Source organism: Bos taurus, chromosome 20, assembly GCF_002263795.3.
Source record: "Bos taurus isolate L1 Dominette 01449 registration number 42190680 breed Hereford chromosome 20, ARS-UCD2.0, whole genome shotgun sequence".
In the NCBI taxonomy this organism is placed as follows: domain Eukaryota; kingdom Metazoa; phylum Chordata; class Mammalia; order Artiodactyla; family Bovidae; genus Bos; species Bos taurus.
Genome location: NC_037347.1, coordinates 62409250 through 62697607, shown reverse-complemented (window position 1 = coordinate 62697607; position 288358 = coordinate 62409250). Strand labels below are relative to the sequence as shown.

At 46.5% G+C, this 288358-nt stretch overlaps 2 protein-coding genes, 1 long non-coding RNA gene and 1 other non-coding gene across 9 annotated transcripts in view; 3 read left to right on the top strand and 1 right to left on the bottom strand.

Annotated features, from left to right (window-relative positions):
- ANKRD33B (ankyrin repeat domain 33B) overlaps positions 1–95707 on the top strand; it is a 101490-nt gene extending 5783 nt beyond the window's left edge. Inside the window, exons 2-4 of one of the 2 annotated variants that reach the window (NM_001205847.3) lie at positions 55797–55926; positions 78205–78345; positions 88827–89656. In NM_001205847.3, coding sequence (NP_001192776.3) covers positions 55797–55926; positions 78205–78345; positions 88827–89656 — 1101 coding nt within the window. Of the gene's footprint in view, positions 1–55796; positions 55927–78204; positions 78346–88826 lie in introns of both variants that reach the window. The other variant, XM_010816845.4, reaches the window with a different exon arrangement.
- A 21230-nt stretch (positions 95708–116937) lies between these two features.
- DAP (death associated protein) lies at positions 116938–183761 on the bottom strand. The gene is given in 4 exon segments (NM_001078058.2): positions 116938–118809; positions 119834–119876; positions 168362–168458; positions 183599–183761. Coding segments are annotated over 4 exon segments (309 nt in total). The 5' UTR covers positions 183654–183761; the 3' UTR covers positions 116938–118695.
- A 50-nt stretch (positions 183762–183811) lies between these two features.
- On the top strand, positions 183812–218822 carry LOC104975286 (uncharacterized). 5 transcript variants are annotated; one of them, XR_009491995.1, is made up of 7 exons: positions 183812–184265; positions 189677–189825; positions 192116–192193; positions 198132–206017; positions 207102–207173; positions 207325–207423; positions 215986–218822. It is a non-coding gene; the product is annotated as an uncharacterized lncRNA (long non-coding RNA). The 5 variants fall into 5 exon arrangements; XR_009491992.1 differs by lacking the exon at positions 192116–192193 and adding an exon at positions 193028–193178 and having other exon boundaries at positions 215986–218821; XR_009491993.1 differs by lacking the exon at positions 192116–192193 and adding an exon at positions 193028–193178 and having other exon boundaries at positions 189677–189831; positions 215986–218821.
- TRNAS-GGA (transfer RNA serine (anticodon GGA)) lies at positions 208148–208219 on the top strand. Its single transcript has one exon. It is a non-coding gene; the product is annotated as a tRNA-Ser (tRNA).
- Positions 218823–288358: the final 69536 nt, after the last annotated feature.

The window sequence follows — 288358 nt, the reverse complement described above, 5'->3', positions numbered from 1 at the left end:
ATTCTGGCCATGCCACGTGCTTATCAGAACTTAGTTCCATGGCCAGAGATTTAACCCGGGTCCTCAGCAGTGGAAGCAGAAGCCTTAACCCCTGGACGACCAGGGAAGTCCCCCTCCTCTCTTGATGGGACTCTTATCTTACATGTTTAAGTTCCAGTTCCTCTTGCTGAAATGTTTCCAAGACTACTTCACCCATTTCCTCAGTTGGCTCAGGAATGGCTGCAGTCACCATCTGCATGATTTTGGAGCCCAAGAAAATAAAATCTCTAACTGTTTCCATTGTTTCCCCATCTATTTGCCATGAAGTGATGGGACCGGATGCCATGATCTTAGTTTTTTGTATGTTGAGTTTTAAGCCAGCTTTTTCACTCTCCTCTTTCATCTTCATCAAGAGTCTCTTTAGTTCTTCACTTTCTGTCATAAGAGTGGTGTCTTCTGCATATCTGAGGTTATTGATTTTTCTCCCAGCAATCTTGATTCCAGCTTGTGCTTCATCCAGCCCGGCATTTTTCATGATGTACTCTGCATATAAGTTAAATAAACAGAGTGACAATATACAGGCTTGAGATAGTCCTTTCCCAATTTGGAACCAGTCTGTTGTTCCTTGTCCAGTTCTAACCGTTGCTTCTTGACCTGCATACAGATTTCTCAGGAGGCAAGTCAGGTGGTCTGGTATTTCCATCTCTTTCAGAATTTTCCACAGTTTATTGTGATCCACACAGTCATAGGCTTTGGCATAGTCAATAAAGCAGACGTAGGTGTTTTTCTGGAATTCTCCTGCTTTTTCTATGCTCCAGCAGATGTTGGCAACTTGATCTCTGGTTCCTCTGCCTTTTCTAAAACCAGCTTGAACATCTGGAAATTCACGGTTCACATATTGCTGAAACCTGGCTTGGAGAATTTGAGCATTACTTTACTAGCGTGTGAGATGAGAGCAATTGTGCTGTAGTTTGAACATTCTTTGGCATTGTCTTTCTTTGGGATTGGAATGAAAACCGACCTTTTCCAGTCCTGTAGCCACTGCTGAGTTTTCCAAATTGAGTGCAGCACTTTCACAGCATCATCTTTTAGGATTTGAAAGAGCTCAACTGGGATTCCATCACCTCCAGTAGCTTTGCTCATAGTGATACTTCCTAAGGCCCACTTGACTTCGCATTCCAGGATGTCTGGTTAGAGGTGAGTGATCACACCATTATGATTATCTGGGTCGTGAAGATCTTTTTTGTATAGTTCTGTGTATTCTTGCCACCTCTTCTTAATATCTTCTGCTTCTGTCTGTCCTTTTTTGTGCCCATCTTTGCATGAAATGTTCCCTTGGTATCTCTGATTTTCTTGAAGAGATCTCTAGTCTTTCCCCATTCTGTTGTTTTCCTCTACTGATCCTCATTGATCACTGAGGAAGTGATATATTTTTAAAATGTTTATTTATTTGGCTGGGCTAGGTCTTAGTTGCAGCATGTAGAATCTAGTTCCCTGACCAGGAATCCAACCTGTGCTCCTTGCAGTGGAAGCACAGAGTCTAAACCACTAGACCGCCAAGTGGGTCCCCCATTTCTTTCATTTTCTGGTTAAAAAAGGACAGGACTTCCCTGACAGTCCAGTGCTTAAGACTTCATGCTTCCACTGCAGGGGGCAAGGTTTGATCCTTGGTTGGGGAACTAAGATTTCACATACTGTGAGGTGTGGGAAAAAAACACAAAGTGGGAAAAAAAAAAAAAGGACACGATTTTTTAAAGAATAATTTTAGGTTCACAGCAAAATTGAGGGGAAGGAGCAGAGATTTCCCTTATATCCTCTACTCTCCCGAGGCACATCCACCTGCCCCCATTGCCTACATCCCCCACCAGAGTGGTACGTTTGCTGTAGCTGATGAAGTTACACTGATCCATCACAATCAGCCAAACTCCACAGTTTACCTTGGTTACCCTTGGTGTTGGACACTGTATTGTTGTTTCATTTTGGTGTCATGTTCAACTCTTTTGGGACCCCATGGGCTGGATGTAGCCCGCCAGGCTTCTCTGTCCATGGGATTTCCCAGGCAAGAATACTGGAGGGGGTTGCCATTCTGTGGGTTTGGACAGATGTGTAATGACTCGTATTCACCACTGTAGTGCCATAAAGTGTCCCTTGTGTTCTTCAGGTAAGTGTGTCAGTTATCTATGGCCACAGCAATGCTGCATAACAAATAACTGAAACCTCAGGGTGTACACACCAGTCACATGTTGCTGAGGGTGGCCCAGCCCAGCCCATCTCAGCCAGATATGCTTTTAGCTGGGGGTTGGCTGCAGATGGCAGGACGGGGACGGTCTTGGCTGGGGTGGCTGGTCTCTGTCTGTGTGGTTTCTCCTCCTGCAGCAGGCTGGTCTGGGCCTGTTCTCCGAGGCAGGGGCTGAGTTGCCAGGGAGCCAGCAGAGCAAGAAAGGTTCAGCGTCAGTTCTGCTGAAGCAGGTTACAAAGCCAAGCATGAATTTACCCTCTAGTGTGAACTTGCTTTTGCTTGTAGTCGATGCTGTTCACTAACCCTCAGCATTTCTGTTTATTTAAAATGTATCTTTATTGAGGAATATTTCAGATAGGTGCCTGAGGAGAAGGTATCAAGAACCTCCCATGTCCTAACCGTCCAGCCTCAGTGAGTATCAGCTCCTGAAGGCCTGTTTTAATTTTGATGGACAGGATTATATTTAATGCTGCTTTTGGTGTGTGTGTGTGTATAGGTTTCAGAAACCTAGGAGAAGCATTATCAGGGGGTCTTGAAGCCGGGATGGATTTTGGAGCTTGGTGGTCCCTATCATTTTTTAGTAGAAGAAAGTGGGGCTCAGGGAAGAGGGCCTTTAGATACGTCAGGAGAGCTGGCTTCTAGAATGACCCGGCAGCTGTTCACGGTCTACCTTTTGACCCCTGTGAGCCTCCCCAAGGGGTTTCTGAGCCTTCCACTTTTGCCTCCTGGCTGCACTTGAGGAATGGGCTACCCAGAAATTCTGTGTACTGATTTTATACTGTTGATTTCCTTTCCAACCTATGTTTGTAAAGGAAGACTAAGACAGAGATGTTATAAAAATCTAAAGCAGTAAGATGGTTTAGAAATTCTTTTGGAATCTCATTTATTTGCCCAACCTTCATGTCAATATGATAAGTGAGCTATTAGTTGAAACTATTTTGAATGACAACTTCTAGTAAATATGGCTACAGTATAGGGAAAGCTTTAAGTGTGATTTAACTAATTTTAAGTTTCTAAAATTCAATTCCTCTGACCAGACCTTTAGGTCAGTAACTGATGGTTATAGGATTATTCTGATTTTCTCTTTCTTTCTGAATCCATTATGGTAATCTCTGTTTTTCTAGGAAGCTGTTCCATTTTTTTCTCCTAAATTTTAAAGATTAGTAGTATGAGCTTTTTACAGAATTCTCTTTTTAATCTCTGCTATAACATATTATATCCTGTATTTTTGCATTTTTTGCATTTAAGCTGTTTCTCTTTTGTGGTGTTGCTTAGTCACTCAGTCGCATCCGACTTTGTCTCTTCAAAAATATGTTATTGTCTTTTCAGAGAATCAACTTTTGTTCTGGATCTGTTTCCTTGTTCGCTATTTCATTAATTTCTGCTTTCCTTTTTATTATTTCCTTCCTTCAGGTTTATTCTACATATAACTTTCAAAGTATCACTTTCATTTTTCCCCACAAGTTTTGATATGTAACATTTTATTATTGTTAGGTTTTCATTTATATTAATGATTTCTTTTTTTTTGACCTAGCAGTTATTTAGAATGGTATTTAATTTTTTAAGTATATATTGTTAGGCTTTATATAAAATAACCTTTGAAGCCTGATTCAGAGACTATGGTCTGCGTGATACTCTGAAAATTTTTGAGACTGACTTTATAGCCTGTTGGGCCAGTAATTCTAAATCATAATGAAAGTCGATCAGTCACGTCCGACTCTTTGCGACCTCATGGACTATACAGTCCATGGAATTCTCCAGGCCACAATACTGGAGTAGGTAGCCTTTCCCTTCTCCAGTGGATCTTCCCAACCCAGGGATTGAACCCAGCTCTTCCACATTGCAGGCAGATTCTTTACCAGCTGAGCCACAGGGGAAGCCCAAGAACACTGGAGTGGGTAGCCTATCCCTTCTTTAGCAGATCTTCCCGACCCAGGAATCGAACTGGGGGTCTCCTGCACTGCAGGTGGATTCTTTACCAACTGAGCTATGAGGGAAGCCCCACTATCTAAATCATAACCATGTGATATTTTATAATTTCTCCAAATTAAGTCAAAATAATTCCATATGTAAAAAATATGTAATTTCCTTTAATTAAAAGAAATAAGAGGGATGTAGAGAAGTTGTTAAACTATGTGAACAAAGGAAATATGTGAACAATGGAAATATGTTTCATTCTAGATGGTTGGGAAGTAATTCTTTTAGACAACTGGTAGAATAATGGTGTATGTGTGTGTTTATGAGTTCAAGTTTTATGATGAAGTAGGATATTAAAAATCCTTGATGTCACTCGATGTATGTGTACAAAAAGAATAGAGACTATTTTTTAATGGTATTTCTGAATTTTAAAGACAGTTGAAGGTGGCATTTACTTATTTCTACTAAGTCAGAGACACGGAAATGAAGCGAGACGTGAAATCCCGAGTGCCAGTTGGGTAGGTGGCAGAATTGGATTGGAAGAGTAGGATTTGAGAGCAATTTCCAAGTATCAGAAAAGCAGTGTATGCTTCTAAAGGCATATCGATGTCAGCTGTGAATGAGTTCAGATCCAGGGCAGGCATGTGATGGGTAGGGGGAGATGAAGGAATCAAGCATTTCCCTCTGGCTTCTGTTTCTGAAATGTAGCTGGCTCATGGGTGAGAGGTCACACCTGGTGAGGGACATCCCAGCGGAGAGAGGTGTGCAGGCAAGGGCAGGGGAGAGGCAGGACCTCTGCTCAGGGCTGGTGCCCGCCAGTGAAGGGTGTCACATTTATAGCAGCACACTTGCTGGGATAAGGAAAGACACGTGAATTCAGTTGAAAATGAAGGGCTTCCCTGGAGGCTCAGTGGTAAAGAATCCGCCTGCCAGTGCAGGAGACATGGGTTCGATCCCTGATCTGGGAAGCCCCAACATGCCTCGGGGCACCTAAGCCTGTGAGCCCCTAGGGTTGAGCCTGTTTCCTAGAGCCCATGCTCTGCAGCAAGAGGGCAGCGAGAAGCCTGTGCCCCACAACCAGAGAGGAGCTCCTGCCTGCTGCAGCTGGGGAAAAGCCCACGCAGCAGTGGAGGCCCAGCACAGCTGAAGAAATGAATAAAGGAAGGAAGGAAGATGGAGAAATTAGGCTGAGTGAAAAAAAAAATCTCTAAGGATTATATGCCATGTGGTTCTATTTACGTAATCTTCCCAAAGTAATGCAGTTGTAGAGATGAGACCTTCTCTTGGGCTTCCCTGGTGGCTCAGCTGGCAAAGAATCCACCTGCAATGCAGGAGACCTGGGTTTGATCCCTGGTTTGGGAAGATCCCCTGGAGAAGAGAAAAGTTACCCACTCCAGTATTGTGGCCTGGAGAATTCCATGGACTGTGTAGTTCATGGGGTCGCAAAGAGTCGGACATGACTGAGCGACTTTGACTTTCAGAGATGGAGAACAGATGGGGGGTTGCTGGGTTAGGGCTCTGCGGGGAGGAGTGGATGGTACTCTGGCTGGGGCAGGCCTGCTTCTAGATCGTGGTGGTGGTTACCCGGAGCTGCACGAGGGTTACAATGGCAGAGGACCACACACAGACACACACAGACACACAGACACACAGACACACACACACACACACACACACACACACACACACGCCAGGGACCCCTGAACAAGCTCTGTGGAATGCAGCAGTGCCCCTTTCATGATGCTCTTGCACTATAATTATGCAGATGTTGATACTGGGGAGACAGGCTGAAGGGGTGGCTTCGTGTCAGTTGACCACTATTTCAAAATAAAAAATTTAGTAGAAATGAGGGGAGGCATGCATTACCTTTTATCTGCAGCCCTACCACATGAATAGACTGGATTTTGGAAGCTAAAGCAAGATCAGATGTGGTTAATATGGGGAGATGAGACTGATGGGAATGTTGGGTGTTTGAATGTTGCTACTCAAGTGTGGTTTAATGAGGTGCTCATCTAGGGTTTTTCCCCAAATGCAGGATTGCAGGCCCTCCCTAGATGTACAGAACCAGAGTCTGCGCTCTTGGTGATGGGCATGTTCACTTGTGGGAAGAGCTATGGAACTTTATTCTGAGAGGAGAAAGCAAGTGTGGTGGCCAAAGATGGTAGCCTTAGGTCGGTCACATGACCCTGGACAAGTCACATGGTCTTCCCAGCCTCAGTTTCCTCTAGATGCCCATCTAGAAAAGGGGGTGCTTTTTATGAGGCTCACAATAACCTCATGGAAGTTCTAGGCAGAATGAATCAGTGACTTAGGCATAACAGGGGGTGCTCAGTGAGGGCAGCTGTTGTTTCTGTGGGTGAATTAACCTCAAGGTGGGTTTCTAGTCCTGCAGCTTCAATTTCAGCCAAGGGAAAAGGTGGGGGCAAATTAACCATCTAGCCAAAGAAGAGCGGTCAAGCCAATAGTGTGTCTGTCACTTGATAAGGGCCTGTTTGTAAATGTAAACGTTAGTTAAGAGGGTAGATCTCGGGTTATGCATTCGTACCTTGAGGACAGTGGCGGCTGGGGCCATGGGTGCAGATGAAGCAAGGTGGGAGGGGAGGGCCGGGGACTGGGACCCCATCTCGGGAGCACCTTTGACTGTGGGCGGTGGCGGTGGTGGCTTGGAGGAGAATGGTCAGAGTCCAAACTCATTTCCTGTGAGTTCATGGTCATGCAGAGCCCTGGCTGGGAGCCCTGGTACATCCTGGGACTCTCAGTGCCTGACCCAGTTGTGACATTCTGCTGTGAACAAGCAGCTGCGGTGGGTTCCTGAAGTCCCCTTCCACTTCGGTTTCACCTCCCGGGCATCCCCAAGGACCTGGCCCTGCCTGCTTCCAGGCAGGAGGGTCAGGCTGCATTGCTTCCTTCTAGACCTTCCAGCCTTTGTATATGGAAACACAATGGTCATGTGCTAAAAATAGCAGCGGTGACATAGCCGCCTGGATGGTTTTGTGGATCTGTGAGTCAGGCGTTTTTTCCTTGGTCATAGGAAATGGGTGGGTTTCTAGGAAATGAATTCTGTGTACTGTAGCTCCGGGATGGTCCGACGGCTGGACCAGGGCGAGGAGTCCTGGTATCACCCAGAGACGCTCCTGCCTGCTGACCATCTTGTTTCAGAGGACCAGTTCTTTGGGGAGCCTGTGCTTCCGCAGTGCAAAGGGACATGGAGGACGCCATGAAGCAGGGGAGGGAGTGACTGATGCGTCGTTACCCACAGGCCCAACTCTGTTGAGGGGTGCTGGCACAGGCCACCTCTGAGGCCCCCAGGCTCACTCTCCATGTGCGCTGGTGGGTGGGAAGCACCCACTGGTGCTGAAGGGGGATCGGGTCTCTACGGTCTGCCCAGAATTTCCTTGTGTTGGCATCAAGGTCCCACATCCTGGGAAACCCCTGTGCTCCTGGCCAACCGGGATGGCCCATCATCCTGCTTAGGATGTGTGTATGTTTGTTGGGGCCACACACAAAGTGTCACCTCACAGAAGCTGAAAGGCCCACTGACCACAGAATTCCTCCTTCAGCAGAACCTGGAAAAGCTACTTAGGAGGAAAGCTGTTCGTTAAGTTCTAGTTGGACCACAAAGAAGCGTGAGTGCCGAAGAATCGATGCTTTCAAAGTGTGGTGCTAGAGAAGACTCTTGAGAGTCCTTTGGACAGCAAGATCAGACCAGTCAGTCCTAAAAGAAATAAACCCTGAATGTTCATTGCAAGGACTGATGCTGAAGCTGAACTCCAATCCTTTGGTCGCCTGATTCTAAGAGCTTACTTACTGGAAACAACCCTGATGCTGGGAAAGATTGAAGGCAGGAGGAGAAGGGGAGGACAGAGGGTAAGATGGTTGGATGGCATCACTGACTCAATGGACATGAGTTTGAGTAAACTCCAGGAGATAGTGAAGGACAGGGAAGCTTGGTGCACTGCAGTCCATCGGATCACAAAGAGTCGGATACAACTGAGCGACTGAACAACAGTAGTATCTGGGGCACGTCCACTGAGAGGGAAGCATCTGCCTGAATGTAGTTGTTTAGACTGGGTCCTTTGATATCATGAGAGAGCTCTCAGACATGGGGGACACAGCACAGATGCATCTTCCTGGGAGGATTTTGGGAGACCGGAGAGCCCTTGATCTGTGTGGACCCAGGGCAGGAGGCCCTGGAGTGGGGTTACTCTCCACTGCTATACCTGGAAAGCAGAATAAATGCATTTCTCTAAAAAATTGAGCGACTTAATCACATAGACATATATACACTACCACGTGTAAAGTAGGCAGTCAGTGAGGAGTTGCTGAGTAACACAGGGAGCCCAGCCTGGTGCTCTGTGATGACCTAGAGGGTGGGGTGGGGAGAGAAGGGAGGCATAAGAGGGAGAGGGTACATGGATAATTATGGCTGATTTGCACTGTCGTATGGCAGAAACCAACACAACATTGTAAAGCAATTTTCCTCCAATTAGAAAATAAAATTTAAAAAATTCAGCTACTTGTCATAAAATGCACCAGGAAATCTCTGGTGAATTTGTTTTAAACAGAAATAACGATTTTAAAATATCTGGTGTAAACAAATCTAAATCCTTTGGTTTACTTAGAACGAGGTACAAGTACATGGGGGCCTTCCCTGGTGGCTCAGATGATTAAGAATCCGCCTGCAATGCAGGAGACCCGGGTTCAATCCCTGGGTCGGGATGATCCCCTGGGGAAAGGAATGGCAACACACTCCAGGATTCTTGCCTGGAGAATTTTGTGGACAGAGGAGCCTGGCGGGCTACAGTCCAAGGAGTCGCAAAGAGTTGGACATGGCTGAGCAACTTTCACTCACTCACTCACAAGTGCAGTGCGTTAACCTACTTCATTTGTAAAAGGCAGTGACTCACAGTGATTCTACTAATAATATCATTGGGCCCAAAAAGTACTTAAGGTACTGTTACATTATTTCTTAAAGTTACCTAAGGTTAATTGGCTTGAGGGGCCTTTGAAAATAACTGAAAACTCATCAACATTTTGTTTGCATCTGGCAAGTTCTATCTATCAATCTGCAGATGGCTTGATTTCCACGTGTTTCTTAAAAAAATATATTTATTTTATATATATCACCTATTTGGCTGCATTGGGTCTTAGTTGTGGCACTCAGGATCGTCACTGCAACATGCCGAATCTTCCGTTGCAGTGGGTGGGCGGGCTGTCTAGTCGTGGCGGGGGGCTCAGTACTTTCAGCTTGAGGGCTTAGTTGCCCTGTGGCATGTTAGTTCCCCACCAGGGATCAAGCCCGTGTCTCCTACACTGCAAGGTGGATTCTTCACCAGTGGACTACCAGGGAAATCCCGCAACATAAGTTTTAGCAAATATGTGCAGGCTCATGTTTCCTTGTCAATGACATGAGTACTTTAGAAGAGAGTCAAAGTAAGAAGAAAGAGGAACTTTTTTCTTAAGTCACTAGCACAGGCGGTGCTAGTGGTAGAGAATCCGCCTGCCAATGCAGGAGACATCAGAGATGTGGGTTCAACCTCTGAGTCAGGAAGATCCCCTGGAGGAGGGCATGGTAACCCTCTCCAGTATTCTTGCCTGGACAAACCCATGGACAGAGGAGCCTGAAAGGGCTACAGTCCATGGAGTCACAAAGAGTTGGACACGACTGAGCGACTTAGCAGGCATGCAGGCAAGAAGAAACGAGACCTTTCCCCACCCCCAAAGAAGTAGATATTACTGAATGTTAGCTATTAAAACCTGTTTTCATCCATTTGGGCTGCTGTGACAGAACACCCGGCCGAGTGGCTTATAAAAATCAGATATTTATTTTTCACAGCTCTGGAGGCTGGAAATTCAAGATCAGGGCCATGCAGATTCAGTATCTGGTGAGGGCTCGATTCCTGGTTCACAGACAGTCATCTTCTCTGCATCTTCACTTGACGGAGCCAGGGGAGGAGCCCTGTGGGGTCTCTTTATAAGAATACTCATCCACCTTCATGATCTAATCCCCCAAAGGCCCCACTCCTAGGACCATCACACCTGAGGGTTAGGATTTCAGAATATGAATTTTCAGGGGACACAGACATTTAAACTATAGCAAAACACATCAACTGCTGATGCATTTAAAGTGTCTTTCCACTTGCAGAAAAGGTACATAGTTTTTTTTTTTTTTTTTAATATTTGTGGAAATATTTGTGCAGGTCTTTTACTCAAAAAATTCCTGAGTCTGTATGTGGACCATGGGATGGGTTTACATATAGAGAATCTCTCTCTCTAAAAATAGAGAATCCTGCTTTTCTGAGATTTTAAACAGAAGTTTAGATGCGTAAAACGAAACAGTTCAAAATTAAGTGGTCAGAAGATGCCTAGAAGTAGAAAAAAAAAAAATCTCAAAGGAAACTAAACCTTTGAAGCTCTACGTGATGGGAAATCCCCAAAACGCAAAATTAAAGGAAGTAATCAAAAGGAAAGTGAAGAAAATGTATTTAAAAAAAAAACAACAACAGTGTTGATATATAATTCACACAGTATACAATTCACTCATTTAAAAGTTTACAATTTAGTGCTTTTTAGTATATTCACAGATGTGTGCAGGCATCACCACAGTCCCCTTTAGAACATCCATCGAGGAAAGAAACCTTGTACCCGTCAGCTGTCCCCTTCTATTCCATGTCCCCTCCAACCCTAAGCAACTAGTATCTCCTTTCAAGATCTTAATTGCAAATTTCTGGTAAATTACAGTATATGGTAAGAAATCACATTTTTTGAAAAAGTATGCAAAGCCCCAAATTTTAGCCATGTCACAGTGAGCCTTGGGCAGAGCTGTCCTTTTATTCACCTCTGCTTGCGTTTGCTGATCTGTCACTGAGGCCCTCAAAGTGTGGTCCCCGTGCAGCAGTGTCTTTGGGGACCTGGGAATTGGGAACTCTGGAGTGGGATCAGCACTGTGTTCACAGCCCTCCAGGGAGTTCTGATGTGCACTCTGGGTACTCCTTGTTGTTCAGTCGCTCAGTTGTGTCTGACACTTTGTGGCCTCATGAACTACAGCACGCCAGGCTTCCCTGTCCTTCACTGTCTCCTGGAGTTTGCTCAGACTCATGTCCATTGAGGTGATGATGACATTCAACCACCTCATTCTCTGTCACCTGCTTCTCCTCCTGCCCTCAATCTTTCCAGCATCAGGGTCTTTTCCAATGGGTCAGCTCTTTGGATCAAATGGCCAAAGTATTGGAACTTCAGCTTCACCATCCAATGAATATTCAGGGTTGATTTCCTTTAGGACTGACTCCATCTCCTTGCTGTCCAAGGGACTCTCAAGAGTCTTCTCCAGCATCACATTTTGAAAGCATCAATTCTTCAGGGCTCAGCCTTCTTTATGGTCCAACTCTCAGATCTGTATCTGACTACTGGAAAAAAACATAGTTTTGACTATATGGACTTATATGGGGATTCTCCAGGCAAGAATACTGGAGTGGGTTGCTATGCCCTCCTCCAAGGGATCTTCCCAACCTAGGGATCACACCCAGGTCTCCCACATTGCAGGTGGATTCTTTACCATCTGAGTCACCAGGGAAACCCTGGGTACCCCTGGTGGACTGCATTTCCATCTCCATTAATGTTTCTGCCAACTCCTCCTGGAAGAGTCTGTGCTTGGGCACGGCCTCGCTGTCTGGTCTGAAGAGAGGCTGGAGGTCCGCGTCCTCAGGCTTGTCTGGCTTCCCCACCTTTTTTGCTCTTGCATCAGGGGATAATGGTTGTGCTGAGAGCAAGACCAGCCTGGTTTTGTCCTTGCCCGGGTCTCCGGGGCCGAGGACTGGGGAAGTGCTCAGTGAAGGCCGTGGATGGCTTGTCACCGCGTCCCTGCCCCGCTGAGAGAAACCCCTTCCTGGGTGGACTTGGCCCCCACTTGCTCCTGCCTTGGCGGCTGTCCCTCGCCGCCTCTCATGACCTTTTCCACCTTTCCCTGTGCTAGTTCTTTCCCTTCTTCTTGCAACATCTTTGGATCTCTCTGGTCCTAAAAAAGAAAACACACACACGCACAAACTCCAAATCAAAGAAACCCATGATTCACTTGCTCGCAGGCACCTAAAATTCCTCTGCTTCTGAAAGCCAAGGGCATGTGGAGCAGGTGGGTACTTGCCCCGGTGACTGACGTCCAGCCTCGCCCCGGGGGCTGGGAGGCTGTTCCTGCACCTTCTCTGGTTGCCCCTGCCACTCAGTCTGCAGTTTCATTGTTGGGCGTCAGAAAGCATCCTTTCCTGGGTTCTGGCTTCACGCTCTTAAGCTCTGATTTCTTCCCTCCCAACCCACCCTTGGCCTAGGACAGGGCTGCCTGTGCCTTGTGTCCCCGTCCCTACCATCAGCATTTTGGAATCAGAAACTGACACCCCTCCCTGGGGAGCTGGGGGGTGGGGTAGAGTGCCCATGGTGGGAGCAGCCCACTGCATGATCTTGTCTGTGGCCTGACCTGGGATGACAGTATCCGGTCCCTGAGGCTGGGATCACACCCCCAAAGCCACCTCCTGAGACTCCTGGGTCCCCCGCACACTGCCCACTTCCAGTCTCCCCTGGACCTTCTGGTTTCTACTTCTTTGCTCTGAGGCTCTTTTAACCAGCTTGTCTCTCTTTACTCCCCGGCTGTGGTTATTTTTAAGTGTCAACGTGGTTAGGCTATTGCACCTAGTCATTTAACCACACTAGTGCTGTTCCGAGTATCTTGTGCACATGCTTAACAGCCACCATCTTCTGGCTTGAACTCAGGATGACCACTGATGATCTGGGTGGGTCTTGTCCAATCAGTTGAAAGCTTCAAGAGCAAAAACTGGGTTTCTGGGGAAAAAGAATTTCAGCCGTGAAACTGCAGCATTGGCTCCTGCCTGAGTTTCCAGCCTGCCAGCCCCCGCCATCATGTGAACCAGTTCCTTAAAATACATCTCTTTGTGTCTCTATCCCCAGTTGGTTCTGTCTCTGCAGAAGCCATTCCTTGAGAATCTTACCTGCTGGCAGAACCCCCACCCCGCCCCCAGGCTGGTCTAGCTGATGCCAGCTCTCAGCCCACGACTGCTCTCCCGAAGTCAGCCTTGCAGTCAAGATCAGCTGCAGGGTTTCTCCCGCCAACCTCCCAGCAGCTCGGACTTTCCGTGAACTCATCGTGACCCCCAGCCCCAACTTTTTGGCACTGCTTCTGTTTGCAAGCCTCTGTGAGCATATAACCGCCGCAGCCCCGGGGCTCTGTGCTTGAAAGGGTCCATGTTTGAGGTACTGCTCTGCTGTTGCTGTCCTGAAATTCTTAATGATTTTGAATCTGGGGCTCCTTATTTTCCCTTGGCATCAGGACTGCAAATTACGTAGCTGACTCTGGTTGCTCCATGCTGGCTGGCTGCTCATATTTGCAATCCAGCAGTTGACCCAGCCTCACTCATCTCTCATATACAGCCGTGTTCTCAGCCCTGCACCGTCTCTGGTGACGGTGTCCCACTTTTCACCGGGGTCTCACTGCCTCTCTAATCTGGGGCTTGGAGACATCTCACCTTAACAAACGTGGTACTTCCCCGTGGCTCTCCCCACCGCGTCTCACCACTTATCAGTCTGTTCTGCTACCACTGGGTTGATTTTCATTTGTGTACCTTGTGTTACAACAGCATCATCTTCAGAAGCTCTTTCTTGGACTTCTCAGGGGCTCAGTGGGTGGGAATCTGCCTGCCAATGCAGGACACATGGGTTCAATCCCTGGTCCAGGGAGATTCCCCATGACATGGGGTAGCTAAGCCCGGGCGCCTCAACTACGAAGCCCTTACTCGAGAGCCAGTGAGCCACAACTACTGAAGCCCACGTGCCTAGAGCCCTGTGCTCTGCAGCAGGAGAAGCCACCACAACGAGAGGCCCACGCACTGCAAGGAAGGTTACTAGAAGATTACTGTCCGTAAGTAGAGAAAGCCCGCCTGCAGCAGCTAAGACCCAGTGCCTCCAAAAAAAGGTTAAAAAATAACGAAGCAGCAGCCCTTCCTTGAAGATTCCCCCAGCAATACTTGATTTTCCAGTTTCCTTTTGTGTCACAGAAGCAGGTGATGTGCTGTCCCCAGAATCACGGCTGATCCTTCTTCTCCCGAGGACAGACACGTTCCTCTCTACTATTGCAAGGCAATCTCAGTGCCACCTTCTCTGAGAACTCCCACCCCCCTCGCTGGGTGGCTTCTCTCTGAGGCTGGAATCTCATCACTTTTGCAATTTGTTGATGAGATTCCTTTCTCTCTGCTGTGTTTTTTAATGATTGGTTGATATTGTCTCTCTCTACGCTTGATGAGCTCCATGAGGGGAAGTCCTTGGCCTCATTCATTCAGCTTGTGTTCTCTTGAGTCAAGCAGAGTTAGTTGCAGATAGTAGGTGGTTTGTATCTGCCTGTTGGATAAAGTTTGGCTACTGTGTCTTGCTGCCAGTTATAGAACCTTGATTTGAAAATACAGTTTCAGGTCTCACATTTAAGTTATTAATCATTTTGAATTGGTTTTTGTGGTTGGTGTAAGATAAGGGTCCAATTTCATTCTTTTGCAAGCGAACACATTCCCAGTACCATTCATTAAAGAGACTATCCTTTCTCCATTGTGCATTCTCCACTGGTGTCTTTGACTAAAATTAGTTGACCATACCTGTTTGGACTTCCTGGTAGCTCAGCTGGTAAAGAATCTGCCTGCAATGCAGGAGACCCAGTTTGATTCCTGGGTCAGGAAGATCCACTGGAGAAGGGATAGCCTACCTACTCCAGTGTTCTTGGGCTTTCCTGGTGGCTCAGGTGGTAAAGAATCCGCTGCCATGTGGGAGATCTGGGTTCGATCCCTGGGTTGGGAAGATGCCCTGGAGGAGGGAACGGCTGCCCACTCAAGGCCTAGAGAATTTCAAGGACTGTATAGTCCATGGGGTCGCAAAGAGTCAGACACGACCGAGCGATTTTCACTTTGACTTTCACACATGGTTGGGTTTATTTTGGGCTTTCTATTCTGTTCCATTGATCCATGTGTCTGTTTTTGTGCCAGGATTATACTGTTTGGATTACTATTGCTTTGTAATAGAATTTGAAATCAGGAAGTGTAATGCTTTCAACTGTGTCTTCTTTATCAAGATTGAATTGGCCAGTTGGGGTCTTTTGTGGTTCCATACAAATTTTGGGATTGTTTTTCTATTTCTGTAAAAAAATGCCATTAGAATTTTGATAGGGATTTTGTTGAATCTGTATGTCACTTTGGATAGCATGGACATTTTAGCAACATTAATGCTCCTGTATCTTTCCACTTATTTGTGTCTTCTTCAATTTCTTTCACCAAAGTTTTATAGTTTTCAAGGTACAGATCTTCACCTCCTTGATTAAATGTATTCCTATGTATTTTATTCTTTTTGATCCCATTGTAAATAGGATTGTGTTCTTGATTTCCTTTTTCGGATTGATCTTGGTTGATGCAAAGAAATGCAATTGATTTTTGCAGGTAGATTTTTGTATCCTGTAACTTTACTGGACTTGTTTATTCTAACAATTTTTTTTTTTTGGTGGAGTCTTTAGGGCTTTCTCTATATAAATCATGTTGCTGTTGTTGTTTAGTTGTGTCTGACTCATGTGTGACACCATGGACTGTAGCCCCCCGGGCTCCTTTGTACATGAGATTTCCCAGGAAAGAATACTAGAGTGGGTTGCCCTTTCCTTCTCCAGGGGTTCTTCCTGACCTGGGAATCAAACCATTTGCAAACAGATAATTTTACTTGGTCCTTTCTTATTTGGATGCTTTTTATTTCTTTTTCTTGTCTGCTACTTCTGGCTAGTACTTCCAGTAGTGTCTTGAATAGATATGGTGAGAGTGGTCATCCTTGCTTTGTATCAGAAGTTAGATGAAAGACTTTCAGTTTTACCCCATTGATTAAGATGTTAGCTATGGGTTTCTTATAAATGGCATTTATTGTATTGAGACTTCTCAACCTTGGCACTACTGATGTTTGGGGATGCCTGATTCTTTGTTGTGGGAGCTGACCTGTGCATTGCAGGTTGGCGAGCAGCTGCCCTGGCCTCCACTCGCTAGCATACCTGTCCTGCCCCAGGGTGACAACCAAAAATGTCCCCAGACATTGCTAAATGTCCCTCTATAGGGACAGAAGGGAAAAACTAGTCCCTGCTTGAAAATTACTGAAATAGAGAATAAAGGCACCAAAATTGTTTAAACTGTATGTAGACATGAGTGCTTTTTTATATGGAGAAATTCTTGAGGCTGTAGAAGGATCTAGAGTATTTGGCAAGCCTGGTTGCTCTCTCCTCCCTCTTCTCAGTGAAAGTTTTGTCAGATGCTTTTTATTTTTTAAATTAAAAAAATTTTGTTTACTTGCCAATTTTCATTATATGAAATGTGTAAGCTAGAGAATTAATTCTATATACATTTTTTTTTTTTTTTTTTTGGTCTCACCATGCGGCTTGTGGGATCTTAGTTCTCTGACCAGGGATTGAACCTGGGCCCTTGGCTGCAAAAGTCTGGAACCCTAACCACTGGCCCACCAGGGAATTTCCTGATTCCCTGTCAGGTGTTTTTTGGAGGGCTTTTTTTTTTTTTTTTTTGGTATTTTTTAAAGTTAAAGAATTTACATGGTGACTGCAGCCACGCAATTAAAAGATGCTTGCTCCTTGGAAGAAAAGTTATGACCAACCTAGACAGCATGTTAAAAAGCAGAGACATTTCTTTGCCAATTAACGTCCATCTAGTCAAAGCTTTGGTTTTTCCAGTAGTCATGTATGGATGTGAGAGTTGGACTATAAAGAGAGCTGAGTGCCAAAGAATTGATGCTTTTGAACTGTGGTGCTAGAGGAGACTCTTGAGAGTCCCTTGGACAGCAAGGAGATCCAACCAGTCCATCCTAAAGGAAATCAGTCCTGAATATTCATTGGAAGGACTGATGCTGAAGCTGAAGCTCCAAACCTGATGCGAAGAACTGACTCATTTGAAAAGACCCCGATGCTGGGAAAGATTGAAGGCAGGAGGAAAAGGGGATGACAGAGGATGAGATGGTTGGATGGCATCACCGACTCTGAGTAAACTCTGAGTCTGAGTAAACTCTGGGAGTTGGTGATGGACAGGGAGGCCTGGCGTGCTGCAGTCCATGGGGTCGCCAAGAGTCAGACACGACTGAGCGACTGAACTGAACTAAAGTGACTTAGTAGGAGATTTGTATTTACCAGCTCTTCTGAGAGCTCCTATTCCATGAGAAAGAAATCTATGAGTAGAATGCCTAGCACTTGTAAACACTTCTCAGTTTCTTATTTGGAGTGTTTGTTGTTAGAATCTTGACATTTGACTGTTATTTTCCTCTTGAAAAATACTCGTAATTGGACAAGTAGTGCTTTTAAACATGTAATACGAGGAGGTTTCCCTGGGAGGCGTGACCCATCCACTCCATATCCACCGAGCCTGCCGATCATGATGATGACTCCGTCTTTATCCTCGAGCCAGGAGGACCTTGGAGGGCCCCACATGCTCGGTGGAGATTTAATTGCTGATGAAGCATATGAGGAGCCAGAGATGGCCATTTCACGCCTAGAGGACAGCATGTGGCACATTCTATCAGGAAAACAAGCAGACGCTGGGCAGCAGTTCCTCCTTTAAAAAGAAACATCAGGATAAAGTGTGTGCCCTGCACTGGGCACTCTTCTAGGGAACTGAGCGCTGAGTAAAGGGGAAATAACCATTTAGATGGAGCTCCCATGCTTTGGGGCAGGAAGAGAGGTGCTTCCCTTGTGGCTCAGTCGGTGAAGAATCTGCCTGCGATGCAGGAGACCTGGGTTCAATCCTTGGGTCCGGAAGATCCCCTGCAGAAGGAAATGGCAACCCACTCCAGTATTCTTGCCTGGAAAATCCCCATGGACAGAGGAGCCTGGTGGGTACAGTCCATGGGGTCTCAAGAGTTGGACATGACTTAGCGACTAAACCACCACCACCAGGGGTAGACCAGCAGGTCACGGGTTACACAGCTTCGGGTGGATGCTCTGGAGACAGCCTTTGAGTACAGACATTGTGGAACTGAAAATCTTCAGGCATGGGCATCTAGAGGAAGAGTGGTCCAGGCCGAGGGAGCAGCAGGAACAAAGGCTATGAGGTGGAGGACCTGAAATGTTCTGGAACAGCCAGGAGGCCAGACAGGCTAGAGCAGAATGAAGTGGTGGAGCCGCTAGGAGCAGAGATGAGAAGTCCATCTAGTCAAATGGAGTGATGACCTCACTCAGAGACAGACTTGGGCAGCGTGTTAGAGGAGAAAAGAGTTGCTTCCACTCTGAAGTGTAAGTTTCAGTAACATCTCCCTGAAACTGGTGCTTTTTCAGGAGGACAGAGTGTTCCAGGCTAGAGCTTTATAAGGACTGGTGGTGAGCTTGCCTCTTATATTATACTTAACTAGATTGATGCTTTTTCAATATTTATGTCCCCAAATCATCAAGTATTTCACAGATGCATACGGCATTTGCAACTACTTTCCTCAAACACTGTCCTTGATTGACAAATCCCTTTTTGGGCTTGCCATCCAGTATCCTTAAGCTTTGGCTTTTAGTTTTATTTTTCTATTATTTTTTTTGGCCCAACGCAAGGCCTTCAGACTGACAGCCTTCTTGGTGTCAGAGCCTGGGCAGGAGTCCCGAGGCCCCGGAGAGCTACACATCCTGGGGCTCTGTCTTCAAGGAACCAGATCAGTGAGAAAGTGGTTTGGAAAGTTTGTCCTACGGCTCAGCGCCATGCTGAGTATTATGGTTGACCCTTGAACAATGCGGGGTTCGACCAGGGATTGCTGCAGTCCATGGGGTCGCAAAGAGTCAGACACGACTGAGGGACTGAACTGAACTGATAGCCGATGAAAGAACAATGCTGTGATAGTTTCAGGTGAGGAAGGCAGGGACTCAGCCATACATACACATGTATCCATTCTCCTCCAAACTCCCCCGTCCTCCAGGCTGCAAGCTCTGGCTTCTCAGATTTCACTTCAGGTCTGGGTTGTCATTTCCACTCCACACAGCAAATCTGAGAATGTGATTATGTGAGTCTTTGGAGCATGAGGCTTCGCTCTTGTGAAAGGAAACCCCAAGAAAACCCCCTTAAATTAGAAAACAGTTCCTGTGAGCTTGTGGCTTCTCCGGTCGGCCTGTGGCCTGGCTGCCCAGAGGTTGTCTGCCTGAGAAGTATGGTGGGCACCCCCTCGGAAGGGGAGTTGCTGGGTTTCCACCAGGGATTGAGGGCTCAGATGCGTGCATCAAGCACAGAGATAGTTCTGGGGCCAGAGATACAGGAAGGCACCTCTGAGCACAGCGAACCCCTCCCACCTCCTTGCTCACCTGCATGGATGCTTCCTGATGCCTTCTCAGGGTCGGGGCCTGGGCAGGAGTCCTGAGGTCTGGAGAGCTACATGTCCTCGGGCTCTGTCTTCAAGGAACAGGATCAATGAGAAAGTGGTTTGAAAAGTTTGTCCTTTGGCTCAGCGCCATGCTGAGTAGTACGGTTGACGCTTGAACGATGCTGTGTTAGCAGCTCCACCCCCTGTGCCGTCAAAAATCCGCATGCACCTGCCGTCTCTGCCTCAAAAACAAAGGAACTGATAAGTGACTCACCCAAGTGCAGGAAGATGAAACGGTCTGGACAGTCTGCACTCACACCCTAGCTGTTTTGCTTCCATATATTGTGATGTCTCATGGGACAGAAACTTTCCCCTCACCCTTACTTGATTTCAAGATCTGTAAAATGAAAATACACACTTTATGAACTGTATTTAGTATGTGTGTAAGTGGACCTGGGGCTTCCCAGATGACTCGGAAATCCCATGGACAGAGGACCCTGGGAGGCTACAGTCCATGGGGTCACAAAGAGCTGGATATGACTTAGGGACTAAACAACAACACAGCTCCAGAAAAGTGGACCTGTGCGGTTCAGACCCGTGGTGTTGGCGGGTCAGCTGTATTTCTTTTTTCCATCTTGTGACAGTGGGAATCGTGCAGCTCTGCAGGAAGGAGAAAGAGCCAGGAGGTCTTTGCTAAGTCGCTTCAGTTGTGTCCGACTCTGTGCGACCCCATAGATGGCAGCCCACCAGGCTCCTCCGTCCCTGGGATTCTCCAGGCAAGAACACTGGAGTGGGTTGCCATTTCCTTCTCCAGTGCATGAAAGTGAAAAGCAAAAGTGCAGTCGCTCAGTCATGTCCGGTCTTTAGCTGGTTGGAAATCATTGTCTGAACCTGATACACTGTGGAAACACCGTGTGTATGGGACCCTGTAACTCAGTGTGTGTATGTATGTGTGAAATGCTTTCTTATCTCTATTTTCCATCCACTTCATTACAACATTAGACCAACCGAATGGTTCTCGTTTTTTCATGCCAAGTTTTTTGGTGTGCTCTCTTAATGCATAATTGAGGAAATTGCTATTCGTCTCCTGTAGTCAGCAGATTCAAATAGGGAAAGATTTTTTTCAGTGCAAATGCGGGCCTTTTCCAATAAATTTACATCTCTCTGGACATTTATTCTTTGCTTCCTGGCTTTCAGCAGCAGTATGTGCTTGGCTCAGAGGCTGGGAAAATCTTCTGCTTGCTGGATTTCCAGGGGCACTGAAGTTGGGGGTCCCAGAAGTTTTCACTGTGGCTGATGCTTCTGATATGAGTAATTTGTGAAGGCTTTTCGGGATAGAACTTGATTTTTCCCTGGGAATGATCACACCAACTTCTGTTAACATTTGGTGCGATCTGTCAGTCTGTGTATCTGTAAAGTTGATTTATAAATACAGTTCTGGACCCTGCTTTTTTTTTTTTTTTTTTACTTATGAGCATACCCTGAGCTCATTTCTATATTAAACTGCTTTAGAATCTTGAGTTTTCAAAACCTGTTTCTGTATACGTCATCGTTTTGTTAGTCATTTTTGGGTATTTTGGTTGTTTCTGAGATTTATGAATAATGTCCTGACGAATGGATGTCTTAGTATATTTTCTGTTGGCACTTGGAGCATTCCTTTTCAGATCAGTCTTAGAAGGTATATTATTAGTTTTATGAGTATGCGCCTTTTAAAGGCCATCTTGCTTTCTAGGAAGATTGTACTAATTTCTCCTTCCACCCACACACTATAAAACTGCCTGCCTCTTTTGCCGAGTCGTCATCATACAGCACATTGATTATCAAAACTGTTGAAATGGCTTATTGGTCTTTGCAACATTAAAAGTTGTACAAGCTTATAGTCAGATAACATAGGTAGGTAGTCAAATATGAAAATCACTGATCTAGAAGAATTAAATTTTTGATATACCTTGAGTCATTTGTTATAATACTTGTCATCTGCTTTTTTCCTTAGCAACTTATTGAGGCTATGTTTTAATATCTGCATATACACATCATTATTTTTCATTACTGCAAGATATCTTGTTTTTTGGATAGTTTTCATTTTTAGAAAATGCGTGACTTCCTTTTTTTTTAGAGTTCGGCATAAGAAGTGAGTCATAATTAGTCTTTGGTGCAGGATTCACAGTCAGTTTCTGTGAGTTCTGGCTCAGGCAAATACACAGGAGGGAAAGTGAGAATGAGGATAAATACATTCAACTTTTACAAAAGCAGAAAGATTAGAACTATTTTACTTAAACACATTAAGAGGTGATTTGTAGTTTGTCATTTATGGGCAGTATAGTGGTCTGCATATATCTTTGCCAATTGATCTAATTATTTTTAAGGAAATTGTTGCGTCTTGAGTTTGGAGCCACATGGTGGGTTCTATTATTTTCACAAATACTCCTGCTTCTGCCTGGAGCAGGGGTAGACTTCTCTTCCTGTGGCGTCTCACTCGGGTGTGCCTCTTGCTTTGGCAAATTCAGTGTGAGATCTGACTTGTGTAACTCTGGTCATGATTTCTAAGACCCAGCGTATGACTTGCCATACCTTCTTTCCCCTCTGTGACGAGACCCATAGTATTGCAATCAGAGGGAGAACAATTGGGAAAGAGCCCACCTGCAGTGGACATGTCCTGTGGGAAAGTGGACTTTTGTCATCAGCCTTTGAAATTTAGGGGCTGATTGTTACTGCCTTACAACCTACTTATCCTGACTGACTGGCTGTAACACATGGTAATTGATCACCTTCAGAAGAGTGAGCCTGCTTGCCAGTTACAAGAGTGCCTTTTCTTCCATTTACCAAAGCTAGTTATGTTCACTCTTTTTAATCTCTTCTAACTCATGGTCAGAAAATGATAACTCACTTTAATATGTGTGTCTTTGATGACTACTGAGGTCAAACATCTCTTTCTTTTACTTCTTTATATCCTTTGCCTTTTTGTTGTTGTTAATCTGTCTTTTCTTCCTGAGTTCTAAGAACTTTAAAAATATGCTAAAAGTATTATTCTTTGTCGACCATATGTTCCACATTGCTTTTCCAGTTTGGGTTTATTTTCTAAATCTTATTTGGGGCTTGCAGAATTTTTTGAATTTATGGCTTGATATCTTTTGTCAGTTTTGAAAAATTTTCTGCCACAGTCGTGTCAAATATTGTTTTGTCCCATTCTCCTTTTCTCCCCCATTCTGTGACACCACATTCCAATATACTAGAACTTTCTACCCTGATCCATTTTTTCCTCCTTATCTTTTCCATCCTTTCCCCCGCGCCTCCCCCCCCGCCCCCCAACTGTCTGGGCATTTCTGGTTAACTCATCTTCCAGTTCACTAACTCCCTCTTTACTTTAATCTACTTCTTCATTCCTGTTAAAATTCTTAGTTTTAGTTACTATATACTTTATTTCTAAAATTTTTTGTTCTTCTTTACAGATTCTCTGCTAAAATTTTGTTTGTCATTGTGTTCTGTTATATATGGGCTTCCCTGGTGGCTCAGAGGTTAAAGCGTCTGCCTGCAGTGCAGGAGACCTGGGTTCAATCCCTGGGTTGGGAAGATCCCCTGGAGAAGGAAATGGCAACCCACTCCAGCATTCTTGCCTGGAGAATCCCTTGGGCGGAGGAGCCTGGTGGGCTACAGTCTGTTACATGTGAATTACAGCCTCATACCTTCAATACACAGCTCTTAGAGAGGTTTTCTGTTGTCTGTTTTTCTCCTGGTCCTTTCGCCTGATACTTCTGGTAATTTTTTTTAACGTTAGGTACTGTAAGTGAAAAATTGAAGTAGCTCTAGGTGGTGTCGTCTTTCTCCGGAGAAGATTTAATTTGCTTCTGGCAGCTAGAGTGGGACAGATGATAATAGGCTGTGTAGGTCTCTGTAAGGTCTGGTCTGTCTCTGGCTTGCCTTTCTTGTGGGCCTAGCCCATCGGGCTTCCTAAGAGAACATGGAATGTTCAACAGGCCTATCATCCTTGGGAGGCCATGGGCTCCAGTGGCATCTCCTTAATCCCTGAGACGGTGGTTTATCGTCTGCTTCACACCTTTGGTCATCGCTGCTGTTCTCTGCTTGGTTTCTCAGCCTCTCAGCTTTTGTTGTTGTGTAGATGCTGAGTTGTATCTGACCCTTCGTGACCCTATGGACTTGTAGCCCACCAGGTTCCTCTGTCCATGGGATTTCCAGACAAGAACACTGGAGTGGGTTTCCATTTCCTTCCTCAGGCGATCTTTCTGACCCAGGGATCAAACCCACATCTCCTGCATTGGCAGGTGGATTCTTTACCACTGAGCCACCAGGGAAGCCCCTCTCTGCCTATATGAATCAGCAAATACCCTGACAGGGACAGATATGAGAGTGGAAGCTTATCTCAGGGCTTTCACCTTCTTTCTGGGATGTCAGGCCCACAGGTCGCAGTTGTCTTGGAAGTCTGATGCCTCCAGATAGATTTAAAAACAAGTTATTCCCTCTTACTCATTGTTTTCAGTGGGAAAATGAATCTCTCGAAGCAGGGTTGTCATGGCTGGAATGGAAAGTTCTATCATTTGCCTTTTACTTTCTTTAGACTGTTTTGCTGAGAAGGAATAGATTTCTGTTTAGTCAGATTTCTCTTTTTCTTTATGGTTTCTGGCTTTGCTATCATGCTTCAAATGCTTTTTTAAAGCAATTTTGTAGAAATAGTTATCTAAATTTTCTCCCAGCGTTTTTATGGTTGTATATTATTTAATGACTCATTTTGGCATAAGACATGAGGTAAAGATCCAACCTTATCTTTTCCCATATGGCCAGGGCATTTGTCCAACACCATTAATTGAGTAATCTATCTTCTACAAATGTCTGAAATGCAATTTTTTTTGTTAAGTATGTGGTGTCTCATTAATATTTTAATTTGCTAACTAGTATTTTTTTTAATTTTTCTGTTCTTTATCCACTTAAAATGTTGTGCTTTTGGTATATTTATATTGATATTTAATACATTTGTGCTTCTCAGTTGCTCAGTCATGTCTGACTCATTGTGACCCTGTGGACTGTAGCCCACCAGGCTCCTCTGTCCATGGAATTTTTCAGGCAAGGATACTAGAGCAAGTTGCTAATTCTTATTCCAGGGATCTTCCCAACCCAGGGATCGAACGTGCCTCTCTTGCATCTTCTGCATTGGCAGGTGGATTCTTTACTGCTGTGTCATCTGGAAAGCCCCCATACTACACTTGATCTTAGTCAAAAGGCCAAGAAATAGTGTTTGTATGATTACTTAAATAATCCTGCATTAACTTGGTTGGTATTTTAAAATTTCCTTTTAATCTTCCTTATAATTCTTTCTGTAAATGAAAGTTGTTTTTGTGTACAATAAAACTTTTATCTTTTATTTGTTATTTTATTCATTGTTATGCTATTGAACAGAGAAGGCAATGGCACCCCACTCCAGTACTCTTGCCTGGAAAATCCCATGGATGGAGGAGCCTGGTGGGCTGCAGTCCATGGGGTCGCTGAGTCAGACATGACTGAGCGACTTCACTTTCACTTTTCACTTTCAGGCATTGGAGAAGGAAATGGCAACCCACTCCAGCGTTCTTGCCTGGAGAATTCCAGGGATGGGGGAGCCTGGTGGGCTGCTGTCTATGTGGGTTGCACAGAGTCGGACACGACTGCAGCCACTTAGCAGCAGCAGCAGCAGCAGCAGCAGCATGCTATTGAAATCTTTCCTGTCTCATCAGTTAACATTATATAATATAAATGTATGTCTATATTTCTTTTTGCTCTTAATTTTTTAGTCCTTTTAATCTGTGTCTTGATACATGGAATGTGTGTTTCCTGCTTAATAATCAATTTTTTCAACGATGTTGGTTAAATAACCTATCATTGTCCAGATTCTTCCTTAAATACACCTTGACCTTTGTTAACAAGGATCTTATTTTGGGCCATCTGCTTAGTTTTTACCATTTAAGATCCTTTGTTTTTCATTCTTAGTACTTGGCTCTCCTCTTCCCATTAAAAAACACTGAGCTATACTTGACATATAAGACTATATTAGTTTCAAGTGTACAAAATAAAAATTAAATATTTTTATATACAGTCATCTTTCTGTATCCATGGGTTTTGAATCTTCAGATTTACATCCATGGATCAAAAATATTTGGAAAAAGAAATTCCAGAAAGTTCCAAAAAGCAAAACTTGATCTTGTTGCCAGGTGGCAACAATTTATATAGCATTTACATTGTGTTTATAGCTATTTACATAGCGTTTACATTGTGTTAGGTATTAGAGGGAATCTAGAGATGATTTGAAGTGTAAGGATGATGTGTGTGGGTTGTATGCAACACTGTCATTTCATATAAGGGAATTGAGACTCTGCTGATTTTAGTATCTGTGGGTGTCTGGGAACTGATTCCCTGTGGATACTGAGGGACGACTGTATTGTGAAATGACCACCACGGTAAGTCCAGTTAACATCCATCACCACACATAAGCACGATACTTTTTTTTCCCTTCTGATGATACAGTGTGTAAGATCTTCTCTCTCAACAGCTTTAGAACAAAAAAATAGAACGTTGTTCGCTCTAGTCACCATGCCGTACGTTACATCTTCATGGCGCATCTGTGTCTTAACTGGACGTTTGTGTCTTTTGATCTCCTTCCTCCTTTTTTTTGTTAAAATCGCACACACATACACAGTGGAAAAGAGGATCTTACTTACACATGCGCTTGTGTGAACAGCTGCGGCTGCTCACCCCAGACCCTTCCCCCTTCCGCCTGCTTCCCAGACCTGATAACCATCCCCCTTCCATTTCTTCTGGTGGCCACGCCCTGTTGATGGACAGCTTGCTCGTAAGGGGCGTTTTGATTGACCCATTTGGGACAATACTATTGACTGCCTGCAGCAAAGATGGCGTTTTTGCTGACCCACAGCTCTCTTTCTCTAGGGGCTTCTCTAGTGGCTCAGAGGTAGAGAATCCGCCTGCCAGTGAAGGAGACGTGGGTTCCATCTCTGGATTGGGAAGATCCCTGGAGAAGGAAATGCCAACCTACTCCCATATTCTTGCCTGGAAAATCCCATGGACAGAGAAACCTGGAGGGCTACAGTCCATGGGGTCACAAAAGAGTCAGACACGATTGAGCAACTAAACAGCAACTCCCCTTTCTCTCCCTTCTTTACAATCACACACACACACCCATCATCTTTTATATTTATGGTTCTAATACCTTTGTTTTCTGTGTCCTCAGCCCATTGAGAGTGATGCTCTCAGCTTGAAAGGCCTGGGGCCCGTCCTTCCTGTGGCGGCCCCCACAGACATTCCCCCAGCGGAGCCCAGGTTGTGCCTGGACCAGCCCTTGTGGTTCTCCTCAGGACTGCAAGACATACCTCAGCAACCACTGTCAGGAAACTTTGAAAAAGCAAGTTTTATTACTTCCAGGACCTGTTGGGCACAGGGTGTGCCTGGGCCCACATGGTGGGGGGCGGGGTGCAGGTAGGGAGAGAGAGAGATGACCACCTGGGGTTGTGCTTCGTTGGCAGGGCAAGGGCCAGGGTTTCTCACGTTCACTCTTTTTTGGTGAATTTAAAACAAAAGAGTGGGAATGAAAGTGTAGGAAGGAAGGCGCCCATCTGGATAGATGGGCTGCTATGTAGGTCCCCTAAAGCTTTCTAAACAGAACATCATGTGGGGGACTTCCAGCCTCTCTTTGTAGTTGAATTGTTGGCCGTGTGTTTATCTGAGATGGATATCTCTGAAATATTAATGAATGTCTCAGCAATCCTGGAGACCTGGGTTCAATACCTGGGTTGAGAAGATCCCCTGGAGAAGGGAATGGCAACCCACTCCAGTATTCTTGCCTGGAGAATTCCATGGACAGAGGAGCCTGGTGGCCTATATAGTCCATGGGGTCTCAAAGGGTCAGACACGACTGAGCGACTAACACACACATGGCAGTCTAAAGCTTGAGGTCAGGCACTTACGTTACAAATCAGGAAAGCTAGTTGTGGACTTCCCTGGAGGTCCAGTGGTTAAGACTGCATGCTTCCAAGGCAGCGGGCACAGGTTCGAACCCTGGTCAAGCTAACTGTCCAGAACCTACGCATGTATTTTACTTCAACCTTCCTCTTTTGCTTCAGCTCTAGTCAGTATTTCTGGACTTCTTCTCCTTTAAGGAAGGTCATTCCTGACCTTTCTGACCTCCTCTGCCCACACCACCTCTCTCTGTGCCCTGACAAGATTAATAACATTTTTTTCCCCTCTGACTGTAATTATTCATATGTATACCTTGACTTCATCTGTTGACTGAGTCTAATGGTTGGAGACAAGTAACATTTATCTCACTGTTATAACATTATATAATGTAGCTCTTGTTAACTGAAGATTGAAGTGTGTTCAGACCACCTTTCCTTTTCTAGGCAATAACCCATTTAAAAATGGCATATATTTTTTTATGCTATATTTCTTTTCATTTGTTTTTTGTGGAGCTTTAGCTATTAACCCATTATGTTCTTAAAAAAAAAAACCAAAAGGCTGGTCTTAGCTATTATAGCTGTACTGTTGAAATTTGAGTGTAGCAAAGGACTTCCTTTTCTCTGGATGTCATTTGAGATAATGAAACTTTGCACATGGGAAATCTCTGAACCTTCCATTCAGTGTGGCCGTGAACCTACAATTCCTCTATTTTTATTTTTCATTTTATTCTTACATTATTATTTTTTGGTCGTGCCGCATAGCCTATGAGATTTTAGTTCCCCGACCAGGGATTGAACCCCGGCTCTTGTCAGTGAGAGTGTAGAGTCCTAATCACTGGACCGCTAGGGAATTCCCTAAAACTGCTCTACAGAATAAAATCTATTGAAACAGCAATAGCGACAAAATGTTGCAGGGGTGTGTTTGGAGTATTTGATCAACTTTCAGGCTGCTGATTTTGGAAGGACCCCAGGCATGTGTCATTCTTAAGTAAGAGACCGGAAGCCAGAATGGATTACATAAGGCAGGAGAGCATCTTAGCCGTCTGTTAGTCTGTGAATTGCATGTGTGTGACATGCTGTGGCAGCATCTTCCTGTGGGTAGATAATTCTTGGGAGTGTAAAATTCTCCTTAACAGGGAACCGGGAACTTGGAACAGTGAGTGAGCTGCAAGCTGGTGGGCTCCACTCAGAACTCATGTTCTAGGGAACCATAAACTCGCTCTTCGTGTGGATTGATACACTTCGATGGTGTCAGTGGCCCAGGTGGTGGGTTTTCTTTGCATTCAGCCACTCTGAAGGAGCAGCATTTGTATCCTACAATCTATTTGCAGGTTATTCTTTCTGTTCATTTCCATAACCAGCTGTTTTTTCCATTTGTTAAAAGTTGAGGTTACCGGTAGCAGGAGGAATCAAAAAGTTAAGCAAATTACCAGGCATGTTGAGTGTTTTACTGCCCGGCCTGGTTGGATCTTATTTTTGCAAATGCACCAAGCGATGCTTGCCTCTACCACAAAGGTGTCTCAATCCAGACTCAAGTTGACAGCGGGTTTGCGCGTCCTCCGCTGACCCTAGGAGAGGATCCCTCCTGCCTCTCCCAGTCCCTGGTGGCCCTGGGCATTTTTGGCTGGTGGCTCCATCATTCCAGCCTCTGCCCTCATCTTCACATGGCCTCCCCTGCCATGCCTCTGCCTCTCAAATCTCCAGGATGACCTCACCAGGATGACCTGGTGGTCAGTGGTTAGGATTTCACCTTACAATGCAGAGGGTGCGGGTTTGATCCTTGGTTGGGGAGCTGAGACCCCATATACCTCGAGGCCAAAATACCAAAAAAAAAAAAAAAAGAAGAAGCAAGATTCTTGACCTAATTCTATCTGCAAAGACTCTGTTTCCTAATGAGAGCATGTCCACAGGCACCAGGGGTTAGGACTTGCGTATATCTTTTTTTGGGGGGATGTATCTTTTGAGGGGGACTCAGTGGGTAGGTGAGGAAGAGAGGTCATGGCTCAGATGTCTGAGGGGAAGGAGACGTCTCAGAAGAGGGCTCTGGGGGGCGGGGTGTGCTAAGGGTGGGGGTGTCTTGACAATCCCCCCAGAGATGAATGAGATGCTGCCTTCTGGGCTCATCCCTGTGTCCCACCTGGATGTTTTGTCCCATTTGTTTCTCACCGCCACCATCCAGATGATTATGACGCTGGAACTCTGGCCATTGTTCATTTTTTCCCTTCTTGCTGGACGGGCGGGCATGAGGTCGGAACCGAGGGTGGAGATGGTGGAAGATGCTGGGGTGTGGAAGGTCCCAAGTTCTGATCCTTGGTACAAAGGACACTGTACTCACTGACTCACGGGAGACTCCAGGGTGACCCTGTTTGCTGGGAGGGATTGGGGGCAGGAGGAGAAGGGGACGACACAGGATGAGATGGCTGGATGGCATCACTGACTCGATGGACATGAGTCTGAGTGAACTCCGGGAGATGGTGATGGACAGGGAGGCCTGGTGCTGGGGACCAGCCCCAGCTGATCCAGGGTATTCGAAGGAGAGACGGCCTAGGCGACTATTTATATGCTAATTAGAGATATAGAGAACAATAGAATGAGGATAGCTCAGTAGGAAAATTCAGTGGAGAAAAGAAGCTGAGTAGCTTGGTTTACGCGGGAGACCAATAAAACTTCAAGACAAGAAGTTTGCACCACTTACGTAGGCCGCAGGCGCCCTCTCGAATAGCGGAAGGTGCCTCACCCTAGACACCTTCTCGAGTGGGTCTTAGAAGCCCAGGCATAATTAGTAAGCGTGGTGGGTTCCGCGCTCCAGATGGAGACTCAGCTGGAAGTTAAAGGAAAGAATGACATGGGGAGACCAAGCGTTGGTGAACAAGGCCCGTAGCTTTATTTTTAACAGGGGCTTTTATACCCTAAGTTACACATAGAGGATAATAGGAGATGCAAAGTCAGCAGTCTTTGATTCTTATCAAAAACCAAGGTTTCTTTCCTGCAAATTTATCGTATACAAATGGTTTAGGTGATTTACATCATCTTCTGGCCAGAAGGCCTACTAACATTTTATGACTCTTGACAAGGACTTATCAACAAAGACTTATTTTCTCTAAGAGTAATTATTTTAAGGTTTGGCACCATCTTCCAAAGATAAAATTGCATTCCTATAGGGCGGATGTGTAGTGGGTTTACAACAAAGAAAGAATTTATTACCTTAAGGGTCTAAAGTTACTAACACCAAGGCCACTACTTATTTTTTACTATATACCAACTATTAATTAATACACATTCAAGGATACAATTCAGGGGATGTGAAAACTTGGCAACAAGCATTGACTCATCAATGAAATCCTTTACTAGTTTATTCTGACAGTTTTTAAGTCTCTGAGAGGCTCTAAGCTATTTGAATATCTTAAGCTTCCCGTGCCTCTGGAGGCTAGGAGACTGTAAACAATCGTATGCATAGCTGCAGGAGTCCGGGTAAACTTGTCAGGCGAGTTAGAGAGCCATCTGAGGGGTTTGGATTTAAACACTCCTAATTGCCCAGGAACTTTATTAATTGGAGCTGTAAGTTAACTCTTTGACAGAGAGAGAGAGATGGTGGTAGGGGACAGCCCCCAGTAAAGTCAGAGGTGAGAGCACAAAGCAATAAAGTAGGCAGACTCTGGTTTTTGGGGGGAAAATGCTCGAGAATATCCGGGGGGACTCCTGAGGCTCGATCCCGCCTTTGCGTATGCCGAGCCTCCTTCCTCATGACCTTTGTCATGAGCAGAATGCTTCACCGGCTCCCCGCAGCCTGGTGTGCTGCTATTCATGGGGTGGCAAAGAGTTGGACACGACTGAGCGACTGAACTGAACTGAACTGGGGAACATACTGGTTTTGGCATGCGTCAGGCCAACTGTTCCCCGGAAGGAAAAAAACAAACCCAAAGAAGCCAACGAAACGATTCCACAGGGAGTTCCCTGGTGGTCTAGCGGGTAAGAGTCTGCCTTGCAATGCGGGGGATGTGAGTTTGATCCCTGGCCAGGGAGCTAAGATTCCACATTCCTCAGGGCAATGAAACCTGTCCTGCAATGAAAGATCCTGTGTGTTGCAACTAAGACCTACACAGCCAAACAATAAATAAATGTTAAAAAAAACCAAACAGCTCCACATGCAAAGACCCAACACAGCCAAATAATACATAAATATTTTAAAAACCAAACGACTCCACATGCGTCCGTTCCCTTTGAAATTAACTAGACTTTGTGTCCCATACCATGAACCTCTGATTCAAGTTGAATGTCTCTCGTGTGTCCCTGCGAGGCTTCCTTTAATTGGCAGCAGATTTCTGGGCCTTGATTTGTTTACCGAGAGTCCTGAATGCTCTTGATGTGTTTCTTTTCTGGGCAGATAACGGATATTTTCTTAGGGCCCCGAGTCAGAAGCCAGCTCCCTCTCCTCTCATTCTCCCTGCCCCCCATGCCTGTGACCTCATCACTCTGGGGCTGGCTTCCCACGGCCTCGATGGAGTCCCATCTACCCCGGCCACTCAGAACGAAAGGGAAAGTGTCAGTCACTAAGTCCTGTCTGACTCTGTGACCCGTGGACCTCAGCCCGCCAGGCTCCTCTCTCCGTGGAATTCTCCAGGCAAGAATACTGGAGTGGGTTGCCATTGCCTCCTCCAGAGCGACTCAGGAGGTTTCTCAGCCCTGGTCCGGTTTTTCCTTCATCACACCCTTCCCAGCGCTATCAATGCCTTTCGGCTTTTTAACCAGGCTTTGTGGGAATAATTGTTTCTTGAGACATACTTTACTTACAGTAGAGTGCATAATAGATTCTTCTTGGGCAGCTGGGTGATTTTTGACACATTCTTGCTCTTGTGCAATCATGCCCCCAGCTCTGGTTAAAGAGCATTTGCTTCACTGTGGTAAGTTTCCTTTTATTCCCTCCTACCCAGGCCCGCCCTTCATATTTCTTTCGCCATGGGCTAGTCTAACCAGCCTGGGGGCGGCCGTGGAGTCAGAGTGTGTACTTCTTCCAGGTGAGACAGAATGGCTTTGAGATCTACCCAGGTTGTGTGCGGGCTTCCCAGGAGGCACAGTGTTAAAGAACCCGCCTCCCAGTGCAGGAGACGCAGGAGATGTGGGTTCGATCCCAGGATTGGGAAGACCCTGGACAAGAAAGCGGCAACCCACTCCAGAATTCTTGCCTGGAAAATCCCATGGACAGAGGAGCCTGGCGGGCTCAGTCCATGAGGTCACAAAGAGTTGGACATGACTGAGCATGCACACACACACACACACACATGCACACACACACACACACGTATGGGTATCCTCAAGCTGCTTTCTTTTCTTTTTTCATTTTCAACAGCTCTATTGAAGTATCATTCATAGTCCATATAATTTGTCCACTTAAGCTATAGAACTAAATTTTTTTGGCATATTCCATTATGAAAAATTTTAATGTGTAAAGAATATAACATAAAACCCCATTTTTAATGACTGTAACCAGCTTTCAGTTCAATGGCATGAATTACATTCACAATCTTGTTCAGTTGTCACTGCTAGCTGTTTCCAAGATTTGGTCATCACCCCAAGCAGAAACTCTGTAACCTTGGCAACAACTCCCCTTGCCCTCCTCCGCCTGGTTCTAGTAGCCTCTAGTCTACTTTCTGCTCTGTGCATTTGCCTAATCTAGATATTTCACACACACGGACTCATGCAACATTCACCCTTGCACGTCTGGCTTTTTTGACGTAGCACAGTGTCTTTAAGGTTCGCCATGTTGTAGCAGGGGTTAGAATTTCATCACTTAATTTAAAGGAATAGTAGTCTATTGGGTGGATGGAGCACATTTTGCTTATTCACTCATCTGTTAATGGACTCTTGGGTTTGTCCTGACTTTTGGCTACTATGAATAATCCTGTTATGAACATGGGTATACAAATATCTGTTTGAGTCCCTGCTTGAAATCCCTTTGGGCGTTTACCCAGGTGTGGAACTGCCAGATCATATGATACTTCTATGTTTAGCCTTCTGAGTAATGCCCCGGCTGTTTTCCATAGTGCCTGCACTATTTTACGTTCCTATCAGCTGTGCCCACGGGTTCCAGTTTCTCCATGGCCTTCCCTGTGGAGAAATTGCGCTTGGTAATCTCTGCTTGTTGTTGTTTTATTTTTATTTGTAACCATTCTGGTAGGCTTCTAAGATGTAGCCTGGTATGGGCAGTATGGAATCTCATTGTGGTTCTGGCCATTTGTGTATCTTTGGCTAAGTTGTCTTTTATGACATATAGTTTGCACACGGAGAAACACAAAACTCTTAAGGGTATGGGTCCATAAATTTTGACAGATGAATATAAGCATATAAATATCATCCAGATCAATATATATGATGTTTCCATTAACCGGGAAATTTCTCCCATATAATCACCCCCTTCACTGTTTTTTTATCACCATAGATCAATTTTGTCTGTCTTTGGATTTCATTAAATGGAAACAAATAGCAATGTACTTTTTTGTGTTTGGCTTATTTCATATCACGTAGTGAGTTGGAGTGGAGAAGGCAATGGCACCCCGCTCCAGTACTCTTGCCTGGAAAATCCCCTGGACGGAGGAGCCTGGTAGGCTACAGTCCATGGGGTCGAGGAGAGTTGGACACGACTGAGTGACTTCACTTTCACTTTTCACTTTCATGCATTGGAGAAGGAAATGGCAACCCACTCCAGTGTTCTTGCCTGGAGAATCCCAGGGACGGGGGAGCCTGGTGGGCTGCCGTCTACGGGGTCTTACAGAGTCAGACACGACTGACGCGACTTAGCAGCAGCAGTGAGTTTGAGATCTATTGGTATTGTTGCCTGTATCAGAATTTAGTTTTGGTTGCTGAGTGGTGTTTCTAAGCTTGACTATAAGACAGTGTGCTTATCCAGTCTCTATCTCTCTTTTTATAACAGCTCTTTATTTTATTTATTTATTTTGGGTGCACCATGTTGCATCTGGAATCTTAGTTCCCTGACCAGGGATTGAACTCAGGCCCCCTGCATTGGGAGCATGGAGTCTTAACCACTGGACTGCCAGGAAGTCCCTGCTGAATGAATGTTTGGATTGTTTTTGATTTAAAGTGTCCCTAAACATTGGAGAGGGAAGTGCAACCCACTACAGTATTCTTGCCTGGAAAATCCCATGGACAGAGGACCCTGGCAGGCTGCAGTCCGTAGGGTCACAAATAGTCAGACATGACTTAGCAACTGAGCATGCAAACATTCTTGTACACCTTTTTGTGTGGACATAGACTTTATTTCTTTTGGGACTATGCTTGTGAGTGGAATTGCTGGATCAGAAGGCAGACATGTGGTGTGTTTTATTAGAAACTGCCAGTTTCCCCATATGGTTGTCCCATTCAATACTCCCACCTGCTGGGCGCCCCATACCCTCACCAGCATTGGGTGTTGTCAATCTTTTCAATTTTAGTCGTTTTGGTGGGTGTATGGTGGTATCTCAGTGGGGTTTTAATTTGCATTTCCCTGATGACTAATGATATCAAGAACCTTCATATTTGGAAAAGGTTACAATTTAAATTTTTGAGTTAAAAAAAAAAAAATCAAGTTACAAGACATTAATGAACACCTGGAGAACAGACATCCCTAAGCCCAGAATGTTCTGTTGAAGCTGTCCGCCCTGACAGCTATGAGTCAGACAGACAGATGTCAGTTTCCATTACATCTTAAATCACAAAGGAGTAAAAGGCGAGCGGGGAGGGCACAGATTTAACGAATATTTTGGAAATAAACAGCAGAAAAGGAGGAGGAGCTCCCCTTTCACCACCCCCACCCCCCCACCTGGCCTCCCATTTGAGAGGCAGGATTTTAGAAGGAAAATCTGCTCATGACACACCCTGCCTCAGACCGTGAGTGGTTCTCTGCTAGTGCTTCGGGCACAATTCAGATTTCTTAGCTCCTGTCAACACTCAGGACTTGGAGAGCTGTCTCCTCCTCCGTAGGCAGCCGGGTGAATCTGCTTGTGAGTTTCCTGATTCCCTACGAGCTGTCAGTCCCCAACCTTTGCTCATCTGACACTCGGACCACCATCTCCATCCTCCCTAGGACCCTGGGACTCCTGCCTTTGTTTGGCTGACCAGGCCCAGCTGTGTGGGTGCCAGTCCTTCCCCCGGTCTGGAAGTGTTTCCAGTCTTCTATCCCCTAGGGCCAGGCTGGTCTTCATTGTAGACTCTCTTGTCTCTTTCTCCAGACTGAATTTCCTAAGGGGGGCAGGCTGTCTGATTCCAAAGTTCGTCTTTGTCTTCTCAATACCACCCCACCCAGGTACCTGGAGAGGTTACTAGCTTGTTGGATGGTGACCAGTGCTCATGGTTGAGGGAGAGAGAGTTCTGGAAGCAGCGTCATCCTCCTCTCCTGGGAGCCTGCCTTCCACGGCGCTTGTTCTGTTTCATGCACTGTAGGGCTAACAGTCAATCTATCAGGCAGATACAGACCGCAGAGCCTTGCTATCTCACATTCTGTCTGTGGTCCCTCTGTCCTAGCCCAGGGATGCAATTTGCCAAAGGATGACTCAGGGTGAAGGATCAGAGAGCAGGTGGCAGACAGCCAATCAGGGGGTCATTTAAGGAAGTGCTGTCGGCACCTGGGCCAGGACTAGGTGAGAATTTGATACGCATATGATGGGAACTGGACATGACGAGAAAGTGGATGCGCCTCCCAGAACTAGTCGGAATGCAAATTAACAGGGAAAGCAAGCTGAGCTCCGTTTCTGGGATCTGGGAGAAGTCTGTACCGTAGGCTCCCAGGTATAGCGATAGCAGCCATCATTCTTCCGAGAGCCCCAGCCTGTGCCCCGGGGGCTTCACATCTTTTGTCCTTTGGACCAGCCGTGGTCTTGTGAAATGCAGGTTCTGACCCATTAGGTCTGGGCCAGGGCCCAAGGATCTGCATTCCTAACAAGCTCTCAGGTGATGCTGCTGCTGCTGCTGGTACAAGAACCCTCGCTTTGAGTGGCCAGGGTCCAACCTGAACCAATCAGAACACAGTAGGTAGACTGGGGGAATAATTACCAGGTTGTTTATTCTTCATGCATTGGATTGGATTGTCCTAATCCCAGGTGGTGCTAATGGTAAAGAACCTGCCTGCCAATGCAGGAGACATAAGAGACGCAGATTCGATTCCTGGGTTGGGAAGTCCCCTGGAGGAGGGCACGGCAAACCCACTCCAGTATTCTTGCCTGGAGAACCCCATGGACATAGGAACCTGGTGTGCTACGGTCCATAGGGTTGCAAAAGTCTGACAAAACTGAAGTGACTTAGTACTTAGCACACTTATATCACTTTCTATGTGACCCAAACCCGTGTTTGTGCATCACAGACCTAATATTTGTGAAAAAGTGGCCTTGAAAAAAGTCGTAGAGTTTTATTATCACAAGTAGAACATGCCATTGTCAGAGCTTACAGCAGAGCAGCTGGAGTGAGAGGCACTTAGCTGAGTAAGTTAAACATCAACAAGGGTTTCAGTTCTTTGAGGTCAACATAATGGACAGCTTGGATTTCTTTCTTGAGACCTCATGGGGTGTTTTTGTAAGAGATGCATAAAGCTGATCATGATGTACAGATCCTGAAAGGTCCAGTTGGTTTTTCCTGTATCGATTGCTTACTCGATGGTAAAGTTATGTAAACTCTCCCCAATTCCTTCCAGAAAAGGAATAAGTAGCAGTTTTATCTTGCTTCTCCAGTTTCTTCCTGGTCTATGAATTTGCCACCGACTGTAAGCAGGAGATTGGGAAGCTTTATCAGAACTTTTCTTCCTTAAAAATTTAAAATTTTCTGATTATTAAATAGAAGTAAAGTCATAATAGGAAAACATGGGACTTTTTTACTACAGAAAAGTATAAAGAAAAAGAAGTCACCTGTATGTCACCATCCAGAATTTACTGAATTCTTGCTGCCACTTTTTTTGCATTATTGATACATAATCTTACAGACTAGTTTATTAAAGCATATATTTTCATTTTATAGTATGATTTCAGTCTTCCCTCATAACTGAAATTAATCTTTATATAACCTCATTTTTATTATTTGATCACATACAAGATTATGTAATAAAAATGTTCTTCAACTTTTTTAAATTTCTAAAGGAAAAAGTTTTTGAAAAAAAGGGAAAAAATGGCATTGTTTTCATGCGTTCTGAGAGTGTAATGAGTTTTAAGCCCCAAAGGGGAAATATTCTTAGCTGGTTTGTAGCATTAATTGTATGTCTCTGTAACCGGCATAATATTTAGTAGCTCTCAATAGTTATTAATGAAATACTGGTACATTTTATTTAATTATGTATTTCTTTGTAGAAGCATATGTTCAACCTGAATCTAAGGATCCAGTTCTTAGGATGAATTTGTTAACATATGTGTGGGCTTCAGAAGACTGTGATCGGATTTTGAAGTCTATCCTTAGGGCTTGCTGGTGTTTGGATTACTTATCTAATGCTGCCTGACATTGTAACTGAAAGTAGGGTCCAGCTGCTCACTACTCAAAAGCCAATAAAGAGGCCAAGTTGGTGGACAGGAAACGGACGTCTGTCCAAAGGTCGACTCCCCCCACCCCTCAATAGTCAGGGGGCTAGAGCTCTTGTATGCAGAGGGAGGGGGCTCCATGCAGAAACAGCACAGTCAGCTCTGACAGTCATGGTGAAATTGGGCATCGGTGGTCTGACCAGCGTCATGTTGGTTGTTTCGGGTGCAGTTAATCTTCAGTTCCGGGGTCCTTTTCTTCCAGTTTCTTTGAGGCCAATTCTCAGAACTGTGGCAGCTTACGTCATGGCTACAGACTGGTCACCATGCAGTTAACTTCTCCACCTGGTGGGGGTTTCAGTATCTACAAGACAGCCCACAGGAGGTGGTTCAGAATGTTATCTGTAGCCCGTGAGGAGGAAAGAGCCTTGACTACGCTTGATGATCAAACTATTTTTATGTGGTCCCCTTTGCCTGTTTTTCTCTGTTTCTGCCTGTTCCCATTTCTCTGATTAAACTTACTCTTTGGCCAAAGTTTTTCCATAGACAAAAGGAATGCAGAGGGCATGAGAGACAAGGACCATAGGGTCCTTCTCTGTTTCAACATCACCCCCAAATACAGTGACTTGAAAGACATTAGGGGCTTCCCTGATAGCTCAGTTGGTAAAGAATCTGCATGAAATGCCGGAGACCCCAGTTTGACTCCTGGGTCGGGAATATCCACTGGAGAAGGGATAGGCTACCCACTCCAGTATTTTTGGGCTTCCCTTGTGACTCAGCTGGTAAAGAATCCACCTGCAATGCCGGTGACTTGGGTTCGATCCCTGGGTTGGGAAGATCCCCCGGAGAAGGGAAAGTCTACCCACTCCAGTATTCTGGCCTGGAGAATCCGTGGACTGTATAGTCCACGGGGTTGCAAAGAGTCGGACATGACTGAGCGACTTTCACTTAAAAAGATAATTAGCATTTATTTTTGTTCACAGTTTCCAAAACTCAGGAGTTCAAGGGCACCTTGGCTGGGCAGTTTTGACCCAAGATCTCGCATGAGATTGATATCAGATGTTGGCTGGGGCTGTAAGATCTGAAGGGGTGAGTGGGGCTGGAGGGCTACGACCCTGGTGTGTGTTCAGGTGAGGGGGCAGCCCACCCTGATGTGAACTCTTTCTCATTGAGAAGGTCAGTTTCTGCTCCTTTTTGTCTTCCGTATTTTTGCTCTTTCTGTTCTCTTTAAAGATCTCTGTTGAGCTTTGTATACCCATCATAAAAATTCCAAGCTTAAGTTCAAATAGATTAACTAAATAAATGGTGAGAGGAACATGTTATTATTGACAGTCACTGCCTTCAGGTCAACTGTTTGCAGGTGTGGCTTTCCAATACTGAATGCTTGTAAGAAGATTGTCTTAAAACCAGATATTATTGAGAAAATTAAACAAGCTTCTGGGGTATATAGCCTTTGGAATAGGAGTTGTTTTGTCAAAAGTTTTCACTTTCGTCTCAGGTTCAAAGGATTTGTTAACAAAATAAGCCACTCGTTGTATACAAATAAATACTACGAATATTTATTAGAGAATTATCTAGCATGCTTTCAATCTACTAACATTAAAAGAAAAGAGACCTATAAAGAGCAGAGAATATATCACCAGATTGGGTTTTGACCAACAGTTCTGGGAAGTTCCATGTCTCTGCACATCTGGAGTTCCAATTGGGAAAGGGTCCCAGGTAGCACGTCCACTCCGTGGGTGAGACTTCAAAGACTGCAGTTTGGGGTTCCCATTTGTAATTCCACAACAGAAATGCAAACTGATATCGTCATCAATCTGTGACTAAATTGCAAGCCTGGTTTCCTGTGAATGCTGTTTGTTTTGTCTTGTGAAACTTGGGATGTTACTAAGCCTGGGGCTTGGTTGGCCAGGTCTCCTCCAGGGGCTCAACAATCTCAAGATTTCTCTCCCATCTTATCTACAGCGCTGCAAGTCCTGTACTCCCAGCTGGCAGGTAGTCACAGTCACCCACCGTCAGGGCAGTGTCCAGGCAGGTTAGAAGCAAGGTCAGAGGCCTGCTCTGCTTTGTCTCTAAGCCTAAGCGAGACTATTCATTTAATTTCCCTAATAGGAGTATATAAACAAATTAAAAGTATTTGGAGTATTAAAAGTATCTGTATGTATGTATTTGGAGATATATATATATATATATATGCATATGTGTGTGTGCTAAGTTGCTTCTGTTGTGTCTGACTCTTTGCAACCCCATGGACTGTAGCCCACCAGACTCCTCTGTCCATGGGATTCTCCAGGGAACAAGACTGGAGTCGGTTGTCATTCCCTCCTCCAGGGGCTCTTCTGACCCAGGGATTGAACCTGGGTCTCCTGCATTGCAGGCATATTCTTTACCATTTGAGCCACCAGGGTGGCTTCCTATATACATTTTATATATAATTAATTGGATTTGAACAAGAGACTATATATAATTGAACAAAGTAGTTTCCAAAAATCACTAACAATCTAAGATTATAAATCCAAACAAGTGGTTTGCATTGATAATAAAATTCACATTTTATGCAAAATTAGTCTACAGGGAAGTTGTTTTGAATTATAACAATCTTGAATTTATCCGTTTCTAATCTGAAGATAGAGGCTTCCTTGGCAGCTCAGTTGTAAAAATCCACCTGCCAGTGCAGGAGACCTGGGTTCAATCCCCGGATCAGGAAGATCCCCTGGAGAAGGAACTGGCAACCCACTCCAGTTGCCTGGAGAACACCAAGGACAGAGGAGCCTGGCAGGCTCAGTCCAGGGAGTTCCAAAGAGTCGGACATGACTTAGTGATTAAACAAAAACAACAAATCTAGAGGTAAGCCCTGCTGCTGAGAGAATTCTCCTGCTATAATTTTCTATGTTTTGTGTTTAGTAATATTTGTTTTATTTCTTTATTTAAAACAATTTATTAAGCATCTCTTTATTTAAAGCAGATGAGTGAAAATTAAGTATCACCTATAACCTCACTGCCAATATCATTTTCTTTGTATAATGAGAAAATGAGTGTGCCTCAAAAGGACATTGAAACAGATTTCAAATACAAAATACAGCCTCGAAGGCTCCTCTTTGCCTGTTTGTACTGAAGGTGACCAGTTAAATTTCTTCTATCCTCTTTCAGAAAAGTAAAAGATCTTTTACTAACAGTGTCATTGCAGGCACCATGCACACATTTTAGAAGTTCACTCCAAAAGAGGTTATGTCATACAACGTTGTCCCTTGGTATCCAAGGGTTAATTGGTTCCAGGACACTACCTCCCTCATTACCAAAATCCAAGGATGCTCAAGTCCCTTAAATAAAATGATGTATTATTTGCTTATAACCAATACAATTCTCCTATGTACTTTTAAATCACCTCTAGATTATGTATAATGTCTAATTCAATGTAAATGCTATGTAAATAGTTGACAAAACATAGCTATTCAAGTTTTGCTTTTGGAGCTTTCTGGAATTTTTTTTTCCCCCAAGTATTTTCCATCTGAAGTTTGTTGAATCCAGGGAGGTGGAATCGTGGATATGTAGGGCCGATTGTTCACTGTTCCTACCTGTGGTTCTTCTTTTTTTACTTACTGCTACCCTGTGAAGCTCTTTCCACATCAGCACGTGCTTTTTTGCCTCCTATTGGGGTCAACAAATACCCCACAGTGTGTGTGTTTCACTAGCCAGTCATCTTCCATGTATATTTGGGTGGTTTTCAGGTTTTTGCAGGTATAGATCTCTTGATGTACTTTTGATGTCCCTAAGAAGAAGCACAAGCTGGAATCAAGATTGCCGGGAGAAATATCAATAACCTCAGATATGCAGATGACACCACCCTTATGGCATAAAGTGAAGAGGAACTAAAAAGCCTCTTGATGAAAGTGAAAGTGGAGAGTGAAAAAGTTGGCTTAAAGCTCAACATTCAGAAAACGAAGATCATGGCATCTGGTCCCATCACTTCATGGGAAATAGATAGGGAAACAGTGGAAACAGTGTCAGACTTTATTTTGGGGGGCTCCAAAATCACTGCAGATGGTGATTGCAGCCATGAAATTAAAAGATGCTTACTCCTTGGAAGGAAAGTTATGACCAACCTAGATAGCATATTGAAAAGCAGAGACATTACTTTGCCAACAAAGGTCTGTCTAGTCAAGGCTATGGTTTTTCCAGTGGTCATGTATGGATGTGAGAGTTGGACTGTGAAGAAAGCTGAGCGCCAAAGAATTGAAGCTTTTGAACTGTGGTGTTGGAGAAGACTCTTGAGAGTCCCTTGGACTGCAAGGAGATCCAACCAATCCATTCTGAAGATCAGCCCTGAGATTTCTTTGGAAGGAATGATGCTAAAGCTGAAACTGCAGTACTTTGGCCACCTCATGCGAAGAGTTGACTCACTGGAAAAGACTCTGATGCTGGGAGGGATTGGGGGCAGGAGGAGAAGGGGACGACAGAGGATGAGGTGGCTGGATGGCATCACCGACTCGACGCACGTGAGTTTGGGTGAACTCCGGGAGTTGGTGATGGACAGGGAGGCCTGGCGTGCTGCTATTCATGGGGTCGCAGAGAGTCAGACATGACTGAGCGACTGAACTGAACTGAACTGAAGGTGAATCCTTGCAGTGGAATTCTGGGAACTGCTTTCGTTTTCTTTGCTTTTGGATGTTGCTTTCATATCTATATTATCCAGCCTCAGATCTGGCTGTGCCAGCCTAGGGTGATGCTTACCACACTAAAGGCAATTGTCTTCTTTGAGGTCTTCCCAAGACCTTGAGTCATTTCCTTACTTAAAGGTGGAAGTAAGATAAAAAGCCCAGAGCTCATGACACCTCATGTCAGTGCTGCAGTTCAAAGTTGAGTTCTTGTCCTGGTGGGAGATTCTGACACATCTCAGGGGTGTTTCATTCATTCAGAAAGTGTTCATTCAGTGTCTTGTAGATACCAGGCACGGGGGGAAAGGTTAAAAAAGCTCCATGATGAGCTCTCCGTTTTGAGTTCATCTTCCAGTAAGGAGTGGAGTGTGCGGGGAAGTCCAATGAGAGCATCAGAAAATAGGCAGTTAAAGGGTTTGACCCAGGATGTGTAGGAGAATCTGATGAGTGACAGGTGGGCTGAGTGATGAAGCCTGGCAGGTCTGCAAAGGTTCGAGGCAAGAAACTGAGGGAGGCATAGTTACAAGGCATGACCCTGGGGAGAACCCAACCAGGGGGCTCAGTTCAGAAGCCTATGCTCTGGCGCTAAATGGTATTCATGGAACAGTGATTTCCAGGCTGGTGTGCTGGCCTTGTGTAAGATGTTTTTGGAATATGTGGCATGACATCGTTACCAAATTTTCATTTTTCATGCCAGGAAAGAAATTAAAAAGCTAATAATAAATTGCCTATCCCTGTTATTTTATAAAGGAAAGTACATTTTATGGCCAATTAAGTAGTAAAGACATAATCTTAAAGGACAATTCTTCCCAAGGAAAAAATAGTCACTATTGGCACGTTTATAAATACATACTACTATGTTGTAGATGGTAACTGTTGACACATTTATAGATATGCATATGTGGTTGTTGTTCAGTCGTTAGTCATGTTTTACTCTTTGCAACCCCATGGACTGCAACACACCAGGCTTCCCTGACCTTCTCTATCTCCTGGAGTTTGCTCAAACTCATGTCCATTGAGTCGGTGATGCCATCCCGCCATCTCATCCTCTGCTGCCCTCTTAGTTTGCCTTCAAATACATAGGTCTCACCAGCTACATTAACAAAAGCTGATATTTCGTCATAATTGTTTCAAATTTCTGCCAGAAATCAACATGCCAGGGGACTTCCCTGGTGGTCCAGTGTCTAAGACTCCAGGTTCCCAATGCGAGGGGCCTGGGTTCCATCCCTGGTCAGGAAACTAGATCCCATGTAGGTGTTTGTTATATTTCTGTTTTAGTTTGCTCGGTGTTGGAATTTTTGCCACGGGGTTGGTGGTAGCCAGTGCGAACAGGTGGTCAGGTGCTGTGTCTGGTTCTGTCTGGTTCCCCAGGGTCAAGCTGATCCCTGGCACAATCAGCCCTCAGGAAGCGTTTGTTACAGGAGCTGTGCAAAGCCTGCGGTGTTCCTTACTGTGATGGGCTGCTGAGAATGCTGAGGCCACATCCTGCAGTGGGAAAACCCCTGGAGATCTGCCTGATGGCCAGTGGTCACCCCCATGCCCCACTCCCCCTGCACCAGACCTGGACATGCCCTTTTCCCTTCCTCCAGACTTGTAATAGCACTCCACAGAGACTAATCCAGCTCAAGTGCGTTTACAGGGAAACTGATGTCATAGCATGTAAATTGCATGCAAATCTGAATGCCTGGGGAGTTGAGAGGAAGCTTGCTGCCTGTGCTTAGTGGTTGACTTCATTCAGCAGCCCTGGCTCAGTCGCCAAGGGTTTGCCTTCCCAGCACCGTTTCATAAAGAAGAATTTAAGACCTGCAGTGATGGGCTTCTCCGCAAGCTGTGTGTGTGTGTGTGTGTGTGTGTGTGAGAGTGTATCCCCCACACAACAGAGGGCACCCTCTCTCACAATCATTCCAGACTGTGCTCAGTCACTAAGTCGTGTCCTACTCTGTGACCCCATAAACTATAGCCCGTCAGGCTGCTCTGTCCATGGGATTCTCCAGGCAAGAATACTGCAGTGGTTTGCCATTTCCTCCTCCAGGGGATCTTCCCGACCCAAGGATTGAACCCACATCTCCTGCGTCTCTTGCCTTGGCTTTACCATGGAGCCATCTGGGAAGCCCCATTCCAGGTTAGGCCCATGTAAGGGATTCCTGTCTGCGGAGCTGACCTTATAGCCTCTTTATACCCATCATTTCTTTCTATAATATGTTGAAATAATGAGCTAATGTCATGGGAAATTAGAATTATTAAGCCCTTTATAAGATACCCCTTTCCTTCGGAATCTTGTTGGGAGAAGAGCTTAACAAGATGGTTAGAAGGTGTTTTCAAAAGACTTTCAGAATGGAGAATGCAAGTCAGCCTTCTTGCACGATTTGTGTATCCACATCACTGAGCCAGGCTGAACCACAAAGCCAGTCCCTCATGGGGACCTTGTCTCTCTTACAACACTGTATTTGCTGTAACCAAGTAGTATAATTTATTTTCACCATGGATCTCCACCTTCATCCCCCAGTGGAATATATTCTTTTCTTAGGCCTTGATACTAATTTGCACTGTCTTTCAAGTTAACAGAGGAAAACTTTGCTGCAGTTTTTTAGTGCTAGAAGGCCAGCCCAGCAGCTGTTTTATGATGTTTGTCTGACAGATTTTCAGGCTCACGGACAGCCTTTCTCTGAGGTTATGGGCTTTACTGCTCACCTGCCATCTGTCCCCTGACTGCATCAGCTATCCCAGCTATAAACATGGCTCTGGGGACCTGGTAACAGGTCTCAGAGTGCAATGTCCTGTCACACGTATCAGCAAATGTGGGTTTTATTTTTGTTTTGTGTGCAGTTTTGTTGTTGTTTTGACTGCACCTCGTGGCTTACAGGATCTTAGTTCCCCAATCAGGGATCGAACCTGGGCCCCAGCAGTGAAAGCACCGAGTCCTAGCCACTGGACTGCCAGGGAATTCCTGCCAATGTTTCACGAGATACATGAAGCCTAACCCACACTGACAAAGTAATAGTTTTGATGAGAGTTATTTAAGTCTGCAAGTTCAGGCTGTTGATTAAAAAAAAAAAAAAAATCACCACCTGAAAGTTGAGAGTTGTGTTTTATTTGGTGGGAATTTATAGGACTTTAAGCCTGGCAGAGAGCATCTCAAGGAACCCTCGGGGAGGAGCCAGGTTATGTAGAAGTTTTGCAACAAAGGACAAAGTCTGAACAGCAGAAGATTATTGTTAATTAAAGAAAACCAGATAACCCGAAGTATGGAATTTAGTGCTTTTCTATGTATGGGAAGATGCAAGAGTCTGGGCGCCCTGAGATCATTCCTTTGATAGGCACCTCAGCTGTCTGGGGCCAGTGTCCTGAGTTTTCACATCCTGAGTTTCCTTGGGGCTCACCATAGGGAGTGGCTACAGTCTGATGGCTGCTAGATGGCAGGTGTTCTTTCCTGGCTGAGTTCCCCCTGGGTTCACCAACTTGCTGTCCCTGGTGGCTGCAATCACTGGTGACTCTGCCGTCCTTGTTTACTGATATGGCAGGAAATATTCCTGTTCTCAAGGCAACGTTACTGTAATAGCTGCTGGGCTCCTTTGATGTTTACTTCACTAGGTCTCCTCCGATTCTTTGTGACCCCACGGACTGTAGCCCACCAGGTTCCTCTGTCTATGGGATTTTTCAGGCAAAAATACTGGAGTGGGTTGGCCATTTCTTTCTCCAGGGGATATTTTTGACTCAGGGATTGGACCTATGTCTCCTGCATTGGCAGGCAGATTCTTTACCACTGGCGCTACCATTGGAAGCCCTCACCAATGAAAGTGATGGTGCAAAGTTCAAATCCATTTGCCGTCTAAAAAGAAACTGTTTACCAAAGTTCTAGTACTAGTTTATGTATTCAGCAAGGATATATCAGCCTAGCTGTGTTCTTGGGGCCAGGGACCTGGCAGTGACCATCCTGGAATTAACTTTCTTGTCATGATGCTTAATCATAAATGAGATTATTGAAACAATGCCCAACACATTTTACCTAACAAATCATGCCCACGATAGTGGTCATGCATGGTTGCCTTTTAGAAATATATCTTGAAGAGCCGGCTCACTGGAAAGGACCCTGATGCTGGGAAAGATTGAAGGCAAAAGGAGAAGAGGGTGGCAGAGGAGGACATCTGTTAGATAGCATCACTGACTCAATTAGACACGAATTTCAGCAGACTCTGGAAGATAGTGAAGGACAGGGAAACCTGGTATGCTGCAGTCCATGGGGTCGCAAAGATTCGAACACGACTTAGTGGCTGAACAATGACAAACATCCTTAGAGGACCAGAATCCTGAATTTCTTTCATAAGGTCACATAAACTTTTCCCTGCTCCTATTGGTGGTATTATTATGGAGAAAGGAATTTTATAGAAATAAAAAATTTTCGATTAACTGACGTTTACTATCTTTCTTCTGAACTTTGAAGAATTGCACTATGAATGGTGAAATGTTTTCTTACAATTGGAAATGGGCAACGTCCCCTTTCTTCTGTATTATCAGGGGAATTACTCCGTTACGGTGCCATATGGCTGTGGGGTTTGCATGTGCATTTTGGTGCCTCAGTCTCTCCCCTCGCTGTTTGTGAGCTCCGGTTTCTCCTGCCCATTGCCCCCCCTCCCCTCTTCACAGATGGTTCTCTCTCTCTTTTCTTAGTTGTTTACAGTTGTTGCGATAAAACTGTATTTCCTTATGAGACTTATTAATGTAAATACTGTTTGCTTTCTTGTTTTTCATTGTGAATTAAAATCATGTAAGTTCCTCATGAATATGGCTTTGTTTTAGAGGATTCTAATTGTACCAAAGGGTTTCCCTGGTGGTTGAGTGGTAAAGACTCTGCCTGCCAGTGCGGGAGACATGGGTTCAATCCCTGAAATCAGGAAGATCCCCTGGAGAAGGAAATGGCAACCTACTCCAGTATTCTTGCCTGGGAGATCTCCATGGACAGAGGAGCCTGGCAAGCATGGTGTCATCCATGGGGTGGCAGAGAGTCCAACTTGACTTAGCAACTGAACAACCAGTGACTAAACAACCACAACAATTATACCGAAACCGTGAAAAGAAAAATGAGTTCTCTGAAATGTTCCATCCCCAGTGACCTTGTATTCATCAGGGGTCTCCAGAGAGCTAGAACCAGAAGAGAGTGTGTGTATCTACAGATATATAGAGATACACATAGTTAGATGTGTGTGCTCAGTCGCTCAGTCATGTCTGACTCTTTGTGACCCTGTGGACAAACTGTAACCCGCCAGGCTCCTCTGTACATAAATACACACATGTTGATTTAGAGAGATATAGCCGTATAGGTGATGAGATTTATCCATAGCTGTCCATTTATGTCTGTATTTCTATATATGAGGGAGGGATAGAGAGATTTATTTCAAGGAATTGGTTCACACAATTATGGAAGGTTGGGTAAGCCAAAATCTGCAGGTTAACTGGCAGGCTGGAGACCCAGGGGAGAATTGTAGTTTAGGCCCAAAGGCAGTCTGCTAGCAGAATTCCTTCTTGCTTGGGGGAGATCAGTCTTTTTCTATTCAGGCCCACAACTGATTGGATGAGGCCCACCCACATCATGCAGGTTCAGTTCAGTTCAGTTCAGTCGCTCAGTCATGTCCGACTCTTTGCGACCCCATGGACTGAAGCATGCCAGGCCTCCCTGTCCATCACCAACTCCTGGAGTTTACCCAAACTCATGTCCATCACGTTGGTGATGCCATCCAACCATCTCATCCTCTGTCATCCCCTTCTCCTCCTGCCCTCAATCTTTCCCAGCATCAGGGTCTTTTCCAGTGAGTCAGTTCTTTGCATCAGGTGGCCAAAGTATTGGAGTTTCAGCTTCAGCATGAGTCCTTCCAATGACTATTCAGGACTGCTTTCCTTTAGGGTGGACTGGTTGGATCTCCTTGCTGTCCAAGGGACTCTCAAGAGTCTTCACCATTTAGCATCTACTGATTTAAATGTTAATCTCATCCAAAAAATGCTTTCACAGAAATATTTAGAATAATGTTTGATGAAATATCTGAGTACACATAAAATTAACTCTCTTCCATTCCCCTTTTATCTTGGTGTAATCCTTCTAAGTGTTTTGTGTCCATTTTCATGTGTGTGTGTGTATGTGTGTGTGTTGAGAGGTTTAACACATTTAGAGGATGATCTTTTTTCTCTCCCTCCCCCTTAGTCTGTTAATATAATAAATGATGTTGTTAGAAAATGTCAGACACTCAGTCGTGTCAGATTTGCAACACCATGGACTGCAGCCCTCCAAGCTCCTCTGTCCACGAGACTCTCCAGGCCAGCATACTGGAGTGAGTTGCCATGCCCTCCTCCAGGGGATCTTCCCAACACAGGGATCGAACCCAGGTCTCCTGCATTGCAGACGGGTTCTTTACTGTCTGAGCCACCCAAGGAGGCTAGTGTTATACATCCTTTCTTTATTTTTTTTCTTTTAAAATTTTTTTGATGTGGACAATTTTTTAAAAACCTTTATTGAATTTGTTAAAATTTTGCTTCTGTTTTATGTTTTGGTTTTTTGTCTATGAGGCATTAGCTCCCGGACCAGGGATTGAACCTGCAATCTGTCCATTGGAAGGTGAAGTCTTAACCATGAGACTGCCAGGGAAGTACCTATATCATCCCTTCTTCCTGCAAGGAATGGGGTTTTGGTTTGTTTATCTTTGTTTTTTGATGTACAGATGCTTACAGTTTTTAAGCAAAAACAGTTTGACATTTTGGTGGTTGTTGCTCAGCCTTTTTCACTATATGTGGGCTTTGAAAATTATGGCTGTACTTGGAGGACCTCGAGTTTCTAGCTGATCTCCATATGGGGGCTTCCACTTGTAGGTAGCTTACTTTTATTTTACTCTAATAACATTTTATTCTCATAAATGCTTTGCTTGTAATTTAAAAAATAAACTATCTGTGGCCTCAGAGAACCACGTGCCAAGTGGGCTTCTGTGGATTCAGCAGGGGGACAGTACTTTCCTTTGCAACAAGTCCTTTGTTGAATGGTGTTGGGAGGCCACGGTCTGGGGTCGCCACTGTACCTCTCCTTCTAGCTTCCTGTAAGGGGTACCAAGATGCTCCAGACGAAACAGAGTTTGTGTGTGTGTATTAGTTGCTCAGTTGTGTCTGACTGTTTGGGACCCCATGGACTGTAGCTCACCAGGCTCCTCTGTCCATGGAATTCTCCAGGCAAGAATATTGGAGTAGGTAGCGATTCCCTTCTCCAGGGGATCTTCCCAACACAGGGATTGAACCTGGGTCTCGTGCATTGCAGGCAGATTCTTTACCATCTGAGCTACGAGGGAAGCCCCCCGAAGAGTTTAAGTTATAGCTAAATGCTAGTTTTAAAAATGCAAATGTCAGATATTTGGGACAGATTCCCAGAAAATAGGAGAAAAAGGCAATGATTTTTTGTTGTTGTTGCTTTGGGTTTGTTTTAAAATAATTGTATTTGTTTTTGACTGTGCGGAGTCTTCTTGCTGTGCAGGCTTTTTCCTGTTGCGGTGAGCGGGGGCTGCTCTCCAGTTGTGGTCCGCAGCCTTCTCACTGCAGTGACTTCTCTTGTTGTGAAGCACGGGCTCTGGCATCCACAGGCTTCAACAGTTGCCCACCTGGGCTCTAGAGCACGGGCCTGATAGTTGCTCCGTGGTGAGCGGGATCTTCCTGGACCAGGGATCGAACCTGTGTCTCCTGCATTGGCAGGCAGATTCTGTACTTCTGAGCCACCAGGGAAGTCCCAGCTAATGATTTTTAATATTGTGGAAGTTTCTGTGGAGACTAGAGCTACTACTTCTGTGTTCAGCACCATTTTATCCTGAGCCCTTATATTTCGTTATCTGTGTTTTTTTCTGATAATCTTCACTTCTGACTTAAGGTCATGCTAAGAGTTCCAAGGCCATTCTCAGGAGGGGCCTATGTACATTTGGGGAAGGCTTACCTTAAGGGCTGGAAGGGTCGTGATTCTAGAAAAGACCCTTCTTGTTGGGGTAGAAGAGTGGGGGTGAGGATGATTCGAAAGAATCAAGAACTTCAGGAACCCTGGGGAGCATTTCTCTATTCATTACTTGCCAAAAGAAATTCTTCCTTTTAATATGGAATTCTTTTTTTTTTTTCCTTTTGGCCACACCACCACATGGCTTCTGGGATCTTAGTTCCCAGACTAGGGATTGAACCTGAGCCCTCCCCAGTGAAAGTGTGGCTTCTTAACCACTGGACCGCCAGAGAACTCCCCGAATCTTACCTAAGCGTTGGATGGCAGGATTAGCAAAGGCAGATGTCCTTTCAGATGTTTCTGAAGCACAGGTTTGCAATATATATTTAAAAAAAAACAAACTTTCAAAATAACTCTTTCCTTTAATCCAGAAATACTACTTCTAAGAATGTCTCTTGAGGAAAATAAGAAATGATATGCACACAGCCTCAGCTCTAGGAATTTTCAAGGCAGGTTTGACTCATAATAGTGAAAAATGGGAAACAATCTCGAGTCCAAGAGTAGAAATCCATTAAATTACTAAGATTCTGCCATATGTATAATGTCCCACAGCCGCTGGAAATGTTGACACACAGGTACTTTTGTTACTGTGTATTTCTGACAAACATACAGCAAATAGTCTTGTGTTTTGGTTTACATTTTTTTTTTTAAAGTATGTGTGTGATTGTGTGTCTGGACTGAAAACTTTTTTTTCTAATCTATATTTTTGGATTTTTTTTTTCCTGTGGTAAATCTGAACTTCTTATGGAATTATATAAAAAGGAAGTGGCTATATTTTGTACAACATGCCTCATTTGTAAGTTAGGAGGAGATTGTAGAATATTTGAGAAATACTATCATCCAAAGAAGTTCAAGGGGAGTCTCACATCCTCTGGGCCATTGCAGAGAGTCAACAGGTTAGCTGGTGGGATGGAGGTGTTGGTAGCAGTGAACTCTGGTTATCAGAGACACAGAAAGCTTGTAAGTTAGAGCCTGGCTGGGCTGACTCCATGCTCCTTTCTCCTTTAAATTAAATTATTGTGAAATATTTCATCCTATAGATAGAATGACCTGTTTCAAAGATTGGATAAGCAAGAAGGAATGAAATAGCCTTTACTGTAGTCACAGAATTATACAGCTCATTTGGCTGCAGTATGAATGTCAGCATTAAAGAATCAATAGTGTTCTTTAAAACTTCAAAAATTGTAATGCTTGACATTTAGTATAGTATATTGGGAGAGCAACTTGGAGCCTTATTGAAATAAGCAGGGGGGTTGCTCACCTCTTCTCCTCATTCCATGAAAAAATACATTCTTATTAAAAATCTGGTACAAATAACAATTACTGAAGCCCGAGGGCCCTAGAGCCGGTGCTCCACAACAAGGGAAGCCCCTGCAGTGAACAGCCTGGGCACTGCCACTAGAGAGGAGTCCCCGCCCACCACCACTGGAGCAGAGTCCCCGCCCACCGGCACTGGAGAGGAGTCCCCGCCCACCGCCACTAGAGAGGGGTCCCCGCCCACCGCCACTGGAGCAAAGTCCCCGCCCACCGCCACTAGAGATGAGTCCCCGCCCACCACCGCTAGAGAAAGCATGTGTGCATCAGCAAAGACCCAGTGTAGAAAAAAAAAAAAAATCTGGTAAAAAGAGCTGGGCCACCTGGGGTTGTCCTAAACTTCAGCTTTGCATCCCCAAGCGCTGGTGGGTGCAGCTGGCAAGGCTCAGTCACCTGCTCATTCACTCCTGATTTCTAACTCTGGGGTTTATTTTGGGATCTCACTGAATCCTTTGTTGCAAAGTGCCTTGATCACCTTTGGCCGCTGTAAGGAAACATCATAAAATAGGTTTTTGTGACCCCACGGACCATACCATCCATGAAATTCCCCAGGCCAGAATATTGGAATGGGTAGCCTTTCCCTTCTCCAGGCGATCTTCCCAACCCAGGGATCGAACTCAGGTCTCCCGCATTTCAGGCAGATTCCTTACCAGCTGAGCCACAAGGGAAGCCCGACAACAGGAAGCTTAACAACAGGAATTTATTTCTCAGGGTTCTGGAGGCTAGAAATCTGTGGTCAGGGTGCCGGCACGTGGGGCTTTTGTCCTGATCCTGGTGCACAGTGACCACCTGCATTTTCGTCTGTCCAGCATCTGCAGGAGTCCCTTGTGGGGTCTTTTTTTCTCATGCCAAGCATGTGGATTTCTCTGACACCAAATCCATGTTGTTTTTCTACACCAGTTCTCCAGTTCTCCAACCTCAGCAGGGTGTCCAACAGTCCAATTCAATTCTGACACTGTCTAGAGTCAGTGGGGACCCGTGGGTTCAGGGCTCAGTCCCACAAGGCCGCCCCCACCTCAGATGCAAGTCGTAAGAATCAGGGGCCTCCTTCTGACTGACTGGCTATAAATTTAGGGGTTCCCACAGCCCTTCCTTGGGTTCAGTAATTTGTGAGAATGACTCACACAACTTGAGAAAGTGCTTTAAGTCCCACTGCGTGTGTGCTCAGTTGCTCAGTTGTGTCTGACTCTGTGCGACCCCATGGACTGTAGCCCGCCAGGCTCCTCTGTCCATGGGATTTCCCAGGCAAGCATACTGGAGTGGGTTGCCATGTCCTCCTCCAGGGGATCTTCCTGACCCAGGGACCGAACGTGATTCTCTTGCATCGGCAGGTGGATTCGTTACCACTGAATCACCAGGGAAGCCCCTTAAGTCCTATTACTGCTTTATTATAAAGGCTGCAACTCGGGAACAGAAGCACAGATGGAAGAAAAGCACCAGGTGTGGGGGCAGGGTTGTGGGACTTCCTTACCCTCTCTAGAAGCTCCCCCTCCCAGCACCGCGAAGTGTTCACCAATGCAGAAGCTCTCTGCACCCTGTTGTTTCAAATGTTACGGGGGTTTCATTAAGTAGGCATGGTCTGTACAGCTGTTGAATCATTAGTGATTGGTCTCAGTTTTCAATCCTTCTCTACTCCACCCCAGAGATAGGAGTGGGTATGTGGGGGGAGCAGTGGAACTAACAGATCAACCCTTCTAAGCTTTCTAGAAACCAGCTCCAACCTGAAGCCACCTGGCACCCACCTCCACCGTGAGTCATCTCATCAGCATACAAAAACTGAATTCCAAGGGCCTTAGGAGCTGTGTGTGTGGCTGAGGGGAATGGGAACACCACACCCCTGACTCTCCACTCTTCAGTCAGTCAATTCAGTCACTCAGTTGTGTCTGACTCTTCATGACCCCATGGACTGCAGCACGCCAGGCCTCCCTGTCCATTACCAACTCTTGGAGCTTGCTCAAACTCATGTCCATTGAATCGGTGATGCCATCCAACCATCTCATCCTCTGTCGTCCCCTTCTCCTCCTGCCTTCAATCTTTCCCAGCATCAGCGTCTTTTCTAATGAGTCAGTTCTTTGCATCAGGTGGCCAAAGGATTGGAGCTTCAGCTTCAGCATTGGTCCTTCCAATGAATATTCAGGACTGATTTCCTTTAGGATGGACTGGTTGGATCTCCTTGCAGTCCAAGGGACTCTCAAGAGTCTTCTCCAACACCACAGTTCAAAAGCATCAATTCTTCAGCGCTCAGCTTTCTTTACAGTCCAACTCTCACATCCATACATGACCACTGGAAAAACCATAGCCTTGACGAGACGGACCTTTGTTGGCAAAGTAATGTCTCTGCTTCTTAATATGCTGTCTAGGTTGGTCAAAGCTTTTCTTCCAAGGAGCAATCATCTTTTAATTTCATGGATTAAATGAAAGTGATTTGATTTTAATCAAATCTGCAGTGATTTTGGAGCCCAAGAAAATAAAGTCTCTCACTGTTTGCATTGTTTCCCCATCTATTTGCCATGAATTGATAGGACTGGATCCCATGATCTTAGTTTTCTGAGTTTGAGTTTTAAGGCAACTTTTTCAGTCTTTTCTTTCACTTTCATCAAGAGGCTCTTTAGTTCTTCACTTTCTGTCATAAGGGTTGGTGTCATCATATCTCAACCATCATATCTGAAGTTATTGATATTTCTCCCAGCAATCTTGATTCTAGCTTGTGCTTCATCCAGCCTGGGATTTCACATGATATACTCTGCATATAAGTTAAATAAGCAGGGTGACAATATACAGGTTTGATGTATTCCTTTCCCGATTGGGAACCAGTCTGTTGTTCCATGTCCAGTTCTAACTGTTGCTTCTTGACCTGCATACAGATTTCTCAGGAGGCAGGTCAGGTGGTCTGGTACTCCCATTTCTTTAAGAAGTTTCCACAGTTTGTTGTGATCCACCCAAAGGCTTTGGCGAAGTCAGTAAAACAGAAAACTGTTACTACTTGAATAGAAAACTCGGTTGATTTCTACCCAACAGCCAGAATTTAATGCAGGTGATTGACAGCGGACTGCCCCAATCACTCCCCATCTCACTGAGAGCAAACTCTAGTGTTGCCCTGACCACTGAAACCACCTGTGGTCAGCAACCTGCAGGCTTGTCCCTGGGTGGCCAGACCTGGCCCTCTGTCTGCACCTTCCCCCTCCACGTCCCCTTGGCATCTTCTTCCACCTCCTCTGTCCATAGCCGATGTCCCATCTCAGTGAACCCTCCCGTGCACAGTGGACCCTGGTCTCACAACCTCCCTGACCCGAGGAGTCTACTTTATAACACATTCACGTCTTAGGTCTGTAGCGGATGCCTTTTCCTCCGGTTAGAATGGAATGCAAATTATTGGTATCTGGCAACTCTGCAAGGAAGTAAGAGACTTCCGTTTGGCAGGCTTCCCCAGCTTCTGGAGCTGGATGAGAAATAAATCTATGTTGAGGTGGGATCGTGATAAAGGCAAGAAATAGTTAAATGCAAGACATTTTATAAATAAATAAATATTTAAGCATAATGAGAACCACTTTTCTCACTGTTGACAAAGGGAATTGCATTCATGGCAAGGAAGAAAAACTAGAAAGAACCCAGTGAGGTTGGGTTAAAATCAGTTGTTGATATGAATGTAAAAACAAACAACAGCAACAACAAAGAATGGAATGCAAGTGCCCTGAGGGCAGGGCATACCCGAAAGTGTCTGGGCACAGCGCTCCCCACACATGTGAGAACAGACCATGGCCGGCTGCTCCAGCTGGATGCTGAGAACTGAAACTGGGTCCTTGACCTCTCACCCCTGCTCGCCCTGCCCACTGGGATGCTGGCAGGGTCTGCAGTGATGATGCTCGCTCTGCCCTTCTGACCCACTTCCCTCTTCATTTCTAGACCGGCCTTATTGTCGCCTGCTACCACGGCTTTGTGGATACTGTGGTGATCTTAGCAGAGTGCCCCCATGTTGATGTCAACTGGCAGGACAGCGAGGGGAACACGGCCCTCATCACGGCTGCCCAGGCAGGTAAGACCGAGCTTCACCTTCCCTCCCCAGAGCCCACGAGGTCGGACCAGGGCCCCCAGGCCATGGGGGGCCTGCACTTGACCTCAGCTCCTGAGACTGGTGTCGCAAGTGTGTCACTGATCAGAGGTCATGCTTTACTGCTGAGAAGGACAGGAAAGGGTCGAGGGTGGGTGCATTCTGTTTGTGCATTTGGGACAGTGTGTTGCTGAGTCCACGCCTGCACTGCTGTCTGCAGGACAGGACAGTCAGTCCAGAGACACGGGTTGGAGCAAGGAATAGTGACTTTATTCAAAAAGCCAGAAGACCGAGGAGATGGTGGACGAGGGCCCCCAAAGAACCATCTTACCCAAGTTAGAATTTAGGCTCATTTTTACTAAAAGGGGAGAGGGGTGTGTGTGGCTGGTCGCTTACAACCTTCTTGGTGCTAGAATCCTCTGTTCTTGCGGCTGTCTGAGCAGGTCTGGTCACAAGGTTCCTGTAAATCTCCACCAGGACAATTGTTATTTTCTGCTCTGCCACCCTTAATCTCTATATGAATGGAAACGTGTTACACTTTTAAAGGTCAGAGCCTTGAGAATGGGCCGTCCTGTACAGTTCAGGCCTAGGCAGCATTGTCTTACAAAAGGTGGAGATCCAGCATGACTAAGCACGGGCCTCGGAGCACAGGGGTTGCGCTGAAAGGAATAGACCCAGTGTGGAGTCAGGTCTGTTCTCTGTTACAAGTGCAGTTTACCCGCTGGTGCGGGACTCAGTGTGGGGCGGAATTAGCTCTGCAACTGCCCGAAGCCTTTGACCGTGAAACTGTACTGGACACCCAGCTTCCACGTCAGCTCTCCTAGAGCCTAACACCCGACCAGTGCTCGGAGACCCAGGGTCCGAAAGATGCTGGTGAACTCATGAGTGGGAGAGACCCTAGTGACAGTTAATGTATAAAATGTGGACACATTTAGGAGATAACTTTGCACTTTGCCTGGAGATGTAGAGAAAAACCAGGGGCTTCTTGCTGAGAGGGTGTTAGCATGACAAGGTGGGGCTTGTTAGTGAGAGCACCTTGTAAAGGGTAAACATCCTTCCTGCCCAGGATTTTTATCTCTAGAGGTGATCCTTACACCAGCATTGCCAAGCGAACTGTGCACAGCTCTCCGATTTGGAACTGGATTCGGACATTCCTGGTGGCTCAGATAGATGGTAAAGAATCTGGCTGCACTGCAGGAGATCTGGGTTCGATCCCTGGATGAGAAGATCCCCTGGAGGAGGGGATGGCAACCCACTCTAGTGTTCTTGCTTGGAGAATCCCCATTGACAGAGGAGCCTGGTAGGCTACAGTCCATGGGGTCACAAAGTGTCCGACAGGACTGAGCAACTTAACTTTAACATTGTGAGACGAACATGAAACTATGCTTGTTCCTTCAGACCCACGCTTTATTTGTAACGGTAGCATTAACTGGGTTTGTAATTGACCGCTTTCAAAATTCTTGGCTTTCAAAATTCTATCTATTGCATCACTTGGGTTCTCAGCTTCCAGGAGAGAAATTGCTTCAGGCTGAGTTCAGAAGAAAGGGTGTTTGTCTATGAAAGGAATGTGGGCCACCATTTAGTGTTGCTGAGTGTTACTGAGAGCTGCAGAGAACTGGAGTCAGGGCCGGGAAGCTGCAGAAAATGCCCCGGAGCAGACTGCATGTCGATTCTGGAAAGGGAACTTCTGTGGGGGCCACCCGAGGCGGACCCTGCTATCCCACCCTGCATCACCGACTCCCATGTCTAAGCCTGCCTGAGTGGCTGATCTTGGAGCTCGGGCGAAGCAGAGACTCAGTGTCCTGCCGTTTCATCCTTTTAACGGGAAGTCATCTGAGCACACCTGCTTTTCAATCAAGACGCCTAAGGTGGAAAACCGCCAGAGTCAGCCAGGTGTTTGGACTGTGCTCACTCACACCTGTCCGCGTGAAGCCTTCCCTCATATGGAGGCACTCCGGACTCTGAAAGCCCAGGTGCAAAAGAGTAAAAGGATTTTGTGAGAAGCGTTCAGTGACCGAGGCCTTATCACTGATTAACCGCCCACTGACCAAGGACCAAGGCAGGCACCAGGGGTAGTGAAGTGAAGGGCATTTCTGCCCTTGAGTAATTGTCCAGCTCAATAGCCATCTGATGGGGCTCCGATGGAAGGTGTGTCCGGAGATGTGGGGTGAGAACACCCCATCTAGCCTGGTGCTTTGGGACTGGGGTCATGGAGGAGGGGGCCTGTGCTGGGCATTGCAGAAGTCAGAGGCAGGCAGTGCCTGTTCGGACACCATAAAGCCCGGGGACCCAGAGGGAGCTGGCTCATCTTAGGAAGGGCAAGGACTGAACGCCTCTAGGATGGGGGAAGAAGTGGCCCCATGAGGAAGCAGGACCAGGTGATCAAGGGTCTAGATCCAAGGTGAGGAGGTGCACTTGGGTGGCATGAGGCTGGGTGGGTGGTGACGGGGGCGAGATGACCCTGGTGGACATGGAGTCCTTGTCACAGAGCAGAGAAGAAACACAGGCCGTGTGGCAGAAAGCTCAGGTCCCAGGGGTTGAGATGGTAGGCCACAGCGGGAGAGGTGGGTCTGGGCTGGCTTTCAGCCCTTCTGGACGGTGGGTGATGCCAACTCAAAGAGGTGTGCGTGAAAGGGTAGGTCATGAAGGGACGTACAAAAGGAGAAACACCATCTCCACTTGGGTCCCAGGCCTTTGAAATGCTGAGCCATCTAGGTAAGCGGTCTCCACGGCCGGTGGAGAGTGTAGAGTGCCAGACTCCAGTTCCCTCTGGGATTGCCACAGGTTGGCAGGCATCTCTGGGCAGCGGGGCCATGGCGTGGACTGGAGCCCAAGTCTCATCCTAGAGCATGAGAACGAACAGGAAGAAGAGGTTACTTAGTGATTTGCAAGAGCTCTTTGTGTGTGTAAGGGTATCAGTGGTGCCTATGCTATCAATACCCATGAGGCCCTTTCTGAATTCTTGCCTATTTGAAAATATTTTTATTTTGTAGTCACACAGAAAATAACAACTTGCCGTTTTCCTGTTTAAAAAAAAAAAAGAACCGTGTTGCAGAGGAGCAATCCGAGTGCAGCCTGATTTTTGTCTTTGTGACACCCTGATGTGTCTTAAACTGTGATGATGCCTGCCCCCCATCCTTGACAGGGCACAGAACCCAACCAACCACCGCCAACAAAAAAACCCGAAAACAGCCATACTGTGTATTTCCATTCCTTCTCTCTTTGTTTGACTCATGTTAGGCATATTTTTATTTTCGGGAACACTTTCTTGTTACTTCTTTGAACACTGCATCAGCCTTGTTTTATTTTTTCTTTCCGGGATTCCCTCTTAGGTGTAGCTTAGATCCTCCTCCCTAAACTCTTTGTCATCATTGTTTTTTCTTTTCTCTTCTTTACTCTTAGCATCTTTGGAAATGCTCCACATGACTTCATTTGTTTGTTTTAACACTATTCATTGGGTTGTTGTTGTTGTTCAGTCGCTCAGCTGTGTCCAGGTTCTTTGCAATCCCATGGACTACAGCACACCAGGCCTCCCTGTCTTTCAGTATCTCCCAGAGTTTGCTCAAACTCATGTAGTTTTTTCTTTATGAGCATACTAATGTCTTAGTCCATTTGGGCTGCTATTAACAGAATCACCATACATTAGGAGCTTAAACAGCAGAAATTTATTTCTCACAGTTTTGGAGGCTGGAAGTCCAGGGTCAAGGTGCTGGGCCACTTGGTTCCTGGGGAGGCCTCTCTTTCTGGCTTGCACGTGGCATCTCCCTGCTATGTCCTTGCATGGCAGAGAGAGGAGATCCAGGGGTCTCATGTCTCCTCGTGTAAGGACACCAGTCCTGTTGGATCGGGGCCCCACCCATATGACCTCATTTAACCTTAAGTTACCTGCACAAAACCTCCATCTCCAAGTACAGACACAGTGGGGACTGGGGTTTCAACATGGGAATTTGGAAGAATACAAAGTTCGATTATCTTTACGCAGGGTTCGTGCCTCTCTAACTGGTTTATTTAAGTCAAAGATGACATGGCTAGTGGGAAGCTACTGTACAACACACGGAGCTCAGCTCGGTGCTCTGTGATGACCTAGAGGGGTGAGATGGGGCCTCGTGAGAAGGAGGCTTAAGAGGGAGGGGATATATGTATACATAGAGTTGATTCACTCTGTCGTACAGCAGAAACTAACACTACATTGTAAAGCCATTATCCTCCAATAAAAAAACAATAAATTAAAAAGATGATGGCGTAGGTCCTTTCAAGGTTAGAGAGAGGCCCAGCAAAAAGAGAAGAAAAGGGCTCCGTGTGTTTTCCAGGCTCTGGGTCTGAGCCTGGGACCTAGAGGGAGAAACCCAGGCAGGCTGGGATCAGTCACCCCAGCTGCTCCTCTCCCTGGGCTGCAGGCGTGAAACCCCAGCTGCTCCCCACCCTGGGCTGCAGGTGTGGGACCCCAGCTGCTCCCCGTCCTGGGCTGCAGGCGTGGGGTGGGCCAGCAGCCTGTGCCATCATGGTTGAATGTCCCCTGCCCCCTGCCTGGTGTCATCTCTGCAGCAGTAGGAGCTGGGTGTGGGAGCACCACGGGCTTGGCTCATGTGCCTGGGGGTTGGAAACGGCATCAGTGGCTCTCCATGCATCTCTGTAGCCCCTCTTTCTCTGGGGACACTGGTGGAGCCCCCCGAGGTCTCATACCTGTACATTACAGGTCAAATACCTGTAATGCCCTGTCCTTGCCTGCAACCTGCTTCTGTCTCCACTGCATTTGACAGAAATTCCTTCCAGGAATTCTGGCCAGTGGATGGTGTCTTTCTGTGGTTTCTGGTACAGATAAGTCTTCTGCCCGTTGCTTTTGTGGGAAGTGGAGACAGGGGGCAGACTCCTGTGTTCATGGACTTCCTGCTCTGCCCTCAAGAGAGCTGGTGGTCCCTGGTGGAGCCTCCCCTCCAAAAAGCTTAGACTGCAGAGCAGCTGGTGGGATGCAGATGGCTGGGGTGTGTTGAAGTGTGCAGGTACCAGCGGTGGGGGTGTGGGGGGGGTTGGGACTGCAACCCAGACTGGGTCATGCTGGAGGAGGCTGGCAACGTGGCGGCTCTCCTGGTGCTTTCTCCACGGAGCCCTGCCGATGTTCTGATAAGCTGATTGTAAAATATAGTAGATAATGTTTGGAAAATAAAACACACAAGCAGTTAAAGTTAAGGGTGAAAATCACTTAGCTCCTCACTGCCAGGTCTTTCCGTTTTTACTTTCTGGAGGGAACCATTGTTAACGATTGGACGTGTCGATGAATTCTGTTTATCTTCTTTTAGAAACAAAACGTAATGTATTTCCTCTTTTTCCTGGCTTCCACAGCCCTTGACCTATTTAACTGATTTGTTCATGCTCTGTATGGACTTCCCTCCCCCTGGCACGGTGTCCGCTCCCTCCACTGGGGCCCTGACCCACCCAGGCCTACAGGGAGCCTCCTGGCTCTGCCCACCAAGGTTTGGCACTGAATTGTTTGGGAGCAGGGAAGGGTGGAGTGTAGTTTTTGTGCTATTCAGTTCAGTTCAATCGCTCAGTCATGTCCGACTGTTTGCGACCCCATGGACTGCAGCACACGAGGCCTCCCTCTTCATCACCAACTCCTGAAGCTTGCTCAAACTCACATCCATCGAGTCGGTGATGTCACCCAATCATCTCATCCTCTGCCGTGCTATATTTTAAAGAAAACAGTGTTTCCTTCTTTATCTTAATTGCCTCCATGTGAGGACATGATTTTTCCCTAATATACTGATACAGCTGGGGATGGTGACTTGCTGCCCTCCTCCCTGAGAGTATCATGACCTCGGAGCACAGAGCTTGGTTGTCAGACTTGAGCTTGTTTCTGAACCGAACTTGGGTCCGCTTGCCAGCACACAGTAAAGCCAACCTCCTGACCCTGGGTTGTGGTGAAGGGAAGGGCAGCATTTATTGCCGGCGCCAAGTAAAGAATCCAGGCAGGTAGTGCTCCAAAGGCTGCAACTCCTTGAAGGCTTTCAGGGAGGGGTTTTTAAAGACAGGATGAGGAAGAGGGGTTTCGGGTGTCTGATCAGCTTGTGAACATTCTGCTGATTGGCTGGTGGTGAGATAACTGGAAGTCAACCTCATCAACCTCTAGTTCCAAGCGGTCTGGGGTCTCGTGCTTATGGGCAGCATACAGTTAAGTTCTTCCACCTGGTGGGGGTTTCAGTATCTGCAAAACAGCTCAGAGGACGTGGCTCAGAATATCACCTGTGGCCCTTGAGAAGGAACTGAAGGTCCTTGACTTTATTTAATGGCTAAACTATTACTCATTTGTTTTGCTTGACTGTTCTCCTTTATTTCTGCATTTTCTCACTACTCTGATTAAATTTATTCTTTGGAACTTCACTTTCATGCATTGGAGAAGGAAATGGCAACTCACTTCAGTGTTCTTGCCTGGAGAATCCCAGGGATGGGGAAGCCTGGTGGGCCGCTGTCTATGGGGTCACACAGAGTTGGACACGACTGAAGCGACTTAGCGGCAGCAGCAGCAGGAGGCTAACCTTTTTTTTTTTTTTTTTTTTGTACAAAGAAGAGGCTGGCAGAGGTTGTGGTCGGGGTGGGGGTGTCTGTCCTGGGAAGGCCCCGGAGGATCCTGCTCAGTTACAAGCTGAATCATCATAACCCACAGGTGGATAATCTGTGTTTTAACCCAGATGGCTGGACCCAGTCCCCAGAGTTTTGGATTGTGTAGGTCTGGGACTTCCCAGGTGGCTCAATGGTAAAGAATCCACCTGACAATGCAGGAGACTCGGGTTCAAGCTCTGGGTCGGGAAATCCCCTGGAGCAGAAGACGGCGACCCACTCCAGGATTCTTGCCTGGAAAATCCCATGGACAGAGGAGTCTGGCGAGCTGTTGTCTGTGGGGTCACAAAGAGTCGGAAATGACTTAGTAAACAGCAGCAGCAAGGCCTGGGGTGAGACTCGCAGTGCACGTTTCAGCGAGTTCCCAGGTGAGGCTGGTGCTTCAGGTCTGGGGACCTCACTTTGGGAATGGAGTGTCACAGGTTCCCATACAGAATGGTGGCCCCGGTGCCTGTCAGCGGGCCTCGGAGCTGGAGCTGGAGTGGTTCACGGAGCCGGGTGAGATGTTATCACAGGGACACAGCCATCACTAGATCACAGCGAGGATAAAGGACAGCAGCTGAGAGCTTCTGTTATGACTTTCACGTACTGATATTTTAACCGAAGAGGCTGTTTGTGATTTCAGTGGATAGAATCAAATGATGCCCCGTTTTAATCCAATTCTATAACCAGCTTTATTTATTTGATGATTTCTTACTACCAAAAAACATATAGTAATAAGTGCTTATGGTGAAAAATCACTACAGAAGTATTGTTTTAAAAAATCATTAGAAATTTCCCAGGGCTTCCCTGGTGGTCCGGTGGCTAAGACTCTGCACTCCCAGTACAAGGGGGTCTGGGTTCGATCCCCGGTCAGGGAACTAGATCCCACATGCTGCAGCTAAGACCTGGTCCAGCCAAATAAATATTTTAAAAAACTGTTTAAAAAAAATAAAAGAATTGTCCCTTCTCTCTCTCCCCGGTCTCTCATTGACTGGCCGCATTCCAGCTGGTTACTTTGCCAGAACTCAGTCTCTCCTTTTCAAACACAAAGTGTGTGCAGGCACCTTTTATTTACTTGGATGGGGCAATTCTGTAGAGACTTGATTTTAATTGTTTTCACTCAGTAGATCTAGGAGATCTTTCTGCATGGACCAGTGGACACGAGATTTGCCTGGTTCCTACAGCACACACCTGAGTGATGGTGTGTTCACGTCCGTGTCCCTGGCGTCCAGTAACTGAGAAAGTCAGTCAACTGTGGCTCATCTTTACTATACAAGATCTTCTTTTAAAACATATTTATCCGGCAGTCACTTCATGTCCAATGGCTGTGTTAAGTGCTGGGTCTACAGGGGCGGTCAAGGGCCCACGTAACCCCATCTCCTGAATTTAAAGTCTCATGCTCGAGGGTTTCTGAATTAGCCGGTTACAGACAACGCCAGAGTGCAGCCGTTCGTGTCGGGGTCGGGGCTGGTGGGATGCGAGGGGGACAGTTTGGAGGGGGGGGGGGCGTGTACCCGCCAACATCCTGGTGGTACAGTAGAGCAGCAGGTGCACTCAGAGGCTAAACCGAGCAATGGTTAAGGGGACTGCGAGTGGAGATGGGGCCCGAGCTCAGGGAAGGGTCCTGGGGGCGGGGGAGAGGGGAGGGCTGCCCCCAGGAGCTGGGGCCTGGGTCACCTGAACCCCCTAGCTAGAAGGCAGGCGGGGACCAGAAGCACATCCCCTCTGGCACCTTCCACAGGGCCCCTGCTAAGTCACACCCGAGACTTCAGGGCTAAGGGACCCCGCAGGTGTGGTTTGTGGAGGTCAGAGCAGGGCAGAGAAGGAAAGAGGAGAAATGTACGCACAGATTCTTAGAACTCAATCGCTTCATCAAAGGACCGGCACGTTTTCAACCTGTCCATTTACGGAGCCCCTGCCAAGTGGCTTTCTGTTGTTGTTGTTGGCCTTGCCACAGGGCCTGTGGGATCTTAGTTCCCCGACCAGGGACTGAACAGGCGGCCCCGGCAGTGGAAGTGTGGAGTCTTAACCACTGGATCACCAGGGAAGGCCCTACCAAGTGGCTTTTAGGAGAAGCTGTGCCAGTTTCAACTTCCCAGCATATCCCCCAGGGCTGAGAACGCGTCAGCTCAAATGGACTTCGCTTACTGTTTGCACTTGTGTGTGTGTTAATGCTTAGTCGTTTCCGACTCTTTGCAACCTCATGAACTATAGCCCACCAGGCTCCTCTGTCCATGGGGATTCTCCAGGCAAGAATACTGGAGTGGGTTGCCGTTTCTTTCTCCAGGGGATCTTCCCATTCCAGGGATTGAACCCAGGTCTCCCGCATTGCAGACGGAGTCGTTACCGTCTGAGGCACAGGTGCAGTTGCGTTTCTGTGATTTTTACTGGCGCCTAGGATAGGACACGACTGAAGTGACTTAGCAGCAGCAGCAGCAGCAGCAGGATCTGCTCTGGCTTTTGGGTGCAGTCTCCTGAGTGTCCAACGAAACAAGCTTCCACGATGAGAAAACGGCCTTCTCTTGCAACATGACCTGTCTGAAGGCAACAGTTGGGAGTGAAGGGTGGTTGCTTCATTTTGTGGTGTTGTGTTGTCAGGACCTGGGCCCGGCTTCTCAGAAATTCTTGACCTTTTCCCTCTGGGCTCAAGATGGCCTGGCAGCTCCAAGCAGCGTGGCTTCACGTTACAGCATAGGAAGCTTTGGGAAGGAGCAAGTCCCAGTCCATGTTCTGTTCTCTGAGATGGGAGAGCATTTCCAGAAGCCTCCAGCACAGCTTTGGTTACAGCTGTCAGGCTTGCCTCACATACCCGGCCCTGACCAAACAAGTCACTGGCCAGGGCGGTGCAGTGACCCCAGTTGACTTGACCTGGTCAGCGTTGGCCCCACCGAATCTTTGTGGTTAAGGAAGACTGGGAAGTGACCACACGTTTGTATTATTTGATATCACAGCTGTGTATCTTGGCTGAGAGTCAGGAGCCCGGCCTTGGAGTGTAAATTAGGATGCAAATGCCTGATCTGCCTGTCCGGTGTTCTCTTCAAAGCCTAACCTCCTCGAGTTCTGCAGAATCAGGATACAGCTGAGGGACTTCCCTGGTGGTCTAGTGGTTAAGACTTTGCCTTCCAATGCAAAGGATGGGGGTTCAATCCCTGGTCGGGAAGCTTAGATCCCCTATGCATTGTGGCCATGGTCAAAAAACCAAAACACAAAACAGAAGCAATATTATAACAAATTCAATAAAGGCTTTTTAAAAAATGGTTCACATAAAAAATAAAATGTAAAAGAAAAACACAACTGAACCTGAATTAGGCTTTTTCTATGGTGAGAATGTATGAAAATAAAGCCTCCAAGAATCCCTAAATATCAGTAATACCAGTAATTTTAACCTCTACCAGACTTGCCCTAACAAAAATATAAAGTGAGATAATGGAAGGAATGAATTACATCCCGGAGGGTGGCTTTGTTTATTGTTCAGCCTCTTGATCTCGTCCAACTCTTTGCAACCCCATGGACTGCAGCATGCCAGGCTTCCCTGTCCTCCACTATCTCTGGAAGTTTGCTCAAACTCATGTCCATTAAGTCGATGGTGTCATGCAACCATCTCATCCTCTGTCATCCCCTTCTCCTCAGGCCTTCAATCTTTCTAAAGCATCAGGGTCTTTTCCACTGAGTCGGCTTTTTGCATCAGGTGGCCAAAATATTGGATGGCTTTAGGTGTTTCCTTTTCCTGTTTCTTGTTCCCCTTTAACAGAACAGCAGAAGATGAAATCAGAAAACCACAGGGGTCTTCTGAACTGGTGATAATATCAAGTTGATTCAGCACACATGGCCTCTGGTGCATCCCTGAAGCCTGTTATTCCTTGAACATATCTTTAAAGTTCTGCAGGAAATGCACTGAGAGCCAGTCTGGCATTATTTTTTAACTTCTTTATTTGGTATTTTTGCCTGTGCTGGGTCTTCATTGCAATGTGCTGACTTTTCTCTAGTTGCAGAGAGTGGGGACTGCTTTCTAGCTGTGGTGAGCAGGCTTCTCATTGCAGTCACGTCTCTTGTGGAGCACAGGCTCTAGGGCTCCTGGGCTTCAGTAGTTGTGATTCCCAGGCTTAAAGAGTGTGATCTAAATATTTGTGGTACAAGGGCTTAGTTGCTCCATGGCATGTGGGATCTTCTTGGACCAGGGATCGAACCTATGTCTCCTGCATTGACAGGTGGATTCTTTACCACCAAGTCAATGGCAACCCACTCCAGTATTCTTGCCTGGAAACTCCCAAGGACAGAGGAGCCTGCAGGCTACAGTCCATGGTGTTGCAGAGTCAGACACAACTGAGCAGCTAACCCCAAAGAAGCCTTTCATGACATTCTTCATGTCACTTGCTGCTGGAGCCAGGAGGCTTCAGGCAGCGGCCGGGGGCTCAGGCTGCCTGTGTGTGTTCCGACTTGTGAACTGGATCTGGGGAGGGCCCCACTTTCGAGGAGAATGTATGACTTGGCCTGAGCCGGGGATAAACGCCTCTTCATTGTATTTATCTTATTTTATTACCACTACACCCGACCATGATTTGAGTCTGACTTCATTGTGATTTTTATGGATTTTTGAAGGGTTTTGCTTTTACTTGGTTTCTGTTTAAAATAAATTAGGGCTTGGCACGTCTCTCAGGTTTCCTAGCACTGCCTTGCCTTTTCCCATAAACTCGTTTTCCGAGCCTTTCTGACCGTGCACAGCAATGCCACCTCCTTTGAAGCTGCTGGCCCTGCTCCCCAATTAGAGAGGATGGTCCTGCTCCCCAGTTAGAGAGGATGGTCCTGTTCCCCAGTTAGAGAGGATGGCCTGTGTGTGCTCCCCAGCTAGAGAGGATGGTCCTGTTCCCCAGTTAGAGGATGGCCTGTGTGTGCTCCCCAGTTAGAGGGGATGGCCTGTGTGTGCTCCCCAGTTAGAGGGGATGGCCTGTGTGTGCTCCCCAGTTAGAGGGGATGGCCTGTGTGTGCTCCCCAGTTAGAGGGGATGGCCTGTGTGTGCTCCCCAGTTAGAGGGGATGGCCTGTGTGTGCTCCCCAGTTAGAGGGGATGGCCTGTGTGTGCTCCCCAGTTAGAGGGGATGGCCTGTGTGTGCTCCCCAGTTAGAGGGGATGGCCTGTGTGTGCTCCCCAGTTAGAGGGGATGGCCTGTGTGTGCTCCCCAGTTAGAGGGGATGGCCTGTGTGTGCTCCCCAGTTAGAGAGGATGACCTGTGTGTGCTCCCCAGTTAGAGAGGATGGCCTGTGTGTGCTCCCCACTGCTGCTCCCACGTGCAGCCCCCCGCCCCCGCTTCTGGATGGGAACAAAGAACCTGTCCTCTTCATTGGTGCTGCTGGAACCTGATATTTCCAATCAACAGTTCCCTCTACTGGCCTCATTGGGGAAATTCCATTCCGAGTACCTGCTGTCAGAGCAATCAAGTCTCGGTGTGTGCGTGCTGGGTCACATCCAACTCTTTGTGACCTTTTGGACTGTAGCCCGCTAGGCTCCTCTGTCCCTGAGATTTTTCAGGTAAGAATACTGGAGTGGATTGCTATTAGACAACCCTAATTTGGTAACGTTTTCCCATTTTTAGAGCAGCACAGGTTTATTGTCTGTTTCCTTTCCTTGAATGAAAGCATAAACAAGACTTTTAGCTTATAATTGGTATCGGTTACGTGTTGAATGAGTCAAAAATTATTAATTGTGATGGCCCTGTGATCTTGATAATGTGCTTTTATGACTTGTGCTTAGTTGTTCAGTCATGTCCGATTCTTTGAGACGCTGTGGACTGCAGCCCGCCAGGCTCCTCTGTCCATGGGGATTCCCTAGGCAAGAATACTAGAGTGGGTTGCCATGACCTCCTTTAGGGGATCTTCCCAGCCCAGGGATCGAACCCAGGTCTCCTACACTGCAGGCAGATTCTTCACCAACAGAGCCACCAGGGACTTGAAAATTAACAACTTTTTTGATATGTGAACATCTTTCAAGGGAGAAGTAGGAATCCTTCAGCTTTTTTACTAAATATTTACCAAGTGTGCTGTCCATTGGAAGTTTTGGACTTGAGATCAGGGTCATGAGGGTTATGGTGGCTGTGGGAATCCATGGCCACATGGAAATGTGAACTGTGAGGCATCATGGTTTTGGTGCCTGATTCAATCTTGGGGGACGAGGGCAGAGCTTCCATTGGAAGCAAAGGAAGAACATATCTGGCAGGGGGACTGCAAAGACCAGTAGATTAGAGAAAGCATGGCACACGGGTGAAGGGAAAGAGAGTTGTAGTCTTCCCTGATGGCTCAGTGGTAAAGAATCTGCCTGCCAATGCAGGGGACTTGGGTTAGATCCCAGGTCGGGGAAGATCCCATATGCTTCAGGGTGACTGAGTCCGAGCACTGCAACTACTGAGCCTGTGTTCTAGAGCCCAGGAGGTGCAACGAGAGAAGCCATCTGAATGAGAGACTCGTGCACTGCGGCTAGAGAGTAGCTCCTGCCTGCTGCAACTGGAGAGGAGCCCGAGCAGCAGTGAAGACCCAGCACAGCCAAATATATAAATAAATTACAATTTTAAAAAAGAGAGAGAGTTGTATAATTACAGAGTCCATGCGTGCAAGAGCTGAGGATAAAGAGGGGATATAGGGAAGGAAAAATAACCTTCTCTCTACCCTACTGGATTCCCAAGTGAGACCCCTGTAATAAAAGACTAACAAGAGAGAACCAGACACCTATAAACACATGGACCTCATGTGTAAGTGGGGGACACCCAGCTAAAGATGAGTAACTCAAGCAGGTGGCTCAGAACTCTGGCTTATGTGTCATCTTCCTTAAAGACAGAAGATGGAAATATATGCCATCTCCATATATTTATGGAGAAATACAGGACAGAGGAAAGCAGTTTTTTAGTGTCTCATTACAAAGAAGAAAAACTGTACCCCTTTTTGGGTATGTGAATGAAATGATGGATGTTAGCTATACTTACTGTGGTAATATTTCACAATATATGGAAGTCAAATTATTATGCTGTACTCCTTAATTCAGCACAGTGCTAGATGTTAATTATATCAATAAAACCTGGGAAAATAAAAGAATAAAATAAGAAAATGTATGTCCTGCTTTTAGGCACATGGGGGAGGACAGGGAGCTTTTCTTGTATCTGCTTCTTCTCTGTTGTCTTTGGCTCAAATAATTCTTATGCCACAGTTGCATGTTTTGGGTGGCATATTCGGCTACCCTTCAGAGAGCAGGGCTAGATAGAAAGAAGCTAGCTGGTTAAAGAGTCAAGAATTTATCTAAAGAGTAGAAAGCATGAGAGGGTTTAAGTAGTAGTTGTGTCGATTGGAAGAGTTTCTTGCTGATAGTGTAGAAAATGGAGCATAAATGGGACAAGTTCAGTTAGGAGAGGAGTGGACCCCAGGAAGGATATGGTGGTGGCTGCCATCCAGGTTAGAAGTGGGGATGGGGAAACATGGACAGGCTTGTAAGATGTTTAAGAGGTGGCTTTGGCAGAATTCCTCCATACTTGGATGTTGATGGGATAGGGGAGGGCTGAAGAGAAAGCCCAGACTTCTGGCTTGGGCACTTTGGTGGGTGATTGCTGATATTCATCACTGACAAAGAATGTGGATGGGAGGAGTAGGTTTGGAAGAAACATGTTTTAAATTTTATATGTTGAATTTGATTTGTTGGTGGAACGCCCAAGATGAAATATCCAGTAGATATATACTTAGGTAAGAAACTCAGGAAAATAGATTAGCTAGAGATAAGTGATCTGGAAGTTTTAGGATGATGACTTGATCCGTGAGGGTGGATAGGATCACCGAGGGAGGGTATATGAGATGAGAAGAAGGCTTAGTCATGCATCCGAGTAACAGTGGCATTTCAGAAAGCAGAGAACAGAAGAATTCACAAAGAAAATTGAGGGGTGGACAGAGAGCTAGGAAGAAAATCAGAAGGGTGAGCTATCAGGACATTTGCAGAAAGTGTTGGATGGAGCAGACACGTGGTTAATGCTATGGAAATGTCTAGTAAGGTGGGAACTGACTCATAACTGTCAGATTTTTGGTACAAGACAGTCATCGGGGAATGAAGGAAGATGGTTTCAGGAGGATTGGTGGGGGTGTAAGTAGCAATAGTGAGAGCAGGTGACTGGAATTCAGACTGAAAAGATGTCATATGATTGGCAGATGACTGGAGTGCAAAGACAGGGCCACAGGGATTATTGTTGATCATTGCAATGGACTGGATGTTTATGTCCCCCTCCAAATTCATATGTTGAATCCTAATCTCCATGGGATGGTAATAGGAGATGGGGCTTTAGGGAGATAATTAGGTCATGAGGAGGGGATCATTCATGAATAGAATTAGTGCTCCATAAAAGAGACTCCAGAGAGCTTCCTTACCCCTTCTGCCATGTGAGAACACAATAGGACAACTATCTATGAATCGGGGAGTGGGCTCGGAAGTGGATTCTCACCAGAGAGAATCTGCTGGCACTTTGACCTTGAACTTCCCAGCCTCCAGCACTGTGAAAAAATAAATATTTCTTGTTTAAGCCACTCAGTCAATGGCAGTTTGTTACAGCAGCTCGAATGGACTAAGACAGTCGTGTATTTTAAGCCAGGAGATCCTTGAGCACGTGTACCAGCTTATTGCTGCATGACAGTCTCCAGCCCTAGTTTACCGTGTTTATAGTTGATGCGTCTGTGGATGGGCTGGGAGCCGGCTGATCTAGACGGCCTTGGCTCACGTGTCTGTGAGTGAACCACACCCGTCTGCCTGGGCCGCTCTGCTCCATGGATTTCTCATCCTCTTCCTGGAACCATCACGTCATCTTGGGCACGTTCTCCTTAGGCAGATAGTCCTGCCAGTGTGTGTGTTTCGAGCTTCCACAGATGTCAAGTGGGCCAACCCTGTTTTCTTTGCCTGCACTGGGTGTTAACTTCTATGCTCAGGCTTTGTCTGCTGGTGGTGCGAGGGCTTCTCATTGTGGCGGCTTCTCTTGTGAGGCATGGGCTCTAGGGTGTGAGGGCCTCAGTAGGTGTGACGCACGGGCATACTTGCCCCGCGGCGTGGGGGATCTTCCAGGACCAAGGATGGAACCCGTGTCCTCTGCATTGGCAGGCAGATTCTTAACCAGTGGACCACCAGCGAAGTCCCAGTGTTCTTAACTGAAGAATGTTGAAGCCACATGGCAAAAGGTGAAAAATTTAAGCCATAATACAGTCTGGTGGGAATGAATTTGCAAGGTGGGAGAGGTTGAAGAGAAAGAGGAAGTAATTTGTAGCGTGAATATATTCTCCAGCAGTGGATGGGGAATGTCTTTAAAGCACTGGATGGGGAGGAGAGATTGGCATTTCAATAGGAGAAGAATCCTCCCCTCTTTTCTAGGAGGGATGTGGGGAAGTTTGGGGGGTGATGGGGGGAAAGTAGAGGGAGTTCCCTTCTGTGGTTTCAGTTCCCTCTGTGAAGTAGGAGGTGCAGAGGGGTTTCCTGTAACAGTGGGAAAGTTTAGGGCTTTCCTGATGGCTCAGGGGTAAAGAATCCGCCTGCCAATGCAGGAGACACGGGTTTGATCCCTGGTCGGGGAAGATCCCGCATGCGGTGGAGCAACTAAACCTGCACACCACAAACTATTGAGCCTGTGCCCTGGAGCCAGGGAATCACAGCCCCGCCACAGCCACTGAAGCCCTCGCCCCTGGAGCCTCCACTCCGCGACAAGAAAAGCTGCCTCAAAGAGAAGCCCACTTACTGCAACTAGTGAGCAGCCCCAGCTCACCGCAATAGAGAAAAGCCCAGGTGGCAGCAGGCCCAGCAAAGCCAAACAATAAATAATTAAGAAAAAAATAAAAGAGAGTGGGAAAGTTTAAAATTCCCCACTTGGGGCTTGGGGTATCGTCACTCAATGGAAATCAAGGGTGGACATGATGCTTCTAAGAATGTATAGATATTAACCTTTTCTCTTTGAAACCATGGCAATGATCCAAAGGGAGCTTTGCTTTTCTTCCGCAACATAGATAGACAGATAGGAAGTCAGACTTGGCCACCATGGACTTTTCCACCCTCGTGTACCCTCAGGGAAAACACCACTGGCCAAGTAATCAACAACAGCAGCAATATCCAAAGTAGAGTCAGAACCCTGGGGCTGGGGTGTCCCCAGGAGTCACCTTTGGCTTTTCTGTTGTTTGGTTCAGCCCAACAATTACCGAGACGTGTCCATTCACTTCCTTCTGAGTCAGCATCTCCTCTCTACCCTCCTGTCCTGCTGGGGGTCCAACCACATCTTCTCTGTCCATTGCACGCCCACCCATGAGCCCCCCTCCCCCTCCACTGGTGAGGCTTGTGTATGGCGTGGATAGGATCCGCACCTAGCAGCCGGATGAGAATCACTGTCCCTACCTTGCAGTCTATTGAGTGGCCCTTGCCTAGATTCCCCTTTCATAAGACAAACTTTTGATATTAGAATAGTTCAGACTTACAGAAAAGCTGCAAAGATTGTGCAGAGAATTCAGAACACCCCACACCTGGTTACCCCTGTGGTAGAATCTTACACTATTATGACACAAATTTTGTTTATTACCGAACAAAATAAACCTGTATCGATGCATCTTTATTATTAACTTATGTCCATCTCTTAAAATTCAGACTTCCTCGTTTTTCCACCAATGTACTTTTTCTGTTCCAAGATCCCGGCTAGGGTCCCACGTGATGTTTCGTTGTCGTGTCCCCTCAGGTTCCTCTTGGTGTGACAGTGCCTCAGATTTCATGACCTTGACAGTCTGGGGAGTGCTTGTCTAGTAGTCTGCAGTGTGTGTGCTGAGTGACTTCAGTCATGCCTGACTCTGCGACCCTGCAGACTGTAGCCCGCCAGGTTCCTCTGTCCATGGGATTTCCGAGGCAAGAACACTGGGGTGGTAGTAGTCTGTAGCGGGCGGGTCCCTCAATTTGTGTGTGTCTGTTGTTTTTTTCATGATTAGAGTGGAGTTGTGGGTTTTTCAAAGGAGTACCACAGTGCTAGTCTCATGATGTCCCATGAAGGGTTTTGTTTTTTTTTAAAGTGTTCAATGACACCAGTTATAGACGGTCAGGCTGACTTTGTTCAGAATCATCAGACAGGCGTGAGCACCATTGCAATGGGCAAGTGGGAATTTATAGCCACGGAGCAGAATGGCAGGGGAGGGGTCTGTGGATGGAAAATTACTAAGGCGGAAGGAACATCAGAGGGATTCTGGCCAAACCAACCTAGCAAGATTCTTGATGAAGATGGGCCGGGGTGATTGGATATCCCCTGCGGGGTGGTGGGGGATGAAGAACAGATCAGATACTAGAGTGGAGCAGGGGTGAGTTAACCAGAGTTCAATTGACTTACTAGCTGGGTTCTTGCTAAAGTGAGATTTTGCAAGGAAGAGCACAGATGCACTTGGGAGAAGGTTCAGGAGCCTGACTGAAGTTTGATCAGCAGAGAATCTTTGTCCGCCCACCTCTGGACACGACTGTTGACCCTGATCACCAGGCTGAGGTCGTGTTGGCCAGACATCTCTCTTGGAAGATTACCACCCCCACCACCATCTTCATAGTTTACTCTTCGGAGTGGAGTCTGTGCACAGCCCACGAGTGAAGGAGTGGGTTCTACTGTGTCACCTCCTTGGGACTGGAGCACGTGCATAAGTTATTTGCAGTTTTTCTGCCCAGAGATTTGTCTATTAGGCACTTTTTATACATACCTTGTCTCTCGTCATTTTCACCATCGTGAAGTTGATATTATCTCCGTTTTCCAGTTGTAGAAACAGATTCAGTGACGTTGACTGACCTTCCCAAGGTCACCCGGATTTTAAGTGGCAGGCTCGAAGCTTGAACTTGGGTGTTCTCAGACCCAGCTCTCTTAAGTACTCAGTTCTCTGTCCACATGGCTACTTAGTCACCCCACTGAAGCTGAGTCATCAAGAATTAACTTATTCCCTGGGTCACTTATGCCCTGCTTTTAGGCAGGGTAAGGCTAACAGGGTCCATGGGAGGGGGTGTTTTTGAGCCGTGTGTGGTCAAAGTCCACTCTGAGGACTTCAGGGACCAAATCCTATTCATATGGTCCATGGTGACTAGGCTCAAACTAGATTTTAATGTAAGACACATTCTGTTTTATAAGGAAGTTCAGTTAAGTCACTCAGTCATGTCTGACTCTTTGTGACCCCATGGACTGCAGCACGCCAGGCCTCCTTGTCCATCGCCAACTCCCAGAGCTTGCTCAAACTCATGTCCATCAAGTTGGTGATGCCATCCCACCATCTCATCCTCTGTCATCGCCTTCTCCTCCTACCTTCAACCCTTCCCAGCATCAGAGTCTTTCCCAAGGAGTCGGTTCTTCGCATTAGGTGGCCAAAGTATTGGAGCTTCAGCTTCAGCGTAAGTCCTTCCAGTGAATATTCAGGACTGATTTCCTTTAGGATGGACTGGTTGGATCTCCTTGCCGGGTTCTATTTAGTTACCTACCATCTATCCATCTATCTATGATCCATTCATCAATATATGTACCTACCTATCTGTCTGTCTTCCCTGTCTATCCATCTATCATCTATCTATTGCTTACCTATCTATCATCTGTCCCTGTATCTACTTACCTATCATCTATCTACCTACTTATCATCTGTCTATCTTTCTTACTCAAGGAGAAAGCTCCTTTTGGTTAATTGTCATCTTAAAGAAGGTTAACATTTATTCATTCTTAGCAGCGTCAGGTCCATCTTCTGTTTCAGCTGAGTGAGGTTGTCTGTGCGATAAGAGGTACTGTTCTGTCATCCTGGGGAAGCCAGCGGGACCTGGGAGTGATTTCATGGGTCATGACAGCTTGAGTCCGAGTTGTCAGAACGCATGGGCTGCGTGTTGGTTTTTCCGATCTCTACATAACACACAGGACAGATCTATATAACGGACCGTTTGCTTTGTGGATCCTAGGTATTCCTTCTCCCTGCCTGTTTAGAGCGTTTAGCATGTCAGTGCAAAGGACATCCTGCTGAAGATGCGTCCGACACACTCCTTCATGTTTTTTAGAAAAAATGGCTCTAAACAAATTGCAATTTGTTTCACTACGACCCTGGCTAAATCTAACTGACAGGTGCTGCAGAGCGCTTAGCTGGCCCACAAACGCAACTGAGATCAAAAGACCGCCCTCCCTCTGCCCCCGCCCTGACAGTTTGCCCCAGTTAAGCTGCTTTGGGGATCTGACAGCCAGCATCCTTCCTGGGTCGGCGGGGGGCGGGGGGAATGGCTGGGGTGGCGTGGGTTCTGTAAACAGCAGAGAGTCAAAAAGTGTCAGCCTCTGGTTGGAATCTGTGAGTCACAGAGCGGAAAGGTCCCTCTCATTTGTTTCTGGCTTGTTAACCCCGTGACAGGACCGTGTTAGTCAGTGCTCATCTCAGAAAGTCAGCGAAGTTTCACCTTTTCATGTTGGCAATGAGGTCAGGAGGCGGGCTGAGGTCTGCCACGGGGAGCAGACCACACTGCTTCTGTTAGAGTCCACACCCTGGTTTTTGCTGCTTGTTCGTTTTTAACCCGGAGGCTGATGAGAAGGAGGTACTATCGCTCGGCCAGCAGCCTGCAGTGTCTGGTGCCTTTTGGGGAAGGAAACCCAGTCCCACGTGTACATATGTCTTGATCGGGGTGCGACGACAGGGAGGACAGGGCTCCCACGTGGGAGGAGTTAGTTACTGAGGGGCGTGCACGTATTGGCAGGGCCAGGGTGGAGCCCAGGCGATGCCACTGCAGCAGTAGAAGGGGCTTCTGCCTGCCGCTGTGCTGGGGGCCTCTGTTGGCTCGGCCTCCCAGCCTGCAGGGCATGTGTGTGTGTGTGTGTGCGTGCACATGCGTGTGTGTATGTGAGTCTTAGGAAACACCTTGTGGCTCGTGCCTGCCGTCTTCCGGGGAGGTCTTACCTCCTCTGCCATAGCCCCAGTCTCACGCAGTGCCCTTCCTGGTACCAGTCAAGGAAGGAGCCTCAGGTTTCCTGGCCTCTTCGAGGTGCAGAAGCCTCCCTGCAAGGAGCCGGTGGTGCCCAGTTAACAGCAGAAAGTACAGTTCAGTGTCCACCTGGCCCTACACCTGCAGCCCTGACAGTGAGGGGGGTTCCGAGGGACCTGCACGGGGTGGGGATGAGGGGCTTTCAGAGCTGAATCCTCAGGGTAGAGGGATGGAGACTGGGGACTTCCCTCGTGGTCCGGTGGTGAGGAATGTGCCTGCCAGTGCAGGGGCCGTGGGTTCTTCTCCGCTCCGGGAAGATCCCACATGCCGAGGGGCACCTCAGCCTGTGCCCTGAAACTCCTGAGCCCTGGAGCCTGGAAGCCACTGCAATGAGAAGCCCAACACTGCGACTAGAGAGTAGTCCCCGCTCACGGCAACTAGATAAAGCCCTCATGCAGGAACCAAGACCCAGAGCAGCTCCCCCCTCAAAAAAGGATGGAGACTGGTACCCAGGCCCTCGTGCAGACTGCCCGCACTCCTGAGGTGTGTTAGCCATCATTAGGGCCAGGATGCAGATGGCAAGCAAGAGGGGCTGGGGGTGCCAGGGTCAGGGCGAAGGGGAGCAGAAAGGGAGGCTGTCCTCCACCTTGGTCCTGAAACAGTGACATCTGAGCTTCTGGGACAGTGGTTCTCAACAGGGCTGATTTTGCCCCCAGCGATACTTGGTGAGGTCCAGAGACACTTGCGGTTGTCATGCCTGGGAGGGACGGAGGTGTGGTAGCTACCATGTCTAGTGGGCAGAGTTCAGGGAGGCGGCTGACCATCCTACAGTGCACAGGACAGCCTCATTACCCATCCCAGGTGTCGGACAGCAGCTTCGGACAGCTCGGGCATTTGACCCCAGAGCCTCTTTGTGTGTTGTCTGAGGATCTTTCTCGGGGTGAACCAGGAGCATCCTGGGAACACAGCTTCTCACATGATGTTCTCCTTATTCACCGCTACCTAAGAGTGTGCAGGCTTTTTGAGAATCCTCTGAGAATGAGCAGAAAATCCGGCCCTTTTTTTTGAAGTACAGGGCGATGAAGTGGAGAAATTTATATTCTGATATGAATATTCTTACCTGCTTGGGTTAATGGATGAGGGTCTGGGTAGCAACACTCCCTGTGTTCTCTGTGGGTATGTGTGTGTAAGAGAGAGAGAGAGAGAGAGAGAGGACCTTCTGAGCCATGCCAGGGTGGCAGTATGCACTAACACATCCTGTTGCTATGGTGATGAGATGCAGACTGTCTCCTCTCTGAGGCTCTGGAATTCTGGGAAATGGCTCCTAGCTTCCTTTTCTGTTCTGCATTGCCCTCTCCTGCTGGGAGCTGACAGAATCCGCATGCGACCAGCTCAGGTGTGCCCCCGCAGCCTCCCTGCTGCCCATGTCCACTCCTTAACAGGTTGCCTGGACAGCTGGCCTTCAAGCAGGTTGGCAAAAGGGAACTCAAGTGAACCAGAGGCAGCAGCGCTGTGGCCCAGGCAGGGTCCTCCGTCGCCTTGTATCCTGGACTCCTGAGAATTTTTTCCTGTGGCTTGGGAGGCAAACACACACGCTGCCCACCCTCACAAAGATGGTCCAGCCCTGCAGGCGGATGCTGCCCCATTTTGCTCTGTGTGTAGGAAGCCCTTCTGGGATGCCCACTCTTTGTGGAGGGTGGTCCATCCACGTGTGCATTTCTCTTTGCAGGGCACGTCACCATCACCAACTACTTGTTGAACTATTTCCCTGGTCTTGACCTTGAAAGGAGGAACGCATTCGGGTTCACGGCCCTGATGAAAGCAGCCATGCAGGGCCGGACAGAGTGCATCCGAGCCCTGATGCTAGCAGGTACGTCCCCACCTTTCTTCTGTGGTCTCAGGGCCCCAGGCAATGCTGAGTGTGCTCCTTAAAAAATATGTGTTGGGACTTCTTGCTGGTCCACTGGCTAAGACTCCACACTCCCGATGCAGGGGGCCAGGGTTCGATCCCGGGTCAGGAAGCTAGATCCCACATGCCACATCTAAGAGTTCACATACCACAACTAGAAAGATCCCGTCTGTTGCAGTGAAGAGCGAAGATCTTTTCCTCCTCATGCTAAAAGAGAATCAGTGCCCATCAGTAGAGCACAGCCTCCTTGAGTTATTCTGACAATTAAGTGAGAAATGTTCATGAAGCCCGCACCCAGGGTCAGGCACAGAGAGAGCGTCTTCACATCTCAGTCAGTGGGAGACGCTGTTGTCGCTGTTACTTGATTTCATCATCTTAATTTATTTTGGTTTTGTTCTTGGCTCTGGCTTCAGCTGATCTCGCTGGACCCTACGAGCTCCTAGAGAGAAGGCGTGCCCTCCCATCTCAGTACCTTGTGTGTGCACGTGTGAAGTCGCTCAGTTATGTCCGACTCTTTGCCACTCTATGGATGGTAGCCCTCCAGGCTCCTCTGTCCATGGGATTCTCCAGGCAAGAATACTGGAGTGGGTTGCCATTTCCTCCTCCAGGGGATCTTCCAACCCAGGGATTGAACCCACATCTCTTATATCTCCGGCACTGGCAAGTAGATTCTTTACCACTAGCGACACTTGGGAAGACCCTTGCCTTGTGATTAGATTGGAGTTAGAGGATCCCCAACCTACTTTGGATTGTTTTTTATTTTTTCTCCTGCTTTACTTAACTAGAGTGTTTTAGGAGATGCTGTAAGAAAAATAAATTCTATAAGCAAAGACAGGCTTCAAAGATGAAAAACTTTTTTGTAACTAAAAAAGATCTTAATTGAAATTAATTTCATTGATTGTGCTTTTGACTCAATGACAGTTTCTTTTTTTTTTTTTTTTTTAAAGAGCAGTGGGCTTCCCTAGTGATTCAGCAGGAAAGAATCTGCCTGCCAGTGCAGGAGACTTGAATTTAATCGTTGGGTCGGGAAGATCCCCTGGAGGAGGAAGTGGCAACCCACTCTAGTATTCTTGCCTAGAAAATCCCAGGGACAGAGGGGCCTGACGGGCTTCTCTGTCCATGGGGTCGCAAAGAATCAGACACGACTTCGCAATTAAACAACAACAATCAGTTTCCACGAAGTTTATCGGGGACGTTGGGGAGGGATGGTTCCTCCTAATTAAATGGTGATTATGATGCTTTTGTGTTTGGGGGGTCCTTCATCTGCTTTTACTACTTCTGGATCTTATAATTGAGTGTAGCTATTTACTTTTACCACCAAAAACTTACCCTGTCGATCCAGGAATTTTCCCCATGTGAATTCATTTGAATTACAAACCCTCTTGCTCTTAGATCAATTGCCTGCTAATCACTCTAGACCTTGCGTGGGATTTCCTGTCTTTCTTTTTTCCTGGGTCTGGTGCAGGTTTCAGGCAGTTACAGGATCTCAGAACCATTTTTCAGATCTCAGGAGAGATGGGTCTGCTTAAGACAGTGTATTCAATGCTAATGTGTTTCCCCCTTTTCCTCTGTTATTTGGTTAACAAATTTGGCATTAGGTTTCATATACTTTCCCTTTCCTGTTCCCATCTGCGTGATCACAACCTCATCAGTCTAGAATAATCCCTCATGAGTACAAACCTCTAGGCCTGCATCCCTGGACTGAACGTGGTCAGAGCAGAAAGACGCATAAAACCAGCTGGATCCTGGTGTCAAATTCCAGCTCCTCCGTTCAGCCTCTCTACAGCCAAAGCCAGTCACCTCCTGCCCTAGGCCTGTTTCTTCTTAATATTCAGCGGACGTCAGTAGTTACTGCAGAGCGTCGTGATGGGGACTGACTGAGTTCACACATGACACGGACGGTTGCCTGGAATGGAGGAAGCTGTAGGTAATGGTTGAAAAAGTAAAAAAGTGTGAAACTGTTAGTTGCTCAGTCGTGCCCTACTCTTTGTGATCCCACGCATTGCATCCCAGGCTCCTCTGTCCATGGGATTCTCCAGGCAAGAATACTGGAGTGGGTTGCCATTCCCTTCTCGGGCATCTTCCTGACTCAGGGATTGAACCAGGGTCTCTTGCGTTACAGGTGGATTCTTTACCATCTGAGCCACCAGGGAAGATTTGGTTATCATTATTGTTATTACGGATTTTATTATTTTTTTAATTAATTTACTTATTTATTTTTGGCTGTGCTGGGTCTTTGTTGCGGCGCATGGGCTTTCTTTGTGGCGAGTGGGGGCTACTTTTTCTTGCAGTTTGAGGGTTGCTTCTCTCCTGTGGAGCACGGGCTCCAGGGCACGCGGGCTTCGGTGGCTGCAGCTCTCAGGGTCCAGAGCACAGGCTCAGTAGTTGTGGTGCGAGGACTTAGTTGCTCCAGCATGTGGGATCTTCCCCGACCAGGGATCGAGCTCGTGTCCCATGCCTTGGCAGGCAGATTCCCCTCCACTGTAACACCAGGGAAGTCGGTTATTAGTGACTTTGTGTGTTTAATATGATTTGTTAAATGAAAAACTATGGTATACTTTTCCCTTTGAAAATATGCTTATGATGAGATACTTCACTTTCTTACTTCTCAATCCTGGTCCTATCGACACTGGGGCCGGGTGACTCTTCAGGGTGGGCTGTCCTGTGAATTGCAGGCTGTTCAGCAGCACCCCTGGCCTCTGCTTGCTAGGTGACTGTAGCACCTCTTGGTTCGGACAACCAAAAATACCTCTGGACGTTGCCAAACGTCCCCTATTGGGAAAGTCGACTGTTGTTGAAAGCCACTGATGTGATGTAAATGGGAAACGATGGGGAAAGTGAAGAGAGAATCTGACGCCTTCTTCAGGAAGCTTTTGACTGCCCTCTAAGGCTTTTGTTGTTTAACTTTAGAATATTTTCATTTTCTGCTGTTGCCACTAAGTTAGCTTCTACTTTTCCCCAGGAAAGTGGGTTACATTTTCCTCTTACAGTAGATGTGTGTGTGTCTGTTTTAGAAGAGAAAACAATATGTGATTGAATGTCTTTTCTGAATTTGATACATAGCAAAAAGGATACTTGTTGAGATATTTAAATAATTGGCATCAGTATTTTAAAGTCTTCTTATTTCCATTTGAATTTATTAAGAAAAACTAAAGCCTGTAAAGATCCTAAAATCTGAGTATTGCTTTTGGATTGATGTTTATGTACAGCTAAGAACAAAGTACAGAATCAGGTCATCCTGTGATCATTTTAAAAGCAAAAGGCATTTTTGCATTACTACATAATAATGGTTAGGATAAAATTGTGTATCTCATTCTCATTTTTTCGAGTGCAATATTCTTCTGAACCTGAGTGTCTTTCTGAATCTGGGTTGAATTTCATTATATTTAATAAGAACTATTTCCTTTTAGAAATAATGAATCATTGAATTGAATGCCACCCCTAAACTGTTTAGATTTTCTAATAGTTCATAATCTATGAGTGCCTATGAGCTCTTATCTTACCTTGTCAGGCAGAACAAGGTAATGTCAGAATTACCAAAACTTAGGCTTTTAATAAAAATATAACTAGGTTCTAAAAAGCTGATCTGTTGGCTCTTTCGTTTTGGGCTTCCTAAGGAGAACTGTCAGCTCTGCTGATATCACAGCGGGGTTGGAGCTGGGTGGTGCTGACTGCAGAACCTTGTTAATTCAGTGGAATATTAATGCCCCAAAGTGATGGGTGTGTTTAATAAGTGGCTCCGAGAACCGTACAGAGGATGTGATTATCTCTGAAGAGAAGCAGAACCCGGCGGAGGTTGGTTCCAGACTTGCTTAAGAGAGCTGGCTTTCATACCTGACGTGTGTCATTGCTGCGGCATTTGGGGAGCAAACACAACCAAACAAAAGCCTCTAGTTTCCCTGTGATTGTGGGGAACAAAACAGACAGAAAGGAAGGTGGAGGAGGCTCATCTAATGAGCAGAGAGCAGAGGCATTACCGCTACTGATCATATCCTCATCCTTGTTGTAGGCAAGCCCTGACTGTGTGTTTCCGGAAAGCCAAAGGATATGATGTCCCCAGAGAGGTTTCTTTCTGCTTGTAGAGGAAAACATGGATTTCCCATAATTAAGTTGGAATAGTTTCAAGTTATTAAGAAGAGGAAGGGCAAAAAATCAGGGATTTTATATCACCAAGGGCACAGTCTCAGCTTGGGCACCCACGAAAACCAGCTGTGAGACAAGGACACAGAAGTACTTGTTCTAGAAAGTGAAACCAGGGGCAAGTATTTGTTCGAGAGAGTCACCCCAGGAAGCCAGTCAGGGATAAGGAAGCCAGACTGGGAAGACTGAAAAACCAAGCCATGTGAGTTACCAGGTGGGCACGTGGGAATCAGCACTGCTGAGATCTCTCAGACTGAAGTGCCTGGGGATGGGGTGGGATCCCTGCCTTTAAGGGCTCTTCCTGATGACCCTGCCTCCTGGTTTATCATATTGATTATATCTCAAGATATCATATTGATTAATATATTGAATATATCCTATTCATATTTAATATCATATTGAATAGCATATCATATTGAATATATCATATTGATTATACCCCAAGATGATGTATTGATTATATATTGAATATATGATATTCATATTGAATAGCATATCATATTGAATATCACATAGAATATCATATCATATTGAATATATCGTATTGATTACACCCCAAGTGCCCGAGATATAGGCCGGAGGTGGCCCAGGACAAGGCCAGTAAGGGCTGGTCCCCACTGATCTTGTGTGACCGTCACCGCCAGAAAACAGTGATTCCCTCAGTTCTTGTCCTCTTGATGAGAAAGAATTCAATTAAGAGACACGGATCAGTTTTAAGGAGCAAGAGTTTTACTGAGCAAAGCAAACCTGCGTGCCTGAGAGAGAGAAGCGAAACCAGACGCCTCCCCAGGACAACGGGGTAGCATTGCTTTTGCAGGGTGGAAAATCCCACCTTTTCTGCGTAATTTGATGACAGGTTGATTGACAGCTGTAGGTTGTGTAACTTCCTCCTTGCCCACAGGTGCTTAGTCACAAGCACCCAAGTGAAACCCCAGGGGGTTGGGGGGCGGGGGGAGGGCAAACAGCAATGCTAACTTACTACAATTGGGCATAATAAACCCAGGGTTACTATGAGTCACCTTTTAGATCTCGGTGCGCCTGCGCCGGCCTGGGCAGGTGGTTTTATCTTGTTTTGTTCTGATAAGGCTGGAAACTTAGCGGTCCTTGACCACAAAAGGGGAAGCTCTCTGGGTGTGTTGTAATCACCTGTGTCTAGGTGGGGAGGGAAAGATGACCCCCCCCTCCCCATCCAAGATGGAGCAGGGACCCACTCCTGTCTAACATGAGCAGAAAGGCCTCTTGTGGGTGTGGGTAGAACTGGAGTGGGGCCTTCATTTGAAGGGTAGGTTGCTCAGGGATAGGCTTCCTGGGGTGGCTCAGATGGTAAAGAATACGCCTGCAGTGCAGGAGACCCAGGTTCAAACCCTGGGTGGGGAAGATCCTTTGAAGGAGGGTATGCAACCCTCTCTTGTATTCTTGCCTGGTGAATCCTATGGAGAGAGGAACCTGTCAACAGTCCATGGGGTTGCACAGAGTCTACAGTCCATGGGGTTACACAGTCAGACATGACTGAAGTGTCTTAGCACATCACGTGGGGTTGGGGGCTTACAGAGACATAGGAAAGGAAGTGATGCATCCTGGGCTCTGCCTGCCTCCTACTGGTCCCATGGACCTGGCCTTGACTCTTGGGGGAAAGGGTCCTAAGAATGAGCAACAGAAGGTAGATTGTCTTCCTTTAGTCTCTTTTAGGGGAGAAGGCAATGGCACCCCACCCCAGTACTCTTGCCTGGAAAATCCCATGGATGGAGGAGCCTGGTAGGCTGCAGTCCATGGGGCCGCTAAGAGTTGGTCACGGCTGAACGACTTCACTTTCACTTTTCACTTTCATGCATTGGAGAAGGAAATGGCAACCCACTCCAGTATTCTTGCCTGGAGAATCCCAGGGACGGGGGAGCCTGGTGGGCTGCTGTCTATGGGGTCGCACAGAGTTAGACACGACTGAAGCAACTTAGCAGCAGCAGCAGCAGTCCCTTTTAGGAGGTTTGTCTCTTCCAGTAACAGAAATCCCGACTTGACAGTTGATTAAATAAAGCAAGCATCTATTTGTCTCACCTCACTAGAAGTCACCCAACAGAGTCGGCCCTGACTCCCTGAGAACATACAGATCCAGGTTTCTTCCTCCATGCTTTTCTTGACTCAGCATTGCCCCCACACCCTCCACCCCTCCACCCCCCCCCCACCCCCACCCCTCCACCTTCCAGTGTGTTGACTGGTCACCTCATGAAGAGTTCGGATGCTCACTGGAGCTCCAGCCTCAGATCCGTGTCTCGGACAGGAAGCAGCATCACTGATAACGTGACCCCTTTTTCTAAACTTAATCAATTTGTTCATTTATGGCTGTACTGGGTCTTTGTTGCTGTGTGTGGGCTCGCTCTAGTTGTAGCAAGCGGGGGCTACCCTCTAGTTGAGGTGCACGGGCTTCTCATCGCTGTGGCTTCTCCTGTTGCAGAGTGTGGGCTCTGGAGCACGTGGGCGTCAGTAGTCGTAGCTCTAGAGCAAGCCCTCAGTAGTCTCGGTGCCCAGGGTGTAGTTCCCCGACCGGGGATTGAACCTGTGTGACTCCTGCATTGGCAGGCGGATTCTTAACCACTGGACCACCAGGGAAGTCCCAAAGGTCCCTTTGATCAGGGATGCAATGGCCTTCTCTTTGGGGCTCCCTGACCAGTTGTAAGGGAGGCTGGGAAAATGGAAAACAAGATTGCAGGTCATAGAGGTTAGAACTATGATCCTCAGTGGGGTGGAGATGTGTGTGGTTCCTTGGGGGACATCTTTGGCTGTCACAGCTGGTGGAGTGCTACTGGCATCTAGTGGGCAGAGACCAGGGGTGCTGTTTAAAGTCCTGCAATGCACAGGAGAGCCTCCACCACATACAGTCATCTGGCCCAGATGTCAATGTTGTTGCTGTTCAGTTGCTCAGTCATGTCCGACTCTTTGTGACCCCATGGACTGCAGCATGCCAGGCTTCCTTGTCCTTCACCATCTCCCAGAGATTGCTCAGACTCATGTCCGTTGAGTCAGTGATGTCATCCAACCATCTCATCATGTCATCCCCTTCATCTCCTGCCTTCAGTCTTTCCCAGCATCAGGGTCTTTTCTAATGAGTTGGCTTTTTGCATCAGGTGGCCAAAGGATTGGAGTTTCAGCTCCAGCATCAGTCCTTTGAATGAATATTCAGGACTGATTTCCTTTAGGAAGGACTGGTTTGATATTCTTACTGTCCAAGGGACTCTCAGTCTTCTCAAACACCACAGTTCAAATAGTTCCGAGGTTTTGAAACTCAGGGTTAGACCAGTGATGATGGACTGCCTAGAACTGAGTAGTTGCTGCCTTGAACAAAATAGAGGATCCTGTATAGACAACTCACAGCACCCAACTTGGTAGCAAATGAACTAACTGTCAGGAGCTCAGCTCTTGTCTACACTGCTGAAGCCCTGGGTGAACCAACAGGGAGGTAGGGGTGAGGATACCAAGAGTCTCCTGGTCAGAAGACTGGTACACTGGCCTTTCAGAGCTGCTCCATACTCTCTGAGAGGTATGTGCATAAAATGCTAATCATCAGTACTTGTCTGTCATGATTTAATGACTGTGTCCAGGCCTTTAATATTACCCTGAATCACAGTGATTTCTTAAGGAAGTGAATCCCTTGTTTGTAGCAGGACTCAAGACTCTTGCGCGGCAGTACAGTCAGAATGGCCTTTGTTCTTTCGAGTGTTTGTATTTTCCAAGATGATTTTGGAGAGGAAGAGGCACACTCAACTTTTGACAGCTGTTCCTTTAGTTTTCCATTAGCATTTGAAAAATGTCTCTTTCAGGCAGTGTTCATTAAGATTTTAATTTTGCAGTTTGCTCCTTTTCAAGTGACATGCAATTAATTAAGGCTTAATGTGTCATCTATTTTTTGCAATGACATTTTTACTGCCCCCTTTTCATTTGAGTCAGTTTATAAATTGTACTCTAGCTAATGAGTTCCATCCTGATTTCCAGTTTCAAATAATTATCACTCTTCTAATATGGTGATTCTTTCATGTGTCACAGAATTAAGAGTGTTACTGGGCGAATTCAGGTGAGCTGGGTCTGCCTGGGCCATTGGCCACGGCGGCTGCAGGGCAAGGAAGCCACTGAGACCCCTACTCCTCTTTTCAGTGCTTATTCCCCAGCCTTCGAGTGTCGGACACTCCAGTCTATGTGGGACGTACATGCAGAAGCCTCTTCCAAGCCTGGTCCCTGCAGAGCGTGCAGGCTAGATAACTGCCCTATTTCCCCACATTGTTTTGCCAGTGGAAATATGACTAAGGGGACTTGAAATCCTGAATGATTTTTAACTGTATATGCAGCTGAGATTGGACCAAGCTTAACTGAACAGCAATTCCTTATTAATTTCTCTTTTACTGAAACTTACAAACATTTCATCAAGTTGAATTGAAGATTAACTTTGCAGTATCAGGAGGGGCAGTGGGTGGTATGGGGAGATTTGTGAACGAAGTGACTTGTGTAAGGGAGATTGTGAAGATGTAGGAGGCAGATTTCTCCAGAAAGACATAACAGGTGGGAGATATATAGTAATAGAATTATTTTAGGGAGGTTTTTTTTCCAGTAGTCATGTATGGATGTGAGAGTTGGACCATAAAGAAGGCCAAGCACTGAAGAATTGATGCTTTGAAACTGTGGTTCTAGAGAAGACTCTTGAGAGCCCCTTGGACTACAAGGAGATCAAACCCATCAGTCCTAAAAGAAATCAACCCTGAATATTCATTGGAAGGACTGATGCTGAAGCTGAAGCTTGAATCCTTAGGCCACCTAACGTGAAGAGCCAACTCATTGGAAAAGACCCTGATGCTGGGAAAGATCGAAGGCGGGTGGAGAAGGGGACGACAGAGGATGAGATGGTTGGATGGCATCACTGACTCAATGGACATGCGTTTGGGCAAACTTCAGGAGATAGTGAAGGATAGGGAAGCCTGGCGTGCTGCAGTCCATAGAGTTGCAAAGTGTTGGACACGACTGAGCAACTGAACAGCAACAACAATGTTACGGAAATTGGCATTGGTAAGCCTGGAATCTGTAGGACATGCCAGGATCCTGGAGACTTGGGCAGGAGTGGATGCTGCGATCTTGAGGCTGGATTCTTTCTTCTCCTGAAAACGTCAGCTTTTGTTCTAAGGTCTTCAGCTAGTTGGAGGAGGTTCACCCACATTTTGGGTGCTAATCTCTTTGACCTAAAGTCAAATGATTGTGGATGCTGATTGCATGTACAAAACACTTTCACAGTGCACTTAGATTACTGTGGGATTAAAGCCCTGAGGACCTGGGCCGTGTCAACACAGAAAGTTCACAGAGGAGGAGGCCTCCCTGCAGGGCGGGGGGAAGTGCAGACTGTTGAGGGTCAGGACCCAGGTCTGGACACTTCTCTCTTATCAGCTTCGAGGCTTCAGGCAGTGCCCTCAGCAACCATGACTGCCATCCATTGTAACAGACGTTTATTAAAATCATGCCTCCCACCAATCAGAATGATATGTGTTCAGGAAGCAAAAACAACTAAGATGTGCCTCTGTCCTGGAAGCCCACAGTCTGGTAAAGATGACAGACCCGTGACCAGCTAACCTGAAGCACCAAAAGTGAACAAACACACACTTCCTGCAAAAATAAGAATCATAACCTCCGAGAGTGAGATCTTGGAGGAAAAGGAGAGTTGATAGATAAATAAGACAGCAAATGCTTTGCCAGTGACAGTTACTGGTAGTATTTTTAGAACATTCTAGTAGCATCCGCCAGGTGTTACAAACCACCTGTCTCTCCATTGCCAGAAAGCCATGAAGTCTCATTTCTATATTAAAAAAAATCCACAATTTAGGTGCTGAGTTTAAGCGGTTTTCTTTATAGGAAAGAGGGGCTTTTCAAATGGTGCTAGTGGTAGAGAATCCGCATGCCAAGGCAGAAGACCCAGGTTTGATCCCTGGCTTGGGAAGATCCCCTGAAGAAGGGAATGACAACCCACTCCAGTATTCTTGCCTGGAGGATCCCATGGACAGAGGAGGCTGGCAGGCTATGGTCCATGGAGTCACAGGGTCAGACACGACTGAGTGACTAAGCACAGCACAAACCATGAAGTCGGGCACTTAAAGGTGGGTTGTGTTATAATAGTAAATGCCAGGGGTGACACTCAGGTGTGGGTTCGCCCAGGTGGCCCAGCTCCAAGGTAGAGTCAGCTGTCTCCATCTCCTGTTGTCTTTTGTTTTCTGTCTGTGGAAGGGAAAAGGTCTGCTTGCATCCACCCATTCCTATTTTCTCTTTCTGGTTTTCAGGGGCGGATGTCCACGCCAGGGACTCCCGCAGGGGTATGTCCTCCCAGGAGTGGGCTACCTACACTGGACGGTTTGAAGCGGTTCGGGTCATCCAGAGGCTACTAGAGCGACCCTGCCCGGAGCAGTTTGGGGTAAAGTACAAGCCAGAGCTGCCACTGGCCCTGGAAGCAGGTCAGAAGCCCACAGGCTCCAAGAGCTGCTTGCAGAAGCTTACGGATTTTGTGCGGTCCACGCTGACCTCCCGCTCGCGCCAAGGCATGGAGGACGGGGGAGCCCTGGACCACATGGTCAAGATGACCACGAGCCTCTACAGCCCCGCCGTGGCCATCGTCTGCCAGACCGTGTGCCCTGAGAGCCCTCCCTGTGTGGGCAAAAGGCGGCTGGCGGTGCAGGAAATCCTGGCGTCGCGCGGGGACCAGGACACGCAAGCCCAGGAGAGGGACAAGGGGGAGGGCCCCGAGCCGCAATCCCAGACCTCCCAGGCCGCGGGGGTCTCCAAAGAGGAGGCCCCCAGAGCCGGCCTCGCGTCTTCGCAGCCGCCGGTCGCCCCCCGGAGGGCCAGCCTCCTGCCCCTGCAGCTGTTGCGGCGGAGCAGCGTGCGGCCCGGCGTGACCATCCCCAAGGTGCGCGTCAGCAAGGCGCCCGCTCCCACCTTCCAGCCTGAGCGGGCGGCCCGGGGCAGCACCAAGGACAGCAGCCACCTGCAGCTGCCCAAGTGGCGGTACAAGGAGGCCAAGGAGGAGAAGCGGAAGGCGGAGGAGGCGGAGAAGCAGCGGCTGGCCGCGGCGCAGAAGGAAAAGCGGACGTCGTCCTGGAGGAAAAGGACGTGAGGGCGGGTGTGTCCGGCGCGCGGGGGCGAGGCAGGACGCAGAGCCCGCCAGCCGGGCATACGAAGCTGGCCGGAGCCCCGGGGGAGGCGGCGGGGACGCTGGGTGTGGTCCTCCCTGGAAGTGTGCGCCCCTGCATTTTACGCACAGCACCTCCCAGGGCGCACAGAAAACGTTCCTGTTTGTTCAGGCCGCACCCAGGAGTGAAGTGGGCCAAGCCCTAATTGAATCGCCTGAAACCAGTTCCCCCAGCAATCAGTACTCGTAGTGGGCATTCTACCTAAAACTCGACCATTGAGCCACCCGAGAAGCCCCCCTTGGAACCTCAGTGCAGAAAAATTTAAGACCAGTTTATCCAAAGGACATTTTCTGTATAGTTCTGTATTTTTCAGTTATGATCAGACTTAGAGCACTTGACCAGTGATAGGGCTCTTTGTAAATACTTATGACGGTCTTAATGCATTTGTCTGAAGACCCTTTGTTCAAAATACTGTTTCTAGCAGTAATTATTTGTGCTATCTCTATGATTTCACATAGAATCTGTGGCATTCTCCTCCTGTCGACCCCCTTTTGCTTTTTTTATTGGGGGGGCTTTGCCTTTCCATCTCCTTGGGGGTGCTCTAAAGCACCACACGTCCTTAATTGGATTAAGTGATGTTGAAGATTTCTATTGGATAAAGGCATTTGCTTTACCGCAAAATACTCAAGTAAGACAGGGGAGTCACATTTCCTTTAATTTCTGAAGCTCTCTTTTCCATCCAGTGGTAAAAATGGAGAAAACCCAATTGTCAAAGTATGAGACTGCATAGAAGAGTGTGTATTTATTGCTAGAACTAAGCTCATTTTAAGCAAGGGGTTTTAGATAATCTGCATATAAAGTCTTGAACATACTCAAAAATAGAAAAAAAGTGTTTAAGAAGATGGGGGCAACGCTAATAAATTATTACTAGAAATACAAAATTAAGTTATGTGCTCTTAGACAATTGAATTAAAATATCCTTAAGATGTAAAAAGAAATGCTAGATGTATAGAGTTCTGCAAAACTACTGACACAGGTGGGCCATACATTTTTTGAGAAATAGGGATTAGAGCTGAATGTTAAGCAAACATGTTTTTGGCAAATTCTCCTGGAGTGAGCTGGGTTGCTTCCTCCTCCCGACTCAATTCTGACAGATACCTGGTGTGGAATTTTATTTTTCCTTTGATGAAAGCCCCTGGTGTTCAGTTTATCCTCATGCAGGCTTTGTAGACTTGCCAAGATTCGGGAACTTTGGCGGTGCACGGGTGTGGTTTGCCCCAGGCCCTGAGCGCTCCGTGGGAGTTTTCTGTCCATACTTTTATCTCCAAAAAGCTGAGAAATACTAAAGAATCTCTGGCTCTCTGGGTTGCAGAGTCTCTCTCACATATGCACTACCAACAGCACTTTATTTAAATATTATCCTGCATATAAGCCATAGATTTAAAACATTACAGACCAATGGGAAGCTGTTTATTCTGTCTCTGGATTGAAATCGTGCTCCCTGGCCACGTGGTGACGAGTGCCCATCCATCTCATGATGTGGGCAGCGTGGCACTGGCTCGCCCTCCTTTTCCCCCCACCCCCCACTATCAGACACTGAGCATCTTACACTCATCTCTCCAAAAACCTCAATTAACAGACCATCAGGCTGCACCCAGGCTAATGGGAGGCAGATGTGACGATAATCCATCTTTTAAAGTCAGATTTTAGTGAATTCTTCCCTTGTTCCAGAAGGGCCCAGGAAGAACGGCCCAGAGGTCTGGACCTGCTTTGAGCATCACTGATGTGGTTGGCTGTAGGTCACCCTTGAGCCTAAGAGTTGGGCTTGGCCAAGTGCCCTTGGATGAGATGAGCGCTGGTCCCCGAGGTGGAAAGAAACACGTCTTTGTTTCCCTGATGGGCCAGTCTACACCCTACATTGAGATTATGTTTTGTGTTGATATGTTTTGGTTGCTTTGAATGGTTGGCTGCACTTTCCTCCCCAAGGGCTCACCCCTCCTTCTCCTCCAGTGTCGGTCAGGGATAGGGGCACCGACGGGCAGTGTCCCCCTCAGCTCTGTCACCACTCAAGTTCCCTGCTGGCCCTTTTGCCTCCTTTTTCTTTTTCTTTTTGTTTTCTGCCTATCTTCTGCTCCAGATTTAGCTAAAATGCCTTGATCATCCCTGGCGCCACTACTCAGAGGTCTAAAAAGAGCAGAAAACTGTGGAGTCATGAGAGATCAACAGTGTCCCTGATGACTTACCGTGTCGTGCCCTCCAGACACTCAAGAGTGAATGGACAGCAGATTTCACCTGCTGCTTCTGTGCAGAATTCCGCCCCACCCACCACCTTCTTTTCATTTAGGGAGGGAGATTTAGCTTGCTCTCCTGACAGTTGGGGCTTCCCTGGTGGCTCAGCTGGTAAAGAATCTGCCCACAATGAGGGAGGCCTGGGTTCGATCCCTGGGTTGGGACGATGCCCCTGGAGAAGGGAAAGGCTACCCACTCCAGTATTCTGGCCTGGAGAATTCCATGGATTGCATAGTCCATGGAGTCGCAAACAGTCAAACACGACTGAGCAACTTTCAGTTTCACCTGACAGATGAGAGCACCGCCCTGCTGCACAGAACAAGGAGGATCCGGTGTCTGCTTTGTACTCCTGATGTTTATTAACTGTAAATAGTGAATTTCAACTTGACAGGTACCTTCTCAGGGATTTATATATAAATAGAGTTAGGGGGAAAGGTGAAGTATATTTTAATACTTTTTAGCATCTGAGTGAGTTGTTATCACACTAGACAGAAGAAATATTTCTAAGATAATGTCAGTGCTGCTTTTTCCCCAGGGCGATGCCTGGGAATCACCCCTCCCATTGAGACTTCTTGATTCTTAGAACCTCGGGACTCTGGTGGCTGAAATGGCTTTGGAGTGGACGTGAAGTCACTTCTCAGGGCCTCTCAGTTGCCTCTCGTGGAAGCGAACCCTTGTATTTAGGAAAAAAAAATTCAACCTCTGTGTACGAAGAGGTGGCTGTGACAACACAGATGGGCCACCCATCGATTTTACCTCTAGAAGTGGTTCCTCCCCATCCAATACCTGCGTGTGTGGTGTGAGAAGGATGGTGTTTCTCTCTGCTTCCGTGAATCACATGTTCTACAGTCAGCCCTGTGCCAGGCTCACTGCCGGGAGAGGGCAGGGAAAAGCTGGAATGACCATGGTGTTTAGAGACCTTCCATGTCTTCGGCTACACCCAAGGAATGCAACATTATGAACCTTTGTGACTTTTTTCTGCAGCGCCTCCCCACGGGCTCCTGGCGGCACCAGAAACCTCAGAAATGGGCTTGGAAATTGCACTAGGTCATCATCTCAACTTCCGGCCCTCCTGCGACTCGCTCCTTCTGCGGTGGAGGGTTGAGTTTGTGATGTCAGTTGGAAAGTGGGATTTGTAGGTGTGGGGATGGGTGGGCCAATCCAAGCTGCCTCTGCCCACTTCCTTCGGGGCCATCAGTGGCCAGCCAGGTCTCTGGAAAGTCCACTGAGTAGAGATGAGGCTCTGAAACTGAATCCCACGAGGTGAGGGCCAGACCACAGTACTGAATTGGATGCAAAGCCCTCAGTCTCCGGGAAGAGTCACAGGTACCCAGTTACTATGAAGTGAAGCACTCCTAAGGGATGGATGAAGGAGCCAAGACTAATAAGAAGGGCTGATCTGTTTCCCACAGCCTCTGGCAGGGGCACAGTTTTCCCCCCTGACCCACACTACATTAAGACAGAAGACCGTCTCTGCATCCTTCGCCCGAGCTTGCTCTGCGAAATGAGCCCTAGTCCCAGGCTCACCTGGGACCCCTCACTGTTTCATCCTCCATCCTGATATCTAATACGATGCAGGTATTCCCTGCAGTGCTGAGATTGATCAGGAACTATTGTAAGCTTCTTGTTGCAACTGTTTTTACCAAATGAAGTGCTGGCACTTTTTAAGTATTTGCGGACATTCTAACACGCCCCCCACGCTCACGAGCCCCATGGGGAGCTGTTTGGATTCTGCCCTTGGCTGTGGGTGCCCAGCTCACGGTGATCCCTCAGGACTCTGGCCTGTGTGTCTGGTCCTTGCTGTTCTGGGCAGTAGGCTCACACTGAGCCCCTTTCAGCGGGGCCTGGGGGACCATGTCTTCTTGGGAAGGAAAGCGGGAGGATCCATCAGGAGCGATTAAACAACAAAGTCCCATTCACCTGGACAACTGGCATTGATACATAAATTGATACATAATCGTGACCACGGTGGGGGCGGGGTGGGGGGGGAGGCTGTTGCTATAAAGAACTTGCAACAAAACAGCTCTTCCTGAAACCCTGGTTGCCCTGCCAGTTCCAGCATGGAGAATTTGTTTCAAACCTCTGGGTAACTCTTGTGTCAGGGATGAATTCGTGTGTCTTCATTAACATTTAAAACCAGCAGCTAAAAAAAAGTTCACTGGAAGTTTTTTTTTTTAAGAAATAGAAAAGCAAACAAAATCGCCCCACTTCCCCAAACCATCACAACCTGGTTTGATTTAGCTCATTTTTGAGGAACTCAGTTGAATGAGATGGCTGCTGTTCAATCTCTCCTTCCCCTGACCCAGCCTGAAATAACGCTCTTGTGAAAGGCAAGCCCTGCAGTGGTCTGACGGCTCTCAGCTGCAAGGGGAGGCGTGTGACGTGATGTGAGCGGGTGCACACACACCCACAGGAAGGAGTTTGGGTTTCGTGCTCACGAAGGGGACTGCCACTATAGCTGCCAGGGAATATCAGCTATGACCTGGTGTATTTGAGGATGAGACAGCCCAAGACCCCCACCGGGACCCCTCAAGTGTGTCCAGTGTGGCACAGAACACAACCAGCGTGTCATCACCCAGGTGTCCTTGTCAAAAGGTGGTGTTGGCCTGGGCGGCTCCTGGATGAGGTTGTGTAGCCGGGCCTGGGTCCTCTCTGCTGTTGGCTGCATCCCTGGCGTGGAGTGGCAGAATCCAGAGGGGATTCTTGGGGGGAGCTCCACCAGGTATTCGGCCTGGGGTCACAGATGGTTCGGTACCAGGCTGACTTAAGAAGCAGAACCAGGAGGCTGCTGAGAATTCCCCGAGTCTGTCCAAGTGTTGAGATGCCCTAATCGATCACTGCTCATGCAGTTTGGTTTTTGAGAGAATCACTTCATGATAACGGGACATTTTTCTCCTGTTTTTGAAGAAAATGTGGATGAGAAACTAAACGAACCCAGGCAGGCCCAGCAGTGGCCTGTGCTGATGCTTTATGAGATTTTTGGGAGGTCGCATTGAAGCACTTTAACACCAGTTTCTGAGCAGACGTTCTGGAAGCTGGTTTGGAAACTCATGGCTCTTTCAAAACTGGATGAAAACCAGAAAAGGATGCTAGAAACCTGGCAGTGTTACCAGCAACCCTGTGAACCTTTGGGACATCCCAGGGAATTTGAGTAATAGACCCCATTGAAACAAACAGGCAAGGCAAATCTCATTGGAATCCTTTTCATTCAAACCCTCGTTCTCCCTGGCACACGCTGGGTGTCTGAAGATACGTCTTTAACAAGGGTGATGAAGAATTGTGTGCACTCTGCACAGGGGCCAGGCTTCAGGTTATGTCACGTTGGTATAAGCTTTGTTTTCTGAATGTAAAACTATTTTCATTGTCATTTCTAAAAATCCGGTGGGTTTCTGGACATTGTAAAAATGTTGAATAAGGATATAATTGTGTAAATTTCATAGCGTTTTATTTTGAGGTGAGAGTTTTGTTACGGTTTATAAAAGATATTTTCCTATTTAGACCTCAGGGCTATTTGGGGACCTACAAATAAAGGTGACCTCAGCCATTTCAATTCTTGATATCCAAAAGGTTAATCATCTTTAAGTTAGATGGGATATATTGTTCAGCAGAAAGAATGTGTCTTTCCCTTTGACCTTTGAACAAACTCTGTACCTAAAGTTTAAAAAGTATAACAAGATGTGGTCATGTAAAACTGTGGCTACAGAATTAAAAATCACTTGTGAAATAAACAGTCTTATGGTACAACAGTGTTCTATTGGGATAAACCTAAGTGTGTATAAATTAGGAAATGATACTATGATACCAGTATTTTTAATGTTACTCATTTTGAGCGAAGTAGGTGTGCACTCCCTTCATCTGACACACTCTTATTTTTCACATTGTATCGCAAAGGGAAGATTTTTTTTTACATGTGAAAATAATCTCTTTGCATCCTGCCTCTTCTCAGAAGTGCCCACTGGTGGGGAGGCATCCTTCGGCCATGCCCCTCTGTATTTATTTACATGTCTTCTATGACTCTGGGAAAGATTGAGGGCAGGAGGAGAAGGGCGAGACAGAGGATGAGATGGTTAAGTAGCATCACCAACTGAAAGGACGTGAATTTGAGCAAACTCTGGGCGATAGTGAAGGACAGGGAAGTCTGGTGTGCCGCAGTCCATGGGGTCGCAGAGAGTAAAACACGAGCTAGAGTAAAACACGAGCTAGAGTAAAACACGAGCTATAACTGAACAACAGCGCTATATAGAAACAGAAATGTAGTTTTATATGTGTCCTTTTATGTAAGTGGTACAGCATAAATGCATTTTAGTTTCTTTTCTTTACCCAGAACACATCCTTGGAAAGCTTTTTAAAGAATTAAACAATTAATTTCATTTTCTTCTAACAGCTAAAAAAGTAATGCACAAAAACAAGAGAAATCCACCAAATACAATAAAGGATGAAAAATGACTCAGGCTCCCTCAGGGTGGTCCCTCAGACACTTGTGCATCTTTCTAGAAATGCACTTATATGTGTGTTTATTTATCAGTTGATTTACAGTGTTGCATTCGTTTCAGGTATACAGCAAAGTGATTCAGATATATATATGTGTGGGTGGGTACAAAATTTATATGTAAGTATGTATTGTTGTTATTGTTCAGTCACTAGTCGTGTCTACAGCAACCCCATGGACTGCCAGGCTTCCCTGTCCTTGAGAGTTTGTCCCTCTCCTTGAGAGTTTGCTCAAGCTCATGTCCGTCGAGTCAGTGATGCTATCTAACCATCTCATCCTCTGTCGCCCCCTTCTCCTCCCGCCTTCAATCTTTCCCAGCCTCAGGGTCTTTTCCAATGAGTCAGTTCTTCACATCAGGTGGCTAAAGTATTAGAGTTTCAGCTTCATCATCAGTCCTTCCAATGAATATTCAGGGTTGATTTCCTTTGGGATTGACTGGTTGGGTCTCCTTGCAGTCCAAGGATTTTCAATACACAAAGGACCCTCCTTATTAGGAAATCTGTGAGCTGACATGAAAAGTGAGAGAGGCAGTCTTTATTCTCCTCACTGACCCTGGTGATGGAACCTTCTTCCAGCATCATGAGGCTCCAACGAGAGGGGTTGGGGGGTGGTGACTGGGGGAGTGAGGAGGGGTGAGAGATGGCCATAAGGCACGGTATTCCTGGGATGTTCTTCGGGCCTGCCGGCCAGGCCCCAGGACCAGTGCCTCTGCTCTGGGCAGTCCTGCGGTAAAGAAGTCATGCCCCTTGAGTTCCTCAAGGGCTTTTGCTTGCAGCCCTTCAGTGGTCAGTGGCTCCCAGCAGGTAGTTCCTGCTGTCTCCCATAATGATGACCAGGCTGGTTTCCAGCCAAGGATATGAAAGGTGACCCGGAAAACCCCTAGTCTGCTGACAAAATACTTTGATGTAAAGATGGCTCAGGTAAATTGTCAGCTCGCCCACAGCCCCCTGTCCCCCAGGGACCACTGTCCCTGTGGCAGGACCACCCTGCCCACCTCTCATTGTCTGCCTGTTCATCCTGCCCAAGCTCATCACTGCTCTCATTTAAAAACCCCCAAAACCGAACAAGATGTTGATGCATTTTTCTGGATAAAAAAATTTTAAGTATATAAATGAAACTCAAATCCACCTTGCTATTTCAAAAGTGTTATTTAAAACACAAAATCAAGAAGTCATTTAGCTGCAAGGATATGATGTCAGCTGTTCATGGTTTGGAAAAAGAAGCTTTAATAGGACCAAGAACTGAGTGGAAAAGATGAACCAGGAGGGCTCCGCTCTGGGCCACCAGAGATAGGAGGGTTTGGGAACACGGGTTGTGGTGGGGAGGTTGCCACCCTATTGTGAAGAAGGCTGCCAAATGTCCCCACTCCCTGGGCAGAGGAGTCCCTGAGCCATCCCACAGTCCCCCCACTTCTTGCCCATGGGGTTGGGGGGACCAGTTTTTACCTTCTAACCTGAGTGATGGTTGAAAGCTGCAGACTGGCCATCCTTCCTGACCAAGCCCCATTGCAATGGGTCTCCCTTGTTTGAAGCGTATGATATCCTTTGTGAGGTGAGAGGTCAGAGGTTGGGGGTCAGAAAAGCAAAAATTCCTGCCTTCTCCTTCCCACTGCTGTGCACATACTGGGCCTGTCCTGAGCCCCAGTCTGTGTTTCTCTGACTCTATACACGCTTGCTTCCTTGGTGGCTCAGGCAGTGAAGAATCTGCCTACAATGCAGGAGACCTGGGTTTGATTCCTGGATCAGGAAGATCCCCTGGAGAAGGGCATGGCAACCCACTCTAGTGTTCTTGCCTGGAGAATCTCATGGACAGAGGAGCCCAACGGGCTATAGTCCATGGGGTCACAAAGAGTCGGACACCACTGAGCGACTAACACTTTGACTCACTTTGCCTTTTCACACACTCCTAGTCCTAGTACCAGGCCAGGTGGCTCTTGTGATATCTGGGAAACTCTTGTGTTCTCCTGGAGCCAGCAAATGGACGTCTGCAGTTACATAAAGCAATGATGCTCCAAAGGCCAGGGTTCCCAAGGCTGCCAGCATCAGCACCACTTGGAAAACTGTCAGAAAGACAGCTTCTCAGGCTGCACCTGGATTATTCTCCTGTGGTTTCTGTAAAAGGTTATTTGCATGGCTTCAAGCAGCTGAAATGCATCCCCTAGTAGTTTGGGAGGGCAGAAGATCAAAATCTCCCATGCCCGCCCCCTTAAAGGCTCCGAGGGTAGGTGCTTCCTTGCCTCTTCCAGCCCCTGGTGGTTGCCAGCACTCTTGGTTTGTGGCAGCCTCCATCACCACATGGCGTCTTCCTTCTCTGCATCTGTGTCCACATTTCCCCCTTTATGTACGGCCACTAGTCATCGGAGTCACACCCACTTACCCTAAGCAAGCGTGGCCTCATTGCAACTTAAGTATATGTGCAAAGACCCTATTTCTGACTAAGGGCATATTCACAGGGACTTGAGTTTGAGCTAACTCCAGGAGATGGTGAAGGACAAGGAAGCCCAGCGTGCTGCAGTCTCTGGGGTCACAGTCAGACACGACTTAGCTACTGAACAGCAACAACAGCACAAGGGCTTGGGGTAAGTCCTTCTGGGGGGCACAGTTCAATCTGCAGCACCCAGCAGATGTGTCAGAGATGCTGAAAGCCTGGGTGTTCATCTTCCCTAACTTGGTGCCCTGGCCAGGCCCTTTCTCAACACACACACTCACGCTCTGCCCCACCTCTCTGACCACTGGCGTCATGTCATGGCCATCCTCTCCCCCGCAGCCCTCACTTACCCCTGAAGGCTAGAAGCAGGTCTCCATCCTGAGAACCATTCTCTGCATCCCTGCCTGGGCATCTCAACAGCCCCTGGCTTTACATGCCAGCTAGAGGCTGCTGATCTTTAGCTGTGATCTTGACCACCACTTCTAGCCTCAGTGGCCCACAACCCACAGTTCAAAGCCAGCCACCACCTGTATCTGTAAGTGTGATTGTACTAAAGCCCAGCCCGCTCGCTCAGTGACATGTCGTCTACGGAAGTCTTTATTCTCCAGGGGCACAGTGGGGCAGCTGTGACACTGGCCATGTGCCCACAAAGCCTCAAGTTTTGACTCTGAAAGCCTGCCGACTCCTGCTTGGGCACCAGTCCAGGTGGTGGGTGTTTCCATCTGGGTGTGGAGTCAGCACTGAAGACCTCATGTACCCCAATTTTTTTTCTTTCTTAAAAATGGAGACATAATTGACATAAAACATTATATTGCTTTCAGGTGTACAACATGATGCTTCACCGTCGTCGTTGTTCAGTCGCTCAGTCACATCCGACTCTTTGCGACCCCATGGACTACACTGTGCCAGGCTTCCCTGTCCTTTGCTATCTCCTAGAGTTTGCACAAACTCATGTCCATTGAGGCAGTGATGCCATCCAACCATCTCATCTTCTGCCACCCTGTTCTCCTGCTGTCAATCTTTCCCTGAATCAGGGTTTTTGCAAAATAATCACTACCATATCTAGTTCACATTCATCACTACATACAGTTATCGTGTTTTTTTTCTTGTGATGAGAATTTTTTTCAGATTTACTACCTTCAGTAGGTCAGTTCAGTCAGTTCAGTTGCTCAGTCGTGTCTGACTCTTTGTGACCCCATGAATTCCAGCACACCAGGCCTCCCTGTCCATCACCAACTCCTGGAGTTCACCCAGACTCACATCCATCGAGTCCGTGATGCCATCCAGCCATCTCATCCTCTGTCGTCCCCTTCTCCTCCTGCCTCCAACCCCTCCCAGCATCAGGATCTTTTCCAATGAGTCAACTCTTCGCATGAGGTGGCCAAAGTACTGGAGTTTCAGCTTTAGCATCATTCCTTCCAAAGAACACCTATGACTGATCTCCTTTAGAATGGACTGGTTGGATCTCCTTGCAGTCCAAGGGACTCTCAAGAGTCTTCTCCAACACCACAGTTCAAAAACATCAATTCTTCGGCGCTCAGCTTTCTTCATAGTCCAACTCTCACATCCATACATGACCACTGGAAAAACCATAGCCTTGACTAGATGGACCTTTGTTGGCAAAGTAATGTCTCTGCTTTTGAATATGCTCTCTAGGTTGGTCATAAAGGAGTAAGCTTACTACCTGAGCAACTTTCAAATATGCAGTACAGTATTATTAACCATAGTCACTGAGCTGTCCGTTACATCCCATGACTTATGAGACTTACTATTTTACAGCCGGAAATTTGTATCAGTGGACCCCCTTCTATCTCATTCACCCTCCACATCCTGCCTCTGGCAACCCCCAGTCCCTTCTCTGTATCTTATGAGTTAGGGTTTTGTTTGTTTTTTTAAGATTCCTCATATAAGTGAGAATATATATATTTTTTCTCTGTCTGACTTACTTCATTTAGCATAAATGCTCAGACTCCCAAGTAAGTGAGTAGAGCTCTGAACTCTGACCCTTCTCTTGCCCAATCTCCACACCCACCCACTGGCTTCCCATTGGCTCTGAAAGCTGCTTGACTTTACAGAGGCCACACCCATGATCCAACAAGCCTTTCTATCCGGAGACTAAAAGTCTGGTGACAGCTGAAAAGTGAAATTGTTAGTTGCTCAGTCGTGTCTGACTTTTTGCAACCCAAAGTGCTGCACTCAATACGCCAGCAAATTTGGAAAACTCAGCAGTGGCCACAGGACTGGAAAAGGTCAGTTTTCATTCCAATCCCAAAGAAAGGCAATGCCAAAGAATGCTCAAACTACCGCACAATTGCACTCATCTCACACGCTAGTAAAGTAATGCTCAAAATTCTCCAAGCCAGGCTTCAGCAATATGTGAACGTGAACTTCCTGATGTTCAGGCTAGTTTTAGAAAAGGCAGAGGAACCAGAGATCAAATTGCCAACATCCGCTGGATCATGGAAAAAGCAAGAGGGTTCCAGAAAAACATCTATTTCTGCTTTATTGACTATGCCAAAGCCTTTGACTGTGTGGATCACAATAAACTGTGGAAAATTCTGAAAGAGATGGGAATACCAGACCACCTGATCTGCCTCTTGAGAAATTTGTCTGCAGGTCAGGAAGCAACAGTTAGAACTGGACATGGAACAACAGACTGGTTCCAAATAGGAAAAGGAGTTCATCAAGGCTGTATATTGTCACCCTGTTTACTTAACTTATATGCAGAGTACATCATGAGAAACGCTGGACTGGAAGAAACACAAGCTGGAATCAAGATTGCCGGGAGAAATATCAGTAACCTTAGATATGCAGATGACACCACCCTTATGGCAGAAAGTGAAGAGGAACTCAAAAGCCTCTTGATGAAGGTGAAAGTGGAGAGTGAAAAAGTTGGCTTAACGCTCAACATTCAGAAAACGAAGATCATGGCATCCGGTCCCATCACTTCATGGGAACTAGATGGGGAAACAGTGGAAACAGTGTCAGACTTTATTTTTCTGGGCTCCAAAATCACTGCAGATGGTGACTGCAGCCATGAAATTAAAAGACGCTTACTCCTTGGAAGGAAAGTTATGACCAACCTAGATAGCATATTCAAAAGCAGAGACACGACTTTGCCAACAAAGGTTCGTCTAGTCAAGGCTATGGTTTTTCCTGTGGTCATGTATGGATGTGAGAGTTGGACTGTGAAGAAGGCTGAGCGCCAAAGAATTGAAGCTTTTGAACTGTGGTGTTGGAGAAGACTCTTGAGAGTCCCTTGGACTGCAAGGAGATCCAACCAGTCCATTCTGAAGGAGATCAGCCCTGGGATTTCTTTGGAAGGAATGATGCTAAAGCTGAAACTCCAGTACTTTGGCCACCTCATTCGAAGAGTTGAGTCATTGGAAAAGTCTCTGATGCTGGGAGGGATTGGGGGCAAGAGGAGAAGGGGACGACAGAGGATGAAATGGCTGGATGGCATCACTGACTCGATGGACGTGAGTCTGAGTGAACTCTGGGAGTTGGTGATGGACAGGGAGGCCTGGCGTGCTGCGATTCATGGGATCGCAAAGAGTCGGACACGACTGAGGGACTGATCTGATCTGATCTGATCTGATGGAGCTATGGAGCTATGGAAGCCCTCCAGGCTTCTCTGTCTATGGAATTCTCCAGGCAAGAATAGTGATGAGCAGGACCTGAAGGAAGCTGGAAACACACCTGGGGCAGCCACCCACCCCTCACGTCATCTGCCCAGGCATTGAGGAACAGACCTGCCACCTGCAGCTTCCCGTCAGCGGAGACGCTGGGGTGGGTGGCAACCAGTGCCTCTTGGGACCTTGCTGATTAAGACCCTGTTGATGGGGGCACTGGTGTTTAACTAGGAAGATATGTGATGAATGTGAAAACCAGCTACATCAGCTCTGTAGAAACAGCAACATGGAAAATACTCTGCGTCATTAGACACAGCCTGGCTCTCCTCCCAGAAAAGCATACGGGGAAGAAGACGCTTGGCTTGCTTAATTAAACCAAACAGAGACAGGCATGTCCTAAGCTGTATGGGGAAAGGTCTTTGGAGACAGACAGGGGTCTGGTCCTGGCTTTGCTGCACGTTCGCTGTGATGCTGGCAGGACAGTCATTTTCCTACAGAACAACAGGTCCCTGTGTGAATGCTCCACACCCTGCCTGGTACCGCTGGGCAGAAGGGTGCTGGGGGCCACTCTGAGCACAGACTGTGTGCTGGTGACCTTGACTGACAGTCCTCAGGCGTTCTCTGTCTCTTCTCTGCCTCCATTCCTGATCCGGAATGTCTCTCAGCACCCCAGTGACTCTCCATGAAAGGCAGATCAACATAATAAGGCCTGTGGGGGGCATAAGGTGAGACAGGGGTTTTCAAGGCCTTCTGGGTGCTCATATCCTCCCCAGAGAGAATCAGACCAGAGCCCTTCAGCCCAGACCCTATGTGAGCCCCAGTTCTGGTGAGCTGCCTTGGCTTGAGCATGGTCTCTGAGAAGGTGGAAAGGTGACCCAACTCCTAGTCCCCAGGGCCACATTGCACTCATGGCCTTTGTGGTTCCATTGCTTAGTCATATCTGATTCTTTGTGACCCCATGGACTGCAGCACATTGGACTTCCCTATCCTTCACTATCTCCCAGAATTTGCTCAAACTCATGTCCACTGAGTCAGTGATGCCATCCAACCATCTCATTCTCTGTCGTCCCCTTCTCTTCCTGCCCTCAGTCTTTCCCAGCATCAGGATCTTTTCCAATGAGTTGACTCTTCAAATAGGTGGCCAAAGTATTGAAGCTTCAGTCTTTCCAATGAATATTTTCCTTTAGGATTGACTGGTTTGATCTTGCTGTCCAAGGGACTCTCAAGAGTCTTCTACAACACCACAGTTCAAAAGCATCAGTTCTTCAGCACTCAGCCTTCTTTTTATGGTCCAACTCTCACATCCATACATGACAACTGGAAAAACCATAGCTTTGACTAAGCAGACCTTTGTCTGCAAAGTAATATCTTTGCTTTTTAATATGCTGTCTAAGTTTGTCATAGCTTTTCTTCCAAGAAGCAAGTTTCTTTTAATTTCATGGCTGCAATCACCATCTGCAGTGATTTTGGAGCACAAGAAAATAAAGTCTAACGCTGTTTTCATTGTTTCCCCATCTATTTGCCATGAAGTGATGGGACCGGATGTCATGATCTTAGTTTTCTGAATGCTGAGTTTTAAGCCAGCTTTTTTACTTTCCTCTTTTATCTTCATCAAGAGGCTCTTTAGTGCCTCTTCACTTTTTGCCCTTAGGGTGGTGTCATCTGCATTTATGAGGTTATTGATATTTCTCCTGGCAATCTTGATTCCAGCTTGTGCTTCATCCAGCCTGGCATTTTGCATGATGTACTTTCTATACTGGGCTTCCCAGGTGGCAGTAGTGGTAAAGAACCAGGCTGTCAATGCAGAAATGTAAGAGATGCGGAGTTGATCCCTGGATTGGGAAGATACCCTGGAGGAGGGCATGACAACCCACTCCAGTTTTCTTGTCTGGAGAATCCCCATGGACAGAGAAGCCTGGCAGGCTGGAGTCCATAGGGTGGCACAGAGTTGGCCATGACTGAAGTGACTTAGCACGCATGCCTGCACTATGCTTATAAGTTAAATAAGCAGGGTGACGATATACAGCCTGATGTACTCCTTTCCCAGTTTTGAACCACTTCGTTGTTCCATGTGCGGTTCTAACTGTTGCTTCTTGACCTGCATACAGGTTTCTCAAGAGGTCTAGTGAACTCTATGATCTGGGGTTGGCTTCACTGCTGAGATGTCTATAGCGCCCAGAACAGTGTCCCATACTGGCTGGGTCACCATCTTTCCAATGATGGTGAAAAGGAAGAAGGATAGTTCCTGAGGATAAGTGATGCCTTTCTCCCCAGAGCCTGTGTGAAGCCAGGCTAGGAGGTCCGTCCTTAGGCCTCTGGGAGAATTTAGCACTGGATTTCCATGCAGTGAAAGTGAGATCTAGTCTTTCAAGATTTAGTCCCTTTCACAATCTGGTCCAAAGAAGACCTTCAGGAGGAATGGGTTTCACACTTCTCCTAGGGTTACCCATCCTGAAAGCACGGCCAAACATCTCTGAGATGCCAAACAGGGTTTGACAAGCAGAGGACCTTACTGTTCCTCCAACTCTGGGGGCCATACTGGCTGGTCAGAGTGTGGGGATGGGAATGAGACAGTGGGGGATGGATTGTGTAGAAATGACAGTGGAGTGTTCTGCTCTTTAAAGACTGGTGGTGAAGAGCATAGCACTTGGCATCAGATCGATCTTGGCTTTGCCACTTACTGGTTACACAAATTAAGTAAATTTTGCACATCATGTCTTAATTTCCTCATCTGCATAATAGCAATAATAAAAGCATCTACCAAACAGAGTTGCTATGAGTACCTGGTACATCAGATCAGATCAGTCGCTCAGTCGTGTCCAACTCTTTGCGACCCCATGAATCGCAGCACGCCAGGCCTCCCTGTCCATCACCAACTCCCGGAGTTCACTCAGACTCACGTCCATCGAGTCAGTGATGCCATCCAGCCATTTCATCCTCTGTCGTCCCCTTCTCCTCTTGCCCCCAATCCCTCCCAGCATCAGAGACTTTTCCAATGACTCAACTCTTCGAATGAGGTGGCCAAAGTACTGGAGTTTCAGCTTTAGCATCATTCCTTCCAAAGAAATCCCAGGGCTGATCTCCTTCAGAATGGACTGGTTGGATCTCCTTGCAGTCCAAGGGACTCTCAAGAGTCTTCTCCAACACCACAGTTCAAAAGCTTCAATTCTTTGGCGCTCAGCCTTCTTCACAGTCCAACTCTCACATCCATACATGACCACAGGAAAAACCATAGCCTTGACTAGACGAACCTTTGTTGGCAAAGTCGTGTCTCTGCTTTTGAATATGCTATCTAGGTTGGTCATAACTTTCCTTCCAAGGAGTAAGCGTCTTTTAATTTCATGGCTGCAGTCACCATCTGCAGTGATTTTGGAGCCCAGAAAAATAAAGTCTGACACTGTTTCCACTGTTTCCCCATCTAGTTCCCATGAAGTGATGGGACCGGATGCCATGATCTTCGTTTTCTGAATGTTGAGCGTTAAGCCAACTTTTTCACTCTCCACTTTCACCTTCATCAAGAGGCTTTTGAGTTCCTCTTCACTTTCTGCCATAAGGGTGGTGTCATCTGCATATCTGAGGTTACTGATATTTCTCCCGGCAATCTTGATTCCAGCTTGTGTTTCTTCCAGTCCAGCGTTTCTCATGATGCACTCTGCATATAAGTTAAATAAACAGGGTGACAATATACAGCCTTGATGAACTCCTTTTCCTATTTGGAACCAGTCTGTTGTTCTATGTCCAGTTCTAACTGTTGCTTCCTGACCTGCAGACAAATTTCTCAAGAGGCAGATCAGGTGGTCTGGTATTCCCATCTCTTTCAGAATTTTCCACAGTTTATTGTGATCCACACAGTCAAAGGCTTTGGCATAGTCAATAAAGCAGAAATAGATGTTTTTCTGGAACCCTCTTGCTTTTTCCATGATCCAGCGGATGTTGGCAATTTGAACATCAGGAAGTTCACGGTTCACATATTGCTGAAGCCTGGCTTGGAGAATTTTCAGCATTACTTTACTAGCGTGTGAGATGAGTGCAATTGTGTGGTAGTTTGAGCATTCTTTGGCATTGCCTTTCTTTGGGATTGGAATGAAAACTGACCTTTTCCAGTCCTGTGGCCACTGCTGAGTTTTCCAAATTTGCTGGCATATTTTGTTTATTAAGAGGGAGAGAGGGACAATAATGGTGTGATGGTGATGGTAGTGATGGTGATAACTAATTTAGGCTCAGAATCTCTTCCTGTGGGTAATCTGTCTACTTGGATTCTTTTCTGGTTTATGAAAAATAGTAAGTTTGATTTAGCTTATATAGTTTAAACAAAGTGTTAATAAACACCCATTTATCATGTCTTCTTATGTTCAGTTTATCTAATTGTCCTTGAAGAAAATACTTGTTTATAAAATGAGTTTACATTCTTAGATATTGCAGTTTTGTGCCTGCAAAATAAAAATCTTTGCTTTTGCTGTTGTTTCCTAGGAAAGTTTTTTTTTTCTGGAGATCTTTTTGATATGTTAAGCACCTCTATGAGGATAATTAAATAATTTAACATGAAAATGAAAGTGAAGTCGCTCAGTTGTATCCAACTCTTTGTGACCCCATGGACTGTAGCCTAACAGGCTCCTCTGTCCATTGGATTTTCCAGGCAAGAATACTGGAGTGGGTTGCCATTTCCTCCTCCAGGAGATCTTCCTGACCCAGGGATTGAACCTATGTCTCTCGAATTGTAGGCTGATGCTTTACCATCTGAGCCACCAGGGAAGTCCAATTTAACATATGAAGGTAAAATAAAGTAATTATTAAGCCAGAAAAAGCTTTAACTGTGAAACCAAAACAAAAAGGACATGAGGAACTTTTTTAGTTTTTTTAACTGGCATGATGGGCTTAGCATCAGCCTGCTGCTAAGTCACTTCAGTTGTGTCCGACTCTATGTGACCCCATAGATGGCAGCCCACTAGCCTCCTCTGTCCCTGGGATTCTCCAGGCAAGAACACTGGAGTGGGTTGCCATTTCCTTCTCCAATGCATGAAAGTGAAAAGTGAAAGTGAAGTTGCTCTGTCATGCCCAACTCTTAGCAACCCCATGGACTGCAGCCTACCAAGCTTCTCCGTCCATGGGATTTTCCAGGCAAGAGTACTGGAGTGGGGTGCCATTGCCTTCTCCGAGCATCAGCCTGGGAATGTTAAATATACATGATGTGACATTCTGTGTAATTTGAGGGGGTTCTCTTATTATGCTTTATGGAAACCTGACTATGGTTACCCAAACATGTTTATTAGATTTTGTTTATGGGTTTTTTTCCCCTCTTTTTTGTTATTGTTTTCATTCAGAAGTCATTTCTATTCCTAAAATCTGCCCACTTATGTGCACCTTGTATGTGGCTGACAGGTGGCACTTGTCCAGATGTGGGTTTCTCACACTGGTCCCATTGGGTGAGGATGGGTGTTCTCCCACAGTGCGCTGGTTTCCAGTCTGCAGGTAGACTGAGAAGATGTGGGAACCACAAACACTGCAGTAGCCTTTCTGGTTCCGGTGTGATATATTGGGTACTTGTGAATTTTGGTGACCGGCATTGAGAGGAATCTCCCCCTAACTGAGTGTTGCTCATTTACACCGAGTGACTGGTGTGGTTCCACATGGCTTCCTGGGCAGTGATGGCTCCCCGACAAATAGTGCTTTTTCGGAAGTGACTGAACCTGAGAGTTTCTAGCCAACTGACATACAATGGCATCAGCATCCTTAGCACTAAGGGAGAGAATTTGGTGATAAAGCAGGTGACTTTTACATACCTTGTGCTGTACTCTGGCACTCTAGGTACTTGATGCAGCTAAAAGTAGAACAAAGTCACTGAACGCTTTCAGAACCGAAGGAGGGACAGGATGGCAGCATTCCAAGTCTAGGGTCTAGGTGATGTGGAGTCCTAGCCTAGGATCTAGGTGGCGTGGTAAGTTCTAAGGGAAAAAAATATGGCCACGCTCTCAAGAGTGCACAGCTAGCCTTAGCCCTTCTGTGAGAGAAACAGGGACTTGTGGGAGGCGCTGCGGAGGGCTGGAGGCGGGGACTATGCTAGGAGACAAGGATACTGGACGAGGACACAGTCTTGAGCCGAGGGCGCGCTTTGCCTCCACGAGGGTCTCCCCGCCCCCACATCACGCTTGGCCGCTCGCTTGACGCAGGCGCTCGGTTTCCTCTTCCGGTTCCGTCCTCCCCTCTGCCGCTTGTACGGATAACTCTGAGGTGAATCAGCTTGAGACAGACACGATCTATTTTGGAAAACAGGCTGCAGTTGTTTGGAGAGAAGTTTCTAGACCTCCTTTTGAGGCTATTAAATCAGCTGAGCCAAGAGCCTGAGCATTTGTCCCGCCTGTCCTGAGGGAGAGTGCAGGGGAAGCCAACCAGAGACCGTGGTCTCCACTCTTTGTATCGGTGACTGAGAAAACAGCCATTACGTTGTCGAGCAAGGAAAAAGCTTGCTTTATCTACAATTTTCCATCGCACCCAGGAGTGAATCTGCATCATAGCAATTTGATATCTTTTGCTCCAGGGACTGAAAAGCATACAAGCTTGAGTTACTTCAGCTGCTTCCACAAAACATGCTCTGTCTCTGACACACATATAACTTTTTTTTTTTTTTCCTCATGATTCCAGGATGAGGGGAATTTGCCTTTTATTGTTTAATTGTATTACTATAAGAACAGATCACCGACTCAATGGACATGAATTTGACCAAACTCCGGGAGATGATGAAGGACAGGGAAGTCTGGCTGCTGCAGTCCGTGGAGCTGCTAAGAGTTGGACATGACTTAGCAACTGAACAACAAGGAGAACACAACAGTGTTCCCCAGCCTCCATATTGCCGATGTTTTTGGTCTGGATACTTTGTTTCAGGGGCTGTCCTGAATATCGAAGGACTTTTATGAGCATCCCTGGCCTCTACCTACAAGATTCAGCTGCTAGCATCCCCGCTTCCTCTCCAGTCCCCCTGTTGTGACAACCAAATATGTCCTCAGACACCACCCAGTGTTCTCTGGGGCTGACACTGCCCACTCCCTCTGTGAAAACCACTGCCCTTGAGATAATGAAGATCCTTACTAATACTCTAAAGGCTTCAATACATCTCTGTTCAAAGAAAGACCCAAGCAGGTTTCTGTTAAATTTGCACAGAAGCTGAGCCCTTGTGTTACAAAATGTGGAACTCTCTTTTAGGTGACCCTTGTTAGCACAGAATGACAATGCTGAAATGTAATCAAAAAGCTCACTCCGGGCTTCTGGATAGAGTCCTAAATGTTCTCCAGACTATAACAGGTCATTATATCAGATCATGTGGGTTCTTTTCCAGTTGACAAATTGGATTTTTTTTTAAAGCATGGCAGTTGGATTTGTAATAATATTTAAGATTAAGTGGGAAGATGAGGGAAAAATTATTTTCTCTTGTCGTGCATGCCCTTAATTGAATTTTAGAATGTCTGTTCAGAAGAGCAAGTTCAATGTTAGACAGAAGGTTGTGAGGATGCCACATGGTCAAAGTAAAAACAGATCCATGATGTTCCGAGAATTCCAAGAAAAATGAACTACCATGAACTCTTGTGATGGTCTATTTTATGTGTCAACTTGACTGGGCCACAATGCCTAAATATTTGGTCAGATATTATGCTGGATGTTTCTATGAGGGTAGTTTTGGTTGAGACTCACATTTAAACCAGTGGACTCCTGAGTGAAACAGGTTACCTTTCATAATGTGTTTGGGCTTGAATAGAGCTCAAGATTGTCCTTCCCAGAGAAGAGAGAATTCTCCCAGCAAAATGCTTTTGGACTTGAATTGTGTTGGCTCTTCTCTGGGTCTCCAGCCTGCTGGCCCACCCTGGAGATTTTGGACTCATGAACCTCCATACGGGACTTCCCAGGTGGCTCAGTGGTAAAGAATTCATCTGACAATTCAGGAGATATGCATTCAATCCCTGGGTTGAGAAGATCTCCGGGAAAAGGAAATGGCAACCCCCTCCAGTATTCTTGCCTGGAGAATCCCACAGACAGAGGAGCCTGATGGCCTACAGTCCACCAGGTTGCAAAGAGTTGGAGATGACTGAGCAAATGAGCACTCAGTAAGCACGGGCCTCCATAGTCACATGAGCCAATTCCTTAAATCTCTTTTTCTATCCATCTATCATGCTGCAGTCCATGGGGTTGCAAAGAGTCAGACACGAATAAGCGACTAAACTGAATGGATCCATCTATCATCTATTTCTTTATGTATATTCTATCTATCCTCCATCATCTACATACTTATTTGTATCTATTCTATTTATCAATCTATCATGTACCTATTTCTTTATATCTATTCTATCTATCCATGTACCATCTATATGTTTGTTTATATCTGTTCTTCCTGTCTATCGTCTATCGATCATCTGTCTATCTGTCACCTATCTGCTGGCTCTGTTTCCCTGGAGAACCTCAGCTAATACAACAATTGAGGATATTTCAAGTACACAAAACTTTCTGGTTGACCGCCACCACCCACTCACTCCCTCTCTGTTCTTCAGGAGCATATGGCTATAGATGTCTCCTGGGAGGGTTATGAAATGCCTGTTTTTTTTTATTTTTTTGTTTGTTTTGTTTTCATTTTTACACTGCAGGGGCAGCAGGATGCCAACTCTTGGGGGAGAAAAGTTTACTTTGGGGTTTGTAGAAGGAAGCATTTAACCAGCACAGTAGCTGCGAAGTTAGAAAAAGCTGCAGGGTTGCAGAAGAACCCCACAGGCTGCTGAGGTAGGAGGCAGATGTTTAAAAAAGAATTCATTAATTAAAAACACTTTGGGTCTTGTGGTATCTCCCACCCTGCAGGCTCTCCCTTGAGTCCTGCCCTTTGTCAGGGTGCATGAGCCCAGTGCCCACTGGGGTCAGGTGGTCCCTGCCCGCCGCATGGGCTGTCATACCTGCAGCCTTGCTCCTGAGCACACGTGGGCTTGTGGGAGAGCCAGGACTGGGTCTGGGAGCAGGATCGTTCCAGGCTGGTGTGCACCGGTGCACACTTGAGTCAGCATTCGGCAGTGTAACCTCTGAGCAGGTTCAAAATGCTCAGCTCAGAGCCTGGTTGCCTTTGCACCTGCTCTTCAGCTCCCTCCTGGCATTGGCTTTAATTGGGCAGACTCTCACGATGTCTCTGGTCTTGCATCATCAATTAACAACCACCACAATAATGATGATAAATGAACATAGATGGCATGCTTACACAGCCCCATCGGGGAGGTTCTGGAGGCTTCCTCTTGCTGGTGATGAAGCTGAACCCAGAGAAGAAAACCCAGCTGCCCAGCTGGGGGAGGAGGGACATAGACTCTGAGGGAGCACCTCCCTGGGACTGCATCGGGGGTGCTGACTCTGACCCTCGTTTGAGGATGCAGCTGAGTGTCCTCTGAAGCAGACAGGCATCGATGCCACAGACATGGACCTGAGAAGCAGCCCAAGTTCCTTTCTCTGGCCCCAGACAGGAACTGTCCCAGGGCTTCTCATTCCTTTAGGAGGGCATGTGCCAAAAAGTGAACTGGTTTTCCCAGGTCAGGCCAGGCAGCAGAGGGCCAACGGGGACTTGGCGTGAGGGTGCCTGTTTCTTGGTGCCCGGGTGGGTCTCAGGCTCCAGCAGCAGCAGCTGGGCAAGCTGGAGGCACTGGAAGATGACGTGTTCCCCTCCGGTACCTCCCAGGGCTGGACTCCCTCCAGTAACACCTGTAAATTACAATCGCATTTCTTGCTGAAACCATTCAAGGGCTGAGTTTGTACTGGGGTGACATGAGCCCCAACAGAGACCAGGGCACAGCATGCAGGAGCCGGGGCAGAAGTCAGCTTGGTTGATCTCAGGGTCACACGGGATCCCCAGGGGGTCCTTTGGTCCCAGGGTGCCCATCCCTGCTCCACAGGTCACTCACTATGCCTCCTGTCTTCTCTGTGTTTCCTTGCTGCTGGTCCTGCACAGCATCTACAGTGGCACTGAGCCAACCATCTCCTTCTGGAATCTTCTCTCCCTGCTAACCCACAGTCTCAGCATTGCACAGTTCCAGCATGCTGTTCATGTTGGAAACCCTGTCCTACCGAAACTGGTTTCCCTATTAACCAGGGGGTTAATGCCTGCAATTTTCATCTTTTACCAAACTCTGCGTACACAGTGGCCCAATTAGACAGGTGAAGGGCTGAGATCCAGAGATGCTGATTGAGAAACTTCTTACCCCAACAGGGGCCAGGTTGGAACCAGGCAGGTGTGAGCCTGCACCAATGCAAAGCCCACCACCCTAACCCTTTCCTCAAGCACCCCCATTGAAAGTGAAGGTCTCTCAGTTGTGTCTGACTCTTGGGAACTCTCCAGTCCAGAATACTGGAGTGGGTAGCCTTTCCCTTCTCCAGGGGATCTTCCCAACCCAGGGATCAAACCCAGGTCTCAGACATTGCAGGCAGATTCCTTACCAGCTGAGGCACCAGGGAATCCCCCTATTCATCACCTTATAATTACTGGTATGTCTGCTCTGACTGGTACCTTCCTTAAGGATCCTGAAAGGAGTGTAAGAGTCCATGGGTCTATCGTAGTCACAGACACATGCAAGCATCCTCTCAGTTGATTTTATTTTTTAAATTAATTTTTTCTGGAGTAGAGTTGCTTTACAATGTTGTGTTAGTTTCTACTGTACAGCAAAGTGAATCAGCTGCACCAGTACACATATCCCCTTTCTTGGATTTTCTTCCCATTTAGGTCACCGCAGAGCACTGAGCGGACAGGGGAGACCAAAGGGCTGCAGTCCATGGGGTCATAAAGAGTTGGACACGACTGAGCGACTAACGCACACAGAGCACTGAGGAGGTGCCTTACAATGAAGTTCTCATTAGGAACCTATTTTCTACATAGCATCAGTAGTGCATACATGTCAATGCCAGCCTCCCAATTACTCCCACCCCAACTCCTTTCCCCTCCTTGGTGGCCATATATTTGTCTGTCTATATATTTCTGTTTTGCAAATAAGATCATCTATACCCTTTTTCTTCCCTGGTGGCTCAGACAGTAAAGCGTCTGCCTACAATGCGGGAGACCCAGGTTCGATCCCTGGGTTGTGAAGATCCCCTAGAAAAGGAAATGGTAACCCACTCCAGTACTCTTGCCTGGAAAATCCCATGGATGGAGGAGCCTGGGAGGCTACCGTCCACAGGGTTGCAAAGAGTAGGACATGACTGAGTGACTTTACTTTCATACCATTTTTCTAGATTCCACATACATGCATTAAGTGCACTATTTGTTTTTCTGACTTACCTCGCTGTGTGTGACAGTCTCTAGGTCCATCCTCAGTTGATTTCAGAACATTTCCATCACCTCAAAAAGAAGCCCTGTTTCCTTAAGCTCTCACCCCCTGTATCCTGCCTGCCCCCCCACCCCCAGCCCTGCGCAGCCACTGTCTCTAGATATCTCCTGATTCTGGACATTTCATGCAAATGGAATCCTATGATACATGGTCTTTTGTGACCGGCTTCTTTTACTGAGCATAATATTCTCAAGGTTCACTCATATTGTCCCATTGATCAGTATTGCATTTGTTTGCATGGCCAAATAATGGAACGATATTTACAATGGAGTAATATTCCATTTGTGTGTATGTGTGTATATAACATTTTATGTATTCAGTTTTCAGTTGATGGACCTATTTGGGTTGTTTTTACCTTTTGGCTGTTATATATAATGCTACCCTAAACATCTGTGTACAAATTCTTGTGCAGACATGTGTTTTCATTTATTTGGGGTATATACAGAAATAATAGACATGCTGGGTCACACAGTAACTCTGTTTAATTGAGGAACTGCCAGCCTGTTTTCCTAAGTGGCCGCACCGTTTTTCATTCTCTGTATGAGTCACTGCGCACGGGTCTGATTTCCCCACGTCTTCAAGGCTTATTATTTGGACTTTTGATCCCTGCCATCTCCGTGGGTGTGAACGGGTATCTCACTGTCTTGATTTGCATTTCTCTGGTGACTGATGATCTCGAGCATTTCTTGGGTGCCTATTGGCCATTTGTGTATCTTCCCTGGACCAGTGTTGGCTAACAGTGGCTTTTGACCCTGGGCACTAAGCTTCAGCCTCAGTCTTCCCATCTGTGAAAAATGGGCTGACTACCACCTGTAGAGCACTCTTACAGAAGATACGATATGTGCTATTGGGACACAGTGACTCTGACCTGAGGATGCATGCAGCAGAGAGCTGCAATCTCAGGAGCTACTAGAACTGGGGGTGGACGGCCCCCCCACGGCCTGGGTCACTCATCCCTTGGCATTTCTGCCTTGCTCTCTTCCCTGTCCCCCCCCACACAGGCTTTGGCTGCTCTGTGTACAGCAACACTATAACAAAATCTGTGGTGGGCAAAACTTTCTCACAGTAAAGCTCAGGAACCAATTGACCGAATGAACAGCTATTCCAACAGTGTGAGCTGGGAGCAGGGTTTCTGGCTTTTCATCATGTGGTTGAGGTCCTGAATTGAATAGTGTCCCCCCGAGAAGATAGATAGTTCAGGTCCTGATTCCCAGGGTCCATGAACACGACCTTATTTGGAATTAGGCTTCTTGCAGATCTGATTTGTTGAGGTGAGGTCATCTAGGTGGGCTTCCCTAGTGGCTCAGATGGTAAGGAATCTGCCTGCAATGCAGGAGACCTGGGTCCAACCCCTGGATCAGGAAGATCCCCTGGAGGAGAAGGGCATGGCAACCCACCCCAGTATTCTTGCCTGGAGAACTCCATGGACAGAGGAGCCTGGCGGGCTACAGTGCATGGAGTGGCAGAGTAGGACACAACTGAATGACTAATGCTCCCACTTTTCACACTGGATGGGGATGGCTCTAGTCCAGTGACAGCAGAAGCAGAGCCTGGGTCTCTGTTGCAACAAGTCAGTGATCACTAGGCATTGCCAGCAGCCGCCAGAAGTGGCCGAGGCCGAGGAGGATCGTCACCTGCCGCTTCTGGGGAGGCGGCCCTGCCCACACCTTGACTGCAAACCTCTAGGCTCCAGGACCAGGAGCTCACGCATTTCCACTGTTTCCAGTCTGGGGTACTTTGTCATGGTGGCAACTAACAAATGCAGGTGACAATGATGTTTGTGACAATGTGGAATGCCCTGGGGGGCAATTCTGCCCCGTTTGTTGTGTGCTTGGTATTTCTATTTGTGTGTGTTAGTCACTCAGCCATGTCCGACTCTTTGTGACCCCATGAACTGTAGCCAGCCAGGCTCCTCTGTCCATGGGAGTCTCCAGGCAATAATACTGGAGTGGGTGGCCATGCCCTCCTCCAGGGGATCCTCCTGACTCAGGGATCGAACCTTGGTCTCCTGCAGCTCCTGAATTGCAGGCAGATTCTTTACCATCTGAGCCACCAGGGAAGCCCAAGAATACTGGAGGGGGTTGCCTAACCCTCCTCCAAGGGATCTACCCAACCCAGGGATCGAACCTGGATCTCCTGCATTGCAGGCAGATTCTTTACCCTCTGAGCCACCAGGGAAGCCCTTCACAGTCATATAGTAACTAGATATAATGAGTGTAATAAATGGTGGAAGACCTGTGGCTCTTGTCATTCTCAGGTCTGCTTAGATATAGATCATTCTGAAAGATAATACAGACTTTGGAAGAAGGTAGGCTGCATTCTCTAAGTGGAGGGTCTGGGCCCTAATGAGTCATAGAAAGTGTTTGGTAACCTCCTCCCAACAAATGTCTACACAAACATTTCTCAGAAGGTGACATGGCCTGGTAAGTCAATGTTATGTACCTAGAACAACTCTCTACCCAGTGACACTAAATGCGCAAGACCCTCATTCTGTCCTCAACTTAGAAAGGGGGGTGGAAGCGTGAATGCAAACAGCAGCCTCCAGAGGTGACACCAGGGGCCGGGGGAGGCCAGGGCTGGGGACACAGACTCTGGTCATACGTGCCCTCCCCTGGCTCAGGGCTGCCAAGCTGCCCTGTCCTTCTAGGGTGAAAACAGGTCAGGGTCCCTCCCAGCTCACATCTGTAGTCTGACTCTGGATCTCAAAGCTAATAATTAGGATTATTTTCTCATCCTGCTCATAAGGGTTCCAGGGGATCTTTGGATAAATTAGGTGAATGTCTTATTTGTCAAACGCTGCTCACAGTCACCCCTGGGCTTACTACTAATCATTCTTCCCAAGTCTGTTCCCAAAGGACCTTCTGAGCACAGGGCCAGCTGCTCGGCCCAAGGAGTGCATTTTAACCCACCATATTAAAGCTTTTCCACTTTATGACATTTCAAAGGAGGCGATTAGACTCGAGGTGCCAGGTGTCCAATAGTTTGGCTTTGTGTCTGGGAAACAATTTGTGAACATACTCCTTATTTTTGCATGTTCGTATTTCTCTTGAAACCATCTGGCAACCCTAGCGAGATGAGAAAGAACAATCTCTGAGATATAAGAGAAAACAAACCACGCAGGAGCTTTATTAGAATGATTATTCTTGAAGTTAACCATTGATAAATTCATTCAGGGGAACAATTTGCTTTCAATGATCAGAAGCCCACAGATACACACCAGATGTAGCTAAAAGGACAAGAAAAATGCACAGCACGGCGCTCCTGGCTGCAGCACTGCAAGGTGCCAAGGATGCGCCTTCATCTCTGCAGCACGTGTGCAGCGGTCCACAGACTGGCCCAGCGCTGCCTGCTCTCAGGATCCTTCAGAGATGCCGGCTCCGGGAGGTCGCCAGGAGGAGGCTACACACCCAGGTGGCATCTCCAAAAGCCAGCCTCTGTTTATAGGAACATCTCAGTGATGAAGAAATATGAGATGTGACTATGCACTGCCTTGAGGGTGAGACCCCGGCTCCAGAAGTCAACGAGAGGGGAAACCAAGCCGCCTTTAGGCTGTGAAGCAGGGCTGGCTTTTCCCCTAGAGAGGGGCGAAAGCTAGGTCTGCGTCACCTTTACCAGTCGTGGACCTGGAGTTGGAAAGAGTGTCAGAAAGGCTGTGGGGGGCCTGCTGTCCCCATTGCGGACCTGCTGCAAATACCGCACTGGCAAGTGGGCCAGTCAGGCCACACCAGCTCCCAGAGCATCTGCTCCGGGAGATTCGAACAACTGCTTTTCGGAAAAGCAGGGCGCCCGGTTGCTGTGAGGCAGTAAGCAGTGTAGGGCAGCTCTGGGCAGGAAACCCAGGCAGAAAGCGGAGGGTAATCTGAGGTGCCCAAGTGAACGGTGCCCTGGGGCAGAGGTTGTTCTGACACTGACTGACTGACAAACAGGCTTTTCCAGCTCCAGTGGTGGGTGATGCTTCTACTTTTCCCTCGGGGAGGAAAGGCAGGTTTTCATCCCTTCCATCTTTCCCTGTGGTCAATGCTTTTGCTCTAGCGTTCCAGGATTAGCCATGTGTCTATTCCTCCACCTGGTCAGGGATCACTCCAAGAACTCCAAAGCGGTTCTCGAGGTGATCACTGAAAAAATGAAGGTTCGCCTTGATTTCCTGGCGAGCCTGTGTGGATGGTGGGGCCGTGCAGGACTTGGGACCCACACTGAGAAATCTCATTCTGGAAGTATTGTGTTTGGGCAGTATTTTTCAGCCAGGTGACTCTTGGAATAAAAGAGCCTCTTCAAAGTGGTAGGCTCTTCTCTGGCTTTTCTGGGAGAGCTCGGATCCCTCCTCACACAAGGGAGGGAAATTCAGCGATGCTGTTGTCTGCTGCATATCCTCCCTACTCAGGTTTTCTGAAATTAACGCCTTCATCTCTTTCTCTTCCCTCTAGGTGTTAAGATTTGATTGTCCTATTACTAAAAAGCATGCAATGATTGAGCTTTCCCCTGACTTTAATCTAATCCTCCCAGATTTGTGCCTGCTAATTTTTAAGACCACTGGCAGGGCAACTGATGAACCAGAACTGAAGCTAAACTGGGAACAATGTCACGTCACTCAGGTCTTGGTAAGTTCTGCTCAGGGCACAGAGAGAGGCGTGATGGTCCTTGAAAGACATCAGCCAGGACTCCCTGGAAGTGAGGTTTGGGGGTCTGATTCTAGTTTTAGAGCTGGAAATTGAAGGCTAAAGAATGGGTGCTTTGCTTTGTCTTAGATTTCCCGATGGGGCAGTGTTTTGAGGAAGATGCCAGTTCTCTTCGCCAGAGGAAATACAAAGTGTCAGGGAACCAAGGTGTGGCTGGTGAGGGCGCTGGGTCCTCGCTGGTCACTTGCGAGGTTGCTGGATGTGCTGGGTCCTCGGGGAGGGATGCCTGTCTATGGAGGCATGGGGCTTCTGGTGGGCCACCTGGGCGGCCGCTGGAGGGAAGTCCTTGTCACCCTGTGGGAAGACACGGAAAGCACTGGCTCAAAGCACTGTCTCATCAACCGTGGACAGCTGGTTGAGTTCATGCACGCCTGTCTGCTCAGTCACTCAGTCATGTCTGACTCTCTGTGATTCCATGGACTGTAGCCTACCAGGCTCTTCTGTCCATGGGATTTCCCAGGCAAGAATACTGGAGTGGGGGAGCCATTTCCTTCCTCCAGGGGATCTTCCTGACCCAGGGATCAAACATGTGTCTCCTGCATTGCAGGTGGATTCTTTACTGTCTGAGCCACCAGGGAAGCCTGAATAAGTTCATGAGCAAGAACCAAACCCAGCATTCTCTGGCTTCCCTGTGCGAGTGGGTGGGTGGTGGAGTGGACAACCTGTTGGAAGGTGGAAACCCATCTCCTAGGACTGTGGGGAGGTCCTGAGGCTTTTTGGGGAGTTTAAAGGGGCACAAAGACCCATGTACCTTCCAGAAGGTGAGAAAGCTCACCATCTCTGCCCCCACACCAGGGGTCAGGTACCACATGACTCACTCAGAACTAAGCTTGGGTGTTGGGTGGCTTTCTTCTGCTAGAGCAGTTCTTGTGGTCGTTTTGAATCCCATGGACAGAGGAGCCTGGTGGGCTATAGTCCATGGGGTCACAAAAGAGTTGAACCCGACTCAGCGACTAACACTTCACAGGTATTGCCATGTAATTCTTATTTCAAATTTCTTCAACCATTAAAAAATGTAAAAACATTGTCAGCTCACAGATCCCCCAGAAACCCTTTGGCCTGTGGACAGGCTGCTGACACTGGTCAAGTCTAAAGAGAAAGAAGACAGAAGAGGGTGGAGGAGAGGCAGGCAGGTGCTCTGGGCTCTTCCCGGCCACCACCCAGTCTGTCCCTGACCACAGAAGCACGTTCCGTGGACAGGCGGGCAATTAAGAGCCACCCCACCCCTGGCTCCCGGGTGGATGAGCGGGGTGGAGTAAGGACAGGAGGAATCAGGAGATTGTGCGCTGAAACCCTGAAATGATGAAAGGGCTCTTACCCGGGCGATGACTCCGGAGATAAACACGGTCGGCTTGGGTGGACTGGAAGACAAGAAGGAAGAGACATGGGCCACCACGACTCTCAGAGAGGAACACGCAGGTGATGCGAATGGGGAGACTGACTTCGTGACCACATGGCACATAAGGAGCCCCCGGAGGGAGGCGGGAGCACGCCTCTGGCCGTTATTTCATCACATGGACCCGATGGCCGCCATGCTCCAGACACCCGGGGGTCCCCTTCCTCCTGAGGCTGAGCTCAGGCGGAGAGGGAGAACGCTGTAGCAGACAGAGGACGTGTTGCTGAAAAGCATTCTCTCTGTTTTTGGTCAATCCTTCAGCTATGGGCAAGCCCAGTGGTTTTGGTCTCAGCAGACTGTGGACCTGGGTGATCCCTGGAGCAGGGAAGGGGCAGGGTCACAAGAGAACAGGAGACTCCAGGCAAGGAGCCTCTGGTCCTCTGGGCTGTGAGGCGCTCCCCTTGCCAGAGTCCTTGGCTTCCAGAAGCTTCTAATGGGTGAGATTCTCAGAGCCGATTGATGCAAAGCTCTTGGCCTTTCTGGGATGCCAAGTATTAAAAACGTAAGGTCCATGCTTCCACTGCCGGTGGCACGGGTTTGATCCCTCGTTAGGGAACTGAGGGGCTTCCCTGGTGGCTCAGACGGTCAAGAATCTGCCCACAATGCAGGAGGCTTGGGATCGATCCCTGAGTCAGGAAGATCCCCAGAGGAGGGCATGGCAACCCCTTCCAGTACTGTTGCCTGAGAAACCCCATGGACAGAGGAGCCTGGCAGGCTACAGTCCATGGGGGTCACAAAAGAGTCAGACAAGACTTAGAGACTAACACTTTCACTTCACTGTCTTAGGGAACTAAGATCCTGCATGTCCCATGGTGTAGCCAAAGAATAAAAAAAGAAAAGAAAAAGTAAGGTCCTTGTGAAGCTCTTGCTATTTCTTAATCTCTTTCATCATACTGACTGACCCACCCTGTCACCAATACTGAGGGAACAGGATTTAGGATGAAAGCACTACATGTTCATTGTTCAAAAGCAACAAGCCAAGCACGTTAATATCACTTGTAGTTCTGCTACCTGGAGAGAACTACTGTTGACGTGCGGGACGTCCTTCTAGCCTTCCTTTTTGTGGACAGAGAGATGCACTTGTTTCCTTATTAAATTGTCTTCTTACCAAAAGAGTCACCTTGTTTTGTAGTCTGCATTCTGCACTTAGTATCTGGTGAGCATACTTCTATGATATTATAAACTCTTCTATGGGTTCAATCCCTGGATTGGAAAGATCCCCTGGAGGAAGGCATGGCAACCCACTCCAGTATTCTCGCCTGGAGAATCTCACGGACAGAGGAGCCTGGCAGGCTACTGTCCATGGGGTTGCAAGAGTCGGACATGACTGAGGTTACTTAGCACTCACACATATGCCTTTATAAAAATAACCGCACGTGTCATAGTTTAGAAGCATCACAACACAGTTCCAGGTAGTACACAGGTGTGCACGCTTCTGAAATGTCTCAATGAGAGATAAGGGGACCCAGAAGCCATTAGGTGAATCCAAGGCTGGCCAGTCAGGGTGGACAGTGGGGTGAGGGCAGCTCTGGGAAGCGGGTGGCTTGGCTTAAGGCTGGTCCTGTGGGCAGACAGAGTGGAATCATCACGCTTGAGCTGCCCAGCCCACCTCCCACCAGCTGTGCTGCTCTACCTTGGAAGGAAATCACTCGTTTTAGCTTTCTTTTGCTGCAGGCAAAAGTCCCAGCATTCAGAAAGTTCGCTGTTTACATTGGAAGTTCAGTTCAGTCACTCAATCATGTCCGACTCTTTGCGACCCCATGGACTGCAGCACGCCAAGCCTCCCTGTCCATCACCACCTCCCAGAGTTTACTCAAACTCATGTCCATCAAGTTGGTGATGCCATCCAGCCATCTCATCCTCTGTCGTCCCCTTCTCCTCCCACCTTCAGTCTTTCCCAGCATCAGCGTCTTTTCAAATGAGTCAGATCTTCACATCAGGTGGCCAAAGTATTGGAGCTTCAGCTTCAGCATCAGTCCTTCCAATGAATATTCAGGACTGATTTCCTTTAGGATGGACTGGTTGGATTTCCTTGCTGACCAAGGGACTCTCAAGAGTCTTCTCCAACACCACAGTTCAAAAGCATCAATTCTTCAGCACTCAGCTTTCTTTATAGTCCAACTCTCACATCGATACATGACTACTGTATAGCTTTGAATAGACAGACCTTTGTTGGCAAAGTAATGTCTCTGCTTTTTAATATGCTGTCTAGATTGGTCATAGCTTTTCTTCCAAGGAGGAAGTGTCTTTTAATACCAAAGAGTTTAGCAAAAACACTTGAAATTCCCCCAAGTAAGTTCTGTTACTCCATGAGACTAAGGACTTCAAGTCTTACTAAGCAGCACAGAAATGTTCCCCACATGACGCTGGTTTTGTTTTATTTAGCTTTTGTTGTGTGGTTAACTGGGTTGGTTATTTTTTTTACAAATATGGCTTGGCTACAGGATCAACAGCAAGCCAGGGATGAGTAAGTTTGGTCCAAGTGTAAGTCTCTGATGTCATTATGTTTGGATTTGTCTGGAATCCAAGAACACCATGCCTCGACTGCTCCAAATCACCCACCAGCTCCACCTCCAGGGATTTCACAGCCAAGGGTTTCCCATTGGAAGCTTGAGAACCATGCTCCGGATTCTAATATTTTAGAGGAAGCACCGAATGGCTTTCCATAGTGTTTCCACATCTTAGATTCACACCAGCAATGCAAACGGGCTCAATTTCTCCACACACTCACCACTTTAAAAAAATTATACATTTATTTATTTAATTTATTCATTTGGTGAGGGCGGGTCTTGGCTGCAGCACTTGGGACCCTCCATCTTCTCTGTGGCATGCAGGAGCTTTCAGTTGCAGCACTTGGGATCTAGTTCCCTGTTGTTGGTCAGTCGCTAAGTCGTGTCTGATGCTTTGCAATCCCCTGACTGCAGCACTCCAGGCTTCACTGTTTTTTCCTATCTCCTGGAGCTTGCTCAAACTCATATCCATAGAGTTGGTGATGCCATCCAACCATCTCATCCTCTGTCGTCCCATTCTCCTCCCGCCTTTAATCTTTCGCAGCATCAGGTCTTTTCTAATGAGTCAGTTCTTCCCATCAGTGGCCAAAGCATTGGAGCTTCAGCTTCAGCTTCAGCACCAGTCCTCCCAATGAATATTCAGGGTTGACTTTCTTTAGGATGGACTGGTTAGATCTCTGACCAGGGATCAAGCCTGGGTTCCCTGCTTTGGGAGCTCAGAGCCTTAGCCACTGGACCACCAGGGAAGCCCCCTCACCACTAATTATTTTCTGTTATTTATTTTTTGATAGAAGCCAGCCCAGTGGGTGTGAAGTGGTATTTCATTGTGCTTAGATTTAGCAACTAATTTTAAGGATAAGCTTTCTTATGGCAGGGAATAATAAACATTTGTATTGATCATTCAAGATCTTTATAGCATAAAATCCACTGCCCCCAACAAAGTCCTCTCTCCTCTAAAACACCGAAAAGGCCATAACCAACCATAAGGACACATGGCAACTGCCTGTGCAGAGGTGACCGACTGAAGGCTAGCCCCTCGTGTCTTATCTAAGAGCGATCTCTGTTTCCACATGTCTGTTTGGCAGAGTGTGTGTGCAGTGCTGGTTTTCATCAGACTTGGTCTTTTCCATCTTCAATTAATAGCATCTCAAACTGGTCAGGGATTGTCTATTACCTTCCTGTAGTAAAAACCCTCTCTAAACTTGAGACATGGTAGCTTAAATTCACAAACCCCAGTAAAGTGTGTGCTCTCCAAGCTGTGCTTGCAAAAACACACTTGTTTAAATTCCATTAGGGTTCCATGTGAAGCATAACCTACATTTCCAAGATTCTATAAACTGTGAGAGCAGCTTTGAGGATTTATTTAATCTGATGAGAATCATTCTGACAGATGTTGGTTTGAAGAAGCAACATTACTTTCACGAAACAGAGACAGTGAAAAATATCATTCCTGCCCTCCCCACATCCTTAGGCCTTTTCAGTCTTTGAAAACCATATTTATTTAAATTTAAAGGAACCGCAAACCTGATGGAATTAGCGGGAATTTAGAGCCCCTGTAACTGTCCCATGGAAAGGGCAATCTGCTCCAGCATTCTTGCCTGGAGAATCCCGTGGACAGAGGAGCCTGGGTGGGCTGCTGTCCATGGGGTTGCACAGAGTCAGACACGACTGAAGTGACTTAGCATGCATGCATGCATTGGAGAAGGAAATAGCAACCCACTCTGGTATTCTTGCTTGGAGAATCCCAGGGACAGAGGAGCCTGGTGGGCTGCTGTCTGTGGGGGTCACACAAAGTCGGACATGACCGAAGCGACTTAGCAGTAGCAGCAGCAACCCTCCCATACATCAGCAGATATCGCAGCTCTCTCACACTTGGCCTGTGTAGCTGCCAAACATTTGATGCATGTGGGTTTCCAGTATTCACCTGTCATATATGTGTTAGGTGCTTAGTCGTGTCCAACTCTATGATGGCTCCTCTGACCATGGGATTTCCCAGGCAACAATCCTGGAGTGGGTTGCCATTTCCTTTTCCACAGGGATCTGCCCGATCCAGGGATCGAACCTGGGTCTCCTGCATTGCAGATGGATTCTTTACCTGCTGAGCCACTTGGGAAGCCCATTTTACAGGTGAGGGACAGTAAATCAGAGAGGTCCAGTAAGTCACCTGATGCCTGTGTAGTGGATAAGCACTCTGAGCCAGACTTGGAACAAGGGCAGCCCAGAGCGTTAGCCTGTTGCCCTCATTTCAGGGCTGAGAACTGGGTCATGGAACAGCCTCTATTTTTAGATTCTGGATTTTACACACGATTTAGAGTTGCAGATTTTTAAAGTAAGTAATCTACATGCAGTCAGAGGATCCACTATCCAGGCAGACAGTACAAGGTATTCAAATCAGCCTCAGCACTTTCTTTCTGACTTGGTAACAGATTCTTTTTCCTTGAAAACCATCATTTATGTCTCTAGCACTTAACTAGGGCACAGAGCACTTCCATATAAGTTATTAATGCACCTGATGCTCTTCAGCAGGTGTTTCCCTCGTTACAGGTGAAGGCGCGGTGGCTAAGAGGCTGCACTTTGTTCGTGGTCCTTGGAAGCACAGCCTGGAGGACGCAGGCCTGGACCCCTCAGCTCTGTGCTCTGTGTTGGTTCATGGGCCCCACCGTTGCCCACGTCTCAGCTCCCAAGCTTCAGGAGCAAAGCTTGGTTTCAAACTATCCATTGAGTCAAAATGCAGTCTACACGGTCTAAGAAGGAGGCCCAGAGGACGGTGGCAGGTGGATGCCAGCTGAGTGTGGGTTCTGATGTCAGACCATCCCAACTCTGCCAGTGATTGGTGGGTGGGCTGGTGTCTGACCTTCTGAGGCTCAGTTTGCTCACCTGTGGAATGGGTGGCAGTGGACCCTCTCTCACCAGGAGCTACACATACGCACGCTGCCTGGCACACAGCAGGTGCTCCGCAAATGGCAGGTGCCGGGGTGACGAGGACATCCCCAGCCCTCCTGTGTCTCCACCCCTGATTCACAGCTGGCTCAGTTCTGTCTCATCTTCAGATCCCCTGACCGTGTAGAATAACCCTGCTGATCCGGGACAGAGAAGCTTCCAGGTAAGCAAAAAGAGGGTCTGAGATACATACACAGATGTCACCAAACCATGGACTTGAAGAAAAGAAGCCCTCTGGGTCCTCAGTCTATCTGATTCCTGTTTGACCCAATCGGAACGGCCTGCTTGTTAGTTTCCCAGCCCACGGAAGACTGGAACAAAGCCTGGACAGTGATAAGGCCACTTGAGCTTAAGGTGGGGCGGCTGCCCTGCAGCGGGCAGCTCCACCTGGCCCACCAGCTCCTTGTCCACCCACAGCTGTGGTCACAGCACAGGAAGCAAGCCGGCAAGGAAGCTGGTGGGGACGCTGGTAGTGGTGGCGGGAGCATCCTCATGTCGGCTACGTGAGGACCTGGGAGCCATCATCACATGATGCTCCCGCTCTTCCTGGTGAGAAAGCATGTGAGTGCTCAGAAAGGGACTGTACTCTTAAAATCTCCCTAAAGGCCAAAGCTGCCTGGGAATCGGGCAGCAGGGCTCTGATGAACGCTCGGACCCAGAAAGTTGCATCAGAGTCTCGATTTCATTTTCTGACGAGCGGCTAACACCCGGGATGCGGGGTGCGGGTGGTTGGGGTGGGGGTACTTTGTAGAAGGAACCCAGAGCAGACCTTGAGACGTGGAGTTTAGGCTGAGATCTGAGTGTGAGCATGTGCACACACGTGTGTAACAGGAAGGACACGACGCCACAGCCCAGTGAGAAGGAAGGGGCTTGGCTTCATCTGCTGTCGTCAGCAGAGTGCCTGGGGTCCAAGCCTCTCACCTCTTAGTGATGGAAGTGGGCCAGTTTGGGCTCAGGTCCTGTGACGGACTCCTGAGAAAAGCTATCTCCTTGCTGGGAGGACTGGGCCTGGAGGTGGTCCAGAAGCTGAAGCTCTGGCTATAGTCTGTGACTCTGTGTTCAGAGTTTACTGAGAAATATATACCACCTGGGGTGATGTTGAATAGATTTCCTAGTAAATGGAAGGAAGGCAAGCAAAAAATCCTTCCTGGCCACTGTTAATTCTTGAAATATCTTTCTGGCTTGGCATTCGCTTATTAAAGTTATTAATTTTCTGGACACCAAAATCCTAATTAGCATGCCTGGTGCCCAGAGGGAGCCCTCGCACTTGACTGCACCCAGGCACCGCTTTGTCTCCCACTGTTCGAAGCTTGGCAGTCAAGGCTGCCTCCCTCCTTCGGCCTGATGTCAGGCGCTTCAAGAGCTCTCCCACAAGATGGCACTGCTGGTCCTCTGAGCTTGCGACTTTCAGGCCAGCCAGGCTTTGTCCGGCTCGGCCAAGCCCGGGAAACTTGCCCCAGGAAACTGGGAGTCCAGGGTGGGCAGGGGACACTGGCACCCTAGGGTGTGCCCCCTTCTCCCTAAGGGCGAGGCCATTGTTCAGGGGGTCTGACTACAGGGAAACCAAGTACGACTCAAGGGCTTTAGGAGAAATTCTAGATCTAAAGAAAATGATCAGGAATCCAACTCCTTCGAGGATTTGGCATTCGGAGTTTGCAAAATCCTTTAAAAAAAAAATTTGACTGCATCAGGTCTCGCTGCAGCACTCAGGATCTTTGTGGCTCACATGGGATCTTTTGTTGTGATACACAGGCTTCTCTCTAGTTGCGACGTGTGGGCTCAGTAGTGGCGGAGCTTGGGCTTAGTTGCTCCATGGCATGTGGGGTCTTGGTCCCCCCACCAGGGATCAAACCCGCGACCCCTGCATTGCAAGGCAGATTCTTAACTGTTGGACCACTGAGGAAGTCTCCTGTAATGTCTTTTTAAGGGCGTGAGCAAAGGCGCTCCTCTGGGGGACAAAGTCTGAATTTGTGTTTACATCTTCGTTTCAACAAGAAGACCGAGCTTCAGCATCAGCCATGGTGTCTCTAGTTCTCTGACTCAGGCCTGCTGATCCCAGGGGGCCATGACTTTGGGACAAAGCCCAGCCCAGCCTGTTTCTCTGAGTCTGTCCCAGACATGAGTCTCCATGCCAGAAGATGCTCTTTGGAATTGCAAAAAGTCTGCCCTCCAGATGACACTCCGCCCACAGATACCAGACTGGTTGTTGATCCAGATGCCAGCACCTCACCACCTGCTTATTTCGAGAAGACTGCCTCCCCTAGTACTGACTGTGTAAGGCGAGGATGGACTATGTATAAACAAGTGTCCGACAGACACTCTAGCCACGGTGGCAGCTGCCTTACCAGGACCTCGGAAGCCCCTTCTTCCCTCTAGACACGTATTTCTAGAAAGCTACTCTAAGCTTCCCACCAGTGTCTTTACACATAGGACCGTCTCATTGTGTGACCTAACAAGTGTTCCCTCCTCTGTCTTCCCTCTGCTCTCACCTTATTCTCTCTCTCTTGCTGGATGCAAAGAGGATAAGATAAACACAGTCCTGATTCTAATTCTTAGCTTGCATCCTAAGGATTTCATGCACAGGTGCCGTTCCAGGCCAGCGTGTGTGTGTCTGCATTCATCACGATACAGAGTGGTCACCACGTCCGATGAGGGAAACCTAGCCTGGTCGCCTGAGCGTGCTGGGGTGAGCCGAGCATCTGCAGGGCTTGGGAAAGCACCGCCTTCTGCCACTGTCTCTACCAAGTGCAGTGAGGACTCGGCAGCAGAGAGCAAAGCTGTGTAACGGAGTGTTTGAGGGCTGGGCTTTGGAGACAAAGGGCTCTGGGTTCAAATCTTAGTTCAGAGGAGTAGCCTCCTTGAGCCTCCGTGTCCATCTGCAAAATGGGAGCAATTCCTCTTTTAAAGAAGAGTTGTTCAAGTGAAATAATGTATATAAACTGTGCTTACGGTAGGATACTGCCCCCACTGGCAAAACCAGTTGGTTACAACAGAGACTTGCTCTGAGCTTAACCTGAGAACACTTCATGTAACTATCCGACATTCAGTGTAGCGATCATTCTATGTATTAAATATTCTAAATGTTACCTCATTTCAGTAAGTAGCACTTACAATGAGCGAACCCATCTTCGATTCTGAACACATTTGTTTCAGTGTCATGCTTTTGAATTCCAATATTGGGAAGTCCAGGTGGCTCAGATGGTCAAGAGTCTGTCTGCAGTGCAGGAGACCTGGGTTCGATCCCTGGGTCAGGAAGATCACCTGGAGAAGGGAATGGCTACCAACTCCAGTATTCTTGCCTGGAGGATCCCATGGACAGAGCAACCTGGTGGGCTGCAGTCCACGGAGCTGCAAAGAGTTGGACACAACTGGGCAACCAACACTTTTCACCAGTGAATAGCTAATGCTGACTGCTGCTGCTGCTGCTGCTGCTAAGTCTCGTCAGTCGTGTCCGACTCTGTGCGACCCCATAGATGGCAGCCGACCAGGCTCCCCCGTCCCTGGGATTCTCCAGGCAAGAACACTGGAGTGGGTTGCCATTTCCTTCTCCAATGCTGACTAGACAGGTGCTAAAAATATATATATATTTGTGGCCTACAGCTTGAAATCAGATCTCATTGGCTGTCTTCAGGGTCAAGGTTATGTTTTATAATGAGCTGGGGGTTCATGGTTCAAAGTACAAAGTATGTATTTTCTAGAAGACAGCTATTATGGCTATAAAAAGGAAAATGATTGTGTAAGTAGGAAAAACCCTGACAAGATGACTGTTAGTAGAATTCCTACTAGAAAGAGGTACACACTGATGTTAAATCAAATACAGACACCAAAACCCTCCTCTGATCTGGGTCTACTCCCATCCTGGGAGGTGCAGGGGGCTGGCTCTGCGTGGGACCAGCTCTTGCTAGGCTGGTTCTGGGAGACCCCAGCCAAGAAAGAGGAGACCCGGATTAACTCTCTCCCGGGAGACTGTTAGCAGGTCTATCTTGGCTGTGGGAGCTTTGCCTCTCACAAAAGTCAAGACATGGCCTGGGAGGACCAGTCACAGCTCAGGTTAAAGTCAAGTACATGGAGAGATGGATGAGAGCTTTTGGATTTCTCTGCTGCTGGATTCCCCAGTAATTACATCCTTAATCCACCCTCCAAACTCACGGCGCAGAGGGACTCCATGAGCTGATAGCGGCCGTGGCTCTCTCCCCAGGCAGCCCGGTGCACACGATAAGCGATAAGCTGTGGTCCTCAGTGGTCTGCGGATTTGCAGATTCACCCGCCGCCTGATTAAAACCCTGCCTCTGTGGACCCTCTTCAGATTGCACCACGCCCTCCTGCCTTTTCCAGAATTAACAGAAGAAGAGGCGCCGAGTCAAGTACACAGAAAAGTAAATGCACTGCAAATTCTGCCTTCTTGAAACAAGCCAACGCGTGAGTTAGGACAACTCCCATTCAGTCAGGCAGCTCCCACCCTGTCCCACGCACTGAGAGCAAGCTCTTGGGAATATCCTGCTAGCACGCAGCGCAGCAGGACAGACCACGTCAAGGTCCCTGCGATCGTGGGGAGTGCACGCTGGGCGCTGGTCAGAGCCTTCACTCTCTCCCTGCTGGTGAACAGTCAGGAAGCCAAGATTCCCTCCACAGTCCAGGTCACTGTCGGGGGTGGAAATCACTGTTCAGGACCCTATGGTTTATTCTTGACTCATCAGTTTCATTTGTTGGGTTATTTGTTGATTCATCAGTTTCACTGACTTATTCATTCAACAAGAATATGTGTGTGTATACACGTACACAGCCTAAGTACCCAACATGCCTCAGAATTGGGAAGGCCTCAAGTTGCATCAGATGCGTCTCCCACTTGCTGCCTGGGCGGCGGCTGCAAGGACCTCCCCCCGCCTCTCATCACGGTCCTCCTCTCCCCCACTAACACCCACTGGGCAGCACTCTGGGTTAGGGGCCAGGGGGAGGTGGGAAGATGAAAGTCCTCAGGGAGCTGGGCCCGGAGACCCCTCGAATGTCATCAGGAAGCCCACAGGGCACACCTGTGAGGTTCCCCAGATGCCAAACTGGAAAATGGCTCATCACCATGTTCCAGAAATGGGTTTTCCTTATTTCAGTGTGGCCAGTCTCCATGACAACCACAGGGAAACCAAGCTCGTCCTCATCGACAGGAAGGAGGTCCACAGGCTGATCCTCCAATGGGGACAGGATCCTCTAGGGCTGCTCCTAAGTACCAGCAGGGGACCAGAGGCTCACTCTGAACTTGACCAAGGATTCCAAGTGGGGAAGGAAGGGCAGAGCCCCCAAAGCTCTCATTGCCACCCTCCCTTCCAGTGTCCCTTTGGGTACTGTCTTCCTGAAGGCCCTTTGCTTTCCATGGAGGCACCCAGATAATCTCCTTTTGCCACTGATGATGCATTCATGGTACCCGATATTAACATGTGAGGAGGGTAACAGGAGAAGGAGGCAGCAGAGGATGAGTTGGGTAGATAGCATCACCGACCCAATGGACATGAATGTGAGCAAACTCCAGGAGACAGTGAAGGATAGAGGAGCCGGGCTACAGTCCATGGGGTCGGAAAGAGACCGAGAGACTGAATGACAATCACAACAATAGCCATGCAGCACCTGAGCCTCAGCGTCCTCATCTGAGATGTGGAGCTCGTCACCCCTGGATCCCACAGGGATTCAGGAAGATCAGGGGAGCGCTGTTTGTCAGGCATGCTGCATACGAGGTGGGACTCCAGAAGGAGCTGTCATGAGGTTAGCGTGTGAACGAAAGCAGATTTATCCCCATGTCACCGTGTGGACGGCGAACTGGACGGTGGTCATAGTACTCGCAAAAATTAAAGCAGAGAAGCACATTCTTGTGGCTGGAGGAAGTGTAACCTGTAACCATGAGGCAGTACTTGGGAGACCACGATATGGATTGTGCCTGGGGCTTTGGGGGAAGAACTGAAGCTGAACCAGTGCAGCCTGGAGCTTCCTGCCAAGCCTAGTTATACCCGGAGAGATGGTCCCACGGCCACAGTCACACAGAGGGTGCCCAGGATGAGACTTCGGGCTGAGGTCTCAGCAGGCTGGTGATGACTGAGCTCCTGGGGGTATTAGGGCTAAATGTAAGCTTGAAAGTGAAAGTGTTAGTCTCTCAGTCGTGTCTGACTCTGCGACCCATGGATGGTAGCCCACCAGGCTCCTCTGTCCATGGGATTTCCCAGGCAAGAATACTGACTGGAGTGGGTTGCCATTCCTTTCTCCAGGGGGTCTTCCCAACCCAGGGAGTGAACCTGGGTCTCCTGCATTGCAGGCAGATTCTTTACTGTCTGAGCCAGCAGGGAAGTGCCAATGTAAACTCAGTGTTTAAGACATCAAAGAAGAACCTCTATTTTGAGATGGCAGGCATTTACACACGCCGCCCAGGGCCTGCCTTCCACCACCATTGGGCAAATAAACCCATACTGAAGGCCCATCTATTCTGAGGGGGTGATGGAATGTGTGAGGACAGTGTGGTCACATTTCAGAGGAGCCGAAGGTTGCCCTCAGTCAAGGGCAACTGTGAGTTACCGTCACAAACGTAAAGGATTTGGGATGTAAACTAAGGCTGGGAGAGTTTTGTTAGGGTTGGGAGAGGCGGGCAGTTCAGTTGAAGAGCAGGTTCTGGCTGGGAAGCTGGACTTGGTGCCATCAGGATCCGGGGTGGCAGAGATGTCTAGGGTTTGGCAGGTTCATCCACATGGGTGTGTTCACCACCCTCTGTGCCTGGGCTTGTGTGCTGAATAAACACTAAACAGGCCTCTGGCTGAGTTCTACAGACCCAACATCACCAACAGAGCCTAACTCTGGAGGGTGGTCTGGGGCTCAGGACACATCTGACCTACATGCAAGTGGACCCAGGGCCCCGGTACCTCTGGGTTTCTCTGGGTCACATGCCACAGGTGAGCGAACCCTGCCATTGATTTGCACCTTGTTGTTGAAAACTAGGACACATTGCCAGACAAGGAGAAACTCCTGTGTGACAGGGAAATAGTGTTTAAAACCAGAGCTCTTCCCGGGAATGTGGGCCACGTGGTCTCTGGAGCAGAGGGTATGAGTCCCCTGGGTTTGCACTGTCCGCAGCCTCGGTTACTGCATTCGATGGTGGAGCTCTTGTGATGGACACCAGAGGGAAGGGCCCTAGACTAAGAAACGTGACTCCCAGGGGGCTACCTGGAAAGGTGTGGGGCAGGGAGTCTGCTGGGGAGTGGGTGCCTGGCTGAGAATCATTCGCCTGGGGGAATCAGAGGGCCGTGTTCCACATGAGACACTCGACCAAGCACCCAGATAAACATCACCGGTGTCCGTGCTTCTCTCACGGAGGCAGGAGAGGATGGAACGGGAGTACTAACTTGAAACACTGGTTTTTGTTTTTTGTGTGGGTTTTTTGGTTTGTTTTTAAATATTTCTGGAGTACAGTTGCTTTACAATGTTGTATTATTTTCTGCTGTACAGCACAGTGAATCAGTATATATATATATGTGTGTATATATCCCTGTTACAGGAAAAAGCCATTGCTGACTCCACGTTGGAACTGTTTCTTTGACTTGCTTTCCGTTGCTTTTGTTATTATAATCACGCATAATGGGCTGCCTCAGAGAATCCTGCCCCTCTGCCTGACCTAAACCAAAGCGCTTTTGTTCATTTAGCACCCTGTCCTCAAAGTGGACAGCAGGAAGAAATTAACACCTCCCCTGCCTGAGGCTTGCTGTTCTAGGAGATTCTTGCAAGATTAACGGCCCTTTTACTTTGCTTCCTCACCTCCCCCATAAAGGAACCTGGCATCCAGATCCCGATAAGATGGTTATTTTGAGACATTAGTCTGCCATCTTCTCCATCAGCTAGCTCTCTGAATAAAGTAATACTCCTCGCCTCAACACCTTGTCTCCGATTTGTTGGCCTGTCGTGAGGTGAGCAGAGCGACCTGGGACTTGGTGACACTCTCTTTTTTGGATTTCCTTCCCATTTAGCTCACCACGGAGACAGTAGAGTTCCCTGTGCTATACAGTAGGTTCTCGTTAGTTATCTATTTTATGTATATTATGCTGTGCCTGTGTGCAAAGTCATGTCCAACTCTTCGTGACCCCATAGACTGTAGCCTGCCAGGCTCCTCCATGGAATTTTCCAAGCAAGGATACTAGAGTGAGTTGCCATTTCCTCCTCCAGGGAATCTTCCCGGTCCAGGGATTAAACCCATGTCTCCTTCACTGGCAGGCAGCTTCTTCTGCCACTGAGTCACTTGGGAAGCCCTATTTTACTCATGGTGGTGGTTTAGTTGCTAAGTTGTGTCTGACTCTTGTGACCCCATGGACTGTAGCCTGCCAGGTTCCTCTGTCCATGGAAGTCTCCAGGCGAGAATACTGGAGTGGGTTGCCATTTCCTTCTCCAGGGGAATTGAACCTGGGTCTCCTGCATTGCAGGCAGGTTATTTACCGACTGAGCTAGGAGGAAAGCCTATTTATGCCCAGCAGTGTATATATGTCAATTCCAATTGGGATTCAAACACTGTTTTAAAAGAAATAATTTGTATCCCCTATAGGAAACCCCAGTCAAAGAGGAGTTCTTCTTAAGCTCAAGATGTTCTGTTACCTTTCCTCAGCATTTGCCTCAAAAAGGCACTGATTTGAATATAAAGGGGAAAAAAGCAACATCTTTATGGTTCAGTAACAGGTCTATTGGAGAAGGCAATGGCACCCCACTCCAGTACTCTTGCCTGGAAAATCCCATGGGTGGAGGAGCCTGGTAGGCTGCAGTCCATGGGGTTGCGAAGAGTCGGACACGACTGAGCGACTTCACTTTCACGCATTGGAGAAGGAAATGGCAACCCACTCCAGTGTTCTTGCCTGGAGAATCCCAGGGACGGCGGAGCCTGGTGGGCTGCCGTATATGGGGTTGCACAGAGTCGGACACGACTGAAGCGACTTAGCAGCAGCAGCAGCAGCAGCAACAACAGGTCTATGAGTTCCTAAAACAATTACTAGTGACATAAATTCAGACATTTTCTGCATCACAGTTTTCAAAACAGATCACAAGGGCAGAAGGCATTGTATATTTGTCTACTACCCTTTCTTGGAAGAAGAAACAAAGCAGCCAACCCCCTCCTGCCTGTTCCCTGGCCAGCAGAGAGAAGACAGAATTGGCCCCTGTGCTCATGGGAGTCACATGTCCCTGACTCCCTGGGACAGTCGAGCTTTAGGCCTCGGTCACAGTGTCACTACTATTTGCACCTCCTTTCACGCTGGAAGACATACCAGTCTAAACACGTTGCATGGCAGCTCCAAGCCAAGACAGAATTCTAGAAGGATCCTCACCGTTACTCGGGCTCGTAGGCATTTGATCATGCATGTTAGCAATTCTTGAACTCCTGCCCATATAATTTGAAAACCTGAGCTATCTTCGAGGGCGGCACACGGGTTTTCTTTCCATTGTTTTCCCTGCACTGACCCTTCCCCAGCTGTGTTCCCCTGAGGACTTCCCACGTATCGTGATACAGCAGAAGTGCTTACATGCCCAGCGCCCCTTCAAGGTCAAGGTTAATGGCTGAATTTACACTGTCCCCAGCACCTGACGTAGTATCTGGTGCACATAGAGCCTTAACAGATGCCGTCAGCACGAATTGAGTGGTGGGCACCAGTCTATAGTAGTGGGGTGTGGGAGGGTGAGTTGTGGCTCATGTCTTAGGAATGCACAGAGCTCCTCTGGCACCAGAGCCTCGAAGGCTTGCAAGGAGCAATTCAAAGCTTTGCTTTTGTTACCTACTAGGCTGGCTGGGCCAGATCCACTGGCGAAGGGGGTGGTGGACCTGGTGTTTTCAATCAAATGGGCTCTTTCCCCAGCTTTTGCCAGAATGACCTTGAAGACTAATAAACAGTCTCTCCCTATTAAGACAGGGCTCAGGCTAAGAGGTACCTCTTAAATCATCTCATGCCAAACTGAGAGTGTTGGTGGAACGATGAGTTGAGTCTTAGAGGATAAGAACAGTTAGCCAAGGGCAGATGGAAGAGAGAGAAGGGGCGAGCACCTTACTGAGACCACTGTCCAGAGTCTACGAATTCAATTTCACAGGAAAAGAATCCATCAACTTTTTCTATGGCCATTCCTGGTAGATGTCAACAGATGGGTTGGGTTTCTTTGCAGGACTCTCATCACATTTCCCTAAAAATATCAAAAATTACAGACCTAAGGCACAGGTTCAAAGGCAGCCAACCCTGTAAAGAAACTGGAGTCTTTTTTAATAAAGTGTGACTTCACTTTACTGCAAGAGGGACCATAATGTCCAAGGCATTGTCTCCAGAGCTTGGGGAAGATGCACTTGGGCACCTGCTATTCCAACTCACATCACAGACAGGTTTTTAAGTTCCATTTACCTCTTCCCTTTGGGGCTTTGCTGGTGGCTCAGACAGTAAAGAATCTACCTGCAGTGCAGGAGACCCAGGTTTGATCCCTGGGTTGGGAAGACCCCCTAGAGAAGGGCATGGCAACCCACTCTGGTATTCTTGCCTGGAGAATTCCATAGACAGAGGAGCTTGGTGAGCTATATAGTCCCTGGGGTCACAAAGAGGCAGACACGACTGAACGACTAACACTTGCCTCTTCAGCTGGATTCTCAAATATGTGCATCGGGAGTAGTTGTTGGGAATTCTATTTTAGAATTTTGGAAGGATCACCAAGGAAGGAGCCCAGTGATGTTAGCTCTAAAAGGGATCTTTCCTCTAACAATTAAAAGAAATATACCACAGGATTATGAGGGCTGAGTAAAACATTAAATCATTAAGAAATTGCTATAAATAAGCAGTGTTCATTTGATCACTCAAAACGGACTGGTTCTACAAGACTTCCAAGGCTCATAAAATACTGCTGGCTTTTGGCGGTAGCTAGCACCTGGTTTGTGGCTTCCCTGGTGGCTCGATGGTAAAGAATCTGCCTGCTTATTCAGGAGACGTGGGTTTGATCCCTGAGTCAGGAAGATTCCCTGGAAAAGGAAATGGCAATCCACTCCTGTATTTCTATTCCTGGGAAATCCCATGGACAGAGGAGCCTGGCAGTGCATGGGGTCTCAAAAGGATCAGACATGACTTGGCAGCTAACCAAAAACAATGAGCAGCACCTGGGGTGCATGCCAATGGCTTCTTTAACCCAGCAGCCTGGGTGTGGGGTACCAGGGAGCCTTCTCCGTGGCTGGCCTCCCAAGGTGCCCCAGTGGAGCAGAGAGCAGGGCCCTGTGCTGTGACGTGGGTCCCTGCCACCCAGCCCGGGGCTGGGCACTGGCTGGCTGTGACTTTAAGACGGAGGCAGGGAGGAAGGAGAGAGAGAGGGTCACAGATGAAGCCTCTTGCTGGGTGCCGTGACAATGATGACTGTGACAGTGACAAGTGATCCACAGGGTGTAGCAACCTCCCACCTGCACCCAGGAACAAGGCAGCCTGCGCCTCCAACCCCGAGCCCACGCAGGTAATGTTCATCTTCACATGGGCCTTTGTGCCTCAGAGTCTCCAGTATCTCCCCTGACCTCAAACCAAAACCCTTGGGGCCAGATAAGTTTCAGAATTCAGATTTTGTTGCAAACATTACAAAGGCACCACACTGCATAAATTGTGATTAATGAATATTCCTGAAGGGGTCCGGGCAGCACCCCTTAGTCAAAACCACTCATATTTTCTACAGCCAAACATATGGAGGTGCCACCAAGTAGGATAAACAAGAACTATAAATAGTTGCACTTCAGTTTCTGCCACCGTATGAGTTTTACTGTGAAAATATGAAAACCTCTGCAGTTTTCAGAGCCCCCTTGGACTGTGCACTTTGCTTCTCTGGGGACACTGGGGCACTTTCCACTCGCTGCCTCCTAGGAGGCTCCCTCTGCTACCAAGCAAGAGAAATGGATTTGAAATAAACAAGACAGTACAGCTGTCGAGGGGTAAAAAGAATCGTAGGCATTAGTCTGGGATTATACAGAGAAGCTGCAGTCAGCTCTGTACATTTATCTATAGACAGCAAAATCTGATTCATGCATTTAAGCCAAACCTTTGGCAAGGCAGAATGAAACAGATGCAACCAGGAAATTCCTCCCAGATTGGCAGCCCGCCCCAGTGTTTTCTGGGTTCAGACAACTTGCACTAATAACCTAGTCTCGCATTTGCAGCTGATCTCAGAGCCCATGCTCCAGCCACTCTTTGTGAGGTGGGCAGCGTGGGTGGCATGTGAGGAGCTTGCCCTCTTTTATACAGATGAGGAAGCCACCTAGCGACAGAGGAGACTGTGTTTCCTGTGGTCCCCTGTCTGAGAGGAAGTGGGGTCCCGACAGGAACCTGGGTCCTCAAATTCTCGGACAAACTGTCCTCCTAACACCGGCCACATGCACAACTCTCAGGACTGTGGCCCTCAAATGTTCCAATCACTTCTAGTCTTTTTAAAAAATTATTATTTATTTTTAATTGAAGGATAATTGCTTTATAGTATTGTTGTTGTCTTCTCTGGTGGCTCAGAGGGTCAAGAGTCCACCTGCAATGCAGGAGACCCTGGTTTGATCCCTGGGTTGGGAATATCCCCTGGAGAAAGAAATGGCAACCCACTCCAATATTCTTGCCTGGAGAATCCCACGGACAGAGGAGTCTAGCAGGCTACAGTCCACGGGGCTGCCTAGAGTCGGACTCGACTGAGTGGCTAACACACACATTGTGTGCCAGCCACCTCTAATCTTGTAATGTGATTCGAGTAACCTTGGTCAACTAATTCTTGGAAACCCTGCTGCCCATCTCCTCCTCTTGGAGATTTAAATGTCCTGAGCGCACGAGGACCCTGAGATGTCGTAAGGAACCCAGATGAACTTCATTTCACACGTATTTCTTAAATGCATTTGAATATGAAATCTCTGGGGTAGAACTCCCATCGGCTCTGACACATTCAGGGACGCTGATTAAAGGCAGCTCCAGTTGCATTCCAGGCTGTGCATAGAGGTGAATGCGGCTGATGCACTTGGAAAGTGTTTTATCTCCAGGGTTGGAAGAGAAACCACAGTGATTTAGAACCCATTTTTCTAATCCTCCTTCTTTTCCTTCTCACGGCCAGTAATCCCCGGCCACATGCTGTTGGAGTCCTGGATGGACAAGCCGGGCTCCCTCTACTGCTGAGTGTGAGCAAGGCTGGGAATCCTGCTCACAGATGCTTGAGCACCTTGTCATTCACGGGGAGACACAGCACCCCCACCGAGAGCTGAATGTCCTCACTGGCACACACAGTCTGTGCAAAACCTGGTGGACAATGGGCATTTTTCACGGTGAAAGGGGACCCATCTGTGGTCTAAGCCTCTGCTCTCCTCCAGCGTTCCTTTCCAAGCCAGTATACCCTTTCCTGGGGCTTCCCCATTGCCAGTGGTAAAGAACCTGCCTGCCAATGCAGGAAACCTAAGAGATGGGGGTTCGATCCCTGGGTTGGGAAGATCCCCTGGAGGAGAACATGGCAACCAACTCCAGTATGCTTGCCTGGAGAACTGCATGGACAGAGGAGCCTGGTGGGCTACGGTCCACAGGGTTGCAAAGAGTTGGACAGGACTGAGATGACTTTGCACACATGAATGCACATACCGTTTTTCCTGGCTGAGCAAGATGACGAGGGCACAGCAGCAGATTTAAAAGCAAAGTGAAGTTATACCTTTGGCTCTGATTTTTCCTTTGGAATTTATTTGATCTATCAACATGCTGGGAAATTCCAGAAATTATGAAATTCTTGGTCAGGTGGGAGAACTAGACCAAGTATCACTGGTGAACATTTGTTCCCGGAGCTGGAACAAAGCGACATTCAAGTGGTGACTAGGAATTTTACTTTCATTTGGGTAATAGTAAAATTGCCCTTGAAAATATGTGAGATCCCTAGAAACAAACCATTTTTCAAACATGTACTATTAGGTAGGACAAGAAAGCAACAATTATTTCCAAAGTTAGGACGGGGGAATTCAAGCTTTGCTCAGGGTCAGCACTTGTATCAAACAGTGGGACACTAAAGGCTAAGAGTAAGTAAAGTAAGGGTTAGTCACTCAGTCGCTCAGCCCATGGTGTCGCCTGACTCTGCGACCCCATGGACTGTAGCCCTCCAGGCTCCTCTGTCCATGGGATTTTCCAGGCAAGAATGCTGGAGTGGGTTGCCCTTTCCTTCTCCAGGGTATCTTCCCTATCCAGGGATCGAACCTGGGTCTCCTGCACTGCAGGCAGATTCTTTACTGACTGAGCTACAAGGGAAGCCCCGGGGACACTGAAAAGATGCACTAAAACCTGTGAAGCAGGTGGCAGTGCCTGGGGCAGCATGGACCACTGCCTCCTGCCAGCCTGTCCTGTGGATGGCATTCCACAGTCAGAACAGACCCCGGCGGCCCCCTGTGCCCTAATGTTCTAGGACCACCAGAGGGATCTACTTACAGTGGGAGGACTGCTTTCAGCTCTAGGATTTTGACCGTAAAGGAGGTGAAGTGTCTGTTTCGGACATCCCGCTAAGAGCTAATGTTTCTCTGAGTCTGTGCCAGGAACAGATCCAAGTGCGGGTGGTGTGTTAACTCATGCAGTCTTCACAAGGGGCCTGATCAGGTAAGCTCTATCATCAACCACAACTTGTCCACTGATGAGGAGGCCAGGGCACAGAGAGGTTTAGCAAGCTGCCCAAGGCTACACAGCGAGTAAGAGGGGAAGCTGGGATCCACACTCACAAATCTGGGCCCTCCGGGACAGGCAGTGTTTTTCAGAGTCCAAACCTCCACATACTTTAAAGTCTTTTGAGGTTGCAACACAATCCTGTGAATTCACCCAAATGTTGCTTATTTGATAAGAAAATCAGACGGTGACTGATGAGTTGCTAAGACTAACTCACTTTACTAATCGATGGCCAGGCATCACTGCAGCTCCATGTAGCAGGTGCCTCTGAAAGGCCAGAGTGTGCCAGGGCACAGAAATGACTTGGGGGCACAGACACCCAAATTAAAACTTAAGGAGAAAAAGCTGAATCTTCAGTTATTAATCCTCCAGTCTGCCTGATGCAAAGAGCCGACTCATTGGAAAAGACTCTGATGCTGGGAAAGGTTGAGGGCAGGAGGAGAAGGGAGGCAACAGAGGATGAGATGGTTGGAAGGCATCACCGACTCAATGGACATGAGTTTGAGTAAACCTCTGGAGATGGAGAAGGACAGGGAAGCCTGGTGTGCTGCAGTTCATAGGGTTGCAAAGAGCCAGACAGGACTTAGCGACAGAACGACAAGTCTGGCATTGCTTAAACTACTCTCTATCGGACAGCTTTGATCAAGACCCACAATAAAAACTCGGGTCATGTAACACCGGGACCCAGTGTGTGCACACCGGCACACCTAAACAAACAGCTCTGACTCTTACAGCCTGGGAGGCACCCACATATTTTCTGCTTGATCCTATTCATTAAAAAAAAAAAAAAAATGCTGGTCTGTTTCCACCCACTGAACGGGCTTCAGGACCTACCAATGGACTATAGCCTGCATTTGGAAAGTCCAGTTTACTCTGAGGAGTCACAGGAAACCATAGGCCTTCCTGTGCCTCCACTTTTGTCTGTAATTATAATAATGCCTGAACATCACTGTAGGGCTTCACAGGGAAATGCCTGCCCTGCAGGGCGGTTACAAGAATAGGTTGGCAAACAGCTAAGGGTCTCTGACCAGGACACAGTGTCCTTGGACCAGATGGTGAGGCGCTGGAGGGTGGCTTGAGTGTGTTGTCAGGCGACTGATTTTTCCATTAGAGGAAAACCTTATTTAGTCAGATTTCACTGATTTGAAGTTTATATCCATTAGGAGACAGTCTGGATGAGTAGGCAACATAAACAAGATGGCAGGAAGGATATTAAAACCCCTTATGGAAGAAAGGTTTGGGGAAGAGACCCCAAACACTCAACAGTGAAAATATTATCTGTGTATCATCTGTATACACAAATAGTGAATACATTTATTACAAAGAATTCTTACTTAGCCATGAAAGCACGACTCTTCTACGAGGAATTTTACTGGCAACACTCTAATTAGACAAGCCTGAGTTACAGTATGGTTGCAAAAGCAACAACATCACATTTCTTTTTATTTTCTAACTTGGAATTCTAAAAAAAGTATCCAGTTGTTGAATACAATTAATATGAACTGGTAAAGTTCTACTGCATGAGGTTATACTTTATAAGAGCTGTTAGGTATGCCATTCAGAATACATACACACATTCCTATAAACGGTCAGGCAGGGGACTTGCCCGGTGGCCCAGTGGCTAAGACCCCAAGCTTCCGATGAAGGGGGCCTGGATTCGGTCCTTGGCCAGGAAGCTAGAGCCCCCACGCCGTAACTAAAGAGTCCGAATGCCGCCGCTAAAGATCCCACGTGCTGCCACTAAGACCTGGCGCACCCAATAAGTAAACATTTTTCTAAAAAGAGGCAAATTACTTGGGATGGTGGGTGACAAGTCAAAGTCCAGTGAATTCCATTTGACCCCACGTTAGTCTCCTGGAGGCTGTGTAGCTGTGCCCAGGGGGCAAGAGCCAAACAGAGCGTGCCCCAGAGAGGAACGAGGCAAACAGGCCAAGGGCTAGCGCCTTCCACCTGCAGAGAAGGCTTCCTCTCCCACGCCGCCGTGAGCTCCCCGCTGCCCCCTGCAGAGGGCTGTGGACGGGCTCGGCAGATGTTGAGGCTGCACGGGGTTTGCGGTTTTCTCTGTGCTGGGCCTCCCAGGCCAGGTCACAGCTCAGGTGCCCGGGGGATTCCCAAGAGGTGACCACGAAAGGCACTGACGAGACTTCTCTGACTGCAGGACTCTTAAATTTTTTTTTCCAATTTATCTTTTTCCTTTAAACTTTGCAAAATTACACAGGAGTAGAAAGCATCATATGCACTTGCACCCAGCTCCTACAGCTCACATGCCGACATTGCTCCATCATCTGTGCCTCCCCACTAAACTTGGTCTCGTGGTGGCTTTTAAAGCAAATCCCTGGTGTCACGTCATTCCATCCATAAACATTTAAGCAGATACCTCTAACAGACAAGGATTTTTGACAGAACAAGACAATACCATTTTAGGACACCCAACGCAATTAATATTCATTTAAAAAGTAGTATGTAATCAATAATGTGTTCAATTTTCCTGATTTGCTGAAAATAAAAAATCTTTTTTCCCTTGGTTTGTTTGAAGCAGTAAAAGAATACGTGGAACTTTAAAAATATTTGTATTAAAAAACACTTTAAAAAATGCTGTTCTGATTGTGCCCTGTTCATTGGGTGGCCTGCAGGTCATTTCCTGGGCCTACCTTGTTCTGTGTGGGACCCGCTGTCTGGTGGGTAATCAGTGGGTGTGGGCCCTGAGGCCACCCAGCGGACCCCTGGTTCTCAGCCAGAGGCCTCTTGGGAGAGACTGCAAGGAACCCCAAGGGCACAGGAAGACAAAGAGGCGGGGAAATTGGGGCCACAGGACTTTTTATCAGGGTCCTTTAGGGGGCTGGCCGGCTGGGATGAGCAGGCTTGAAAAATTCTACACAAGGATGCACCCACATCTCACAGTATCATCGAAAAACATGGCTAATGTAAAATAAGCTGACAGTTAGCTCCTTGTAACATGTCCCAGGGGGAGTCCTCGAAAGGCAAGCATGGCTGTCAGTGCTCAGCCTAATTTATCACGTGTCCCTCGTGTGCTTCAGGGCAGTGGCTCTAAGCATGGGCCCCACACGGCAGCGTCAATTTATTGGGAAGGGGCTGGAGAGGCAGACACTCCCCCCACCGCCCCTCCCAGATCTGCTCAACCAGAAATGCCGGGTGGGGAGGGGGTGCAGGGCTGGTGATCTGTGTTTCACCTACTCCCAGGAGATGCCGCCTTGACTCAGGCTGAGAACCAAGCTGTCCCCAAGGTCATGGTGCTCACGGGGAGAGGGGCCACCCTGGAGGTCCAGTCTCCTCCACCTTCAGAAACAACTAGGGGAACACTTGCTCCCGCGTGTGGCGGGTGCTGACGATGGGACAAGAGTGTGTGTGGCGGCTGCTCGGTCATGTCTGTTTGCGAACCTGTGGACTGTAGCCCACCAGGCTCCTCTGCCCATGGGGATTCTCCAGACAAGAATGCTGCAGTGGGTTGCCATGCCCACCTCCAGGGGGATCTTCCCGACCCAGGGATAGAACCTGGGTCTCCCGCATTGCAGGCAGATTCTTTACTGTCTGAGCCAGCAGGGAAGCCCCAGCTAAGACAAGGCACAGGGAAATAAAGAAATATTTTAAATAAGCATTCTGGCCCTAACTCTGCACCCCGTCCCACTGCAGAGGTTGACAGGACCCTCCAGGGTGCAGTCCCCCCAGTTCCGGGCAGGCTTGGGGTGCCCTGCGGAGCCGCAGAGCTGGAGCAGGTGGTGCTGCAGGGAGCCCTGCTGGACGAGGACCGAGGAAGAAGAAGCACAAGCTCTGTAATGAACTGGCAGTGCAGGCGGCTGAGCTGAGAGCCCTCTTCACGCTAGAGGGAGTCTCGTCAGTCCACCCTGTTATAGTTGGAACTGGAGAAGGTACTCAGGACCGGCAGAGCTGCAGACCTGCTGTCCAGTCGCTTCAACTAAGCGGTGGGCCCTCCCCCCGAACGGAGGTGCGTACGGGGTGTAGAACCCTGAGAACCACGCCAGCACCCAGACCTTCGAAAACTTGTCTGATGTGCCAGAAAATTAGAGTGAATTTGAACTTGTGTGAAAGATGCTCAGTCGTGTCTGACTCTTTGCGATCCCGTGGACTGTAGCCGGCCAGGCTCCTCTGTCCATGGGATTTTCCAGGCAAGAAAACTGGAGTGGGTGGCCATTCCCTTCTCTGGGGGATCTTCCCAACCCAGGGATCAAACCTGGGTCTCCTGCATTGTAGGCAGATTCTTTACCATCTGAACCACTAGGGACATTCTGCTATAACATGGCTCTAAGAGAACAAGGGTTCTTAATCCGAGGGGTCCAGAGATAAAAAATCAGGCAATCCGTGAACTAGGTTAGGGGAAAACAAACAAACCAAAACCAAACCCTGTCTTTTAATTTTCATTCTCTCTCACTGTGAATTCAGACAACAAGCCACAATAGTGTGAGCAGAACCTGTAACTCCTAATTCACTCTTACATCGCAGCTACCTTGAAAAACAGTTTACAGTCACCACCATTTCAAAGTGACAGCCACGATCATGCAATCTCGTGATTAAATTCTTTAAGTAAATGCAGCCCAGTTTAAAATAGGGCTTCCCTGGTGGCTCAGACGTTAAAGAATCTTCCTGCAATGCAGGAGACTCAAGTTCGATCCCTGGGTTGGGAAGATCCCCTAGAGAAGGGAATAGCTACGCACTCCAGTATTCTTGTCTGGAGAATCCCAGAGGAGTCTGGCGGGCTACAGTCCATGGAGTTGCAAAATGTCAGACATGACTGAGTGACTAACACACACACACACAATATTTTGATAACTGCATTTCATACCTCTTAGCACACCTAAGAAAATTTGTATTAGGAAGAAGCAAAAACAAAAAATAGAGGAAAAATATAGAGGAAAAAATTCAAAAGGATTTGAAAAACGAGGAAACACAGATGGACAGACGGTAGGCTCTCCTGTTAAGACAGCAGGGGCTTCCTATGTGGGTCCTTCCGATAGCATGAGTCTCAAATGTGGCTCTAAACTGCCCGGCACCCACTGTGGAGGGAAATAAGCGAATAGTTGCTGAGCTGCTATTTTTAGAGCCGGGAGAAGGGAGGACTCCCCCCCCACCACAGAGGGCCAATGCTGCGGAGCACAGTGAAAGAATGAAAATGAAAAGACAGGGTTCGGTTTTGGTTTGTTTGTCTTCCCCTAGCCTAGTTCAAATATTAAAAAATTAAATGAATGCCGTAGCCTGATGGCCTGGGTCTGCTCCGTGGAGGAACGCTTCTACACCTGATACTAGAAAGTGTTTGTGACGTGATGGTGATGACTCCAAAGATGGCTCTAAAGAACATGGGGAGTGGACTTCCCAGGTGGCCCAGCGCTTAAGACTCCAGGCTTCCACTGCAGGGGACCTGGGTTCCACCCCTGGTCTGGGAAGTTCCCCAAGGGCGTGTGGTGCAGCCAAGAAAAGAGACTTTTTTAAGGGACTTCCCTGGTGGCCCAGTGGCTAAGACCCTGAGCTCCACAATGCAGGGGGCCTGGCTTTGATCCCTGGTCAGGGAACTCAATTCCACTTGCCACAGTGAAGACCCGGTGCAGCCAAGTAAATAAATATTAAAAAAGGAAATAAAGAACATGGGGGGTCACCTCCCAGCCCACGGGCTGCTGACACTCCCGGCCCCTCCAGGTGACACTCGGACAAGCTGAGTCTAATGGCTGTGCCCTGCGCCCTCTCCCCACAGGACATCGGCAGCAGCCAACAGTGCGGTTCCCGGAGCAACAAAAAACTCAGATAGTGATCTCCCTGTCCCTTAGGCCATTTAACTAGCAGTTCCTGAGACCCCAGCAAAGGCCCCTATGAAATGGTTGCTTGGTTATTTCTAGGGGGTAATGGGGTCCCCTCGGAGAAGGCAATAGCACCCCACTCCAGTACTCTTGCCTGGAAAATCCCATGGACTGAGGAGCCTGGTGGGCTGCAGTCCATGGGGTCGCTGAGGGTCGGACACGACTGAGCGACTTCACTTTGACTTTTCACTTTCATGCATTGGAGAAGGAAATGGCAACCTACTCCAGTGTTCTTGCCTGGAGAAGCCCAGGGACAGAGGAGCCTGGTGGGCTGCCGTCTATGGGGTCGAACAGAGTCGGATACGACCGACACGACTTAGCAGCAGCAGCAGCAGCAGCAGCAAAGGTGTCCCCTGGAAAGCAATTCACAAGTTTATCTGGGGAGGAAAGTGAAAGTGTTAGTTGCTCAGCCGTATAGGACTCTTTGCAACCCCATGAACTGTAGCCCGCCAGGCTCCTCTGTCCATGGGATTTCCCAGGCAAGAATAGTGGAGTGGGTTGCCATTTCCTTCTCCAGGGGACCTTTCTGAGCTAGTTGAACCCAGGTTTCCTGCCTTGTAGGCGGATTCTTTACTTGAAAAGCAATTCACAAGAGTTTATCTGGGGAGGAAGCAAGACAGAAGTGAAGGAGTCACACAACTGTCAGGAAAGGAGGGGGTTAGTGCAGGTTTCCAGGCAAACGGGGCTGTTTCTCCCATGCTGTGGAAAGAGCTGGGCAGCTGAGCAGGACGGGAGCTCTCCTGCCTTGTCCATCATCCGTGCCCTGGGGCCACGAAAGCTCACCGTGGAATTTTCACCGGGAGGCTGCACCGAAGCATTTATCACTTTCTTTGCATGTCAGCTTGTCACATGTAACAATTAATTTGATGATCCCAAATTGGACCTGACAAGAAGCCTCTTGATGATACGGCACGCCTGGTATTCGGCAGAGGTGAACACCATTTCTAATTTCTCCGGCAGAGACGCAAGGATCAGCCGGGGCCTTGATTCTAATTCCCAGACCACTCAACTGGGCGCCGGCTGGCGGCCGTGCAGCCCCCTCCTCTGACAGCTGTGGACGATTTTAGGAAGCGCGTGTCCCAGGGTTGCTCACTGATCATTTACAGTTTTCAGGATGTGAGGAGGACAGGCAGAGACTGAGTGCCACCGCTGGAGAATCAGTGGGAAAGCAAGGCTGAATAAACTCTGACAGCAAGTCAGGAAGGAAGAGCATTTGGTTGGGGAACCTGATTAACGATGAACTTTGCAGGAACCCATCAATGGTGCCAGGTAAACGCCCTTTGGACTAGACATCCGTGGGCAGCCACCTCATTCCATCTCCTCCCCTCCGACAAGCAGCTGCTGATTAAACCCGGTGTGTGGGTCCCCTGCCCCGGAGAGCAGATGCCCTGGTCCCCCTAAGGAGAACGGTTTAGGGGAAATATGTGTGCTAAGTCGCTTCAGTCGTGTCCAACTCTTTGTGACCCCATGGACTATTGCCCGCCCAGCTCCTCTGTCTATGGGATTCTCCAGGCAAGAATACCAGAGTGGGTTGCCATGCCCTCCTCCAGGGGATCTTCCGGACCCAGGGGACCCAGGGATTGAACACTGTCTCTTATTGGCAGGCGGGTTCTTTACCACTAACGCCACCTGGGAAGCCCAAGGGAAATATATCAGAGTCTAAATGAAGACACTTGTCCCCTGACAGTGATGCCTCTCAGCTCACACCCACCACCCAGCAACGGGCCCTCACGATGACTCTTTCTGGAAATCACTATTCCCGACCTCCCTTTAAGGGATTCAGTTAGGAATGAGACCACAGAACCAAATATCAATCACCAAAGCTGCATAGCGAGACATTCGGTGTTCAATGTACTGAGAAATGCTCTTTACATGTCTTCTAGCCCCTGGCAGCTGCAGCCACAGAGTCCTGGCCGTCAGAAGGTCAGCCGTCCTTCAGAATCATGCCCCTTGATGAAATGGCCAAGCCAAAGAAATATAGTCAGACATGCCTCACTCCTCTGCCGCCTCACTTCCTTCCTGCTATCACGTGCTTCGTTGCTCAGTAGTGTCCGACTCTTTGCAGTCCCATGGATTGTAGCCCACCAGGCTCCTCTGTCCATGGGGATTCTCCAGGCAAGAATACTGGAGTGAGTTGCCATGCCCTTCCTCCAGTGGATCTTCCCAACTCAGGGATTGAACCCAGGTCTCCCGCATTGCAGGAAGATTCTTTGAGCCACCAGAGAAGCCTAAAGAGCGAGCAGTTTACAAAAGAAAACCAACGAACTATTTCTCTCATCTGAAACAGTATTTATGACAATAAACTCTTAAGCTGATAGGAAAGAGAAGATACATTAATAGCTTATTAGATAACAAATAAGAATGTAAAAAAAAAGGCAATTAATTTAATCCCTTATATACACATCTCCTGTGCTCAGTCACTCAGTTGTGTCTGACTCTTTGTGACCCCGTGGACTGTAGCCCACCAGGCTTATCTGTCTACGGGATTCTCCGGGAAAGAATACTGGAGTGGGTTGCCATTTCCTCCTCCAGGCAATCTTCCAGACTCAGGGATTTAACCCACATCTCTCATGTCTCCTGCATCGACAGGCGGATTCTTTATCACTAGCACCATCTGGGAAGCCTATGTGTCTCCTATCCTATAAACATCATTTGAGTTGTGCAAGATCCCTCAACTAGGTAGTGGTACAACTGGCCCAACTCAGGTCTTTCAGCTGGATCCTTCTATTCTACCTTGATACCCCGTGAGAACAATTATGTGGCTACGAACCCTAGAAACAATACTAAGCTCCTCTGGAGCAGCATAATGTTTATTGGTAAGCCCACGTCCTTGGGACATTTGGGGAGAAATAACAGATGAGAAATAGAGGTGCTTATAGAAACAACTGTTAAGAATACTCAGGCAATAAAAAAAAATAATAACCAGGCAAGAAAGAAAACAACAGTTCTGAGTATTTTTAGTAAAGGAACAGACAGCATGCTACAGTCACTAACATACAGTGCTTTTCAAGGAGAGACTGTATTGCAGACTCTGGGTCCAAAGTAAAAGAAGGAATGTGTGAAAGCAAGCGCCTGTCTCATTAGAAGTCTTGGTCTGAGTTGGCTCTACATTTTACTATATGTCACCATCTTCTACCAGTCAGTCCTAAAGCAACTCCATCCTGAATATTCACTGGAAGGACTGATGCTGAAGCTGAGGCTCCAAACTTGGGCCACCTGATGTGAAGAGCCAACTCACTGGAAAAGACCCTGATGCTGGGAAAGATTGAAGGCAGGAGGAGAAGGGAGTGACAGAGGATGAGATGGCTGGATGGCATCACTGACTCAATGGACATGAGTTTGAGTGAACTCTGGGAGATAGTGGAGGACAAGGAAGCCTGGCGTGCTGCAGTCCATGGGATCGAAAAGAGTCAGACACTACTGAGCAACTGAACAATAACATCTTCCTCCTCATTATATTGCAGAGTCATCACAGTGCAGTGTTGCTGGGGCTCCTAAGGATGTGTGAAAAGGATGCTTATCCATCTTGACCTGCATCTGAAGGGGCCTGGCTGCCATCCGAGCGCATCTGCCAGCCATCCATTTGGAAGATTATTGAAGAAATGCCGAAATACAGATGCGGCATCGTTCAGGGGCAGAAAGACACATATAGCACAAAAGTAAACCTGAGAGATTTGTTTAATGAGCTGTTGAGCACAGGCAGCCCATTTCCCTGTGCTACCCTAAAACTGTCTTACAATAATTTTTAGTAAAAACTTAAAAAGATTTAAGAGCCCAGCACCTCTCATCCTGTTTAAGCCTGAAATGGTTTATAAATACCTACCCAAGAACTGGGTTGGGAAGATTCCTTGGAGGAGGAAATGGCAACCCACTCCAGCATTCTTACTTGGAGAATTTCAAGGACAGAGGAGCCTGATGGGCTACAGTCCATGGGGTCACATACAGTCAGACACAACTAAGCGACTGAGCACACAGGAGCACCCAGGAACTACTCTACCCACAGGGGAATGCAGAGGACCTCAGTGAGGACTAAGCCATCTCCCCAGGTTTCTGGAGGACAGAATTCTGTTTTCTCATCTCCTCCCACGTGTATTGGAATTCTAGAACGTGGAAGTATCTCCATAACAACCAGAGACTGATGTTAATTCATGCTGTGTTGTTAGTTCTCTCTCCTCAAAGCTTGCAGAGATTCACTGCCTCCTCCCGTTTCACTACAAAAGTCCAGAAAGAGAAACAGATTGGTCTACAAACCTTGTGCTACAGATGAGGAGATAGGCCCCAAAGGCCAGCATTCTACCTGGGACCACCCAGGGGCCACAGGCCAGGACACAGGGAGCCGCCAATGTCCCCCACCTGCCCCCATTTCCACCTCCCCAGCCAACATGCTGTAGGCACATTTCAGGAAAACGTGGAAACCTGATCCTTGAGGATGACGGGTACCCAAGTGACTTGACTGCACGGTCTTAAGGGTGGTCGAGATTTAAAAAGGAAACCGAGAAGACCAACAGATAAACCAACAGATGAAAGGCCTGAGCCGGTTTCCAGGGGACTATTTCTCTGCTCTGGTTCTGGGTCTCCCTAAGAAGCCCTCGTGCTCGGCCCCACACCTGGGTGTTCAGCGCTTCTCATTCAGGATGACAGACATCTGGACACAAAGCCACAGGCTCTGAGTGTCCAGAGATACTCAGGGTGGGATTCCTTCCCCTTCCCAGGAGGAGAGGTGGGTGTCAACTGACGCTTGCTGGCCTAAGCCTCACTCCACTTCAGGCTCCCCTCTGACTCCACAAATGCAGAAAAAGATTTCTCGTAGAAATCCACCCCACAGGCTCAGCCGTGCAGAGGGTGGCAGTGGTTTGCATCTGTTTCTACCTATAATCACATTCAGAAGCTCTGGCAAAATGAAAACAGCCTCTCCCATTCTGTAACAGTATTTGTTCTGGGTCCCTGTGGCACCACCCTTCCCATTTAGGCCATTATTTCTTTTTTCCACCTAAAGTCATAACGAATTTAGGAACCGTGAGTCACTGGTTTTACCTTGACGCCAACTTCCTCTCATTTGTACTTCGGTCTGGTTTCCTCTCTTTGCAGCTGACTTTGGAAACCTTGAATCTATGGCTTCTCAGATAGTGCTGGACCCAGTCTCGTCCAACCAGGGATCAAACCCATGCCCCCCGTGATGAAAACACAGGGTCTTAACCACTGGACTGCCTGGGAAGTCCCAGGCTCTCTTTTCAATAATTGCTCTCCAACTCCTTGTGAAAAGAGGGCCAGTTGCCAGAAGACAAGGGCCGGGCAGAAAAATAGCAAGTCTTTGTTGTGGGTTTTGATTTTTTTTTAATGTAATAGTAAAGGATATTTAAAAAAACTTTTTATTTTATATGTGTGTATAGTTGACTTACAATGTTGTGTTAATTTCAGGTGTACAGCGAAATGCTTCAGTCATACATATACACGTATCTCTTCTTGTTCAAGTTCTTTTCCCATTTAGGTTGTTATATAATAGTGAGCGGAGTTCCCTGCGCTGTACAGCTGGTCCTCATTGGTCCACTTTAAATATAGCAGCGTGAGTCTTTGGAATCATAGGTTTGGGTTCAAATCCTACTTCCGTCAGTTTCTATCAGAATGACCTTGGGCACATCATTAGCCTTTCTGAGCAAATTTCTTCATTCATAAAATAAACGTCCACCTTTCCTGTAGGTTGGGAGGACAAAATAAGACTAAGTATATAAAGCACTAGTTTAGGAGCGGCCGGTATTTATCATTATTTGACTATCAGACTTTCTGAATGATGTTGAATTGGTTGTTTGATAGCAGGGACCATCTTCTAAACTTATTCCCTGAGGCCTGATTAAGATGAGACATAGTCATAAACGCACCCAGCTGAGTGATAGATGCTTTCTCAATAGATTCAAGTCCCATAGAAACAGGGTTCAGTCCTGCTCTCTGGACAGTTCTCAGAGTGTCTGCCTCCTTCTCTTTGCAGGACTTATAAATACGGTGACCAATTAGGAAGTTATAACTACTTATGAACAGCCAAAAGGTAAATTGTTCATATAACATTCTCTACCTTTTATAAAACATGGGCTTCTCAGGTGAGAACCCTCAGTAAAGAACCCTCCTGCCAATGCAGGAGTTGTGGATTGGATCCCTGGGTGGGGAGGATCCCCTGGAGGGGGAAATGGCAACGCACTCCAGTATTCTTGCCCGGGAAATCCCATGGACAGAGGAGCCTAGCGGGCTACAGTCCATGGGGTCACAAACAGTCAGACACGACTGGATATGCAACCTTTGGCGTAGTGTTGATACACTTCTGACAGGCACATAGACTTCATCGGACAGACAGGGATGGGGTCTGACTACTCTAAGTGTGGTGGGAGGAGGCAGCACCAATGCCACCCTCCCAGAACCTCAGGCCCACGCACCACACCCCCTGCCCCCGCCAGCCCATGGCATTCCGAGGTGATTCATAAATTCTCTGAAACCTGAGAGGCTCTGTCCGCTCCTGAGGAGCACTGCTGCTTGGCTGAGCACCACTGGGCAAGTCCCACGCTGTCCACACCTCCTACCTCCACCCCACCTGTTAAACTGCAACCTGTAAAGGATCTGGGTTTTACTTTACCTGCCAGCCAGCCAGTGTGGGGGAAACGGGGAGATGTCAGTTACAGATGTCATATATATATATGCTGCTGCTAAGTCGCTTCAGTCGTGTCTGACTCTGTGTGACCCCATAGACGGCAGCCCACCAGGCTCCACCATCCCCGGGATTCTCCAGGCAAGAACACTGGAGTGGGTTGCCATTTCCTTCTCCAATGCATGAAAGTGAAAAGTGAAAGTGAAGCCACTCAGTCCTGTCCGACTCTGAGCGACCCCATGGACTGCAGCCTATCAGGCTCCTCCGTCCATGGGATTTTCCAGGCAGAAGTACTGGAGTGGGGTGCCATTGCCTTCTCCAATATATATATATAGTCATATATATATGTATGTATGCATATATATGTGTATATATATATATATGTATGTATGTATGTATTTATAGCTTCCTGATAGCTAAGCAGTAAAGAATCTGCCTGCCATGCAGGGGACTTGCATTTGATCCCTGGGTTGGGAAGATCCCCTGGAGGAGGGCATAGCAACCCACTCCAGTATTCTTGCCTGGAGAATCCCATGGACAGAGGAGCCTGGCGGGTTATAGTCCATGGGGTCACAAAAGAGTTGGACATGACTGAGAAAAGCACATATACACACACATATACTATTATATAACTTAATACTGTATTAAGAGAGTAGATCTTAAATCTTATCATCACTAAAAATGTTAATTATCTTGAGGGGGTGGAGGTGTTAACTAACCTTATTGTGGTGGTCACCTCACAATGTATACACCTATCAAATCATGCTGCACACCTTGAATTTATGTATATGTCAGTAATATCTCATTAAAGCTGGGAAAAGATAATAAGAGTGGAAAACCTGGAGGGGATCAGGGTTTGGTGGAAGAAAATGATGTGTTCAAATCTGTAGGCAATTTAAAACATTTTTTAGGATTGAGATATCCAATCTCTATATAATAGAGATTTAATAGACAATTACATATAACATTAGGATATTTTTAGTTCACTTTTTTAGACACCAGAAAGTGAACTCTTATTTTTTTATTTGTTTACTTTTAATTTTATTTGTTTACTAGTAATATTTGTTGACAAATTTCTATTGTTTTATGAATTGTTTATTCATGTTCTTTTTAATTCCTTGGGACTCTGACAGTTTTACTATCAATATTCTCCCCATTCATTTTTGCAGTCCATGTTTGGCTTTTAATCATCACTGGGTTGCATCACTTAGCAGCTGCTGCTAAGTCACTTCAGTCGTGTCCGACTCTGTGCGACCCCATAGACGGCAGCCCACCAGGCTCCGCCATCCCTGGGATTCTCCAGGCAAGAACACGGAGTGGGTTGCCATTTCCTTCTCCACTTGCTGCTAAGTGACTTAGCAGCAGCAGCAGCTATTAAAAAAGAAAAAAATGTAAGTATGAAGTTACTTAAAATGCTGGGGAAAAGGTTTAGACAGCCCAAGGGGCAGGCAAGAAAGACAACACTGGGTACCTTTGATGGATCAGCACTCCTTTCCTTTGGCCTTATTTTCCAGAGCTTCAGGGAAATGAAATATAAATAGATGTACAGAGTGGTAGATTCTGGGCGCAAGAAGTCAAAGTAGTGCTACTGATCTATATGCACTCTTCTGTGAATGTTCTTCGGACAGGTGACCCGCCAGTAAGTCCAAGTGAATGGATATCATCAAAGTCCCAGGTTCAAATGAACCGAGGGCCAGGAGGAGCATATCCTGCCTGACGGTAGGTGTTTTTGGTCACGACCCGCTGCAGCTGCTGGGAGAGAAACACCTGTACGTGGAGACCTCAGGCATGGTGTGAGTGAGGAGAGGAGGGCATGGGGAGGAGGAGGCGGCAGGGAGACCCCGCCCAGCTCACACTCCAGCAGGAGCATCGCTCACCCAACCTGTCCGCAAAAGCCCCTTAATGCTGTTCCCTGGCAGCTGCAGTCTCTCCCTACCTGTCAAAATTTCATATATGTTCCCAGGCTCAGAGTATCAACTCTTAATTGTTAACTGAACAGCAGGTTCAGTAACTACACTCACATGTTAACCATCTTAGCTTTTCTCTCAACTCCCAGAACTTATCCAATAGTGCAGAGTATCAACGGTACTTTCTCCGCAAAAAGTGTAGATTTCAAAACTGTCAAAAAATGACTGCATCTGGTCCGCTTTCTACTGAATCTCTGTGTCATAAAGTGAACTTCAGCAGCAAAGGTCCAGCTATCCCGTAGGAAGGAGTGTTGTTAAAGACAAGGAAACCAGTTAGCCCCCCTATAATCAAACTTAAAGATTATACTCCACTGCCATCTTTGAAAACGGGCACCCAAACCAGAACTTGGCTGTCTCTACTCTGTCATCTTGGCTTTCCATCCTTTCATTCTCAGGCCTCCCATGATGTCCCCAGAAGGGTAAACAGCAATTACTTCTCTAAATTTAGTCAGCCTGGCTGAAGACGCTCTAAGTTTCACCACCATCACACTGAAGGAATCAGCTACAAAAGGAGCAACAGATGCCATTTGGAATCTTTGCTCCCTCACTTTTCATCTTTAGTCCTGACTTACACAAGTTCAGAGTTAGCCAAAATAAAAAGTTCGTGGTGGCGGTCCAACTTTTGGACAAATTCTTGGGGGTGCCAAGGACATACTCTTCTCGAACGTTCTGGGATGCTCCCCTGTGGGGCTGTGCTCACCTGAAGTGCCGGGAAAGAAGCCAACCACCCCTACCAGCACACCAACCAGCTCGTAAGTAGAACTGTGTAATATCTGTCCTTTTGTGAGTGGCTTATTCCACTTGTTTTTATTGTTCAGTTGCTCAGTCATGTCTGACTCTTTTCGACCGCATGGACTGTAGCCTGCCAGGCTCCTCTGTCTGTGGGATTTCCCAGGCAAGAATACTGGAGTGGGTTGCCTTTTCCTTCTCCAGGGGATCTTCCTGACTCAGGGATCGAACCCACGTCTCCTGTTTTGCAGGCAGATTCTCTACCACCGAGCACCTGGGCAGCCTATTTCACTTGACACAGGTTGATCCATGCTGTGGCATTGTGACGGGATTTCCTGCTTTCCTAAGGCTGCCTCGTATTCCGCTGTATGTCTACACCACATGCTGGCTACCTAGTCATCCCTGATGGACATTTATGCTGCCTCCACCTCTTGGTTATTGTTAATAATGCTGCCATGGGTGTGCAGATAACTCTTGGAGACGCTGTTTTCAATACTTTTGCGTATACACCTATACGTGGGCAAGGGCTTCTTCTTAACATAAAAATCTCTGTGGATCTCTTCCCAAAAGATGTTTTGCTTCTGGTATCTGACTTTTCTAGGTCCTTAATAAAATCTGGCATCTTATCTGTCAGGAGCTCCCCCTGGAGAATCTGGATTAGGTGACCTCTCAGGTGTGTCCAGCTCTAATCCAACGATTCTATGAGAATTTCTTGAGTATAATGCCATCCTCATGACTCTGGCACACATTAATGAGTATATCTTCCCCTACAAGATGTACACAACCAGAAATCAAAGTCAATCTCTCCCTAGAGAGAGCTGAGTGCTCAATGGAATATCCCAGAAGGAGGAAGAATTTTCTTCCTTAACACCGACCTTACCTGGCTCACCTCTTTCACCCGCTGGAAAATAAGAGGTAACCAAGTTACTAAGTTAATTAACTATTTACCTTTAAAGAATCAAATGCTAAGCTCATTATTACTGATTCACTAAGCATTTTCTGAGTGCTATGCATTCTGACCCAGTTGAAGTCAACAGAGTTTATTTTTGTTTTCCTCATTCATTCTTTTTTTTTAAAAATAGAGTTTATTTAAATAGAGGGCTTAAAAATTTCAGGCATAGTCATTGTAATGTAATAAACTCAATAAAGGGCTCTTGTTTCTATGTAGTTATTTTTCTAGGTAGCATTATTCTATGTCGTTATTATTACATATTGCATTCTGTAAAATCCAGCCACTGGAGAGTTGATTTAAATTCAGTTCCTATGTTTATGTAATAAGGAAATGCTCTTGATAAATATTGCAACCCTCTGAGGAGCACCATAAAAACAAAAGAATTATCCATTCCAAGAGGCTGGTTCCGGTGCAGATGCACAGGGCTGTGTCTGGAGACGGAAGCCGATAGCTCCATCTCCTTTCTCCCCTTTTTCCATCTGATGAAAGGCGGAGGGCAGCGTGGAGGTCTGGTCAGGAGGCTGGGGGACTGTGAAGGGAGGGAAGTGGATGCTCAGAGCGCATCAATCACACATCGTTTCTGCATCCCTTACGGAACCAGATACTGGCTAAATACTGCCTCCAAGCCCATGACCAGTAGCACCAGGTGCCGGAGGACAGTGGAGCCTGTCGCACATCCCTTCTCAGCCTCACCCCGGCAGGGTCCAGCCAGGCTCCCCTGACGCAGGGATGCCCACATGCTTCCTCCCTCCACTGCATGGTGAGGTTCTGATTCACCACCCACCAGACCCCAGCCTGCCTCAGGGCCCATCTAAGGGGAGCTCAGACTCTTGAGTTCCTGATGACACCACTGCCCACGACTCCTGGGACACAAAGTATTCTGCATCCCACACCAGTGGCTCTGTATTCATTGAGCAATTCTGGACAAAACTTCTTAATGTACCTCGTTGTGCTCCTCCCCATCATCCTAAAATACATGTAGCCATGGGTTTTGGAAGACATGGAACTACATACAACCAGAGAGGGGCTTCCCCGGTGTCATAGGGGTAAAGAATCTTCCTGCTCAGCGGGAGACATGGGAAGCCTGGGTAGGAAGATCCCCTGGAGGAGGGCATGGCAACACACTCCACTATTCTTGCCTGGAGAATCCCATGGACAGAGGAGCCTGCTGGGCCACAGTCCATGGGGTTGCAGAGTCGGATGTGACTTTGTGACTGAGGACACGCATACAACCAGGGAACTCCTATCAGAGCCCCCACCCATAAGTCAATGATGAAGGCAGTCCTTGTCTCCAGGAGGCCACAGCACAGTCAGGGAAAAGGATAAACGTGCAAATTATTTTATTTACATCTATCCTCTATCTAAAAAAACCTCAAACACAATCAACTAAGCATCAGCGCTGTTTACTCACAGGGACTATTTTGCCCGTCTGCGGCTGAGTGTCCCCCACCCGGCCTCCTGGTCCTTGGGGCTCCGGATGGAGCAGCAGGGTCACCACCCGCAGGGCCCGGTGCCCCTTCCTTGGCTTCCTGTGTCTGACAACATACGCATGACACTGTCTGGTTAGTGGGCTAAGTAAATTCTCTAGTTCTACCTTTGATACATTTCAAGAACCTAGAACTGTGCTCAAATATACAATGAATGAATTTAAACTAACTGTGACAAGATGAGGGGGTTTCCCAGGTGGTACTAGTGGTAAAGAACACGCCTGCCAATGCAGGGGACGTAAGAGACTAGGGTTCGATCCCTGGGTCGGGAAGATCCCCTAGAGGAGAGCACGGCAACCCACTCCAGTATTCTTGCCTGGAGAAAACCATGGACAGAGAAGCCTGGCGGGCTACAGTCCATGGGGTCACAAAGAGTAGGACACGACTGAGCGACTTAGCACACACATAACAAAATGAACATGTGGCTTCAAAAACTACTGCAGAAAGAACCCTCCAGAGGCTGAGGTTACCACCAAGATACGCACAATAAAAAAAGAGACAAGCTCAAGCTTCTTGCCCTGGTACAAGTCTTTCACGAACCACATTACAAACACTGAAGATCTAATTAGACTTGACAGGAAGCCATCCTTTCCCACAAAACCTGAAGTCACCAGGAAGGACATTAGAAATTTAGATTTACATCCTGAATCATTAATGAGAAACACTACCTCAAGGGTATTTGGACCTTGAGATATGAGCTAATGACAATAAAAAGTCATAATGGTTGGCAGGACATTTAAAACATTGCTTATTTCACCTTGATCTCATACATTAATATTCATTTTGTATACATTTTACAATGTATATAACAGTAGCAAAATATGCAGAGCATAATTTAAAAATGAATATACAAATATGGGGGGTGCAGGCAAACAGCAATTTTTAAATTGATGGGGGGACTTCCCTGGTGACCCAGTGGCTAAGACTCCGAGCTCTTAATGCAGGGGGCCCGGGTTCGATCACTAGCCAGGGAATTAGATCCCACATGCCACAACTAAAGATTCCACATGTTACAACTAAAAGACTTTGCATACCTCAGTGAAAATCAAAGATCCCGCGTGCCGCAACTAAGACCCAGTGCAACCGAGGAAATGAGTAAAATAAATACTTTTTAAAAAAATAAATTTGGGGGGTGCACAGTCACTCCCCTGATAGAGGGTACCCACCGGGATGGGAGGGGCAGACTGCTGCAGTGCTCCGCCTAGGCAACTGTACATGCTCGCACAGAAGCAGGAGCCATTTGCCGTGTGGGCCTCATAGCTGCTAAGTTATTGTGCTGCTGTTGCTGTGGGATGTCACGGAAGCTGGGCACTGCCAACCGGTGCCTCGTGCCATGAGGTGCTGAAGCTTGTTAACAGTTGAATTGTGTGTCCCTCTGCTTCCCCTGCTTCTTATGTTAAAGTCCTAACCTCCAGTAGCTAAGCATGTGGCCTTATTTGAAAATAAACTTGTTGCATAGTTAATAGAAGCAGTGACAGATTTTACTTTCTTGAACGCCAAAAATCACTGCAGATGGTGACTGCAGCCATGAAACTAAAAGACGCTTGCTCCTTGGAAGAAAAGCTATGACAAACCCAGACAGCATATTAAAAAGCAGAGACATAACTTTGCAGACAAAGGTCCAACTAGTCAAAGCTATGATTTTCCAGGAGTCATGCACAGATGTGAGTTGGACCATAAAGAAGTCTGAGTGCTGAAGGACTGATGTTTTTGAACTGTGGTATTGGAGAAGACTCTTGAGAGTCCCTGGGACTATAAGGAGATCCAACCAGTCAATCCTAAAGGAAATCAGTCCCGAATAGTCATTGGAAGGACTGATGTTGAAGCTGAAGCTCCAATACTTTGGCCACCTGATTCGAAGAACCAACTCATTGGAAAAGACCCTGATGCTGGGAAAGATTGAAGGCAAAAGGAGATGGGGGTGGCAGAGGATGAGATAGTTAGATGGTATCACTGACTCAATGGACATGAATTTGAGCAGACTCTGGGTGATGGTGGAGGACAGAGGAGCCCAGTGTGCTGCAGTCCATGGGGTCACATAGAGTTGGACACGACTTAGCAACTAAACAAGAATTAGTTAAGATGAGGTCATTAGGGTGGGCCCTGATGCAATATGACTGGCATCCTTATGAACAAGGGAAACAGGCCCCCGACACACACAGTGAGACAGCCGTGTGAACACTAGAGTTCTCCTGCCTCAGCCCAGGAACCAGGAGGGGGACTGAAACAGATCCTCCCCTACTGCTTTCCGAGAGGGCACGGGCCTGCTAACACCTTGATCTCAAATGTCTCGACCCCCAGGACTGTGAGACAATCCTGGGTCTGTAGCACTTTATTCTGGAAGCCCTAAGGAAATGAATTCACTGCTTCTTTGAGGGGAGGCAGGCTGCCTGGTGAGAAGGTCCTACTATAACCCAGGTGGAAATGCCAGCAGGTGTACCTGAGCCTTTGCAGAGTGATGGGGACAGGAGGGCTGCCTTGAGGAGGGGCTGCAGACTCCGTGATGCAGACAGATGCTCCCTACCCCTTGGCAGGTTCTCCCGTGCTACCCACTGACCCGGGCTGCCATGTGGGGACCCGGGCATCTGCATGAGCTCTGTTAACCTTCTGCAGCCCAAGCAGCTCCAGGCAAAACAATGACTTTCACAGCTCGCTGGTCAGCATACAAACTGTACCACTTCATCCATGCCCAGGTGGCCTACAGACACAGAACCACTGACCATTGAGACTCCCGGGCAAACCTGACAGAGCTGCCCAACAGCAACGAGACTCTCCCCGTGTCCCCATCGAGGCAGACAGGACCGTCCATCGCTATTTCCTGCTGCCATGACAACGTGCCTCATGTGCCTTCTATCTGGAGGATCTTGCTGTACCTTCAAGAAGGCTCTTCCCTGGAGGTGGCATCTCAGTCCACAAGCAGCTGATAACCCGTTGCCCCATCACAAGGACATCCCCTGTTATTCAACACCCCACCTCATTAAGACTCTTCCTGTGGCTGAGGGCAGGGGTTGGCTGCCATGTCATGGGTCCTGCCTGCTAACCGGGGCACCCAAACAGCATAGGAGTGGATGGCTGGCACTCAGCACTCCTAGTCCACTGGCAACTCCACACATTATGGGGAAAGGGTTACAATGTTTCTAAAAGATAGCTGACGACTAGCCTGGATATAAAAGATGATCCTATTGCAAAGTAAGGATGATGCTGAAATTGGCTCACAAGCCTCATTCAAGTTCAAACATGAAGATAATAGCTTAAAGATAAAAATTCTCAGGCATATAGGGTGTACTATCTCTTAACCTCAATGTTTTCAATTTTCCATTTTTTACTTAAGAATTAACTTTAACTGAAAGAATCATTAATAATGGCCACAGATTATCATTTGGCATCTTCTAGAGATTGATTCGTTCCCCACCCCCAACTATGGGAAGCTCTTACCCTCAGGACCTCAGAATTTAACCTTTTATGGAAACAGGGTCTCACAGAAGTAAATGAGTTCAAATGAAGCTTTTAGGGTGGGTCCTAATCGAATATGAGTGGGGCTTTGCAGGAGGCGCCAGTGGTAAAGAACCCCCTGCCAATGCAGGAGATAGAAGAGATGAGGGTTCAGTCCCTGGGTCGGGAAGATCTTCTGGAGGAGGAAATGGCAACCCACTCTAGTATTCTTGCCTGGAGAATCCCATGGACAGAGGAGCTTGGCGGCTACCGTCCATAGGGTGCAAAGAGTTGGAAACAACTGAAGCAACTTAGCATGCATGCATGATGTCCTTACAAAACGGGAGAGAGACACACACAGAGGGAAGGTGAGACGACACAGGGAGAAGGCCACATGAGGACAGAGATCAAGGTGATGTATCTAGGACTCCCCTGGTGGTCCCGTGGTTAAGACTCTGAGCTCCCAGTTCAGGAGGTTCATTCTCTGGGGAACCAAGAGCCTGAGTACTGCACAGCATAGACAAAAAAAAGTGATGTATCTATAAGCCAAAGATGGCCAGCAAAGGAACCAACCCTGAGGAAACCTGGATCTTGGAGTTCCAGCTTCCAGATCTGTGAGACAATACAGCTATTTTAAGCCGCCCAGTTTGTGGCATTTGTTACAGCAGCCCCATGGTAACTCAGCCTACATCTAGTAACAACTGTTTCAGGCTGGAGTTATCAGTGACGGTGAAGAACAACAGGTGAAAGCTTGTTGTGAAACAAATACAGCACTTTCACGGTCATTCACAGACACAGAGCAACAGCAAGGAACGTCATGGATATGCAAGTTCCATCTGAGGTCCAACGAGATAACTCTCTGCTCCCCCTACCTTTTTAAAAAAACTTTTAATTTTGTATTGAGGTATAGCTGAAGAATCGATGCTTTTGAACTGTGGTGTTGGAGAAGACCCTTGAGAGTTCCTTGGACTGCAAGGAGATCAAATCCTAAAGGAAATCAGTCCTGAATATTCATTGGAAGGGCTGATGCTGAAGCTTCAATACTTTGGCCATTTGATGAGAAGAGCTAACTCCTTGGAAAAGACCCTGATGCTGGGAAAGATTGAAGGCAGGAGGAGAAGGGGACAACCGAGGATGAGATGGTTGGATGGCATCACCCACTTGATGGACTTGAGTTTGAGTAAACTCCAGGAGTTGGTGATGGACAGGGAAGCCTGGTGTGTTGTAGTCCATGGGGTCACAAAGAGGTGGACAGGACTGAGTGAATGAACTGAACTGACAGCCAATTAACAAACAAAGTTGTGATAGTTTCAGGTGAAGAGTGAAGGGATTCAGCCATAATATACATGTGTCTACTCTCCCCTCAAACTTCTCTCCCTCCCATCCAGGCTGCCACATAACACTGAGCAACTCTCTGCCTTCTTATTTCAGGTCTTCTACTGTAAATGAGTGTCTTCTACTGTAATATCGTGGTCTCCATGTAAATTCCTTGCTTAGCAATTAATAAGTATATTGGGGGAAACAGACTGTGCAAATAGCCCATTTCTCCTTGAGTTTTTGCCCTCTAATTGTAGCATCCCTCAGTGTATCCTGCCGACAACAATTACTGCGGTGTTTGCCTATTGGTAATATTCTAGTTTACACATTTATTCATTGGAATTCTTCTATAAAGAAGAGCTGCCCCTTCTCATCTATGTATTCAATTATTTATATCAGTATGGACTCATGGATATCTATTTTACTCTAGGGGTTATAATCTAATACTATCATTATTTAAGTTATCACAAATTATTCCAGCTTTGCCATTAGGTGCGCCTTCTGGTTGGTTTCTGTGTTGTTCTGACATGTCCCCATCCTTTTGGGAGCACTTCCTTGTGTTATGGCACTACAAGCTGTGCCAGGCTCATCTGGTACTTTTCCAGCCCTGGTTCTGGAATGAACCACTTCTCCAAAATACCCTCAGAGAGGGCGATGGCACCCCACTCTGGTACTCTTGCCTGGAAAATCCCATGGACGGGGAAGCCTGGTGGGCTTGCAGTCCACGGGTTGCAAAGAGTCGGACGCAACTGAGTGACTTCTCTTTCACTTTTCACTTTCATGCATTGGAGAAGGAAATGGTAACCCACTCTGGTGTTCTTGCCTGGAGAATCCCAGGGATGTGGTAGCTTGGTGGGCTACCGTCTATGGGGTCACACAGAGTCGGATACGACTGAAGCGACTTAGCAGCAGCAGCAGCCAAAATACCCTTGACTGGGGAATGGTGTTTGGAAACCAAGATCCTGGCCCTAGAGGGTGCTCATGGCTATGTGGTGACAGTTCTTTAATGCCCTGTCAGTGAACACAGCTCGGATGTATGTATCTCTTCCATGTATGTTTATTTACATATGTATGTTCGCATCTATACCTACTGTCCATCCATCCGTCCATCTGTTCATCCAGTTAAGCTATGAGTTCATACTGAAGTAAAGTGTTAGTCTCTCAGTCGTGTCCAACTCTTTGTGACCCTATGGCCTGTAGCCCTCCAGGCTCCTCTGTCCATGGGATTCTCTAGGCAAGAATACTGGTCTGTCCATGGGATTCTCCAAGCGAGAATACTGGAGTGGTTAGCCATTACCTTCTCCAGGGGATCTTCCTGACCCAGGGATGGAACCTGTGTCTCTTGCATTGCAGGCAGATTCTTTACCATCTGGACCACCAGGGAAGCCTGAGTTCATACTAATACCTCTAATTCTAATTAAATATTACAGTTATCTTAGTCTTCCCCTTTTTCTGACCGTGAGAAACTTGACTCTTCATCAGTCACAACATATTTATTTTGTTCAATCTTGGTGCACACATAAAGCAATTTCAGAATCACTAACCCAAAGTCCTGTATGAAACATTGACTAATTGGAGTGTAGCATTTATGCATTTCTTTTTTTGCCTTTTTTTTTTTTGTCTTTAGCCTTATAGTATCCAGTCAAAATAATGTTTCCTGAAGTTACTTAGGTTAGGTCATTTTTTTCCACTGTACTCCTTGCAGTCGATAACACTAAGCATTTGTGTTACACTTAGGGCCATCTGTTACTGTGTGTATTCCATCTTGGGTATTTCCCACATCCTGGAAGATTGGAATTGTTTGCTTATTTTGATGGGGGAGGTATGTGAACATGAAACAGCATCACAGCCCTAAGTCAGTCCTGTACAAACTGTGGAGCTCAGGAAGGGCTGTTCCTTCCTGACCCTTCCCCTTTCCCCTACCTCACTCCTTCTAGCCCTTTCCAATCCACCCCCAGTACACACCTAACCTTTCCACTTCTACTTTACTCCTCTTGCCGCCTACCTTTTAAAATACTTTCTACCCAGCTCGATTCACGCTCGGGCCTCAGCGCATGCTCGCCACTACACTGTATGTTAGTGGGTGCTAATGACCCCTGAAGTCCATTCTATGTCTGCAGTTTCTCTGTTACATAATGAAACTGGACATTTTGACTTAATATGCTCAGCAGACAGATTTGAGAAAACAATCACAGCTTTCCTTGATTGGGTCAGTTCTGAGATCGAGTCTTGCACCCACTCAGGAAAGTATGAGCTCACAACAATGAAACCTCTTACTCGTCTTGGATACAAAGGGCCGCAGGTAACTAGAATTCAGCCTGATGGGAATGTTTGGAAAACATTTTCAAATTTCTGCTACATTATTTTTTTTTAATAGCATTTTAAAACAATTTGGTGGTATAAGGAATTATCTTTTTAATATATGAAAAATGATAGGACTAAGGGGACAAAGGGTAACATAAAGATTTGCAAAAGAAAAGTACAAGTAAGAGGGCTTTGAGGTTTTTTTGGGTCATACAACAACCTCTTTAATGCTCCAGTTGTTCATTTTCTCTGCAATCAGTATTTGATTTTCTGATTGGGAAAGGAAGCCACCAGAGATGAATCAGTAAACGCAAAGCCAGCTTTAAATATCTAGGAAGGAAAGCAGAGAGTTTTGCAAACGCAGATCCAAGGAGGAAACTGGCATCTGAGATTACGCATTTATTTTCATATCTGGAGAGCGCTTGGCTCAAAACATGATAAAATAGAAAACTTTAGGATGAGGGTAATGTGAAGTTTGAAGTCACATGCCATGACATTTCCAAAAGAAATTAATGTAAAACATCACATGTCTGACTAATTTCTGGAAATAACTATGGCCTTTCCATATGTAAAGGAAAACCAGCCCAGTGTCCCAAAAGCTTGTTACAAGCTGTAATTAGGCCATCTACTTTGGTGAGGTTGCATGGGTGGGACTGTGGGCTTGAGGAATATAGGAAAGGTTGTGGGCAACCCCAGAATCAGTGTTTATTTTATAGAGAGATCTAGGACTTCCCTGGTGGCTCAGATGGTAAAGAATCCACCTGCAATACAGGAGACCTGGGTTTGATCCCTGGGTTGGGAAAATCCCCTGGAGAAGGGAATGGCAACCCACTCCAGCATTCTTGCCTGGAGAACTCTATGGATAGAGGAGCCTGGCAGGCTATAGTCCATGGGGTCGCAAAGAGTTGGACACGACTGAGCGACTTCACGATGACACGAGGGACACGGGACTCCAAGTCAAGACAGAGTTAGGGCTGAATCCTGGCCTTATCTGAACCACTGACTGGGTCAGATAAGCTCACTAAGCCTCGTTTCTTCATCTGTGTAATGGGCAGCTTTTAGGTGGTGTGAACATTAAACCCAATGGGGAGCACTTACTAAGTGCTCAGCACAAAACAGACACTCAGTTGGTACACATAGTCCAGGGGCTAAGAGTAGGGGGCTCTGAACCCAGCTTCCAGTCTGGGATGCTGGCTCTGCCCCTTACTTGCTGTGTGACTTTGCAAAAGTCACTTAATCTCTCTGAGTGATTGAAGTGGGAGTAGTAATCCAGAATGGGGATAATAATGAAAAGCCAACTCCCAAAGGGGGATGAGAATAGAGTAGTTGCAAGGATCAAATGAATCAACATGGGCAGAGCCCCCATTAGAACTGGGCTAGGTTCCCTGCACTCTGTAATACCATCAGTGATCGTTATTAACTATAATTATTCAATCAGCCCCCTAGAAAAACGGAGGCTGCGTGGTGGTGGAAGTGGACTGTTACACAGAATACCAGGTCTGGTGCGGGGAGTTTGGAAGTTGTATTGGCAACATATGCCGAGAGCTGCAGCGTCTACAGAGGCTTCCTCGCCTCTGTCAACGGTGTGTGGGGGGTTTAACCCACAGCAGCGAGGAGAGAAGCCATTGTCCAGAGGACAAGAGCCATCAGCCGGACCAGGAACATGGCGCAACAGTGTGACTGCAGGGAACAAACATACCCTGGCTCATGTGCAAACCCCGCCCTGCAGTCAGCCTGATTCAAAAGTACCTGGTTCCAGAGCAAACCAGCCTTCATGGTGGGTAAGAGACTAAAACCTAGGGTGCTGGGTATCCCCCTCCTTTCTCTTGCAATCATTCACCCTCTGGAACGTTTATTCACATTGTGCATCTTCCATAAATGCTGTATTTCATCTCATGAGAAAAAAAAATCAATAGAAAATGAATGGGCTGTTCTGTCGTTATTTCTAAACACGATAAGAAATGATCAGCTGTCACTGTATTGACACTGTGTTACACACAGAAGTAGCTATTTGTCCCTTATTCCACTTAAACATGCAGAAAAGCATATTTCATTAATTTCCCAGGATTCCCGCCCCCCCCCCACCCCCCCAGATACAGCTCTCTGTTTCATCCTCTCTCTTCCTTCTTAAGGAACCCGTGGATTTGAAGGGAAATGACATTCCAGGTTTCTAGTGGAAGAATGCTACAGGTCACATGTTTTTATCCTCGGTTCCAAGTCCAAGAATGTTCTCAACACCTAATGTTCTAACTCTTTTATGCAGGCAAAACTTACCCTGAACTGGTCCAAGTCTGTAAATCTTTAAAATGCATCTCAGCTGGTGTAAATATCATACACAGATTCCAACAGGCTGCTCGAGACCCCACAATGGGTACTGTATGAAATGCATATGGTCTTTTTCTGCTAAAACCTGCTTCCTCTCCCAAGACATTAGAATTTCTGAATTCTGATATAAATTAGGCCCCACGGTTTTCAGATACAGGACCGTGGACCTGTAGGAGAATTCGTGATGTGGTTATGTTCCAAACACAAATCTGTGAAAATAGTTAGTGGAAGAAAATTCGAGACTTTTCTTTAAACCACCTTCTTCTTTTAAAAAACCAGAACTTGAGCTGATTTTCCTGGTGCTGATATCTCATGACTTAAAATGGGCAATAATCACTCAGAAACTTCTCCCCAGATTTTGTCCTCCCCTCCAGGGACCGCCCTAAGTGACACTCAACGTTTTCCAGAAAATACCCAATGGCACAGCATATACATAAGCAGATATGTGGGGTCACCAAACCCATGCACGTCCTTCTCGGAGGGTGCCTGATGTCAGGAGCTATTCTTTTGGAAGCCTGGCCTGCTCGGGACCCTGGGCTTGGGGTTCATTCCTACTCAGTGTGGCAAGCACTGGCCTCTGCGGACTTCAGTCTCCCATGGGTAACCTGGGGAGCATTCCACCTGCTATTTAGGACTTTTGGAATGAAATGCACAAAGATGGGCTGGCTGCTCTCCACACTTCCTTTTCTTCTGGCTGAGACGCGGCTGGAGATGAGTTACATGGTGCAAAGCTTAGTGTTCACTTCCCTTTCTGGGGACACGCTCAGACAGGTGGGGACTGGTGGCGCGTGGCTGTGTGTTACAGGTGGAAGGAGATGGGCTTGTAACAAGGTCTTTGGACCAAACTTGACATCAGAACCTGCAAGGAAAGCAGGTGTAAACAGAGATGGTGGTGTTGCAGGAAGGTGAGCTGTTGGGGACCCAGGGATCTGGGGGCAAAGACGTCATTTAAGGGTACTCAGTTACTCATTAGGGTGTGGCCTCAATGATTCAAGGTTTGGCTGAAACTGGCAAAGCTCTAACGCTTGTGAACACTATTTAAATCAGTGGTTCTCTGCCCTGACAGCCCAGAGACTCAACCAGAACAGCATTTTCAAAGGTCTGTGGGTGATTTCAATGTGGTGGTGGAGGGCTTCTGCCCAAAGACGGATGAATCCACTTAGATTTATTCGGGGCAAGAGAAGAAGGCGTGCTCCAGCTGTCCTGTTTCTCCTCTGTCTGGGGGACAGAACCCCCTCCTCACTGAGCAGGAGAGGAAAAGCTCACAGCACAGGGCCCCAGGAGCTCAGGGTTTATCAGAAGCAAGCAGCAGAGAACAAATGTTAATGTTTAATCGAATAAGGGTGACTTGTGAATCCAGAACTTTCCTACCTGGGGCTTTCCCACTCCTGGTCGTCCTTGTCCTTCTCTTCTCTGGTGTCTCCAGAATGCGGGTGTTTCTGCACAATTCGCATCCCACCAGCTTTCACTGAAATGAAGACGAAGGTGTGTGATCAGTGTGGACATGCAACCACCAGATGGCAGGGGAGCTACTCAAAGGTGTGTGGCTGTCCTGTGGCCCCAAGTCCAGGCCAGCTGGCAGTGACAGCTATTAATCATGGAGAATAGTGCTATTATTGCAGTTCTTGAGTCACTAAGTCACAGCTGACTCTTTGCAGTTCTGTGGACTGTAGCTTACCAGGCTCCTCTGTCCATGGGATTGTCCAGGCAAGAATACTGGAGTGGGTTGCCATTTCCTTCTCCAGGGGATCCTCCCAACCCAGGGACTGAACCATGTTGAAGCCCCAGTACTGTTGTGGGAGATTTAGTATGATAGGATGCTCAACACTGTCTCGTGCTCTGGAGCCACTTAGAAACTTTCCAAGGCTCATCTGTGTGTCTGGTCTCCTTTCAAGTTGGTTAAGAGCAGTGGTGGTACCAGAGTACAAACCACGTGGAGAAAGCGGCCGCCGGCTTTTAGGTTTTGTTCGGTTTTGTGAGGCAGCAGCGGCCACTCCATCCCTGCCTGTGACATTCTCTCAAATGCCGATGGTGCTCTGATGGGGATACAGCCACAGGCGACACAGGACATCGGCCATGTCACAGCACAAAGCCCGCTCTGGTTACGGCCTTTCCCAGACTGTGCTGTGAAACCCTGGGGTTGGCAGAAGTTAAGTTCATTTTTAAAAAACAGCCTTATTGACATATAATTCACATACGATGTGGTCCCCCTAGTTAGAGTGTACAGTTCAGCAGTTTTGTGTATATTCAGAGTCACAGCACTGTGGCCACAATCATTGTCAGACAATATCATCACCCTCAACAGAAACCCATCAAAGGTCCCTCTCCAACCCCTCCTCTCCCCTCAGCTCCTAGCAACCAGTCACCTGCACTGGCCTATTCCGGACATCTGACAAATGGATTCGTAAAATACGCTGCCTTTGGTGACAAGATTTTTCTCTTACCATCATGCTTCCAAGGTTTCCCCATGTTGTGACATGTGTCAGTACTTCATTCCTCTTTTCTTGTAAAGATTTTTTTTTTTTGGATGTGGACCATTTTCAAAGTTTTTATTGGATTTGTTACAACACTGTCTTGGTTCTCTTGGCCTTTTGACCTCGAGAAATGTGGGATCCAAGTTCCCCAACCAGGGATGGAACCCACACATCCTGAATTTAGAAGATAAAGTCCCAACCGCTGGACCGACAGGGAAGTCCCTTCATTCTTTTTCATGGCTGAATAATATGCCACTGCATGGATAGCCCGCATTTTAAGATGCACTCATCTGTGCATGGCCATGTGTGCTTTTTCCATTTTGGCTCCTGCGAATAAAGCCATTATGAACGACTGTGTATGCAAAGTTTTGTGTGGCCACACGGACTTATACCCTTATTTCCTTGGTACATATGTAGGAGTGGAATAGTTGAGTGACATAGTAATCCCATATTCACTCTCTTGAAAGATCTTCAAATGCTTTCCAAAGCCATGGCACTGTTTTACACTCCAACCAGTGGAGGTTCCAATTTCTCCACATGCTTACCAACTCTTGCTATTGCATTTCTTTGTAAATATAGTTGTTCTAGTAGGTGTGGTATCTTATTATAGTTTTACTTGTATCTCCTTAATAATTAATACGTTAATGCTGTTTTGCAAGAGAAAAAGCAGCAATAAAAATGGAGATTCTAGGATCTAGTAAGTGTGGAAAGAGCTAGGTTGAACAAACTAAGTGGGTTTCCTCAAGACAGATATTCTGCCTTTAGCATGCACCGTAAGCTTTACGTGGGCACACAGAGTGTGTAGTCTTTCCCAAGTGTATTTGACCACAGAATGTCCCTCCTTCCCCAGTAATGCTGGTTATCATCCTTTCGGACTCCTGTATTCCACGGGATAAAGTTTGGAAATGCTGGCCTTATATGAAAAGCCAGTGTCACACAGCAGTTGACAGCGTTGTGTTTTAGAGTCAGCAGGTCCCTCCATGTCCTCAGCTACATGTTCTCAGAGTAGTCACCTGCTCAAAGTCTCAATGCTTCATCTCCAGAAAGGGGTTAAGAGCCACGTCCTAAATTGGAGGAGTTTAGATGAGAAGAGAAGCTGTAAGTCCTAACTCCCAAAGTGATGCTGTTTGGAGGTGGGGCTTTGGAAAGTGCTTAGGTCATCAGGCTTCCCTGGTGGTTCAGATGGTAAAGAATCCACCTTTGTTGCAAGAGACCATTCAGTCCCTGAGTTGGGAAGATCCCCTGGAGAAGAGAACAGCTACCCACTCCAGCATTCTTACCTGGAGAATTCCATGGACAGAGGAGCCTGGCAGGCTACAGTCCATGGGGTCGCAAAGAGTCAGACATGAGTGAGTGGCTTTCACTTTTTTCCTTCCTTTTCACTTAGGTCATAAGGGTGGAGCCCTCATGAACAGGATTAGCGCGCTCCTAAAGAGACCCCTGAGAGCTCCCTCACCCTTTCTGCCAGGGAGGACAGAGAATATAGTTGTCTGTGAACCAGGACATCACCAGACATTGAATCTGCTGTTGGCCTGACCCTGGACTTCCAGCCTCCAGAATGTCCTTTGTTTATAGCCACCAGTCGATGGTATTCAGTTGTAGCAGCCCAAACAGACTAAGACAGAGGTACACAGCAGCTTCCCAGCACTTAATGGAAAGCAGACTTTGCTAACTGAGCTCACTGTCTAGGGTTCGTATGTGGGGCTCACAGCACTACCCACCCCCCAACCTACCCACACCCCCTCCCCCTCTGCCCCAGGACAGCCACTCCATGTTCTGTCACAGCCCTGCTTCGATCACAAAGTACAGCCAGCTGGTCAGGCCACTTCTTCCAGTGTTTCAAATTAAGTTGTTCTTGCTGTTCAGTTGCTAAGTCTCATCTGACTCTTTGTGACCCCACGGACTACAGCATGCCAGGCTTCCCTGTCCTTCACTATCTCCTGAAGTTTGCTCAAACTTATGTCCATTGAGTTGGTACAGCCAAATTTAAGTTGGACCCTGCTGATGACAGCTCAGGACTGCTTTCTTTGTGATGCTGCAAACAGGAAGGAGAATGTGAGACACCTTGAGGCGTATACACTCGAGGTTTACTAGTTTTCAATTTCCCTGGGAGAATTCAGAAAGCTGCTGGTGGCTGCAGCATGGCCAGTGGTACCCAGAGGCACTCGCTCAGAGGAAGGTAAAGCAGAGGCATGAGAAATAAAAGACTGCATTTAATGACATGTCTGCTGGCCTAGGTTTGGGACGAGATTCTCCCTGCTGCCACCACCACTTCTTTTCAGTGTGGATATTCCATTTGTTAAGAAAGAAGTATAATCCTGTCCAGTAATTCTCTCAAAAATCTGATTTTATCCTGAAATTTTTTGAAGTAGGAATAATTATCCTGACTGATTTTGATTCCAATCATTTTATCTTTTCATTTCTAGAGCGTTTCCCCCCTCGAATTCATCTGGTCTTTATTTGAGAGCATTTTACTTGTTTCCCATGTTTTTGATTCTTTTATACATTTTATCATTCTAGGCATACTTGTCTTATGGTTGTATACCTAATTTTTTTAGTTTTAACTTTTGATTGTGCTGGGTCTTAGTTGCTGCTCACAAGCTTCTCTAGTTGGGGCTGTGCACCTCTCTAGTTGTGGTTCACAAGCTTCTCACGGAGGTGACTTCTCATGTGGAGTACGGGCTCAGGAGTTGCTCTTCGCAGGTTCCAGAGCTCGGCTCAGAAGTTGTGGGGCACAGGCTCAGTCGCTCCACAGAATGTGGAATCTTCCTGGACCAGGGATCAAACCAGTGACCCCTGCGTTGGCAGGTGGGTTCCTATTCACTGTACCACCCGGGAGTCCTATGTAATTATTTTATCATCAGGAGTCTCACCCCCACTGTTCGTTTTTCTGAATCTGGCTCATTTAGGGGGACCGTCTTCAGTGAGCCTCTGTCTGTGGGGATCCTCCAGGGGTGGTCTAGGCAGCACCCCTTGGAAAGATGCTATGCATGCTTCTGTCAAACCAAGGGTAAGGGCAGCAGAAAATCCTTTTTACATCTGATTTCTCAGGACAGGAAAGACCAAAGTGTAAATCTGAACAGACTGCCCATGTACAGGCAGATCTGCAGTTACAAATTCTCAAGGAGACTCAGTTCTCCATCTGGAGGCCATTCTGAAACACACCAGCTTCCTCACCAACCCACTGTGCTGCTGGACACTTTCCTGCACCCTTTCTCCACGGGTTTGGCTCCTGAGCACCCAGCTTGTAGCTGGGGTCTTAAGCTAAATGAGGCTGTGTGTGTGTTGTGGAGGGGGGGAGGTTGCCTAATTAAACATGAGTTAAAGTCGCTTCGGTCATGTCCAACTCTTTTCAACCCCATGGACTGTAGCCTGCCAGTCTCCTCTGTCTGTGGAATTCTCCAGGCCAGAATACTGGAGTGAGTAGCCGTTCCTTCTCCAGGGGATCTTCCCTACCCAGGGATCGAACCCAGGTCTCCTGCATTGCAGGCAGATTCTTTACCATCTGAGCCTCCAGGGAAGCCCAACACGACTGGTGTTCTTATCGGAAGAAGAGGAGACACCAAGTCACTTCCTGCCTCTTGGGGGCCCAAGGCTCAGACTAACCGTTCTCAATTTAGTTTCTTCTTTGGGTGTTGCTCCTAGAGATCACCCTCACTTTGGGCTAAGATTTAAAGAAGAAAAACAAAACAAAAATACCATTTTCAGGTGGCTTCTCAAGATTTCCAGGGTTATGAAGCCTGCCAAACCTTAAGAAATGGAGACTGAAAATTCTACAATTATGTTTACGTTATTCTTTACCCACTCTCTTGAAATGTAAGATTATGAATGCTTTTGTTTGAACAATAAGGCTAGAATCGTCCCATTAAACATTAAAAAAAAAAAGCATTTTCCTGCCCCACTTATCCCAATCCTATCCCATGTCCATAAGAAATGGATCAAAGGTGCTGTTATGAGTTGAACTATGACCTCCCCAAGTTCGTACATTGAAGCCCTGATCTCTGGAACTTTAGACCTGACTGGGTGTGGAGACAGGCCTCTAAAGAGGTGATTAAGGGGACCTCCCTGGTGGCCCAGTGGTTAAGAATCTGCCTTCCAAGGCAAGGGATCTGGGTTTGATCCTGGTTCAGGAACTAAGAACCCACATGCTGCAGGAAAACTAAGCCTAGGCACCTCAACTAGAGAAAGCCCGCATGCTGCAACAAAGACCTAGTGCAGCTAAAAAAAAGAGAACTAATCAAGTGAAAAAGAGGCTGTTAGGGTGGCCCTAGGGCTTCCCAGCTGGTGCAGTGGTAAAGAATCCACCTACCAATACAGAAGACATAAGAGACGTGGGTTTGATCCCTGGGTTGGGAAGATCCCCTGGAGAGAGGAATGGCAACCCACTCCAGTATTCTTGCCTGGAGAATCCCATGGACAGAGGAGCCTGGCGGGCTACAGCCCATGGGGTCATAGAGAGTCGGACACGACTGACTTTATACTCACACACACACAGAGTCACACACTCACACACACACAGGGTGGCCCGAATCTGATAGGCCTGGTCTTTTTATCAGAAGAGGAAGAGACACCCGGGACACACGTGCACAGAGGAAAGGCTACATGAGGACACAGAGGGAAGGTGGCCATCTGCAAACCAAGGAGAGAGGCCTCAGGAGAAACTACACCTGTTGGCACCTTGATCTTGGACTCCTGGGCTCCACGACCGTGAGAAAATAAATTTCCGTTGATGGAACCACCCAGTCTGTGCTATTTTGTTATAGCAGCCTGCACAAAGTAATACAGATGCCCATTTAAAAATAATCTCTGAATCATTTCAACTTGGCAGACAAAACACCTTGACACTGTAAGTCCCGGGTGTATTCTATCAACTGGCTAAAAGTAAAAAGGGTGTGCAACTCACTACAAAAGGAACAGATGATGAGTGTCAAGGTGATGTTCAAAATAATCAAGTCTTGAGAAGCTCGCAGGGAGCCTGTCCACTCCTCTCTTGAAGTAGGCACACACTCCCAGACCCACACCTCCATTTCAGCACTTCATTTAATCCAGTTTATAAAAACAATTAACTTCATCAGTCTCTCACAGTATGGGTGGTGATTAATGCTGCAATAAAGTGGCAATAATAATAACTCAAGGCTGAGACAGATTCATTTTAACTTGCATGACTGCCAAAAAATATGACAGCATATATTTATCGATTGTTTTATCACTGTCACTAGGACCCTTCATTGGTCAGAAAAACAAAGGAAGAGTTACTTCTGCAGAAATCTTTGCAGAATTATTTGCAAATGCAAGTATTTTTCTGAGACAGTAGTAAAAACTAAAACAGACTTTTGTTGTGATGGTTGTTATTCAAATGTGAGCTTCAAATGTAAAGAATAACAAGCTTCCTCTTGGTAGGAATCCTGGGCAGAAGTTAAGGTTTAGTTATGAATTCTGGGAGCCAGATCCCCAGGTTCAAGTGCCAGCTCTACATGTGCATGTGTTTGTGTGTCTGTGAGTGTCCAGGCAAGCTGCTGGCACTCTGCCTCCGGGTCCCATCTGTGAAGAAAGGGTGGCAATGCTCTACCCCCAGAGGTTTTCTGAGGACTGAAGAGGGAGCCCACATGGAACACCTCCATCAGGGCCTGACTCCCACAAATGCTCAACTCCTGGCTACTCTCATTCATTTCAGTTGCTCAGTCGTGTTTGACTCTTTGCAACCCCATGGACTACAGCACACCAGGTTTTCCTGTCCGTCACCAACTCCTGGAGCTTGCTTAAACTCATGCAATCCAGCTGGTGATGCCATCCAACCATCTCATCCTCTGTCATCCCCTTCTCCTCCTGCCTTCAATCTTTCCCAGCATCAGAGTCTTTTCCAATGAGTCAGCTCCTCACATCTGGTGGCCAAAGGATTGGCGTTTCAGTTTCAACATCAGTCCTTCCAATGAATATTCAGGACTGATCTCCTTTAGGATGGACTGGTTGGATCTCCTTGCAGTCCAAGGGACTCTCAAGAGTTTCTCCAACACAACAGTTCAAAAGCATCAATTCTTTGGCACTCAGCTTTCTTAATGGTCCAACTCTCACATCCATACATGATTACTGGAAAAACCATAGTTTTGACTTTGCTGGCAAAGTAATATCTCTGCTTTTTAATATGCTGTCTAGGTTTGTTATTAAGCTAGTTAAGTTTGTTATTAAGGTTTGTTTTAACACTGAGCACCCAGCGCTCAGAGCCCTCTGTGTGTGTGTCCTTGGTGGCTTACCACCTCCTCCCAGTTTCCTCTGTGTGAAGTGGGGGTGGCAGGACCTGAACACCAGATCGTTGAGGGAGCCGTGCACCCTCCATGGTGAGGGACTCCCCGCCCCAGCAGCTGACCACCTCCAGGACTGTCCTCAGCCCATCACCATCTAAGGAAGCTTTTGGAAGAGTTGAGGACCCTGGATAACCCTTCCCACTGGGTGGCCACGTGCCAGGCCCGGTTCTAACCACTGACCAGTTACCACCCCACCCACCTCACCCTAACCCTGTGGTGCAGATCACCCCCCAACCCCAACCCCAGGAGGAGGGGAAGCCACAGCGAGCAGAGGTAGCCGGTGCCCTTAATCTCACCCCACAGGCCTCTTCCTGCTTGAACATTCCAGGAAACAGAGCATCAGTGCTCCTCAGAGAGATGCCTCCGGGCAGGTTCTAGGCCCAACCTGCCCAGGAAGAAAGTGCTTTGATGTGGAAAGCTCTCTGTGAAGCAGCTTTTCCTGCCCACAGAGCAAAGAGGGCGGAGGAAACCTCGGCCTTTGTCAGGGGAGGAAGCAACCGAGGACAGTGAGCCCTGGGGCGGGGCAGCCCCCACCCCCCCAGGTGCAGGGGTGCCTGGCTGTGAAAGGGTCCCCAACAGACGGCTCCATCCCCTCAACAGCAGGCCAGGAAGACCCACAGCTGCAGGCCAGGCAGGGTGAAGAGGAGGGTGTCCCCAGCGGGCTTGAGACGGTAAGAGCGCCCGGAGCCAGGGAGGGGCCAGCCCCGGGGACCAGCAGGGCAGGACCCCCGAGCAGAGGCTTCCCTTTGCTCTTGCAGGGAAGTGCTATTGAAATGTGATTCAAAGGAAAGCAAACCCACCAAAAAGAAGCCAGGAAAGGCTCTGAGAATTGTTCCGGCGAGAACAAAAGGCGAGCAAACCAGAGACGCCCAAGGTGCAGATCAGGGGTGAACCAAATCCTCCCAGGTAGAGCAGGGCTGTGGCCGGAAAGCGAAGTGGGCACGAGACTGGGCCCTGGGATGGGGACAGTGGGTGGGACCAAGGCACAGGGAGGCGGTCATTCTCCGCGAAGAGGAGGGGCCCCACCCGGAGAGGGGTCTCCTTGGCCAGCAAAGAAGCCACGCCCATCCAGGGAGGCTGGCGTCCTGAGCGAGGGGCGCGCCGCAAGGAGTGGGAGAAAGAGGGGCAGCGGCTCTGAGTTAAGGGGACCCCGGGAGCTCCCCAGCCCCGCGGCCACGTTCAGTCAGTCCCCACAGGGGCTTTCCACAACGGGTGATGCTTGCCCGAAAAAATGAGTCCCCGATAAATTGCTGAACTTGCACCCCTGATGGCTTCCTCTCTGAGAAAACAGAGGATGAAAGAAGGGAAACTGCTATTCTCCACTCAGAGGCGAAAGGTGTTAGGGTGGGAAGGCCCTTAACTGACACGGAGGAACCTTGCTCGCTCTCCAGAGGTGGGGTGAGGTTCAGAGACCTCGCGCGTGGGCTGGGACTAGAGAGGCCTTCGGTCTTCCACGCAGTGCGGGCTCCATCCCCCTGCGGCTGTGACCCAGAGGTCAGAGTGCCTGGTCGTTGTTCAGTTGCTCAATCCTATCCGACTCTATGGCGCCATGGACTGCAGCACACCAGGCTCCCCTGTCCTTCACTATCTCCTGGAGTTGACTCAAACTCATGTCCACTGAGTCGGTGATGCCATCCAACCATCTCATCCTCTGTTGGCTACTTCAACTCGTGGCCTCCATCAGGGTCTTTCCCAGGAAGTCACCTCTTCCCATCAGGCGGCCAAAATATTGGAGTTTCAGCTTCAGTCCTTCCGATGAATATTCAGGGTTGATTTCCTTTAGGATGGACTGGTTGGATCTCCTTGCAGTCCAAGGGACTCTCAAGAGTCTTCTCCAGGGCCACAGTTCAAAAGCATCAATTCTTCGGTGCTCAGCTTGTGTGGTGACGGGGCCAAGACCTGCCAGACAGTGACTGGTCCAAAGGTGAGGAGTGGGAGAGGCAGACACAGGGGAAACTGTGAGTTCAGGGAGGTTGGTTTCAGAAAGCCCAGGGAAGAGCAAGATCCCTGCCTGGAGGTTCTCGGGGACAGGCAGCCCGACAGTGTTCACTGACCACAACCCCAGTCTTCCCTGCAGTGAGTGGGGCCATTTACCTGGGTCGTGGCTGATTCCAGGGAAAATAGACTGCGGTAAGCAGGGTAATGTCCCCCTCCCCACCAAGCTGGCCACACTCTAGTCCCCCACCTGTGACTATGCTTGGCAAGGAGGAATTAAAGTTGCAGATGGTACTGAGGTTGTTAATCAGCTGACCTCAAAATAAGAAGGCTATTCTAGATTACGTGGCTGGGCAACTGTGTTCACAAGGGGAACCTGAAATGTGACACAGGAGCATCAGCGTGCCTACTGTGAGGAAGGCTGGAACAACTGTTGCAGTGGAGGAAGGGGCCGTGCACCCAGGAGCGTGGGGGCGTCTGGAAAGTGGAAGCGGCAGAAACGGGGTTCTCCTCTGGAACCGCCAGATGAACCAGCCCTGCAAATGCCTTGATGTCTGTCCAGTGAAACTCATTTTGGACTTCTCACCTCCAGAACTGTAAGACGATAGAGCGGTGCTCTTTTAAACAACAAAGTTTATCGTCCTTTGCTACAGCAGCCACGGGAAACTAATACAGTGACACCTGGCATTTGCAGGTGGCATCTCCAGGCCCCCACACCTCAGCCTGCACTCAGTCCCCTCCGAGGAGTCCAGACAGAAGCAAACCTTGACTTGTTCAGCCACTGCGATTTGGACCTGTCTGTTACAACAGTGAATACAACGTAATACAGCTGATATAACTGTAACTAATACAGGACCTGATACAAAAGTGTATAGTCCCTATACAAACAAAAGAGTCTATGAAGCTGGGAAGGGGAGGCCATTCACAAGACCAAGTAAGAGTGTGCAGGCATCTTATGAATTGAACAGGACACTCACAGAAGTGAGGGGGAGGAGGCACATGTCAGCCAAAGTCTCAGAGCACAGAGGGGAAATCTTAAACACGTCGTAGAAGTGCCTGGTCCACCCCAACTGGAAGCTCTTGAAAAAAACAAAAAAATGCCGTGACTAAAAGGGTCTCTCTTTTTACTTGGCATCTCAGGAGCAAAGGCGAGCTTCCCAACTGGCACTAGTGGTAAAAAAAAAAACCTGCCTGCCATTGCAGGAGACATAAGAGATGTGGGTTCTATCCCTGGGTCGGGAAGATCCCCTGAAGGAAGAAATGGCAACCCACTCCAGTATTCTTGCCTAGGAAACTCCATAGACAGAGGAGCCTAGCGCGTTACAGTCCACGGGGTTGCAAAGAGTCGGACATCGGACATGTCTTAGCAACAGAGCACACCCACACAGGAGCAAAGGCAGACACCTCTGTCCTGTACCTTCAAGCGCTGATCAGTGTGACTGGGTTGAGCACACTGGGGGGCATGATTAGCACACCTTTGATTTCATGGCTAATACAATAAAAACCAAATCAGTCTTGCCTTTCTAGCAACAGAGTGGCCTGGATAATACGAAACCTCCAAAGGGAGGTAATTCAGGGGGAAGTGTCACCCACAACCTTTTAAATGCATCCTGAATGATCAGTAGACCAGAGAACTGAATTATTTTGAAGTTACTAAAGAAAAACAAAGTGGTCTTTTTTCCACTATAATGAATAGAATTGTGTTTGTATTTCCATTTGACTCAGTTCTAGAAGGGACATAAAGTCTACTCTCGAAAGGAAACCACACACAAGATTAGTAACACTTCAAGCCATCACGTACTAGATTTATGAGGACTTTCCTGACATACAGTCTGCGTCCCCTGGGGAAATGGGAGGGGACCAGGGTTGGCAAAACGTATGTTATGAAGAGACGTTATTCCCACCACTGCCAGAAACCCACGGAAACTGGCAGGAGTGAGTCACAGTGTGGCTTGTCACCGAGTCCCCCCTTCTGTTGGGGATCAGAGTTCTGCTATTAGATGAAACAGAACCTCACTCACTCGGTTCATCTGTTATTTACAAGAATTCCCAGAAAAGCAGCAATCTCATTTCATTTCTCCACAAATACTTGGTCGCCGAGAGCAGTGGCGAGCTCTCAAATCATGAAGACTTGGCTACTTTTACAGAGGACCCAGCCACCAGCACATCACAGGATGCCAGGCAGTGCCCACCAGCACTCAGTGGGTGGACTCTGTATTTATGCACACAGTCCCCTTCCTCCGAGTCTCTTTAGGAGCCTCGTTAACCTCACGTCCCGGAAGGAGGACCTGGTGAAGAATGGAGCCCCTTTGAGAAGGGCTGCTGAGGTTCAGCAGCAGCAGCTGAGGTTCCAGGAGGCAAAGCCCCGCCCCCCCGCCCAGGGGAGCCACCCTGAAGTCACTGACTTGGGGGTGTCGGCAACACTCCAGAGGGCTTGGCCAGGTTTAAAAACGGCATTGTCCCCTTGATCCCAACTGCAAGGTGACTGTTCATTAGTGCCAAGCACTTAGAACTAACTGGTGAAGGGGAGCAGGCTGCCACCCCCAAAACCTGACTCTTGGGCAAGTATGATTTTGAGTTGATTTAAGAAACAGCACACAAGGAAAAGCTGGATACAGAGAAGTCACCCTTGCTGGGAACTTTTACACTCCAAAGGGAGATCTCCACGTGTAAGTATCTCTTTTTCTAACAGGAAGAGAAAGATGACTAAGTCACAGGAGAATCCTACTCTGCATAACGACCTTCCCCTGGCTTACCAGGCATTTCCTGGCTCCCTCCCACAAGGGGAACCTCCTCTCCAGGGCATGTTTTAGGGCATGTTTTATCATTAGTATTTAAGGTGGGGCTTGGGAGTCACTCATTTTTCTTGAGCATCTGCTATGCATACAGGAGAGATATATGTTATTGAACTGCTTCTTTTTCTTTATTAGTCTGTTCTTTATCATAAGGGGGATCTCAGCCAGAAACCTAGAAAGATAAAGGGAAAGTGATTTTTCTCCCCTATACCCCACACCCTAAGCATGCACACATACTAAGTTACTTAGTCCTATCCGACTCTTTGCACCCCTCTGGACCATAGCTTGTCAGGCTCCTCCATCCATGGGATTCTCCAGGCAAGAGTACAGGAGTGGGTTGCCATACCCTCCTCCAGGGGATCTTCCTGACCCAGGGATGGAACCTGCATCTCTTACGTCTCCTTCACTAGTAGGCGAGTTCTTTTCCATTAGTGCCACCCGGGAAGCACCCCACGCCCTGTAACACTCGGCAAACATGAGTTACGATTTCCATGATGCTGCTGCTGCCTAAGCTGGCTGAGAGTCCCGCTTGCACCACCAGGACACGCTGGAGACAGCTCAGCAGTGGAGGGAAGTTGTGGGCCTCGCGTGCCAGGGAGGAAGTGAGAGGCAGTAAGAGGATGTGGAGAAACTCACAAGCTATTTATTAGGTATCACAGAGCCAGGCCCTGCTCATCAACGGGACCCAGGCCCAGAAGCAAGGGGCACAGGCAGACAGGTAGAGGTTGTGGGATGCAGAGAAGCGTACCTGGTTCAGAGAACAATAATGAGAAAACACAAAAGAACATGAAGAGAGTCACGGAGGAGAATTTTATTGTTTTTGATTGCAGACTTAGGCACAAGATTTTATCATCCAACTTAAGCACTTAATGAAAGTGTTTCCAATGTTTCAAGGCTGTTATTTTGACTTAGGAACTGGGTTCTGGGCTATCCGTGATGATTACGCTTTATTATAGTAGATGTTTTTTTTTCTTTTAACGTTCACTCTGCAGAACTGTCTGTTCTCTGGTCATGCTGGAGTAAACAAGACCACCCAGACCTTTCTGCCAGAAAAGGCTTCCACGCAGAGGTCTCTGTGCGGTACTAACTGAGAGGCAAGACACTGCAACCAACAAAAGGTCTCTTTCTAACCTGCACCCCTGGGCCAGAATGCCAGGCCCTTCCTCCAGCTCTGGCCAAGTGTGACCACCCTTGCGAAAGCCAGGATGACAGTGACGGCTTCCTTAGTGGCTCCTGCTGGACTGGGGTCTCAAAGCCTTAAAGAGTCACTAACCTGAAGTCACTGGAGGAGTTTACCTGAGGCACTGACTGTCCCTGGGCTCCAATCCTATAGATGGTGACATTAAGCGCAGAAAGGAAGCTCTGCCCTGCTATCTCCTCAGGGACCATCTGGCACAAACCTCCCATTTCACGGATTAGGAAAACCGAGCCCTAGAGAAGTGACCAGCCTCAAACTCAGAACTCAAGTTCACCACTATGCCAGCACAAATACATTGGCTCCCTTCTCCTTGGACATAAATAAGATACTTAATTCGTGATTCACACAGCTTAGCTGTTTACAATTCAGAGAAAACTCAGAGTCCTTCGTGAAATTTCTCCCAGGGAGTTAATAGCAACAGTTTATTCCTCAGATCTTAAAGATCTCCATATGGCTGTCTCTGTATGCAATTACTGCCACTTTGCTTTGGTATCGTCCCAACACGGACATTCTACTGCTACTCACTCCCTGGGGACAGGGGAGCCCCAAGCAGACTGCGGCTGTGTGGCTGAGGGTCACCAGTGTAAACGAAGGTGTTCCCTCCTGCCTGGCTGCCCAGGTCATCAGGCAGCTGGGCAAGAACCCGCAGTGGTAGGACTTATAGGCCAGAGTTATCATGAAAGGAAACGCTTTGAAGTTCTTTTTTAACTTAAAACTAATTCAACACAGAGGTCCCCAAAATCTATTTTCCATTACAGTGGAACTGTTTTCTACAATCCCATGCCTCTCACACCCCCACCCCCATGCATCGGTTAGCCATTTTTCTTTCCTGGTGCCTGTCTTGCTGTTGAGAGCTTGTTTCACTAATGAAAAGTATGACCTACGCTGGAATGCAACATATGTTAAGGAACTGCTATATTCACTGTGGAGACAAAGAATTAGTAGAGACAAAGAATTAGTGCCCTATGGTGGGGACGGCAGGCAGAAATTGGGGAAATCTTTCCTTCAACAAGAAGATGGCATAAATGTTCCACAGAAAGCAGCCATGTTTGGCTCAGGCCTCTGTTACTAGCAGACTGAATTGATACTCTTCACTAACGTGTGGAATGAAGACCCTAAAAACCCCACACGCCGAAGCCACTGGGAGTCAGTCACCTCTGATTCCCTTAGTGCCCGTCCATATGGATTGATGGTCATTTCAAAGGAGAGGTGAAAAAAGCAATCGACCCGTTTGGGCAGATTCGAAAGAGCAAACAGGAACTGTGCTCAAAAGGGGGAGGAGACGATATGAAAATAAAGGCTGCTCAGAGTCTCATTTTCGAAGAAAAAGACTCCAGCATTTAACTTCCTTGTCTCAGAAGTTTAGGATGTATAGAAGCAAAAAGCAGAACAAAACAAAACAAAACCACTTTTGAGGAAAAGCAGAATGAGAAAGAAACTGGAGGGCGGGAAAAAAAGTCATATTGAGTGGTTAACGAAAGGAAAAAAAAAAAAAAAAGATTTCCACTCCTTTGGTTCTTTTTTGTAATGCTGTCAGCTTACAATTAATCATCGCCAAGACGCTGAGAACTCTGTGATTTGTCATTGTTTCGGCTCCTCGTTTTCCTTTCTAAAGCATCTGTGCATTCTAAGGAAGCATTCACCGCACAAACTTTTGGGGACACATTGTTCGGCAGGGCTTCTTTCAAGTCAGTCTAATCTGCACGCAACTCCCACGGACTTGCGATGTTTTCGCGTAAACAGGTGTCGCCCGCGCGGGGCTGAGTCTACCTCAGACCGCACGAGCGGACCGGCGGGCCGCCGCCTCCCCGCCCGACACCCCGCGTGCCCCGCGCCCCATGCCCGCGGGTTCGAGCCCGCCCTCCGGACCCGCGAGAGGAGAGAAAGTGGGAATGCGTCCGTACCGGCGGGCGGATGTCCAGCTTTCGTCTCCAGCTTCCCCTCGGGAGGCGAAGACATGGTGCGAAGCCGGTTTCGGACGGACTTAGGCGGCGGCGGGCTCGGGCGGCCAGGAGGGAAGCGCGTCGACAGCGAGAAGCGCGCGCGTTGCGCTCCGGGGTCGCGCACAGGCTAGCTGACCGCGGCCGCCGGGAGGGGGCGCGGCCGGCGCGCGCCGACGTGGCACGGTCCCGCCCACCCGCGGCTGCGCAGTGGCGTCACCGCGCTCTCCCAGCCCAGCCCCGCCCCGCCGGCCCCCGCCGGCCCCCGCGCGCGCCCCGTAGACTGAGCATGCGCAGTCCTTAGCGCCACGTAGGACGCCAAGGCTTGAAGCTGAGGAGGAAGAAGGGGGCGCGGGGAGGGCTGGGCGTCGGTAGACGCTGGCTATGCTGGCGAGGCAGGAGCGGGAGACTGGGTGAGCGTAGTCCAGCGGGAGGGTGTCACCCACGTGGGCGGTGGTCCGCCAACCCGCCAGAAGGACTGTGACCGTGGTGGGGAAGCTGAGCCTCCAGAGCTGGGCCCCCAGGCTGGTGGTGCGTGTCGTCGTCGGGGAACCCGCCGGTCTGCCACGTCGTCCAACTCACATCTGGAGCCGCAGTTAGGAAATGAGACACCAACGGGGACCGACCAGGGGTACGAGAATAGCCCGGATTTATTGAAGTTCAGTTAAGTCACTCAGCCGTTTCCAACTCCTTGCGACCCCATGGACTGCAGCACGCCAGGCCTCCCTGTCCATCACCAACTCCCAGAGTTTACTCAAATTCATGTCCATTGAGTCGGTGATGCCGTCCAACCACCTCATCCTCTCTCGTCCCCTTCTCCTGCCTTCAATTTTTCCCAGTATCAGGGTCTTTTCAAATGAGTCAGTTCTTCCCATCAGGGGGCCAAAGTATTGGGAGTTCCAGCATCAGCAGCAGTCCTTCCAATGAATATTCAGGGCTGATTTCCTTTAAGGATGGACTGGTTTGCAGTCCAAGGAACTCTGAAGAGTCTCCAACACCACAGTTCAAAAGCATCAATTTTAGGTGCTCAGCTTTCTCTATAGTCTAATTCTCACATCCATACATGACTACTGAAAAAACCATAGCTTTGACTAGGACCTTTGTTGGCAAAGTAATGTCTCTGCTTTTTAATATGCTGTCTAGGTTGGTCATAACTTTTCTTCCAAGGTGTAAGCGTCTTTTAATTTCATGGCTGCAGGATTTACTGAAAAGATGCTAGAAACAGGACATTCGGGGGTGTCCCCCACCCCGGAAAGAAGATGAGGCAGTGCTGTGAAGCCTGGAAACCTGGATAAAGGTTTTGGAAGGTTGTACGTTTGTGCCAAGATGATGGCTTTGCAATGGGTCTTGATTCTGCCCAAAGCTGAGTTGGTCTCGTACTCTGAATCACGTCCTTCTCACCTTCTCAAGCACTTTGCCATGACTCGTATCCTCTCCTGCACAGTCAATCCCACTGTACTGTTAGTATCCACACATGTCATGTGGTTTTGAAATGGAAACACCGCGATCTCTCTCGGCCGTATGTCTAGCTTTGACAGCACAGCTGCTTGAAGACCACCTCACCCACTCTCACTCCTCAACCCAGTCCAATCCATCTGTTTGTCATCCAGCTCCACAGAGGCTGCCACCCACCAGGAAGGTCCATTTATCAACATCACTCATGTCCTCTCTGCTGCCCAGTCCAGTGGTCACTCTTCAGCTCTCATCCTCATTGACTTCTGGGCAGCACTTGACCTCGCTGACTGTGCCCCTCTTCGTTAACTGACATCAGGCTTCACTATCACTGCCTTGATATCCAGGGTTTGGACTGGATACCTGCTGCTAATTCTCAGTGGTGTTGGTTGGCTCCTCTTGTAGGTTTCTAAACACTTGAGAATCCCAAGGCTCAACACCAACCCTTTTCTCCGCCTTGCCTTGGCTTCCTTGGCCCATGAGGCCCATTATCTGTGTGCTTGTGGGTCACAAATCTGCAAACCTATCTTTCTACACCTGTCCCTCCACTAAGCGCCAGGCTCACATTCCACTGCTCCCTCAGCCTCCCTAACTGGAGGTCTCACCCAGTGCTGCCCAGCTCTTTGCTTCAGGGCACGTGTAGAAATGCACACACTACGGGTGGATCTGGAACTATTCCCCCCATTTCAGTGGCACTACTAGCAAGAGAGCTGTTGGCCAGGCAGCAGTCATGATCTAGTTGTCATTGTCTTGCATTCACATCCAAACTTGCAGACAGGTGTCAGCAGCTTAGAAGAAAATCCGAAATCAATAGTGGGACACTTTTAAGAGATGCTCCATCACTAACACTATTGATAGAACATACTGAGGAATACACAGACACTGACGATCTGGATTCTAAATAGACACTTGAAGGACATGTAACCAAATTAATTGTAAGAATAATTTCTGTGAGTGCTATATAGTTAAAAACTTAAGTCTAAAAGAACCATTTCTAAGAAGTACAGGAAAAACATTCTGGGTTAGAAAACACTGTGTTATAGTTTAACTGGACTCATTTTTTCCCCTTCAGTCAGTCAATTCAGTCACTCAGTCATGTCTGACTCTTTGCAACCCCATGGACTGCAGCACGCCAAGCTTGCCTGTCTATCACCAACTCCCGGAACCTGCTCAAACTCATGTCCATTGAGTCAGTGATTCTATTTAAGCATCATCCTCTGCCACCTCTTTCTCCTTTTGCTTTCAGTCTTTCCCAGCATCAGGGTCTTTTCCAGTGAGTCAGTTCTTTGTATCAAGTGGCCAAAGTATTGGAGCTTCAACTTCAGCATCAGTCTTTCCAGTAAGTATTCAGGACTGATTTCCTTTAGGATGGACTGGTTGGATCTCCTTGCAGTTCAAGGAACTCTTCAAGAGTTTTCTCCACCACCTTCAGTTCAAGAGCATCAATTCTTTGGCACTCAGCTTTCTTTATGGTCCAACTCTCATATCCATACATGACTACTGGGAAAAACATAGTTTTGACTAGATGGACCTTTGTTGGAAAAGTAATGTCTCTGCTTTTAAATATACTGTCTAAGTTGGTCATAGCTTTTCTTCCAAGGAGTAAGCATCTTTTATTTTTTAATTTTGTGGCTGCAGTCACCATCTGCAGTGATTTTGGAGCCCAAGAAAATAAAGCCTATCACTGTTTCCATTGTTTCCCCATCTATTTGCCGTGACGTGATGGGACTGGATGCCATGATCAGTTCTTTGAATGTTGAGTTTTAAGCCAACTTTTCCACTCTCCTCTCCCACTTTAATCAAGAGGCTCTTTAGTTCTTCATTTTCTGCCATAAGGGTGGTGTCATCTGTATATCTGAGGTTATTGATATTTCTCGCGGCAATCTTGATTCCAGCTGTGCTTCATCCAGCCCAACATTTCACATGATGTACTCTACATAGAAGTTAAATAAGCAGGGTGACAATATACAGCCTTGACATACTCCTTTCCCGATTTGGAACCAGTCTGTTGTCCCGTGTCCAGTTCTAGCTGTTGCTCCTGGACCTGCATACAAATTTTTCAGGAGGCAGGTAAGATGCTCAGGTATTTCTATCTCTTTAAGAATGTTCCACAGTTTGCTGTGATCCACATGGTCAAAGGCTTTGGCATAGTCTATAAAGCAGAAGTAGGTGTTTTCTGGGACTCTTGCTTTTTCGATGATCCAGTGGATATTGGCAATGTGATCTCTGGTTCCTCTGCTGTTTCTAAATCCAGATTGAACATCTGGAAGGTCTTGGTTCATGTACTATTCAAGCCTCACTTGGAGAATTTTGAGCATTACTTTGCTGGCATGTGAGATGAGTGCAACTGTGCGGTAGTTTGAACATTCTTTGGCATTGCTTTTCTTTGGGACTGGAATGAAAACTGACCCTTTCCAGTCCTGGGGCCACTGCTGAGTTTTCTAAATTTGCTGGCATATTGAGTGCAGAACTTTCACAGCATCATCTTTTAGGATTTGAAATAGCTCAGCTGGAATTCTATCACATCGATTAGCTTTGTTCCTAGTGATGTTTCCTAAGCCCCACTTGTCTTCACATTCCAGGATGTCTGGCTCTAGGTGAGTGATCACACCATCGTGGTTATCTGGGTCATTAAGCCGTGTTTTTTTGTATAGTTTTTCTGTGTATTCTTGCCACTTCTTCGTAATATCTTCTGCTTCTATTAGGTCCATACTATTTCTGTCCTTTATTGTTTCCATTTTTGCATGAAATGTTCCCTTGGTATCTCTAATTTTCTTGAAGAGATCTCTAGTCTTTCTCATTCTATTATTTTCCTCTATTTCTTTGCATTGATCACTGAGGAAGGCTTTCTTATCTCTCCTTGCTATTCTATGGAACTCTGCATTCAGATGGGTATATCTTTCCTTTTCTCCTTTGCCTTTTGCTTCTCTTCTTTTCTCAGTTATTTGTAAGGCCTCCTCAGACAGCCATTTTGCCTTGCATTTCTTTTTCTTGGGCGAGGTATTGATCCCTGCCTCCTGCACAATGTCATGGACCTACGTCCATAGTTTTCAGGCACTGTCTATCAGATCTAATCCCTTGGATCTATTTGTAACTTCCACTGTGTAATCGTGAGGCATTTGATTTAGGTCATACCTGAATGGCCTAGTGGTTTTCCCTACTTTCTTCAATTTAAGTCTGAATTTGGCTATAAGGAGTTCATCATCTGAGCCACAGTTGGTTCCCGGTCTTGTTTTTGCTGACTGTATAGAGCTTCTCCATCTTTGGCTGCAAAGAATATAACCAATCTGATTTTGGTATGGCTTTTTTCCCCTTAGTGGCACATAAAGTCATATGTTAAGAGTGATGGCAGTTTAGATTCAGTGACCCATGATATTGGAAGTAAGCCTGGAGGTAAGGAACCTTCTGAGGAAGGAATTAACTACCCAGGGGCCCTGGAGGCTCTGGTCCCCACTGGGCTGCAATGAGGACTGAGAGTATCCATATACTTGCCTGAGACCTGTTTTGGGACTACACTGATCAAGACCTTCTGGTATAACAGCTGTGCCTAGTTTTATATGTAGAACCTGAACTCTTGAGTCACCCACCTACCCACAGAGACCTTCCCATCTAAAGGAGAATCCGGACTATTCATTATGATGGGAGTACCTGCCTAATCCCTTGCATTTTACTGCAGAAAATACAGTTATTTAAGGAATTGAGCTTGAAAAAAAATACCGATATTTCCCTTGCAGCTAGGAGTGGTCAAGAGACAGTTCCGGCCATTGAAATACAAGTGGAAGTTGACTGGGGTTTTCTGGGGAAGTTTCTACATTTTTGAAAGAGGACCACTTTTCTTCCTGTTGACTTCATTGTTCAGATGGCCTTGAATTCATACAGAAGGTAGAAGCCAGAGTGATTGTACTGCACCCATGAGGCAACCAAAGGCATATAAGCCATATGCAAGAGGTGGCAGAGCAGGAAGACAGATGGAGGTGGGGCTTTGAGATTCTGTGGAGGCTTTACAGAGCAGCTGACCCTGCCTCCAGACTGTTGTGGAAAACAGTCCCCTGTTAGATCCAGCCTCTGTGGATGGTATCTTTACATGCAGCTAAATGCAACCCCTCCCCGGTGATGGGGCCCTGCCTGTCCCCAGAAGCTCCTCTGTAACAGCGACTCTGGACACTGGCCTCTCTGATGTTCCTCCCATGTGACAAGCTAGTCCTTCCCTCTGGGCCTTAACATTAGCTGTTCCCTCCACCTAGGATCATCTCCCCCAGATTGTTGAATGGCTAACACCTCCCCATTCTTGAATAAGGGTTTGAAAGAGCCTAGCTTGACCTAGAGAAGGTCCTGATCTAGAGAAGGCAGCCCAGGCCCTTGACTCTCACCACTTTGTCTTCATCCTCATCAGTCATCTCTCTGCCTGGGCATTGCTGTCTTTCTCCTCTGATGCACAGTCCGTTTCAGCCCCACAAGGAGAGAGTTCCTGTCCAGCTTTCCCGCTGCATTCTCAGCACCCAAAACCGGGGTGGGCACAGATAGACATTCTCCCCCATCATTCTGGAGTGTAGATACATTTACTTTCTCACAACTGTTGCATAAATGAAGAGCAGCAAATGAGGTCTACACGCAGAATGAGAACTAAACACAGTCACGGAGGAGAGAGGAGCCTGGCGTGCTGCAGTCTATGGGGTCGCGGCGTTGGATGGAACTTCGTGATTGAACAGCAACAGCAACTGGAGATGGCGCGAGTTCAGGTGGCCGTGAGTCTCTTCTGATACTCTACTTTCACTCATAAGTACATTTGTCCTTCTGTGTGTTATATGTTCGTGTGTGTGTGTGTGTGTCCAGGCACACAAGTCCTCTATCCTGAGGATAAATGTCAGGCACAACTCTTTACGTGGATGTGCACACAATAAATATTAGAATTCCTGAGTGAATAATCTTACAAGTGCACCATACCTCTGGGAGTAAGATAGGCTGACCCATTTTTACCAAGAAAAAAGGCAAACAAAAGGGAAAAGAAAGGATTGTTGGACTTATGTGGGACACAACCCTGTTGAGTGCATCCTGGTACCAGAAACCAGAGCATTAAGCCCCAAACCCATTGCCTCCCACCACTGGCTGCCTTTTAAAGTAAGTTTTGGGAGCTAATTTTCCCTTCCTCTCTTAAGAAGGCTCTCTTGTCATCCCAAATGATACTGGGGAAAATGGCACTGAATCTAAGACACTACTTAATATGAATGCTGTAAACACTGAAAGAGTATTCAAAGAAGAAACAGAAAATGCAGATTCTCTCCTCTGTGTGTGTGTGTGTTTTGTGCCTTCAGTTACGTCCCTGAAACATTCCGAACCTCAGTTTCCTTATGTGCAAGTTGGAGATGTGAACGCTGCCCTCCCTCAGGCCTGGAGAATCCAGGGCCTTCCCAGTGCCCCCTGCACACCCATATAGCTCTCCATCATCTGCTCTCCATAAGATCCTGAGATACCAGAGCTTCTCTGCCCTCAAGGATGAAGGAGCCAAGCCTATGAAAGGCCAAACTCGGGCTGGTCCTCAGGGATGTGAAAGGCCAAGCACAGGGACTGGTAGCTAATTGGGGAGACCCAGGAGAGCCCAGCTCTTGCCACGGTCCTTGGATGCACCTTTAAAAGTGCTTTATAAGTAGAATATACTATGGTATGTACTGCTGTTACTGCAGAAGAAGTTCTCGTTGTTGTTCAGTCACTAAGTCATAGACCAACTCTTTGTGACCCCATAGACTGCAGCATGCCAAGCTTCCCTGTCCTTCATCATCTCCTGGAGTTTGCTCAGATTCACGTTCATTAAGTCGGTGATGCAATCTATATGCAGTTCTTATTCAGTTCAGCTCAGTTCAGTCTCTCAGTCGTGTCTGACTCTTTGCGACCCCATGGACTACAGCATGCCAGGCCTCCCTGTCCATCCTCAACTCCTGGAGCTTGCTCAAACTCATGTCCATTGAGTTGGTGATGCCGTCCAACCATCTCATCCTCTGTCATCCCCTTCTCCTCCTGCCCTCAATCTTTCCCAGCATCAGGGTCTTTTCAAATGAGTCAGCTCTTCGCATCAGGTGGTCAAAGTATTGGAGTTTCAGCTTCAACATCAGTCCTTCCAATGAACACTTAGGTCTGATCTCCTCTAGGATGGACTGGTTGGATCTCCTTGAAGTCCAAGGGACTCTCAAGAGTCTTCTCCAACACCACAGTTCAAAAGCATCAATTCTTTGGTGCTCAGCTTTCTTTATAGTCCAACTCTCACATCCATACATGACCACTGGAAAAACCGTAGCCTTGACTAGATGGGCCTTTGTTTGCAAAGTATTGTCTCTGCTTTTTAATATGCTGTCTGGGTTGTATTCATTAAATACAAGAATTATCCCACGGTGTTTTAAAATAACCGCACCTATCAATCAGTTTGATGAACATTGCGTTTTCATTTCGTGCTGACCCATGCCTCTGTCTTCTTGTGCTGTTGTCTAATGGATGAGAATTTTTATATTCTTACTCACCTCACAGGATTTCTCTTCCATTGTTGATTTTGCTTGGAAGGTGAAGGCAGCAGCCACTCTGAACTTTGCTTTGTAACATCCAGGATGTTTCTCAGTATATTATGTTGTGGGGGTTTAAGTAATATTTATTTAAATATAATTTCTTTGACACCCACAAGTCACATACAATACTTGAAGAAGATAGATAAGCATGTCCCAAAGCCAAATAAGAATGGTGGGCTATTTCGTTCCCTCCCTCCGGCTCTTTCTCTCTCTGTCTCTCTCACACACACACAAACACACACACACACACACGGAGTCCTTCAGGGTTTCATTGGACCCCAACTTGTCAGTTAGTCACAGGGTAATTGAAAAGCATTTTGAGGCATTTTGCAAAAGTAATTCAACAGCTGGTAGAGGATCTTAAGGTCACTTTTCATCACATCTGAGGTCATCCTTTAGCTAAGGATATTTGAAGAAAAAAAAAAAAAAAAAACAGCCCAAATCTCAGCAAAATATTCCTCTTATCTTTATTTGGAAGTTGGAGAATAGAAACTGCAAAAAAGATGGGAATACGACAACCATGAATACTGATTTGGCACAGAATTGCAAATGCTACGTAAGTTCTTTATGAAAAATATGTTTTAGCAAGAAATGAGGGTGGAGGGTAGGGATAATTTTGTTTCTGGCTGTTTCACTGAGTCATTATTTGACCTTGCGCAAGCTACTTCCACATTCTGTGATTATAGTGGAGGCAATAATACACCTCTCAGGTGGGGATTCAAATAGTTACTCAATATTATGTCTTAGCATTTATCCCTTGTATAAAATGTCCTACAAGCGTATATGAATTGCTATAAGTACGAAAAACAAACATGACAAAGATATCAAGAATAAAGAGGCTTTCAGCAGGATAAAATCATCTCAAGGGAGTATGAAACCTGAAATAGAAGAACAACGTACTTTTGTTAGCTTTTTTTTCTTTTTAAAGAATCTAGCCAGGTTCCCAGATAGCTCAGTTGGTAAAGAATCCACTTGCAGTGCAGGAGACCCTGGTTCGATTCCTGGGTCTGGAAGCTCTCCTGGATAAGGGATAGGCTACCCACTCCAGTATTCTTGGACTTCTCTGGTGGCTCAGCTAGCAAAGACTCTGCCTGCAATGCAGGAGACCTGGGTTGGGAAGATCCCTTGGAGAAGGGAAAGGCTACCCACTCTAGTATTCTAGCCTGGAGAATTCCATGGACTGTATAGTCCATGGGGTTGCAAAGAGTCAGACACAACCCAGCAACTTTCACTTTCATCCAGGTTTAGTGGTACTAAGACATTATTTTACCCTTTTCTTCTTAGTTTGTGTGTGCGTGTGTGTGAAAGGCTGTGAGTATGTCACATTTAGAGAGCTTAAGTGACAGATGACCAGCCAAAGGACACTTAGGCTTCACTCCTTTCTCTTCAGGCCCAGAAGCCTCGACTCAGCTTTCCATGTGAAATCAGTCTGAGGAGGAGAACCTGTGAATGGCTGAGGTTTGAGTCTCAGCCTTCTCACACACGAAATGTGCAACATCAGAGAAACAACTCGCTGTGCGCCTCAGCGCCCTCACCTAAAGGTGGGGATCGTAACATGCCCCTCTAGAATGTTCACAGAAAGTATTATACACGTGACACCGCATTGAAAGTTCTGGCTACACTTTAAAGGGCGAAGCATGAGTTTAGCCAAAGCACATTACTTGTTAGAGATTTTAGATCAACATCCAACTAGGCATTTATTTTAAAATACAAAACAGACAGTGAAAGTTCTAGGACAGAAAGGAGATTCCCGCAGGTTTGTGAGTGGGTAGGAATAGTGATAAGGAATAGGTTTCGAGGGAGGGAGTGTGTGGAACAGAACCTTCCTGGTGACAGAAGGCAGCAGGAGGGCGTTACCCCAGGAGAGAAACGTGGAGGGAACAGCAGCCCACGTGCCAGAGGCCTGGTTGGTCCGGCCTGACGTGAGGTGGGAGTAATGATGCACCAGAAGGTCCTGGTTTAAGTCCCGCTGAAAAGACCGCTGGGCTCTTATCTCTGCCTCTGCATTCAGTCTCTTGCAATATCATGTCATGTAACCTCTGGGAAGGAGAAGGGATGACAACCCACTCCAGTATTCTTGCCTGGAGAATCCCATGGACAGAGGAGCCTGGTGGGCTGCAGTCCATGGGATTGCAAAAGAATTGGACACAACTGAGCAACTAACACACACAACCTCTGGAAAACTTCCTTGTACACTTAAGAGAGAATAAGGGGGGAAAGAAAAGCAAATAACATTTCAGTAGTATTTAAAAACATTCGTTTTGACCTCACAAGTGCCGTGGATAGATAGAAAACCTCCATGGACCACACTTTGAGAACTGCTGTCCTAGATCATTCTTCAGACACTTGTTGATTTAACAATAAGAAAAATATTTATGTTTGGATTAAAATACAATCACCACACTGTAGTCAGTGGTAATGTCTACCCTACAACCGGCCGGGATTACAGTGGCTTGGGGGTGTTGCCCCGGGTTGGCCCAAGGCAGCAGGGGGACTCTCAGGGGCTCCCCTCTTCTAGGCTGACTCACTGGCCTTGGGCCAGCGATGTCAGCTGGGAGGAAAGTGTGAGGATGGCCTTCAGAGATGGGCTTCCCCAGTCATGACAGCTGTTTCTGGATTCACACAACTCACCCGCTGTGCTGTTTGCCTTTGAAAAGGCAGTCTGAGCAGTCTCCAAGTTTTAATAGTGTCGCTGACATGATTTTTCAAAAGGGCTGCCTTGCACAGGCTTGAAAAATTGAGATGTAGTTGACATACAGCATTGTGTAAGTTTAACACTTATGATGTGTTGATTTCATACATTTATATATCAAAGGATGATTACCACCTTAGCGTTAGCTAACACCTCTATAATGTCATATAATTATTATTTCTCTCTCTCTCTCTTTTTTTGTGGTAAGAGCAATTAAAATGTAGTCTTCTAGGAACTGTGATGTTTAGAATACAGATACTATAATCACTATCCTGTGTGTTAGATCTCCAAGACATTTTATGTACTAGTTCTGGGGGCTCAGATGGTAAAGAATCCACCTGCAGTGCAGGAGACCCTGGTTCGATCCCTGGGAATATCCCCTGGAGGATGGAATGGCTACCCACTCCAGTATTCTAGGCAGGAGAATTCTGTGGACGGAGGAGCCTGACGGGTTACAGTCCCTGGCGTCACAAAGATTCAGACATGACTGAGTGACTAACACTTTCACTTTTCAAATTTGTACGTTGAACAAGATTTCTCCCATTCCCCACTCCCCCCTACCCTCACCATTCTACTGTCTGTTTTTATGAGTTTAGCTCCTTTAGATTCCACTTGTAAGTGATGTCATACAATATTTATCTTTCTCTGTTTGACTTATCTTACTTAGTATAATGCCCTTAAGGTCTTTCCCATTCACAATTCCAGCAAAACAATAAAATAGTTAGGAATATGACCAAGGAAATGAATATGAAAACCACAAGACTTTGATGGAAGAAATTGAAGAAAACACAAACAAATGAAAAGATATCCCTTGTTCATAGATTGGAAGGATCAATATTGTTAAAAATGTCCATAATACCCAAAGCCATCTTTGGATCAGTGCAATTCCTATCAGAATTCTAATGGCATTTTCCACAGGACTAGAAAAACCCATTTTTCACAGGCTTTTAAGTAAGGAATGGCAAAAACCTCAAACAGGATACTCTTGGCCACATTTTTCTCTTCCAAACTGCATAATGTGCCTTTTTCTTATTAGGCAATCTGAATGTCTTGACTGCTTTCAAGAAATACTTTCTATGAATATGTTTTGAAAAATGATGAAAACAATATACTTTGGAAAACCTAAATAGAAGTATTCTCTATGTCCAAAGGAGAAAGTGAATCACTACATATCAATAATCCTGGAGGCATTAGAGTCTATCATTTATTCTTTGTATGTTCCCTCAGGCTTCCAGGAAAAAAATAGATAAGGATTCTTGCTTACTATATCATCTTGTAAATTATCCTTCAATTTATGTTTGCTTGTTGTTTCATTGTTAAACAGAGGTTATGAGTTTTGGGATGGAAGGCCACATAAGTGAAGTTTCATTTTTATGTTGATGATGTTCACCTAGATCACCTCCCCAATAGAAAGGGTTTTATTTATTTATTTATTTTTTGTATTTTTTTGTTACTGGCTTAAAAAAATTTTATTTATTTACTTTAATTGGAGGCTAGTTACTTTACAATATTGTAGTGGTTTTTGCCATACATTGACATGAATCAGCCATGGGTGTACATGTGTTCCCCATCCTGAACCCCCCTCCCACCTCCCTCCCATCCCATCCCTCAAGGTCATCCCAGTGCACCAGCCCTGAGCACCCTGTCATACATGGAACCTGGACTGGTGATCTATTTCACATATGATAATATACATGTTTCAATGCTATTCTCTCGGATCATCCCACCCACATCTTCTCCCACAGAGTCTAAAAGTCTGTTCATCTATGTCTCTTTTGCTGTCTCACATATAGGGTCATTGTTACCATCTTTCTAAATTCCATATATATGTGTATTGGTGTTTTTCTTTCTGACTTACTTCACTCTGTATAATAGGCTCCAGTTTCATCCACCTCATTAGAACTGATTTAAATGCATTCTTTTTGATAGCTGAGTAATATTCCATTGTGTATATGTACCACAGTTTTCTTATCCATTCATCTGCCGATGGACATCTAGGTTGCTTCCATGTCCTGGCTATTGTAAACAGTACTGTGATGAACACTGGGGTACATGTGTCTCAGAAAGGGTTTTAAATATGGTTATTTTATAGATTTATAAGGATTCCCAGGTGGCCCAGTGGTAAAGAATTCACTTGCCAATGCAGGAGACCCAAGAGGTGTGGGTTCACTCCTGGGTCAGGAAGATCCCTTGGAGTAGAAAATGGCAAACTTCTCCAGTATTATTGCCTGGAAAACTCTATGGGAAGAGGAGCCTCGTGGGTTATAATCCATGGAATCACAAAGAGTTGGACACAACTGAGTATGCACAAATATTTTATAGATTTAGGTTAATTTGTTCATGAATTCAGCTCTTTATTAGGAATCAGTGTGAACATACACTAAATTTTTTATACCCTAATCTTGAATTTGCCTAATTTGATAATTTTTGAATTTGATAATTTTGCTAATTTTTGAATTTGATAATTTTTGATTTTGCTAATTTTGCTAATTTTTGAATTTGATAATTTTGCTAAGTCGCTTCAGTCATGTCCGATTCTGTGTGACCCCATAGATGGCAGCCCACAAGGCTCCCCGGTCCCTGGGATTCTCTAGGTAAGAACACTGGAGTGGATTGCCACTTCCTTCTCCAGTGCATGAAAGTGAAGAGTGAAAGTGAAGTCGCTCAGTTGTGTCTGACTCTTTGAGATCCCATGGACTGTAGCCTACCAGGCTCCTCCTTCCATGGGATTTTCCAGGCAAGAGTACTGGAGTGGGGTGCCATGGCCTTCTCCAAAAAAACTGATAATAATCTATTAATAAGTGTATACCTGGCCTTGATTCTGGAAGATAACTTTTGAGCTCTTTCATTTGCAGTTTTCTTCTCTCTCACAGTTCTGGGGTTAGAAATAGAAAGTACTTTCTTCTACAAATTTAAAGCCTATTTTCCCTGCTGAAGTTACCTTGGTTTCTTTTTAAGCCATCTTTTTATCTCAGCCAAATAATTGATTAATTATTCCATGCAGGCTAAAGTATCTGTGTGTGATTTTTGTAGACCAGAGAAGTCTGTAAGTGATGATTTTAGCCAGTATCCTAGCTCTTACCGTGTTTGCAAGAAAAGTCAGCTCAACTGTTGCTCAATGTTTAAAAAAAGGTCCAAGCTTGGGAAATATGATTGCTATTAATTTAGATAAGAACATACCCTGAGCTGATCCTTCAGGTTTGGAGGGGCCCCCAGGGCACCATTCAGAGTTTTTCACTGACATAAATTAATAAACTGCCACTGACTATAGAAAAGATAAAAGAAAATATACAACTTTCAGTAGCTGGAAATTTACAACGTAACTGTTCATCTCCCTACCTGGTGGCTCAGACGGTAAAGCGTCTGCTTGCAATGCGGGAGACCTGGGTTCGATGCCTGGGTCAGGAAGATTCCCCTGGAGAAGGAAATGGCAACCCACTCCAGTACTCTTGCCTGGAAAATTCCATGGACAGAGGAGCCTGGTAGGTTACAGTCCACAGGATTGCAAAGATTTGGACATGATTGAGCAACTTCACAAAAAAAAAGAAAAACAAAGAACCATGGAACGTTTGGGTAAAGAAAAGTTACACTTAAGCTAATCCTTGCAGGGTCCACAGAAGAGCTAAAACGTGGTGTGATGTCACTCCAGCAAGATGGGAGAGTAATTACTGGGCCACACCTGGGCTGGATTTGGCTTATTCACTGCTCCCTTTTCACTTAAGGATGTTATTGTTCTTTCCTCTGCTCCCCTTCCCACCTTCTCTCCCCTCCCCTCCCCTCTCTTCTTCCTTTTTCTTCTCAGAAAGAGAAACCAACTCTGAATATTTACTGGAATCTTGTAGAATACTGGAAGAATTCGTGGAATTAAGGAGAGGGCTCCTGTAACTTCAGGAAGAAACGTGGACCAATACCTGAGCTTCTCTCTCTACAACACCATCAGAGGATAACTCCAGGCAAATGTTCATCTTTGTGTCTACTTGGCTAGGCCACAGCACCTAGGCATTCGGTCAAATAGCACTGTAAATGTTTCTCTGAAGACATGTAAAGAATGAGATTACCATTTAAATCAGTAGACTTTGAGTAAAGCAGCTTACCCTCCAACCAGTTGAAGGTCTTAATGGGGGGGAAAAAAAAAGACCTCCCATAGGTAGTGTACTAGTCAGGGTTCTCCTGTTACCTGCTGCTTACTCATTGGGGAATGTAATCTTTAACCCCATTCCTTGTATAACACCAAGTCAGAAATACGTGTAAGAGAATTGCATCGAGCCCTAAACCCACACCTAGTGAGGAATAGTGCTAGTGCATAAATCACGCCTACTGTTAGGAACTCAAGCTGCAAAAGCTCCCTGGCTTTGTATCAATTTAGCTCACCACCATAGATTATATATCTTATGTCAAATCTCTTGCTTGTTGGAAGATTCTCAGACTTCAGGGTCTAGTTTTTTCTCCTTCCATGCTTGCAGGTTGCAGGTAAATAAAAAGTATTGTCTCTAGTGGATCTGTGACATAAATAGAAGGTTTGCTCCCCTCAGCCACTCTCTTTTTGATACTACCCTGCTGGAGTTTCTGGTGCTAAAATCTGCCCCATCCCATGAGACACAGTGTTGGTTCCAGGCTCTCCATCAGCTGCCCACAGCGCTCTGCTTTTATCCTGGGCTCCTCCCTGGTGTTCTTCACAAGTTTTTCCAATGTCACTTACATGACTGGAGAACTGAGTGGTCCTTGAGATTCCAGCAGGATCCTCAGCTACTGTAGCTGAGAAAGAGGAAGGAACCTTGTCCTTATCACCCACTCACAGGGGATGGTCCTGATACACATATACTGGCCCCAAGTCGCCCCCCCGCCCCGACCCCTGGCCCCCTGCCCCCGGAAGCCCTGTCCTTCCTACTGAGCCAGAAGGGAAGAGGGCAAGGCATAACCTTTAAAAGAATGACATTACTGTTAGAGATGTGACATAAACTGGTTAGAACCAACTAGGTCCAAGACAGTGAAAGATTTGACTTCCAATAGCCTATATCCCTTGGACAAGGAGATCAAACCGGTCAATCCTAAAGGAAATTATCCTGAATATTCATTGGAGGGACTGATGCTGAAACTGAAGTTTCAATCCTTTAGACCTGATGTGAAGAACTGACTCATTAGAAAAGACCCTGATGCTGGTAAAGCCGGAGGGAAGGAGGAGAAGCAGGCAGCAGAGATCAGATGGTTAGATAGCATTACTGACTCAGTGAACAAGAATCTGAGCAAACTCTGGGAGATAGTGGAGGACAGAGTAGGCTGGCGTGCTACAGCCCATGGGGTCACAGAGTTGGACATGACTTAGCAACTGAAAAATAACAACAAACCCCTGTTATAATATATTAGCATCTAATGACATGCCCGCCAGTTGACAGTTCCAAAGCCGACCATAAAAGGCCAAAGACTGGGTGGTGGTCCAATTCCTGGAAATCCCTGCCCTTGAAATAGTTGGACTAATCCTCCCATTCATTAACTTATGAAATTACCCAGCCCATAAAAACTAGCCACGCAGTATTTCAGAGCCTCCTGCCTTCTGAAATGGCCCATACTCTGTCTGTGAATTGTGTTTTTCCCAGGATCACTCTTGCTCTTTTGAGAAGGACCACATTCTGTTTACGGAATGTGTTTTCTCACTAAGTAAACCCATGAACTTTCCCTCTCACCAAATTCCTTCTGTGGTGAGACAAAAACAACAACAACAACAAAAACAAAAACAAAAACTGAGCTTCATTAAGTCCTGAGACCAGGGGTGTGATTTTAATTAAAAGATGGTGGATTTGAATCCCAGCCCGTGGGTTCAGGCCCCTGTCTGGGTTTTGGCTGGGTTTGAGTTCTATCTGAGTTAAGCGGTTTCGCTACCATCCCAGGGTTATAAGGGCAGGAGGAGGGAACTACAGTCCCTTACCAGACTCTGAGGACAGACCTAGAAATCTCAAGACTAAAAAGGGGTTTCCTGATTTTATAGACTTTCTTTAATTCAGCAGACACCTTTGAGGACCTACTCCATGCCAAGCACTTTTCTAGAAATTGAAGATAAATTCTCAGCTTTTGGGGGGCTACTTGTGGCTCAGCTAGTAAAGAATCCATCTGCAGTGAGGGAGAGCTGGGTTTGATCCCTGGGTTGGGAAGATCCCTGGAGAAGGGAAAGGCTACCCACTCCAGTATTCTGGCCTGGAGAATTCCACGGACTGTATAGTCCATGGGGTCGCTTTCCTTTTCACTTTTCTCAGCTTTTTTAGAGCTTATATTCTGGATGACTGGAGGCTGAAAGGGTGCAAGGTGACAAGTGACAGAGGTCAGCTTCTGATATTCTGCTCTAAACCAGCTGAACCCCGGCCAACTCCCCAGATCCTGAAGCTTTGAGATGTTAACATGCCGTGTTGTTTGTGCAGGTGTACTGAACAAAGAGTTCCTCCGGGACACATTTTAAAAGATAAAATCCAGGTGTGCTGGTGGTTGTGGTTCTCTGTTCAGGTCAAGCGAGACCCTTCAGGAAGAAACTGTGGGCGTGGAGGGATTTATGCCTTTCAGATGTGACTCAGACCCTGAGAGCCAGGGTAGGTCTGTTGGTGAGGGTCCTTCCTCCTCTGGGGCAGGGATGGGCACACTGCAGCTCATGAACCAAGTCCAACCTGCCTCTGGTTTTAATTAAAGTTTATAGACACTCAGCCATGTGCATTCATCTGTGTATTGTCTATGGTTACTAGCCACATGCTGCAGTGCTGGAGTTGAGATATGGTAGATATGAAGCAGGCTGGAGAGCCTAAATTTTATTATTTGAGCCTTCATAGAAAGTTTACAGACTCCTTCAGAATAATGGGTCTGTGCATGAAAAATGTTGCCTGCCATCAGTAAACAAAGAAAGTTGCAGCCTTCAAGCCACTGCAGCTGCCCCCAGTGGTGAGCCTTGAGGGCACTCAGGATGGAGCCAAGCAGGCTGCCTCTGTGATTGCAGCCACCCCCAACTGTGCACCCTGAGGGCATCTGGGCGGGAAAGAAGAGGATTCTGGCCCCAGATAGTTGAGGGCAGATCAAAGGAATGATTTCAGTGAGTCCAGACTCTTGCATCTTTCCATACACAGTTCAGCTCAGTTCAGTTCAGTCTCTCAGTTGTGTCCAACTCTTTGCAACCCCATGAACTGCAGCACACCAGGCCTCCCCGTCCATCACCAACTCCCAGAGTTTACCCAAACTTATGTCCATTGAGTTGGTGATGCCGCAATCCAACCATCTCATCCTCTGTTTTCCCCTTCTTCTCCTGCCCTCAATCTTTCCCAGCATCAGGGCCTTTTCAAATGAGTCAGCCCTTTGCATCAGGTGGCCAAAGTATTGGAGTTTCAGCTTCAACATCAGTTCTTCCAATGAACACCCAGGACTGATCTCCTTTAGGATGGGCTGGTTGGATCTCTTTGCTGTCCTAGGGACTCTCAAGAGTCTTCTCCAACACCACAGTTCAAAAGCATCAATTCTTCGGTGCTCAGCTTTCTTTATAGTCCAACTATCACATCAATACATGACCACTGGAAAAACCATAGCCTTGACTAGACAGACCTTTGTTGACAAAGTAATGTCTCTGCTTTTTAATATGCTATCTAGGTTGGTCATAACTTTCCTTTCAAGGAGTAAGCATCTTTTAATTTCATGGCTGCAATCACCATCTGCAGTGATTTTGGAGCCTTCCAAAATAAAGTCTGATACTGTTTCCACTGTTTCCCCATGAAGTGATGGGACCGGATGCCATGATCTTAGTTTTCTGACAGAGAAATTCATTAATTCAAGTTAAATTCATTAACTTGAGATGTCTGGTTTCCTTTGTTTAACAGTAGCGTTTTGATATTCCGACTGCCTGGTCTCTGTTGCAAATCTCCCTATATATCCTGGCTCCTGCCTTATCTTCGAGAACAATCCCTCAAAGCTGTCTGAGAGGTTGCTTCCCAGGCCTACGTCCTCAGTTGTGTCTGCCAAATAAAACACAATTCTCAGCTTTTAGGTTGTGGATCTTTTCAAGTCAACAAGTTGTGTCAGTTTGGGGGCTTTTCACTTTGCTTACCCCTGGTTTCTCCAGGTGACAGTCTTGCCTGCTCTTTTGTACTATTGAATTCTAGTATCTCGCTCACAAGCACTCGGACACCGCCAAAATCAGGGAATTTAACTCTGTGCAACAGGAGTTTCTTTCCCTTGGAAATCCATGTCCCCAGCTCCATGAAGTTTCTTGGGTTCTGTCCCAGCCCCTCAGTCTCACCCTTCATGAGCCCAGGTTCCCAGAGCTCTGCCTTCACATCCTTCCTGTTCAACCTCTTATCTGTATCATCCCCAGTCACCACTTCAGTTAATGTCTCCACCATCAGCACAGTGAGTGGGGTTTTGACTAGTAGATAAATGGAAAGGAAATAAGGGAGCTTAAGAAAAGGAAGAGAAGGGAGGTCTCCAAACATTCAGAGATGCAGAATGCTCATCTTCTAATTTTTAGCTTGTGCAATTCTTTTCAGTCGACAGTTCTCAAAGTGTGGTCCCCGGACCAGCAGCACCTGCGTCGCCTGAGACCTCGCAAAAATGGAAGCTCTCAACCCTAGAGCTACTCAGTCAGAAATTCTGGGGTGGGGCCCAGCAACCTGTATTTTAGCAAGCCTTCCAGTTAATTCCCACTCATGCTAAAGTTTGAGAACCATCAAACATTTGACTTTTTTTTTTCTATAATTTTTCAGGACCTGCTAGGAAGTTGAAATTCCAAAGCAGTCTTTGAATTCCTGATATACCCTTATTTTTTCACGTGATTGTTAAGAAAGTGAATGCTGCATGTTGAGATGCATTGGCTGAGACATTTTAAGGGAGGCATCTTATACAGTAATGGCATTACTGATTAAGAACTGTATTCACCACAGAAAGGATCATTAACTGATTTTATGACACTTACGAGGGCTAATGTTTAGCTCACTGATTTATGAACATCACATCAGTCTCCCTTTTAAAAGTTAAATCTCTTCAGTTTTTGATCACAGTTGAGGAGAAGACATTGATTGATTATGTGTATTAGTGCTCCATGACTACAAACAACTCCCCATATTATCCCAGGAGGCTGTGAATGAGTCTCATTACAGGTTCCCATGTAAAGGCAAAGAGGCAGACATGACTGAGCAACTGAATAAAAGCAACAATGTATAGGCACAAGAGGGTAAGGTTGATGCTGCCCCTGAGGCTGCTAACTTTTACCCACTATTACCCTCTTTTAAAGGAAAAATCCCCCTGCCTCTTGGCACTCTGAGTTTGAATGTTTGGGATTTCCAAAGTGTAGTCTAAATGAGGAAATGGAAGAGTGAGCACTGGAAGCCTTTAGTCCATTGTTTGGAATATTTTCCTGGTTATGTAGATGAATGATGAGTGAAAATTTTGCAAGAAGGAGGACCCCTTCCAGGGTCCGAGAGTGGCTCTTATCTGTTGTTGTTTAGTTACTAAGTTGCGTCTAACTCTTTGCAAACCCTTGGACTGCAGCATGTCAGGCTTCCCTGTCCTTCACTATCATCTCCCTGAGTTTGCTCAAACTCATGCCCATTGAGTTGGTAATGCCTTCCAACCATCTCATTCTCTGTTTCCCCCTTCTCCTTCTGCCTTCAATCTTTTCAAGAACCAGGATCTTTTCCACTGAGTTGGCTCTTTGTATCAGGTGGAGAGTATTGGAGCTTCAGCTTCAGCAGCAGTTCTTCTCATGAGTATTCAGGGTTGATTTTCCTTTCCAGACCAGCATTTACTGGTCTGATCTCCTTGCAGTCCAAGGGACTCTCAAGAATCTTCTCCAGCACTGTGATTCAAAAGCATCAATTCTTCTGTGCTCAGTCTTCCTTATGGACCAACTCTCACATCTGTACGTGACTACTGAAAATACCATAGCTTTGAATACATGGACGTCAAGGGCCTTAGGAAGCATCATTACCAACAAAGCTAGAGGAGGTGATGGAATTCCAGTAGAGCTATTTCAAATCCTAAAATATGATGCTGTGAAAGTGCTGTACTCAATATGCCAGCAATTTGGAAAACTCAGAAGTGGCTGGAAAAGGTCAGTTTTCATTTCAATCCCAAAGAAAGACAATGCCAAAGGATGTTCAAATGACCACACAATTGCACTCATCTCACACACCAGCAAAGTAATGCTGAAAATTCTCCAAGCCAGGCTTCAATAGTACATGAACCATGAACTTCCAGATGTTCAAGCTGGATTTAGAAATGGCAGAGGAACCAGAGATCAAATTGGTAACAACCATTGGATCATTAAAAAAGCAAGAGAGTTCCAGAAAAACATCTACTTCTGCTTTATTGACTATGCCAAAGCCTTTGACAGTGTGGATCACAATAAACTGTGGAAAATTCTTCAAGGGGTGGGAATATCAGGCCATCTTACCTGCCTCCTGAGAAATCTGCATACAGGTTAAGAAGCAACAGTTAGAACTGGACATGGAACAACAGACTGGTTCCAAATTGGGAAAGGAGTACATCAAGGCTGTATATTGTTACCCTTCTTATTTAACTTATATGCAGAGTACATCACGTGAAATGCCAGGCTGGATGAAGCACAAGTTGGAATCAAGATTTCTGGGAGAAATACCAATAACCTCAGATATTCAGATAACACAACCCTTATGGCAGGATGTGAAGAAGAACTAAAAAGCCTCTTGATGAAAGTGAAAGAGGAGAGTGAAAAAGTTGGCTTAAAACTCAACATTCAAAAAACAAAGATCATACCATCTGGTCCCATCACTTCATGGCAAATAGATGGGCAAACAATGGAAACATTGACAGGCTTTATTTTCTTGGGCTCCAAAATCACTGCAGATGGTGACTGCAGTCATGAAATTAAAAGACTTGCTCCTTGGAAGAAAAGCTATGACCAACCTAGACAGTATATTAAAAAACAGAGACATTACTTTGCCTATAAAGGTTCATCTAGTGAAAGCTACGGTTTTTCCACTAGTCATGTATGGATGTGAGAGTTGGACCATAAAGCTGAGTGCTGAAGAATTGATGCTTTTGAACTGTGGTGTTGGAGAAGACTCTTTAGAGTCCCTTGGACAGCAAGGAGATCCAACTAGTCCATCCTAAAGAAAATCAGTCCTGAATATTCATTGGAAGGACTGATGCTGAAGCTGAAGCTCCATCATTTGACCATATGGTGTGAAGAACTGACTCTTTGGAAAAGATCCTGATCCTGGGAAAGACTGAGGGCAGGAGGAGAAGGGGATGATAGAGGATGAGATGGTTGGGTGGCATCACTGACTCGATGGGCATGAGTTTGAGCAGGCTCCAGGAGTTGGTGATGGATAGGGAAGCCCAGCATGCTGCAGTCCATTGGGTGGCAAAAAATGGAATACAACTGGGAAACTGAACTGAACTGATATGGACCTTTGCCAACAAAATGATGTTTCTGGTTTTTAGTATGCTGTCTAGGTTTGTCATAGCTTTCCTTCCAAGGAGCAAGAGCTTGCAGGCAAATTCTTTACTGTCGGAGCCACTGTGGAAGCCAGCTCTTATCTAGTGCTCAAAAATGAATTTTCCAAGGAGATAACACACGCTGACAAAGCAAGAGACATCACTGAGGAGGAACACCGAAGTGGAGAGTAGTAGGGTTGGGGAACCCAGGAGGACTGGTCTGCCACATGGTTCACAGTCTCAGGCTTTACGGTAATTGTTTAGTTTCTGGGTTGTCTCTGACCAATCAGTCTGACTCAGGGTCCGTCCTGGTGGCACATGCATCACTCAGTCAAATGGGTTCCAGTGAGAAGGATTCTGGAGGTTGGTAGGACATACAGACTGAAATCTCCTCTCTACTCTTAATCTTTCCCACATTCTTCCAGTTGGTGGTAGCTTGTTAGCATCATGTTCCTTACCAGGACATCCTGTCATAAGATAACTAATGTAAGTGGTTACTACTGTGCCTGGCCACGGTGGGCAGTTTGGGTCAGTGGTCCCCCTAACAGAAAGATTCCATCAAACTTCCTTGATCTTGTGATAATGGCCTGACTCCTGTTTCCAGGTGCTCAGACTCAAAGGAGCTCCATCAACCTTCTTCCTCTGTCTTCACTCTCAGTTCACTTCAGTCGCTCAGTCGTGTCTGACTCTTTGTGACCCCACGAATCGCAGCATGCCAGGCCTCCCTGTCCGTCACCATCTCCCGGAGTTCACTCAAACTCACATCCATCGAGTCGATGATGCCATCCAGCCATCTCATCCTCTGTCGTCCCCTTCTCCTCCTGCCCCCAATCCCTCCCAGCATCAGAGTCTTTTCCAATGAGTCAACTCTTGGCATGAGGTGGCCAAAGTACTGGAGTTTCAGCTTTAGGTTTAGTAAGTTCCATCATGTGCTTTGTCTTTCATCTGTACCCCCCAAACACATAGGATTTTCATGGACAGCACGATGTTTTTCTGTTATATCATTAACTGAAATAAATACGTAAATAGTACTCCTCTTCTGGTTGATTTGGTAGAAATTCATTATTAGAATGGCAAAGGGAAAGTATCAGGTAATTTCAGGTCTTCCCATGGTCACCCCATTGATTCAACTGTCACACGACTTGAAAAACAACAGGAGAATTCGCCGGTTATGTGTCCTCTACTTGGACGGTGATTATCCTTACGGACTCAATATGATTTGCATCTGTTTGTGATGAAGCATTTTATACATGTGACCAAAATACCTTTGTTCAAAATAGGATCATACTAGCACTACTGTACCTTTACTGCTAATTTTTATTTTATTCCCAAATAGAATATATGCTTTTCTCAACTGAAGGTTTGGCTGACTACACCTGTGAACAAAATTTTGCCTGATGCCTGTTGGGTAAGTAAAGTTTTATTGGAACACAGCTATGCCCACTCTTTTACATATTACTTAATGCTGATTTTGTGCTCTCATGGTAAGGTGGAATAGCTGGGACAGAGGTTATATAGCCTTTAAAGCCAAAAAAAGTTTACTGTCTGATTCTTTGCAGGAAGTTTGCCCACCCCTGTCAACTGCATCACTTAATGACACCAAGAGAGACAGCCTCAAGGGTTAGGCACAGACTGGCTTCTTTACGACGTGAAATCAGGTAAAGGCTGCTTCTTTCCTGTTTCAGCTGTGCCCATGTCACCAAAGTCTTGGCTCCCTGTAACCGATGCTGAATAGAAATACAGAGACAGAGTTTGGAGGGAATGAAAGATGGCTTTATTCCTCTGCCAGTCACGGGGGGAAGACACGGCAGGCTACATCTCAAGAACTGTGCCCCACCCCCAACATGGGCAGTCGGGGGGATCACAAAGGTGGAGCTCACAGTCCGGGGTATATGGTAAGGAACAAAGCAGTGAGAGTCTTGCTTGCTTCTTTTTCTTGCCTTTTTTCAAAACAAAGCTGCTGTCAGGTAGCCCAGTAATCAGGTCTGTTTGTCTCTGGTTTATCAGCCTGAGACCTTTTTTCTTAAATGTAAAAAACTACAAGGGGTGGTCTGTTACAAGCGAGCACAGATTCTCTTCCTATATAGGTCATTACAGAATATTGAGTAGATTTCCCAAGTGCTATACAGTAGGTTCTTGTTAGTTATCTATTTTACATATAGTAGTGTGTGTATGTTAATCCCCAGCTTCTAATTTACCCCTCCCTCCCATGTTTCCTCTTTGGTAACCATGTTTGTTTTAAAAATCTGTGAGCCTATTTCTGTTTTGTAAATAAATTCATTTGTATCATTAAAAAATTAGATTCCACATATGGGGATATCATATGATATTATCTTTTTACATCTTTTTTCTTAAATGTAAAAAGCTGCAAGGGGTAGGGCTTCCCTGGTGGCTCAGAGGTTAAAGCATCTGCCTGGAATGCAGGAGACCCAGGTTCGATCCCTGGGTCGGGAAGATCCCCTGGAGAAGGAAATGGCAACCCACTCGAGTACTCTTGCCTAGATAATCCCAAGGAGGGAGGAGCCTGGTAGGCTACAGTCCATGAGGTCGTAAAGAGTCAGACATGACTGAGTGACTTCACTTTCACTTATGTTTCTCTGTCGGACTTACTTCACTTAGTATGATCATCTCTAGATCCATCCATGTTGCTGCAAATAGCATTATTTTGTGCTTTTTTTTATGGCTAATATTCTATTATATATATGCACCACATCTTCTTTATCCAGTCATCTGTTAATAAGTAGCTACATTTTGGGGACAATTTGTTATGCAGCTATAGATAACCATTACACAGGAGGAAAACAAACAAACAAACAAAAAAAACCGACAACCCAGAGCTGAATGAGGGAATGGTATAGCTTTCAGCTTGATAGAATTTGTTCAGTCTGCTTTAGTTAAGTTAAATGCAATTGGAGAATATTATGCAGCTATTAATAAATTATCCCCCTTTAGAAGCAGACTGTTAATTTGACATGAGTTCAGACATCCCCGCCTATTTTTAAACACATGCTGGGGCTCGCTGTCCTCTCATAGGTTTGCATAGTGTGCTGGGTCTTCAGCTATCTTTATGCACAGACCTAATATCTAAGCTCCTGTGGAAAAATGGCCTTATACATATGAACTGGCTAATATTTATACAAAAGAAAATGCCAGAAAAATGCTTACTTTGTATTGAGCTGCTGCTATTTCTTTCTTTGAAAATGAAACTATGGCACATCACAGATACAGGTGTGGACTTTGCAAACATTCCCGCTTTGACCCATGCTCACTTGGTGGAACAGCTGTCGTGCCCAGCAGCTTCTAGCACCTGCGCTCTGCAGAGGAGCCGTGCGCAGCAGGCACTGGGCAGCTGCAGCTGCCCCAGCATCACCCCAGCTGGATCCGCTCACCCCGCTGCCCCTCAACCCCTGGCAGCTGCCTGAGTGGCTGTCAGCCAGAGCTGTGCCGGCAGCGGGAGCAGGACTCAGCTGCCAGGGCTGCTTGGCCCAAGATAAGCTGCTTCTGGAAAAGACAAATCAACTCAACTTGTATGCTCTGCTCTTCTTCGGTCATTCTCATCTGCAGAATCTTGAAGCTATTTTCTGAACATGGGTATATGCTTAGAAAGCACACAGCCCTGGACACGTGGACACACACGCAGACACATATGTGTGTGCAGACACCTTCAATCTCATGTTTGCTTCATGTGGATGGTTAACAGAGCCGAAGAGTCCTCTGGAGCTTGTCCATCCAGTGCCTTTAAACCGACCATCCCTTGCCGTACCTTGGGGGTGATTTTTAAATGCAGATTTGGAGTCCCGTCCTGACCTAGTTGGATCAGTTGTTGGTGTTGGCGCCCAGGAGTCTGTATTTACGACGGATGGTAGTTTGCCCATAGCCATCTCCACCCAAGCGGCCCTATATGTTTGGTGAGTGGTGACCTGTTTTAGTTTATTTATGCTGCTGTTAACAGGCTTCCCAGGTAGCGGAATGGTAAAGAATCCACCTGCCAATGCAGGAGAAACAGGAGACATGGGTTTGATCCCTGGGTTAGGAAGATTCCCCTGGGGGAGGAAACAGCAACCCACTTCACTATTCTTTCCTGGGAAATCCCATGCACAGAAGAGTCAGGCGGGCCACAGTCCATGGGGTTGCAAAGTATCAGACATGACTGAGCAACCGAGCAAACACACCGTAACAACGTACCACATAGACTCACGGGCTTGAACCAGAGGTGTTTACTGTCTTGTAGCTCGGAAGGCCAGCAGTCCAGACTCGAGATGCCTGCAGGCTGGTTCCTTCTGAGGCTGGGAGGGAGAACTTGATTTCAGGAGTCTCTCCTCAGCTTGTAGACAGCCGTCTTCTCTGAGTCTCTCAACAGGGTCTTGCCCCGTGTGTGTCCAAATGTCCCCTTTTTATAGGGACACCCATCTTATTGGATTGGGACCCACACTAATGACCTCATTTTAATTTGATTACAGCCTTTAAGACCCTCTCTCCACATACAGTCATGGTCTGAGGTACTGGGGTCAGGACTCTAACATGTCTTTTTGGGGATACAATTCAACCCATTGAATACTTTGAATGGTAACGGATTCAACTTTGACTTTTTTCCAAACTTTGGAGTTTTACCCTTCACTTCCTCCAGAAGCTCCCTGCCTCAACAGTCAATATTGAGGTGTTGAGAAACCATGGGTTGCTGGGTGGTGATAGCCCATAATAGTATGTCCTGAATTTTCCACAATAATAACATGATCATGGCTATGTTTATGGGCACTTACTATCTGTGCAAAGTGTCTTATATGCATTATACAATTTTAACTTTCACAGCAAATTTTGAAGAAATTGCTGTCATGTCTCTTAATTTAGAGATAATAAGCCTGAGGCATAAGGAAATTGGGTAATTTGGCCAAGACCTCAGAACTAAGGCTTCCCTTGTGGCTTAGCTGGTAAAGAATCCGCCTGCAATGTGGGAGACCTGGGTTTGATCCCTGGGCTGGGAAGATCCCCTGGAGAAGGGAAAGGCTACCCACTCCAGTATTCTGGCCTGGAGAATTCAATGGACTGTATAGTCCATGGGGTTGCAAAGAGTTGGACATGACTGAGTGACTTTTCACTTTCAGAAGTAGTAGACGCAGATTAGGGCCCCAGTCCAGGTCAGAACAATTCTAGAAGCCATCCTTTTCTCTATTGTACATTAATTGTTATGAAGTTTTCAGTTCAGTTCAGTTCAGTCGCTCAGTCATGTCCGACTCTTTGAGACCCATGGACCACAGCACACCAGGCTTCCCTGTCTTTCACCAACTCCTGGAGCTTGCTCAAACTCATGTCCATTGAGTCGGTAATGCCATACAACCATCTCATCCTCTGTTGTCCCCTTCTCCTCCTGCCTTCAATCTTTTCCAGCATTAGGGTCTTTTCTAATGAGTCAGTTCTTTGCATCAGGTACCCAAAATATTGGAGTTCCAGCATCAGGATCAGTCCTTCCAATGAATATTTAGGACTGATCTCCTTTAGGATAGACTGGTTGGATCTCCTTGCAGTCCAAGGGACTCTCAAGAGTCTTCTCCAACACCACAGTTCAAAAGCATAAATTCTTCGGTGCTCAGCTTTCTTTAAGTTCTAATTGTTACCAAAGCCTCTTTGCATTTAGCTGGTTTTTCTTCCCTATCTCATAGGTCTAACTTTTTTGTTCCCCTTCTGTAGCCTGAGTGACTACATTCTTTCCTCATTGTCAGATGCTTCCATAAGATTTCTAGGCCCTTTTGAGCCCTTAGTTTTCCAGGGTCCACACCCCTGTTCTTTCCTTGGGTGCATGCCCAGCATCCTCTGACCACAGTCCGCCTCTTGGACTCTCCGGTTGGCTGATATGCATCTTAATGTGTTGTCCCGGTGTAGACTGGAGCTAGGTTTACACACAGTCTTGCTATAAATGAGCTGGCTTATTATGCTCAGAGTAAAGAAACATCTCCCAGTCAAGTGTGCTTGTTGTCCCATCAAGACAGACCACACAGCTTCTGTTCCTTCCACGTAAGTACATCAGAATATGGGCTAAGCACACATTGTGGGCCAGGACTCTATGTATACATCACCCTAAGCAATGCATTCCCACTGTGTTGACCAGGGCAAAGTTACAGACCAAGGAAAGTGAGCCTCAGTATTCCGGGGACAAGACCCTACTGATGGGACCATTTCTGGGGTTTCCAGCTCACTGTACAGTGCCGACCACAAACTCCCCTCTTAAGCGGGTTTATCATGGTTGGAATTATTTGGAATTATCCAGGGCTTATTCCAGCCTCTGGAACTGGGAAGGACTCTCCTTCTCTCCATCTTACTCTCTTTGGTTTGTACAGTTGCCCTTTAGGTAACCTTAGAATTCTAGAGATGGTCATTGTCCCACATCCATGGTTTTGTACTTGGCCTGATGCGTATGGAGGAGATTGACATCACCAGCTTGTGTAGGGCTGTTCAGTGTGGTTGATTTCAGCGTCTATAATGGGACAAGAGCCCAGCTGCTAGCCCTCCTTCCCCTCCCTCCCAAACAGTGATGAGCTCTGGCTCCAGGTGTTCTAGATTCTGGGGTCCCTGCAGTTGAACAAGACACATAGGGTTCCTGCTCTCAGGGGCGTTCTAATGGTGGGTTGACAGGTGACAAACGAAGTAAGCCCATGACGTGTGCTCAGGTTGTGTTAACCGCAATGATGGAAATAAAACAGGATAACAAAGGGTGTATGTGTGTGTGTGTGTGTGCGTGTGTGTGTGTGTGTGTGTGTGAGCCTTCTTCTACCAAGTCTGTCCAGTGCTCAACTTTCCAGCTTCTAATTTTTGCTTTCTTAGCAGACCTACAGTCTCTTGATACATCCTGTGTCAGTACCAGCTTACCTGTTTCAGCCCCCTTCGTTTGTCAGGTGAAGATCTGCAAAGTGATTTTTGAATTTACCCCAATAGTGGAGTTAAATTAAATATGCAATCAATCAGCTTAAAACTACAAGTGGTTCCTGCCAATGTTTTCAGTCAGCCCGGCACGATTCTGGACTTCAGATATGATATGAACTCCTCAACACCACCTCTATTTTGTGAGAGTTGGTGGAAGCAGAGCAGAGCCCTGGAGAAATTGCAGAGTCCAGCAAGATGGTCTTTGTTTCCTGTTCCTCTGCCCTTTCAACTCCTTGGCAATGCCCCTGTCCACCTCTCAGCCCTCTTCATCCTGGATCCTCTCCACTAATCAAAACAAGAAAAAAGAGGCTATCATTTATTTATGATTAGGAGGAAAATCAGGGTCATGGTTACCAGGCCTGGGACCCTCTCTTCAGGAATAACAGTGCATTTTTCAGTAACCTCCACAGTTCTCATTCTTGAGGACCTCCAGCTTTGCCAAGCAAGTTCTAGGTCAGGGACCCTGGCAGGTCATCATACAAGGAAAGAGGAGCTATGAGGCCAGTGCTGGCCCCGTCTACATCAGTAAGGCCCAGACAAGGCAGCCAGGGATGGGATCCGTATCAGAACAAATACTGCCTTCCATGGAGGGCAAAGGCCCTCAAGTCCGGGGATGGAGAGAAGGCTCTTTCAGGCCTTTTCCCTGAGGTTCGACAGGACAGAGCTGATGGTCATATTGAGTGTCCTAGAGCCCCTACTTGGGCTATAACTCAGGGAAAATGATGTCAGGCTGTTTTTTAAAATTAACATTTTAGGAACCACTCTCCTCTTGTGGAGTGGGAGGGCCTACCCTCTTTAAATGACATCTCAGACACGAGCCACCTAAGCTGCCTGTCTGCTGGGCACTGGGGGTGGGGTGGGGAGTCTGGGTGCTGTCCTGAGCCCAGCCTCTGGGTCCCTGGGAGACCCTGCTCTGGGTGGAGCAGTTCCCAGGGCAACCTCCCAGCCTGCTTCTGAGTGGTCTCTGGATTGGGTCAGGTCATCTCGGTTACTTCTGGGCTACTGACGGGGTAATCCAAGCAGGGGCTGGGGCCTCCCCCGGCTGCAGCCCCAGGCCCAAGTCCACTCCAACTTCCTTGGAGTTCTACCCTGTGGGGTGACCACCCCTTTTCCTGGCTCTTCCCCACTGGCTCCCTCCCTTTGCTGCCTTCACAGAGGCTGTGGCTCCCTCTCCCCTCATTCCTCCCCTTCCTTTAGCCTCTGTTCTTTCCTCCTCCTGTGCAAAGATTTTCAGCTCCACAGAGCTCATTTCCTGAGTATCATCTGTCCATCTTTACACTAAGTCTCTGCCTCTAGGCAGAGGCACCGGAAGCTTGGGCCAAAACTGGAAGCCGGAAGTGGGAAGTGAGAAGCTAGAAGCAGCAAGTGAGAAGTGAGAAGCAGGAAGCAGTTGTTTCTGCTGCTTCCAGATTCCTTCCTTTGGGGCCCAAGAAACTTCATCCTGGTCAAGACCAGTGAGATTAGGGATGTAGAGAATCCTGCCCTTGGAGCTAAACTGTAGAAAATATTCAGGAAGATGGTTAACCAGGATGCTGATTTCAGCGACAAAGCAAGGTGAGATAAGGAAAATTATCACGGAGCTACTGCAGAAATGATTTCAATAACTATCATATGAATGAGTGACATGATCCAGGGCTACTTGTCACGGGGTGAATAAACACTTATACATATCAAAAAATGTCAACCTAACTTGGAGACAAGCTTACATTAATTGTAGAGGCAAATCCAGCTGATATATGTCCCACCTTCCTGGTGAATTGCTCAGGTAGCATGGTCTAAAAAACAACTAGAGACACTGGCCTGTAATGAACACGGTGTGGACATCTCACTGTGAACATTTTATCAAATATGCTACTTCAGTTCAGTTCAGTTCAGTCACTCAGTTGTGTCCGACTCTTTGCCACCCCATGAATCGCAGCACGCCAGGCCTCCCTGTCCATCACCAACTCCCGGAGTTCACCCAGACTCACGTCCATTGAGTCAGTGATGCCATCCAGCCATCTCATCCTCTGTCGTCCCCTTCTCCTCCTGCCCCCAATCCCTCCCAGCATCAGGGTCTTTTCCAATGAGTCAACTCTTCACATGAGGTGGCTGAAGTACTGGAGTTTCAGCTTTAGCATTATTCCTTCCAAAGAAATCCCAGGGCTGATCTCCTTCAGAATGGACTGGTTGGATCTCCTTGCAGTCCAAGGGACTCTCAAGAGTCTTCTCCAACACCACAGTTCAAAAGCATCAATTCTTTGGCGTTTTGCTTTCTTCACAGTCCAACTCTCACATCCATACTTGACCACCGGAAAAACCATAGCCTTGACTAGATGGACCTTTGTTGGCAAAGTAATGTCTCTGCTTTTGAATATGCTATCTCGGTTGGTCATAACTTTCCTTCCAAGGAGTACTTGGGTTTCCTTCCTTTCAGAGTTGACATGTCATGTAAAAATTGAGCGCAAATAAAACTGTCCTGTCATGTAGTATTTCAAATGCTCTCTAAGATCTGTTTCTAAAGCATGCACTCTCAAGGGGAGTAATTCTGCACTCAAAGGGGGGTGAAAAATCATTTTTTAGTGCATCATTTGTATAGCTTTTTATGAACAAAGCACAGATATATAATACATAAGTAGATATACAGTATGTCTTTAGTCTTAATATTTCACTGGGGAGTAATTAGGACAAAAATATCTAAAAAGAATCTTTGAGGGGTAGAGGTGATAAAAATTGAGTTGAGAAACATTACTTTAAATGGATGATACTTTTGTGAAGGTCTCTATTTTAAAGTATGATCTGCTAGTTAATTTTTAAATTAGAGATCCAGATTTTCAGATCTTGAGCTGCTTAAGACAAGACAGATCTATAGCAAGTCACTTACTGCTAGAAGGTAACATCCATCCCTCTTTCCCACAGCATGGAGGCCCCCAGGAGAGTCTTCCAGCCGGGAAGTCTGTGCCACGCTGTTTTAAAATAATAAGGCTGCTTATTGTCCACAGCCCGTGAAAGCAGTCTCATTATTGTTTTATGGTCAGATCTCTTTGGTAATAATAGTACTGATAATTACAACACTGTGTTTCATCAAACCAAGACTCAATTGATTGTAAGATGTGCAGTTAAAGTTTGACACAGTGCCAGGATGCTGCAGACTGTCATATGCATGGAAGAAATGGTAAAATGTGGGAGAACTGGAGCAATGAAATGTAGAACCAATAGCTGACAACTGGTGAGCCTTCACCACGTGCCTGGTGTATCTCAATGAATAATTTCAACAGTAATGCTGATTACGTATGATGATACTTATTACTACCTCTATTTTTCAGATGAGGATAACTGAGGTTCAGAGAGGTTAAGTAACTTGCCAAGGATTGTACAACTTCAAAATGGTGGAAGAAGGAATCAACTAGAGGACTCCAGGACCCTCATGCCTTGACTTTTGAGGAACACAAGGCTGCATCTTTTCTTGTTCTATCCCCCATTACCTGGAAAAGCAGGTTCACCTCCATTCATTCAATGTCCAAGTTTCTGGAAAAATGTACAAGATAGGATTCTTGTAACTTTCAAATTCAAGAGGTGGAAGTTATTTTATAAAGAAAGGTTTTGAAAAGAACGCTTTGATAAGGCAGCATCTGCATGCCCTCCTGACCCAATTTAGCTTGAACTTGGGGTTGGTCCTGACTCCTACCTCCCACAGTGGGATTGTGGCTGGACATTCACCTTTTTGTGTCTGTCAGTCCTAAAGTTTGAGCCTCATAAATCTAGGCTCTGATAGCCCAACAGTGTCACTAATGAGCTCCTGGAGGATGAGACATTAAACCCACATTTCCAATAGGTTTACAGTCTTCTGCTTTGGGTTACTGTCTGGGGGTGGTGTTCTGTTTCTATCTCTTCTTTGCCTTCATTCAGATTGCTGTTCTGTAAAGGATCCTGGCTGTCCAGAGTATATTTAGCTCATTTGGCAGGGACACTTTCTTAACAGTATAGAGATAACCAATTGTATAGTTTATATTGGAATTGAGGATTTTGCCTCCCTCAAGAATATTATAATCTTAACTACTGTTTGAGGCTCCATTGCTTTTAGATAAATACAAAAATGTGTTTTCGCTTCCCCTATTCTAGTGAGCGGTTTTTCAAATGGACTGTAACCGAGGCTTTCTCTGTTTGCATTGAGAGTCATCTCAGGTTTATTTAAAAAACCTAATAAAAATGTGAGCTGCACACAACTAGGCCAAAGCAGAGGAATGAAAAGAAATTGTTTGGTGAGGATTTTGCAGAACAATGGGACGAGGCTGTTGCTCACAGAAGGACTTAGTTTTTTTCTCAGGAGGGGGAAGTTTACATCTGCCCACCCCAGCTAGTCACTCCAGAAGGTTCACACGACCCTTCACCCTTCATAGAAAGCGATCCCACACATCTGAGGCAGAGACTCCTTCCACGTGACCTCAGTTAGATTGAGGTGCCTTTCTAGTAAGTTCTTTTCTGGCTTTGTGCATTATAAAGCCTTTTGAAGTTATTTTAAACCAAAACAAACAAAAATTTCAAGAGATGATGTCTCCCTGAGCTTACGCTTACCTGGTGATGTTTATCCTGCCAATTTCTAGACTGAAAAGCATCCCACCTACGTTAACTGTTGTTGTTCAGTCTCTAAGTCACAGCTGACTCTTTGTAACTCCACGGATGGCAGCACGTCAGGCTTCCCTGTCCTTCACTATCTCCTGGCGTTTTCTCAAACTCATGTCCACTGAGTCAGTGTTAATTATGTATTTTGGCAAAAGTCAAAAGGACTGTTTTTCCCCCTAAGATTTATCCCTGGTTTTTGTTTACTTCAATAAATATTGTCAGTTGAACAAACAAACTTTGGCCAGCAGCTGGGCTGGTGTTTGGTTCTGTTTCTTGCGAGGGTTGAGTACTGTGGTCTTTTAACTTGCATTCACATCACCTGTGATTCCCTGGTACCCGAGCAGAAGGGATGCTCACCACAGTTGGTCTGAGGAGTCTCTTCCTGACCACACTTTCAGTGACATGTCAGGGCCTGAAACTAGCCTCAAGAGAGCATTTACACCCCAGAAATTGGCAAGCCCTACAAATCATGGCGGGCTTCCCTAGTGGCTCAGTGGTAAAGAATTCACCTGCCAAGCAGGAGACCTGGGTTTAATCCCTGGGCCAGGAAGATCCCCTGGAGAAGGGAATGGCAACCCACTCCAGTATTCTTGCCTGGAAAATCCCATGGACAGAGGAGCCTGGCGGGTTACAGTCCCTGGGGTTGCAAAGAGTCAGATATGACTTAGCAACTAAACAACAACAGTAACAAATCATGGCCCACCCACCGCTCCCTATGCTATGCTATGCTATGCTAAGTCGCTTCAGTCATGTCCAACTCTGTGCGACCCCATAGACAGCAGCCCACCAGGCTCCATTGTCCCTGGGATTCTCCAGGCAAGAATACTGGAGTGGGTTGCCATTTCCTTCTCCAGTGCATGAAAAGAGAAAAGTGAAAGTGAAGTTGCTCAGTCGTGTCCGACTCTTAGTGACCCTATGGACTGCAGCCTACCAGGCTCCTCCGTCCATGGGATTTTCCAGGCAAGAGTACTGAAGTGGGGTGCCATTAAGTCTGTTAAATATTTACAGCTGCCCAGTGCCTGCAGCTGTCACATCTCAGTGACTCAAGCCCCAGAAGACATGTTACAAGCGCTGGACAAAGAGTGATCATCCAGGGACGTGGTCTGGGGCTTCACCAACAGAGGAGAATGCTGGATGGTCCTACAACCACTGCCTCTGCCATCAGTGAGCCAGAAGGTATATATGTGCGTGTGTGCACAAGTGTGCACCTCTGTATGCATTCATGCATGCACCTGTGCATGTGCCCGTTTGAACACTGAAGTGAGCCTCTGCGTGTGGCCGAGGCCCAGGCAACTCCTCCCTTCTGCATGGTTTCTCTTTCCTCCTCACCCTTCCCTCCCTGCCTGAGCCTGCCAGACCTGGTGGGGCATTCATTAGCCAGGCAAATGGGCAAACAGCTGCTCAGAGCTGAACACGCTTTTGGGGAGTGAAGAGTGACCCCTAGGGCAATGTGAGGCTGGGACCATGCCAATCACATCCTTCCCCTTCTCTCCTCCACCGCTCCTGCCTGCCCATTAAACTTAACATTCTGGGCCCTTTAAACAGGAGAAGATGCCTTGGCTGGGGCATTGGTGGGGAATGATGGGGGAGGGAAAGCTGATGTGGCCTGATGCCAGGCAGTTGGGGTGGGAGTGGGGTGAGAGTCTGGACCGGCCATGGTGTCAGAGCCTCCTGGCTTCTCCAGAATCTTCCAGCTGGGCCTCTTCCTCCTCATCACTGAAAATTCAGACTGACCTGAGGATACTGAACCTTTGTGAGCTCTTGGCTCTTGCCTGACCTCTGTAGATACTGCTTAGGCTCTTCGGGGTAGAGGCCTGAGTCATCACCAGAGTGAGAGATGTGAGCAGGAGCCCCGGCCTCCACTTTGTGCCCCGAGGCTAGGCTGCTCCGTCCTTTTGTGGGCTTACTATTTGCCAGCATTTCTCTACAATCTTTATGTACCATAGAAGCCTTAAACCTCACAAGGATCCACTGGGGTCAGTCAGTCAGACTCTTTGCCACCCCATGTACTGCAGCACGCCAGGCCTCCCTGTCCATCACCAACTCCCAGAGTTTACTCAAACTCATGTCCATTGACTCGCCATCCAACCATATTATCCTCTGTCGTCCCTTTCTCCTCCTGCCTTCAGTCTTTCCCAGCATCAGGGTCTTTTGCAGTGAGTCAGTTCTTCGCATCCATCAGGCCAGCTCCACTGGGGTAGGTAACTTGTATTCCCATTTCCCTGGTGGGTAAACAGATTCCAGGACTTGAAGTAACTTGTCTAAAATCTCAGAGCCAGCAAGTGGGAGAAGCAGAACTGGAGGCCAAAGTTCCAGCCCTTCATCACCATTCAGTCTCTCAGGGGCCAGAGGCAAGTGTTCAGTTTAGTTGTGGGTTCCTTTGACTCTGTCTCCCACCGATGTAGAATCTCACATGTGACCTAGGAACGCTGGCTTCCCCGGGCCAGGAGAGGAATCCATGACTTCAGGAGCCTTTAACTCTTCCTGCATTACGTGTGCAACTGTGCTGCCCCGGGGAGACCACTGCTCTTAGACTCTGCAGGCAGGGCCCAGGGAGGTGGGAGTCCTTCCCCGAATCTGCCCCTTGCTCTGCTCGGGGGGAAACTACAGCCTAGTGAGTAGAGATTGTGGACGCTTGTGGACTTCACATTCCACCAGGCCAGCTGCAGACCTTTGTGAGGGTACCCTCCCTGTACAAGAGGGTACCTCTGGGCACTGCTGGGGGTGGGGGTGGGTGCATGAGAAGCTTGAAAGGCAGTGGGAAATCACCACTGTCATCCCCCAGGAGTTGCTGCAGGAGGACAGGGCCCATCTAGGAAGAGATACAGCAATGTCCCAGGTGCCTGGTGGGCAGGGCCACGTGAGGCCCTGGATGTGTGTCATCGGTGGGCACTGTGTGGGCATCAGTGAAATGAATCGAAAGCCCATGGCTGCCGGAGGCCGGGTGTTTGGGCCCTCCATGCCCACCCTCACCCCCTAGACCTCTCAGAACCATCGCAGGGCTAGAGGGAGACATTTACCTCCGAGGTGATGCCCTCCTAAAGTGAAAGTGAAAGTGAAATTCTCTCAGTCATGTCCAACTCTTTGCATGCAACCTCATGGACTATATAGTCCATGGAATTCTCCAGGCCAGAATACTGGAGTGGTAGCCTTTCCCTTCTCCAGGGGAATCTTCCCAACCTAGGGATTGAACCCAGGTCTCCCACATTGCAGGCGGATTCTTTACCAGATGAGCCACCAGGGAAGCCCAAGAATACTGGAGTGGGTAGCCTATCCCTTCCCCAGCAGATCTTCCCAACCCAGGAATCCAGGTGCTTAAAACCTCCATCGATTGATGAACAGAGCAAGGAGGGGTAAACAGCCCCGATGGTGGTGGGGGCAGGGTTGGGGGGGGAGCACCTGCTTGACTGTCTTCTATGGTTTCTTTTCCAATCTTGCCTCTTCTAACAAGTCTAACCTCAGCCTGGACCAAATAAAGCCTTGGCTGTACTCCTTTCCTTAACTGGAATTGCTTGTTTTGTTTGAGCATGGCTGTCATTTTGCTGCCTGCCTGTGAAAGGGAATATGCTCAAATTTTACAGGTTCATGAATTTCATATATTTTCGATTTTCAGCAGGGTCTCCAGGCTAATTCCACATCTCCCTCCTGGCGACAGTTGTTCCAAAGACAGCAGTTCTTTATTATTATTTTTTTTTTTTGAAACTCTTTGTAATAGAACAAGGGCACTGACATGTCGGGGTTCGTGGAGAGGTGTGTTTTTGTCCCAACCTGTTTACTGTTAGTAGATGTTAGATCAAATCTGATTTTCAGCAGGCCATAAAACATTTGACTGTTGGTATTTTTTGTCATTGCTTAGTTTGCTAAGACTCTTTTATGACCCCAGGGACTGTAGCCCATCAGGCTCCTCTGTCCATGGGATGATTCTCCAGGCAAGAATACTGGAGTGGGTTGCTATTTCCTTCTCCGGGGATCTTCCCGACACAGGAATCAAACTGGGATCTCCTGCATTGCAAGCGGATTCTTTACCACTGAGCCACCAGGGAAACTTCTATTAATATCTAGATAATTACGAAAACATCCACTTCAGATGCTGTATTTTCCTAACAGTTCACTTTTGTTTTGTATAGAAGACTGTCAAGCTTTAAAATATTCTGTAGCCTGGGTGGCCTGGATGGAAACATGGAGGTTCCTTTTGCGTTACACAAAGTGTAGAAGACTCTTTTTTTTCCCTTCACTTCCGAGGAAGAGGTTTTCTTGTACAGTAGAGCTCAGCCGAACCTGACATCTGCTCTCTGCCTCCGAGTTCTCAAAGGTGTGCTGAATAAAACTCAACAACAAATCTCAGAATGGTCCTTACTATCAGGTGTTGTGGGGATGACCCACAACAGTGTGTGTGATGTCCTCTTCACACGTGAGCGTGAGCCACATCTGGATGTGTGAGCATTCCAAAGTCCCCAAGGGGCACTTCCCAGGAGGAAGTGACAAGGTCAAGGTCAAGATCGCAGCCCTGACCTTGGCTAAAGCCACCTCTTGGTCTGTTCTTTCATCTTTTAGGTGTAGGAACTGCTACCCTCTCTCATGCGAAAATATCCCCTTGACCTTGTGATCATCAAAGACGCCTCAGCTGGTACTTTTCTAAGGAATCCTACATGGCCTGCATGAATCAGTCTTAAGATTGACCTGAAATTGTCTGCACATTGAAGGGCTAAGACAGTCTTACGCACCGGTTTCTCTCAGCCCTCCAAATTCAGCCCATGGGATGGGCCTCCATTCTTTACTCCTCCCTCTTTCCCAGCCTCTTATCAGGTGACTTTGCATCTCTGCTTATCAAGAGGTAACGTGTATTTCCCCACCTTTGCACATGACCTGGCCTTATGTCTTGCAGTGACTCAGTGAATGCAGCAGATGAGGCTGTGGGTACAGGCCTGACTCTGGGCCTCCAGAGACCCTGTGCACTTCTGTTCTCTCTCATGTGTCTCTATGAGAACATGGCCGGGCTAGCCCATTTGAAGATGAAAGATCATGTGAAGTAGACCCAAGATATCCCAGCCCAAGACCATCATAGACCTGCCCATCCCCAGCCACGCTCCCCACCTATTGCAGACACGTGAGCATGGCAGCCAACGACACCCAAGCCCATTTAGCTGATTCAGAAATGATATTAATACATGGCTGTGGTTTTAAGGCACACAATTTGGGAGGCTTTTTGTTACTCATCAGTAACTAACTGATACACTTGGAGCACAATAAGTGTTTGTGAAAATAGATAATGTTTTTAGATTTTTATTCAGCTCATCAAATAAACCCTGGATCCGCCACTGTGAGTCTCCATCCCGTGGGTCTCCCTACTCTAGTCCTCATTTACTTCTGCTCTCTGTGCTAAGTACATGCATCTGTCAGCTTCATAAATACTAGACATCATCTACTCTTCACATTTCATTTTCCTATATAGAGTCCAAGAAAAGAAAAAAGAAAAACAAATCAAAGTGCTCCTTCCTAGTGGGAGAAAGAGGAGAGTATATTAAATTGCTGGACTACATTATGTTGACACGAAAGTACAAGATGAGTGGCGACTCAATTCCAGGCACTGCAATTTGGTATCAATTTGACCTCCCTCTATCTCTTTAAAGCAGGAACATCAGTCCTCATTCTCACAATTGTCTCAGGAGAGCCCCCAAATGCTGAGCACAGAGGGAAGACAGAGTAAATACATAGGGAATGGAATGGAATTAGATGGAGAGAAACTGTCTAATTCTGGGTTTGATTTCTGCTGGTGCCAGGTATCTGCCGTTTGACCGTGGCCCAACAAGTCATCCTCTGTAAATGTGTTTCTTCTTCCACAAAATAGGAATAATTCTGTCTGCTCTAGTTATCTCATACATCATTGCAAGAGTGACGTTAGATGGCATGTTGGAAATGCCTTGTAAACTATCAAGAACTCCATAGTATAATGTGAGGCATTGTTGTGGTTGTTACTATTTCAGGTCTAGCAGGGGAGACTGGATCTGGGAAAAATGGCAGACAGCCCAGGGTGGCCAGCGGGGAGGAGGACTTGTTTCTTTATCAGCAGATAAACATAGGCAAAGCATTGTGACTCAGATCAGAAAAGAAGCCAGGCGATAAACACAAAGAAAATAGTCTGGGGAAGGCTGACGAGCCCACAGTTGGAATTATGCACTGGGATTTAGAAACACCAGCACTAGGATGCTGAAAACATTGAAAGGAGTCCAGGGGAAAGCCATGTGAGTCACTCCGGAATGGAAGATCCAGATTGGAAGGGAGTGGGTGTGTGAACTTTGGCTCCCAGAAGATAGCACTTGTTTTCCCAGGCTCCGCCAAGAGGTGGCTGTTTCCAGGATGTGTGCCTTGCTCTGAAGTTGGGGAGGCTGGTGTACAGAGCCCCGCAAAGGGGTGTCCAAACTCCACCCCTAGTCTGGGCGGAGAAGACAGAGATGCTCCAGAGGAAGAGGAGTTGAACGAACTTTTCCGTGTGGACCATACAGAGTTATACTAATTAGGGCGCTTTGGGCCACAAATAACAGACAACTAGCAAGGCTAAGGTCATTCATTACCCTTTAAAAAGAAGCCCCGAGATGGGCCAGTGCCAGGACTGATTACTTCAGCAGCTCAGCAGAATCATCTAAGACTCAATTTACTCCCCCTTCTGTCTCTGTTGCCCCTGGTGGCTTGAAAGTGTGTTAGTCGCTCAGTCGTCTCTGACTCTTTGTGACCCCCATGGACTGTAGCCTGCCAGGCTCCTCTGTCCATGGGATTTTTCAGGCAAGGATACTGGAGTGGGTTGCTATTCCCTTCTCCAGAGGATCTTCCCGACCCAGGGATCAAACCCATGTCTCCTGCAGTGCAGGCAGACTCTTTACGGTCTAAGCTGCCAGGTGGCTTGGTTTGTCCTTTTAAACCGGCTTCCGCATAGTCCAACGGTGGTTGCTATGATTCCCATCATATCACACAGATGACATCATTTCTATCCCTTTGTAAGAGCAGGAAATAATTTCTCTGATATTTCCTGGCAGATTCCTCCCCCTGTTGCCCTTGACCATGACTGCATGCCTTTGCCAAACCTACATCCATCATCCACAAGGGGAGTAACATGGCTTGACTGGCTTGGACCAGTCAAGATTGTCCCAGGAACTAGAGTGAGCCTCGTCCACAGAAGCACAGGGCCTTCTAATCCCTGAACACAGTTGGGATTCTGATGGCAGGCAACAAGGGAAGCTGCAAGAAAAGAGCTGGCTGGGCATCAACCAGGGACCACTGCTTCCCTCTGGTCCGTGTGCTTCACAGGAGATGCTCTTCAAAACGGCGTACATCAGAGACAGGATGTTGTCAGTGCCATGGTGACAGTGACATGATGACATATTGGGCAGTTACTCGGTACCACGTGGGGTGCTTAGTGCTTTATAGGTGTCATCTCATTCACCATCTCAACAGCCAGGAGTCCCCCTCTAATGAAGGTTTTGGAGGAAGAGGGGTGGACCTTGAGTAACTGAAACTCCTAGGAAGAGTCCAGGCTTAATTCTTCTTATATCAAATTACTCTCTAAATAACAGTTTTGTTGTGGTTCTGGTGAGTTTCTTCTGCTCTTTCTAGCAGCTGGCCTCACCTCTGACCTCGGTGATGTCTTCCCTGGATTGTTATCTTGGACGATGTCCTCAGCATACATGACCAGGGATCTAGGAGAGAGTCCAATGATATAAAAAGCCAGACCAGAAGGGAAAACCCTTTGAAGTTCCATAATTTTTTTTTTACTTGTTTTTTTGATTTTTTGAATTGACACAAAAATTTTTAAAAGCCACAACACAAAAGTACTGTTAAAAGTAGGTTTGGTAAACAACAATGTCCCACTTTACAACACAGGGAACTGTATTCAATATCCTGTAATAAACCATAATGCAAAAGAATATGAAAAAGAATGTGTGTATATATATATATATATATATATATATATATATATATATATATATATAACTGAATCACTATGCTGCATGGTAGAAATTAACACAGCATTGTAAATCAACTATATTTTAGTAAAATAAATGCAAAAAATAAATTACAGAAAGTAAAAAAAAAAAGCAAATTTGCCTCCCACACTAGTCCCTGCCCCAGTCTTCTCCCCCATTATTCCATTTCTTCTTTCCAATTTACTGGTGAATTTTACTTTCTGGTGGCTCAGATGGGAAAGAATCCTCCTGTAATACAGGAGACCCAGGTTCGATCCCTGGGTCGGGAAGATCCCCTGTAATAGGGAATGGCAACCCACTCTAGTATTCTTGCCTGGAGAATTCCATGCCTGGAAGTCTACAGTCCATGGGGTTTAAAGAGTCAGACTTGACTGAGTGACTAGCACTATCATATGCCCAGTGCAGGCTGGCCCATGGAAATGCATGAAGTTTTCATTGGTTTCTTCCCTCTCAGCATTTCCAGCATCCATCAGTGCCAAGCCCTAAGCATCCATTTTCACAATGCCTCCTCATTCCTGTCCGGTCACTGCTTCTCCCTGGACCCATGGTGCCAGCCTCCAGTGGCCTCCATGACACCACCACCTTCTTGTTCTTTGTCTCCATCCTCTTTAAGGGTATATTTTGCACAGACTACAACACGGACTGGGTTGTACCTCCAACCCATCCATTCAAATGTTGAAGTCCTGACCCCCAGTACTTCTGAACATGACAATATTTGGAGACAAGGCTTTTAAAGAAATGATTAAGTTAAAATGAGGTCATTGAGGCAGACCCTAATCCAGTATGACTGGTGTCCTTACAGGAAAAGGAGATTCAGGCATGGAGGTGTGCACACAGGGGAGACCATGTGAAGAAATCTGAGAGAAGATGGCCATCTGGGGTCAGAGAAAGAGCTGGGGAGAAGCCACAGAAGAAACCAACCTGGCTGCCATGTTGAGCTTGGACTTCCAGCCTCCAGAACTCCAGATAAATTTCAGTTGTTCATGGCAAACAGATGGGGAAACAATGAAAACAGTGAGAGACTATTTTCTTGAGCTCTAAAATCACTGCAGATGGTGACTGCAGCCATGAAGTTAAAAGACATTTGCTCCTTGGAAGAAAAGCTATGACCATCCTAGACCGCATATTAAACAGCAGAGATATTACTTTGCCAACAAAGATCCATCTAGTCAAAGCTATGGTTTTTCTAGTAGTCGTGTATGGATGTGAGAGCTGGACTATAAAGAAAGCTGAGCACCGAAGAATTGATGCTTTTGAGCTGTGCTTTTGGAGAAGACTCTTGAAAGTCCCTGGAATGCAAGGAGATCAAACCAGTCTATCCTAAAGGAAATCAGTCCTGAATATTCATTGGAAGGACTGATGCTGACGCTGAAACTCCAATCCTTTGGCCACCTGATGCGAACTGACTCATTGGAAAAGACCCTGATGCTGGGAAAGATTGAGAGCAGGAGGAGAAGGGGATGGAAAAGGATGAGATGGATGGATGGCATCACCGACTCAATGGACATGAGTTTGAGCAAGCTCCTGGAGTTGAGGATGGACAGGGAAGCCTGGCGTGCTGTGGTCCATGGGATCGTAAAGAGTCGGACACGACTGAGCAACTGAACTGAAGTGAAACCACACATTCCGTCTTATGGTACTTTGCTGCAGAAGCTCTAGGAAACAAATATAGATAGCTCTGATCAAGTCAGTCATTTGTTCAAAACTTTTTGACAGTTTCTAGTTTCTTAGCATTAAGCAGACTTCCTCCCGGAGGCCTTTCTGGGACCTTAGGATCTGAAATTGACCTGCCTTTACTGTCTTCACTGCTTATGCATCCACTTTCTGTGCTTCAGCTCAGAATCAGCCCAGAACTCTGGACTGATTTTCATGCAGTGAATATGTCCTGAGATCTCTTGCCTCTGTGGCCTGGCATGCACACAGGTTGTTCCCTTTATGGAAAACAGGTTTGCATTCCCACGCCATGCCCCTTCCATCTCTAACTGCCGAAACCATGTCTATTACTCAAGTCTGACCTGAATAATGCCTTCTTTATAATGCCATTTGCTCTCCCAAACCCACGATTCGGTGGGGCCACTCTTTCCCTTGCCTGTACTGCTCTGTAAAATCCTCATGACAGCCATCACATTCTGCCCTGTGTTCTACTTAGTGTTTTTTGGATCACCTTAATATGTGACTGTGAAATTCTTAAGCACAGCTTCCGCATGTTGCTCAGCCTTCCCTCTTCGCTCAAGGATAGGTAAATGAATAGCATATTTTCCTAAAGATAAGTGGGGTAAAATAACATTGTTCATAATTTGTTTGCTCTGTTTGTTTTTTTTTTTTCAATTATTCATTTATTTAGGGCATCCAGGATTCGCTGTGGCACACAGGATAATCTGTTGCAGTGCGTAGGCTCAGTGGCTCTGTAGAGTGTGGGATCTTAGTTCCCCAATCAGGGATTGAATCTGTGTACCCTGACTTGCAAGGCAGGTTCTCAACCACTGCATTACCAGGGAAGTCCAATTTTGCTCCATTTTGAAATGCTATTTATTACTATTATAAAAAAATTTATGTATTTTAATTGGAGGCTAATTACAATATTGTAGTGGTTTTGCCATACATTGACTTGAATCAGCCACGGGTGTACATGTGTCCCCCATCTTGAACCCCCCTCCCACCTCCCTCCCCATCCCATCCCTCAGGGTCATCCCAGTGCACCAGCCCCGAGCACCCTGTCTCATGCATTGAACCTGGACTGGCGATCTGTTTCGTATATGGTAATATACATGTTTCAATGCTATTCTCTATTTTTTTAAAAAAATAGTTATTTATTTGACTGCCCCAAGTCTTAGTGTTTGTTTGTTTGTTTGTTTGTTTGTTTCAGTTGCGACCCCTGGATCTTTAGCTGTGGCATGAGAACTCTTAGGTGTAGCTTGTGGGAGCTAGTTCTCTGACCAGGGATCAAACTCTGGCTCCTGCACTGAGAGTGCAGGGTCTTAGCCCCTGGACCACCAAGGAAGTCCCTGGATTCTATTTTGTAATTAGGAGCCAAAATTTTAAAATAATCCCATTAGAAAAGCAAGAAACAGGAAAGATGAATTTGAACTGTGTCCCTTCTGGAATGACCCAGAGGAATATGTGAAACTCTGGGTGGAGAAACCCTGAATACACAATTTACTTCACCTGCTATTGTAGCTATGTTGTAAAATAGAGGCTACTTAGCACAGCATTTTGCCTGAGTATCCTGGAATGTTTTCTGTGAGAAAAACATTTAATCTCTGGAGACAATCCTACAGAGGCTCTGTCTCGGAAAGGTGGCTGGATGGGGGGCAGGGCAAGGGGGGATTCTGTCGTTTTCCTCTGAAATTAGCTTGCCTTTGAGATGCTTTGCAGCGTGCGAGAGCAACAGTATTCAGCAGGGAGCAGGCTGCTGAGTGCAAAGCTACACCCTTAAAACCATCTGCTCTTCACACACACAGGAACCATTAATAAATTGCACGTGTGGGTTGGCCTGGACTTGCTGAAACGTGATCAAAGGGAGAGTGATTTACACCAGCTCTCCCTTCCTATTTGCTTTCTGGCTGTCATGAGAGTGAAGAACCCAATTAGAGGTAAAAAAAAGAAAAAGGAAAAGGAAAAACAAAAATATTACCTCTCTTCCAAAACGCCTGCAAAATGAGAGGAAAAATGCTTTCTTTTCACTACTGCAGGAAAAAACCGAGAGATGAAACTCTTAACGACGTGAAATCTAATGGGAAAATGGATGGATTTTTTTTTCCCCTGAAGTGACTTAGCAGCAGCAGCAGCGAATCTCAAAACAGTACCATTTCCACCCTGCACCTTTATTTTTCTTCCTTCCCCCCTTGTCTGTCCCATTAGTGAGGCCTGCTGGCAGGCCCTGAATAGGATCTGTGATGATCCGCAGGCCTCCCCAGAACAGTGACATACACATGCCTTGAGCAGCTGTGCTCGAGGGGAAGGAGCCATGCAGTAGTTTTTCTCCCTCAATGGGGAGTAACATGTGCTGCTGTCCCTGGGACCCCAAGATGTGGCTAGATGGAGGGGAAGGGGACTTCCTGGCCCTGAGACTCCCTGATGGAGCTGGGTTTCCAGGGTACTCTAGAGTCCCAGCTGTCAGAGCCATGAGGTTTCAGGGAGAAGGGATGGCGAGGTGGAGACAAGGATGTGCCTCTGTGCTGAGAAGGGCTGGGGGAGGCTGGAAGGACCTCCGGCCACTCAGACAGCCTGACTCAGATGCTGAGTGTCTTATATCAGACAGCCCAGAGGCAGGGCCTGAGACAGGACATTGTTCAAGGTGTTTGTTGAGGTAGTGCTCTCGGGACAAGGGCAGGAGGAGTCAGGAGAGAGCAAGTTGGGGGAGGAGCCAGGTGAGAATGTGGGCTCCACTGGAGACCAGCTTCAGCCTGATCCCACGGGGAACTCCAGAGCAGGCCTTGTACCACATGGTTGGTCCCTTTAGAGGCAAGAAGGCTGGCCCTGTATATCATATTTGGTCATGGGGTAGGAGTGGAGCAGCTTCTACTGGGGCAAGGGGAATGCTCAGCAGATGAGGCCAGTGGTGCATTACCAGCTGTGTTAGTCCATGCAGGCAGCTGGGACAAAATGCATTGGTAATTAATCCATGCAGGCTGCTGGACAAAAGACCATAGACCAGGGGTGGGGTGAGGAGTGTGCTTAAACAACAGAAATTTATTGACTCACCGTCTGGAGGCCAGAAGTCCAAAGTCAAGATCCCCAGTGTTCATCATTGCAACACTATTCACAATGCCAAGACATGGAAGCACCCTAAATGTCCATTGACAGATGAATGGAAAAAGAAGATGTGGTACGTATATACAATGGAATATCACGCACCCATGAAAAGAATAGAATAATGTCATTTGCAGAAACATGAATGGACCTAGAGATGATTATACTAAGTGCAGTAATTTAAACTGAGAAGGACAAATACCATAGGATATCACTTACAGTGGAATCTAAAAAAATGATACAAATGAACTTATTCACAAATCAGAAACAGACTCACAGCCATAGAAAACAAACTTAGGGTTACTGAAGGGGAAAGGTGATGGGGGAGGGATAAATTAGGAGTTTGGAATTAATGGATACTCATGACTATATATAAAACAGATAAACAAGGTCCTACTGTAAAGCACAGAGAACTATATTCAATATCTTATAACAACCTACTATCAAAAAAACGAATGAATCTAAAAAAGAATATTCTTGCTGTGTCTCCTTATGTCATGTTCCCCTAAGTGTCCAAATAAAAGGGGACCTTTCTATAAAGACCACAGTCATAGTGGGTGAACCACCTTTCCCATGACCTCATTTGAACTTGATTGCAGCCATGAAATTAAAAGACGGTTACTCCTTGGAAGGAAAGTTATGACCAACATAGATAGCATATTCAAAAGCAGAGATATTACTTTGCCAACAAAGGTCCGTGTAGTCAAGGCTATGGTTTTTCCAGTGGTCAAGTATGGATGTGAGAGTTGGACTGTGAAGAAAACTGAACGCCAAAGAATTGATGCTTTTGAACTGTAGTGTTGGAGAAGACTCTTGGAGTCCCTTGGACTGCAAGGAGATCCAACCAGTCCATTCTGAAGGAGATCAGCCCTGGGATTTCTTTGGAAGGAATGATGCTAAAGCTGAAACTCCAGTACTTTGGCCACCTCATGTGAAGAATTGACTCATTGGAAAAGACTCTGATGCTGGGAGGAATTGGGGGCAGGAGGAAAAGGGGATGACAGAGGATGAGATGGCTAGATGGCATCACTGACTCGATGGACATGAGTTTGGGTAAACTCCAGGAGTTGGTGATGGATAAGGAGGCCTGGCATGCTACGATTCATGGGGCTGCAAAGAGTTGGACACGACTGAGCGACTGAACTGAACTGAACTGAACCTCTGTTCAGACCCTATTTCCAACAAAGTCACAGTATGAGGTGCTGGGGGCCAGAATATCAACACAAGAATGTTTGGGGTGGCACAACTCAATATAACACCAGCCAACATTTTTCAGCAGCTTGGGCTGGGTGCAGCTACAGGCTGGTCAGAAGAACCTGGGGAGAGCACCGCTGGCCTCCACGCTGCATAGAACTGAAAAGCAAGCGCCCTTGTGAGGTCATTTTAGTTGTCACCACTGGTTTCTTCTGGCACCTTCTCCTCAAATGCAGCAGCCTCTGGAGGAGATAATTCTCAGAAAGCACTAAAGGCTGCTAAACAGTCGTATCTTAGCACAGATTCCTGTTGGGAAAGCACTTTTCTCCACAAGGAGGCCATGCTACTGAGGAGATGAGTGGAAAAAGTAAGGAGAAGGTGAAAGGCAGGGAAAGGGGGAAAGTTTTTCTGAGTTCTTGGGGCCTCAGGCAGGCTGGGTGGGTGGGACGGGATCATGGTAAGGGCAGGGGGCCTGACTGGAGATGCAAGCATGCTCCTCCCCTGTTGGAATGGGGACAGCATAGTCTCTGATTGGAAGAAGTGGTGTCATTGTGGAAACAGAACGGTGGGAAATGTAGGATCAGCATTAGAAGTGGAAACAGGAAGTATTGGGTTGGCCAAAATGTTCTTTCAAGTCATCTGTAATCTGTTACAGAAAAAGAATGAATTTTTTGGCCAACCCAATATGACTGCAGAGGTGTCTGGATCACCAAGGCCCTACTTCTCCATGTCATGGGGGGAGGGGACAGGATTGGGGTACCCCCTGAATTCTCCCCACCGCTGTGGCCTCCCCACTTCCCTCAGGCCGCATGTCCTGTATCCAGTAATCTCAGACCCCAAGGGCAGGACTGAAGGTGTTTACAGAAGTCCTTTCCACCCATGCTTCAAGACCAACACACTTTCTGGAAAGCTCTGCATAGGGGACAGTTTGTAAGAATAGGACCCCCTAGACTGTAGCCATTTCTGAGGTTCTGAGGCAGGTTCTTGGGAGGCAAGTGGGTTCTCCCAGCCTCCTTGTGTGATGTTGGAGAAGGAGATGGCACCCCACTCCAGTATTCTTGCCTGGAAAATCCTATGGACAAAGGGATCTGGTAGGCTACAGTCCATGGGGTCACACAGAGGCGGACATGCCTGAGTGACTTCATTTTCCCGTTGTGTGATGTTGAGGAGGGAGAAACTGCATTGCTCTTTGGAGAATAAAAAGAAGCAGTGTTTCTTCCTGACTGAAGGCACTTTAGCCTTGAGGGGTGGGGGTTGGTCGGTTCCCAAAGAGTAGACACACTTGTGGGGGCACCTTTGTCTCTTCTTGTTTTGTGAGAAGGAGGCTGCTGTGCATTGGAGGGACTTGGGCTCCGGTGCTGGAAGGCAAGTTAGAGATGACTTTCAGGTGGTATACACGGTGGATTGCTCTATACGCTGCTTTTAGGGCAACTTTAAAACAGATCACGTATATGTGTGTTATGCATTATGTATTGTAACATCCCAACAAAAGTAACAGGAATGTCTTCATATCATTAAACACCCAGCAGGGCTGCTCTTTCCTGATTGGCTTGTTCATTTCTGTGGTTTTCCTCCATCTGTTCGTTTGAATCAGGAGGCAAACACAGTCCTGGCAGGGCATTGGGTGACATCTCTCTAACATCTGCCTTCATTCACAGGTTTTTCTTGCACTTGTTGGCAGATATGTCTGGGCCTTTATTTTGTAGGGTCTCCAGCAGCCTGGATTTAGCTTATTTTTCTCCCTTGTGATATTCATCCTGTCCCTGTGTCTGCTGTTCTTCCTATGAAGTGGTAGGTAGATGAATGATCAGATTCAAATTTGGTTTATTTGGCAAGGCTGCTCCTTGGGTGCTGGGGTGAACTTCCTTCCAACTGTGCTTAAGTCACTCAGTCGTGTCGGACTCTTTGTGACGCCATGGACTGTAGCCCGCCAGGCTCTTCTGTCCATGGGGATTCTCCAGGCAAGAATACTGGAGTGGGCTGCTATGCACTCCTCCAGGGGATCTTCCCAACCCAGGGATGGAACCCAGGTTTCCTGCATTGCAGGTGAATTCTTTACCGGTTGAGCTATGAAGAAGCCCCCTTCCTTCCAAGAGAGGTACACAAAGATCGCTTGGCTCTCTCTGTGGTGCTGAGCACCGTGGATGAGCACGCCCTCCTTTGTTTTGTTTCGCTTTAGAACTCTTGATAAAAATCACTGGTGGGCTGTAGGAACAATCCCTGACTCACCAAATACATTAATTCATTACAGATTGCAAAATGGTGATGGTCTATCTTTAGTCTTCTTTTATTTATTGAATTATTTCTATAAAGAAAATTTCCCTCATTGCCTATGTAATTATCTTCAGAGACAGTTCATTTAGGAAAGGCAGGATAAAGCCTTGTATTTTTTGTTTTTAACCTACTGATTTTAATATTAATAATAATTAGTTGCTTCCCAAAGATAACCAAGATTTTTTTCTTTTTAGTATTATTATGAATTTAAGGACTTGGCCATTCTACGGGTGTACCTCAGATATGTAGATGACACCACCCTTATGGCAGAAAGCCTCTTGATGAAGGTGAAAGAGGAGAGTTAAAAATCTGGCTCACAACTCAACATTCAAAAAATTAAGATCATGGGATCTGATCCCATTACTTCATGGCAAATAGATGGGGAAACAATGTAAAAAGTGACAGACTTTATTTTCTTGGGCTCCAAAATCACTGCAGATGGTGACTGCATCCATGAAATTAAAAGACGCTTGCTCCTTGGAATAAAAGCTATGACAAACCTAGACAGTATATTAAAAAGCAGAGTCATTACTTTGCTAACAAGATCCATCTAGTCAAAGCTATGGTTTTTCCAGTAGTCACGTATGGATGTGAGAGCTGGACCATAAAGAAAGCTAAGCACCGAAGAATTGATGCTTTTGAACTGTGGTGTTGGAGAAGACTCTTGAGGCTCCCCTGGTCTGCAAGGAGATTAAACCAGTCAATCCTAAAGGAAATCAATGCTAAATATTCATTGGAGGGACTACTGCTGAAGCTGAAGCTCCAGTACCTTGGCCACCTGATATGAAGAGCTGACTCATTGGAAAAGACCCTGATGCTGGTGGATATTGAAGTCAGGAGGAGAAGGGGACAACAGAGGATGAGACGGCTGGATGGGATCACTGACTCAATGGACATGAGTTTGAGCAAGCTCTGGGAGATGGTGAAGGACAGGGAAGCCTCGGTGCTGCAATCCACAAGGTGGCAAAGAGTCGGATGTGGCTGAGCGACTGAACAACAACACCATGGGTGTACCACAGTTCGTGTGTCTGTCCACCAGCTGATGGACATTTGGGTTGTTTTCACTTGGATCCTAAGCTTACCTTTTTGGTAGATCCTAGCTTACCTTTGAGAGTGTAGCTTTCCAGATAGCAAAAAATATTCAAACTCAGTTCATGTATTTCCACTCTAGACATGCAAAAGCGTATTTTCCAAGAAATGTGTGTGTGTGTGTGCACATGCTCAGTCATGTCCAACTCTTTGCCACCCCATGGACTGTAGCGTGCCAGGCTTCTCTGTCCATTCAGTACTTACTCTTTGAAAAGACTGGTGCTGAAGCTGAAGATCCAATACTTTGGCCACCTGATTTGAAGAGCTGACCCTGATGCTAGGAATGATTGAGGGAAAAAGGAGAAGAGGGTGGCAGAAGATGAGATGGTTAGATAGTATCACTGACTCATTGGACATGAACTTGAGCAAACTTCAGGAGGCAGTGAAGGAAGGGAAACCTGGCGTGCTGCAGTCCATGCTGTTGCAACGCGTCAGATATGACTTGGCAACTGAACAACAACAAACAGATTTGTTTATTCAAGCACCTATGCAAACCTTTCAGATTATAGAAGCTTTATAGTGTGTTTTAATATCTGGTAAGCCCACCCTCCTTTCTCACTCATTCCTGTGATTTTTTGAGGTGTTATGCTTGCTTGTTTGTTATCATAGATGATCTCTATAATCAACTGCTCTGATCCAGAGGGGAAAAACATAATACATTTTACAATTCAGATCACGTTAAATTCATACATGGGCTTGTTGAGAACTCATACTTTTTTGATGGTAAATCTTCCAGCCCAAGAATGTAGAGCGTCTTCCCGTTTGTTTTTCTAGTTTTGTGTCTTTTCAGGAGTGTTTTACTGTTTTCCTCGTATGTGTTTCAGATACTTCTTTGTAAGGTTTATGCCTGAAAGATGTATGTCTTCTCTTTTTCACTATCGTTAAGTGTGATCTTTTATATCTTCCTAGTTTTTTGATTATTTTACATGCTGGGTATTTATTTATTTATTTTTGTTAAAAAAATCACCACCTTACTAAATCTTTTATTATCATGGTAGCTTTCCTTTTGATTCATTTGGGTTTTCCAGATGTGCAATCGTGAAGTTATTTTTTATATTAGCAACTCTAAAAAATGTTTGATATCTGAATGTCTGAGAAAGTACGCCTCTTAGAAACCACTGAATGGCATCAATGCATTTGCCATGCTGGCAATGTGCTGAGGAAAATATCTGCAAGGGAAGAAAACAGAGCTTTTTATGTGCTCAAATTTGTATCTCAAAGTTTTGAAGTTGCAGATGGCATTGCAAAAACGTGTAATTAATGGTCCCTGTCTCTCTCTCCTTTCTCTGAAGCTCTTCCTTCTCTGTCTCCTTGACTCCATTTTCTTGTATATTAGCTCTTTCCAGTGCATATCCTGACATCTTTCTACATTTTAAGGTTCTTCTTGTAGCTTCTCTTTACTCTGTGGTTTGTGTCTCCTTCTCATTTTATCAGTTTCTGTGGTCTTAATAATATTATATAAAAACATTTCACAGACTTCTGTGGTGGTGCAGTGGATAGGAATCTGCCTGCCAATGCAGGGGACGCAGGTTCGATCCCCAGTCTGGGGAGATTCCACATGCTGTGGAGCAACTAGTCCATGTGTCACAACTATTGAGCCCACAGATTGCAACTCCTGGAATCCGAATGCCTAGAGCCTGTGCTCCGCAACAAAAGATGCCACCGCAATGAGAAGCCTGCCTACCACAACTACAGAGTAGCTCCCCTCGCTGCAACCAGAGAAAACCCAAGCACAACAACGAAGACCAGGGCAACCAAAAGTAAAGAAAGGAGATGTTAATTAAAAAAAACTCACTGTAAATGTTTACGATTTTGTTCTTTGAAGACTGAGTTTTGTGTCTAACGTGAAGCACACAGTACCTAGCTTAGTTCCTCCTGAGAGCCTAGATGATAAGAACACAGTACTTCCTCAGTATCCATGGCGGGTAGGAGCGGGTAGGGGAGGTGGTTTTAGGAGCCCCGAGGACACCGGCATTCCTGCATGCTCTACTGCCTTGTGTAAAATGGTCCAGTGCAAAGAAGACAGTTGGCTCTCCATGTGCTTGGGTTTCGCATCTACAGATTCAATGATCCGCTAAGGGCTGACTCGGTGAACATGTCCAGTTAGTGGGCTGCTCCTAAGTGCTGGACACTCACTCATTCATTCAGCAAATAGTTACTGAGTTCTGGGCACCATTCAAAATGTTGTGGATGAAGTCTATGACCTCTCAGCCCTCACCAAGCTTAACTTCTAGGTCGAAAACAGAAAATAACTGAAAGAAATCAACAAGACATATAGGATCTGTTTTAGCCCTTCTCCCCCAGAAAGTCGAGGTTGAGGGCAGAGTGGGACGACTGCTCCTGTCTGGACTTTGGCTATTACCTGGCACGAAATGGGAAGTCATTGGAGGGAGGTCTTGGGGCAGAGGAATGATGTAATCTGACTCATGGCCTCACCAGATCATGAGAGCCCTGCGAAGTCCACCATTCAGGTTCAAGAAATGGGATAACTTCTACCTGTAAAACTGAATCACTTTGCTGCACACTGGAGTCATTGCAAATCAACTATATTTTACTTTTTTTTTAAAGCGAAAAATAAAAAAATATTTTTTTTAAAGAAATGGGGTTATTTCCCAATGATCACAGAGAGAGAAGATGATGGGGCAGGATTTGCTCGGGTGTCTTACCTTAAAGTCTTCGTTTTATCTACTAGGGGTATTTCCTGCCGAATATACTAGTTGCAAAATTTTTCTTCTTTGTGTCTTTTTTATGCCTCTTTTTTAGGCCTGCATTTCTGTTTGATGGAGAGTTAAGCTATGCGGGCTTTGTCTTCTGTCACTCATTCTAATAATATTTATTCACTCCTTGCCGTGTTTGTGGCACCGTAAATTGTACTATGGGAAATAAAAGATGGGGAAGACAAGGTCTCAAGTTTATAGACAGGCTATAAAAAGAAGAGAGAATTTGTATTTAAATTATTTAAATTGAATGATTTTTACTTTTTTTCAGGGAGAGGAGGATTTACTTGTTTCATTTGCTTACCTAAAAGAACATTGCTACTTCTCTTGAAAGAACAGCCTCATCTAAGAACTGGAAACAGACAAAATATGGGATTCCCTCTTCGATTTTAGAGATCTTGACTTCCAGCCTGACTGTTCAGTTAGTGCATTAAAAGACGACTGTCTCTCTCCCCAACCCTAAGCCTGGCAAACTCAACCTGTGATCCGAAGATCCCGCTGTGCCTTTGCTATTTCTCGCCTCATTGCCAGGAATAAAGATTCAGCAGCAATTCCTGCTCAGCTGACAACCCTGCCAGTGACACCTGAGGCAAAGTAAAACCCAGCTCAGCAGTTCCGCTGCGCTGAGCCTTGTGGCTTACAATTAGTCAAAGCCAGGTGGTTCCTGGGCTGCCTTCTCCTCCCACCCTCCACCCTCCACCCTCCACCCTCACTGGGGTGGTTGGCGGAATGTTCAGCATCAGACTCCGCCCTCTCGCTTTGATTCGGGCACGTGACAAGGCTAAATGACAAGTGTTGAGTCAAAGGACTGTTCTGTTTCCCACCGTATCAGTTATTTTCTGATAGGGTTATTTTCTGATATCAGTTATTTTCAGTTATTTGCTTCCCTGGTGGCTCAGACAGTAAAGCGTCTGCCTGCAATGTGGGAGACCTGGGTTTGATCCCTGGGTCAGGAAGATCCCCTGGAGAAGGAAATGGCAACCCACTCCAGTACTCTTGCCTGGAAAATCCCATGGACAGAGGAGCCTGGTAGGCTACAGTCCATGGGGTCACAAAGAGTCAGACACTACTGAGCGACTTGACTTTCCTTTCCTTTCCTCACTTATTTTCAGGACTTGAGTCCATCAGTCAAACCTTTGGCTTCTTGCTAGAGACTCAGGAAAGCATTATGTTTTAGGAAAATCAGCTCTGGACACAGACTGAGAACTCAAGGATTTGGCAGCTACCTCTGTTGCAATCCACCTATGGACTGGAGGAGAAAGGATTCATACACTCATCTAATTTTCTAAACAATCTCTATGAACTTTATTTGGGTCTTGCTGAGTCCTTCCCTGGTAGCTCAGCTGGGAAAGAATCCGCCTGCAATCCAGTAGACCCTGGTTCAATCCTGGATTGGGAAGATCCCCTGGAGAAAGGCATGGCAACCCACTCCACAACCCACTCCAGTATCCTTGCCTGGAGAATCCCCATGGACAGAGGAGCTTTGCGGGGTACAGTCCATGGAGTTGCAAAGAGTTGGACATCCCTGAGAGACTAAGTGCGGAGTCCACAATGGGAAACCAACAGAGCTGTAGTAACTACAGCTGGGTGGTGAAGCTTTTAAAATATCCCAGTTTAGAAAGCCTGTCCATGTTCTGCAGGGAGGCCTGGTGCACTGCAGTCCGTGGTGTCTCAAAGAATTGGACATGACTTAGCAACTCAACAACATCCACTTTCTGTTGGAGTTGCCTTCCTGCTTTGTGTGAATACTAACAATCTTTCTAGCTCTACAGATTAGAATAAATCCGTGATTCATTCTGGAAATAAAGAACAACCTCCATCTTAGCTAACTTGATCTCAGATAATGCTAACTTGACATTCTGTTAAGCCAGTGGATTCCCTCACTGGGTTCTTACGGCTATTTTTTAATACTCTATAGTCCTGGAACAGTTATCCTTTGCTTATTATAGTTTTATCTTACCTGGCGATGCCATCCATCCATTCACCCATCCTTCTATCCACCCATTCATTCAAAAAATAAATGTTTATTCATTAAAAGCCTGTTATATGCCAGGTGCTATGAAACCCAGCACCAGTCCTTCCACTTTGGGAGGCTGATGGTTCACTGGCTTCACATTTATGCCTTTTGTTTTTCTGAGTGCTTTTGCTGTGATAAATTTACAAAAGGGAACACTTCCAGAAAACTATGATTACTTTGGGTTCAATCCCTGGGTTGGGAAGATCCTCTGGAGAAGGAAAGGCAACCAGCTCCAGTAATCTTGCCAGGGAAAACCCATAGACAGAGGAGCCTGGAGGGCTGCAGTCCATGGGGTGGAAAAGAGTTGGATACAACTTAGCAACCAAACCACCACCACCATGGTTACTTTGCTGAGCAAGTTTCTATATACCAAATGTTCTTCAAGATTCAGTATTAGAAATCACTATGATGAGGAAGTCTTGATTTATTTGTATGGAAAAATTCACTTAGTAACAGAATGTGCCCCCCCACCTCCCACACAAAGAATTGAAAAGGTAGAAATGAATTGAAGGAAAATTGCTGTTCATTTCTTTCTTTAAAAATAAGCTGTTTGGACAAGTTCCTTTGGGCTACAAAAATACACAATATTGGTGTCAGTCTTCTGAAAGAAGATTCAGAATATGCTTGTTGTATAAGCTAGCTGAAAATTTCTACCAAGAATAAAGTATTTGAAACAGGCAGAATTTAACCTGCCAAATAGTTTTGCACTAATTATGAAAAAAATAAAATCCTTTTAAAGTCAGCAGTAATAGAATTTAAATAAGGATCTATCAAAGAGTATACAAGCATAAAAACCTAGTTTTCCCCCCCCAATTTATCACTTTACTTTGGCACTAAAAATGTATTTTTACTGGACTTCCCTGATGGTCCAGTGGTTAAGAATCTGCCTGCGAATGCAGGGGACATGGGTTGTATCCCTGGCCTAGGGAGATCCTGCATGCTATGGGGCAGCTAAGCCCATGTGCCACAACTACCAAAGCCCGAGTTCCCCAGAGTCTGTGCTCCGCAGTAAGAGAAGTCACCGTAGTGAGAAGCCCGCAAACCGCAACTAGAGAGCAGCCCCCGCTCCCCACAGCGGGAGAAAGCCTGTGTGCCCAGCAAAGACCCACTGTAGCCTAACTAAGCAAATAAATAAGTTTTTAAAATGTATTTTTACTGTCAATTCCCATTTTGGTTAAATTTTTGTGTGTGTACAAAATGTGTACTCAAATGAAAGTGATAGCGTATTAGTAGATCGTGGTACTAGAAGGACACTGAGGCTGCGAATAGAGTTCAGTGGTTAGTCTATTTACTACAACATCTGTTCCAATGAGAAGAGCTCTGGTTCTACCCCAAACTGTCAGGCACTTTCAGATTTCTTTGTTCCTATGTGTGCGATAGAAGAAAGAACTAAGTGTAGGGAGAGGTAAAAATATCATATTTCACATCATACCATCTCTGAAATCAAGATGTTTCTGACATTTGACATGTCTTAGTTTGATGAAATGCAGTTACCAAGAGACTGGGATGTAGGAGTCTTTTATTTTGCTTTTATTTTTTAACACCAAAATCATTTTGTATTGGGTACAGCCGATTAACAAGGTTGTGATAGTTTCGGGTGAACACCAAAGGGCCTCAGCCATACATGTACATGCATCCAGGAGTCTATGCTGCTCTGTTGGTCTACTGTGGACACGTGTGTTTCAGTTTGCCAAATCCACTGTCCCTAGTAGAATGCGTGACACACACAAGCAGACTATCAAATATTTATTACTGAAGACACATATTGAAGAAATAGAGCTGAAGAGTACTGAATGACCAGTAACTTTATGAAATAGTGTCAGCTAATTTAATCAGGGAAGATGAAGGGCCCCTTTCAAGATTAGATTGTCTCATTCAAATATTTTTTATCCACGATGGCCTCTGCATTGAACCAAGGTATCCATGAAAATGTTTCCAAGCTCTTTTAACTCTGAACGTCTTGGAGCTACTGCTGCTGAGCTTTCAGAGAATTCTCAGGGGTGATGACTCCTGAGAAGCTCACTGGTTCCCTGGACCACGGACAGTGAGAACATGCCTTGGATTCTCCCAAATCCAAGGATGGAGATGAATCCCAGGGGTCTTCAGGTTGCTGCCCCTGACAAATATTCTTTAAGTGCCTTCCACGGGTATGGGGGATACGGTGGCAGGCAAGGCAGAAGTATCTGCTCCGATGGAACAGACATTCTAGACAACAGGCATCCTGCATGTAAAAGCCTAAGTGCAATGCCCAGGATTCAGTGAGTGTGCCGCGGCCGTTTCCTTTCCTTCCGGGTAGAGTTCACCAGCTAGCCATAGCAGCGAGGCCCCGCAGCTTCCCATCCACACCCTCAGCTGGCTCTTCAATCCCCTGGCGTTGTCTTCTTGCAGCAAAACTTGCCTCGGTGCACTAGGAAAAACGTGTGGTTGCTAAGAACAGGAGCACGGCTGGAAGGAGCCGCGGCAGACGCCCGTGCGTGTTAGAGTCTAAGAAAGTGTTCCCAGTCCTTTAAGAAAACCATTACTTGGCTCACTGCAAGCTAATTGCATTTGTTCAGTCATTGTGAAAATGGATGCAGATGGGATGTGGAAGCTGAGAGATACCCCACTGTTAAATCAGAAATAAAGCCACAAGCTCAAGAGAGACTGTGGCCTGGGATATAAGGTTTTCACCAAGAAGTGGGAAATGGCTCCGTAAATTTCTCTTTTCTGCTTAAGTAACTCTTTTAATTAATTTTTACTGACCTATTCCTCCTTTAATACAAAAGGTGTGAACATAGAAACTTGAGGGCTTGCTGACAGCACCTTCCAGAGTCACAAAGCTCTGGAAGCTTTGTTGTGTCTTTTGCAAGTCCGGAACAAAGTTTTGCTGCTTTGGGATCTGCAACTTTGATGATGAACTGCAATGGAAATAATGTTGCCTTATTCTCTTCTTGTATCTATGTTGGTGTGAACTTACTTTTAAAATAAAATGCCATGATGGGGCTCTTAACTCCAAAATGAGAATCAGATTGTAATGGGAAGAAGTATACAGCCTTATGACAAAACCGTGTCTGATCTATTTAAAGATGACAAGTTAACACTCCCACACAGTTCTTCTATCACTTAAAGCTGTTCTTTCTATTGGTTTGATTAAATGATGCTTACTGTTCTCTTTTAACTAGTAATTAAACACAACGTGTAGTGTCGTTTAGTACCTGGCTTCCATGTAGCTGTTCTTGTTGTTGTTTAAAGTCACTGAGTCGTGTCCAACTCTTTTGCGACCCCAGCCTGCAAGACTCCTCTGTACATGGGAGTTTCCAGGCAAGATGCTGAAGTGGGTAGCCGTCTCCTTTGCCAGGGGATCTTCCCGTGCCAGGGATTGAACCCGAGTTTCCTGCATTGGCAGGTGGATTCTTTACCACTGAGCTACCGGGGAAGCCCTTCCATGTGGTAGAAATTCTAATTGGTCTCAGAATTTGGGGAGAAATGTTAATCGTGATTATTAGGGGAGTGAAATCTTCTGGAAAGCTGTTGTTCCCTAACCCTATCATCCGTATGGAAAGTTATGGGTAGCCTGAAGAAGCATGTCCAATAGAAGGTCTATATTATTATCTGAAGTTGCCCAGTCTCTGGAACACACAAGCATGTGGAGCCCATTAGAGTTGGACAGGGTTCTTAGCATGTAGCTGGGAAGATATAACGATGAGAGTCAGACATCTGGGAAGAGAACCCCCAGCCCAACCCACCAGCTGGCTGGTCAACCTGTTGGTTAGTCAACCGTGTAGGCGAAGCAACTCACTCAAGTTTACACAGTTAGTCAGAACAGCACCAGATTAAAAACCTAGGTCTCCCGAACTGGCCAAGTCTGCTTCCACCTTTTTGGAGGAACATTATAGTCACTCCTCTTAAATATCCTGCAAAGCTAGTGATGAATAAACGCTTGGACGTCTTATGAAACACCTAGGTTTCTTTGTGGGACAGCTTTTAGGAATTATACATTCCATCGCCAATGATTTGGTTTCCGGCTCCAAATGGAAACCAAGGCAGATGCCAAGATTCTTATGTTAGGATTGGGGATAAATGGGTTCTCACAGCTTCCTTATGATGCCAGGACCTTCCATCAAGAAAAAATATCTTTTCTATGATCACATCAAACGATAAACATGGGAGTGCAGAGACTTCAATATGATGTTTTCACTTCCTTTGGACATATACCCAGAAGTGGGATTGCTGGATCATATGGCGGTTCTAGTTCTAATTTTGAGAGCAATATGGAGAAAAGCATATATTTCTGCTTTATTGACTATGCCAAAGCCTTTGACTGTGTGGATCACAATAAACTGTGGAAAATTCTGAAAGAGATGGGAATACCAGACCACCTGATCTGCCTCTTGAGAAATTTGTCTGCAGGTCAGGAAGCAACAGTTAGAACTGGACATGGAACAACAGACTGGTTCCAAATAGGAAAAGGAGTTCGTCAAGGCTGTATATTGTCACCCTGTTTATTTAACTTCTATGCAGAGTACATCATGAGAAACGCTGGACTGGAAGACACACAAGCTGGAATCAAGATTGCTGGGAGAAATATCAATAACCTCAGATATGCAGATGACACCACCCTTATGGCAGAAAGTGAAGAGGAACTCAAAAGCCTCTTGATGAAAGTGAAAGAGGAGATTGAAAAAGTTGGCTTAAAGCTCAACATTCAGAAAACGAAGATCATGGCATCCGGTCCCCTCACTTCATGGGAAATAGATGGGGAAACAGTGGAAACAGTGTCAGACTTTATTTTTCTGGGCTCCAAAATCACTACAGATGGTGACTGCAGTCATGAAATTAAAAGACGCTTACTCCTTGGAAGGAAAGTTATGACCAACCTAGATAGCATATTCAAAAGCAGAGACATTACTTTGCCAACAAAGGTTTGTCTAGTCAAGGCTATGGTTTTTCCTGTGGTCATGTATGGATGTGAGAGTTGGACTGTGAAGAAGGCTGAGCACCAAAGAATTGATGCTTTTGAACTGTGGTGTTGGAGAAGACTCTTGAGAGTCCCATGGACTGCAAGGAGATCCAACCAGTCCATTCTGAAGGAGATCAGCCCTGGGATTTCTTTGGAAGGAATGATGCTAAAGCTGAAACTCCAGTACTTTGGCCACCTCATGCGAAGAGTTGATTCATTGGAAAAGACTGATGCTCGGAGGGATTGGGGGCAGGAGGAGAAGGGGACGACAGAGGATGAGATGGCTGGATGGCATCACTGACTCGATGGACGTGAGTCTGAGTGAACTCCGGGAGTTGGTGATGGACAGGGAGGCCTGGTGTGCTGCGATTCATGGGGTTGCAAAGAGTCGGACACGACTGAGCGACTGATCTGAGGGGATATTATGCTAGGTGAAATAAACCAGACAGAGAAAGACAAGTACTGTATGATTTCACTTATGTGTGGAATATAAAAATGCTGAACTCATGAAAACAGAACTGAATGGTGACTACTAGAGGCTGGGGAATGAGAGAAATGGAGATATCTTGGTCAAAAGGTGCAAATTTCTGCTTAGAAGATGAATAAGCTCTGGGGATCTCATGTACTGCCCTAACACATACTTGAAAGTTACTGAGACAGTAGATCTTAAAAGTTCTCATCACAGGAAAAAAGAAATGACAATTATGTGACATGATGGAGGTATTAGCTGATGCCATGGTAATGATCACATTGCAGTATCAATGTGATACTGTATCACACTGTATCAAATCAATACATTATACACCCGAAACTTACACAATGTTTTACCTCAATTACATTTCAATAAAGTTGGGACAATAGAAGGAAAAAAGGCTCTGTAACAATGCATAGTAGCATCTGAAAGTAAAAGACAGAGGCTCCTGTGTCTGGGGTAACTAACTGTCTTGGTTTGCCTAAGATTGAGGAATTTCTCAGGAAACTGGCACTTCTCAGTGCTAAAACTGGGAAAATTCTGGCCAGCCTGGGAGGAGATGCCCAGCGTATCTGTGACAGAAAGGAAATGTATACCCTTCCTCGCTGATATGCACACATGCACACACACACAGACTTCATAGATCTGAACTTGAAATATTAGCCATTTTATTAGCATCCTGGATACTCGATCAGAAAAAAGATAAAAAGCCATGCCAGTAGTGCTTACTCAAATATAGTGAATGTTCCTAAAACCTGTCAGACTTTCTGTAAGAAGTGTGGCAAGCCCCGGTGCCACAGAGCAGGCAGGGCAAGGCTTCTCTGTATGCCCAGGGAAAGCAGCGTTATGACAAGAGGCGGAGCGTCTAGGGCTACAGACTAAGGCAGTTTTCCAGACAAGGGCTACAATTACCGAGAAGATTGTGCTGAGACTTGAATGCTTTGAGCCCAGCTGCAGATCTCAGAGAATGCTGGCTATTGAGAGAGACAAGCGTTTCGAACTGGACGAGAGGAGAACGACAGAGTCAAGTGGCCCAGTTCTCAGCTTCGCGTCTTGTTTCCTCCCAAAGACAACAAAATCTTTAGATTATGCTTTTCGTAAGAAAGATAAAAGGATGGTAAAGCTATTTTGGCTGAAATCATATTCAAAGTTTGCAAATATATAACTGTCTGTTCTCTGTATTATCGTGTGGAGAAGATGATGGTTTTTGACCACATGTAATACACAGCACCAAAGTTTCTGAAAGTGAAAGCGAGTCGCACAGTCATGTCTGGCTCTTTGCTATCCCGTGGACTGTAGCCCATCAGGCTCCATTGCCCATGGAATTCTCCAGGCAAGAGTACTGAAGAGGGTTGCCATTTCCTTTTCCAGGGGATCCTCCCGACCCAGGGATCAAACCCCAGTCTTCTGCATTGCAGGCAGATTCTTTACCAACTGAGCTACTAGGGAAGCCCTGAAGTGTCTGAAGTGAAATGGAAGTCATATCATTATTTCTGCTTTTCAGAGTTTTAATGATTCAGTAAAGGGCAATGACAGATTCTCCAAGTCTCAGCACATCGAAAAATTCTTTCTTCCTGAGTAGCAAAGCCCATCTGTTTTTAAACTGTGAGGGAGCTGCTGACACTTTATTAAGCTGCTGTTTTGCTTAAATCGCAGTTATTTAAAGTGACACTTCCCTCCACTCCTGCCTCCCAAAGTGCAGTAACCATAACTACTTATTTGGGAAATTGCATGTGGCTCTTCCTCCTTGATTAATACACAGAGTCAATATTTTTGCTTTATTTTAAAGCATCACAGCACGTGGTTGTTTTCTTGGATATTCACTTTTTTCTTTTCTTTATTTCCCCTGTCCTCTCCTGCTGTAAGAGTAGGTACACTGACTATTCTATTTCTAGCAGGAAGAAACCCCATGGGGGTTTTGTTTAAATATTTATTTATTTGGTTGCATCGGCTCCTAATTGCGGCACGTGGGATTTTGTTTGTATCATGCGGGATCTTTCGTTGTGGCACACAGACCATGGCATGTGGATCTTACAGGGATTGAACCCACAAACTCTGCATTACAAGGTGAACTCTTAACCATCGCACCATCAGTTCCTAGTTGTGGCTCAGTCCTGTCTGACTCCTTGAAGCCTGATGGACTGTAGCCTGCCAGGCTCCTCTGTCCATGGGATTTCCCCAGGCAAGAATACTGGAGTGGGTTGCCATCTCCTCCACCAGGGGATCTTCTTGACCCAGGGATCGAAACCTCATCTCCTGCGTCTCCTGCAACGGCAGGCAGATTCTTTACAACTGAGCCACCTGCGAAGTCCACTGGGCCACCAGGGAAGTTTTGAAACCCATGTTTGAAGGAAATTTTTTTTTGCTGGTTATTTGAAAATTTCTGATCACAGCCCACAGCATCTGTGGACATATGGATTGTTGCAGGTCTTAGAATGATACATAGCAAGGGAAACTGGATTTGATTTCTGGACTTTTTAGTGAAGAATACTCCTTCCTGAAATTTCAGCTCCCTCCCCCCACCCCTTTCTTTTTTCTAACTTCCTGGTTTTCCTGCAGACCAGTCTACCTTGATCTGGGCTGTCACTTGAATCCTCTTCTTCCCTCCCTATGGAGACAAACAATTCATACACAGTGCTTTACATGAGAGGTGCTTTAAATGTCACGATGGGTTTGAGCTTCTGAATCTCAAAGGAATATCTGTTAGAAACATTTTTCAAGGAATTATTGGATTCTAGACTTGGAGTCTCAGTTTGGTGTTCTTGGTACTTATTCATGTGTTTTTATTTTACATACTTTCTGGGTTGACTTCTAGCCACTATATTTAGAAGTAAAAAAAAGAGAGATAAGTACAGTGGAGTGGCTTGAGAAGATCAGAGAGCTTTCTCTGCATTTCTGAACGTATGAAGACTTTGCTTCTCTCTCTTTCTTGAGCTTTATTATTCCTTTTCATTTATCTACTAGTCAAAACCCCATTCATTGTGCTGGTCGGGGGTATCTTAACCGAAGTGGTGATTAGGGATGGTAAGGATAAAAGGATGAACAGGAAGGACGTGAAGGCAGAACTCTGGGAATCTGGGCATGTGAAAGGGGAGACTGAGGGGTTGGGACAGAACCCAGGAAATCCCATGGTGCTGGGGACGCAGATATCCAAGAGAAGGAAATTCTTGTTGCACTCAGTTAAATTCCCTGAGTGTGTTTGGGGTGTCAGAGTGCATGTGAGCTAGGTATTAGAATTCAATAGTACAAGGGAGCAGGCAAGACTGTCACCTGGAGAAACCAGGAGTCAGCAAAGTGAAAAGCCCCCAGAGTAACACAGCTTGTTGAGCTGAAAAGGAACACAGCCTGAAAGTTGAGAATTGTGTTTTATTTGGCAGACACAGCTGAGGACCTAAGACTGAGACACAGCGTCTCAGACAGCTCTGAGGGACTGCTCTGAAAGAGGCAAGGGGCGGGGGCAGGATATACAGAAGTTTTTGCAGCAAAGGTCAGGAAGTTGGAATGTCAAAGGATTACTGCTAAAGAAAATAGACGTCTCTAGTTTAGGAATTTAGTGCTTTTCTATGTATGGGAAGATGCAAGAGTCTGGGCTCACTGAAATCATTCCTTTGATCTACATCTCAGTTACCTGGGGTCAGTATCCTGTTTTCTCATCCTGAGTCTTCTCAGGGTGCACCTTTTGGGGCGGCTGCTGGTGTTGACTTCTAGGTGGTGGGCATCCTGTTTTCATCCTGAGTCCCCTCTGGGCTCCCCATTGGGGAGGTCATGGCGTGATGGCTTGATGATGACCAATGACCAGATAGAGTAGCCCCTGCCTCGCACTAGATTCCAACTCCTAGACACAACTGTTTTCAATTCTTTTGCAGTTTCTTCTGATATTGCCCTCTGGGCCCCTGGGTGGTTCAGACGGTAAAGAATCTGCCTGCAATGCACGAGACCCAGGTTCAATCCCTGGGTTGGGAAGATCCCCTGCAGAATGGAAGGGCTACCCACTCTGGTATTCTTGCCTGGAGAATTCCATGGACAGAAGAACCTGGCAGGCTACACTCCATGGGGCCACAAAGACTCAGACATGACTGAACAACTAACAGTTTCACTCTGGGGCTTGCCAGGTGGTGCTAATGGTAAAGAATCTGCCTGCTAGTGCAGGAGATGCAAGAGACACAGGTTCCATCCCCGGGTAGGGAGGATCCCCTGGAGTAGGAAATGGCAACCCACTTCAGTATTCTTGCCTGGAGAATTCTACGGGCCGAGGAGTCTACAGTCAGTGGGGACCTCGAAGAGATGGACACAACTGAGCAACTAACACTCACTTACTCATTACTACAATATGCTGATGCTATTACTGATTTTTCAGATTTGGATATCATCTGATTTTTTACTACAAAAAAGGAATTAGCTCTTATTTATGCCTTCTTGGTTCAGATGGTAAAGCGTCTGCCTGCAATGTGGGAGACCCAGGTTTGATCCCTGGGTTAGGAAGATCCCCTGGAGAAGGAAATGGCAACCTACTCCAGTACACTTGCCTAGAAAATTCCATGGATGGAGGAGCCTGGTGGGCTACAGTCCGTGGGGTCACGAAGAGTTGGACATGACAACGACTTCACGACTTCATGATGCCTTCTTGGTTAGCACTCACCTTCCTTCTGTTATCTTTCAACCTCATCATGCAAATTTTTCTTCCTACTATCATATTTTTTTTTCCAAGAGATGATCTTTGTGCTTCATTTGTTCCTTTTTAAATTATCTCCTGTTCTTGTTTAATGTATGTGCTGTCTTATAACTCTGAAGATATAATTTCTTTTTTTCTTGCTTCTGTTTCTTCTGATTATAAGTATTGTTTCTGTCTCCTCAGAGCCTTTTTTTCTTTTTTCTTTTCTGTTCTTTTTTACTTCTTTTTTTTCCATTTTCTTTTTGGTATGCAGAGCTTCTAATCAACTTTTTAATCCTCACTCATAATATGAACCTAGCCAAAAATTAGCAGGCTTTGAAGTAAAGCATTTTATATAAAAAATAGTAGATGTTTCTTTTGGAGCTGCTTGGTCTCCTAAAGGGGACATCTGGCACTTGCCTGTCGGAAGGGTAGACATTTGCTAACAATATTTTCAAACGCAGATGCTGGAAGGGGCCAGGGTTCATCCTGTAGTTTCCAGAACTTGGCTGACTTTCTCAGTTTTTAGCATGGTCCTTGTCCAAGGTTGAGCTGGGTTTCGCTGAGTTCAGAGTCTGTTTAGTTCAACTTCTCCACAGAGTTTTCTGCTGGGGAACGAGGGAGGAACTGCTCCCAACCTGTGCTCATTCAGTCTTTCAGCCAGCTCTGTTAGGTTCTACACACCCACCTGCTCTCAGAGGCACCAGATCTCTGCAGCATGAATTTGCCTGCTTAGGATTTTGCCATTGTTAGCTTAGATTCTAGCTTTCTCTGGACTAAATGTTAACTGCTAACATTTTATTACTGCACCCCTCTCCCATTCCATCTGTCCTTTGGATTTCTGCCTTCTTTTTTTTTTTTAACCACTATTACTTTAGGGGAATCTTCAGGAAGGAGGGTGATAAATGCTTGTGTCAAAAATGTTGTGTTTAACTAGAAACTCTCTTTAAGAAATATCTCTTTGTCAACTGATTCACTTCGCTGTACACCTGAAACCAATACATCATTGTAACTAATATTTCTCCAGTAAAAATGCTTAAAAATAATAAAATTAAAGGAGAAAAATACACTTTGTCTCTCTCTGTGCCACATTCTGGATAATTTGTTTAGCTCTTGAGCTTTCAGTTGGCTAATTCTCATTTCCCTTTCTAATCTGCTATTTAACCTGACCACTGAGTGTTTTATTTCAATGGATGTATTTTTCTCCTCTAGATGTCCTATTTTAACTGTTGGAGAAATGTGCCTTTCCCTGCCCCCAATGTTTTCTTGTTCTTTCATTATGATTATTTTCTTTGATCTTTCTGTTATTCTTTTAAACAGATGTGCTTGTAATTTTTTCAACATTTTTCTAACCTCTCAAGCCCATGACCAGCTGCTTCTGTTTTCTTTCTTTTTTCCTTCTGTTTTTGTGATTGTTGAATCCCATGAACCATACGGTGAACTGTTTCCTCTTCTGTTTTTTAATTTTAGGTAATGAGCTCATTTTTAGTGTAGATTTCTTTCTTTCTGTGGGAAGCCCACGTGTCCTGAGTTACAGCAGGGTCCCTACAGAGGGTTTTTGCATCTGCTTCTGCTGGGAACCACAGGGGTTTCACAAGTGATTGCTGGGGATTTTTGTTGTTGCTATTTGTTGAGATTTCCATTTGAATTATTTGGATGGTATAAATTCAGACTCCACATCTATGCTGTGTACAAAGTTAGTGCTTTGATTTCTCACTGGAGATGTTAAAATTGTTTTTCACCAAGATCCCCAGACAGAGAGAAGCCTTCTTGCCACTTTCTGGGGCCAGTGGGAAGGTAATCCTTCTTGCTGTTTGTCCTGGTTATTCAGCTATAAGCTGTCAGCTTTGACCCCTTCTCCTTCTAGACTCCATTTTTGGATGGGCTGGGATTCTGCAAATCACATTTCCCTTTTGCCATCTTCCTCTCTTTTAGCTTTTGCCAATGAGGGGCTCAGAATGGGAGTGGGAGACTGAGGGAGAGGGAGGAGACTTCTTGTTGGCTCATTACTCTGGAAGCATCACCTTGGCAATGGTTCATCATCCCAGTGATGACAATGGTCCTAGTTTCTAGCTTCTTCTCACATCACCAGTGTCAGCCTCACCCCTAGAGACACCAATACCAGCTGGGCTGCACTTCTTAGAGCTCTGAATCTTAGGTCTGCAAAGTCCCACCTCCTAAGTTCTATGTCCTAATAACCCCACTCCTGGGCAAGAACACATGGGTCCAGATCAATAATCATGTGTTCAACAGTGTCTAAGATGGCACCTAATTATCTCTGTCTCCTAGTATTCACACCCTTTTATAATTCCCACACCTTGAGCACAAGCTGGACCTAATAAACAGAATGTAGCAAAAATGGTGGGATGTCGCTTCTGTATTGGTTATGAAAAGCTGCTGGTTTTCATCTTTCCTAACCTCTCTCGTTGTTTTGCTTGCTATTTCTGATGGAAGCTTGTCACCATAGGGATACCCAGTGGTTAGGATCTGAGAGAGGCCTCCAGCCAATATCCAACAATGAACTGAGGCCTTCAGGCCAACACTTTGTGTTGCTGTTATTCAGTTGCTAAGTCATATTTGACTCTGCCACCCCATGGACTGCAGCATGCCAGGCTTCCTTGTCCTTCACCATCACCTGGAGTTTGCTCAAACTCATGTCCATTGATTTGGTGATGTCATCCAACTGTCTCATCCTCTGTCATCCCCTTCTCCTCTTGCCTTCAATCTTTCCCAGCATCAAGGTCTTGTCTAACAAGTCAGCTCTTTGCATCAGGTGGCCAAAGTATTGGTGCTTCAGTTTCAGCATCAGTCCTTCCAATGAACACCCAGGACTGATTTCCTTTAGGATGGACTGGTTGGGTCTCCTTGCAGTCCAAGGGACTCTCAAGAGTCCTTCAGCACCACAATTTGAAAGCATCAATTCTTCAGCTCAGCCTTCTTTATGGTCCAACTCTCACATGCATACATGACTACTGGAAAAATCATAGCTTTGGTTATATGGACCTTTGTCACCAAAGTGATATCTCTGCTTTTTAATACACTAGTTTTGTCATAGCTTAAAATATACTTTCTTTTTGGAAGGAAAGCTGTAACAGCTCATGAAGAAGGGAATATTGCAAATAGCCTCATGAGTGAGCTTGGAAGCAAACCCACTCCCTGCTGATACCCTCATTTCAGCCTGTTGAGGGACACTGAGTCAGAGGGCTCAGCTAAGCCTCATCCAGCTGCCTAACCTACAGAAACTGTCAGATAATAAATATTTGCTGTTTTAAACTGGAGGCTTTGAAGTAATTTGTTACACAGCCATGGACAACTAGTCCACTTCCAATAACGGAATGACTTCTTGACGGAGGTGGAAGGTCTCCAGAGGTGCTGGGTTGATGGAGGGCTAGCAATTCCAGCTACTTCTAGCTCTCGAGGGTCTAAGACCCTACCATTTCCCTCCATAGGCATTAAAACCCCAGCTGGTAGGGTCTTTGTCCAAATCTGTAGCATCTCTCTGGGTGAGCTTCCTATTAGTTCCTAGCAGCACCAGAAAATTTCCCTTACATTTGAACTTCACTATGGACTTTTACAACATCTTGTAATATTTACCAAGGATTTCTCTGTGTTTGAAGAAGAAATGGACATCCCCAGTTCTTGGTCTTCCCAGGTGGCTGAGTAGTAAAGGATCCTCCTGCTAATGCTGGAGGTGCAGCCGACATGGGTTTGATCCCCGGGTTGGGAAGATCCCTTGCAGAAAAAAATGGCTATCCGCCCTAGTATTCTTGCTGGGTAAATCCTATGGATAGAGGAGCCTGGCAGCTTGTAGTCCATGGGGTTGCAAAGTGTTGGACATGAGTGAGCAACTGAGCCTGTAATTCTCTCTAGTCAGAAGCTCAAGGTCAAGCAGAAGACTCTGGATATTTGTACATAAAATTGGGAAGTCTCTGGGTTTTAATTCTCAATATTTAAACAGATTGATCTTATCAGTTGTTAAAACACAAACTCTAGTTCATAATATGAATGCTCTCCCAGGATGAATGCCATTAGGGCAATCTGGTAGCTTAATTGCTTCCTCCCTGATGACTTATGACTTGGAACAGCTAGGAAAGCAGGGTAACAAAACAAATACTTGAAGGCCAAGGATAAAAAATGTTAATAATTAGTAATAGCTAGAAGCAAAGTTAATTCTCAGTGGGCCCATAATGCCAGCTATTTAATACAAACTAACAAATGGCATTTTAATGTAAAGGACTTGAAAGCGAATATTCTAATTTTCTGAGTAAGATAAATAATGCAACAAACAATAATGTTTTGGAGGAAGGAATTGAGAACTAGAACGATAACTTTATTTCAGAGATAAGTGAAATCCTGTGTGAAGTTTGTATTTGGGGATCCCAAATTAGAACAAATTAGACTTAAGTGCCGTGTACACTGGAAGGAAGAGCTCATAAAAATGAAAAGTGCAGGCAATAGCTGATCACAAAATGATGAAACTGGTCTTGTGCTGCATGCTAAGTCACTTCAGTTGTGTCTGACTCTCTGCTACCACATGGACTGTAGCCTGCCTAGCTCCTCTGTCTCTGGGATTCTCCAGGCAAGAATACTGGAGTGGGTTGCCATGCCCTCCTCAGGGGATCTTCCTGACCGAGACTGAACTCATGTCTCTTGCATCTCCTGCATTGGCAGGCGGATTCTTTACCACTAATGAAAATGAAGCAATCCTTTATTTCCTTGAAGGATTATGAAAGATAATTCTGAATTTAAATGGTGTTTTGAGAATTCCATGGTGGTCCAGTGGTTAGGACTTGGCTCTTTCACTGCAGTGACCTCGAGTTCAATCCCAGGTCAGGAACTTAGATTCTGCATGTGGTAAGACGTGCTGCAGTGAAAATAAATAAATAAATATTAAGAAGAAATCACGGACTCAGTGGACATCAGCTTGAGCAAACTCCAGAAGATAGTGAAGGACAGGGAAGCCTGGTGTGCTGCATTCCATGGGGTCACAAAGAGTCAGACATGACTTAGTGACTGAACAACAAAAAAGAAATCACTGATTGGGGAGCTAAATTCCTGCTAGCCGTAAGACACAGACAAAAGAAAAATTTTTTTTAAATAAAAAAAAAATAAAAGGATATTGTTTTCAATTCTTAGATCTTCTGCTTTAGATAGAAGTTTAATAAATGAACAGTGAAACAACAGTCCAATTTCTGATACCAGGTTGCTCTGGATGAAGCATTTCGACTTGAATTATAAAAGCACACCCCTACGTACAGACTTCAACCTCACTATGGCCAAGAGAGACATTATTTTTAATGCCTGATTTGTACAAGATGCTGAAAGAAATCACTCAAAGCTGAAAACTTCCATGGCTTAGTATCTTGCAGTAGACAAATATTTCCCACACTTTCTCTTATGTGCTCCATTAAGCAAGCTTGTATGGTAGGCATTCTTAGCTTCATGGAACAGATGAGGGAATTGAGAAATTATGATTTTCCCAGGGTCATGCAATTTGCAAATGCAGACTTTCTTCCTGGATCTCAAGTCCGTCACTATGCTCAGAGCGATTCTATTCCCACCCCCACTCAGCTCCTTCAGATGTGTCTGCATTTTTAGGTCTGTAATGCTTGGCAAAGCCAAATGAACAGTCTCCGTTACCATTCTGCCATGCTCTGTTGTTCTGTGTTTTTTGTATTTTACCGAAGTATAGTCGATTTGCAGCGCTGTGTCCGTTTCAGGTGTACAGCAAAGTAATTCAGTTAGTACCTCTGAATCGGCAGTACGTTAATACAGCAGACAATATCTTCTATAAGAAATACAACATTCTCTCATTCCAAATTATCTGATTTGGAATTGGCACTGCCGTGGATGAATAAATGTAGCTTGTGTGTAAGCACAGAATGCTTATCAGCAAGTAGAGCGTTTCCCTCAATTAGTCGAGAAGGACATAGGTCATAAGGTAGTTCTAGTCATGGTTAAATATTCATTGGGCAGTTTGTACGTAGAAGCCACGGTGTAAATTATGAAGTGCTGTTTCAGGGACAGCTGTTAGTGGTCGTCACTTAAGGCCCTCTGCTCTCAGTCCACCTCCTTTCCTAAACCCTTCTTCTGCAGAGTAACAAATGAGTTGGGTCATTTCTAACCATTCTCACTAAGCCCCCTGTCTGTTTTTTCCCTTCCTTTATTATGCAGCCTCTTGACTTGGCAGAATTCTTTTTTTGATTAAGCCACACTCTCAGTACCCCCATCACCTACTAAGAATAACATTGCTCTCCATCAGCTACACATGGAATGGGAGAAGTGCTTATCGGGGAAAGTATCTGGTGACCTGAGAGAACAGGCTGTCGTAGTTCAGTCACTCAGTCGTGTCCGACTCTTTGTGATCCCATGGTCTGCAGCACACCAGGCTTCCCTGTCCTTCACTGTCTTCCGGAGTTTGCTCAAACTTATGTCCCTTGAGTCGGTGATGCCATCCCACCATCTCCTCCTCTGCCGCCCTCTTCTCCTTTTGCCTTCAATCTTTCCCAGCATCAGGGTCTTTCCCAGTGAGTCAGCTCTTCCCATCAGAGAGTGCAAGAGGGGAGCATTAAAGCGGCTTTGGGTAGGGAGCAGGGCTGTGACTCGAAGGGGCTTGTGGGGAGAGAGGACATCAGGGAAGATGTTTCCAGGTGGCATGATCTTTAGACCAAGAATTGGAAGGGTGGGTGTGTGGGGGGTTGTGGAGGGGTATGAATTAGCCAGTGTAGCCAGTTGGTGGCAGAGAGCTGTATTTAGGACCCTTGAGGTAAAGCAGGCAGTGAGTCTCCCCTTTTGCTGCATGTTGGAATGCCGCAGTGTAGCCGTGAGGTCGTGCTCCAAGTAACCACGCAACCACAGTGGTGTTCTGCAATTCGTGTTTGTTGCCTCTCATCTGAGGCCGTAGGAGAAGCAAGTCTGTGAGATGTGATTTAGAAAAACTAATCATCTTCTTGGGTTTCACAGGTGGCTCGGCCGTAAAGAATCTGGCGGCAATACAGTAGCCGCAGGAGATGCAGGTTCAATCCCTGGGTGGGGAAGATCCCCTGGAGGAGGTCAGGGAAGTCCACTCCAGCATTCTTGCCTGGAGCATCCCATGGGCAGAGGAGCCTGGTGGGCTACAGTCCGTAGGGTTGCAAATAGTCAGATATGACTGAAGTGACTCAGCATGCACGTACACAATCTTCTTACAAGCCCATGTGTATAACCAAGGAATGCAAATCTGCAGGAAGCACAGTAGAGAGGAGGGCCGGCTCTGGACTGACACACTCGAGTGCAAACCCTGGTTCCCACATTCGAGATGCCGTCTCCTGGGCAGCATTCCTGTACACTTCTTTTGCAACATGGGAATCGCCATTAGGCTCACTTTGTAGAATTGTTCTGAAGGTTGGATTGAGATAACGCATGAAAAAGCTGGGCCCAGGGCCTGGCCCATAGTTAGCGCTCACTAAGGCATGGTCTGTAGTATATGCGGATTGGAGGGTGAAACTATTCATTGATTTTATTAAGTTTTTCTCTGTAAGTTCTTTAGAGAAATGGTCATTTAGAACAACAGCAATAACATTAACATTGTGCATTAAAATTCATAAAGCGGCTTCATACACCTTCTTTGATCAACATAATAATCTGGGTGGTAAACAAGGATGAGAAAATTGAGGTTCAGAAATGTTAAAAGTTACGCACAAGGTTATTCAGCTAATTTAGTTCCCAGATGGAATCCATCTCCTGGCTGGATTACAATCGTGCTCCAGATGCTCACATCAGAGGTTTCGAGAGTGAGGCTCCAGAAATGTACGTGCTGACTTCAGCTTCAAAATTCTCCATAGAACAGTGTGGGGAGTAGGATGAGATAAGGTGGGATCACCCCCCAACTTCACCCCAAGAATGTCAGCGGCTCAAAGGGCACAGTACATGGAAAGTCACTTTCTATACTGTAATGTTCCACATACATTCTTTGTAAAAATGTAGTACTATTTTGTTAAGTGGAATCTTAGCCGACCAGCATGACATGACTTGTGTGTGTGTTAGTTGCTCAGTCGTGTCCCACTCTTTGCGACCCCATGAGCTACAGTCCTCCAGGCTCTCCTGTCCATGGGATTTTTCAGGCAAGAATACCGGAGTGGGTTGCCATTTCCATCTCCAGGGGATCTTCCTGACTCAGGAATCAAACCCATGTCTCCTGCATGGCAGGCAGATTCTTTACCACTGAGCCACCTGGGATATGGCTTACATTGTAACTTTCAACATCTTAAAATTTTGCCAAGAAAATTTGAAGTTTCCTATGCAAAGAAAAATAGAAATTTTTAATGACATAGGTCAATGAATGTTTGGAAAGGAGTAGTTTTTCTGGCTCAAGTGTCCTTGCTTAACTATGACAAGTGTTTACCATAGTAATTGCGCTTCATTCCATTTTCAGTTCAGTTCAGTCACTCAGTTGTGCCCGACTCTTTGCGACCCCATGAACCGCAGCATGTCAGGCCTCCCTGTCCATCACCAACTCCCAGAGTCCACCCAAACCCATGTCCATCGAGACGGTGATGCCATCCAACCATCTCATCCTCTGTCATCCCCTTCTCCTCCTGCCTTCAATCTTACCCAGTGTCAGGGTCTTTTCCAATGACTCAGCTCTTCACATCAGGTGGCCAAAGTACTGGAGTTTCAGCTTCAGCATCAGTCCTTCCAATGAACACCCAGGACTGATCTCTTTAGGATGGACTGGTTGGATCTCTTGCAGTCCAAGGGACTCTCAAGAGTCTACTCCAACACCACAGCTCAAAAGCATCAATTCTTCAGCACTCAGCTTTCTTTATAGTCCAACTATCACATCCATACATGACCACTGGAAAAACCATAGCCTTGACTAGACAGACTTTTGTTGACAAAGTAATGTCTCTGTTTTTCAATATTACATTTTAGGCTGAAGTCAGGGTAGGTTCCATCCTAAAGGAGATCAGTCCTGGGTGTTCTTTGGAAGGACTGATGTTGAAGCTGAAACTCCAATACTTTGGCCACCTGATGTGAAGAGCTGACTCATTGGAAAAGACCCTGATGCTGGGAACGATTGAGGGCAGGAGGAGAAGGGGACGACAGAGGATGAGATGGCTGGATGGCATCACCGACTCAACGGACATGGGTTTGGGTGGACTCTGGGAGTTGGTGATGGACAGGGAGGCCTGACATGCTGCGGTTCATGGGGTCGCAAAGAGTCAGGCACAACTGAGCGACTGAACTGAACTGAACAGGGTAGCGTTTGTTAAAGACTCACATTTTAATAGAAGATTAATTTTCTTTCTCGAATTATTGAAAGAGAGGCGAGAAGTAGAGAGCACGCGTGTCGCTTCCACATCTCCGCATTCCAACCTCCCTGCTCACAGAAGCCACGGTCCTGCCAGCCCTGTCTCGCCTCCTCTATTCACCAGAGTCAGTGCAAATCTTTTCTTCCTGCAAATGCCTATAATTTCCCGGTAGAACAGCACTTGTGGTACCTACCTGCTAACACCAGGCCATCAGCATGCACTGCTTTTGTACATAAAAATAGTCACAACAGCCAACTTGTACTGAGCACTTACTCTGTGCCAAGTATTGTCCTAAGTACCTTACTAGAAATAGTTCATTTAATCCTCAAAACACTCTGTGAAGTAGGCAATAATTTGAAAACATAAATGGAGATGTTTTCACTTCCCGACAATGTTTCCTAGGTCTTTAAGCCTTACTATGTTCTTTTGGGGTGCTGCGGGGATGTGATGAGTTGAATCTTGAATGTGTGGAAGCAGGATAAATATTCATTAACACATTTCCCAGAAGAAGGAAACGTTTCCCATTCTCACCAACACAACATTTTATTATAAAAATTGCCAAATATACAGAAAGTGGGGGAGATAGCACAAGAGGAGCTAAATCCTAAGCTCAAAAATTGCAAATATATATATATTTGTATATGTACACATATACATATGGGGTTCTCAGGTGGCTCGGTGGTAAAGAATCTGCCTGCAATGCAGGAGATGCAGGTTCAATCCTTGGGTTGAAAAAATCCCCTGGAGAAGGAAATGGCAACCCACTCCAGTATTTTTGCCTGGGAAATCCGATGGACAGAGAAAGCTGGTGGGCTACAGTCTATGGGATCGCAGTCAGACACGACTTAGTGACTGCACAACAGCAATACATTCGTACATATGGTTATTACTGAATCATTTGAAAGCTAGTTGCCAATATCTTGGCATTTCATCCCTAATTATTGAATACTACAGCATGCATCTCCTTAAAATGACAGCAATCTCTTACATAACTACAATACTGTTATCACACCCAAGAAAACTGACAATCACTTTGAATGCAGCTTATCTTTTCTCTCCATCCCTATTTGACCAATAAAAAGAAAATAGAGAAAAACATTTTCAATTTGCATTCCAACAATCTAGTATTCTGTATTGTCTGTAAATATTACAGCCTTTCTTCTCACTGGGAAAGCATTTGATACTTGGATGAGGAGAAAGACTAGTTGTTAATATGTTGAAAATTATAAATAGATAACTGCTGCTGCTGAGTCACTTCAGTCGTGTCCGACTGTGTGCAACCCCATAGACAGCAGCCCACCAGGATGCCTCATCCCTGGGATTCTCCAGGCAAGAACACTGGAGTGGGTTGCCATTTCCTTCTCCAATGCATGAAAGTGAAAAGTGAAAGGGAAGTCGCTCAGTCGTGTCCGACCCTCAGTGAACCCATGGACTGCAGCCTTCCAGGCTCCTCCATCCATGGGATTTTCCATGCAAGAGTACTGGAGTGGGGTGCCATTGCCTGAGAACCTATTGCATAGCTCAGGGAACTCTACTCAGTGCTCTGTGGTGACCTAAATGGGAAGGAAATCCAGAGAAGAGGGGCTTATATAGCTGATTCATTTTGTTATACAGTAGAAATTAACACAACATTGTATAGCATCTATATTCCAATAGTCCAATAAAAATTAATTAAAAATATATTGCATGACCAATACATATACAAAAAAATGGAACTCACTCTCTTAATAAGGTAAATTTTCTTGGGCTCCAAAATCACTGCAGATGGTGACTCCAGCCATGAAATTAAAAGATGCTTGCTCCTTGGAAGAAAAGCTATGACAAACCTAGACAACATACTAAAAAGCAGAGACATTACTTTACTGACAAAAGTCCATCTAGTCAAAGCTATGGTTTTTCCAGTAGTCATGTATGGATGTGGGAGTTGAACCATAAAGAAAGCTGAGTGCTGAAGAATTGATGCTTTTGAGCTGTGATGTTGGAGTAGATTCTTGAGAGTCCCTTGGTCTGCAAGGAGATCAAATCAGTCCATCCTAAAGGAAATCAGTCCTGGGTATTCACTGGAAGGACTGATACTGAAGCTGAAGCACCAATACTTTGGCCACCTGATGCGAAGAGCTGACTCATTGGTAAAGACCCTGATGCTGTGGAAGATTGAAAGCAGGAGGAGAAGGGGACAACAGAGGAAGAGATAGTTGGATGGCATCACCGACTCAATGACATGAGTTTGAGTAAACTCCAGGAGTTGGTGATGGACAGGGAAACCTGGTGTGCTGTAGTCCATGGGGTCACAAAGAGCTGGACATGACTGAGAGACTGAACTGAATAAGGTAAATATGGGCATGCCCATAGTTATGACTGGGAAATTTAGACTGAATATTATAAATAGTTTTGGCTTCTGTGGATAAGAACTTTGGTTCCCCCTACTCCAAAAGTCCAGGTAAACTTAAGGCTAATCAATAATTTACAGGCACAGCCTCTAACTGAGGGATTTACCAAGTCACTTCAGTCATGTCCGACTCTGTGATCCTATGGACTGTTGCCTGCCAGTTCCCTCTGTCCATGGGATTCTCCAGGCAAGAATACTGGAGTGGGTTGCCATACCCTCCTCCAGGGGATCTTCCTGACCCAGGGATCTAACCTGCGTCGCTTATGTCTACTGCATTGGAGGTGGGTTCTTTACCACTAGCGCCACCTGTGAAGCCCATTTACCAGTTTAATGAATACAAAACCCCACACCAGTTAACAGATGGAACTTCAACCTCCATTTTTAAGACTATACACCAGCTAAGGATCCAATTACAAAGGCGAGCTAGTGACAGATTATAGCTTTATTTTTCCATCTATGAAATAAATCACTATTTTTGCTGACCACAGAAACAGGTAACTTTAAGAATCTTAAAAATACAGCATGTAAATTTGCCTTCATATTTATTTCCTCCAAGACTTCTCATGTTGATACAGTTTTCTAATAGCCTAGAATTTTATTCAAGTACTTGATTAAGTTGCCTGACAATTTTGCTTTGAATGACAGGGCATTTTTATTACTTTGGTAATAATGATTAATATTAGCTTGTCTCTGACAGAGGTAATATGTGCTTGTTTGGTTTCAGGTATGGAACTGTGTTTCTTTCCTAGTTCTTGTGGATTGAGGAAAATGTTATGTAATATCTTATATGAGAATATCTTAATAAGCAAGAAATAGTCAATAATCATATTGTGTTAATATTGGAGGAAGTATTATTGTTTGCTTTGATGGAACGGCTACTATTAATGACAGCAGAAGTGTTCCAAAAGGAAATAGTGGTTTTTGCCAAGGTGCTTCTATAAGGTGTGAATGTTAGGGAGTAGCTACTATATTTTAAGTGTACTTAAAATATCTGATATGAAACCAGACTTATACGGGTTGAATTATACCCCCACCCTTCAATGATATGTTGAAGCCCTAAGCCCCAGTATCTTAGAATATGGTCTTTTTTGAAAACTGGGACTTTTAGTAATCAGACAAAAATGAGGCCTGTAGCATACATACACCACCATGTCTGAAATAGATAGTTAGTGGGAATCTGTTGCATAGCACAAAAGGCTCAGCTCAGTGCTCTGTGGTGACCTAGAGGAGTGGGGTGAGTTGGGTGGGAGGGAGATCCAAGAGATAGATGCATATACGTAGCTGGTTGCATTTCATTGTACAGCAGAAATTAACACAACGCTGTAACATGAGTATACCCCATCAAAAAAAAATGAGGTCATTAGGTTGGATTCTAATAAATTATAACTGGTGTCTTTATAATAAGAGAAACTTAGTACACAGAGACACACACAGGGAAAATATCATGTGCAGATAAAGGCAGAATGGGGTGATGCTTCTTCAAGCCAAGAAACACTGAGGATGGCCAGCAAACCACCAGAAGCCAGGAGCCAGGTGAAGGCTTGGACTAGCTTCTCCCTCACAACCTCAGGAGGAACCAGCTTGGCTGACACCTTGACCTTGGACTTCTAGCCTCCAGAGCTCTGAGACAATAAATCTGTTGTTTATGCCGCCTAGTCTATGGTACTTTGTTAGCAGCCCCAGGAGACTAATACCCAGGATGAGATTTTCAGCAGATGTTTGGGGCTTTGGACTTCCCTGGTGGCTCAGACGGTAAGGTGTCTGCCTACAATGAGGGAGACCTGTATTTGATCCATGGGTCAGAAAGATCCTCTGGAGAAGGAAATGGCCACCTACTCCAGTGCTCTTGCCTGGGGTTGTACAAGTACAGTCCATGGGGTTGCAAAGAGTCGGACACGACTTCACTTTCACTCTCACTTTTGGGGTTTTGAGACGTGGAGTTTCTGCACTGACTGGGTTATAACCAATGTTAGTGTAAAATTTCCCTCATGGAACTTGGTAGTATTAAGTTAGTGTATTCCATACATTTACTTGAGACTTTCCCCTCGAGTTTCTTTGGAGTTAAATTGGCTATTTTACTTTGCAGTGAATCATGGGGATTGTATTAATAACTTATATCTTGGGAAGCACTAACTGTGCTCCATCATCCAGTCGTGTCCAACTCTTTGCGACCCCATGGACTGTAGCCTGCCAGGCTCTTTTGTCCATGGGGTTTTCCAGGCAAGAATACTGGAGAGGGTTGCCTTTCCCTTCTCCAGGGGATCTTCTCAAGCCAGGGATTGAGCCCACATCTCCTGTGTCTCCTGCACTGGCAGGTGAATTCTTTACCACTGAGCCACGGGGAAGTCTTATGTGGATACCCACAAAGATTTAATCAGAAAATATAAGTGATTAGCTATTGATAATGCAATATTAGTATGATTAAATCTTTCACCTCTGCATGGTGAAGTGAAATACTTTTGATCTGCTTCACATCTCCTCATTTTGGAGACATTCCTGAACCTCAGTAAAATCTCTGCTCTGTCCATGGCAGGAATGAATCTTGTTATGACACCAGCCTGCCTACAGGAACACCAATAAGAGGTCTCCATTTCTCTGGTCATTGTGATTGGTTCAGCCATGAGCACATGACCCAAGCTAGACCAATCAGAATGTTCCTGAGTAACTTGCCAGCATGATCAGGAAACATGCTCTTCTTAACCAAGCATTTTGAGTCCTAAAGTCAGTGCAGATTTCTGTTTTGGGACAGAAGTCTCATTGAAAACTATGGAGCCAAGCTGGTACAGGAGATAACAGGGTCATTCAGAATTCTTACTCCTTGCAACAAACAAAATGACACTGGGATGTTTTTCCCTATAATAAGGGGGAGACCACAGTCATTACTCATCAATGTCATTGTGGCAGCTTGTTTTCAAAGATAGTTGTCCCTATACTTATATATCACCCATTGGTCTCTTATTACAATGCAAATGTCTGTCTTCCCGCTGAGAGGTGGGGGTCTGTGTTTCATCCTCGTGAACCAGGATGAGGCTTGGGGCTTCTCCAACTAAGACAAAATAGGAATGCTGATACCGTGTGACTGCCCAGGCTAGGTCATAAAAATGATGTGGCTTCCACCTGACACTCCCTCAGATGTCTCCCCTGGGAACCCAGTGACCATTCTGCAAGGACGGTCAAACATGGAGAGTCCTGCAAGGAGAGGAGCTGGGCCCCCAGCCTCAGCCAGCATCACCCAGCAGACAATGTGAATAAATAGGCTTCAGATAATTGCAGGCCCCAGCCCTCGAGACCCCAGACACTGTGGGGCAGAGGTAAGCCATGGCTGTGGTGCCCTGTTCAATTCCTGACCCACTGCATACAGGAGGATAACAAACGGTTGTTTTACAGCACTGAGTTTTGGGGTAATTTATCATACAGCCAAGGTAAGTTGAGTTGGCAATATGTCAGAATCTCTTCGCTATCTGATTCTAGTCAGGATGAGCTGTAAGAAGGATTCTCTGGGAGATCTGGAGTAGAAATGAAGCTCTTTGTAGCTTATGCGCACTGTCACTGATGTGTTGGCACGTTGGCAAGTGGCTGCCAAGGGACCCATGTCTACTATTCTGGGCTCATGTGTGGCTTAGTCTTGGGACAGAGGGGCAGACTTCTTCAGCATACCTATTCACTTACAGGCAACAAGACCCGACACAAGAAGGGAACCAACTCGTCCTTGACCTCTTCCAGCTTATAACCCTCTTTTCTTCCTGACTGCCCACCCTGTAGACATGGAGCTCCAGCATCAGACTCTGAAACAACAGGGTCCACAATTGCATAAGGTCAAATCCTTGTCTCTAATTGCTCACTCATGTCCAACTCTTTGCGACCTGATGGACTGTAGCCCACCAGTCTCCTCAATCCACGGGATTCTCCAGACAAGAATAATGGACTGGGTAGCCATTCCTTTCTCCAGGGCATCTTCTTGACACAGAGATCGAACCCGGGTCACCTGCATTGCAGGCAGATTCTTTACCATCTGAGCCACCAGTAGTGCAGTGGTTAAGAATCCTCCTGCAATGCAGGAGACCTGGGTTCAATCCCTGGGTCAGGAAGATCCCCTGGAGGAGGGAATAGCTACCCACTCCACTATTCTTGTCTGGAGAATTCCATGGACAGAGGAGCCTGGTGGGCTATGGGTCATGGGGTCACAAAGAGCAACAGACATGACTGAGCAACTGACACTCACATACAAATCTTTGTCTATAAAACAAAATGCATGGAAGTCTTGATGTATGATACATGATGTAATATTTAATGATACAACATAATACACAATGTAAAATGTATAATACATAATATATGATATAATATGTGATATGTATACAGTTGTTCAGTCACTAAGTTGTGTCTGACTCTTGGCGACCCCATGGACTGCAGCATGCTGGGCTTCCCTGTCCTTCACTCTCTCCCAGAGTTTGCTCAAACTTGTGTCCGTTGCGTCAGTGATGCCATCGAATCATCTCATCCTCTGTCACCCCCTTCTCCTCCTGCCTTCAATCTTGCCTAGCATCAAGGTCTTTTCTAATGAGTTGGTTCTTCACATCAGTTGGTCAAAGTATTGGAGCTTCAGCTTTGGCATCAGACCTTCCAATGTATATTATGGGTTGATTTCTTTTAGGATTGACTGGTTTGATTTCCTTGCAGTCCAAGGGACTTTCAAGAGTCTTCTCCAACACCACAATTCAAAAACATCAATTCTTTGGCACTCAGCCTTTTTATGATCCAACTTTCACATCCATACATGATGCCTGGAAAAACTGTAGCTTCATATGGACCTTTGTCAGCAAAGAGATGTATCTGCTTTTTAATATGCTGTCTAGGTTTGTCACAGCTTTTCTTCCAAGGAGCAAGCGTCTTTTAATTTCGTGGCTGCAGTCACTGTCCTCAGTGTGTAATATATAGTATACATACTCACACACATCTACAGATACATATGTATGTATGTACGTGTCCTAGGTTCTGCTTCTTTGATTGAACCGTGACAGATGTCCGTAGTATTTGGATACCCATAGTATTTGATAGCCAGACTTTCTTCTATTCATTTGATCCCTGTCCCATTAGTCACTCAGTGTCGTGCAGACACTTGCCTCTGGTTGTCACCCACAGCGTCCTGCACCTGTTCCCTGTTTACATTAGTACTGCTGCAGTCCCCACTGATTTGCAAACCTGAGTACATTTTGAGGATGTAAATAACCTTTGAATGCAAGCTGTGTCTAAGAAACACTTCCCCAAGTGTATAAGAATAGATTTATATCCACATTGGACGTGGCAAATATCTGCATTAAGAAGGCTTGCTTTCTCACTTCATTCCTTGGATGTCTCTTAATCCATTTTTTTTTTTTTTTTTAGTGAGATGTCTTATCCTCAGGCTGGTACAACAAAATCCTATAGACTGGGTGTCTTAAGCAACAAACTGTGTATTTCTCATGATTCTGGAAGCTGGGACGTCTAAGATCAAGGTTCCAGCATGGTTGGTTCCTGCTGAAAACCTGCTTTCTGGCTTGTAGACAGCTACCCTCTTTAAGTCCATAAGACAAAGTAAGAAGCATCCAATTAACCTATGAGGACTTCTGCTGAAGGACCTACATGTATCCTCATGGTGGAGTGTGTCTGACCATTGAGAGGTCCTCTCTGCACAGTAGACCTGTACTGGGAGGGACAAACTCAGGAGTAACTCTGTAGTTCCTCTGCAAGCCCTGAGACCAATGTAAGTGTTGCACATATGGGGATCCCAACGTGTAATAATTGAAAGCTTCCTCAGCAAGGAGGCAGTCAAAGAGGCCAGGGACACTTGTAGACAACATGCTACTGATTCAGAGTAAAACATGGCAACGTTTCAAAGAATGACAACCATATTCTTTGCTTGCAGGGGTGTGTGTGCTAAGTCGCTGCAGTCATGCCAGATTCTTTGCAACCCTACTGACAATAGCCCACCAGGCTCCTCTGCCATGGGATTCTCCAAGCAAGGATACTGGAGTGGGTTGCCGTGCCCTACTCCAGGGAATCTTCCCAACCCAGGGATCAAACCCGAGTCTCGTATGTCTCCTGCATTGGCAGGAGGATTCTTTATCACCAGTGCCACTGGTAAGCCCCCTGCTAGTGCAGGTGCCTTTAAAGAGTGATGTCCTTACACATGCTGATATAGTATATTCTTAGTCCTAGACCAAGGTTCCGCAATACACTGAGGACACAGACCAAGTCGGTAGCAGGACTCTTTATTCCAGGTTCAGGAAGAGCAACTAAGCATTGACACACTGGGGTGAATTGCTTCTGGCACACATCTGCCTGGATTCCAGTGATGCCCTCTTTTGCTGGAACTGCCCACATCCATGATGGCATTCCAAAACTCTCCAGCAACATGTATGGACACATGACCCAAGCTGGGCTAATAAGATTCTTTTTCCTTAGAGTTTGGATTTTACGTGAACGGTGTTATGGACCGAATTGTGTCCCCCCAAAATGGGAGAAATAACAATAACCTCAGATATGCAGGTGACACCACCCTTATGGCAGAAAGTGAAGAGGAACTAAAAAGCCTCTTGGTGAAAGTGAAAGAGGAGAGTGAAAAAGTTGGCTTAAAGCTCAACATTCAGAAAACTAAGATCATGGCATCCGGTCCCGTTACTTCATGGGAAACAGATGGGGAAACAGTGGAAACAGGGTCAGACTTTATTTTTTGGGGCCTCCCAAATCACTGCAGATGGTGATTGCAGCCATGAAATTAAAAGACACTTACTCCTTGGAAGGAAAGTTGTGACCAACCTAGATAGCATATTGAAAAGCAGAGACATTAATTTGCCAACAAAGGTCCGTCTAGTCAAGGCTATGGTTTTTCCAGTGGTCATGTATGGATGTGAGAGTTGGACTGTGAAAAAAGCTGAGTGCTGAGGAATTGATGCTTTTGAACTGTGGTGTTGGAGAGGACTCTTGAGAGTCCCTTGGACTATGAGGAGACCCAACCAGTCCATCCTAAATGAGATCAGTCCTGGGTGTTCATTGGAAGAAATGATGCTAAAGCTGAAACTCCAGTACTTTGGCCATCTCATGCAAAGAGTTGACTCATTGGAAAAGACCCTGATGCTGGGAGGGATTGGGGGCAGGAGGAGAAGGGGAAGACAGAGGATGAGATGGGTGGATGGCATCACCGACTCAATGGACATGAGTTTGAGTGAACTCTGGGAGTTGGTGATGGACAGGGAGGCCTGGTGTGCTGTGGTTCATGGGATTGCAAAGAGTCAGACACGACTGAGCGACTGAACTGAACTGAAAATGCATAATGGAGAAGGAAATGGCAACCTACTTTAGTATTCTTGCCTGGAAAATCTTGAAATGGCAACCTACTCTAGTATTCTTGCCTGGAAAATCTCATGGACAGAGGAGCCTGGTGGGCTACAGTCCATGGGGTTGCAAAGAGTCACGGCTTTGCAACTAACAATTTCATTTTCAAAATGCTTAAGACCCTGATGCTGGGAAGGATTGAAGGCAAAAGGAAAAGGGGGCAACAGAGGATAGATAGCATTATTAACTCAATGGTTAGATAGCATTATTAACTCAATGGACATGAATTTGAGCAAACTCCAGGAGATAGTGGAGGGTGGATGAATCTGTGTGTTATAGTCCATGGAGTCACAAAGAGTTGAACATGACTTAGTGAACAATAAAAAAAATGCACATGTTGAAGCCCTAATCCCTAATACGATAGTATTTGGAGACAGAGCATTTATGACAGTAATTAAGGTTAAATGAGGTCATGCGGGTGGGGCCTTAATCCAACAGAACTGGAATCCTTGTAAGAAAAGGGAGAGACACCAGATGTTTCTCTCCTTCTGCACACAGACACAGAGAAAAGGCCACGTGAGTGAGAAATGCCATCTGCAAGCCAAAGAGAGGAAGGTCACACCAGAAACCAACATCTTGATCTTTGGCTTCGAGTCTCCATGGCTATGAGAAGATAAATATCTACTGCTTAAACCATCTAGTCTGTGGTATTTCATTATGGCAGCCTGAGCAGACTAATACAAACAGTAACATATGGGTATCGTATATCAGAATTATTTGGGATGCAAGTGGCTGGAATCTAGCCCAACTGACTTAAGCAGAAGGGGATTTATTGACTTTACAACTGAAAAGTATAAAGGTAAAACTCAATCAAGGTTAGTTTTGTCTGGGAGACTGAACATTTTAACAGTACCCAGATTCTGTCAATGTTACTTGACTGTCTCCTCTGGGTGGTGCAATCTCAGATTATTGTATCAAGAAAGCTAAGCAACTCCACTTTACAGCTCCCAAGTTCAAGTCTGTGAGGAAGAGTGCAATATTCTCTCCCTTCAATCTCAGCAATTGGCTTTGCATTTCATTCACTTTGCTTGAATTGCATGCGTGTAGCTGAGCCAATTTTCAGCTGGGAAAATGTGATGCTCTGACTGCGATTCACCTGAAGCCAGGTGTGGAGTCAAGGATTTAGAATAAGAGGGGAAGCAAGCAAAAGACAGCTCTAGGCTACCAAATGCTCTCTAGCTGGGGCCATGGCTGTGTTCGCAATGCAGACAGAAGCATAGAAAGCTCCAATCAAAATGAGAAAAGAGAATGACATACACATGCAGAAAAAGAGAGGGTCAGAGGGTCAGAGAGGGCAGCTCCTGGGTTCCTGGTTTTCCAGGGCTTGCTTTCCTCTCTTTCTGAGGCAAATCCATTCTTTCTTAGGGTCTATGAGACCCTTTTGTGGCTTGATAGTATATTCCCTTTCTTTCCTCTAAGGGTAACTTGCATTTAATACCTGTGTCTGAATATTTGTATACCCCCAAATTCATCTGAAAAGACCCCGATGCTGGGAAAGATTGAGGGCAGGAGAAGGGGACTACAGAGGATGAGATGGTTGGATGGCATCACTGACTCAATAGACATGAGTTTGGGTAAACTAGTGATGGACAGGGAGGCCTGGCATGCTGCGGTTCATGGGGTCGCAAAGAGTTGGACACGACTGAACTGAACTGAAATTCATGTATTGAAATCCTAACCCCGAAGCTGATGGTATCAGCAGGTGGGGGCTTTGGGGAAGTGATTAAGCCATAAGGGTGGAGCCCCCATGAGTGAGATTAGTGCCCTGATAACAGAGACTCCTCAGAGCCATTCCTTGCCCTCTCACCATCTGAGAACACAGAGGGAAGCAGGTCCACACCAGACACTGCATCTGCTGGTAACCTGATCTTGGACTTCCAGCTTCCAGAACTGTGAGAGGAAAATGTCTATCGTTTACTAGTCACCCAGTCTGTGGTATTTTGTTACAGCAGCCCAAACGGACAAACATTGGTATACCTTATTAGAAGCCAAAGACATTAACTAATCCAAAGAGCTCACCAAGCCAACCACCCTGTGATGGGAAACCAAGCAGAATATTTCCCAGCTGAACGAGCAACTGGGATGTGTTGGATGGGAAAGCAACTAAAGTATGAGCCACAGTCTGAAACAGAAGACTGGACATTTATTGCTGTGGCCTCCAGCCTTCTTTCCTTGTCTTGTGGGAACCTTTCCCCCCATTCTCTGATGATGTACTTTTGAGACACGCTGACTCCATGTATGAGTCAGTCAGCATAGGGTCAGCACATCCCATTCTTCTGAAAAGGGTGACTGGCTTTCTGATGGTCATAGGGCACAAATGCCACCCATCCCAGCTAAGGGTATTCAGTTCCCAGGCTTTTGTTGTTCTCAGGAGGTATACTTCCTTTTCCTGTTGGTGGGAAATGAGAAAGGCTGGTGGGGCTGGAACAGGAGTAGATAACCTGTGAGCACACAGGGCCTGTGCATGAGCTAAACATCAAGGAAGAGCTGAGAGATCCAGAGACAGAGTTCTAGCCCAGTGAAATTCTTCAGTTTCAGCCTGGATCAAACCATACCTGAAGCAAGAGCTCCCTCTGGGTTTCTTCAGTTTTGAGAACCAGAGTCCTTTTCCTTTTCATAAGCTGACTTGAGTTACAGGTTTTGTGACTTGCAGCAGAATCATAACTAATATAGCGTTGGAAAGCTGGGTTTGAGGAAAGATGTCAGGCAATCTATAAGATGAATAGGCTAAGTTACAAACATAGACAGCCTCTAAAACTCCAGTAGGTACGCTTTCTCTTTTCTTTGAAATCACAAAACACTTTGTTTCTACAACTGATACGGCATTTATCACACATTGCCTTGCATTGAAATTACAGCTCTTGTATGGTGGGTACAAATTTCACAATCATAAAAACTCTGGTGTACAGACACAAAACTTTCTTTATTGTTTTATAATTGAGCTTAATTTAGCTCACAAGCCCTCATTTCTGCTAATGGCCAAAAACTTAATCTTGCTGATTCCCGGCAATTCTATCATCCTTGGTTGAAAATTCAGTGTCTTTGGAGAGAAATACATATTGATTCAGGCTTTCTAGTCCCTTCACCTCACCCTTTTCCTTTGGGGGTGATCTGTATCTTAGCGAGTATGGCCAGGAGGCAAAGGTCTGGTCTGGGAGCCAACCTCTGACCACAGGGGGCGCTCTCTGAACGCAGAAGGGCCCTCTGTGATTGATCCAACAGAGCTGGGTTGTCATCACTGCCGCCTCTGTTCACACTCAGGTCTTAGCTCAGCTTCTGATAACGCAGCCTCACTCTCCATCTAGCCCCCAGCTCAGGTTGCCCACCAGGTTCCTGATCTCAGAGCACAGTTGCCCACCAACATTGCACACTCACTGTCAGCAGTCAGCTCTTTTGCACCCCCACTCCAACTTCCTGGGCTCCCTTTTTTGCATCCCAAGAACCACCTCTTACAGCTTAAGACATTCAAAGGGTCAGCTCCCCACTAGATGCTCAGACAAGCCTACACTGCTCTTGAGTCGTGACCCTCCTGGGGAGGGGGGTGACTGGTCTCAAGAGGGGCTGAATCTCGCCCTCCCCTCCCTCTCTTGCTGTCCACACTCTGTGCTGTGGGCCAGCTCTCTACTCTGGGTGCCCCCAGGTAGGGCTCCCACATCAGCAACGATGAAAACCCTTCCTTCCCTCACCTGTCTGGATATTACAGTGGAAAACTGTGATTTCTGAGACCATACTTCTTCTCTGGGTTCCCAGAAGTTCACCCCAGGGCTCCCCAAAGTGGAGTTTGGTGACTTGATCTGCTGGCTCTTTGGGGCCAGCTCTTCCCTGCAACCTCACGGTCCGGTGCTAATAGAGGAAGGGCCAAGAGAAAGCTACGAAGCAGCATCACTGGGTAGGAAAAGTGCCCAAGGGCTACTTCACAAGAGGGTCTGGCTCAGCGAGCATCAAGTGCCCAGACTGGCTCCATGTGGGGGACAGTCACTGGGCCCCATCCTCGTTGGCACTCTGACACCCTTTCAAGGGCCAAACTCCACCCACTGTATGGAGAAGCAGAACCAGTAGAAGGAACTTGCCCGGCTGTGTGAATGTGCTTTTTCTTTAGACAGTTGGCCTGGGTGTGATGACTGTGTTTTCAGCCTCTTGAAGTTGGCTCTAATATTATTTATTAGCAGCTTCCTGCTCAAGGGACTGACCTAGAGTTTCCTTGGATGTTGGGTTAGGTGGGGTCACCTCTGTGGCACGTTGAGTCATCCTCAGGGCTGTAGATTGAATTGTGTCCTCTCCCCCCCATAGCCATGTTGAAGTTCTGGCCCCTGGTCCCTACTGATGTGACCTTGTTGGACACAGAGTCCTGGCAGATGTAAGCAGTTAGGGTCTAGGGGAGATGAAGCTGGGTTAGGGTGGCCCCTAAACTCAATGACTGCTGTCAACCCAGGGACTGATGTCCTTATAGGAAACAGAGAGGGAGTTCAGGGACGCAGGCCATGAGAGGACGGCAGCAGAGCCTGAAGTGCTGTGTCTACAAGCCAGGGAACGCCAAGGGCTGCCGGGACCAGAACCTAGGAGGAAGCCAGGATGGAATGACCCAGAGAACCCTGGGTGGGAGCCCGGCCCTGCCAATACCTTGATCTCCAGCTTCTAACTTCCAGAGTCGTGAGACAGTAAGTTTCAGCTACCGAAACCACCCAATGTGTGCTACGTTGGGGGAATTCACCCAGGAGCCTCCCCCCGCTCCCCGAGCCTCAGTCCTCACATCGGATATCCTGAAGGCTTGGGGTTTACAGGAATCTGGGGGAGCTAAACGGAAGGGACCCCACCCAGGTCCCTTTATTGCACAGTTCCCGTGCTGCTCTGAGTCTGGGCTGCGGGTGGCTCAGAGATGCTCTCCTCTGGGAATTACCTCCCAAGGACTGAGAGTGGCCGCACTCAGGAGGCTTGGGACCAGCCCTGGTGGGGAGGGCAGTGCAGAGCTGCCTGGCGACAGGGGGACAAAACCACTCTCTTTGCCCAGAATGGGACTAGCTCTGGGATACTATTTGTGCCCCGGAGCTCTTCATGGGGTCAGGCTGAAGGGCTTCCCAGTGGAGACCATACCCTTGTTTACTTCCGTCATCCCTTCTCTACAGGTTAGTGCTCCATCCTCTAGGACTGACTTCTAGTCTCAGACTTGGCTTCCCTGGGAGCTGACCAGAGACCCAAGATCACAGCTCTTGGAAGACCATGACGTTCTCTGTTGGTTAAGGCTCAGAAAGAAGCAGGGATCCTCACGCTTGGCATAGGGGCCACTGGAGAATTCCTTTCAACACAGCTTCCTGGTCTTGACTCTGGAGATTCTGACACCTCTCAGGTGATGCCTGAGCACTGGCTTTGCTAACAGGCTCCTGGGTGCTGCTGCGGCCAGTCAAAGACCACTAGATTGAGACCCACCTAAGATCTCCATGTACCTGGGCAAGGCTGATGGCTGAGAGGGCAAGCAAGCCAGGAGAGGTTGGCAGAAATTAATCTTCACGTGGGATTTTTGAGGTTGGGCAAAGAAGACAGAGGCTGTGTGATGAGCTGAGCATTGAAAAAAATAATCTAGCATTTGTTTTTAATTCTATTTTTTGGCTGTACCATGAGATATGTGGGATCTTAGTTCCCCGACCAGGGGTCAAACCCACATCCCCTGCCTTGGAAATACAGATTCTTAATCACTGAACTGCCAAGGATGTCCCCTAGAGTGTTTCTGAAGGTTGATTTCCCCACCTAGCCTCCTGGCCTGTGTCTCAGTTCAGAGGAGTGAGCTGTGGGCAGAAGCCCCCAGAGCTGTTCACCTGCAGATTTCTATGGGACCAAGGGACCAAAGCCTTTCTCTCAAGGGACCAAAGCCTTTCTCTCGGGCAGAAGAGACAAAGCTTGACTCAGAGAAGAGGAAGGGGCATTCTCGTGTGTGTGTGTGTGTGTGATACACGTGGAATCATGGCTGCTTGTATGGTTTCCACTTTTCCTGATCAGGACAGAGCCAGGAGCAGCAGCTCTCAACACAAAAATTGGGGGGCCTTGCCTGACACACACACGTGCATGCGTGCATGCACACACACACATGCGCGTGCGATTGTAGTTTCTAGTTGAATAGAAACTCCTCCCTCTTTGCAGTAACCTATTTTTCTGTGCTAGTCCTCGCCTCCTCGTTTGAGGTCCCTGGCAGTGTGGGATTTGCCGTTTCCAGCCTTGCTCTGAGTCCAGTGTTTTGTCTCTTTCTGCCTTTTGAGTGTCAGTTTCACAGAGGGAAGTTGTGCATCTTCTTTGCTTTTGTTCTGTGCGTCTTCTGCTTTTACCTCTCTGATCACTTGTTTCGTGGCTGCAGATACTCTATATACCTCACAGGCGGGGGACTGGGATTCTTTGTTCACAGACAAACCTGAGCCAGGAGCCACCACCTCTCTGCAGCCTGCACACACTTTGTGCTGCGCCCGTCGGCCAGTCCAGCAGGTGGCAGGGTGTCCATCCTTCTCGTTTTATACTGGATTCTGGGAAAGCAGCAAGCGCGGACCCCTCCCATGTGTCTTCTTCCCTCTCACAGTCACAAGGAGATGCTTCAGGTTCAGGGGCTGAGCTCATCCTGTTCCTGTTTCTGGCGACTTCTCATCACTCTCTGAGATGCTGCTCCATCATCACCAGCCCCCTCTGCAATTTCTTGCCTCCACAGGTACCTACTCTGCAGGCATTCATACCTGCACTGGATGCTAATGTCGCCCCACCTGGACCCCTTCCCGGGTGGTGTACCTGAACCCCCCCACTGCCATGAGTGTGGGCTGCTCACAGCTCCAGCTGCCCCATCTCTGGATGGTGATACTTGGCTTCTGCTGCTGGAGGACTTCTGGCTCAGAGTTCACCCACCTCCAGGATAGGGGAACATAGTCAAAGACTGTCTGCTAACGGGGTACTAAAGGCCAGCTCCTTGCCTTCAGAGGAAGTCAGTCCCAGGATGTGCTGTATGCTCCACAGCCCCAGGGGATCCTTCTAGACTGTCTCTTAGCCCACACCTTCTCTGAGCTCCTTCCCCTGCCCTAGCCTGCTCCTGCCAACGCCCCCGCCTCTGTGACTTGCTTTGTTGCAATGTTAGCGTTATTGCAGAGATCTGGAACCAAGCCTACAGTATCTGTGAGGGTGCCTGTACTGATACGGCTGCTTATTAGCCTTCCTTTTGGATCATGACACTTTTATTGTTATTTTTTAACTGAAGCGTAGTTGACTTATTGTATTGTATGCTTCAGGTGTGCAGCATAGTGATTCAGTGTTTTTATAGTTTGTACTCCATTGAAAGCTATTCTAAGACGCTGACTATAATTCTTTGTGTTGTGCAGTATGTCCTTTTGCTTATCTATGTTACACATAGTAGCTGTATCTCTTAATCCCACACTCCTAGCATGCCCCTCCCCTCCTCCCTCTCCCCACTGACAGCCACTAGTTTATTCTCTATATCTATACGTCTGGTTCTGTTTTGCAATATATATGTATATTTCACATATAAGTGGTAACATACAATATTTATCTTTCTCTGATTCATTTTACTAAACAAGATATTCCCTAGGTCCGTCCGCATTGCTGCAAATAGCAGCACTTCATTCTTTTACGTGGCTGAGTAATATTCCATTATCTATGTATACCACATCTGTATCCATTCATCTCTTTTTTAAAATACAAATTTATTGATTTTAGTTGGAGGCTAATTACTTTACAATATTGTATTGGTTTTGCCATACATCAACATGATGGACATGGGTTGCTTCTGTATCTTGGATATTGTAAATATTGCTACTAGGAACATTGGGGTGCATGTGTCTTTTTGAATTGATGTTTTCATTTTCTTCAGATAAATACCCAGGACTGGAATCGCTGATCCTATGGTAGTTCTGATTTTAGTCTTTTGAACAATCTACATACTGTTTTCTATAGTGGCTGCACCAATTTCCATCACCACCAAGAGTGTACAAAAAGTTCCCTTTTCTCCAAATCCTCTCCAAAATTTGTAGACTTTTTGATGATGGCCCTTCCAACAGGTGTGAAGGTGATACCTCTTTGTGGTTTGATTTGTGTTTCTCTAATAATTAGCATTGTTAGGCATCTTGTCATGTGCCTGTTAGCCACCTATATATTTTCTTTTGAAAATATCTGTTTAGGTCTTCTGCTCACTTTTGATAGGGTTGTTTGTTGTTTTGTTATTTTTTTGATTTTGTGTTATTTGAGCTGTTTCTATATTTTGGATATTAACCCCTTGTCAGTTATAGCATTCGCAAATATTTTCTTCCCTTCTATAGGTTGTTTTGTTGATGGTTGCCTTTGCTGTACAAAAGCTTATACATTTAATTAGGCCCCACTTGTCTTTATTTTTGTTTTTATTTCTTTTGCCTTAGGAGACAGATTCAAGAGAAAATTGCTGTTCTGATTTTTGTCAGAGAGTGTTCTGGCTGTGTTCTCTGCTAGGAGTTTTATGGCTTTGGGTCTTACACTCAGGTTTTTAATCCATTTTGAGTTTATTTTTGTATACGGTATGAAGAAAGGCTCTGTTCTCATTGTTTTACATGTAGCTGTCTGGTTTTCAAGCCCCCCTCAAGGAAGAGACTGTCTTTTCTCCGTCATACATTTTGCCTTCTTGGTCAAAGATTAGTTCACCATAGGTGCTGGGTCTACTTACAGGCTCTGCATTCTGTTCCACTGATCTCTGTGTTGGTTTGGAAATTCAACTCTTTTATTTCCTTATGAACTTTAGAATTGTTCTGTTCTGTGATGAACATTGTGGGTATTTTGATAGACATTGCATTAAATCTATAGATTTGGGTAATATGGCCATTTTAACAATATTAATTCTTTCAATTCAAGGGCATGGGATATCTTTACATTTCTTTGTATCATCTTCAGTTTCCTTCTTTGATTTTTATAATTTTCAGAGTATAGGTCTTTTACCTTCTTAGTTAAGATTATCCCTAGGTATTTTGTTCTTTTTGATGTGATTTTAAACAGGATTTTTTTTAATGTTCTCTTTCTAATATTGTATTATTAATGTATAGAAAAGCAACTTATTTCTGCATATTAATCTTGTATCCTGCAACTTTGCTGAATTCATTTATTTATTTTAATCGTTTTTGGTTGGAGGCTTTAGGGTTTTCCACATGTAAAGTATCATCTGAAAACAATGACAGTTTTCCTTCTTCTCTTCCGGTTTAGATGCCTTTTATTTCTTTTTCTTGTCTGATTGCTGTGGGTGAGACTTCCAATATTATGTTCAATAGAAGCGACAAAGGTTAGGCCCAAGTTCCTTCTAAGTGTGTGTTTTCCTAATTAGTTTCCAAGTTCCTTCTAAGTGTGTGGCTCTGTTCCTTCTAAGTGTGTGTTCTCCCTACACTGGGTCCCTTGCCCTAAAGTGGGAAGTGATGAAGCAAGGGGGCCCATGTGGGCTCTTGGCTTGTATCAGTTGCAGGCATCCACAGCTCTGCTTGGACACAGCTTTGGGTGCCAGTCCCCTTTGTTGCTCACAGCCAATCAGCCCCCAGCCTCTGCCACCCCCACCCTCTTGTGGAATCACTCTTCAGGACAGATGGGCCCCTGTGGCTTCTCAGCATGTATCAGAGGGTGAACTGTGCAGAGCAGATTCCATCAGAGATCTGGGTGGTTTCAGAGGCACTGCTTAAGTGGATGCCAACAGTGACCTCCACTGCCCCATGCAAGATCTACGCTAGCTCTGGGTCACCTCTGCACTCCACAGTTGGATCTTTTCCCTGGCCCTGGCTACCCCAGATTCAGTGCTGCTCTGTGACGTGGAGTGACGAGGCTGGAGCATTCTCCCAGCTAGGTCTGGGGTGCAGGGGGTTGCAGGAAGCTGGGCAGCTGCTAGAGCAGACCCCTCTCTGCCTAGCTGGGGGGCAACCTGTGTGCATGTCTTTCTTCGAGTGGTGTCCAGGCTCCCTACAGCCCTTATAATAGTCCCAGCAGTCCTCCCATCAGCCGAGGGGACTGCTTTCTCCACACAGGACACCAGGACTGGGGAGTCCAATGTGTGGCTCAAATGGCTTACTCCTCAGGTTGAATCTCCACTGAAACGTGGTTTAGTTGCTACATTATATCTGACTCTTGTGACCCCCGTGGACTGGAGCCCACCAGGCTCCTCTGTCCATAGAATACTGGAGTGGGTTGCCATTTCCTTCTCTAGGGGATCTCCCTGACCCACAGATAGAACCCGGGTCTCCTGCATTGCAGGTGGATTCTTTACCATCTGAACCACCAGGAAAGGCTTAGAAGCTTCCTTTTCTTCTCCACTTCCTCCAAGGGAAATAGGTCCCAACTTAATTGCTTTTCTTCCCTTCATACCTGGTTATGTGTGTACCTTTCTTGCAATGCTGGTTATACAGGAGTCCTTCTGTCAGTCTCCAGTTAGTTTTCAGTGAGAATTGCTCCACATGTGCGTGTATTTTTGATGCATTCATGGGAGGAAGTGAGCGCTACAACCTCTCACTCCACTATCCTGATGCAAACCTCTGCACTCTTGTCCTTTCTCACCCTCCTTGAAAGCGAAGTGAAGTCAAGGCGCTCAGTCGTGTCCAGCTCTTTGCGACTCCATGGACTACAGCCTACCAGGCTCCTCCATCCACGGGATTTTCCAAGCAAGAGTACTGGACCAGGTTGCCATTTCCTTCTCCAGGGGAGCCCTGCCTCAAAGCATCATGTCCATCTGGCTCTTGTCTCAGGTTCTACTTCTAGAGGCCCAAATTTAGACGGTGTCTACCCGGAAAGTGTAGTGTTGTGTGTGGGGTGTGTGTGTAGCTGACTTGAAGCGTGTTCCCCTGTGAACTCACACTTTTCCCTCTGTCCCCACGCAGCCCTGTCCACAGAGAGATCTGTCCCTCACCTGGTCTGCTGCCCCTTGTGCTGTGTGCATGTTCTGCGGGGTTTACAACCAGGTTTTATCTGCCCACTTCCTGCTGAGAAGGCCTTGATTACCTGTCCCTCCTTGTGACCACAGGCGAGACCTCAGTAGATCTCCTTGTACGTGGTCCCTGGGACCCGAGTGACCATTTCTCTGGATGGACAGATGGGAGTGAATTCTGAGCCTTGGGCGCATGCAGACTTAGCTTCATGGAGTCCTACATACAACTGCCCTGGGGTTTCCTAGTTCCGTAGGAGCTGCACGTGCCCAGCAGCATCACACACGTCTTCCTGTCTCCCCATGTCTCCAACACCGGGCGGGGTCTTCCCTTCCATTTTGCCATTCTGATGCTGGTTTCCCACCACTAAGTTGTTTCCTCTCCATTGCTGGCAGCTTTCAGCACCTCTGCACCTGCTTTTTGGGTACTGGTGCTCCCTGGTGTCTACCCAACACCTCATCCACCCCTTCAGCTCTTTGCAACCCTTACTATCTTTATTTTTTAATTTAAAGGACTTTGTTGTTGTATACAGTTAAACTACCTTCTCTAGGTGGGCCATCTGTCTCTTTTCCTTGTTTATGACAGCCTTCACTGAGCAGAAATCCTTAAATGCCACTGCCTTATGCTCTCATTGTCACATGGAGGTTTTGATGAAAATGACTCATTTATATTTCACTAGCCCTTTATTGCAGTTCCCCAACCAGGATGGAGACATGAGTCCACAGGGACTTGGGTTAAAGGACACTTCAAGTTACAGAGACCATTTTCACACAGAATTATACTCGCTTTCCATTCTGACCCGTAAATCCAGCCTTTCTATCTTGGCCCTCTCTTCCATGAGCTTGAATTATTTTTCTGGAGCTTTTTGGTTCCCCTGGTAGACCACTCCCTGGACCCTAGAAGTGCCACAAAGCCCTTGAGCTGCATAGAAAACATGTTAGCATGCTAACCTGGTCCCCACACTGCAACGTAAATAATGAGAGTTTGATTCCTCTGCAGACCCTCCTGAGAGGAATTGTTCATCTTTGTGCATCTCAGTTGGTCCCCAGTCATACACTGTTGCTCTTACAGCAAGCAAGCAAATGCCCAGGCGGATACAGAATGCTGCACTGTGGGCTGAGAAGGAAGCTGTTATAGTTAGTGGGGCCTTTGGGGGCTCCTGGTATGATCTCAGGGGACGACTGGGCACACTGGTGGACTGATGCTCTGAGAAAGGAGAAGTGAAGACTGACCATGGGCTCCCATGTAAGTGATGACCAGGGGCAAATGGAGTGGGCTCTCAGGGGAGTGAGCCCAGGAACTGCAGCCTCCTTTTAAACTCTGAGCGTGGAACAGGTCTTCTAAGCCCTAAATCTCTGAGGTTCCCTAGTGGCTCAGTGGTAAAGAATTTGCTTGCCAAGATGCAGGAAACACAGGTTCGATCCCTGGGCTGGGAAGATCTCCTGGAGGAGGGAAAGGCTACCCACTCCAGTATTCTTGCCTGGGAAATCCCATAGACAGAGGAGCCTGGTAGGTGACAGTCCAGAGGGTTGCAAAGAGTCAGACATGACTGATCATGAATGCACGCCTGCAGATCGTACTTTGCTAATCTCAAATTTTTTTCCTAAGTCGGTCTTGGATCATTTTTTTAAAAAGTTGTTGGAAAACTTTTAAGTATACTGGGAACAAGTTGAGCATGTGAATCTACTTTTTCAATTGTAAACTGTATGAAATTTGGACACAAATCAAGTATTCTCAATGAAAATTTAGCATACAAATTGAGATGTATTGTAAGTGTATAATACACATTGGATTTGAAAGATTTGATAAGGATATCTTAATAATAATTTGTACTGATTTCATGTTGAAATCATTTTGCATATAATGTATTAAAATGTGTTATTAATGTTAGTTCCACCTGTTTCATTTTTCCTTTATTGGTGTGCTTACAAAATAAACTAAAATTACATGTATGGTGATGTTATTTCTATTAGGAAACATTGCTCTAGATGGTGTGTTATCCAGACTCTTCTCTCAAATATATTGTACCTAAAGAAAGAACCAAATTTTAGACTTCTTTGACTTCTGGTTTTCTCTAAGGTTAAAACTTTTAAAATGAACAATAAGCATGTGGTGGTGCTGTTTTAGTCACTAAGTTGTGTCCGACTTTTGCAACCCCATGAACTGTACCCTGCCAGGCTCCTCCGTCCATGCAATTCTCCAGGTAAGAATACTGGAGTAGGTTGCCATTTTCTTCTTTAGGGGATCTTCCTGATCCAGGAATCGAACCTGGGTCTCCTGCATTGCAGGCAGATTCTTTACCGACTGAGCTACAAGGGGAGCCCAATAAACATGAGTGACATAGAAAAGAAAAATCTTTGAATCTACCTTTACTTTAAATATACTAAGACTAGTAAAGGATAGTATCCCAACAGAACTTTTTTTTTTTTTCAAAGCCATGCTGTTTTTTCCTTCTATTTTTTAGCTTGTTGCAGACTGACTTGATAGAGATTCTCCTCCAAGGGTTATTCTTAGCAACGTAAGTCACAGATATAAGAACCCAGGGCTTCTCAAGGAAAGAGTCCTCTGCAAAACCCAGGTGCATGCGTGCCTGCTCAGTCACTTCAGTCGTGTCCGACTCTTTGCAACCCCATGGACTGTAGCCCTGTAGGCTCCTCTGTCCATGGGATTCTTCAGGCAAGAATACTGGCGTGGGTTGCCGTTGAAACCCAGGAGTTCAGCTAAAGTGAGACTCCCGGATCCTGGATCTCCTGATGGGGATGACCTGGAGATCTGCACTTTAACAAGCGTTTCAGGATGATCTGAGTACAATTAGATTAAAATCGATGCTCTGCTGTGTTCCAGGTTCATTCATGTATCATGCATTATCTCATTTAATTCCACAACTGCCCTGTGTGGAAAGTATTTCTAACCATATTTTACAGGTTTGACAATGAAGGTTCATGATCATGAACTGTGTCAATTCCTAGGTGCTTATAAGAGGTTAAATAAGCTTTTCAAGTCTGTGTCTGTCCACTTGCAATGCCGTCAGCCTTAAGAATAAAATCTACAAGAGAGCTGGGAAGGAGAGAAGGAGCATTTGGCTTTTTGAAGGCAATAAGGAATTTCAGGTGGAAAACTGGATATTAAGGACTGCTTTGTTTCTCTCAAATGAAAAACTGAAGATTCCTGTCCTGAGAACCTTGCTGATAATCTGTATTTTTCAGGAGGGGCGTGGTTAGCTGCTGTGACAAACATCCCCCAGAGTACTGAAATCAGGAAGCTTTAGTCCTCACTCATGCTACATGTCTGCTGTGGGTCTGCAAGGAGGTTCTATTCAATGTAGTCATTCTGCAAGTGGCCCCACAGCATTGCTGCTATAGAAAGGTGCTATTAGCTCTGAGAACGAAGCACCCGGGAAGGTCTTAAGGGGATACATATCACTTCTATTCAGAACCTCTGATCAAAGCCAGTCACCCAGCACACCCATGTCCATGCAGGAGCCAGGAAGCACATCTTCCTTGTTTCCAGAAGCTCTACTGACCAGTTATGACTACCCCAGATGCCCCTATTCAGGTAGGGACTTGGATGAGGCAACGAAGCTGAATCATTACAACTTTAATATTTTATTCATCGTGAGTTCTTTTTTTCTCATTCATTTTTATTTTCTAAAAGATTGCATTATTATTTATTTTAATGACTGACTTTTTTCTACTCCTTTAAGTTTTATAGAAAGCCCCATCTTTGATACAAAGAGAGGATACAAGAATATGAGAATTTAGATGGAAATTTTATTTGTACATTACAGACCGAGGGAAAAGCAATGCGTGCGTGTGTGCTAAGTTGCCTCGGTCATGTCTGACTCTTTACAACTGTATGGACTGTAGCCCTCCAGTAGCCCTCCAGTCTCCTCTGTCCATGGGATTCTCCTGGCAAGAACACTGGAGTGAGTTGCCATTTCCTCTTCCAGGGGATCTTTCCAACCTAGGGATTGGACCTGAGTCTCTTATGTCTCCTGCACTGGCAGGTGGGGCTTTTTCTTTATTTATCACTAGTACCACTTGGGAAGCCCAGGGAAAAGCAATATTTATTGCTAAATTTTTAATCTTTTAGAGGTAAGAATATAGCTGACATCTATACTCATCTACTTAAATACTGGTGGAAAAAGAAAATAGTGAGAAACACAGTCTTAGAAAGAGACATGAAGGTCAGGTGGAAATTGAGATTCTCTTCAGTTGAGGTCCAGGCTACTCAGATTCCCGCCTTTGTCCACATAGTCCGGAAAACCTCTTATATTCAACATGCCAGAGACCTTCCAAGTACATTAGGAAGACAATTAAAACCTTCATCCCAGAACCACAACGTTTCCAGTGATTGGGCTAAGGCTAATCAGTGTGAATTGAATGAAACAGCTTGTTCAAGTAAAATCAATTGAAATCTTGATGAGCAAAAATGGAAATTTGGCTGCCGGTCTTCCTTTCTTAGAAATACTATCATGTAAGGTTTTTAAAGTACTACTACAATCCCGTGGAAGATTCTGTAAGGTGCCAAAGACATTGATCTTGATAGAGACCCAGGATATTTTCCATCTATGGAACTATAATCATATAGCAATTTAACTTATACTGACACTTGGTGTGATTTTTCTTTTAACCAGTGTCTTCCCACTTTTGTCCCTACGTGGATTTCATGTGGGTGTGAATCTATAAAATTGACCCAGATTCTCTCTCAGCAGTAGAATTGATCTCCTTTTCCCCTACGTGCCTTGTAAAATACATTTGTGAACTTTCTGAAGAAATTGAAAGGAGGACTTCTTCAAAGACCCAAACTATTTGCTGAACGTGTTTCTACTTTGAACATCACTAGAAGGAACACCTAAATGTGAGGTGAAAGCGAGAGAATCTTCCTGGCCATGACATTGCTTTAATCTTCTGTATTTTATATTCTGCAGAAAAACCCCTTTATCCCTAGAGCTCTCCACAATGGATAGGATCACTCCATAATTGTCTATGAAAACGAGAAAAGCCCAGGTTTTTGAGAAACTTTCTCTATGAGATTCTTGATGAGCAATATGCCATTGCTCTAAGAACGGTCTTTGTTATCTGAAACCAGGTTTTCTTTTTTGAGAATTTCTTTGGCTGCCCTTCATCTTAGTTGTGGCAGAAGGGCTCTTAGCTTCAGCATGGGGGATCTAGCTCCTTGACCAGGGATTGAACTTGGGCCCCCTGCACTGTAAGTGCAAAGTCTTAACCACTGGACCACCAGGGAAGTCCACCAGGTGTCAGGTCCCTGAGTGACTACATCAGGTAGAACCTCGTTGCAGACCACAGTGGACATGTAGGACTAAGAACCTGAACTTCTTAGGAACTCACTTCCACGTTCCCTTCTGCATTTTCAGAAAATTGACTTGACAAACTTTCCTACAGCTAGAAGCCATTTAGGGCTATATTAGTAACTCACAGCCAGTGGGCTGGCTTTTCCACATTGCCTTCCTGGACATAATTAGGGTCCTGGAAAGATTCATTAATATCTGTTCCCTAAGATGGCACAGTGGTAACGAATCCACTTGCCAATGCAGGATACATAAAAGATGAGGATTCAGTCCTTGGATTGGAAGATCCTCTAGAGTAGGAAATGGCTACCCACTCCAGTATTCTTGCTTGGAAAATTCCATGGACAGAAGGAACCTGGCGGGCTGCAGTCCATGGGGCTGCAAAGAGTCGGATATGACTGAGCGACTTGAACACACACAGAATCAAAAGTACTAACAAGGAGCCCTATGGGCTGGTGGGGAAAGACTCACTAGAATTGTGATGAGGAGTGTTATTGTAGAAGGATGCTTTTTCCGGGTGAAGAAAGATCATAAAAGAAGAGGTTTTCTACTTGGGTGACCAGTTATCAGAAAAGGTGTCCCTATCCCCTGGACAGAAGTTTGAAGGATGAGCAGGAGTCCTTTAGAAGAAAGGATCCTCTTCCTGAACTCTGTGAGTCTATCAGTAGCAACCTGGCATTTCACAGCCATGGTTTCTCTGTGACCTTCAGATGACTTGCCCAGGGCCGCCATCCTCTCTTGTCTTTGAACAAAGATGGAAGTTCCTGGAAGTTTAGGTGGCCCCACACCCCAAAAGGATGGCTCCTAGTACAAAAGCCAGCCTCCTTTGCTGACCAGTGGGACAAATGCTGAGGCATAACGTACACTTCAGAGCCCGCCTGGAATCAGGCAGAGTCTCGGACTTCACCCAACATTGTACCTTTGCCTGTCTGCTGAAGAAAACTCTCGAGAGTACTTTGGACAGCAAGGAGATCAAACTAGTCAATCCTAAAGGAAATCAACACTGAACTGTCACTGGAAGGACTGATGCTGAAGCTGAAGCTTCAGTCCTTGGGCCATTTGATACGAAGAGCCAACTCATTGGAAAAGACCCTGATGCTGGGAAAGACTGAAGGCAAAAGGAAAGAGGGCAGCAGAGGATGAGACGTTTGGATGGCATCACTGACTCAATGGACATGAATCTGAGCATAGTCCAGGAAATGGGTGAAGGACAGGGAAGCCTGGTGAGCTGCAGTCCATGGGGTTGCAGAGAGTTGGACACGACTGAGTGACTGAGCAGCAACTGGCTTCTGAGGTTCCTGATTGGCCCCGCCCACCAGGAGGGGCATCTGGCCTCAATGAACAGCCTGTGCCTGAATCCTTGCTTAGTGTGTCCTGGGAGGACCAGCCTTTGACAGTGTCTATCAGAACAGGGCCTCAGCAGCTGCATGTTTCAGAAATCAAAAATATCAGATCAAATGAACTTGTACTGTATGTGAAAATAATTCAAGAACCATGAAGTGCTTTACTGTGTTGGTGATTATATTATATTCTCAATTTACAATTATCTTCCAAAGCAGGCCTGGAGAAAACATAGTCAGCATCACTTTACCCTCACCCTGTTGGCTCATGGCGTGAATGTGCAGAGATGGGTTAAATCTACGTGAGAAACCCACCCTCTTTTCTCTTTGATTCACAGTTTTCGCTTGGCCCATTGGAGCTTTTCTAGGGCTTGTATTTTAGTATTTCACTTACGATTGCAGAGTTATTTATTTCATAAACCCACCTCTTAAACCCAATAAAACACCATATCTTCAAAGGAGTTGTTTTCATTCTGTGAATATGAAAAAAAATAAAGGTGATAAATCACAAACATCTCATAACAGAGCGTTACTTTATCTTTTTGGCACTGGCCCTGAGAGAGCAGGGGCCAGAATCAGATAGAGCCTCTTTGCTCTTTCTGGTGTCTTCCACCACGCCTGTTAACATGGGGGCTGCTATCAGATGTGGTTGGAAGCCAGCTACAGGCTCGATTTACTGCTCTCCTTCGGCGTGGTCCATTTGCCCCAGGCTCAATAAGCCATAAAAAATAGATCCTCTGCCAATTTGACAGCCTCCGCTCCGGAGATGCAAAGTCAATGGGAAAATCTACAAGATGCTTCTCCTTTTATTTGGTTTATTTGGAAAAATAATCTCAGAATTAGCCATCTGTTTTAGACGAAGGTCAGTAGAAATTCTGGCCATTTATATTAACAGAATTTCCCTGAGTTTCAGTCTTTCTAATCTTTCCTCCTTTCTCCTCCCTTCCCTTCCTCCCCTCCTCTCTATTTTGAATTAGACTATAGCTTCATAATTTGTAGGAAGTTTAGTGTGATTTCAAGAGTGAATTTACAGAAATTTAAAAAATCAATTTGGCAGCACAACTCTATAAATTTTTCATAAAAACTGTTCTGTGTCACTGCCTATCTCCTGGGAGGCAAGAGTGCAAAAGGCTCAGGTTTTCAGGAGAGGACCAGCGCTGGCTTTTCAACTGCCAACAATCTGACTTTGAGCAAATTGAATCCTCCGAGTCATAGTTTTTTCAGATGCAAATAGGAGCCTAGCTTGTCTGTGGTGGAAAGAGATGCCATTCTAGCCAGGAAACTACTTAACAGGCGCTTAATAAGTGATGGGCATGGTTACCATCATGATTGGGCAGACTTGCATGAACAAAGAAGATAAGACTCTGAGTTTGTTCAAACTCATGTCCATTGAGTCGGTGATGCCATCCAACCGTCTCATCCTCTGTTGCCCTCTTTTCCGCCTGTGCTAAATCTTTCCCAACATCAAGATCTCTTCCAATGAGTTGGCTCTTTGCATCAGGTGGCCAAAGTATTAGAGCTTCAGCTTTAGCATCAGTCCTTCCAATGAATATATAGGGTTGATTTCCTTTCGGATTGAGTCTGAGTCTGTAGCAGGAGAGAACTATCTGTGTGGATGAGGGTGGGTGGGAGGGGTGGGGATGACCAGCTAGAGCCAGATCATAAGGTCATGATTACTCTGGTAGCCTCTACCTGGAAGCTCTCATGGGTCAATAGTTCTGGTGGTGTTGGGGAAATCCCCTCTTGTGAACATGATCTTCCTTTTGGCAATGCCCAGCTGAATTGGACCAGAAGGTGGGAGTTAATATGAGCAGCAAGTATTTCATCTCAAACACAGCTTTCTCCCTAGTTCAGTTCCTTCACCTCATCCTTCTTTGTATAACCCTCATGTTCAGGGAACTATTGTCCCAGCAAAAAACAGAGTCAACCAGTGCTCATTGTGATCTCAGGAGACAGCAGTGAGCAGTGGCTTGCAATGGGATTTCAGTTCTCATCCCAGGAGTTGAATCTGGGCAGCCTGGATGAAAGTCAGGAATCCTAGCCACTAGTCCACCAGGGGCTGGAGGCTAGAAGCAAATTTCCCCAGGCTCTTGCCTCCCTTAAAAAATGCATTTCTCAAGGAGGCAAAATCTGTAAAGTAAAAAAAAAAAAAAAAAAAAACGGTGCAAAGTTTATTATTAGAGACACAGCACAAGTGGGAGAGCAAAAGAGAAAGGGTTTGCTTATATAAGGTGGAAGCAAGGCAGAGGTGCACGCCTGGGGAGAAATGCTGTGGGCGGCCCCCTCACGAGGAGGGGTACCGCAAAGAGGCAGGTAAATCAGTTGCATACAGCAGTTCTTCTGGGTCTTTGTTTAACTTTGGCCAACTATCTGTTTTTTGGGTCCCC